The sequence below is a fragment of the Cibotium barometz genome, chromosome 42, assembly GCF_041138505.1.
Source record: "Cibotium barometz isolate CiBa-2024 chromosome 42, ASM4113850v1, whole genome shotgun sequence".
NCBI lineage: Eukaryota > Viridiplantae > Streptophyta > Polypodiopsida > Cyatheales > Cibotiaceae > Cibotium > Cibotium barometz.
In genome coordinates this window covers 33,115,093-33,403,450 of record NC_141087.1, presented here as the reverse complement: position 1 = coordinate 33,403,450, position 288,358 = coordinate 33,115,093, and the positions used below count along the sequence as shown (strand labels likewise).

The 288,358-nt window shown below is 44.9% G+C and overlaps 3 protein-coding genes, 1 long non-coding RNA gene and 2 pseudogenes across 4 annotated transcripts; 4 read left to right on the top strand and 2 right to left on the bottom strand.

The window, feature by feature from the left end:
- Positions 1-74,822: 74,822 nt before the first annotated feature.
- LOC147614404 (jasmonoyl--L-amino acid synthetase GH3.5-like) lies at positions 74,823-76,145 on the bottom strand. Its single transcript, XM_086780523.1, has 3 exons — positions 76,033-76,145; positions 75,668-75,769; positions 74,823-75,435 (listed from the first exon to the last, which is right to left on the bottom strand). The coding sequence occupies exons 1-3, from the start codon at positions 76,143-76,145 to the stop codon at positions 74,823-74,825; spliced, it is 828 nt and encodes a 275-aa protein (XP_086636649.1).
- A 25,134-nt stretch (positions 76,146-101,279) lies between these two features.
- LOC147614403 (uncharacterized) lies at positions 101,280-102,298 on the top strand (annotated as a pseudogene).
- A 488-nt stretch (positions 102,299-102,786) lies between these two features.
- LOC147614402 (uncharacterized) lies at positions 102,787-104,042 on the top strand. Its single transcript, XM_086780522.1, has 4 exons — positions 102,787-103,204; positions 103,310-103,471; positions 103,595-103,844; positions 103,951-104,042. The coding sequence occupies exons 1-4, from the start codon at positions 102,902-102,904 to the stop codon at positions 104,040-104,042; spliced, it is 807 nt and encodes a 268-aa protein (XP_086636648.1). The 5' UTR covers positions 102,787-102,901.
- Positions 104,043-112,045: 8,003 nt separating this feature from the next.
- On the bottom strand, positions 112,046-220,471 carry LOC147614401 (uncharacterized). The gene is made up of 3 exons (XM_086780954.1): positions 219,908-220,471; positions 196,860-196,932; positions 112,046-112,994 (listed from the first exon to the last, which is right to left on the bottom strand). The coding sequence occupies exons 1-3, from the start codon at positions 220,469-220,471 to the stop codon at positions 112,660-112,662; spliced, it is 972 nt and encodes a 323-aa protein (XP_086637080.1). The 3' UTR covers positions 112,046-112,659.
- Positions 220,472-223,407: 2,936 nt separating this feature from the next.
- On the top strand, positions 223,408-224,086 carry LOC147614400 (uncharacterized). The gene is made up of 2 exons (XR_015263113.1): positions 223,408-223,813; positions 223,934-224,086. It is a non-coding gene; the product is annotated as an uncharacterized LOC147614400 (long non-coding RNA).
- Positions 224,087-264,150: 40,064 nt separating this feature from the next.
- On the top strand, positions 264,151-266,625 carry LOC147614399 (jasmonoyl--L-amino acid synthetase JAR6-like; annotated as a pseudogene).
- The last annotated feature ends 21,733 nt before the right edge of the window (positions 266,626-288,358 follow it).

Below are 288,358 nucleotides of genomic sequence, written 5' to 3'. Positions count from 1 at the left end.
ATTTTGAGCCCTAAATGACTTTTTTTTGTCCCTAAGCTTTTCTGAGGCCTTATTGAGCTTTAAGCCTTTTTTTGGTCCTAAAATTTAATTTTGTTTCTACACTATGTAAGGATCCTTTGTTCAATGCCAACAATAATACCACGTATAACAAGATAATATTCAAATTTCATATTGGTTTTCACAATCACCTAATTAATAATAAAATTTTGTTCCTATTTGACTAAAGCTCTTAATACATGATCAATAGTTTTACACATTCAAACCACAGTACATGAAATAAAATGTCTGCTTTTATAACACAGTTGAAACAAATAAATACGTTGGTTAACGAGTCATTTACAATATCTTATAGATTCAAACAAATGTATTACAATGTTGGAGATTACAAAAGGCACAAAGGCCGCCGCATAAAAGCTTAATCCTATCCAATAAAGCCTTCCTTATGGAACGCTTTATCCTGATGTAGACGTAGTGCGCCATGTCAATAGGCTTTAGGGTCACCCTTTTGGCGTGAGCATGGCACAGCACCGAATCTTGAAATAGAGAGACCAAAATTGTTTCTGACGCCTCTTGGAGGGCCTCGAGTGCCGTACTCTGTACCCGAGTGACCCTATCACTGTACTTGTCGATGACTTCTTTTACAACTCTTGCAAAAGGGGCCTTCACCATGATGGGGTTTGTGCTCTTTTGGTACTTTCTGATTTCTCCCACGGTCCCTGGTTTCCATCTTCTCTTCTTGTTGGCTACAAGGGGTGGTGGTGGATGCGACCTCTCTTCCCATGGTTGTCTATCATTTCTAAATTTTTTTCGCCTTTCTTGCTCGGCTGGATCTAGATTAGGTCTTCTTTTACTTGCTTCTGCCTTCTTCTTCTTTTATTTACTTGCTTCTGCCTCCTTTCATTAGTTATAAAAAAACGCCCGTAGGGCTACAAAAGATCCTCTCCTACTCACAAGAAAAAACAGAGCAGAGAAAACAGCAGGGCAGCCAGGGAGACTCTCCCTAGGTGTGCTGAAAAGTACAAGTATCAGTACAAAGAACTGAATGGCTATATCATACAATAGGAGGGGGAAAAAGCCAAACAGGTGGCCTGTAGTGCCAGCGTGGGGGACCCCGCGTGAAGGGTATAGAAGGGGCCGCTGCGCCAGGTGGTGTGAAAAGCCTGGCGCCGTAAGATCACCTCATCCGAGTCGCCCCGAATGTGATCGTACTGTCCCCGCAAGGTGTGGATCAACTCCTGCCAGATCCCCGAACAGTCTCTGCTGGTGGCTCCAGTCTCCCCTCAAAGGCCCCGAAACACCGGGCCTTCCAGGTGAACCAGATGGTGATGCTGCTGAGGAGCTCCCATCGTAGATCCCTCTCTTGTGTCTAGCTGGCGGCGGATGAGAAATCCGGTGAAGGAACAAGGTGAGGCTGGCCCCTAATGAATCTGATGGCCTGGCTGTCCTGCTCCGTCTCATAGCCCATAGCAGGCCCTGACGAAGTCGACCAAGCAGCGGCACCCCACGTATACGTGTCCTCTGGAGAGAGGGGGGCCAGAATACGCAGCATCCGCAGCCAAATCAACTGCGCCTAAGGGCAGTCCCAAAGGCAATTTCTCTGTGTCTACATAGGGTGGCTGCATCGGACGCAGGCTGCCGAAAGACCGCTGTAGACAAGCCAAGTGCTAACTGCTGAGCCCCTGTGGTGGTGGGCGACCAGTGGAAAGTCGAGATCCTGTGGGCTTGTCGACTAGCCCAGAGCCGGGCCCAAAAATCATCCAGAAACTCCTGTGAGAGTCCCTATAGCCACCAGTGTCCTGCTACTGCAGCTGGAGAGACCACGGGAGCACATCTGCAGGGTCTGGGTCAATATGCCACTTCGGAGAAGCGGCGATCACTACCCGTATCCTCTAAAAGGTGCACTCTGCAACCAAAGGCGACTCCACCTCCACTCTCTGAAGTCTGCCCTCATCCTGAATCTCATAATAGAGGCATCTGCCATCCTCAGTGCAAGTTTTGACAGCAATCAGGATCTCCAACTGTGTAAAGGCTCCCATCCATCGTGGGGCCACTAGCTCGACAGGCATGAACCACTCCTCTGTGAGTGCCTCCTGAATGTCATCCCTCATAATCAACCCCCCTCTGAAGTGACTCAGCCTCTCCACCTGGATCTCCTCTGGTAGACTACAGAAGGCCTGCCAGTCTCCAAAGCTACGTGCTGGGCCTACCGCCAAAGGTCCCCAGGCTAGACGCGATCGAGAACCCAGCATATGACCCTGCTCTGTGCAAACCGCTGGGCTCCAGATGAGCGGCTGTCTGGCCCGCTCCTCAACACAAGAAGGAGGTCGCTTGAAAGAGCCCCGGTCTCAACAGCTCCCAAGCTCTCAGGATGCTCAAAGCAAATCTGTCCTCCCATCCTCTACTGAGGCCTGTCCTCCTCATCTCTATGAAGATCCATCGAATCTCTGGTGCCCAAGTGCCCCCTGCTGGGGGAGCTTGAGCCTGCAGCCACTGCAAGAGAAGCTCTTTCCAAGGCTCAGCGCCTGGGAAGCAGCCCCCGAACAATAAGCTTCCCTAATAAGGCTCTACTTTGATCGACTGGATCTATAATGCCCAAGCCTCCCTGAGCCAGCGGAAGTGTAATAACTCCCATGCAACCTTTGCCCGAGCTGGCTGACCGTCTCGCCCAGACCAAAGAAAGTTCCTGTGATCAGCCTCTATACCTGGCTGATGCAAGAGCTCGAGAAGATCTAGCAAGACGTTGTGTGTAGTTTTTTGGGAACCTCAGACTCAACTTGTACATGTGTACATGAGTGATGTTCGTGTTGTGGTGAAGTCATGGGGGCACCCATTGACTCAGTGTGGGAGTCATGGATGCGGCAGTCAGGCATAGGGTCTTGATGGAAGTGTATGTGCAGGAAAAAGTGATGAGATCTTGGAAGCAAGCTTGTCCGGAGCGTAGTCGGCTGGAAAAGATATCAGCTACTTGGCATCGCGAATGTGTGGGCGCGTCAAAGAAAAGAACGGGCCCTTGAAGCTTATATTGAAGTGTGTATGGAATGAAGGGCAGAAAAAGGTGAAAAGGGGCCATATACCTTGAACTTGGTGTGAAAAGAATAACATCGTGGCCATTTTTCAAAATGAATAAAATAGAAAAATGAACGTGGCCTTATTTTGGAAGGTGGCCTGGAGGATTAAGTTGCCGCCAGCTAGGTGCTTCTTGAAGCTGGTCGGCGCGCAGCTGGACGAAGAGAGGGAGACAACCAGGAGTGACGGGGGCTACAGAGGATTGCAGCGAGGGGGGCAGGAGGCCACCTCTGTGTGTGCTCGACAGAAGGCGGTTCTGGTGTGAGTGCCGTTGGGTGTTGGAGAGACGGCTGGGAGCCGACGGGAAGAGAGCCGCGTTGGTGCTTGTGTGGTGGCTTGCTGCAGCCACAGATCCAGGCGAGCGTGGGTTTGAAGGGCCCGAGTAGTGTGAAGAGAGAACTTTGTGTGGAACTGCAGAGTGCAGCGAAGGAGAAAAAGAAAGCCGACTGTGGGCTGGAGGAGAGAAGAGTTTTTCGTTAGAGGAGTCGCCTTTGGGTTGGTTGGCGACTGAGGGGGCACAACAACAGGTTGTGAGAAGGCGTTGAAAGGGCCGGCGTGTGGGAGCCGCCTGAGGGTCTAGGAAAAAGGAAAGGCTGGTGGGGCTACTGGCAGAGACGTGGACTTGCAAGCGACAGGAAGGAGAAGGGTCACCTTTGGAGCTGGGCGACGAGGAGAGAAGGAGGCCGACTGTGTGAGGTTGGCTGCAGGTGGGCGACGTGCAGGAAGAACCACCAAGGGGGCTGGATGGGCTGGTGTAGTTGACGCAGCTGCAGGAGTTGATGAAGGACTTGTTGTTGCTGCTGGCGATGACAAGCATGTGGCTGTAGCTGGTTTTTTTGTGGGTGTGGCTAGTAGCAGACCAAAGGGCAGAACCGTCTAGGAGGCTCCGGTGATGGTAGCCGTCTCAGTGGAGGGGGGATGCTTCTCTTGTGAACTGGGAGAGCTAATGAAGGAGAGGAAGCGAAGAGTGGGTCACTGTTTGGGTTTCGGCAATAGCTGGATGCTGACAAGAGAGAGTACCTTGGGTGTTGGGTGCTAGCTGTGGCTGTTGGCAATAGGTGGGCAACAACGATAGGCTCAGACTGTTTTGGACCGCCGGTGGTAGCAGAAGCAAAGAGAGAGGGAATAAGCCTGATAGTGCAAAGGGATCGCCCAAGTGAGCTGGTGTAGCAGAGAGACCCTCAGCTGAGGAGCAAAGCAGAGAGCAAGAAGGGCTGCTGCAGAGAAGCAAGAGCGAAGGGATTTGGAGCGACCAGGAGCTGGAGAGGGCTGATTGCGAGCGGGTACTTGGTGTAGCTGGTGTGTCTGGGATAGTTTGGGATATCCACCTCTATAAAGGTCAAGGTCTTTTATGAAATAGAAGTCCTGTTCATGCTCTCTGGTCTGGTGTTCTGGTGTGTTTGCATGCGTGTGTGGAAGTGTGGCATGCTATAAGGGCGTAGACAGCTTTACCGCTTCCGTGCCATCACTTTTTGGTGCCTCCACAGAGGAGCAGATTTCCTCTGGTTTGTGAAAGAGAACAGGGGCTGTGTGAAGGAAGTTTTGGAAATGGCTCAGGATTTTTCGGAGTATTGGGGATTGCCACAGGAGAATGCAACTAGGTTTCTGGAGAAGATGGAGTTTACAGCCTTGATGAAAGACAGGGCAACCCCGGAGATCCTTTCTCAGATTTTGGCTTATTGCTTGCAGGGTGATGCAAAAGTATGGCTGCAGATGTTTATGACTGCACACAGGAATGTTCATCGACAGGATCCTGAGTATCGTGTAGTCAGAGCTGCCTTTTTGGCACAGTTTGTCCATGTGAAGAGTCCGAATGAAGTGTGGAAGGAATTGTGTAACATTCAGCAGAAGGATGGTCAGGATGTGGATCAGTATCTGATAGAGTTTGGTAGACTGTGGAGTCTATGGTGTGAGGCTCTGATTCCTGAAGTACCCCCGCAGATGATAAAGAGAGAGCGGTTTGTGGCTGGTCTGGAGCCAACGATCCGACTGAAGGTGGAGCTGAAGAACCTGAATAGCTTTGAGGAGGCTGTCAGAGTTGCTCGTGAGAAGGAGTGGAAGGTAAAGCGTCTGAGGCAGATGGAAATGCGGGAAGAGCCGAGGAGATTTGTGAAGGTGCCACAGATTGAGAGTATGCATCCTGGAAGGAAAGCTGCTGTTGTTCCTAAACAGGGGGACTCATTGAAGAGGGAAGTTCATGATGCAGTGGAGCTCATGAAGTCTTTAAGCGTGAACTGGATAGAATCTGCAGGAAGAGGACGAGGCATAGGTGTTATGGGAAGGAAAACTGATGCATCATTTGGTTCTGGAAGAAATTCAGCAGATATTGGAAGAGGGAGAGGGTATCTGAGTGATGTGCAATGCCGAAATTGTGGTGAGTGGGGTCATATGAGTCCGCAATGTGAGTGACCAGCCAAAGCTAATGGTGGCATATATCAATTCTCTTTGGGAATGAGTGATAGGGTGATTGGCCCTAGTATGCAGATGAGGGATGCAATTCAGCCCAATGTTTGTGAGGTTCATAAGGTCACATTTGGAGAGCAGGATATGGGACAGATTAATCTGTTGGGAATGGAGAAGGGTGAGGTTTCTAGAATCAGCCCTGAAGAGCTTTCAGAAGGTGAGAAGGAGGAGGATGGGAGTGTTGATGACGCTGTGGATTGTGAAAGTGATGCTAGTACTGAGGATCCTGATGAGTTTGAGTATGGATATGGCTTGGATGATCTCTTTGATTCAGAGAAGAGTAATGACTTGCAAGTGCCAGTACTTCAGCCAATCAAGGTGGAGTGTGATGATCAAGGTGTCACTAATGAAGGTGCTGTGGATGGAGTGCACGTGGATGATCTGGGTGATGAGTTGGATATTGCAGCCTGTGGTGAGAGTGTGGATGGTGAATTGGACAGTGTACTTGATAGTGCACTAGATGATCTGTTGAAGATGGCTTCCTTGGAGAAGACTACTTGCATGCCAGTTGTGCAGCAAGAAGAGAGTGATGGTATGACTAATGGTGAGCTGGATGCTACTTCGGGTGATGGTGTGATAGATTTTGGATGTGTGGATGCTGATCAAAAGGTGTGTGTTCCTTGTCATGCCCAAGAGGATGAGGTGGTTGTGAGTGGTGAGGATGCATGTGAGGCTATTGTTGTTGGTCAGGGGGACCAAGATGCTTTGCCTGGGAGTTTGGGGAGCTTGGACTTGGTTGGGATGCCTGTGCAAGATGTGGAGAATCTTGCAGGATCGCCAATGGTGAAGCTGGAGAAACTGCAGGAAAGCGACAATGATGAGTCTACAATGCTCGAAGTTGCTGTGTGTGATGTTGATGGGCTGAAGGGAAGTGAGTGTATGGTGAACACACCACATGTGGATGCTCAGCAAATGGATGAGCGGTTTGGTTGTCTGGCAATTAGTCCAGAGGAATGGTTGGAAGCCAATGATGTGGGTGGCAAGTTGGGTGACCGTGAGGAGGAAGTTGATGATCAAATGTGTGTTATTGTGGTATATGATTATGAGTGGGGTTCAGATATGTCAGATCGTGCATGGATTTGGGCATAGCAATCACTTCTCCCAACGCGTCAAAGTTAGGTCCCAGCGCCATTCAACACACTTGTTTATCTCCTTGGATCTCATCATGGTCTCTTCTTGGAGTAATTGGTTTTGTTGATTTGCATGGTACACAGCTATTCTAGCTCTACCACATGGTAGAGCTAGACCTCAAATGCAATTCTAGCTCCACCACATGGTAGAGCTAGACCTCAAAGCAATCTACGATGTGGTCTAGGTTGGATACAGCTCTACCACGTGGTAGAGCTAGATCAAATGCAATTCTAGCTTTTTGGTTCTTGTCATGTGAAGTAGAACTCATCTTGGAGTAATTGATTTTGTTGATCTGCATGGTACACAGCTAGATCGATGCATTCTAGCTCCACCACATGGTAGAGCTAGATCGGATGCAATTGTAGCTCCTTGGTTCTCGTCATGTGAAGTAGGTCTCTTCTTAGAGTAATTGGTTTTGTTGATCTGCATGGTACACAGCTAGTTCCGGGTTGCTTGCCACACATTTTTCCATGTATGATTCGAATTTCATGCCTCTTCGGTGCCGTTTGTGCCACAGTTGAAAATTTTCGCCATTTGGCACGCTCGTTCATCTTTTTCGAGAACCCGGATTCGAGCAGTTAGAAGTTGAGGATCCCGGACCCCATTAGAGAACGGACCACACGGACTTATGCTAGGGAAGTTGCTATATGTCCACATCACTCCGTGCATGGGTTTGGGCATCGCAATCACTTCTCCCATCGCGTCAAGGTCCCTGGCGAAGATAGTGCAAAATCGCCATAACAGAGTCTCGGATCCGAAATGAGTCCGAATCGCATCTGAACACAACAACAAAGATCCAGTTGCTTGCCACACATTTGTCCATGCATGATTCGATTTTCATGCCTCTTCGGTGCCGTTTGGTCTACAGTTGGAAATTTTTGCCATTTGGCACGCTCGTGCATCTTTTTCGAGAACCCGGATTGGGACAGTTGGAAGTTGAGGATCTGGGACCCCATCAGAGAACCGACAACACGGACTTGTACTAGGGAAGTAGCTCTATGTCCACATCACTCCGTGTATGGATTTGGGCATTGCAATCAGTTCTCCCAGCGCGTCAAAGTTGGGTCCCAGCGAAGATAGTGCAAAATCGCCATAACAGAGTTTCGGATCCGAAATGAGTCCGAATCGCATCTGAACACAACAAGAAAGATCCGGGTTGGTTGCCACACATTTTTCCATGCATGATTCGAATTTCATGCCTCTTCGGCGTCGTTTGGGCCAGGGTTGGAAATTTCCGCCATTTGGCACGCTCATTCATCTTTTTCGAGAACCCGGATTCGAACAATTAGAAGTTGAGGATCCGAGGCCCCATCAGAGAACGGACCACACGGACTTGTGCTAGGGAAGTTGCTCTATGTCCACATCACTTTGTGCATGGATTTGTGCATCGCAATCACTTCTCCCCGCGCGTCAAAGTTGAGTCCCGACGAAGATAGTGTAAAATCGCCATAACAGAGTTTCGGATCCGAAATGAGTCCCAATCGCATCTGAACATAACAAGAAAGATCCGGGTTGCTTGCCACACATTTTTCCATGCATGCTTCGAATTTCATGCCTCTTTGACGTCGTTTGGGCCAGGGTTGGAAATTTCCGCCATTTGGCACGCTCGTTCATCTTTTCCGAGAACCCGGATTCGAACAGTTAGAAGTTGAGGATCCGGGACCCCATCAGAGAACGGACCACACGGACTTGTGCTAGGGAAGTTGCTCTATGTCCACATCACTCCGTGCTTGGATCTGGGCATCGCAATCAGTTCTCCCAGCGCGTCAAAGTTGGGTCCCGACGAAGATAGTGCAAAATCGCCATAACAGAGTTTCGGATCCGAAATGAGTCCCAATCGCATCTGAACACAACAAGAAAGATCCGGGTTGCTTGCCACACATTTGTCCATGCATGATTCCATTTTCATGCCTCTTTAGCGTCGTTTGGGCCACGGTTGGAAATTTTCGCCATTAGGCACGCTCGTGTATCTTTTTTGAGAACCCGGATTCGGACAGTTAGAAGTTGAGGATTCGGGACCCCATCAGAGAACGGACCACACGGACTTGTGCTAGGAAAGTTGCTCTATGTCCACATTACTCCGTGCATGCATTTGGAGATCGCAATCACTTCTCCCAGCGCGTCAGAGTTGGGTCCCGGCGAAGATAGTGCAAAATCGCCATAACAGAGTTTCGGATCCGAAATGAGTCCGAATCGCATCTGAACACAACAAGAAAGATCCGGGTTGGTTGCCACACATTTTTCCATGCATGATTCGAATTTCATGCCTCTTTGACGTCGTTTGGGCCAGGGTTGGAAATTTCCGCCATTTGGCACGCTCTTCATCTTTTCCGAGAACCCGGATTCGAACAGTTAGAAGTTGAGGATCCGGGACCCCATCAGAGAACGGACCACACGGACTTGTGCTAGGGAAGTTGCTCTATGTCCACATCACTCCGTGCTTGGATTTGGGCATCGCAATCAGTTCTCCCAGTGCGTCAAAGTTGGGTGCCGACGAAGATAGTGCAAAATCGCCATAACAGAGTTTCGGATCCGAAATGAGTCCCAATCGCATCTGAACACAACAAGAAAGATCCGGGTTGCTTGCCACACATTTGTCCATGCATGATTCCATTTTCATGCCTCTTTAGCGCCGTTTGGGCCACGGTTGGAAATTTTCGCCATTAGGCACGCTCGTGTGTCTTTTTCGAGAACCCGGATTCGGACAGTTAGAAGTTGAGGATTCGGGACCCCATCAGAGAACGGACCACACGGACTTGTGCTATGAAAGTTGCTCTATGTCCACATTACTCCGTGCATGCATTTGGAGATCGCAATCACTTCTCCCAGCGCGTCAAAGTTGGGCTCCGGCGAAGATAGTGCAAAATCGCCAAAACAAAGTTTCGGATCCGAAAAGAGTCCGAATCGCATCTGAACACAACAAGAATGATCCGGGTTGGTTGCCACACATTTGTCCATGCATGATTCGATTTTCATTCCTCTTCGGTGCCGTTTGGGTCCCTGTTGGAAATTTCCACCATTTGGTACGCTCATGCATCTTTTTCCAGAACCCGGTTAGAAGTTGAGGATCCGGGACTTCATCAGAGAACGGACCACACGGACTTGTGCTCGAGAAGTTGCTCTATGTCCACATCACTTCGTGCACGAATTTAGGCATCGCAATCACTTCTCCCTGCGCGTCAAAGTTGGGTCCCAGCGCCATTCAACACACTTGTTTATCTCCTTGGTTCTCGTCATGGTCTCTTCTTGGAGTAATTGGTTTTGTTGATTTGCATGGTACACAGCTAGATCAATGCATTCTAGCTCTACCACATGGAAGAGCTAGACCTCAAAAGCAATTCTTGCTCCACCACATGGTAGAGCTAGACCTCAAAGCAATCTAGCTCTACGATGTGGTCTAGGTTGGATACAGCTCTACCACGTGGTAGAGCTAGATCAAATGCAATTCTAGCTTCTTGGTTCTTGTCATGTGAAGTAGATCTCATCTTGGAGTAATTGATTTTTTTGATCTCCATGGTACACAGCTAGATCGATGCATTCTAGCTTCACCACATGGTAGAGCTAGATCTGATGCAATTGTAGCTCCTTGGTTCTCGTCATGTGAAGTAGGTCTCTTCTTAGAGTAATTGGTTTTGTTGATCTGCATGGTACACAGCTAGATCCGGGTTTCTTGCCACACATTTTTCCATGCATGATTCCATTTTCATGCCTCTTCGGCGCCGTTTGGGCCACGGTTGGAAATTTCCACCATTTGGCACGCTCATGCATCTTTTTCGAGAACCCGGATTCGGACAGTTAGAAGTTGAGGATCAGGGACCCCATCAGAGAACGGACCACACGGACTTGTGCTAGGAAAGTTGCTCTATGTCCACATCACTCCGTGCATGGATTTGTGCATTGCAATCACTTCTTCCACCGCGTCAAAGTTGGATCGCGGGGCGAAGATAGTGCAAAATCGCCATAACAGAGTTTCAGATCCGAAATGAGTCCGAATCGCATCTGAACACAACAAGAAAGATCCGGGTTGGTTGCCACACATTTTTCCATGCATGATTCCATTTTCATGCCTCTTCGGCGCCGTTTGGGCCACGGCTGGAAATTTTCGCCCATTGGCACGCTCGTTTATCTTTTTCGAGAACCCAGATTCGGACAGTTAGAAGTTGAGGATTCGGGACCCCATCAGAGAACGGACCACACGGACTTGTGCTAGGAAAGTTGCTCTATGTCCACATTACTCCGTGCATGCATTTGGAGATCGCAATCACTTCTCCCAACGCGTCAAAGTTGGGTCCCGGTGAAGATAGTGCAAAATCACCATAACAGAGTTTCGGATCCGAAAAGAGTCCGAATGGCATCTGAACACAACAAGAATGATCCGGGTTGGTTGCCACACATTTTTTCATGCATGATTCGAATTTCATGCCTCTTCGGCGCCGTTTTGGGCCAGGGTTGAAAATTTCCGACATTTGGCATGCTCGTTCATCTTTTTCAATAACCCGGATTCGAACAGTTAGAAGTTGAGGACCCGGGACCCCATTAGAGAACGGACCACACGGACTTGTGCTAGGGAAGTTGCTCTATGTCCACATCACTCCGTGCATGGATTTGTGCATCGCAATCACCTCTCCCAGTGCGTCAAAGTTGGGTCCCGACGAAGGTAGTGCAAAATTGCCATAACCGAGTTTCGGATCCAAAATGAGTCCGAATCGCATCTGAACCCAACAAGAAAGATCCGGGTTGGTTGCCACACATTTTTCCATGCATGATTAGAATTTCATGCCTCTTCGGCGCCGTTTAGGCCACGGTTGGAAATTTCTGCCATTTGGCACGCTTGTGCATCTTTTTCAAGAACCCGGATTCAGACAGTTAGAAGTTGAGGATTCGGGACCCCATCAGAGAACGGACCACACGAACTTGTGCTAGGAAAGTTGCTCTATGTCCACATTACTCCGTGCATGCATTTGGAGATCGCAATCACTTCTCCCAGCACGTCAAAGTTGGGTCCCGGTGAAGATTGTGCAAAATCGCTATAACAGAGTTTCGGATCCAAAAAGAGTCCGAATCGCATCTGAACACAACAAGAATGATCCGGGTTGGTTGCCACACATTTGTCCATGCATGATTCGATTTTCATTCCTCTTCGGCGCCGTTTGGGCCCCTGTTGGAAATTTCCACCATTTGGTACGCTCATGTATCTTTTTCGAGAACCCAGATTCGGACAGTTAGAAGTTGAGGATCCGGGACCCCATCAGAGAACGGACCACACGGACTTGTGCTAAGGAAGGTGCTTTATGTCCACATCACTCCGTGCACGAATTTGGGCATCGCAATCACTTCTCTTAGCGCGTCAAAGTTGGGTTACAGCGCCATTCAACACACTTGTTTATCTCCTTGGTTCTCGTCATGGTCTCTTCTTGGAGTAATTGGTTTTGTTGATTTGCATGGTACACAGCTAGATCAATGCATTCTAGCTCTACCACATGGAAGAGCTAGACCTCAAAAGCAATTCTAGCTCCACCACATGGTAGAGCTAGACCTCAAAGCAATCTAGCTCTACGATGTGGTCTAGGTTGGATACAGCTCTACCACGTGGTAGAGCTAGATCAAATGCAATTCTAGCTTCTTGGTTCTTGTCATGTGAAGTTGATCTCATCTTGGAGTAATTGATTTTGGTTATCTCCATGGTACACAGCTAGATTGATGCATTCTAGCTCCACCACATGGTAGAGCTAGATCTGATGCAATTGTAGCTCCTTGGTTCTCGTCATGTGAAGTAGGTCTCTTCTTAGAGTAATTGGTTTTGTTGATCTGCATGGTACACAGCTAGATCCAGGTTTCTTGCCACACATTTTTCCATGCATGATTCCCACATTTTCATGCCTCTCTGGCGCCGTTTGGGCTACGGTTGGAAATTTCCGCCATTTCGCACGCATCTTTTTCGAGAACCCGGATTCGGACAGTTAGAAGTTGAGGATCAGGGACCCCATCAGAGAACGGACCACACGGACTTGTGCTAGGAAAGTTGCTCTATGTCCAAAGTAATTGGTGGCCACTCTTGCTTAAAACAAGAGTAGAACCCTCAATCTCTCAAGACAAAGAAAAGCTTACAACTCCATGTAAGCTAAATTTTTCTTTTTTTTTAAATTTTAATTCTATGGTTTTCTTGATTTTCTTGTTTTATAGTTGATTAAAGTAAATTCTATTGCTATGCCTTGATGAATAGGCCACCTCCTTCTCTTCTTTACATTCCAGCCTTTCTTTATCCTAGAATGATTAACAAAAAAATTAATTAAACTTTTTTTTTGCTTATTCTCTTGGAAATTAAGAATTGTGTAGAATAGAGTACTATACATCTAATTGTGTAGATTAGAGTACTATACATCTAATTGGGGTTAATTTAAGTTAGAATTAGAATGATAAAATGAGAAATGGTCAGCCATACAAAGGAGGTTATGGCAAAATTTTTTATATTTTTGTGGAAAAGAGTGTTTTTATGTTATTCCAAAAGAGTAATTCCCCCTGTTTGTGCATTCTATAGAAAAATTTTAATTTGCTCCATGTATATGCATGGATACCACTGATATTAATTATTAAAATTAATTTTTTTGCATAGAAAGATGCAAAATGGATCTGGAACCCCATCAGGGAACGGACCACACGGACTTGTGCTAGGAAAGTTGCTCTATGTCCACATCACTCCGTGCATGGATTTGTGCATCGCAATCACTTCTCCCAGCGCGTCAAAGTTGGGTCCCGACGAAGATAGTGCAAAATCGCCATAACAGAGTTTCGGATCCGAAATGAGTCCGAATCGCATCTGAACACAACAAGAAAGATCCGGGTTGGTTGCCACACATTTTTCCATGCATGATTCCAATTTCATGCCTCTTCGGCACCGTTTGGGCCACGGTTGGGAATTTTCGCCCTTTGGCACGCTCGTGCATCTTTTTCGAGAACCCGGATTCGAATAGTTAGAAGTTGAGGATCCGGGACTGCATCAAAGAACGGGCCACACGGACTTGTGCTAGGGAAGTTGCTCTATGTCCACATCACTCGGTGCATGCATTTGGAGATCGCAATCACTTCTCCCAGCGCGTCAAAGTTGGGTCCTGACAAAGATAGTGCAAAATCGCTATAACATAGTTTCGGATCCGAAATGAGTCCCAATCGCATATGAACACAACAAGAAAGATCCGGGTTGCTTGCCACACATTTGTCCATGCATGATTCCATTTTCATGCCTCTTTAGTGCCGTTTGGGCCATGGTTGAAAATTTTTGCCATTAGGCACGCTCGTGCATCTTTTTCGAGAACCCGGATTCGGACAGTTAGAAGTTGAGCATCAGGGACCCCATCAGAGAACGGACCACACGGACTTGTGCTAGGGAAGTTGCTCTATGTCTAAAGTAATTGGTGGCCACTCTTGCTTAAAACAAGAGTAGAACCCTCAATCCCTCAAGACAAAGGAAAGCTTACAACTTCATGTAAGCTAAAATTTTCTTTTTTTAAAAAATTTTAAATCTATGGTTTTCTTGATTTTCTTGTTTTATAGTTGATTAAAGTAAATTCTAATGCTATGCCTTGATGAATAGGCCACCTCCTTGTCTTCTTTACATTCCACCCTTTCTTTATCCTAGAATGATTAACAAAAAAATTAATTAAACTTTTCTTTTTATTTATTCTCTTGAAAATTAAGAATTGTGTAGATTAGAGTACTATACATCTAATTGGGGTTAATTTAAGTTACAATTAGAATGATAAAAATGAGAAATGGTCAACCATACAAAGGAGGTTATGGCAAAATTTTTCATATTTTTGTGGAAAAGAAAGTTTGTTTTTATGTTATTCCCAAAGAGTAATTCACTCTGTTTGTGCATTCTATAGAAAAAATTTAATTTACTCCATGTACATATTCACCTATGAATATGCATGGATACCACTGATATTAATTATTAAATTTAATTTCTTTACATTTAGAAAGATGCAAAATGGAGCTGGGACTCCATTAGAGAACGGACCACACGGACTTGTGGTAGGGAAGTTGCTCTATCTCCACATCACTCCGTGCCGCACGGATTTGGGCATCGCAATCACTTCTCCCAGCGCGTCAAAGTTAGGTCCCGGCGAAGATAGTGCAAAATCGCCATAGCAGAGTTTCGGATCCGAAATGAGTCCGAATCGCATCTGAACACAACAAGAAAGATCCGGGTTGGTTGCCACACATTTGTCCATGCATGATTCGAATTTCATGCCTCTTTGGCGCTGTTTGGGTCCTTGTTGGAAATTTTCGCCATTTGGCACGCTCGTGCATCTTTTTCGAGAACCCGGATTCAGACAGTTAGAAGTTGAGGATCCATTACCCCATCAGAGAACGGACCACACGGACTTGTGCTAGGGAAGTTGCTCTATGTCCAAATCACTCCGTGTACGGATTTGGGTAACGTAATCACTTCTCCCAGCGCGTCAAAGTTGGGTCCCAGCGCCATTCAACACACTTGTTTATCTCCTTGGTTCTCCTCATGGTCTCTTCTTGGAGTAATTGGTTTTGTTGATTTGCATGGTACACAGCTAGATCAATGCATAGCTCTACCACATGATGGTAGAGCTAGACCTCAAATGCAATTCTAGCTCCACCACAATGTAGAGCTAGACCTCAAAGCAGTCTAGCTCTACGATGTGGTCTAGGTTGGATACAGCTCCACCACGTGGTAGAGCTAGATCAAATGCAATTCTAGCTTCTTGGTTCTTGTCATGTGAAGTAGATCTCTTCTTGGAGTAATTGATTTTGTTGATCCGCATGGTACACAACCAGATCGATAAATTCTAGCTTGATAGAGCTAGACCTCAAATTAATTCTAGCTCCACCACATGGTAGAGCTAGACCTTAAAGCATTCTTGCTCTAAAATTTGGTCTAGGTTGAATACCGCGTGGTAGAGCTAGATCAAATGTAATTCTAGCTCCTTGGTTCTCGTCATGGTCTCTTCTTGGAGTAATTGGTTTTGTTAATTTGCACGGTACACAGCTAGATCAATGCATTCTAGCTCTACCACATGGTAGAGCTAGACCTCAAATGCAATTCTAGATCCACCACACATGGTAGAGCTAGACCTCAAAGCATTCTAGCTCTACGATGTGGCCTAGGTAGAATACAGTCCTACCTCATGGTAGAGCTAGATCAAATGCAATTCTAGCTCCTTGGATCTTGTCATGTGAAGTAGGTCTCTTCTTGGAGTAATTAGTTTTGTTGATGTGTATGGAACACAGCTACATCGATGCATTCTTGCTCTACCACAAAGCTTTCTACCTCTACGACTCTAGCTCCACCACATGGTAGAGCTAGACCTCAAAGCTTTCTACCTCTACGACTCTAGCTCCACCACATGGTAGAGCTAGACCTCAAATGCAATTCTAGCTCCACCACATGGTAGAACTAGACCTCAAAGCATTCTATCTCTACAATGTGGTTTAGGTAGAATACAGCTCTACCACAGTTACATTCAACCTCAGCCACTTACATTCAACCTCAGCCGGTTACATTCAACCTCAGCCGGTTACATTCGTTGAAGTCTAGCTCTACCACATGGTAGAGCTAGAAGAATGCAATTCTAGCTCCACCACAGGGTAGAGCTGGACCTCAAAGCATTCTAGCTCTACGATGTGGTCTAGGTAGAATACAGCTCTACCACATGGTAGACCTAGATCCAATGCAATAATTCTAGCTCGTTGGTTATTCTCATGTGAAGTAGGTCTCTTCTTGGAGTAATTGGTTTTGTTGATATGTATGGAACACAGCTAGATCGATGCATTCTTGCTCTACCACATGGTAGAGCTAGACCTCAAAGCTTTCTACCTCTACGACTCTTGCTCCACCACATGGTAGAGCTAGACCTCAAAGCATTCTATCTCTACAATGTGCTTTAGGTAGAATACAGCTCTACCACAGTTACATTCAACCTCAGCCGGTTACAAGCAATTCTAGCTCTACCACATGGTAGAGCTAGACCTCAAAGCATTCTATCTCTACAACATGGTTTAGGTAGAATACAGCTCTACCACAGTTACATTCAACCTCAACCGGTTACATTCATTGAAGTCTAGCTCTACCACATGGTAGAGCTAGAAGAATGTATTTTAGCTCTACCACATGGTAGAGCTAGATTTCATAGCATTCTGATCAATACATTCATTAATCTTGCTCTGCCACCTGGTAGAGATAATATCCATTGAAAAACCAGCACTAGAATACTTTGAAGTCCAGCTAGAATGCATTTATCTAGCTCTACCATGTGGTAGAGCAAGACTAATAAATGTATTGAGAGCTCCAAGATGGAGTAATTGAGATAGAATGCTTTGAGTTCTATCTTTACCATGTGGTGGAGCTAGAATTGCACTTGAGGTCTAGCTCTACCATGTGGTGGAGCTAGAATTGTAGAGGTAGAAAGCTTTGAGGTCTAGCTCTACCATGTGGTGGAGCTAGAATTGTAGAGGTAGAAAGCTTTGAGGTCTAGCTCTACCACAGTTACATTCAACCTCAGCCGGTTACATTCTTTGAAGTCTAGCTCTACCACATGGTAGAGCTAGAAGAATTCATTCTAGCTCCACCACATGGTAGAGCTGGACCTCAAAGCATTCTAGCTCTACGATTCTAGCTCCACCACATGGTAGAGCTAGACCTCAAATGCAATTCTAACTCCACCACATTGTAGAGGTAGACCTCAAAGCATTCTATCTCAGTCGGTACATTCATTGAAGTCTAGCTCTACCACATGGTGGTAGAGCTAGAAGAATGCATTCTAGCTCCATCACATGGTGGAGCTGGACCTCAAGCATTCTAGCTCTACGATGTGGTCTAGGCAGAATACAGCTCTACCACGTGGTAGAGCTAGATCAAATGCAATTCTAGCTCCTTGATTCTTATCATGAGAGGTAGGTCTCTTCTTGGAGGAATTGGTTTTGTTGATGTGTATGGAACACAGCTAGATCGATGCATTCTTGCTCTACCACATGGTAGATCTAGCCCTCAAAGCTTTCTACCATGTGATAGAGCTAGATCAAATGCAATTCTAGCTCCTTGGTTTTGTTGATGTGTATGGAACACAGCTAGATCGATGCATTTTTGCTCTACCACATGGTAGAGCTAGACCTCAAAGTTTTCTACCTCTACGATTCTAGCTCCACCACATGGTAGAGCTAGACCTCAAATGCAATTCTAACTCCACCACATTGTAGAATGCTTTAAAGTCCAGCTAGAATGCATTTATCTAGCTCTACCATGTGGTAGAGCAAGACTAATAAATGTATAATTGAGAGCTCCAAGATGGAGTAATTAAGATAGAATTCCTTGAGGTCTAGCTCTACCATGTGGTGGAGCTAGAATTTCAGTTGAGGTCTAGCTCTACCATGTGGTGGAGCTAGAATCATAGAGGTAGAAAGCTTTGAGGTCTAGCTCTACCACAGTTACATTCAACCTCATCCGGTTACATTCATTGAAGTCTAGATCTACCACATGGTAGAGCTAGAAGAATACATTCTAGCTCCACCACATGGTAGAGCTGGACCTCAAAGCATTCTAGCTCTACGATGTAGTCTAGATAGAATACAGCTCTACCACATGGTAGAGCTAGACCTCAAATGCAATTCTAACTCCACCACATGGTAGAGCTAGACCTCAAAGCAGTCTAGCTCTACGATGTGGTCTAGGTTGGATACAGCTCTACCACGTGGTAGAGCTGGACCTCAAATGTAATTATAGCTCCTTGGTTCTTGTCATGTGAAGTAGGTCTCTTCTCGGAGTAATTGATTTTGTTGATGTGTATGGAACACAGCTAGATCGATGCATTCTTGCTCTAGGACAAGGTAGAGCTAGACCTCAAAGCTTTCTACCTCTACGATTCTAGCTCCACCACATGGTAGAGCTAGACATGGTAGAGCTAGACCTCAAAGCTTTCTACATCTACGATTCTAGCTCCACCACATGGTAGAGCTAGACCTCAAATGCAATAATAGCTCCACCACATGGTAGAGACCTCAAAGCATTCTATCTCTATAATGTGGTTTACCACAGTTACATTCAGCCTTAGCCACCGGTACATTCATTGAAGTCTAGCTCTACCACATGGTGGTAGAGCTAGAAGAATGCATTCTAGCTCCACCACATGGTGGAGCTGGACCTAAAGCATTCTAGCTCTACGATGTGGTCTAGGCAGAATACAGCTCTACCACGTGGTAGAGCTAGATCAAATGCAATTCTAGCTCCTTGATTCTTGTCATGAGAAGTAGGTCTCTTCTTGGAGTAATTGGTTTTGTTGATGTGTATGGAACACAGCTAGATCGATGCATTCTTGCTCTGCTACATGGTAGATCTAGCCCTCAAAGCTTTCTATCTCTACGATTCTAGCTCTACCACATGGTAGAGCTAGACCTCAAATGCAATTCTAGCTCCACCACATGGTAGAGCTAGACCTCAAAGCATTCTATCTCTACAGTAAGGTTTAGGTAGAATGCAGCTCTACCACAGTTACATTCAAGCTCAGCCGGTTACATTCATTGAAGTTTAGCTCTACCACATGGTAGAGCTAGAAGAATGCATTCTAGCTCCACCACATGGTAGAGCTAGATTTCAAAGCATTCTGGTCTCAATACATTTATTAATCTTGCTCTGCCACCTGGTAGAGATAATATCCATTGAAAAACCAGCACTAGAATACTTTAAAGTCCAGCTAGAATGCATTTATCTAGCTCTACCATGTGGTAGAGCAAGACTAATAAATGTATAATTGAGAGCTCCAAGATGGAGTAATTAAGATAGAATTCCTTGAGGTCTAGCTCTACCATGTAGTGGAGCTAGAATTTCAGTTGAGGTCTAGCTCTACCATGTGGTGGAGCTAGAATCGTAGAGGTAGAAAGCTTTGAGGTCTAGCTCTATAACAGTTACATTCAACCTCATCCGGTTACATTCATTGAAGTCTAGATCTACCACATGGTAGAGCTAGAAGAATGCATTCTAGCTCCACCACATGGTAGAGCTGGACTTCAAAGCATTCTAGCTCTACGATGTAGTCTAGATAGAATACAGCTCTACCACATGGTAGAGCTAGACCTCAAATGCAATTCTAGCTCCACCACATGGTAGAGCTAGACCTCAAAGCAGTCTAGCTCTACGATGTGGTCTAGGTTGGATACAGCTCTACCACGTGGTAGAGCTGGACCTCAAATGCAATTATAGCTCCTTGGTTCTTGTCATGTGAAGTAGGTCTCTTCTTGGAGTAATTGATTTTGTTGATGTGTATGGAACACAGCTAGATCGATGCATTCTTGCTCTACCACAAGGTAGAGCTAGACCTCAAAGCTTTCTACCTCTACGATTCTAGCTCCACCACATGGTAGAGCTAGACATGGTAGAGCTAGACCTCAAAGCTTTCTACATCTACGATTCTAGCTTCACCACATGGTAGAGCTAGACTCAAATGCAATAATAGCTCCACCACATGGTAGAGACCTCAAAGCATTCTATCTCTATAATGTGGTTTACCACAGTTACATTCAACCTCAGTCGGCTGGTACATTCATTGAAGTCTAGCTCTACCACATGGTGGTAGAGCTAGAAGAATGCATTCTAGCTCCACCACATGGTGGAGCTGGACCTAAAGCATTCTAGCTCTATGAGGTGGTCTAGGTAGAATACAGCTCTACCACGTGGTAGAGCTAGATCAAATGCAATTCTAGCTCCTTGATTCTTGTCATGAGAAGTAGGTCTCTTCTTGGAGTAATTGGTTTTGTTGATGTGTATGGAACACAGCTAGATCGATGCATTCTTGCTCTGCTACATGGTAGATCTAGCCCTCAAAGCTTTCTACCTCTACGATTCTAGCTCTACCACATGGTAGAGCTAGACCTCAAATGCAATTCTAGCTCCACCACATAGTAGAGCTAGACCTCAAAGCATTCTATCTCTACAGTAAGGTTTAGGTAGAATGCAGCTCTACCACAATTACATTCAAGCTCAGTCGGTTACATTCATTGAAGTCTAGCTCTACCACATGGTAGAGCTAGAAGAATGCATTCTAGCTCCACCACATGGTAGAGCTAGACGAATGCATTCTAGTCCTACGATGTGGTCTACGTAGAATACAGCTCTACCACATGGTAGAGCTAGATCAAATGCAATTCTAGCTCCTTGGTTATTGTAATGTGAAGTAGGTCTCTTTTTGGAGTAATTGGTTTTGTTGATGTGTATGGAACACAGTTAGATGGATGCATTCTTGCTCTACCACATGGTAGAGCTAGACCTCAAAGATTTCTACCTCTATGACTCTAGCTCCACCACATGGTAGAGCTAGACCTGAAATGCAATTCTAGCTCCAGCACATGGTAGAGCTAGACCTCAAAGCATTCTATCTCTACAATGTGGTTTAGGTAGAATACAGCTCTACCACAGTTACATTCAACCTCAGCCGGTTACATTCATTGAATTCTAGCTCTACCACATGGTAGAGCTATAAGAATGCATTCTAGCTCCACCACATGGTAGAGCTAGATTTCAAAGCATTCTGGTCAATACATTTATTAATCTTGCTCTGCCACCTGGTAGAGATAATATCCATTGAAAAACCAGCACTAGAATACTTTAAAGTCCAGCTAGAATGCATTTATCTAGCTCTACCATGTGGTAGAGCAAGACTAATAAATGTATAATTGAGAGCTCCAAGATGGAGTAATTAAGATAGAATTCCTTGAGGTCTAGCTCTACCATGTGGTGGAGCTAGAATTTCAGTTGAGGTCTAGCTCTACCATGTGGTGGAGCTAGAATCATAGAGGTAGAAAGCTTTGAGGTCTAGCTCTACCACAGTTACATTCAACCTCATCCGGTCACATTCATTGAAGTCTAGATCTACCACATGGTAGAGCTAGAAGAATGCATTCTAGCTCCACCACATGGTAGAGCTGGACTTCAAAGCATTCTAGCTCTACGATGTAGTCTAGATAGAATACAGCTCTACTACATGGTAGAGCTAGACCTCAAATGCAATTCTAGCTCCACCACATGGTAGAGCTAGACCTCAAAGCAGTCTAGCTCGACGTGTGGTCTAGGTTGGATACAGCTCTACCACGTGGTAGAGCTGGACCTCAAATGCAATTATAGCTCCTTGGTTCTTGTCATGTGAAGTAGGTCTCTTCTTGGAGTAATTGGTTTTGTTGATGTGTATGGAACACAGCTAGATCGATGCATTCTTGCTCTACCACAAGGTAGAGCTAGACCTCAAAGCTTTCTACCTCTACGATTCTAGCTCCACCACATGGTAGAGCTAGACATGGTAGAGCTAGACCTCAAAGCTTTCTACATCTACGATTCTAGCTCCACCACATGGTAGAGCTAGACCTCAAATGCAATAATAGCTCCACCACATGGTAGAGCTAGACCTCAAAGCATTCTATCTCTATAATGTGGTTTACCACAGTTACATTCAACCTCAGCCGCCGGTACATTCATTGAAGTCTAGCTCTACCACATGGTAGAGCTAGAAGAATGCATTCTAGCTCCACCACATGGTGGAGCTGGACCTAAAGCATTCTAGCTCTACGATGTGGTCTAGGCAGAATACAGCTCTACCACGTGGTAGAGCTAGATCAAATGCAATTCTAGCTCCTTGATTCTTGTCATGAGAAGTAGGTCTCTTCTTGGAGTAATTGGTTTTGTTGATGTGTATGGAACACAGCTAAATCGATGCATTCTTGCTCTACTACATGGTAGATCTAGCCCTTAAAGCTTTCTACCTCTATGATTCTAGCTCTACCACATGGTAGAGCTAGACCTCAAATGCAATTCCAGCTCCACCACATGGTAGAGCTAGACCTCAAAGCATTCTATCTCTACAGTAAGGTTTAGGTAGAATGCAGCTCTACCACAGTTACATTCAAGCTCAGCCGGTTACATTCATTAAAGTCTAGCTCTACCACATGGTAGAGCTAGAAGAATGGATTCTAGCTCCACCACATGGTAGAGCTACATTTCAAAGCATTCTGGTCAATACATTTATTAATCTTGCTCTGCCACCCGGTAGAGATAATATCCATTGAAAGACCAGCACTAGAATACTTTGAAGTCCAGCTAGAATGGATTTATCTAGCTCGACCATGTGGTAGAGCAAGACTAACAAATGTATTGAGATCTCCAAGATGGAAATACTCTTCATCTCCTCCACAGTGTTTTCATGGATATATATTGTGATTTTTGAATATGATATTGTAAGTTTTTTCTAAAGTGTAAGAATACAATAACTATAATTAACAATTGTGGTTTTTGTTGTAGGTGAAAGATGTCTCAGAAAAGAAAAGTGGTGGAAGTTCCGGAAAGTGTTAACTTTGCCTCTGCTGATCAACAACGACAGTGGTACTTAGATATTTGGGGTCTTCAGGGTTCACAATTTAACAAAATTCATCTATTTGTTGCTAGTGATGTGGACGTGGATACTTTTGAGGATCTAGGACCAATGACTCTATCTTATATTTCTGTATTTGATTCTCATCCCGATATTGAATGCATAAATATTGGGGTACCTGGGATCCATGAGTATCAACTAGATCCCAAGGCATTCATTATTGAACGAATAGTAAGAGATAAACAAGATACTATGTTCTCTCGAGGGTGGAAGTTAGATTGTGCAAGTCAAGAAATAACTCTTGAAGAGTTGCAAGCTTCCATTGCTTATTGTGTGAAAGGCAAACAAAAAAAAGAGAAAACGCCCTCTAAAAATCCAGTTCAAAAAAAGGCAAAAAGCAGTACAGGTATTATGGATGTAGATGAAGCAGTTCTTAAATCTACAATAGAGAAAACAGGCTTGGAAAATTCAACAAAAATAAGATTTGTGGATCCCAAAGTTTTGGAAAATGAGGTGCAAAAGGCACAAAAGAGTGATACAGGGGGTATGGAAAAATACTCTAAGTATTTTCCATTCAAGTACAAAGAGTATGAGATCCCTGTAGATCAATGCTGGCTAGCTCCTGATCACTATAACTCCCGTCAAATAGAACCTCACCGTGTGGATGAATGCGTGTTATTTTTTGGTGCAAGTGCAAACAGGCCAGAAGCGTGTGCATACTTGATGCCTGTAAAGAATGCTGGCAAGAAGAAAGGAATTCCAATGAAACTAAGTGAGGTAATAGAGGAGAAACTCACTGAGTATTCATATTGGATTATTGATGGCCAACATTCCATCTATGCTGCAAAATTCTTACGGTATCAAGAAATGGAAAAAGATGGTCGTGCTCAAGATCTGATACAAGTGTATGAAAAAAGGAAGGCTCGAATTGTTGTAGATCCAGAGCCACAAGTTGCGACGGCCATATCTGCTATAGCTAATGAAGAGGCCCAATCATTATATGTCAAACAACCATACTATGATGTCTTGCAGCACTTGAGGAGTCAGTGGATCTTCAATAATTCTCCGTCAAGGCCACCATCTGGAGTAACAGAGGGCTCATCATCTCGTGTAGACTGGGATGTATGTCCATATCCCTTGCTCTCTTATAATTATAAGTTTTGAAAAAAATACTTGATTTTGATCTTTTCTTCTTTTATTTCTTTGCAGAAATTTTTACGAATGGCTAGAATTACGGTGGGAGCATCCTTCATTTCAAAGCAGTCTCACATGGTCATTTACTCTGATGAAGTTTTCAAAGGCTGGCTTGAAATCATGGAGAAGCAAAACAAGAAACCAACTGCCACAGTTTTCAGATGTCTTGCAAACAAATACAATCAGAAATCAGGTCTGGAAAAATTGTTCTTTCAAAGGGTACTAAGGATGTAGATGTGATTGACATGCCAGAGCGTATCAAGCAGCTCAAGCAAGATAAAATTATGCAAGATGCATTGCTTGTAGAGTTCAACACTCTGAACAAGGACAAACAATGTCAAGATTGGTCAGAATTGACTATCACCTATAGCATCAATGAGGTTGTATACTCAGTTCTTTTGAAGTTATGTGATGTGTATATAAAGTCAAAGCTACAGGTTGGATCAAAGAAGATTGATTTTCCAGTAGAAGCAAGGCAATATGTGGAGTGGAATATCAGCCTTAGCAAAGAAAGTTCAACCTTGTCCTTGGATCTTCCTTGGTGTATTTATGCTGTGAGTCTTCCATTCGACGGGAGTTACTACTTGAAGCGCCACCTCAACAATCCAATTTCCATTGGGTTATGTGTTCTGGATGACACTGAAGATTTGGGAAGAAATATGCATTGGGATGTGGAATCATTTTGCAATCTTTTGAACGGCATTATGATTATTACAGCAGTTGGTAGATCTTTGCCATCCCAATATGTGTTGCTTACCTTTCTAAATATTACAGATTTTATTCACTTGCAAAATGCTTTAAAAAATTTGAGTGGCATAGCAAAGGAACAGTATAATGGGGCATTGCATTTTTGACGTGACAACCGATGCATTGGTGCAATAGAGTTCTTCACATCCTTAGTGTTTTTCAGCAAGGGAGATGCCTTTCAAGGACTAGCAGATGTTCCTGATCCAGGTACACAAGCGACAATATTGGATACTGGACTTCTCGATATAGATAATGAAGATGTTAAAACTATCCCAGACATTGAGTTTCTAAGAATCAAGAAGAATCTTTTGATCAAGCAATGTATTCGAAAGTATTGCAGAGAAGGCTGCAAGCTTGTTGATCTTTTCAGTAATGGCTACATCATCGAGCTAGGGCTAGCACTAAATAAAGAAGTGATTTGCCTAGTGGAGAGTATTGAAGATCAAAGAAAGATGGGAACAAGGCTTCTTGACTTTGCAAAGTCAAGAAATGAGCAACCAGTACCGCCTATTTCTAACAATCCAAGGAATACCACGGAAAGATCGAGCCATGGTGAAGTTCGTTCAGCTCGAGATTTTTTGGATTTTGAAGACAGTATGTAACTTCTTAATGGGCTTTCCTTGTATCTTCAATACTTTGATTTGGTGATGTTTTGACTTGTTATATCCTTGGTTCATTTTTTAGTAGTATTTTTGTAGCTCTCTCCAAATTGGGCTTTGGAATCTAGAATCACCAAGTTATGGATCCTAACATGTTCATTGACAAATTCACTTTTTACATAACCAATTGGTGAATTTGGAAAGCCTACTTAGTGGTCGCACAATGGCCAGTTGGTGAATCTGAAAATCTTGCTTATTAATCTAAGATGATAGAGCTAGAGATCCTCTCATTTACTTCAATCCTATCCTGTGGTAGATCTAGATTTCAATAGGTCTACAATTTGGTGGAGCTAGCTACCTCTTCAAAGTGGTGGACCAAGAATCCATTAAAGTCTAGCTACCTCTTCAAAGTGGTGGAGCTAGGCTAATGCACCCCCCCAAAGACAGTTTTTGCAGAGCATCCATTTAAGTCTAGCTCTACCATATGGTTGAGCTAGGCCAATGCATTTCTAGCTCCACCAGAGCTAGTTCAAATGCAATTCTAGCTCCTTGGTTCTTGTCACGTGCGATGAGCTAGAACCCATTGAAGTCTAGACCTAGAACCTATGGAAGTCTACTGGCTCCACCCATAAAGAAGCTATCTTGATCCCCAACTCAACCACGTGGTAAAGCAAGACTTATAAATTTCAGCTCTACCATATGGAAAATCAAAAACATCTAAAATTTTAGCTTTACCATATAGTTGAGTGGTTTTGTGTTTCTCACCTCCACCTACTCTTGGAGCTCAAGAGTGGATCAAGAGTGGATCTCAAGGGCTACTTCCAACAAGAGCTCCCTTGCAAACTGGCTCTACCAAACGGTAGAGCTAGAATAATGGGTGTATTTGGAAATCCATTTTAAACCCTCCAATTCTAGAGTGAGCAACTAGAATTTATAATTGGTATCCAAACATGATTTTCTTTTAGAATACACCAATAAACATGTGTTAAGAGTGAGTGTTACAATTGTAAATTCTTTTAGTTTGAAAGATTGTTGAGTCAATGTTACTTTTTTTTCTTTTAGATCCCGAAATTGAGATAGTAGCACCAAGTGAAGTAGCTACGGCGGAATGCCACAATCAAACTGTGGATGAGAGCTTCTCCCACACATTCAGTGATGTCCATCCAGAAGGTTTAAAGACAAATGCTGACAATGAGATTGGGGTACCTAAATCTCCAACAAATGAAGCAATGGGTGAGAGTTTCCAGCCTGAAGAAGAAGTACCAAGAAGTGCCGACACTGCTATCTCCAAGAAATCTGTGTTGACAATTGTGTTGGACCTGAATGGTCTACTACTGAAACGTTGTCAACAACAACCATCTTCAATACATGAAACTATTCAAATGGATTCAAAACGATATATTGTACTAAGGCCAGGATGTATCCAATTCTTGAAGATTTTATTAAAAAATATTAATGTTGGGATCTGGTCAACAGCGACAGAGAGTAATGTTCTTCAAATATTGAGAACATTACAAGACAGAGCAGGAGAGATATTGCCTTTTTTTGTAGTTTGGGCTCAAGAGGCTTGCGAGAAGGATAAAAGTGGTAAAATAGCTAGACCTGATAATCCAACAGTTCAGGCAATGTTCAAGCCATTGTCAAAAATTGCTTCATGTTTTGATTGTGATGCTCGTAGAACGGTTCTTATTGATGACTCTCCATACAAGGGATGTGCTTCTCCTGATAATAATTGTATATATTCTGCAAAGTTTGATGAAGAAAGGATGGTCGACAATATTCTCATTGATGAGCTGCTCCCTTACTTATTGCAGCTTGATGAGAGTGAAGATGTGCGTGAGATCATTGGCTCTAATCGCTACGGACAACCTCCAGTATCCAATGAAAATGAATACAGAGGTGTGGTAGATTTTTGGAGAAAGCGCAATTTAAATTGGTCACAGAAGACAATCTACACTGATAGGCTACCACTATCAGAGATTATACAAAAGTATGTCAACAATCAAGAGGTATTAGCGAGACAATATGAAAACAAAAGAGAAGAGATAATAGAAATTATGGCAAAAGAACGAGTCAGTATTGCTAGCATGAGGGGACCACAAGTGATTTCTCTAGCTAGAAAATTGGGTTCTACCACAACACAGTTGAAGGCAGCCAATGCAAGGGCTTTCATAAACAAGGTGTTAAATGAGTACAATCTTCTCCAACGTGATAGAAATAACTAAGGTACTATCCAACATAAATGATAATTATAACTAAATACATGATTTTATACAACAATTGTGTATTCACAATGAAGAAACTTAATTTATGATGGTTTCTTGCAGATTTATTTCAAGGATATTGTTCCAAGGAGTATTCACTTAAAGAAGCCATTTGTCACCAAGGATTGTATTTTTTTTGGAGGAATTTTATCTTTTTGCAATCATGAATTGACAAGAAATTTTGTCTTGTTTTTAAAGTAGTGGCAAATGTATTACTCTTCAAATAATTTTATAAATGTTGGAGTGCACTCTACTATAAGGGGCCTCCTAATTTGAAAATGTATGGAAGCTTGATCTTTGTCTTATGATTTTAATTCCTACATATATGGACTATGGTAGAGCTAGATCAATGCCTTCTAGCTCCACCTCATGGTAGAGCTAGACTTCAAAGCATTCTACCTCCACGACATGGTAGAGCTAGACTTGAAAGCGTTCTAGCTCTACCATATGGTAGAGCTAGATCAAAGTATTCTACCTCCACGACATGGTAGAGCTAGACTTGAAAGCGTTCTAGCTCTACCATATGGTAGAGCTAGATCAATGCATTCTAGCTCTTCCACGTCACCACACATGGTTGAGTTGGACTTCCAACCATTCTAGTTCTACCATGGGGTCTATCTAAAATATTTTGATACAGCTCTACCACGTGCTAGAGCTGGACTTCAAATATTATTTCTAATTTTGCCATGGGATCGAGCTAGAATACTTTGATATAGCTCTATCACATGGTAGAACTAGATTTAAAAATATTCTAGCCCTACCACATGGTTGAGCTAGAACAGTGCATTCTAGCTCTACCACGTGGTTGATCTAGATCAATGCATTCTAATTTCATCACATTTTGATACCTTCTAGCACATTTTGTCGCGTCTTTTTAGAATCAAATGGAAAGAGTCTTTGCATCTTGAGTCATTTTGTAATGCAACTAAAGTCAATATTTTAGAACAGTATATAGTTTAATGTTAGCGTGCATAGTCACATTTGTTTTGTAATTGTTTAAAATCTATCTTTGCATAAAAGTAGTTGTAACATGCCTTCCCCCACATGCACACCTTTATCATTAAGCATGCTCATTTTTTTCCAGGTCATGTGATTGATTCTAATTGGCAGAGGCGACTTCTTCGTCACAGAGCATTAGTACGTCACATGTCCAAGAAAATCCAGAGTGTACGAAGACAGTTGGTTCAGCGCCGTCTTGACCGTCTACGGGAAATTGATGCAAGGTTGCGCTTTGTGCATCCCTCCGAGGGGGTTATCATACTGACATGGTATTCGTCAGACCCAATATGCGTACCCCTACGCAAAGAGGATGATAGGAGGGCTATTATTCTAAACCTTAATGGTTTGTTGTGCCATGTTGTCGAAACCCAATATGATGAGAAGGATCCTCCTTATAGCAACGAGTTGGTAAAATATCCAATTAACCAATATCGTTATGTCCTATGTCACAAGGATGCACATGAGTTCTTAGATTGGTGTATTCAATTCTTTTATGTTTTTATTTGGAGCGCATGTAGGAGAACTAAGCTCTCTGGAATAATTGACACAGTATTTCCACAACAAAAGCCCAAGTTTGCAGGTGTTCTCTCACAAGAGCATTGTTCAAAATCCACATGGGTTGTGCAGAATAGACAAGTTTTCTTTAAAAAGCTTGAGACCTTTTGGGGTCTCCATCCTTTGTACAACAAGAAAAATACATTGATAATTGATGATAGCTACTATAAGGTGTTTAAGAATGAACGAGGAACCTGGTTAATAGTCCGAGAATTATACCATCAACCTTCCAAGGAAAGGTATAGTTTTTTGACAGAAGATTTAAGAAATTGGTTGTTTTTATGGCTACAGAATGAAGATCGGCAAGAGTATACATGGGATAATGCCTTTGAAGAAAAACCTAACCAATTCTCAGATGATGTGATGAAGAAATGGCTTGAAGAAGAGAAATTGGAAGTAGAGAATAGGAAAAAGGCAGAGGTGTGGAAGCAACAGCAGGAGGCTGATGCTGAGGCAAAGAGATAGGAACAACTTGAAATTCAAAGAAAGCAAAGAGAGGAGGCTGAAGCTGAGGCAGAGAGGCAAGCAGAGAGTACAAATCAAGCAAAGCAACAAGAGGAGGCATCATGAAAGTAATACACCACCATGAATGTAAGATTCCTCCCCCAAACCCCTTTTTGATGTCTAGTATCTTCTTCTATAATCAATCCCTCTTCAGAAATATAAAAGAGTTGTTTCTAACTGTTTTAACCTAGAGAGAGAAAATATTCTAGAGAGATAATATTCAGATTTTTAATATTTTTGGATAGAAAATTATCTCATCTTATTAAAATAAGTTTCCCTGAAACAGAAATTCAAAAAGAACTTTCCAATGTGCAATTGGAATTAATTGGAAATGTGTATAAAGGACCTTAGTCTAAGGGTCTAGATTTTCAGAAATTTTTGGATTATGGTCCAATTAAGGTTCCTATGGACCAATAGCATCAATCCATGTGTAGGGAGGAGATAAATCCAATTTGAAAAAGAAGATACCCAAAAATGAGTAAATACTCACATAAGATGAAGAGTTGAAAATGTACAAGGTTTATTAGTAAAAAATTATGAGCAATATTAAAAGTATGACATATGTAAGGAAGAGGAGTTCTTTAAAGGAGGTGCATATTTCACATAAGATGAAGAGTTGAAAATGTACAAGGTTTATTAGTAAAAAATTATGAGCAATATTAAAAGTATGACATATGTAAGGAAGAGGAGTTCTTTAAAGGAGGTGCATATTTCACATAAGATGAAGAGTTGAAAATGTACAAGGTTTATTAGTAAAAAATTATGAGCAATATTAAAAGTATGACATATGTAAGGAAGGGGAGTTCTTTAAAGGAGGTGCATATTTCACATAAGATGAAGAGTTGAAAATGTACAAGGTTTATTAGTAAAAAACTATGAGCAATACTAAAAATATGACATATGTAAGGAAGGGGAGTTCTTTAAAGGAGGTGCATATTTCACATGCTTGAATGAGTTTTAAACTCATAAAAATTGAGATATTTCATCTCTCCTCTCTCCTCATTCAAGTCTAGTTCCAAAAAGTTAGCTTAACTGACCTAAAAATGGTCAAATATTGACCAAACTGATTTAGAAAATTCTAGAATCAGTTTGTTTGGTTAGGAGCTCAATTTTTCCTATAAATAGAAGCCTCACCCTTGTTGAAAAATATATAGTGTTTATGCATCGTTACTCTACTCCACCTAAGCCAAGAACTGTGAATTCATTTAATAATTCACTAGTTTTTGGAGCTTCCCTCTTTCTTCAATCCCCATTAGTGGCTCCATCAACATACTTAACCAATTGATTGGTTGGGGGCCTCTACCGTGAACAAAGAATCAAGCAAGTTGTAAGGTAATTAGTGAATATTCATCTTTCTATAATTTCTCAATGTTTCTCTCTTCTCAACCCCTCTCAAGCTTGAGAAGTTTAATTGGTATGGTTTTTTTTAAATGCTATTGAAGTTTGAATAGTAGTGAAGAGTTACATAATTTAATAAATGCTATTGAAGTTAATTTTCATTTATGTTTAAATTCTAATGATTCTTATGTAAATTATCTCTCTCACTCAAGAAATGGTCATACTCATGACCCATTCTCAATCCAAATCAAGCTTTTCATAAAGCTTTTCCTTAACCCAAGATTAAGCTATGCTTGAGGCCAAATTAATGGCTTTTTCTTATGCTTTTAGTTTATGTATATTGATGATTCAATCCATTATGGATTAAGGATCCAATTAGAGAATCATTTTAATTATTTCCTTAATGATAAGCTTTATCCCTTAGAAAAATTGAGATTTATCAGTCATAGCAGCGGAGCTATGGCAAAATTTTTATAAAAATTATGCATAAAAAATTTTCATTCAAAGCATAAAAAGAGGACTTCCTACCATATTCTAGGAATCATCATCCTAGATTAATTGAAAGAATTTCATTATAATCATGGAGAAATTGAATTTTAATATTATGCATAAAGGATAAATTTTTATATCAAAAGTGTTATTTTTACCATTTTTATTTTCATGCATAGAAGTATGCATAAAGGATAAATTTTTATATCAAAAGTGTTATTTTTACCATTTTTATTTTCATGCATAGAAGTATGCATAATGGATAAATTTTTATATCAAAAGTGTTACTTTTATCATTTTTAATTTTCATGCATAGAAGTATGCATAAAGGAAAATTTTTATATCAAAAGTGTTACTTTTATCATTTTAATTTTCATGCATAGAAGTATGCATAAAGGAAAAATTTTTATATCAAAAGTGTTACTTTTATCATATTGGATTTCATGCATATAGGTATGCATAAAAGATATTCTTTTTATACTAAAAGTATGATTTTCCTCATAAATGGATTTTATGCTTAACTTAGATGCATAAGAGAAATTCTTTTATTCTAAAAGTATAATTCCCTACCAAATTGAAATCATGCATAAGAAGATGCATAAAAGATTGATTTTAATTTCGAAAGTGTTAGTCTCCTTAAATGGAATTTATGTATAAATAAATGTGTAGAGAAATCTTATATCAAATAAAAGAATTCTCTTTTTTTTTTAAAAAAAAAAGATATGAAATGTGATAAGATGTGATAAGAGGTGTATGAGATGTGATAAGAATTGATAAGATGCGTATGGAAAGTGATAGGATGTGATAAGAGGTGTGATAAGAGGTGATAAGATGCTTATGAAATAAGTTAGGATGTGATAAGATGAATTAAGATGTGTATGGGGGGATGAGGTAAGAAGTGTATGTGATAGGATAAGATGTATATGGGTTGTGATAGGGCGAGAATGGATGTGATGTAAAAGATTAGATGTGAAGGTATATGGGGTTATATAAATGGGAATGTGAAAATGGATGTATGTATGTGGATGTGTGGATATGGAGATGGGAGTGTGGATGTATGAACATGAAAATGGATATATGCATGAAGATGTATATGCATAGATGTAAATGTGGATGTAGATGTGGATGTATAGATGTGAATGGATGTGGATGTATAGATGTGAATGGAAATGTGGATGTGGATGTATGTGAATGTGGATGTAGATGTGGATGTATAGATGTGAATGTGGAATGTGGATGTGGATGTATGTATGTATGTGGATGTAGATGTGGATGTATAGATGTGAATGGGAATGGGGATGTGGATGTATGTGAATGTGAATGTAGATGTGGATGTATGTGAATGTGAATGTAGATGTGAATGTGGAATGTGGATGTATAGATGTGGATGTATGGGAATGTGGATGTGGATGTATGTGAATGTGAATGTAGATGTGGATGTATAGATGTGAATGTGGATGTGGATGTATGTGAATGTGAATGTAGATGTGGATGTATAGATGTGAATGTGGAATGTGGATGTGGATGTATGTATGTATGTGGATGTAGATGTGGATGTATGGATGTGTATGTATGAATGTGGATATGGGATGTGAATGTATAAATGAGGATGTGAAAATGGAGGTAAGCATGTAGATGTGGATGCATGTATGTGAATGTGAATGTAGATGTGAATGTGGAATGTGGATGTATAGATGTGGATGTATGGGAATGTGGATGTGGATGTATGTGAATGTGAATGTAGATGTGGATGTATAGATGTGAATGTGAAATGTGGATGTGGATGTATGTATGTATGTGGATGTAGATGTGGATGTATGGATGTGTATGTATGAATGTGGATATGGGATGTGGATGTATAAATGAGGATGTGAAAATGGAGGTAAGCATGTAGATGTGGATGCATGGATGTGAATGTGGATGTGGATGTGGATGTGGATATGGATGTGTATGTATGAATGTGGATATGGGATGTGGATGTATAAATGAGGATGTGAAAATGGAGATAAGCATGTAGATGTGGATGTATGGATGTGAATGTGGATGTGGATGTGGATGTGGATGTATGGATGTGGATATGGATGTGAATATATGATATGTGATGTGAAGGAATCTGAAGTGAAGAGATCGAAAAGGAGGTGATTGGATGAGTACACATATACATGGAATGTGGAATAAGTAATGTGGATTAATGAGGGATAATGTGGAAAAATGAGAGTTAATATAGAAACTGTATTTGTAAACTGTTTATAAATGCTGTTTGTAAATGGCTGTTTTATGTCAAGAATGCTGGGGAAGCATTTTGACCGTCTTGTGATTAAGGTCGTGGAGACCTAACTGATAAAGTTGCAACTGCTGACGGAGAGTCAATGGAGGACGTCTCGCGTAGCAAGGTCGACCGAGGTCTTGACCAGCCTCGGTTCGATTAAAATGGTGAGCTTCCGGTACGGTGGATGAGGGACCAAGGAAGCGGCCTATGAGTGAAGCGCTAGGTCACCTGCGAAGGATCCTAGAGGGTGCTGACCATACGGTGCTCGGGCTCTGGGTCGCCTAGGATACCCACGCGTGCGTCGAGGAAGATATTGGAACAAGGAGTAAGAGTTGTTTTGTGAAACCGGGCATGGATCTGGTTGACTGACCTTGCTGGTCCTCAACGGATGAGTCCATGGCTCTTTTATATGGATCTGTTGGTTGATCTTGCTGATCTTCAACGAGAGTCCATCTTGATAAGTGATTATATTGCCGAGTATTATGGGCTAGGAACTATGGAAACGGCCTCTGAGTGGACAGGTGGTGAGCGTTCTAGTTGCCAATGATGCCATAGATACTCTGATGAAGGAATGATGGGAAATTTGAGAATCAACCGGATAAATTGGAAGATTGTGATCAGTGGTACTATGGTTTCATTAAAGGATTGTTTTAAAGTTAGCTGATGATAAGAAAAAGGCAATTTCATATTGGGTGTGTAAGTGGTGTGCCTAATTTTATGTTGCATGAACTTCCGGCTAGGGGGCCTTGGAACTCTCTTCCTTGGTACCCGGGACAAAACTTAACCAAATTCCAAATTAGATCCCATCACTACAGTGGTTGGGCGGTTGGCTAACCCATGGGATCGGATGGGGTTAGGCTGGACTGATGGATCCGTAAACCGAGAATCAATTTCTGTTATTACGATAGATGAAGTAAGTCCCGGATAGTAATTGTTCTATGGATAGGAATCAACGGCTGTGCCTCTTGATGGGGAAAAAAGCGTTGATCCCAATGATCCAAGTGCAAGTTTCTTCCTTGATCCGACCGAGTATCTTTATAGGTGCAGTTGGATCAGCGTGATCAGTAATGATCTTGACTACGTTAGAGTAAAAAATTATCCTGGTGGAATCGCCCGTGCTTTCCGGGTAAGGGAAGTTTTTTCCGGGTTCGGTTTTGGAAAAACCGACGGATTAGTCTCTTGTCCGGATATCCGTGGACGAGGCCCCAAATGTGGGACCCCTGTCCCGTGCGAGAAGTGCTACTTCCGCTGCTAGTACCCGAATCCGTTGCTCGGTGGGAACAGGGGGATCTTACAGTTGGTATCAGAGCATTTGGTTAATAAAGATCAATTGAGAAGACAAATAGGTCAGAAATTTATCAAGAAACACAAAAAGGTTGTAATTGTGTGATATAATTCATACAATTTGATATTCAAATTGAAATTCGTAATTTGGTAATTGGGTCTTCAGATGGAAGTACCGCAATTATATAGAATCCTTGACTTGCTTGAGGCCTAGACATGATGGTATTTACCTTATAATTCCAAGGGCCGTGACTATCCGTATATACCGAGAGTATAACTGCAGCTCTTTACTGACAGTATATACGAGTAAATCTAAGACTTGAAATTATAAGCGTTAATGCTATCCAGATGATGAATTTGAATATGGTTGATATGATTTTTAATTCTGTTTGGGAACTGATGAATTGATTGGGATTCTGATTGAAAAATGATGATTTTTGAAATTTAGTTGAAATATAATAACTTGAGCAAAACCGCAATGAGGATGAATGGGACGAGTCCCTGTAATGATAAATGATGATAATGATTTCAACAAATCACTATGAGATTAGTGGATTGTGCTGTCAAAGTACTACTGTTAACACTTGACTCGGTATATCAAGTTAAGGGATGACAAATTGAAAACTTGCTTGACTGAAATTCCCGTGGAGGAATGTTCAGAAAGAAAAAATTTCGATTTGATGAACCATTATCGTGTTAAAGATATGAATGATATGATCTGAAATGAATTTATTTAATGATGAGTTCTATATAAGGGATATTTATTCCCGTATTCTGTTGGGTTGACCAGAATATAAGGAACCCTAGAATAAATTGGATCTTAAGAAAAAGAGTTGTCCTCTACTTGGCGAGATGAGGACATCTCACACTTTTTTAAGTGGGGTAGAATGTAAGATTCCTCCCCAGCCTTCGAGGCATACAGGAGTAAGAATCTCCCTTTTTTATCTTAAAATTATTCCCTCTCAAAAATAAAAGAAAGATTCTGTTTAAAAAAAGGAAGACCCTTTCCCTAGAATACTTCTCAGGAGTCACGCTGTTTTAAGGATTCAGAACAATGAGTTCAGAAGTGAAAATCGGTGTTTTGGATACCAAGGTTTTGGTCTTCATTCGAGTACGGCACAAAAGAAGTTCTTTATCTATTGGGGAGTTTAAGAAGTTATCCCCCAGATATTGTGAGCCTTATCTGACTTCAAAGAAAGTAAGTGACTTAGCTTACGAGCTTCTTTTATCTCCTCATCTCAAAGTTCTTAATGCCTTCTATAGAAAATTGTGCCAAACCCAAATCATGGAAAGACGGTAAAACTTCAGTGGCAAGCTACCGTTGGCTTCTAAGTTACGCTAGCTCCTTCCTTTATATAAGTCGTAACTTTTACTTGTCGCTCACAGTAATCTTACTCCCATTGATCTCATTTCTTCCTAATCTCCTTCATGGCTTGGCAACAAGAATTAGTTTTATCCATAATGATTCCTCACCTTCAAGACGCAAGTGAGTCTGTGAAGAAGGATTTTATAGAACAGTATGAGCGCTCACTTTTCCCTCACTTGGGAACTTCTGTAGCGCAGACCAAATGGCGGACCTATCAAGACATAACTAGGGTAACACCCTGGGGTCAGCAGCACTTCCGTAACAATGTCCGCTTGGCCATGGTTATTGAAGCTTTGGGTTTGGGTCCCCGATACTACTGCGTCATGAGATCAAGACATCCTGGGTTTTCTGAGCGGGTCTTCTTACTGGCGTGTTTTCTTCCTCATGAGAAGATATGCCTTTACCCCGTTTTTGGCTTGCCTCTCAGAGGTCCTTTTGTTAGAACACCTCATACCACTGAGTAGGCGCAGCAATAACCCACAGAATCATTCCCATAGATGAGTTACCTTATACTTGTGCAGCTTGTGAGGACTGCTTTTGTGACCATATGATGGACGGGCTTATGAAAGTGTAAAGAGTTCCTCTATCTTTACTGTATAAGTTCCGAGAATGAATAAAGTTTAAATCTTGTTCGTATTTTGAATCTTGCTCTCTTTAAGACTTATCTTGGTGGTTAATCCTGATTAAAATTTTTCTCTAAGTCTCATATTCGTGAATCTTGCGAAATTATCACAAGTTGCGAGATGAGGACATCTCGCGTTTTTTAAGTGGGGTAGAATGTAAGATTCCTCCCCCAAACCCCTTTTTGATGTCTAGTATCTTCTTCTATAATCAATCCCTCTTCAGAAATATAAAAGACTTGTTTCTAACTGTTTTAACCTAGAGAGAGAAAATATTCTAGAGAGATAATATTCAGATTTTTAATATTTTTGGATAGAAAATTATCTCATCTTATTAAAATAAGTTTCCCTGAAACAGAAATTCAAAAAGAACTTTCCAATGTGCAATTGGAATTAATTGGAAATGTGTATAAAGGACCTTAGTCTAAGGGTCTAGATTTTCAGAAATTTTTGGATTATGGTCCAATTAAGGTTCCTATGGACCAATAGCATCAATCCATGTGTAGGGAGGAGATAAATCCAATTTGAAAAAGAAGATACCCAAAAATGAGTAAATACTCACATAAGATGAAGAGTTGAAAATGTACAAGGTTTATTAGTAAAAAATTATGAGCAATATTAAAAGTATGACATATGTAAGGAAGAGGAGTTCTTTAAAGGAGGTGCATATTTCACATAAGATGAAGAGTTGAAAATGTACAAGGTTTATTAGTAAAAAATTATGAGCAATATTAAAAGTATGACATATGTAAGGAAGAGGAGTTCTTTAAAGGAGGTGCATATTTCACATAAGATGAAGAGTTGAAAATGTACAAGGTTTATTAGTAAAAAATTATGAGCAATATTAAAAGTATGACATATGTAAGGAAGAGGAGTTCTTTAAAGGAGGTGCATATTTCACATAAGATGAAGAGTTGAAAATGTACAAGGTTTATTAGTAAAAAATTATGAGCAATATTAAAAGTATGACATATGTAAGGAAGGGGAGTTCTTTAAAGGAGGTGCATATTTCACATAAGATGAAGAGTTGAAAATGTACAAGGTTTATTAGTAAAAAACTATGAGCAATACTAAAAATATGACATATGTAAGGAAGGGAAGTTCTTTAAAGGAGGTGCATATTTCACATGCTTGAATGAGTTTTAAACTCATAAAAATTGAGATATTTCATCTCTCCTCTCTCCTCATTCAAGTCTAGTTCCAAAAAGTTAGCTTAACTGACCTAAAAATGGTCAAATATTGACCAAACTGATTTAGAAAATTCTAGAATCAGTTTGTTTGGTTAGGAGCTCAATTTTTCCTATAAATAGAAGCCTCACCCTTGTTGAAAAATATATAGTGTTTATGCATCGTTACTCTACTCCACCTAAGCCAAGAACTGTGAATTCATTTAATAATTCACTAGTTTTTGGAGCTTCCCTCTTTCTTCAATCCCCATTAGTGGCTCCATCAACATACTTAACCAATTGATTGGTTGGGGGCCTCTACCGTGAACAAAGAATCAAGCAAGTTGTAAGGTAATTAGTGAATATTCATCTTTCTATAATTTCTCAATGTTTCTCTCTTCTCAACCCCTCTCAAGCTTGAGAAGTTTAATTGGTATGGTTTTTTTTAAATGCTATTGAAGTTTGAATAGTAGTGAAGAGTTACATAATTTAATAAATGCTATTGAAGTTAATTTTTATTTATGTTTAAATTCTAATGATTCTTATGTAAATTATCTCTCTCACTCAAGAAATGGTCATACTCATGACCCATTCTCAATCCAAATCAAGCTTTTCATAAAGCTTTTCCTTAACCCAAGATTAAGCTATGCTTGAGGCCAAATTAATGGCTTTTTCTTATGCTTTTAGTTTATGTATATTGATGATTCAATCCATTATGGATTAAGGATCCAATTAGAGAATCATTTTAATTATTTCCTTAATGATAAGCTTTATCCCTTAGAAAAATTGAGATTTATCAGTCATAGCAGCGGAGCTATGGCAAAATTTTTATAAAAATTATGCATAAAAAATTTTCATTCAAAGCATAAAAAGAGGACTTCCTACCATATTCTAGGAATCATCATCCTAGATTAATTGAAAGAATTTCATTATAATCATGGAGAAATTGAATTTTAATATTATGCATAAAGGATAAATTTTTATATCAAAAGTGTTATTTTTACCATTTTTATTTTCATGCATAGAAGTATGCATAAAGGATAAATTTTTATATCAAAAGTGTTATTTTTACCATTTTTATTTTCATGCATAGAAGTATGCATAATGGATAAATTTTTATATCAAAAGTGTTACTTTTATCATTTTAATTTTCATGCATAGAAGTATGCATAAAGGAAAATTTTTATATCAAAAGTGTTACTTTTATCATTTTAATTTTCATGCATAGAAGTATGCATAAAGGAAAAATTTTTATATCAAAAGTGTTACTTTTATCATATTGGATTTCATGCATATAGGTATGCATAAAAGATATTCTTTTTATACTAAAAGTATGATTTTCCTCATAAATGGATTTTATGCTTAACTTAGATGCATAAGAGAAATTCTTTTATTCTAAAAGTATAATTCCCTACCAAATTGAAATCATGCATAAGAAGATGCATAAAAGATTGATTTTAATTTCGAAAGTGTTAGTCTCCTTAAATGGAATTTATGTATAAATAAATGTGTAGAGAAATCTTATATCAAATAAAAGAATTCTCTTTTTTTTTTAAAAAAAAAAGATATGAAATGTGATAAGATGTGATAAGAGGTGTATGAGATGTGATAAGAATTGATAAGATGCGTATGGAAAGTGATAGGATGTGATAAGAGGTGTGATAAGAGGTGATAAGATGCTTATGAAATAAGTTAGGATGTGATAAGATGAATTAAGATGTGTATGGGGGGATGAGGTAAGAAGTGTATGTGATAGGATAAGATGTATATGGGTTGTGATAGGGCGAGAATGGATGTGATGTAAAAGATTAGATGTGAAGGTATATGGGGTTATATAAATGGGAATGTGAAAATGGATGTATGTATGTGGATGTGTGGATATGGAGATGGGAGTGTGGATGTATGAACATGAAAATGGATATATGCATGAAGATGTATATGCATAGATGTAAATGTGGATGTAGATGTGGATGTATAGATGTGAATGGATGTGGATGTATAGATGTGAATGGAAATGTGGATGTGGATGTATGTGAATGTGGATGTAGATGTGGATGTATAGATGTGAATGTGGAATGTGGATGTGGATGTATGTATGTATGTGGATGTAGATGTGGATGTATAGATGTGAATGGGAATGGGGATGTGGATGTATGTGAATGTGAATGTAGATGTGGATGTATGTGAATGTGAATGTAGATGTGAATGTGGAATGTGGATGTATAGATGTGGATGTATGGGAATGTGGATGTGGATGTATGTGAATGTGAATGTAGATGTGGATGTATAGATGTGAATGTGGATGTGGATGTATGTGAATGTGAATGTAGATGTGGATGTATAGATGTGAATGTGGAATGTGGATGTGGATGTATGTATGTATGTGGATGTAGATGTGGATGTATGGATGTGTATGTATGAATGTGGATATGGGATGTGGATGTATAAATGAGGATGTGAAAATGGAGGTAAGCATGTAGATGTGGATGCATGTATGTGAATGTGAATGTAGATGTGAATGTGGAATGTGGATGTATAGATGTGGATGTATGGGAATGTGGATGTGGATGTATGTGAATGTGAATGTAGATGTGGATGTATAGATGTGAATGTGAAATGTGGATGTGGATGTATGTATGTATGTGGATGTAGATGTGGATGTATGGATGTGTATGTATGAATGTGGATATGGGATGTGGATGTATAAATGAGGATGTGAAAATGGAGGTAAGCATGTAGATGTGGATGCATGGATGTGAATGTGGATGTGGATGTGGATGTGGATATGGATGTGTATGTATGAATGTGGATATGGGATGTGGATGTATAAATGAGGATGTGAAAATGGAGATAAGCATGTAGATGTGGATGTATGGATGTGAATGTGGATGTGGATGTGGATGTGGATGTATGGATGTGGATATGGATGTGAATATATGATATGTGATGTGAAGGAATCTGAAGTGAAGAGATCGAAAAGGAGGTGATTGGATGAGTACACATATACATGGAATGTGGAATAAGTAATGTGGATTAATGAGGGATAATGTGGAAAAATGAGAGTTAATATAGAAACTGTATTTGTAAACTGTTTATAAATGCTGTTTGTAAATGGCTGTTTTATGTCAAGAATGCTGGGGAAGCATTTTGACCGTCTTGTGATTAAGGTCGTGGAGACCTAACTGATAAAGTTGCAACTGCTGACGGAGAGTCAATGGAGGACGTCTCGCGTAGCAAGGTCGACCGAGGTCTTGACCAGCCTCGGTTCGATTAAAATGGTGAGCTTCCGGTACGGTGGATGAGGGACCAAGGAAGCGGCCTATGAGTGAAGCGCTAGGTCACCTGCGAAGGATCCTAGAGGGTGCTGACCATACGGTGCTCGGGCTCTGGGTCGCCTAGGATACCCACGCGTGCGTCGAGGAAGATATTGGAACAAGGAGTAAGAGTTGTTTTGTGAAACCGGGCATGGATCTGGTTGACTGACCTTGCTGGTCCTCAACGGATGAGTCCATGGCTCTTTTATATGGATCTGTTGGTTGATCTTGCTGATCTTCAACGAGAGTCCATCTTGATAAGTGATTATATTGCCGAGTATTATGGGCTAGGAACTATGGAAACGGCCTCTGAGTGGACAGGTGGTGAGCGTTCTAGTTGCCAATGATGCCATAGATACTCTGATGAAGGAATGATGGGAAATTTGAGGATCAACCGGATAAATTGGAAGATTGTGATCAGTGGTACTATGGTTTCATTAAAGGATTGTTTTAAAGTTAGCTGATGATAAGAAAAAGGCAATTTCATATTGGGTGTGTAAGTGGTGTGCCTAATTTTATGTTGCATGAACTTCCGGCTAGGGGGCCTTGGAACTCTCTTCCTTGGTACCCGGGACAAAACTTAACCAAATTCCAAATTAGATCCCATCACTACAGTGGTTGGGCGGTTGGCTAACCCATGGGATCGGATGGGGTTAGGCTGGACTGATGGATCCGTAAACCGAGACTCAATTTCTGTTATTACGATAGATGAAGTAAGTCCCGGATAGTAATTGTTCTATGGATAGGAATCAACGGCTGTGCCTCTTGATGGGGAAAAAAGCGTTGATCCCAATGATCCAAGTGCAAGTTTCTTCCTTGATCCGACCGAGTATCTTTATAGGTGCAGTTGGATCAGCGTGATCAGTAATGATCTTGACTACGTTAGAGTAAAAAATTATCCTGGTGGAATCGCCCGTGCTTTCCGGGTAAGGGAAGTTTTTTCCGGGTTCGGTTTTGGAAAAACCGACGGATTAGTCTCTTGTCCGGATATCCGTGGACGAGGCCCCGAATGTGGGACCCCTGTCCCGTGCGAGAAGTGCTACTTCCGCTGCTAGTACCCGAATCCGTTGCTCGGTGGGAACAGGGGGATCTTACAATGAAGCTCATTTTGTTTGTCCCTAATATAATCAAATGTAGAGGATGCAAGTATTTTGGCCTTTTTTTAATGTAATAAAAAGCCATATATTGAAATATGATATTGTAATCAGGCCTCTTATGGAGCATACTGTTCAAATGTTTGCCTTTGCAAAGCATTGAACAAATTCTAGCACAAGCAATAAATTCATGTTCATTTACAATGTCTTATTATAATTGAGTCATAAATGGAGTGCATCCTTCTCTAAGGGGACTCCTTTTATCCTTTTATCTTTTGGTCAAAGTTTGCAAATTATTATTATTTTAGTTAGAGTAGGTGAAGACTTTTAACTATCATTTTGACAAAGGTCATCCTACTGCAAGGAGACTCTTTCTATCTTTAGTAATGTTAATTTGTAGTAGTTGTGTATATAAGGAAACTTTCACCATGTCAAATTATAAATTCTTGTTTCAAATTATTTAGTCTTTGTTCATTACAATGCAGTCATAAAATTGGAGAGTGCATCCTACTCTAAGGGGACTCTCAATATACAATCTCTTGTATCAATGTTTTTACTTGGGAGTCTAGATTGAACAAATGGTAGATCTTGGTTCTTTCAATGCGTTCTTGCTCCACGTTGGTAGAGCTAGCATTCTATGTCTATATCTACCATGTGGTGGAGCTACCATCCATTGAAGTCTAGCTGTATAATTTCATGGAGCTAGCTAGCTCCACCATGTGGTATCTTATTGAGCTCTAGCTCCACCATGTGGTGGAGGTAGCAGCCATGGTCTCTTCATGGAATTTTGGCCTTACCACATGGTGGAGCTAGTATCCATGTGTGGTAGACCTAAACCTTTGGAAGTCATAAAATACGACTAGAATTTTGAGTCTAGATCTACCGTTTGGTGGAGCTTGCATCCACTGAAGTCTAGCTCTATAATGTCCAAGTGGTGGAACAGGATCTAGAATGGATAAGTCATGGATCAAGAAATCCTTTTCAGCTCTATAACAGACAAGTGCTAGATCTAAAGTGAAGAGATAAAGTGATTGACGTTGGACTGCTAGCCCATGCTAGCTAGACACCTCAATATGAGCAACAAGTCAAATATCTCGCTACATTGTCCATTTCAGATAAATAACTACACGAGTTTTCTTCAAAAAAGTTCATTTCTTTTGGGGTCTCCATGTTTTCTACAACAACAAGAATACATTGAAACTCGATGATAGCTACTACAATGTGTTCAACAATCAAGATGATAATCAAGATAATAATTGAGAGAATAATCTAAGTGTGTAATCTTGTGAGTACACAAAATGAACATGCTTAAAAAGAAGCTCAATACCTCATTCAACCAGTACACCCCCATGACACTAGTACATTTTGTTACTCCCTTTTGTAATTGAATGTAAATGGTCTTTGTAAATGGTCTCTATTATAATAAAATATAAAGGGTCTTTGTAATCTGGCCATCTTCGCGAGCGTGCTGTTCAATTGTGTGCCTTTTGCAAGGCATTGAACATATTTTAACACAAAAAAATAAATTCAGTTTTATTTACAATGTTTTATTATAATGGAGTCGTAGATGGAGTGCATCCTACTTTAAGGAGACTCCTTTTATCTATTGACAAAGTGCATCATACTTTAAGGGGACTCTTTAGTAGAATAAGCTTCATCAAAATGAAATCTTTTAACCGTAATTTTGACAAAGTGCATCCTACTCAAGGAGACTCTTTCTATCTTTAATAATGTTAATCTGTAACGATTGTATATATAAGTATAATACCTTCACCACCTCAATTTATAAAATCTTGTTCATTTTGTCTTGTTCATTACAATGAAGCTTTAAAATTGGAGAGTGCATCCTACTCTAAGGGGACTCTCAAAATGCAATCTCTTGTATCAATGTTTGTAATTGGGGGTCTAGATCAATCAAATGTTATATCTTGGTTTCTTATGGACTGTAGAATGGCCAAGTGGTGGATCTAAAAATCTTTAAATGCTCCTCAATGTGTTGTAGCTCCACATGGTAGAGCTAGCTCAAAATTCTAGCTCTACCATGTGGTGGAGCTAGAATCCCTTAAAATCAAAATTACACTCCCATGATACTAGCACATTTTGTTACTTCATTTTATAATTGAATGTAAATGGTCTTTGAATATGGTCTCTAGTATAATAAAATATAGAGGATCTTTGTAATTTGGCCAACTTTGGGAGCAGACTGTTCAATTGTGTATTTTGCAATGCATTGAACAAATTTTAACACAATAAATAAATTCATAGATGGAGTGCATCCTAGTCTAAGGAGACTCCTCTTATGCATCCACAGTGCATCCTACTTTAAGGGGACTCCTTTTATCCAGCTATCTTTTGGTTGTTAATGCAAAAGTTTTATTATTTCTTTAGTAGAATTAGCTTCATCAAAATGAAAATTTATAATCGTAATTTTCACAAAGTGCATCCTACTCCAAGGAGACTCTTTCTATCCTTAATAATGATAATTTGTAGTGGTTGTGTATATAAGGATACCTTCAAGTGGTGGATCTGAAAAATCTTGAAACCTAAGTTTCTATTTCTAAGATCAAGCTAGGTTCGATCTAGCAGCACTTCATAAAGCAAACCATTTTTAAATTTTTTATACTAGGTTGAAGAAGGTAGATTCTAGATTAAATGCATACAATTTTTCAATGTGGGAATGGGATTTTTCCCACTTTACCTAATACGGTCTTATTTGTGGTGCACTTGCAAAGATCTTTCCAATGCTCCCATCGCAGACTCCTCCCTCGATCGTTCATAGGATGCAAGAATCGCCTCACCTTTGCACCACTCATTGACACTTGTTGAGCAACAATATGATGTGCCCTAGACTTCTTAAGATCTTTCACAATCTTTACATTCCTGCCATGCACTCCCAGAGAGTTGAGGAGCTCCTCCACTTGCTTTATTGCTTGGGCTGAGCATGAGGCTGGCTGCATAGTGAATGTATAGTCAATGTGAAGCTTACGCAACCTATCAAAAATCCTCCGGAGGTTTGACAAAAACTCAACTGTATGAAGGGCTTTGTGTAAATATATGCTCTTATCTATGTGTGTGTGTGTGTGTGTGTGTGTGTGTGGAGTGTGTGTGTGTGAGAGTATGTCTTGATACATAATTCTACACCCGTTATTGGGCACTAATGACATTAGTGGGGATGTCATAATATCTAGTCCGTACTATGCATAATGGAGTTGATAGTTATGTAGTCTTGTGGGTTGACTACCATGAGTATGTAACATGCACGTTCCTCTACAAGGTGAATTTGGGCATGTTCCTAGATTTATCTATGTATATATATATATATATATATATATATATTTGTTATTCGCCAGTGTAATGCCTCAGAGGATTTTGCCTCAGAGGATAAAGGACATATCATTTATAGTAAAAGAGTGGATATTTTGCATCACCTAAAAAAGGATCATATGCGTGATGTTGAGATTCCAAAGCATCCCATGGGTAGATGGAGATAACAAAAGAGACTGCCTAGGATTCTACCCACATGATCCTCTCATCAAAGTGAAGCCGGATTTGCAAACATTGATCTAAAGATACAAAATGCCAAGAAAACATTCCACAAAGAGGTAATTAAAAAAACACACTCTCTTTGGGAGTCAAAGGGTGACAAAAAAAAGAGTTCCTATGAGGAGTGGGAGAAGGGGCTAACGTCTTATCGCATGCAGCTGGGGCACACTATAGCATGTAAAACAGGATCTGTGCATAAGTTTTTGACTTGTGTGTTACCATGGCAAATGATTATGTTGTATGGGTGCTATATATGGTGTAAGAAGTGCGCTGATTTTGACAATAGAGCATGTAGACTTGCTATTAGGGATTGAGTGGTTTAAGACTCTTCTTCAAGTCCAGATAGATTGGTCTAGTCATGGATTTTGCAATTAAATCATGGGAGAAACGTATTTTTTTAAAAGTAATAAACGTACAAAATACAATGATGTATCCATTGTACAAATCATCCCTTGATAGAACATTGATTACACTTTAGATAGAAGGTCTCACATGTGCAAACTTGAATTGCAAACTCATATGAATCATTAAAACAATTCATTCCAAAATACCAAACCAAAAGGGCCCATGATAGGAGATGTCTTTGCCATAGAGTCCATTGCAACATTTCATATTATTAACTTTAGTATCAAGACCCAATGGAAAATTCTATGAAAAGGCTACAAAATATATTGTGGCAAAGTGCCGACGGTTTCCAAAATGGCCCATAAAAATAGCTTGTCTCTCTTTGGAACCTAGAGTCATACACATCATTGACAATATATTAAGTGTGAAATCCCATCAACTCCTCCATAAAAGACTAATTGACTCTTTTGGATTCATTTTGCAAGGGTAAATCTTAACTCAATATATAATTTTACTCTTACAGCCAAGATTTATGGATTTAGTACATTGCAAATGTAGCCTTTGAGGCCCTTAAAATGATTTTGATTACAATTGTTCCGCATATAGGCTCTCTTTTTTTTTGTGAGTGTGACAAATTTTCTCATGCACCAAAATAAAGTTAGTCCAATACAAAGTTGTAAGATACTCCGAACTTGGAATGTAATGAAAGGTACATCCACCTTCACCGCTTTGCCCAACCTTCTTCTTCTTCCATTAAATCGGCATACATCGCCCAATACACTGTTGACACTACCCAATGAGTATAATCAACATATGCATGATATATATTCACCATTGATCAAAACACGTGATCTCTAACTAAATGGTGCAATAGATACTATCGAATTGAGAAATTGCATTAACACTGAACCTTATCTCCTCTTTCTTCATTGGTCCAATGCGATGGGCGAGGTATCTCCATATTGTCTCGATGCTATGTTTCCTGTACAGTGATGCTGAGCAGAAAGTGATTTCTATCCACCAAGAGACAGCAGAAAGCCCTAATCAGTTTCCTGAACACTGATTTGCTAGCCTTTCCAACGTCTAGGTGGTTATATAAATCAGGCTAGAAAGAGGAGATAATGCAGGGCTGCATGCAAGGGATGGTATTCGTCTTTCTTCTTCTTCTCGACCTTCATGTTCTTGGCCACGCAATCGAGTGTCACATGCACTGCTCTTCTTAAACCACCACTCCCATCCGTTTGAACTTGGACATCCGTTTGAATCGAGAGAATTTCGGAGAGAATCTGGGAGTGCAAGGAGAATTTCAAAGAGAATCTGTGAGTTCCTTATCCTCGTTTTAAAAAAAATTTAAAAAATTTAAAAAATTATGTGCTCTCCATTAGGTTCGGGATGGCAAACGGTGCTTCGGAGATAGGTTAGGTAAACTTCTCCTTAATATATTATAGAGATATATAAGTATAAAAGTATAGATAATCTCGTTTTGTATTTTTAAAAAAAGACACACACACAATAGCGAGACACTAGAGCTTTTCTTAACAAGCTACCGGTGAACATCTAGTTATTGAAAAAGACCACTTCTTTTGGTTCGAACCAAGGATTTCACTGACGTAAACGAGAATTTCACTGACGTAAACGAGAACATGTGAACATGTTAATAACATATATTAAAAACACAAAAAATCTTGTGATCACATGTTATATTCACAAAGCTTTCACAAGGGCCTAAAAAATTTATCTTTGTGGGGCATAAAAAATCTTCTAAGGTGGAAACTGAATTGCTATTATGTGAAGATGGTAACATGAGAACATGTGAATAGCTTATTCCCATGTGTAGCCAAGCTTTTAAGGGGTTCCCAAATGGCAAGTGACCTGTTATTTTGTGAACGGTAACATGAGAACATGTGAATAACTTGTTCACATGTGCTATTATCACAAAAAATCTTGTGATCACGTGAATATTAAATCCCTGGTTCGAACCGAATCCCAAGGGGTTTGTATGCGCCATTAGGAACCATGAGGTATGTGTTTTCCATGTCTTATCAAGATGCAAGTTGAGCACTTTTCCATGCCTCATTAGGATGCGGGTTGAGTGCTCGACTTCTCCTCTCTCTAGATCGTTTTTGTAGAAGGATTTCTGCTCTTTGGCATTTGGTCCCCTTTCTCTACCGGATCGAGCGGATTTTCTGCTGTGTCTGGCATAACAGGCTAGAGCTCCATCTCTTGTGCGTCTTAGCTTTTTGGTTTTGGCATCTGTGAGAACATCTCTAGCTTTGGTTTTGGCATTTGTGAGAACATCCTTCATCAGGAACTTGACTTGCTATCTCTAGCTATCTAGCATGGAGAACTATAGCTTTCTTTGCAATCAACATGTTTGCCAAAGAAACCTGAGTTTGCTTTGTTGAACTTGTGTTTCAGAGGATTTTTGTTGATTTCTTCTTTCATTTTTGTAGGATTCTATCTTGTCGTTGCTTGCATTTGTGCTAATATAGCTAATAAGTTACTGTGAAGCATCGCTTAGATGCCTAGTGCTTTAGTGCTTTTCTTTTACACTTAACATGCTTGCCACAAAAACTTGAGTTTGAATTGTTTCGCTTGGTTTTCATAAGAATCTTCATTGTATTCATTCTGATACAGCTAGAAAGGTGCTTTTATGTTCTCACTGTGCTTTTAAAGCTCCATCATACACAGACCCAAAGCCCCCAGCTTCAAGCTTCTTGCTAAATTTATTTGTTGCAATTTCCAAATCTTGCAATGAGAACCTACTCGTCGGCAATGCTGTCGCAATAGGTAGGATTTCTTTCTCTACAAGTTCATCCTCTTCCCTGGAGCTTGTAGACATTTTCAAGATGCAAAAGTAGACTGCAAGGCTACCACAACTGAGTAAAAAGGCAGCTGGGACAAGTGTAGCAGGGATTAAGACGCCAATATTGATGTGCGAGGAGTTGGTTTCATTGGGTTTTGCACTACCATTAGAGCTAGAAATGACAGGAGAGGGTGTAGTCGGTCCTTGCTGATCAAGATCAGGTACTTTAATATAGGCAGAGTACCTAGAGTCAGCTGGATTGATTAAAGTGAGAACATAGTTGATTGGGATGAGAAGGCATGTAGTAGAGTTGTGGTCGTAGAAGGCCACAGCACATGAACAATTGGATATGCAATGCTCTTGACACTTCTTGAGTGAGCATGTGTCATTGTTCTAGTGTTGTATAAGCATGGAACCTGAAGTAATGTTCTTGTATTCGAGTAATTTCTGGTGCTGACTTGCAAATGTGTTACATTGGATAGGCACTGCTAGTGCACAACCTTGAACTACATCTTTGGCATTAATCTGAAAGAAAACTTGTGATGATTCACTACTGTTGGCACTATTGTTCAGGCATGAGCATGACCTGTTTTGGCTTTTGGATGAGGGAGGAATGCAAATGCCATAAACTTGCCATAAACTTGTGATGATTCACTATTGTTGGCACTATTGCTCAGGCATGAGCATAACCTGTTCTGGCTTTTGGATGAGGGAGGAATGCGGATCCTAAAGCATGTGGAGTTTATGGCATCTGCAGGAGTACGGATCGATGAAGAAAGGCATGTGTGTGTGTGTGTTTGTCTGTGTATGAGAGAGAGAGAGAGAGAGAGAGAGAGAGAGAGAGAGAGAGAGAGAGAGAGAGAGAGAGAGAGAGAGAGAGAGAGAGAGAGAGAGAAGCTATATTAAAACAAATGCAAGCGATATTAAGAAACCTGACAATAGACCCTATATACAAGATACCAATAGACTATATAAATGAAAGAAGAAAGGCTCACTTACTTGTTCTAGCAGCAGGCTGGTAGAACAAGTGAGGACGGGACCAAGCAGCAGGAGTGGGCCAAGTGAGGACGGGACCAAGCAGAGATTGTTGTTGTTGCTGTCAAGAGGGGCAAGGGGAGCATATTCCCTCGAACTGATCGGCATGAATGGACTTGCAGGAGAGACCAACAAAATGGTGCTCTCAAGGGGACCAAGGGGGACATCCTCCATTGACGTGATCTTAGCCAATGGCCATGGAGGACCTAAGCAACCACTATTGTCAAGAGGGGGCAAGGGGAGCATCTTCCCTCGAACTGATCAGCGTGAATGGACTTGCAGGAGAGGGACCAAGGAAACAGTGCTGTCAAGGGAACCAAGGCGGACATTCTCAAGCCGTGGAGGGCCTAACCAACCAATGTTGTCATGGGTACCAAGGAGGAGGAGCATCCTCTCGCTTTTTGGAACTGGGAGGAGCTCTTTGATGTGCTTCATCAGCCTGGAGAAAGACAAGGCACCTTTGCTGGCAAGGCGCAAGGAAGATGAGCCCTGCGATGATGAAGCCAAGCCCCGCAATGAAGCCATGCATAAAAAACCTCCATTCTTTTCTCAGCTGCTCTCAGATGATTCTGTGTTCTCCATGCTAGATAGCTAGAGATAGCAAGTCAAGTTCCTGATGAAGGATGTTCTCACAGATGCCAAAACCGAAGCTAGAGATGTTCTCACAGATGCCAAAACCAAAAATCTAAGACACAGAAGAGATGGAGCTCTAGCCTGTTATGCCAGACAGCAAAAAATCTGCTCGATTCGGTAGAGAAAAGGGACCAAATGCCAAACAGCAAAAATCCTTCTACAAAAACGATCTAGAGAGAGAAGTCGAGTACTCAACCCGCATCTTGATGAGGCATGGAAAAGTGCTCCACCTGCATCCTGATGAGGCATGGAAAACATAGACCTCATGGTTCCTGATGGCGCATACAAACCCCTTGGGGTTCGATTGGAACAAAAATAAGTGGTCTTTTTCAATAACTAGATGTTCACGGGTAGCTTTTTAAGAAAAGCTCTACTGTCTTGCTATTGTGTGCACTTTTTTTTTAAATAATACAAAACGAGATTATCTATACTTTTATACTTATATATCTCTATAATATATTAAGGAGAAGTTTACCTAACCTATCTCCGAAGCACTGTTAACCATCCCGAACCAAATGGAGAGAGCATAATTTTTCAGATTTTTTTTAAAAATTGAACGAGGATAAGGAACTCACAGATTCTCTTCGAAATTCTCCTTACACTCCCAAATTCTTTTCGAAATTTAAACTATGTCACGCTGGATCCGCAAAGACGATCCATCACCTAACCAAGGTTGTACCCCTGTTGCATTTTGAGCATTGAGCTCCAGATAGGCATGATGCTCTACATATCCATAATCATCAAACTGATACGCTCGTAGTCTCCCGTCCGCCTGACAGTCACTTATGAACTCTGTTGATATGCCATGTATGGAGATATTCAACTGTTTTCAGGACACTTGCAGGCTAAATGTGTTCGTTGGTGCTGCGTAATCCCCAACAAGAACATTGGCAATGTCTTTGTCAAGTGGGCATGGTGAAACAATTTTTTTTACTAAATGTTGATGTGAAGGAAATGACTCTATAGGGGATTGACCTTGTACTACTGGAAGAGGTTTTGCGAAAGAAAACCAAGCCCCCTGGGTACATTGTGGCAAAATAAACAGATGAGTTGCTTTTGAGAGTCATACCTGGGACAAGCCTTTGGTTTTGGACTAGTGTGTATAGTGGGTGCTGGAAGCTTTGCCAGACAGTGCGCATGAAGGCATCCTGCATAATAAGGTTGCTTGTTAATGTGAGAAGAACCGAGAAGACGTTGATGCCTCTGCTGGGGACCATGCAATTGTGCCGTTCCCATCTCGCAAGCACACGCTCCCGGAGTCACAAATTGTGAGTGAACCTTGAGCAGTGATGGGGTAATCCGGGTTGGCGGTCCACACAGGTTTGTGCTGGGCTCTGCTTCTTCTGCTTCTATGCTCCACTATAGAAAAATATGTCTCCTGAAAATCTGGTCTTGGGCTCCACAATACCACCATAAAGAGCGCTCACCCAACTTCAAGCAAGCAAATGTATGCTGAATGGTTATCCTGGTGCACACCATACTTGTCGGCAAAGTCAATACAATCCCTACATTCAGCTGGTTGGTTATGTTCACCCATGTTGACACGTTGACATGTTGCCATGTGCGCAGCTTCTCTAGCTTATTTCAATGAGAAGAAGAAATGTCAGCAGAGCAAGGATTCAAGAGCCACCGCAAAACTCCGATACATCGTGTCCATCGTATAGATGTGTATCTCTATATGTAGATGTGCGCGCGCACGTGTGTGTCTGAGAGCCTAGAGCTTTCCATTTCTGTAGGATTCTATCTTGTCGTTGCTTGCATTTGTGAGGCGAGAGGACCGTAATACTCCGTAATGCACCAAACAGAAGAATACACACGAGAAGTATCAGAGTGCAAATGAATAATGGTCAAAAGTACAAGTGTGTATTATCCAATACAAAATAGACCCAAAATGGTGTCTCTTGATGAAGACGGAAGCACGAGCAAGGAGCTCCGTGAGGTATGACGTCGGTAGTCAGGGACCTCGATCGAAGGGTGCCGTGGATGGATCGTCTTTGCGGATCCTGGCACAAGCAACGTCGGCAAATAGATGCTGAAGCTGCTGGAGATGACCTCCGGAAAAGGGTGAGCACTGGGCTCAACGCTCTGGGCCGATAATGGGGTGAAGAGGCACTTGGCACACTATCAAGGTACGGATGTAGAGGCACTGGGCTCACTGACAAGGTATGGGTGTCGAGGCATGGAACTCTCTGACAAAGTACGGGTGTACAGGCAGGGGGCTATCTGACGAGATAAGCTCTTGGCCAATGGGAGTGGTGGAGGAGGAGCGCTGGAGTCGAGGCTCTGGGCACGAGATCCAAGGCAAAGTGGAGGAGGAGGTGCGCTGGGCTCTCTCTCTCTCTCTCTCTCTCTTTGTGACCACGATGCTGATGCTGTTGGTGATTTACAACAAATAGCATAACCTAAGGGAGAGAGTACCTAACGTGTTTTACAAAATTCTGAGGTTTTTTTCAAGGTACAAGGCTCACACATATTCATGATAAAAGCCACATTCCACTTTACCAATGCGCTAAGATAAATCTCCAAAGTTGGCCAGTTTAGAGGACATTAAAGCTTGAATGTCGAGTTACCAAATAGTGTTAAAGATTGGAGCTTTAATAGTGGGAAATTTGATCCCAAGAGATTCAAGGAAGAGGATGGGGATATGAAATGGGTGGACAAAGTCAAGGAGTATTGGGCAAAAGTTGTTGGGCTGGTATTGCTTTATGGGAGGTGGAAGCAAATTGTGTCTAAATATATACTACAAAGGAGTGGGTTAAGTACTAGTATTATGGGTAAGGTAATATTGACAACAACGGCTAGAGCCACAAAACAGGCATAGGAGCCTAAGTCCTTACAGATGCTTCCTCAGGAAGCTGATCAGCAGCTTCCATCTCCCTTTCTTTATCAATAGCATCTAAAATCCTTATCCAAACCAGATGTAGTCTACCCACTTTAGAGCACGGAGACACAATGCTCTAGGGAACTCCTTGCATAACAGCCTTGGTCCTAGCCTTCCAAATCTCCTCCAGCATAAGAGCTCTAAGTACCTGCCACACCTCCCTTTCTTTATCAGTAGCATCTAAAATCCTTATCCAAACCAGATGTAGTCTACCCACTTTAGAGCACGGAGACACAATGCTCTAGGGAACTCCTTGCATAACAGCCTTGGTCTTAGCCTTGGTCCTAGCCTTCCAAATCTCCTCCAGCATAAGAGCTCTAAGTACCTGCCACACTTCCCAGATAGGGAAGGTGAAGCTCCCTCTGAGACCAAGAAGGGCTTGCTTCCACGTGACCCTTCCTGATGACAACCCTACCTTCACTCACCAAGCACTCACTAGGTCTCCTCCATATAGCTCTACTCTCAAGACACTCCAAGAACAAATGCCAGGCAATGTCTTCCTTCCTTTTACAGCAAACACAAATAGGAGACCCTCTTGTCCACTTGCAAAGTTCCCTATCCTTAGTAGGGTACTTATTGTGCAACACCTTCCAAAGCACCAGGTTTAACCGATTTGACGGGGTCTACTTCCATCATTTAGACACAATTTTCTTTCACCTCCCAGTACTCGTTGACTTTGTCCACCCATTTTATATCCCCATCCTCTTCCTTGAATCTCTTGGGATCAAATTTCCCACCATCAAAGCTCCAATCTTTAACACTAGTTTGGTAACTGGACATTCAAGCTTTAATGTCCTCTAAACTGGAAAAGTTTGGAGATTTATTTCAGCACATTGGTAAAGTGAAATGTAGCTTTTATCATGAATATGTGAGCCTTTTGCCACTAGGTTTTGTAAAACATGTTAGGTACTCTCTCCCTTAGGTTGTGCTATTTGTTGTATGACCAAATTTAGGCTGCAATTTTAGACAGTTTTTAGCCTAAACACAAAATGATCAAGTTTAAATTTTTAGAAGCGTTTTTGAGTAGATTTTAAGTCTTCATGCTTGTAATATTTAAGTGTAACATAAACACAGCTTTAACAACATGCTAATATTGGATTTTTTGTTTCAAATTTTCTTATGATTCTCCATTTTCTTATCTCTCTGCAGATATTTTTCCCTCTAATTATGTTGAGGAACAACCACTCCAAAGACTCACTAGAGTTTTCTATGCTATGCATGCATCCATTGGAGAGGCAATGTTTGTATCTCAAAGCCCAAGTGATCTTTTATAGAACAATATCTTTTTCTTTTCTCACTCATATTTTGTAGATAAAAAACCAGGTTTATTTGGCAAGCTAGAAGAGATCCCCAACCCCCCTCTTAACAATCCCGAATGGCCCAAACCTAATACTTGGACCATCTTATGCTTAAAGTTTAAGATGGTAAGTGATATCAAGACATCACTCAAGTTTTCAAAGGCATCTAGGTCAGTAGGGCTAAATTGGTTTTGTCCTTTACATGTTTTTGTGCACATGTTCAATTCCATGCCAATGCACCAAACAAAAATAATGTATCTTTGTAAGGATGTACGGTCTGACCTCATTCAAGGATTACTAGAAGAGGGTTGGGAGGTTAATGAGGGGTCACATCAAGGTGATGTGTACAAGTGCAATGTAGTAGATTCTATAGTGTCTTTTAGGTTCTTGAAGGCATGCTCTATTTTGTACATGCGTCTGCACTACCAAAGATGGATGCAAAAGCACGGGACATGGATCCCACTTCAAGTCTCAGAAGAAATTATGCCTATTGAGGTAGCTGTGATGATACAAAATGGATGGATTGAGCGAGTGTCAGCAAGTAAACATTGGAGCCTAACAGACCTGCATCAACACTTTAGCATCATGGGCTTTGACAATGTGGAGGAGTCAAGTTTCAAGTTGATGAGAAGAAAGGTATATCTGATTCCACTGCATGTCTAGAGTTCACCCTTACACTTTCTAGTTATTGTGCCACTTTCTATATTTTTACAGATTAGGAAGCGTAAGGAGGAGACAATCATGGTCTCAGAATCATGGCAAATGGGGGACCTTGAATTTTCAGCAGCAGCAAGGTGCATAGCCCTACCAACACATAGTAGGCATGTGGAAGAGCTTGAAGATGAACTGAGTATATGGGAAAATAGCCTTTGTTTTGACGCACGTGAGGGGCAAGAGTTTCAGAATCGAGGTGAAGGCAAGGACAAGCTTTCAAGTCAACAAGGAGATGGAGATCAACATGAAGTAAATGTCACAAGAGGGGCAAAAAATGAAGACATTATAACAATTTTAGATAGATGACATGCTTGTAATTTTGTAGCAGGCTCTTTTTTAACCAATCTTTATTTAATTGAAATCTTAATATTTTTACAAACTGTAATTTTTTTGTCTAGCGGTCTAGTGTGAAAAGGCCAAACTTTAAATTTTAATTATAAATAGCGAAAGGTGCCTTCTTTCTCATTTTAACTATAAATAGCCAAAGGTGCCTTCTTTCTCATTTTCACACGATAGAAACCAAGCACGAGCTCACACTATCTCTTTGCATTCACATGGCTATCCACTTTGACAACTTCTGTGAGTTCCTCTCCACCACCCCGTGGGAGCGGGCAAGAGTGAGCTCTTTGTCATGGTCTCTCGTGAAGTCGACTTTGAAAAGTCGCTCGCCCTTATGTCCCAACATTATGAGACATAGATTGCATACATGGAGTAATACTTGGCTCCCCACTCCATCTCCTTTCCCCATTGCCCCAATGATCGATGGGTGCCTGTTGAGCTGCTTAAGTACATTCAACAATATGCCCGCCCCTACATCCAGCGCCTTGAACGCTTCATCGACATCTTCATCCCCGCAGGAGCTTACTGTACCTTCAATAATAAGCAGGAGGTGAAGAGGTTGGGGAAGGGCAATTTAGGAACTAGGTTCCTCTCGTGGCTTGCCACTTTTGCATTCCTCATCAACGGGCGATGAGGATTCGGATGAGGAGGTAGAGATGCCTGCATTGCACTTGGCAGGGTATTTGAGGGATGACAAGGAAGTGAAGGCACTAGGAATGAGTGCTAGTGTAGAAGAGCAGATTGCATCAGAGCACTTTCCAGAGGGTGCATAATCTGCAGCTAAACAACCCATTGTAGTAGAAGATGCGGGGCCATCTTCCCCACACGAGGAGAGCAAGGTGCTGCCAGAGCTTGAGATCAATCTCTTGAGCACCATTGTGGTGGAAGGTGAAGAATACTTATTTCTTCATGACCTTGAAAAGGCAGCTAGCTTGAGAATGGATGAATGCTTGGGCATTATATGCATGCGATGTGAGGTGGACCTTGATACATTCAACCTCGGTCCTCACCTAGATAGTGCTATATTACACCTTGGAGAATCTATCGCAGAGACAATTGCTTTGGTCAAGGAAACTGTGGTTGAGACCGCGGAGCAAGGAGGAATTCACAACCTTCAGATAAGCTAGAGGCTGAAAAGGTTACCCTTGCTGTTGGAGTAATGGAGGAGACCAAAGCACCAAAAAAGGATGAGGCTAAGTCCTCGATTGACCTCTCCGCCCCCACCAGCACTTTGGCAAAAGAAGACATTGAACACTATATTCGTGAGTTTGGGAATTTCCCAACTCCCATTTTTTGAATACTAAAAAGGTGGGACGTGGATAACATGCCTATAAGTTTCTTAAAACCATATCATGTGACCTATTGTTGGAAAATGGAATCTAGTGAGCTATAGAGCGCTCAATTTGGAGTAACGGTGTTCAAGTTATGATTAATCCAAAGATTTGACCACGTGTCCCAAACTACTGGGAAATTCCCATATTCCCCAATATGGTGTTATTGAGCAAGAGGTAATAATTGACCTTTTACAACCTAGAAACATTTGTAATTATGTATAGGAAAATATTTTGATTTTTCCTTTGATTGTAGAGGGTGGTTGAAATTGACGCATTTGCTGGGAGAGGCGGCGGCAACAGAGACCAGGCCAAGGTCCATGGACATGATGCTGAGTTGGCGCACTATCTTGGTCGACTTCCTGTGGATGGCATCGCCATTATCCACAAGGACTACACCCCTCACTCTCTTCTTTTTGAAAGCCCTCTCTAAGGTGCTCTGTGAAGCCTCTATGGCAAAGAGCACCAAATGTATAGTTCTGATGAAAAAACCCCTTGCCTTGCGATGTTTTTGGTTCTGGATTTAGGGGTAAGCTTCTTGCTCGTATTATAGGTATAGCCAAAAGCATAGGCATAGAGGATCCTCAAGAAATAGCCCAATCACTCCTTGAGCACACTCTGCCCACAATAACAAGAGAAGGAAGCTCAATATTGTAAGAAATCTTTTGTGTAAAGATGATGTATCATTTCTTATTATGAATACAATACAATTTTTGCAAACTTATTTTCATCAAGTATATCATTGTTTTTTCTAGTTTATACCATCAATGTTTTTGTGAATGCATCAGAAATGACCCTGGGAGCCTGGGGGAGTAGTGCCAGAGCAGTGCGAATTTTGAGCTTGCATCGCTGCTGTAGAGCCCAAATTCGCACTGTTTTGGCACAGCTTTCCCAGTCCTTCAGGAGCAATTCTGATGCATTGGATGATAAATAATGTATTTTTACACATGATTAAAGGTAATTTTACCTTGTAAATTAGTATTTCTCATAATCAATGTACTCAACTTGATTATGAATGCATCAAAAATGATTCTGAGTGGCGGGGGGGGGGGGGCAGTGCCAGAACAGTGCAAATTTTGAGCCTGCACCGTTGCTGTAGAGCCCAAATTCGCACTGTTCTGGCATAGCTTCCCCAGCCCTCCAGGAGCAATTCTGATGCATAATTACTATTTTTATAATTAATGTACTCAACTTCATTATAAATGTATCAAAAATGATCCTGAGTGGCTGGGGGAGCAATGCCAGAATAGTGCAAATTTTGAGCCTGCACCGCCGCTGCATAGCCTAAATTCGCACTGTTTTGGCATAGCTTTCTCAATCCTCCAGGAGTAATTCTACTGCATTGGATGACAAACAATGTAATTTATACATAATTAAAGCTGTTTTTATCTTATAAACTATTGTTTCTCACAATTAGTGTACTCAACTTTATTATAAATGCATCAGAAATGATCCTGAGTGGCTGGTGTTGAGATATCCAGCTCATCTAGTGAGGCGGTGGACACTGATGACCCGCCTGGGGGATAGGCCCCGCACTTACACCACTGGCATGGTTGGTGAGATCATGAGTGATATGCGGCCAGTGGGATGACAGGCTATGTGACAGCCATTCTAGAGACTGGCATAGTTATAGCGCCAGCTCATTTAGTCGGGTTCACACTATAGAGAACCCGTGTATGTATTGGTTGAGTACCTTTCATATTATGTGTACTCTTATTCTTGTATATGGTGTGTTGAGTGTTGAGTGAAGAAGAAGAAGATTTTTAGCCTCTCACCTTGTGTGTTCTCTATTAGGGTTTTGTGAGTGTGTGTGTGTGCTTGCAAGAGCTCAAGCTCTCTTCCCCCCTGCATCTTTTCATGGTATCAGAGCCTGGTTCGTGCTAAGGGCTGAGCTGCAAGCAAGAGAACCACAGGAAGCAGTACGAGGGTAAGAGCTTCAACTACTCTTCCCTATTTGTGTTGGTAACTACACCCTTGTCGAGAGCTCTACGGGAGGCCCTGGCAAACGATCTCTGATTGAGGAGCTTTCTTCGTGGGAGTAAAGCTATAGGGCAACTATACTGTCCTATCTATCGGACACCATTTTTTGGGCCGAAAACGCGTTTCAGGCGCGTCTGGACTTCCGTTTTTCAGAAAGCAGGCGATTTCGAGCACTGCGGGTAAGTCATCGATTCTCTGCAGAACTCTGTTTTAAGAACTGCAGGAAGACAGATTGACTGTGCAGACACTATGGGTGCTGCAAAGAGGTCTACAGTTGCCATTGGGTGTATGTATGCACATTGGAGTCACTAGTTGTGACATTTGAGAGTACTACAGTACCGCTGCAGAAAATACCCGCAATTTGTGCAGAAAAACCAGAGTGCAGTTTCTGGTAAAACTGTGTTTGGCAAGATGTCAAATGATGGAATAACTCAGATTGTGGCTGAGAAGCTTGATAAGAATAACTTCCATGCTTGGAGGTTCAGGTTGACGAATTTCCTGATGGGAAAAGGCTATTGGGACTACATAGAAGGTGAGCATGAAGAGGCACCGGAGATACCGGATATAAATCCGACTACTGCTGCAGATGTGAAAGAGTTTAAAGACTGGAACCAAGGAGCCAGGAAGGTTATGTATTGGCTATCCATTAGTATACAAGACACCATGATTGGGCACATTCAGGATGCCAAGTCCCCCAAGGAGGCGTGGGACACCTTGGTAAAGCTTTATGAAACAAATACCAAGGCACGCAAGATACAGTTGAAGAATGAACTTCATACTGTGGAGAAAAAGAGCATGTCTGTGAATGACTACGTGCTGAAGATAAAGGGTATTGTGGAATCCCTTGCATCTATTGGTGTGTCAGTAGATGATGATGACAAGGTGGAAGTCTGTCTACGTGGTCTCGGGCCACAATACAAGGCGTTCAAGACATCTATTCAGACTCGGAAAAACATTCCCAACTTTACAGATTTGGTGTCTATGCTGATTATCGAAGAAAAGAGCTTGGGTGAAGACCAACAGTCTTCACAAAGCAAAAACAGTTCAGAGCAACAAGCCTTCTACACGAGTTCAGGAAGAGGACGAGGTAGAGGAGGCCGTGGACGCGGTCAAGGAGGTGGCCGACAGGTAATCAGAATTATGGCCAGCAGCAGCAGGAACAACAGTCCCAAAATCAACAACAACAACACGCAGGTGGAAGAGGCAAATTCAGAGGCAGGGGGAGTCAAAGAGGCCGTGGAAATTGGCAAAGGTAATATAATGATGCACGTGAATGCTATTATTGTGGTAAGCCTGGACATGTGCAGGCAAAATGTTATAAGAAGCAGGCTGACATGCAAAATGGAAAAGTGCAGCAAAACAACTATGCATCCTCAAGCAGAAATAATGAGGATAATGAAAGGTTGTTTGTTATGCAGCATGTCTTGAATGCCATGTCTAAAAATGTTGATGCAGCACAAAAAGATAATGTATGGTATGTGGATTCAGGTGCTTCGAACCACATGACAAGTCATGGAGAGTGGTTCAAGGAGATGAAAAACCCGGAAAGACCAGGTTTTGTGGAAACAGGGGATGACACTGCTCATCCAATTGCCCATGTTGGAGATGTGCCATTGTCTATGCAGGATGGCAAAGTGAAGTACCTTGCAGATGTACTTCATGTACCAAACATAACAAAGAATCTGGTTTCAGTTGGCCAGATGATTGAGCAGGGTTTGCAGGTTCGGTTTAACCCTGATGGATATTATGTTGAAGATTTTAAAGACAAGTGCAGGTTGGTTGCAAAAGGCAACAGAGTGGGCAGAATGTTTACGTTGGATGTAGACATGCCTGAGATGAGTGCTGCGATGTTTGCAAATGGTTCAGGGATTGTTGCAGACACAGACATTTGGCATAAAAGGATTGGACATGTAAATGTGCAGAGATTGAAGTCTATGCAGACAAAAGGAATTGTGACAGGGCTGCCAAAATTTAAAGTGGAAGGTATGCAGAAAATATGTGAAGCATGCCAATTTGGGAAGCAAACAAAGCATGTGTTTCCACGTAACAGATATGTGAGCAGAAATGCACTAGATGTTGTGCATTCAGATGTATGGGGTCCTACGAAGACCATATCTATGGGAGGCTGCAGGTATTATGTGAATTTCATTGATGACCACACAAGGAAAGTGTGGGTATATTTCATGAAGGAGAAGAGTGAGGTGTTCACTCACTTTTAGAATTTCAGAGTTTTGGTTGAAAAGCAAACAGGGAAATATGTAGTGCCTAAGGTCAGATGGAGGGGGAGAGTACTTCTCCAATGAGTTCTCTGAATTTTTGAAGAAGAATGGTATTCGGAGACAGTTTACATGCAGATACACTCTGCAGCAAAATGGAGTTGCTGAGCGGAAAAACAAGCACATTGCTGAGATTGCGCGAGCATTGATGGAAGAGAAGAATATGCCGCATTACTATTGGGCTGAGGCTGTTTCTACAGCAGTATACATCATGAACAGGACTCCAACTCATACATGATGTAACTCCAGAGGAGAGGTTTACTGGCAGAAAACCAGATTTGTCTCATCTGAAAGTCTTTGGATGCATTGCATATGTGCATGTGCCAGATGAGCTGAGAACTAAGCTGGATCCAAAAGCTGAAAAATGTGTGTTTATTGGATACTCCCTTGAGCAAAAGGGATACAGTTGTTATAACCCTGCTACACGTGAGTTGAGGGTAAGCAGGGATGTTGTCTTTGATGAGATGAGCAGTTGGTATGCTGCTGAAAAAGAAGCTGTTGGGGCTGATGTGAGTGGAAGTGTGGTTGCACAGAATGCAGGTCAACAATCACAGTCTTTGAGAGGACCAGGAGAGTCCTCATCTAGTGGGTCTATTGATAGACCATGGAGTGGCAGGCTGCGTCATAATACCAGCCCTGCAAATGTGATTACTACATCACGTAAAGGAAAAGAGAAAGTAGTTGAGCCCCTTGGTATGCCTGACATTTCTGCAGGGCATTCTCATATTGATGGAGAGTCTAGTGGCTCAGATATGAGCCTTGATGAGGAGCTTGGGATCCCAGCTATGAGAACAGCTGGTGTAAAGAAGGCTATGGAAGCCATGAATGAAAAGCTGCGAAGATCTGGGAGAGTGAAAAATCCTATGCAGAGATTTACCTATGATGGTTATGTGGCACATCACTATGCATATATGACAAAGGTTGTGCAGGTTGTTGAGCCTACATGCATTGATGAGGCTGTTGGAAATGTGTGTTGGGAGAAAGCTATGGATGAGGAGATGGATGCACTATATGGAAATGAGACTTGGGATTTAGTGCAATTGCCTGAAGGCAAGAAAGCCATTGGATGCAAGTGGGTGTACAAAGTTAAACATAACAGTGATGGAAGCATAAATTGGTACAAGGCTAGATTGGTAGCCAAAGGATATGCGCAAACATATGGGATTGATTATGAGGAAACTTTCAGCCTAGTTGCTAAGATGGCAACGGTGAGGGTTGTGATAGCAGTGGCCGCGTCAAAGCAATGGTCTTTACATCAGATGGATGTAAAGAATGCATTCTTGCATGGAGATTTGCAAGAAGAGGTGTATATGTTGCAGCCACCTGGTTATGTGAGGATGTGGGTCACCCCGAGCATGTTTGCAGGTTGAAGAAAGCCTTGTATGGCTTAAAGCAAGCACCAAGAGCATGGTCTGACAAGATTTCTGAATATCTTGTCACTATTGGCTTTCATGTAGCCAATGCAGATTTCTCACTGTATGTGAGACATGGTGATAGAGGAGTTGTGCTTGTTGTCATCTATGTAGATGACTTGATCATTACGGGGGACCATGATGCAGAGATCTTTGATGTAAAGATCTTGCTTAGACAGAAGTTCGAGATGAAGGATCTAGGGGAGCTCAGATATTTCTTGGGCATTGAGGTGATTAGGTCACCACATGGTATTGGATTATTGCAGAGACAGTATGGCTTGGACATGTTGTCCAAGTATGGTATGACAGGCTGTAAGCCTATTTCTGTGCCATTGGATCAGAATGGCAAGTTGAGTGCAGATTCAGGAGAGATCTTGGAGGATCCTACTATGTACAGGCGCATAGTAGGAAGTTTGATCTACATGACGATCACCAGACCAGATTTGAGCTATGCTGTTGGGTTGGTGAGTCAGTTTATGCAGGTTCCACGGAAACCGCATTTGGATGCAGTGAGACGCATATTGAGGTATGTGAAGTCTACTTTACATTGTGGACTATTCTATGAGACTGGGACAGAGATGTGTACATGGGTACATAGATGCTGATTGAACACCATATTAGTGAATTTGGAAATTTTCCAATTCCCATTTTTGAATACTTAAAAAAGGGGACATGGATAACATGTTTGTAAGTTTCTTAAAACCCTATCATATGACCTATCGTTGGAAAGCGCTTGAAAAATGGAATCTAAAGAGCTATAAAGCGCTCATTTTGGATTAGTGGTGTTCAAGTTATGGTTAATCCAAACTTTTGACCATGTGTCCCAAACTTGTGGGAAATTCCCATATTTCGCAATATGGTGTTATTGGGCTGGTAGTATCTCAGATAGAAGATCTACCAGTGGATTCATGTTTTCTTTGGGGAGTGCTGTTGTGACTTGGAGCAGCAAGAAGCAGCTTACGGTTGCTCTATCCAGTACAGAGGCCGAGAACAGAGGAGCTGCTATGGCAGCATGTGAGGTAGCTTGGTTGAGAAAGCTACTTGCAGATTTGGGTCTATCAGTGGATAGACAAGTTGTCATTTTTTATGACAGCATTAGTAGTATACAGTTGGCCAGGAACCCAGTCTTTCATGCTCGTACAAAGCACATAGAGGTCCACTACCACTTCGTCAAAGAGAATGTCTTGGCAGGAGATCTTGACCTTGTTTATGTCAGCACCACAGAGGATCAGGTAGCTGACATGTTCACCAAAGCATTGGGTAGAGAGAAGCTTCACAGATTCAGGTCTTCACTTGGTGTACATGAGATGGAGTTGAGCTCGAGGGGGAGTGTTGAGATATTGAGCTCATCTAGTGAGGCGGTGGACACTGAGATGACCCACCTGGGGGATAGGCCCCACACTTACACCACTGGCATGGTTGGTGAGATCATGAGTGATATGCGGCCAGTGGGATGACAGGCTGTGTGACAACCATTCTAGAGACTGGCATAGTTATAGCGCCAGCTCATTTAGTCGGGTTCACACTATAGAGAACCCGTGTATGTATTGGTTGAGTACCTTTCATATTATGTGTACTCTTATTCTTGTATATGGTGTGTTGAGTGTTGAGTGAAGAAGAAGAAGATTTTCAGCCTCTCACCTTGTGTGTTCTCTATTAGGGTTTTGTGAGTGTGTGTGTGTGCTTGCAAGAGCTCAAGCTCTCTTCCCCCCTGCATCTTTTCAACTGGGGGGAAGAGAGCTCAAGCTCTCTTCCCCCTTGCATCTTTTCAACTGGGGGAGTTGTGCCAGAACAGTGTGAATTTTGAGCCTGCACCACCGCTGCGCAGAGCCTAAATTTGCACTGTTCTGGCATAGCTTCTCCAGTTCTCCAGGAGCAATTCTGATGCATTGGATGACAAACAATGTAATTTTACACATGATTAAAGCTATTTTTATCTTATAAATTATTAATTCTCACAATTAGTGTACTCAACTTCATGCATCAGAAATGATCATGAGTGGCTGGGGGAGCAGTGCCAGAACAGTGCGAATTTTGAGCCTACACCACCGCCTACAGAGCCTAAATTCGCACTGTTCTGGCATAGCTTCCCTAGTCCTCCAGGAGCAATTCTGATGCATTAGATGATAAACACTATATTTTTACACATGATTAAAGGTGTTTTTATCTTATAAACTAATATTTCTCACAATTAGTGTGCTTAGTTCTTCATTATAAATGCATCAGAAATGATCGTGAGTGGCTAGGGGAGCAGTGCCAGAACAGAGCAAATTTTGAGCCTTCACCGCCGCTGCAGAGCCTAAATTCGCACTCTTCTGGCATAGCTTCCCCAATCCTCCAAGAGCAATTCTGATGCAGTGGATGACAAACAATGTAATTTTACACATGATTAAAGCTATTTTTATCTTACAAACTATTGTTTCTCACAATTAGTGTACTCAACTTTATTATAAATGCATCAAAAATAATCTTGAGTGGCTGGGGGAGCAGTGCCAGAACAGTGCGAATTTTGAGCCTGCACCGCCGCTGTAGAGCCTAAATTCGCACTATTCTGGCATAGCTTCTCCAATCCTCCAGGAGTAATTCTGATGCATTAGATGATAAATACTATATTTTTACACATGATTAAAGGTGTTTTTATCTTATAAACTATTATTTCTCACTATTAGTGTGCTCAACTTCATTATAAATGCATCAGAAATGATCCTGAGTGGCTGGGGGGAGCAGTGCCCGAACAGTGTAAATTTTGAGCCTGCACTGCCGATGCAGAGCCTAAATTCGCACTGTTCTGGCATAGCATCCCCAGTCCTCCATGAGCAATTTTGATGCATTGGATGATAAATACTATATTTTTACACATGATTAAAGGTGTCTTTATCTTATAAACTACTGTTTCTCACAATTAGTGTGCTCAACTTTATTATAAATGCATCAGAAATGATCTTGAGTGGCTAGGGGAGAAGTGCCAAAATAGTGCGAATTTTGAGCCTACATCGCCGTTGTTGGAGAGGCCAAATTCGCACTATTCTGGCACAGCTTCCTTAGTCCTCTAGGAGTATTTCTGATGCCTTGGGTGACAAACTGGCACATGATAAAGACATCGCTGGAGATTCTAAAACCTCTTCAGCCCTGCCGAGGTATGTGGCTTGCATGCTGACTCTATCTAGAGTCAATTTCTTGATCCGAATGTTTGTTCAATTTAGCCTTAGCCTCCACTTGTTTGCCAACTTAGAGTTATAAACTCTACAAGAAGCCGGACCGCTTACCTGCATGTTGAAAAACAAATAAGAAAAACTCTCTCTCTCTCTCTCTCTCTCTCTCTCTCTCTCTCTCTCTCACACACACACACACACACACACACACACACATACACACACACACACACACATGCATGCATGCATGTGTGCACACACAAATAGAGGTTTAGGCTAGTGAAGATGCAAGTGTGCACAAATTTGTCAAATGGCTCAACCCAAAACATGCCTTAGCACTAGTGCACACTATACATATTAAAGTCCACAACTTTCAACTTCAAGAGAATCTATCAAGGTTTATAGAAAATTAAAACAAGATAGTCTGCCTCTGATCTACCTCTTAATTGATGGAAAGACATCAAAGTTTGGAGGCCATAAACCTTATTCAAGATAAACGACCAAGTCGTATCATATTTATGTTCTTTGTTGCAACCCATGAGAGCAGACCAAACCATTTTGATAGGACTTATTCATCATCTCAGTAACAAGAGATGACACCTATAATATATGCTTATAACTAACAAGAATGAAGATACAAACTTGCATCCAAGAAAGACAAATCTGGAAACTGTAAAAGAGTTACCTCAAATAAATGGCATGTCATGACTTGGCAACTTGAGGTGAAAAGGTAACATTCATCATCTCAATAACAAAAGAGAGGTTTATAGAAAATTAAAACAAGATAGTCTGCCTCTAATCTACCTCTGAATTGATGGAAAGACATCAAAGTTTGGAGCCCATGAACCTTATTCAAGATAAACGAGCAAGTCGTTCCATATTTATGTTCTTTGTTGTTGCAACCCATGAGAGCAGACCACCAGACCATTTCGATAGGACTTATTCATCATCTTAGTAACAAATCTTGAAACTGTAAAAGAGTTACCTCAAACAAATGGCATGTCATGACTTGGCAACTTGAGGTGAAAAGGTAACATTCATCATCTCAATAACAAAAGAGAGGACACCTATAACTAACAAGAGTGAAGATACAAACCTGCATCCAAGAAAGACAAATCTTGAAACTGTAAAAGAGCTATATCAAAGAAATGGCATGTAATGACTTAGAAACTTAGTTGGAAAATGTAAAGTGTTCAAAACTACAATGTCATCCACGAGTGAGTCACTTTCTTGCTGCATAGCATTGTATTTCTCGGCAAGATGGCCACTCTTGACGACATTGTTTATAAACATTTTGCACTCCCCACTATTGCACATACGTGAGAAAACCAGTAGAGAAAGACCATGGATACAAGTCAAAACAACATTCTTTGGCTCAACTAGTGCATCCAAAACAAAAGATGATGACTCCTATACTTGGACTAATTCAAGAACATGATCGAGATCCTTAGAGTTGTTTATGTACTCACAAACCCATGCATCCTAAGGTTGCTAACAACATATGTGAAGAAAGTTATCAACACTCTTGTCATGCTGGAGGTTAAGGGCATTCATCATCCATCATGCCACATAGCTTGAGCGAGGTGGAGGACATCCTAAAAACTTGGAAGGGGAGGTATGATATAGCCTCACCCTAATCTAGGTTAATCATGCATAGCATTAACATCAGTTTCAACTTCATTCATCATTACATGACAACACAAAGTAAAAAGTATTGCACCTTGATCAACCCCACCAAACAATGTATATCAATGTTGTATGGCACAATGCTGCAGTTACTGGTTGTCTCCTAAACACACCTTCTGCCTATACTAGGCATAAAACATATGAACATCAACTCTTACTTTTCATGTCAGATGATGGAATGCATAGAAGGTGTGAAATCCCAAAAGAAATTGATTAAATGAGATAAAATACTAATAAGCTAAGGAAAGGTAGAAAATACACAAACCTTAGGATAATTTTTGCTCCATCCTCCTGACATCCAAAACATCAAAGCTCAAACATAGAGTTTCAAAAAAAAATGCAAGAAGTGCAGGGAGCTTTGAAGATTACATTCAAGAAGAGACCCTTGATGTGGGTGCGAGAAGCCTTTTTTTGTATTGGACTGCATGTCTTCTACCTGCAAAACCAAACTATTGGATTGAATAGATAGGAAAAGAGCTCGTTTCTCTCTCTCTCTCCCTCTCTCTCTCTCTCTCTCTCTCTCTCTCTCTCTCTCTCTCTCTCTCTGATAGTTAGTTTATACCTCACCTTAAAACATCTCAAGCTCGTCAGTGCGCCCCTTCTCCACAGCTACTGCTTGCCCCGTCCCGTAGCGATTATCAGTAGGGATGGCAATGACTGGTCGACCTAGACCCTCTCAGTGAGTTAGGAGGTCGATCAGGGCGAGATCCTGTGGTGGTGGCCACAACATAGGGTGAGCATCGCAAGGCTGAGCAGGGGACGGCAAGAGGCTGGAGAGAGTTGGTCGTCGAAGAAGGCGACCGAGGCTTACTGGCTAGGGTTTTTTTTTAAATAAATTTTCTCTCTCCAGGCTTACTGGCAAGACGACGCAGCTCGCAAGTAGGGTTTTTTTTAAATAAATTTTCTCTCTCCACATGAGGCGTGGGTTCTCTCTCTCTCTCTTCAAGGTTAGTCCTATGACGACACTTCTACACTAGCACACAATAAATTGTCTTCCCATGGAAAAGTAACAGATGATCTACCCATGTCTTAAGAATGATATTATCATCTCCAAACTTAACTCAATCTTGAGAGATTATCATGATAGTACCTAATGACGGGGGCAAGAAATAATTACATATAGTGTATCAAATGTACATCATCCCACAAATGACTTCCATAAGCTCATATGATAGAACAAAGAACGTTCATTTGATTCAATAAGCTCATAAGAGCTTCCAAGATCACATTCACATATGTGAGAGTACGCACGAGTGCAAGCACATTGTCAAAATCTTCTTCCCATAAGAGCTTCCAAGATCACATATGTGAGAGTACGCACGAGCGCATTGTCAAAATCTTCTTCCCATCATCTTGTACATGTGAGATTACCTTGACATGGCCTTATTACTAGATGTATATACATATATTATACATATACATATGTATATACATACATATATATATATATATATATATATATATATATATATATGTATGTATGTATATACATATTATATATATATATATATATATATATATATTATATGTACTGGCATGTGCGTGCATGCATGCATATAGTATGTATGTTTGTCTATGTATTTACGTATATGTGCACGCATGCATATCCGTATGTATGTATGTATGCATGCATGCTGTAAGAGCACACAACCTTGGTAGTGGCCGGGGACCCCACATATGAAGTAGTGCCTCGCTCAAGCAAATAAGAGCTCCTACTATATGACCTTACCTCTACAATCTTTACGGTTGAATTCAAAGATGGATTTCATTGTGGTGAGATGAAGACGAGGGCTTTGATGGGTGCAAGTAGTGTAGAAGAGGGTGAGTGGTGATATGGGGACGCCAAAGAGTTTGGATGGGCCATCATCAATGGCTAATCATGGCTATAGCTCACGCATGTGAAGGGATGTGTGCACGTGACGACCCTTCAAGCATCATCCATCTCGATCCCTATAGGTGAAGCTTTCGGTTGCCTACAGGTGAAGCTCTCTCTTAATTGTAAGTAAAGCTTTGTGGATCACATATATGTGTCTCTTGATGTTGATGGTGAGCACAAGAGCCTGTATTATATCTAGATGTTTAGACCTTTATGGTCTTTGTATTTGGTTCTTTCGTCTGAAAGGGCCCTTTTTTTGTGTGTTGTTTATATGGAAGATGAGTGAATTCGTCGATGATGGCCTTACCTCTAGCCTATGCTAAGAGTGATATTGATACACCACCATATACATTAGTGGAGGTGTAAAACAAAATAAAGGAGTAAAAAGTGTTGTAATATAGCTCATATTATATAATAAAGGAGTAAAAAGTGTTGTAATTAAAAATACTAAAATTTAAATATAGCTCATATTATATAATTCATATAGCTCACAAGATAGATTATCAAATTGATATTGGAGCATACTATTGATCTTTTTGGAAGCTATAAGTATGATAGCTCATAAGAGCTCTATATATAACTAGTCTTATGTGAAATCTTCCAATCCCTAAATATTAGATCAAAAAAGGTAATGTTTTAGGTATGATCATACAATATCTTAATATTAATCATCTTAGGCCGTAAATCATGAGCCTAATAGATAATCTTACATTGATATGATTAGAATTCTAGAATATGAATATGTTGATTGTTTGAACCACTCAAATCAAACGACAAATTCAACTTGTGACAATGGCCATCAAAACACTTGCTGATATTTCATTCATGTGGAGTCTGCAACATTTGCATCAACAAACTTTGCAAACTCAGCCCATGCAACCCTATAAACAGTAGTAAAGGGGGCTGTTGTGCTATTCTCATAAACAAAACCACGAGCGAAGGCAATCAAAAGCTCATGATTGATGGGCTCTCGGTGGTACACCTTATAATGCAAGGTCACCCTTTTTGAATAGAGGTGAGGATTTGACTAGTATGTTTGCATCCATCAATTGCCTCAGGTTGGCTCCTTCAAAGCTAAGCCCATGATCGGTATGAAAATCGTGCTTTGTGTGACAATATCGCCTTAGCATGGGAAGCTCAAGAAATGGAGGTACCCAAAATGAGACAAGCCTGTTTTAGATGCCATTGTTGTGATCACCCTCTCTGAGATGACAACCTGAAAGTGCATGAGGGCTCATGTTGCTGAAACAAGGAGAGCATGAATGGATATAGAACATGTAGTGAATCAAATCCTTAGCTAGACCACTAGAAAGTGCCAAAGCCATAGAGAAATATTCACAAGTTCTATCCATATTTGGCAACCCTGTCCTAAGTCTTGATTTAAATTAGATAAGGGAGATCCCAAGGAATCATAAGAACAAAGCTTTTAGAAAAAACAATGGAGTGTTTCCAATAGATTAGAAATCATGAAAGACTATGATAGCAAGATATTAAAGAAGAAACCTAGTCATTTCTAGTGACCTTAGCTTTTATCATCTCAAGATTCTATAAGTGAAAGGACCAAGATAAGTTCTATGACCTCTTCTCAACCCTTATGTGATCTTATGTGCTCGTAGGAAGTCTTATGGGTCCTTATGATCTCATTCGATCTCTAACAAGATTTTTTGAAATTATATTAGCTCTTACATGAATTATATGAGCTCTTACATAAATTATGAGATCTTACATTAATTATGAGATCTTAAAAAATATTATGAGCTCGTGTATGGTCTTATGAGATCTTGAGAGCTTCTACCATACACTATGTGGTCATAAAAGCTAATCTAGACATTAAAGGATGATCACATTGATCTAGGAAATTTCATGACCTCATATATGGTCTTATGAGATCTTAAGAGCTTCTACCATACACTATGTGGTCATAAAATCCAAGCTTAGACATTATAAGGTGATCACATTAATCTAAATTGTATACATGCAAGCAAAATCATGGTAAAGATTACCACCTCAACATGGAAAAGGAGAAGCATAGTGGCAAATGTATATTAAGTTTAAAAAACTCTTATGAGCATAAAGTAACTCTTTTGTTCACTTTTACTTCTCAAATGATTCCTAGTCGTGCAAGAAAAATCATGTTTATGACTACCGCCTTAATATGGAAAGGAAGAAGCATAATGGCAAATGTATATTAAGCTTAAAGAACTCTTATGAGCATAAAGCAACTCTTCTGTCCACTTTTACTTCTCTTATGAGCATAAAGCAACTATTGTGTCCACTTTTATTTTGAACTATTATAATTATTTATGGCCAAGCACTCATGGCATGATATCTTTTCTTTAAGACTCAAGTCTTTAAATATAATTCTATTTCCTAGCAAGTTCCTTGCTTCTTTAACTTGTCACTTGCATATGTGTTTTTGTAAGGTTTGACTTGGGTAGCATAATAACGTTTTTTTGAATGCTAAAAACTTATTCTCATCTAAGTGACATGGAGTAATTGACAATTGGGGGCAAAAAAATATCACTATTAGAGCTATAGCTGCACTGGTTTTGGCGGATTAATTTATCATGGCTATAGACGTTACGCTAGTGTAATGCTAGTGTCTATCTCTTGCTCTCCTATCTTGGCATCTCCTATGTTAGTACCAAAGATTCCTAGTTTTGAGATTGGGTTGGTGATTGGTTTAGATGATGCAAGAAACATTGTATCTCCACAAAGTAGCAATCTAATGAGTGGGACACTAGCATCACTCTCTTAATGTTTCTCTCACAGCTAGTATACCTAAGACTAGGAGAAAATTTGTTGTCTGGGTACATTCCTAGGGAACTTAGTTTTGATCATCTTAAAATATTATAAACACTAGGACCAAGCTAAGTTTGATGAGCCCTTCTCAACCCTTATGTGATACTATGGGCTCATAGAGGAAGTCTTATGGATCTTATGATCTAATTAGATCTCTAACAAGATTTTATGAAATTATATGAGATCTTACATAAATTATGAGATCTTAAGAAAGATCATGAACTTATGGATATGGTATTATGAGATCTTAAGAGGTTCTATAGCTACCCTTTGAAAGCTATGTACATAGCTTCTAACAAAACACTCACTCTTTCTCACCATTCCCATGCAAAATGTTCTTTCCCATTGTTTCGCAATATCAACACAATTCTTTTGTCCTATTTGTTAACTTAGTGCAAGCTTAGAATGGTTTCCCAATTTATTTTTCGATTAATCAATTTGAAGTGGTGAGAGGTAACCTTAGAGATCCTTAGTCTTAGAGATGAAATCTTGATGTGTGGATGACTGGAGGTTCGGAGCTCTAGAGGTTTTCATATTCTGGAGAGTTCGGAGAGAGGCTTTAAATACATTGTGTGTAGTATTTTTGTGTTGGGCAATGACCTAGTGAAAGAGAGATAAAGGCTATTGTATATGTTTTTTTTAATTTAAATTTACTTTCTAAGAGACGTTTGACACAAAGTGAGAAAAAGAGATGGATATGAACACACTAAGAGGGGGAGAGAGGGAGACATTTTCGCTAAGGTGTAAAACCTTACTATAATTATTAATTACTGCTGTGACACATTAGAGAGAGATAATGATCTAAGGTTTTGGATTACGTATGAGAGGGAGAGAGAGAGAGAGAGAGAGAGAGAGAGAGAGAATATATCTGTCTGTTTGATGAGGAGAGAGAAAACCTTAGTTTTTAAGATAGGTGGCCGTTTAGCTTGAATATGGGCATGCTAGTATTGGTAAAATAATTCTCTTACTTTTTGATATAAGATGAGAGGACATACCTACATTTTAACGTATGTTACATTGAGTTTGTGTGTGTGTGTGTGTGTGTGTGAGAAAGAGAGAGAGAGAGAGAGAGAGAAGAAGAAGAAGAAGAAGAAGAAGAAGAAGACGAAGCTCTTTTAACGTCGTAGGAACAATCCCAAGAGACCAAATATGATCTATCCGACGGGAGTGAGATTCGAACACAAGATGTGTTGAATAACAACTCCATGAGCTAACCAATCTACCACACATTGGGTGATAGAAAGATGAGAGAGAGAGAGAGAGAGAGAGAGAAAGAGAGAGAGAGAAGAAGAAGAATTTAAGTATTTCAATTTGTAATAATATTGATGTTTGAATAATTAAGTATAAAAGTTTTAAAGTAACCAATTTTTTTAAATAACCATTTACTCATTTGTGGTTCAATTCTCCACATATGCAATTCATTCTCTATATAGGAAATTGTATTATCTAGATAATAGCCTATATTTCTTATTCATTCTCTATATAGGAAATTGAATTACTTAGATATTGGGCCATATTGTGTATATAGTAAATTGAATTATCTAGATATTGGCTCATACTCTCTATATAGGAAATTTAATTACCTAGATACTAGTCCATATTTCCTATATATGAAATTGAATTACCTAGATATTGGCTCATACTCTCTATATAGGAAATTTAATTACCTAGATACTAGTCCATATTTCCTATATATGAAATTGAATTACCTAGATATAAGCCCATATTTCCTACATATAGAGGATTGAGTAAATGGAGAATACGATTGTCTACATATATATAGAAAATTTCCATCAACATAACCAGGAAATCTCTCAAAATTTCCCATATATGGTAAAGTTCACTATATAGGGAATGAACAAAAGTGCCTTGTCATGTGGCAACATAGTCAGCGCTAATAACCAAGGGCACCTTGGAGCCTGCATAATGGCACAGCTTCTCCACATAGGCCTCCATCACCCCCGTCATTATCGAAAGCACATATTTACACCGGGGCCACAACACCTCTATCACCCCATTCCAATCTCCCACCATCAACCCTGTGCACTTCAACGAGGTCACCTCTGCTAGCTTAGGATCAGGCCTTACTACATCGCCCATTGCAACCGTCAGTGAATTATCTGCGATTTTAGGGCTCAATTTCCCAACCCTAATGTCTTCGCAAAGGTCTTGCCACTCATTCTCCGAGGTTCTCAAAACCTCCACCAATGTATACGCAAAAGGTGAGCTTAATACCTCCACTTCTTGACTATACAGAAGGCCACACAGTAAATGGCAATATATTGACTGCCAGCAATCTGAGCCAAATACCACCTCGTCTGGACTGCATGGCCTCACGCCATTGCGCTTTTGCCTTAATTTAAAGGCATCACTCCTAATCATGTGCATTGTTGCAGTCCCAGCCTTTAATCCTCCTTTTGTAGTGGAGAATTCCCCACAAAATAGGAACTCCAGTATTCGAGCTCCTGGTGCGGTTGGATACACGCTGCATATGCATTGCGTAATTAGCCACAATGAATAGGTTTTTTTTTTTTAATGGATGATTGTCGAGCACATCAAATTAAAGCAATAGTGTAGAATAGGAATCCGAAGGAAGAGAAAGAAGAACCGCAGAAACTGATCATACACACGCGTTATATGCAAGAGGTATCATGAGAACAAGCAATTTATATCTACGATCTACAGGTAAGTTACTGATATTGCAAGTCTCAACTCACCGATGTCGGAATGCAGCAGCAATGCTAGCCACCTCCAAGGTGCCTGCCTTCAAGCCTTCGTGGTAAGGTAGGTATTTCTCTCGTGCATCAGTAGTTCCGGAGCTGAATAGATCAGTGCAATAGTTGAATCTCATTAATACACGGTAGAGATAAATTCACTTTTCTTTGGTATGTTTTTTACTGATCATATGAGTGAATTACAGAGCAATACGATCTATAAGCTTAGATTTTGAATGGAATGTCTAGCTATATTCAGATAAACCTTAAGCAGATGGCACCAAAGAGGTGATAGTCCAAGTGGTAAAGTGTTTGCCTAGGAACGAAAGGTTTTGGGTTCAAACCCTGCTTGGACCCCTCGGCAGCACCTCTCATCCACGCTCTCCATAAGATTCCCTTTCAGCGTCGATCGTGTTCTGGCCGCCTTTCCCAGGAGGACTCCAGTGTAGCCCCTCCGCTCTCTATGGTCGAGTGTGCTCATCGCCCTCTTCAGAGGGCCGCATAGATGATCTTGTAGCTCACGACACCAGCGTTGAGCGAGTTGTAATGTTAACTATTAGTAGGATCTCTCTCCCGGAAAAAAAAAAAACCTTAAGCAGATGGGAGATGCCGTAAGAATGGAGGAGATTTCACCATCCACGATCCTCTGTATGTAAGGCTTCAAGTCAGCGTGAGTGACCATAGGCACACACCTTCTGAAAGTGAGGGGATCAATGTGACCATTGGGCAATCGGGAATTACGGAGATACTCGCAAGAAGCGTTCTCTTGCAGCATAGAATTGAGCACTGATTCTTGAACTTGAGCTGCATTCGCGGTGATTTACTCGAATCTGACGATAGTGGGCTCAAAGCCAATATGAGGAGGCAAGGGAAGGCCAGGCATTGTATAGTGATCGAGTACATAGTAGTAGTGGGGCTAATTTATTGTGGTTGGAGGGTAATGGGGATTGTGGGGTGGCGAATTTTGTGTGTGTGTGTGTGCGCGCGCGCGCGAGTGTTTCACGTGCGATGGTTGGAACTACCTTGCCAATGCTGCTGCTTTTACAGGGCCCTGTGTCATATAATAAATAAAGCCAACGCGGGAAACGTTGGGACTTTATTTATTCTTCTAGTTTTCCTCATTCAGGCCTTCAACAACACCGCCCAAATATTTCTCCGTATGAAGGATCCGAAAGGTATACGCGTCATTTCATGACAGGTTGAGTTTGAAGAGTAGTACAGTGCCACATGGCACTCCGCTTGTATTTTTGCCTGTGTGTTTCTCTACGTTGAAGATGTGAATGGCGGCGTTGCCTGTGTGTTTCTGAACTGGGCCCTACACACACCATTCGTGCAGGAGGTGAACTACCTACCATTCGTGGAGTGGACTGAGGAGGCCGTCGTCTCATTAGCAACGTCATCCCTTTTTTTCTCATCAGGAACGTCATCTCCACCTGGCACCACCGACCTTGAAGACCGCACCGACCTTACTGCCCTATACGCTTTTTCTTTTCTGTTCGCTACTATTATTTATTATGATATTGTTATTATTTTATTTTTGGGCTTGGTTGTTTGGAATTTGGAAATTTGAAAGTACACTATGATTATTGTATTTTTGGGCTTGGCATGGATGAAGTGTGCATTTTCATTAATCCAATCCATACATATTTGGGTTATCCTTATATACTGCAGTGCTACCAAACTAACTTGGTATTAGCATACCATGTTGTGCACATGTGATGTGGGAACCCACCAGACATTGCAGATTATTCTCTCTAGAATGGGTCATGTTCGTCCTACCGCATTTGTTATTGACAAGTCATAACAAGAACTAGAGGCTATACTCAAGGTGGTGAATGGGTCATGTTCGTCCTACCGCATTTGTTATTGACAAGTCATAACAAGAACTAGAGGCTATACTCAAGGTGGTGAATGAAGATCCATATTGTTGGGAATTTCAAGAGAACGGAACTCAGATTGCATGTCACCTCTTGCTATGTTGGTTCCATACTAAGAAGGCTTGGGTCGAGAATTTTCTTCCACAGGTAGAACTAATCCATTTCATAGTCAAGCTTATTTTATTACCCACTTCGATTGCCCTTTATATTTATAGCTTTGTGAAATATGCAAACATTGTTTGTAAATTAAGATTTCAAAGGAGATGAGAGATGATATATATACTTCAATCTCAAACCTTATGCATTGTGTTACAAAGGATGATTTTGAGGGAAGGTATCAACTACTTCTATAGAAGTATTCAATCCAAAACAATGTCATCCATTATGTTACAAACAGTTGGTGTGGACAAAATTATATGTGGAGAAAACGATGGCCAAGGTTTGGATGTATTTTCAACTATGGAATGTTGACACAACAAATTTGGTGGAGCGGCTATGGCAACATATCAAATGCACAAGCTCATATGAATCGATCCATTTTGGATTTAATGCATGCACTTGTGGGAGATTCAAATACTGGCAGTCACATGGGTGGAACCTTGGTCTCTTTAAGCAGAAGCAAGAAATAGGTATATGTTTTTGACTTGTTTTTGTGTAGCTTGCTAGTGATGTAAATTTATAATCTTGTTCTTTTATTCTCGTGTGATAGCTGATTCTGGCTGGTTTAGTATCAAAGGATCATAAAAAAAAGCACACTTTAAAACTTCTTGAAGGAGAGAAGATTCTACGCCGATATGATGTTGACCCATCTTCTTTGCACATTGTGAATGAAATGATATTATTATTTGAGATACAAAGTAGCTCCACACCAAGTCAATGGTACCATGTCAATGTGCAAAGTAACTATTGTTATTTGTCCAAATTGGATTAGTGAATGCAAGCACCTTATTGATCCAAGTAATCGTTAAGTGATATTTTTCTCATTTGCATGCTATTCTTTCAATAATAGACAATGTCCATGAGATGGTGTCTCCTCTAATGAAAGTCATGTGTGTTAAGACAAGCCCGAAGAGGAGGTATTTAAATGTATACAAGAGCTTAAAGATACCTTGTCATCTATCCAGCAAGGAATACCTAAGAGAGGTGCCAAAGAAATGGAATTTATCTTGTATCAATTGAAGCTGTCTAAAGATACTATTGCATCAGTGGTGTCTCCGAGCCAAATCAATATGCCGTCTCATACAAAATACTTATGGAAAAATATAAAACTCAAAACCGCAACCATAGCTTGCTTTTAACAAGATTATATGAGCCATGACTCATACAAAAGATGTATAATCTCACATAAAAGATGTAGAATCTCATACAAAAGATATATAATCTCATACAAAAGATATAGAATCTCAATGACCATCTAGTGGTATATAACATCTCATACAAAAGATGTAGAATCTCAATGACCATCTCGTACAAAAAACCATCTCAAACAAAAAAGATATACAACCCTAATGTGGCTAGGTGGTCTCATACATATGACCGTTTAGCAACATATGATCGTCTCATACAAAAAAGATGTAAAACCCCAAAGCTTTTCTATCATCTACTGCTGTATGGCCGTCTCCAACATGCAAGTTTGAATCCAGGCTTGGAGGTCACCCTTTATGCTCTCTACATCCGCATGTGAAAACCAAGCTTTTGAAAGTTAAATACAACATATCAACAAGGTAAATGAAATGATAAATTAACCATGAAACTAAAGAAAATAGAGAGATAAATTAACCATGAAACTAAAGAACATAGAGATGCAAGCTTATACCCAATTTATAGGTTTGGAATGTATGTTGTAATCTACACTTGATCAAAAACCACATGGTAGCCATAACATAAAACCCGCAATCATACCCATTAGATTGTTGAAGAATCTTGTACATAAAATATAAACCACATAAGCATAAAAGTAGTTTTGTTTTCTATAATAACTAATTGTTTAATGGTAAATATACCTCTAATGTCGAAGCCTTACACAACGTATCCATATCCAAAGGCTTACTCTGTACCACAAGATGAGAATTGTGGCGTGCTAAAAATAATAACATAATCTCCATCTTAACAAGCTCGTGGGGTTACTTATTTATATAACATACACAATAAACTGCAAAAAGTAGATCTACATATGTAAGCAAGCGACAAGTAGTCTGTCAAACAGCACATAGACAAGGAATCAAAAAACAAGATTTCACTTTGATCTCTAGGTAGCCCATTGATATGTTAAATGTATCTATTGTAGAGCTGAGGCACGACACTGGCGAATAACACACACACACACACACACACACACACACACACACATATATATACTTATATGAATCTAGGAACATGTCCAAATTCACCTTTTAAGAACGTACATGTTACATACTCATGGTAGTCAATCTACAAGACTATATAACTATCAACTCCATTATGCATAGTATGGACTAGATATTACAACATCCCCACTAATGCCATCAGTGCCCAATAGTGGGTGTAGAACTCTGTATCAAGATATACTCTCACACACACACACTACACACACACATAAGAGCATATAATCACACAAAGCCCTTCATACTGAGTTTCTATCAAATCTCCGGAGATGCAGGGCAGACTCAGTATAATAGGGAGATTCCTAAAAAGAAACCCACATGCCCATTATCTCTCTCGATCTCAATATAATAGAGAGATTCCTAAAAAAGAAACCCACATGCATAGTTACGAAGTGACTCACACTTCATTCTACTATTTTAAAAGCAACATAAAGTCATATTCTCAATCGCCTAGTAGGAAAATAAGTTTTCACTTTCTTTTCATTTTCTTAGAAATCTCTTACAAATTACACACATGAGACTACCTGTGATTGCATTATGGCACAAGAGTAGTCTTGGTTAACGAAGATACTTCTTGGAAAGGTCCAACTACATGGAAGAGACATACACATATTAGAGGTGGTTTTTGCATACCACTCATAGTACATGTTAAACATTCACACATACAAAAGACATGTACACTCTAATGTCCTCTCTCTCTCTCTCTCTCTCTCTCTCTCTCTCTCTTATTTGTGCGTGTAGTGTGTGTATGTGGGAAAATGTCTGTGTGTACATTATATGTGTGTCTATGTGTAGATATGTATTCATGTACATACATGCACACACCTGCACACATATATATGACCTATGTAGGTAGATGCGCATGTGTGTGAATATGTGGTTAACTTTCTGTACTCTTGAACTAGATTACTCATTGCGGCTTGAGGTGCAGTGAGATTGGAAGTGAGAAAATTTTAGTTTTTTCTTTAATGAACTAGTTGACACACACATGACCATATACACACACTCGTATGCATATGGTACACACAACCACATTCAATGAAGTTAGCAAAGAGAAGGGACATACATACTCTCTACTCTTTCTCTCTCATGCATACACAAAAGAAAAAATTACATGTACTCTCTCTCTCATGCAATACACAAAAGCAAAGATTACATGTTCTCTCTCTCTCATACACACACGCGCACGCGTGCACACACAAAACGCAAGAGAAAGGGATAGGTGTGAAATAGACTTACATGGGGTCGCTAGGTAATCTCCTTTGATGCAGATGCACTTGACCAGAGCGATGGGCGTCAAGGTGAGGGCTTACGAAGTCGCAAAAGGTGAGCTAGTGGAGGGCTCGAACACTCGACACCAGCAAGCTTGTGGGGTAGTTGACGGAGCTGAGGATGAACACGGGGTGGGAAAGGGACGTAGCTGAGAACTCACTCAGCCACATTTTCTAGCGATGGGCGGCAAGGTGAGGGCTTACGAAGTCGCAAAAGGTGAGCTAGTGGAGGGCTCGAACACTCGGCACCAGCAAGCTTGTGGGGTAGTTGACGGAGCTGAGGATGAACACGGGGTGGGAAAGGGACGTAGCTGAGAACTCACTCAGCCACATTTTCTAGCAGAGCTGAGGCCCGGCCGCCCAAATTAAATGGGCATGTTCAGCCCTCATCCTCGTTCTTCCCACCCGCTCAGAGGAGAATTTACTGCACCCACTAGGTCCGAGATTACTCAACGGCCCACCCACATCAATGGCGCAAAACCTCAACCCATCCCCCACCATCGATCCCCCTTGATCTTTCCTGTGTCAAACAGAGCTGAGGCTCCGCCAAGAGCGTCAAGTTGAGAACCCTTCCAGCATTACCAACCATTAGTGCATCCTAAGAGACTATACTCCCGTGGTAGAAGCACATTGAATACTTCTTGTGCTTTTGCAAATGCACCACACTCGAGATGCATTCTCACCAAGGCTCCCTCAGGCACCCAACATGGGAAACCAAGTAGAAAGGTCTAGCACCTACTTCTGCTCTTGATCTTCGAGACTCCTCGTTCCTTGTGGCAGTATACTAACTGTTACCATTTCCTTTCTGTGATGCCATTATTCAACTCAAAAAGACATGCATCTATTGCTATGAATATTTCACTGCATATATACAAGGGCATTTTTTAGTCCGAGAAAAAAGCATCACACCGTGTCCACATCACTAGCATGCTTCACAGAAGAATGTCCTCTTGAGTAAACCACAAAATACGTGCTAGGAAAAGCATGGTAATTCATGAAGAAGCTCCCATTTGAAGGAATTATGCTGCAAGGATGTCCAAGAGTAGGACATCTATCACCTGGGGTCATAAGGAAACTCCAAGCACAAATGATCTGTCCGCCATTGAAGAACGAGGCCAATGTCTCTGTCACTACATTGTTGAAATGTACAACCAAGAAGAGTGCATGAGGTACAAACATGAGTGTGGAGAAATCCCATAGAAAAGTTAAAAGTCAAGTATATGGGAGTATAAAAGATAAAGAGGAGAGAGACCCATAAGCATCTAAGTGATCACAACCTTTTGAGGTGGATGCAAGATAGCTCTCCCACACGTGAGGTGACTAGTTAGGAGGCACATATGTGTGCACTCAGATACTGTAAACTTTGACATGGTATTAGAGCAGCCTTTCTTGGCCGTGGGCTAGACCCGCGTTGTTGCACATCACGCACGCAAGAATTAGACCTATACTTCTTGAAAAATAGGCTCTGTAAAGAGACTTACTTATTTGAAAGAGTTTCGACCAAGCCTGTTGGGAACAACCGTGTTATGGTTTAACCCCCCTTTCAAGTCTGTTTGTGGCCTCAGAATTGTGATCTGAGCAACCAATGAGAAGGTTACATAAACTCATGTCAAAGTGGATCCCATGCAATCAAAATCAGTAATTCAAGCCGGTATAAGCTGCATGCATCGGAGAAAGACCATATGTAAGCAAGAGCCCTAGCAAGTGTAAAGCCAAGGTATACAAGAGAGCCATAGGTATCGCGGGAGGAGCGTGTGAGGACGATCATTGGCAAGTGAAACCCAACTCATGATTGGGGGGGTGTTGAAATGTATAATCATGAAGAGTGCATGAGGTACAAGCATGAGTGTGGAGAAATCCCATAGACAAGTTGAAAGTCAAGTATATGGGAGTATAAAAGATAAAGAGGAGAGAGACACATGAGCATCTAAGATCACAAACTTTTGAGGTGGATACAAGAGAGCTCTCCCACATGTGAGGTGATTGGTTAGGAGACACATACTACAAACCTTTAACATACATGCGCTGCAAGAAGATAACTCTCTAAATGTAACACAAAAAGTGTTTTTTGACCCACATGAGTTGCCAATGTGGAGTGGGCGTTATCTCTTGCCATTGGGATGAGAGAGTGTCACGCATGTGCGTCTTTGTAATGTTTTAGGTACGATCCATAAGAAAGCCTCTTTGAAAAGAACCCTACTATAAAATGTACAAATCACTCTTAGTTGAGAGGTTGGATAATATACAAAAGCCTCTTCGCTTCTTTACAACGTATGCACTTTGTGTTGTGTGAGTGTTCGTGTATGTGAGTGCTTGCAAGTACTGTGTTGTATTGGAGTTGCAGCAACATGGAAAGTGCATTAGGATTTACACACCCACAACAGGAGGGTTACACAAAGGTGAAGGGGAGGAAGCGCGGGAGGTGGTGTGGAGCTGATCTAATCCAATCGAGCAGCCACACTAGGTGAGGTCCTTGTGAGCTTCCATCGCTTGCACCAGACAAGAGAAGAGTGACTTTTTCTTCTCTAACGTCTATTTCTTGTGAGTGCAATAGAAGGCTAGGTGACAGATGTCACGTCAGCAAGTTGAAACAATAGCTTGTGGACTCAGTTAGCATAGAGGAAGATCCCCAAGGCCTTGTTATACCGCTTTGCCAATAGTGATTGCAGCAATGACCCGCAACATTTGGTGCCATTGTTGGGAAACTTACTCTGTTGCTTGTGTGATGGTTGTAGAATTGCATTCGTAGATCGAATCATCCACATAAATGGTCACAATTCCCTTATCACTCTTATATACATACAAAGAGTGATCTGCATCTGCCATGCAAAAAGCTAATGGCAATCCTCTCATGCCCTGCTCGTGGATCAAAGTTGAAAAAGAAGTTGGGTGCTCGTAAGTATGTTGCATATTCTTTCGTGGGCAGGTTAGTTGTTGTCAAGCATGTGTTAAGGGCTTTGCCTGTGTTTGTTGCTTCTGTTCGGGTCTTGCCCCCAAGACACTGTTGGGAGAAGTTTGAAATACTTATCAAGGAGTTTTTGTGGGACCCTATGGTGGCAAACTTTGGCACTCAATCTCGTGGGAGCAAATTTGTAGTAGCAAGAGGATGGGGGGTCTTGGCCTTGGTGCATTGTGTGTAAAACTAAGCAGGCTGAATGTTATGTGGATTGCAAGGATGGAGAGTTGACAGCCTTGGGCGGTTCTCTTGAGTGTCTGGATTAGTAACGCACCTATTGGTGGTTGTAGAAGACTGGAAGGAATTAATTGGTTGGAGAGGCTCTGTGTGAAGCCTTGGAACATAAAGATAAAGGAGTCCTCTGTGGCTAACTCCTTGTTGGTGCAGAGTTGAAGAAGGTTTTTTGAGAAGGTGACTTGGTCAGGGAACTATCAAAATGATGCATCTCTGGAATGCTGTATATGTACCTCTGATGCTACATTTGAAGATGGTGTGGCTCTCGTAACTGTCTATAAAAGGCAGGCCAAGTCTATGCATAGGAAAGGGCTCAGAAGATGGGAAGTCATATGGGACGGTGAAAGATTGCAGTGGAGGAGTGTCTATGACTGCACTGAGAGATTCGGGCTATCCTGGAAGGACTCACAGGTTCTTAGTAGGGTTATGGGTAACCTGAGGGAGGAGTGGCCCACTTAACCGTCTAGAAGTAGGCCACTGATGTTTAACACTAGTAGGCCAGTTAACCGTCTAGAAGTAGGCCACTGATGTTTAACACTAGTCTTGTACCGTTACAAGACATTTTCATGTCCTTTAGGGGTTTGGCAAAAAAAAAATCATATCTCACTTACAAGTACATTCCTTGAATAGTCCTTTGCAAACATGGATCTACATGACCAAGAGAAAATGGCAAAAATAATTTGGCTAGTAAAAGTAAGTTATATGATTGTATGGGCCAATGAATTAGTGACATGTCCAGTTTTCTTTGCGTAATGACATTAAATTTGACCTAGACTGACAAAAAAAATCCCAAACTATAATACTAAACTTTCACATAACCTTTATTTTATGTATGACCTCGAATGAGTGTTAATCATGAAAAGAGAATTCATATTTCTTCGATTTAATTCATAGAAGTTGGATTGGTGATGTTACTTGTGAAAGATGTAAGCTTTGAATGGTGATGCATGTTTTAAAAGTGGCCCAATATCTATAGAATTGAGCTACTATACACTTATAAGGATACTACATGAAGATACACTCAAAATATAATGAACATTGGACAATTATAATGAGTCTATCTTCAACTACAAATCATGTATAGATATTAAACTGGCCAAAATTGGACTTCAATGATTTTACATCACATAATAGCCAAATTCATGGAATACTTCCAATTTAGGTTAAGATTAACTATTCTCTTCACTAGAAAGGTTAATCTACCTACGTTTTGGGCTTCCAATTATGTTTATAGTATATCAATATAGCATGTGTACTCTAATTCATCATAAGATTTAGCAGAACCACTTACAATAATCATGCTTCAAAACACCATTATATGTATGCTTACCTCTCCCAAAACTCACATTTGTTCCATAACACCGTGGAAAATCTATATGTGAGATACGAATGAATATAATATTCGATTTTGGTATGTAATAAAATCACCAAAGATGGATTTTAGCCTGCTAGTTAGCATTCTTAAAAAACACATTTGGGAACATAAGTTTTAGTACGTGCTTCACTTTGTACTCAAAGTGCAACTAATGTGTGCTCTACTAAATATTACAAGCATGAAGACTTAAAATCTACTCAAAAATGCTTCTAAAAATCTAAACTTGATCATTTTGTGTTTAGGCTAAAAACTGTCTAAAATTGCAGCCTAAATTTGATCATACAACAAATAGCATAACCTAAGGGAGAGAGTACTTAACATGTTTTACAAAATTCTAAGGTTTTTTTCAAGGCACAAGGCTCACATATTCATGATAAAAGCCACATTCCACTTTACCAATGTGCTGAAATAAATCTCCAAACTTGGCCAGTTTAGAGGACATTAAAGCTTGAATGTCCAGTTACCAAACTAGTGTTAAAGATTGGAGCTTTGATGGTGGGAAATTTGATCCCAAGAGATTCAAGGAAGAGGATGGGGATATGAAATGGGTGGACAAAGTCAAGGATTACTGGGCAAAAGTTGGGCTGGTTTTGCCTTCTAGGAGGTGGAAGCAAATTGTGTCTAAATGCTGGAAGAAGCAGACCCCGTCAAATCGGTTAAACCTGGTGCTTTGGAAAGTGTTGCACAATAAGTACCCTACTAAGGATAGGGTTTGCAAGTGGACAAGAGTGTCTCCTATTTGTGTTTGCTATAAAAGAAAGGAAGACATTGCCTGGCATTTGTTCTGGGAGTGTCTTGAGAGTAGAGCTGTATGGAGGAGAGCTAGTGAGTGCTTGGTGAAGGTGGGGTTGTCAAGAAGGGTCACTTGGAAGCAAGCCCTTCTTGGTCTCAGAGGGAGATTCACCTTCCCTGTTTGGGAAGTGTGGCAGGTGCTTAGAGCTCTTGTGTTGGAGGAGATTTAGAAGGGTAGGATCAAGGCTGTTATACAGGGAGTTCCCTAGAGTATTGTGTCTCCGTGCTCTAAAGTGGGAAGACTACATCTGGTTTGGATAAGGATTTCAGATACTGTTGATAAGAAAGGGAGGTGGAAGCTACTGGATCAGCTTGCTAAGGAAGCATCTGTAAGGACTTAGGCTCCTATGCCTATTTTGTGGTCTAGCTGTTGTCAATATTACCTTACCCATAATACTAGTACTTAACCCGTGCGTTTGCGGGCGGTATATAGAAGACACAAATAAACAAAATTCAGGTTTACACCTGAACTGTGTTTAAACATAGAGTAAAACGCAAAATAGAATGGTTCAGTAATAACACATTTTTAAGCAAGACAAATTAAATATATATATACTCACTCACTCAAATTGAATTCAAAGATTAAAATAAAATAAAATGATTAAAGCATAACATATCCATAGCCAAGAGACAAATCTACACTTTTCCCTTAACACTTACCTTTTGAAGAGCTTAAAAAGATGTATCCCTCTCTTTTAAATTTAAAAGTACTCACCTTTTTCTTTTCTCTACACGTGGATAGTCTCACCTTTGTCACTCTGTGTGGCAAGAGACTTCCTTCACAAATTACTAGTACTCAACCCGCGTGTTGCTCTGGTATGTCAAAGACACAGGCATGTAAAAAAAACATTTGATTTTGTGTTGTAATGGAATGTAGTCAATAGAATGTGTGCGCACGCACACACATGCAAGTGTGGGTGTGTGTAGCAATGAAATGTAGTCTCATTTAGCTACCCTATATGCATTGCTTTACTAAGGAAACAAAAATGGAGCAAGTAATATTAAAAGTGAACTTGCTCGTGAAACATTGATGTCATCATCACGTTGAGCAATAAACTATAAACAAATATTTATCATTGTTATTATGGTCACTTATGACCATGACAACAATGCGCCCAAGAAATGTAGTGAGCTTCTTGTTGTCTAATCATGCATATAGGCATGAATGAATTTGCATTTCATGACTTAGTCAAGCTACATTGCATATGCAATTAAGCAAGAGAGAGATCAAATGGACAATGTCAACAACAATTTATTAGTAACTCAAGGATTATATATGGTGAAAGGTGGGCTAGTGGATAGCAAAGTGAGAGTTGACATCTATTTTAGCAACCGTCGTCTCCTTACCCCTCCTCCGCCATATCCACCTCCACCGTTTGACATTGCAAGGCCCTTACTATGTGTGTGTGTGTGTGTGTGTGTGTGTGTGTGAGAGAGAGAGAGAGAGAGAGAGAGAGAGAGAGAGAGAGAGAGAGAGAGAGAGAGAGAGATTGCCCTGTAGAATCTTCTTGCATTTGGGGGTACGGCCCTCAGACATGTGATGCTCTTGAAGATGGCGCCGCGCCAAACAACAACTCCGTCAAGGGCTTCAATATCGTTAGGGGCCTCGATGCCATGGAGGCAACTTGTAAGGGGATGGTATCGTGCTGGTATTCTCGCCAACACCTTATCACATGTAGCTAGGGCACAATATACCATTGTGGGGCTTGCACCTGTAGCTCGTTCAGCTCCCAGCTCTACACAGTCAGCAGGAAAACGATAGCCCTAACCCCACCATCAGCTCCACGTAATAGTTGGCTGCAAAGAGAGGGGACCCCAAGAACATGGTAAGCGTTGTCGGAGGTGTCGAGGGAGACCGGGTCTAGGTTGTCGAAGGTGTCGGAGGAGGCCTACTAAGCATTATCGAAGGTGTTGGAGGAGGCCAAGAGGGGCTGGGCGACCAAGAGCTCTTCTCTAATGGCATCAAGAGTTGCCAATTCAAATTTTGTATGTGTGTGTGTGTGTGTGTCTCACACACACACACACAAAATTTGGAGAGAGAGAGAGAGACAGAGAGAGGAGTGGCTCGTGGGGATGCCGTTGATGGGGAAGGACTGCATTGGCGGGTGGCTATAGTGCTTTTTTAAAGGGCCTCTCATCTCTAATTCCACGATCTCTACAGCATGTACAACGGGATCTGTGCATAAGGTTTTGACTTGTGTATTACCGTGGCAAATGATTATGTTGGATGGGTGCTATATACGGTGTAAGAAGTACGTTGATTGACAATATCCTATGGATTTTGCAATTAAATAATGGGAGAAACGTATTTTTTTAAAAGTAATAAACGTGCAAAATACAATGACGTATCCATTGTACAAATTATCCCTTGATAGAACATCGGTTACACTTTAGATACAAGGTCTCACATGTGCAAACTTGAATTGTAAACTCATATGACAAACTTGAATTACAAACTCATATGAATCATTAAAACAATTCATTCCAAAATACCAAACCAAAAGGGCCCATGATATGAGATGTCTTTGCCATAGAGTCCATTGCAACATTTCATATTATCAACTTTAGTATCAAGACCCAATGGAAAATTCTATGAAAAGACATTGCAAAATATATTGTGGCAAAGTGACTACGATCTCCAAAATGGCCCATCACACATTAAAATAGCTTGTCTCTCTTTGGAACCTAGAGTCATACACATTATTGACAATATATTAAGTGTGAAATCCCATCGACTCCTCCATATAAAAGACTAATTGACTATTTTGGATTCATTTTGCAAGCGTAAATCTTAACTCAATATATAATTTTACTCTTAAGGCCAAGATTTATGGATTTAGTACATTGCAAATGTAGCCTTTGAGGCCCTTAAAATGATTTCGATTACAATTGCTCCGCATATAGGCTCTCCTTTTTTTTTGACAAATTTTCTCATGCACCAAAATAAAGTTAGTCCAATACAAAGTCATAAGATACTTTGAACTTAGAATGTTGTTGCAATGTTTGACCATGACACCCAAGGTATCCATGCTAACCTCATAGAGGAAAGAGTCTCATGTTTCAAAGGCTACACATATAGGCCTCTCTCTCTCTCTCTCTCTCCTTCACATGTAAAAAAGATGTGCTGAACTTTGCGATGTGGGTGGAAATGGTCATGAATTGAGGTAAGGTGGAGATGGCACGTCGAGGTCCATTGGTGGGAGGCTTCTTTGAAAACAATAGCCTTTTCATTGCTCAATCGAGCTTACTTGAACATATGAGGTTAAGGGAGTGCGTTCCTCCAATCCTCGAAGGTAATGAAAGGTACATCCACCTTCGCCGCTTTGCCCAACCTTCTTCTTCTTCCATTAAATCGGCATACATCGACCAATACACTGTTGACACTACACAATGAGTATAATCAACGTATGCATGATATATATTCATCAGTGATGATCTCTAACTAAATGGTGCAATAGATACTATCGAATTGAGAAATTGCATTGACACTGAACCTTATCTCCTCTTTCTTCATTGGTCCAATGCGATGGGCGAGGTATCTCCATATTGTCTCGGTGCAATAGATACTATCGAATTGAGAAATTGCATTATTGTCTCGATGCTATGTTTCCTGTACGGTGATGCTGGTAAGCAGAAAGTGATTTCTGTCCAAGAGAGCAGAAAGTGATTTCTGTCCAAGAGAGCAGAAAGTGCCCTAATCAGTTTACTGACCACTGATTTGCTAGCCTTTCCAACGTCTAGGTGGTTATATAAATCAGGCTAGAAAGAGGAGATAATGGAGGGCTGCATGCAAGGGGTGGTGTTCGTCTTTCTTCTCCTTCTCGACCTTCTTCATATTCTTCTTGGCGCGCAATCGAGTGTCACATGCACTGCTCTTCTTAAACCACCACTCGTTTGAACTTGGACATCCGTTTGAACCAAGAGAATTTCGGAGAGAATCTGGGAGTGCAAGGAGAATTTCGAAGAGAATCTGTGAGTTCCTTATCCTTGTTTTATTTTAAAAAAAAATCAAAAAAATTGTGCTCTCCACCATTAGGTTCGGGATGGCAAACGGTGCTTCGGAGATAGTTTACGTAAACTTCTTCTTAATATATTATAGAGATATATAAGTATAAAAGTATAGATAATCTCCTTTTGTATTAAAAAAAAAGGCGCACACACAATAGCGAGACACTAGAGCTTTTCTTAACAAGCTACCCGTGAACATCTAGTTATTGAAAAAGACCACTTATTTTCGTTCGAATCGACCCCTGGGGGTCAGTTGCGTCATCATGAACCATAAGGTCTGTGTTTTCCATGCCTCATCAGGATGCGGGTTGAGCACTTTTCCATACCTTATCAGGATGCAGGTTGAGTGCTCCACTTCTTCTCTCTCCAGATCGTTTTTGTAGAAGGAATTTTGTTGTTTGGTCCCCTTTCTCTATCGTATCGATTAGATTTTCTACTGTCTGGCATAACAGGGTAGAGCTCCATCTCTTCTATGTCTTAGCTTTTTGGTGTTGGCATCTGTGAGAACATCTCTAGCTTCGGTTTTGGCATATGTGAGAACATCCTTCATCAGGAACTTGACTGGCTATCTCTACTTGTCTAGCATGGAGAACACAGAATCATATGAGAGCAACAGAGAAAAGAATGGAGTTTTTTAACGCATGCCTTCATTGTGGGGCTTGGCTTCATCATCGCAGGGCTCATCTTCCTTGCGCCTTTCCAACAAAGGTGGCTACATCAAAGAGCTCCTCCCAATTCCAAAAAGCGAGAGGATGCTTCTCCTCCTTGGCTCCCATGACAACACTGGTTGCTTAGGCCCTCCACGACCTGAGAATGTCCCCCTTGGTCCCCTTGACAGCACCGTTTCCTTGGTCCCTCCTGCAAGTCCATTCATGCTAGTTCGAGGGAAGATGCTCCCCTTGCCCCTCTTGGCAGCACTGGTTGCATAGGCTCTCCATGGCCATTGGCTGAGATCACATCAATGGAGGATGTCTCCCTTGGTCCCCTTGACAGCACCGTTTCCTTGGTCCCTCCTGCAAGTCCATTCACGCCGAGCAGTTCGAGGGAAGATGCTCCCCTTGCCCCTCTTGACAGCAACAACAACAATCTCTGCCTGGTCCCGTCCTCACTTGGTCCTATCCTGTAGATCCAGCCTGCTGGAACAAGTAAGTCAGCCTTTCTTCTTTCATTTATATAGTCTATTGGTATCTGTTTCTTAATATCGCTTGCATTTGTTTTAATATAGCTTCTCTCTCTCTCTCTCTCTCTCTCTCTCATACACAGACAAACACACACACACACATGCCTTTGTTCATCGATCCGTATTCCTGCAGAAGAAGCTCATGATGTTGTCGCTATAGCTTTCTTTGCAATCAACATGTTTGCCAAAGAAACCTGAGTTTGCTTTGTTGAACTTTGTTTTAGAGGATTTTTGTTGATTTCTTCTTTCATTTTTGTAGGATTCTATCTTGTCGTTGCTTGTATTTGTGCTAATATAGCTAATAAGTTACTGTAAAGCATCACTTAGATGCCTAGTGCTTTAGTGCTTTGCTTTTACACTTAACATGCTTGCCACAAAAACTTGACTTTGAATTGTTTCACTTGGTTTTCATAAGAATCTTCATTGTGTTCATTCTGATACAGCTAGAAAGGTGCTTTTATGTTCTCACTATGCTTTTAAAGTTCCCTCATACGCACACCCAAAGCCCCCAGCTCCAAGCTTCCTGCTGAATTTATTTGTTGCAATTTCCAAATCTTGCAATGAGTACATACTCGGCAATGCTGCCGCAATAGCTAGGATTTCTTTCTCTACAAGTTCATCCTCTTCCCTGGAGCTTGTAGACATTTTCAAGATGCAGAAGTAGACTGCAAGGCTACCACAAATGAGTAAAAAGGCAGCTAGGACAATTGTAGCAGGGATTAAGACGCCAATATTGATGTTGAAAGAATGTGCACAAGCGGAAGCAATGAACAAGAGAGAGAGAAAGATTGCAAGCAAGAACTGAGCTTTATTAGCTTGAGGTTACAGAGTACAAGAGCCAGCAAATAGGGCACATAATGATATGATGGAATGAATAAGGGAGCAACTCTTATATACTTGTGCATGAGGCAGTCGGCTGTAGGAAACAGGCCGACAGCTCCACGACAGCATGAGAGATGCAATATTTTAACACCCTCTCTGCATCTTGAAGTGTGCAAAAAAGTTAGAAGAAAACTGATGACGAAGGTGCGACCATAGACACCTCAGCATGGCCAGTACTGAGTACACCTCGGAAAATGCACATGTCAGCTTGTTGTCTTCAGAGAACATAATGCCACTATAAAGAGCAAAAGAAAATCTGCTTGGCTCCAAACTCAAATCTGCTTGGAGACCTCTGGTGAGATGGCTCATACAAGTGCAGAGTGAGCTTTTGAGTCTTGATTTTCCCTAGCTGAAAGTTTGGCGAGAAAGACATCCTCCTGGTCCTGAGTCCACTTCCTAGAGCTGGTAGGCATTCGGACTTTCGTTCGTGGCCCTGAACAATCTCCCAGAGACCCTTGTGTGTGAACCAGACCTTCATCTGTAGCTTCTAGTGATCATAGTTTGTACCACTGAGCTTGTCCTCCTTGTTCGTGCAAGGGGAGACACTAGAGCTTTTCTTAACAAGCTACCCGTGAACATCTAGTTATTGAAAAAGGCCACTTATTTTGGTTCGAATCGACCCCTGGGTCAGTTGCGCCATCATGAACCATGAGGTCTGTGTTTTCCATGCCTCATCAGGATGCGGGTTGAGCACTTTTCCATGCCTCATCAGGATGCAGGTTGAGTGCTCCACTTCTTCTCTCTCCAGATCGTTTTTGTAGAAGGAATTTTGCTGTTTGGTCCCCTTTCTCTACCGGATCGATTAGATTTTCTACTGTCTGGCATGACAGGCTAGAGCTCCATCTTTTCTATGTCTTAGCTTTTTGGTTTTGGCATCTGTGAGAACATCTCTAGCTTCGGTTTTGGCATATGTGAGAACATCCTTCATCAAGAACTTGACTCGCTATCTCTAGTTGTCTAGCATGGAGAACACAGAATCATCTGAGAGCAACAGAGAAAAGAATGGAGGTTTTTTATGCATGGCTTCATTGTGGGGCTTGGCTTCATCATCGCAGGGCTTATCTTCCTTGCGCCTTTCCAACAAAGGTGGCTACATCAAAGAGCTCCTCCCAATTCCAAAAAGCGAGAGGATGCTTCTCCTCCTTGGTTCCCATGACAACACTGGTTGCTTAGGCCCTCCACGACCTGAGAATGTCCCCCTTGGTCCCCTTGACAGCACCGTTTCCTTGGTCCCTCCTGCAAGTCCATTCATGCTAGTTCGAGGGAAGATGCTCCCCTTGCCCCTCTTGGCAGCACTGGTTGCATAGGCTCTCCATGGCCATTGGCTGAGATCACATCAATGGAGGATGTCTCCCTTGGTCCCCTTGACAGCACCGTTTCCTTGGTCCCTCCTGCAAGTCCATTCACGCCGAGCAGTTCGAGGGAAGATGCTCCCCTTGCCCCTCTTGACAGCAACAACAACAATCTCTGCCTGGTCCCGTCCTCACTTGGTCCTATCCTGTAGATCCAGCCTGCTGGAACAAGTAAGTCAGCCTTTCTTCTTTCATTTATATAGTCTATTGGTATCTGTTTCTTAATATCGCTTGCATTTGTTTTAATATAGCTTCTCTCTCTCTCTCTCTCTCTCTCTCTCATACACAGACAAACACACACACACACATGCCTTTGTTCATCGATCCGTATTCCTGCAGAAGAAGCTCATGATGTTGTCGCTATAGCTTTCTTTGCAATCAACATGTTTGCCAAAGAAACCTGAGTTTGCTTTGTTGAACTTTGTTTTAGAGGATTTTTGTTGATTTCTTCTTTCATTTTTGTAGGATTCTATCTTGTCGTTGCTTGTATTTGTGCTAATATAGCTAATAAGTTACTGTAAAGCATCACTTAGATGCCTAGTGCTTTAGTGCTTTGCTTTTACACTTAACATGCTTGCCACAAAAACTTGACTTTGAATTGTTTCACTTGGTTTTCATAAGAATCTTCATTGTGTTCATTCTGATACAGCTAAAAAGGTGCTTTTATGTTCTCACTATGCTTTTAAAGTTCCCTCATACGCACACCCAAAGCCCCCAGCTCCAAGCTTCCTGCTGAATTTATTTGTTGCAATTTCCAAATCTTGCAATGAGTACATACTCGGCAATGCTGCCGCAATAGCTAGGATTTCTTTCTCTACAAGTTCATCCTCTTCCCTGGAGCTTGTAGACATTTTCAAGATGCAGAAGTAGACTGCAAGGCTACCACAAATGAGTAAAAAGGCAGCTAGGACAATTGTAGCAGGGATTAAGACGCCAATATTGATGTTGAAAGAATGTGCACAAGCGGAAGCAATGAACAAGAGAGAGAGAAAGATTGCAAGCAAGAACTGAGCTTTATTAGCTTGAGGTTACAGAGTACAAGAGCCAGCAAATAGGGCACATAATGATATGATGGAATGAATAAGGGAGCAACTCTTATATACTTGTGCATGAGGCAGTCGGCTGTAGGAAACATGCCGACAGCTCCACGACAGCATGAGAGATGCAATATTTTAACACCCTCTCTGCATCTTGAAGTGTGCAAAAAAGTTAGAAGAAAACTGATGACGAAGGTGCGACCATAGACACCTCAGCATGGCCAGTACTGAGTACACCTCGGAAAATGCACATGTCAGCTTGTTGTCTTCAGAGAACATAATGCCACTATAAAGAGCAAAAGAAAATCTGCTTGGCTCCAAACTCAAATCTGCTTGGAGACCTCTGGTGAGATGGCTCATACAAGTGCAGAGTGAGCTTTTGAGTCTTGATTCTCCCTAGCTGAAAGTTTGGCGAGAAAGACATCCTCCTGGTCCTGAGTCCACTTCCTAGAGCTGGTAGGCATTCGGACTTTCGTTCGTGGCCCTGAACAATCTCCCAGAGACCCTTGTGTGTGAACCAGACCTTCATCTGTAGCTTCTAGTGATCATAGTTTGTACCACTGAGCTTGTCCTCCTTGTTCGTGCAAGGGGAGACACTAGAGCTTTTCTTAACAAGCTACCCGTGAACATCTAGTTATTGAAAAAGGCCACTTATTTTGGTTCGAATCGACCCCTGGGTCAGTTGCGCCATCATGAACCATGAGGTCTGTGTTTTCCATGCCTCATCAGGATGCGGGTTGAGCACTTTTCCATGCCTCATCAGGATGCAGGTTGAGTGCTCCACTTCTTCTCTCTCCAGATCGTTTTTGTAGAAGGAATTTTGCTGTTTGGTCCCCTTTCTCTACCGGATCGATTAGATTTTCTACTGTCTGGCATGACAGGCTAGAGCTCCATCTTTTCTATGTCTTAGCTTTTTGGTTTTGGCATCTGTGAGAACATCTCTAGCTTCGGTTTTGGCATATGTGAGAACATCCTTCATCAAGAACTTGACTCGCTATCTCTAGTTGTCTAGCATGGAGAACACAGAATCATCTGAGAGCAACAGAGAAAAGAATGGAGGTTTTTTATGCATGGCTTCATTGTGGGGCTTGGCTTCATCATCGCAGGGCTTATCTTCCTTGCGCCTTTCCAACAAAGGTGGCTACATCAAAGAGCTCCTCCCAATTCCAAAAAGCGAGAGGATGCTTCTCCTCCTTGGTTCCCATGACAACACTGGTTGCTTAGGCCCTCCACGACCTGAGAATGTCCCCCTTGGTCCCCTTGACAGCACCGTTTCCTTGGTCCCTCCTGCAAGTCCATTCATGCTAATTAGTTCGAGGGAAGATGCTCCCCTTTGCCCCTCTTGGCAGCACTGGTTGCATAGGCTCTCCATGGCCATTGGCTGAGATCACATCAATGGAGGATGTCTCCCTTGGTCCCCTTGACAGCACCGTTTCCTTGGTCCCTCCTGCAAGTCTATTCACGCCGAGCAGTTCGACGGAAGATGCTCCCCTTGCCCCTCTTGACAGCAGCAACAACAATCTCTGCCTGGTCCCATCCTCACTTGGTCCTATCCTGTAGATCCAGCCTGCTGGAACAAGTAAGTCAGCCTTTCTTCTTTCATTTATATAGTCTATTGGTATCTTGTATAATTCTAGGGTCTACTGTCAGGTTTCTTAATATCGCTTGCATTTGTTTTAATATAGCTTCTCTCTCTCTCTCTCTCTCTCTCTCTCTCTCTCTCTCTCTCTCATACACAGACAAACACACACACACACACACACACACATGCCTTTGTTCATCGATCCGTATTCCTGCAAAAGAAGCTCATGATGTTGTTGCTATAGCTTTCTTTGCAATCAACATGTTTGCCAAAGAAACCTGAGTTTGCTTTGTTGAACTTTGTTTTAGAGGATTTTTGTTGATTTCTTCTTTCATTTTTGTAGGATTCTATCTTGTCGTTGCTTGTATTTGTGCTAATATAGCTAATAAGTTACTGTGAAGCATCACTTAGATGCCTAGTGCTTTAGTGCTTTGCTTTTACACTTAACATGCTTGCCACAAAAACTTGACTTTGAATTGTTTCACTTGGTTTTCATAAGAATCTTCATTGTGTTCATTCTGATACAGCTAGAAAGGTGCTTTTATGTTCTCACTATGCTTTTAAAGTTCCCTCATACGCACACCCAAAGCCCCTAGCTCCAAGCTTCCTGCTGAATTTATTTGTTGCAATTTCCAAATCTTGCAATGAGTACATACTCGGCAATGCTGCCGCAATAGCTAGGATTTCTTTCTCTACAAGTTCCTCCTCTTCCCTGGAGCTTGTAGACATTTTCAAGATGCAGAAGTAGACTGCAAGGCTACCACAAATGAGTAAAAAGGCAGCTAGGACAACTGTAGCAGGGATTAAGACGCCAATATTGATGTTGAAAGAATGTGCACAAGCGGAAGCAATGAACAAGAGAGAGAGAAAGATTGCAAGCAAGAACTGAGCTTTATTAGCTTGAGGTTACAGAGTACAAGAGCCAGCAAATAGGGCACATAATGATATGATGGAATGAATAAGGGAGCAACTCTTATATACTTGTGCATGAGGCAGTCGGCTGTAGGAAACAGGCCGACAGCTCCACGACAGCATGAGAGACGCAATATTTTAACACCCTCTCTGCATCTTGAAGTGTGCAAAAAAGTCAGAAGAAAACTGATGACGAAGGTGCGACCATAGACACCTCAGCATGGCCAGTACTGAGTACACCTCGGAAAATACACATGTCAGCTTGTTGTCTTCAAAGAACATAATGCCACTATAAAGAGCAAAAGAAAATCTGCTTGGCTCCAAACTCAAAGTAGAACTGTGAACACATCACATCTAATAACCTTGAACAAATGAACATGGAACACATCCTGTCCATAGTCTCTGCTAACCAATAGTTTTGGAACTCATCCGAACCATGAAGGAAACTTGCTTGATCCTGGAACTCATCCGGACCATCAAGTGAACTTGCCTGTCTTTATACTTGGAACTCCGACACACGGGTCCCATGCTCTAGATTTAATATAAGAGAGCTTTTGAAAGCCCCCTCTTCCGCCCACAAGCCGTTTCTGGAAGACAGCACGCGGGGGGATGCCCTTAGGATTAGAGCAGGACACCAGTCATGTTCTCTCCAGACTGTAAGGCCTTGGGAGAGCTTGGGTTGTCACTAGACGGGTCTGTGTCAGTGTCATGTGACTTGTCTTTGCCCTTCTTTGAAGACTTGCCCTTGTCCTTGGCTTTGCCTTTGTCCTATGACTGACAATCCTTTGACAGGTGGCCTTTCTTCCCACACTTGTAACACCGACTCCGAACTTTCTTCTGCACCGTCAAGAGTGCTTGATCAGGTCCAATAGACAATGAAACTTTCAATTTCCCCTGAGAAACTAGGATGGATTCCTCTTCCAAGAGGAGAGTACACAGATCATCAAACTCGAGGGAACGTGTTGTGATCTGAACCCGCAAAGCTCGAAAAACCATGTCATAATCTGCAGGAAGCCTGATGAGGAGGAGAGCAACTAACTGAGAAGAGGTCAGGGCAGTACCCATTGCCACTAATTGGTCATGAATTACCTTAACCTTTATCACAAACGACTGCATGGAAGTCCCTGTTGTAAACTCTAGAGAAAAGAGCTGACCCAGTAGGTTGACAGACCGCATTGTAGAGTCCCGTGCATATAGGTCTGTCAGCTTTCTCCAAACAGAAGCAGCACAATCCAATGTTTGCACGGCGGGGGAGACCTCTGGTGAGATGGCTCATACAAGTGCAGAGTAAGCTTTTGAGTCTTGATTCTCCCTAGCTGAAAGTTTGGCGAGAAAGGCATCCTCCTGGTCCTGAGTCCACTTCCTAGAGCTGGTAGGCATTCGGAGTTTCGTTCGTTGCCTTGAACAATCTCCCAGAGACCCTTGTGTGTGAACCAGACCTTCATCTGTAGCTTCTAGTGATCATAGTTTGTACCACTGAGCTTGTCCTCCTTGTTCGTGCAGGGGGGACCCATGTTTGCCTCAAAGAAGCTATGTCTCAAACAACCTCTGTAGCTAAGCAATCCACGTGCTCTCTCAAGAACCTTTCCACAGGATCCAACTAGGGACTAATAGCCCCCTCTGAAGATGCACGTTGGACAGCAGCAAAAGAAACACAAAAACACACCACCGGGAACCTCCTACCGGAAGAGGGAGGGGATCTTGGAGGGAGAGGAGCTGATGTGCCACTTGTCTGATGCACTTACTGAAACTACAGCTAGAACTCCTCCACTTGCCTCTGTAGAAGAAAACGCAGCTTGGGGGCTGGCGGACAGCAGTTGGAGAGCTTGTAGAGCAAAAACGCAGCTAAGAAAGAGAAACGCAGCCACTGTTTTGAAGGATCTACAGCCTGGAGAATCTAGGGAAGCAGAAAACGTAGAGGAGCAGATTGTGCAGCAGCCAGAGCCTTGGCGAATGATACCATGAAAGAATGTGCACAAGCGGAAGCAATGAACATGAGAGAGAAAGATTGCAAGCAAGAACTGAGCTTTATTAGCTTGAGGTTACAGAGTACAAGAGCCAGCAAATAGGGCACAGAATGATATGAATGATATGATGGAATGAATAAGGGAGCAACTCTTATATACTTGTGCATGAGGCAGTCGGCTGTAGGAAACAGGCCGACAGCTCCACGACAGCATGAGAGATGCAATATTTTAACAAATGTGTGAGGAGTTGGTTTCATCAGGTTTTGCACTACCATTAGAGCTAGGAATGACATGAGAAGGTGCAGTCGGTCCTTGCTGATCAAGATCAAGTACTTTAAGATAGGCAGAGTACCTGGAGTCAGCTACATTGATTAAAGTGAGAACATAGTTGATTGGGATGAGATGGCATGTAGTAGAGTTGTGGTCGTAGAAGGCCGCAGCACATGAACAATTGGATATGCAATGCTCTTGACACTCCTCGAGTGAGCGTGTGTTATTGTTCCAGCGTTGTATAAGCATGGAACCTGAAGAATGTTCTTGTATTCGAGTAATTTCTGGTGCTGACTTGCAAATGTGTTACATTGGATAGGCAGTGCCAGTGCACAGCCTTGAATTGCATCTTTGGCATCAATCTGAAAGAAAACTTGTGATGATTCACTACTGTTGGCACTATTGCTCAGGCATGAGCATGACCTGTTCTGGATTTTTGGATGAGGGAGGAATGCAGATGCCATAAACTCCACATGCTTCAGGATCCACACAATCACCTAACCAAGGTTGTACCCCTGTTGCATTTTGAGCATTGAGCTCCAGATAGGCATGATGCTCTACATATCCCGTCTGGATCCAGCCTGACAGTCACTTATGAACTCTGTTGATATGCAATGTGAAACCGGCCTCTGATAGAAACCAGAGTGCGGTAGACTAGCAGTCACCCGTCCACTTGTAGTCTAGATGTGAAAACAAAACAGATTGGAGCTAGAGTGCCCAAATCTGAAAACAAAGCGACACCTGTTGGCCCCAAAGCTTGGCGCCCCTTGCGGTATTTCTTTATTCAATTCCAAAAATATGAATGGCTGAGTACAACAAAAAAAATCAGCCAAGAGATTACACTGTATGTCCAATCTGACGGCCCACAATACCTCTTAGCACAGAGGATCTATGCACACAGATCTGTGTCTCAAAATAACACACTGTGCCTCCCTCTGATCAGCCAAGACCACTAAGCAGGGCAGCCATGAGCATACATCTGGCATAACTCAAGTACATGATTCAACATCTCAGCCAAGGTAGGATCAAAACATACGTACGGATATCCAATCCGTACCGTACATCCGTACAGTACGGGGATCCGTACGTAAGGATCGATCCGTACGGTTTTTTTTTGGGGGGGGGGGGGTTTCGGGTTTCGCCTGCGATAGCGTCTCGTATCTTTTTTTTTTGGGTTTCGCCGATACCGTCTGGACTTCGTACAGCGTGTGGTGGTTTCGGGTTTCGCCTGCGACGACAACGTACACCTTCCGGTAAGGGACTCTACAGTCTCTCTCTTCGCCTGTTGTTTGCCACCGCCTTCCCTTCTGTGTTCGCCTGCTGTAACCTGTTCGCCACCGCCTTCCCTTTTGTGTTCGCCTGCTGTAACCTGTCCGTCCTCCTTTTCCCCACCCACGCTTGCTCAGGCCCCCAAGGCAGCAACATAACTCTCTCTCTCTCTCTCTCTCTCTCTCTCTCTCTCTCACCTGAGCTGCCCACTAAATATTATGCATTGCATGATTGCTGAATCCTTATTGAAATTGTATGGCATTGTGCATTGAATTTGTCAGAGCAATCATGCCGAAGCAGGAGAACCCATACTGGAAGGAGCACACAAACGTCATTCGCATTGTGACTACTCTAGGGCAGGCAGGTAGTGGCACTCGACAATGGCAGTGCAAGTACTGCAATTTCACCCTCACGAGTACAATTACTCGTGTCATCAAGCACCTCACAGGCATTGGCACCACCAACAATTGTGCAGGGTGCAAGAGAGTGCCACAAGCATTGAGAGATCAGTTGATTGCTGAAAATTTCCCTGCAATGGGGGCAGTTGGAAGAGGAAGAGGCACACAAGAAACACAGGATGCGCTTATGATGCTCTTCTTGGGGACTTGGCCGGTCCATCCACGCAGGTTGATGAATCTCAGCCTGCCTCTTCTGAGCAGGCATCGTCTGCCAGAAAGAGGCCTTCTGTCATGCAAGATGAGAATGAGGGTGATACATATACGGAAAGGCAAACCACCTTGCCTTCTCGTGTGCATGCACAGTCTTGGGTCAAAGAAAGGCAAAAGGTGGCTGAGATGGAGATTGCTCGCACTCTCATAGAGTGCAATATCTCCTTCAATGTTTTGAGGACTGACCAATGGAAGAGGATGGTCAGAGCTATAGCCCAGGTTGGACACACGGAGTCATGGTCAGGGCTTGAGTACAAAAAGATGCGCACCACGATGCTTGATGAGCAAAAGGCCTTGATAGACAAGACATTGGTGCCAGTGAAAGTAGGTTGGCAACAATTTGGTTGCACTATCATTTCAGATGGCTGGAGTGACACACGGCGACGACACATCATCAATATTCTTGTCTCTTCATGTCTTGGTACGTATTTCTTACGCGCTGTGGATGCTGGGAAGGCAGGCGAACGCATCACTGCTGAGAGTATCTATGAGCATATTCGCCAGGCAATTGTTGAGGTTGGTCCAGAGAATGTGGTGCAGGTTGTAACAGACAATGCTGCTAATTGCAAGGCAATGGGAGACATGGTGGAGGCGGAGTTTCCTCGCATTGTGAACTCCCTGTGCAGCCCATTGCCTTGATTTGCTTATGGAGGACATAGGCAAGCTGAGTTGGGTGCAACCCACAGTTTCTGATGCCACGAAGATCACTACATTCTTCAGAAAGAAGCAGCAGGCATTGGCTATCTTTAGGAGCCACAGCAACCTAGATATGGTGCGGCCATCCAAGACAAGATTTGCCTATATGTATTTGGTGCTACACAAGCTTTTCAAATTGAGAGATCCACTATTACAGACAGTTGTGGATCCAAAGTGGAGAGATATGTATCATTCACAGACAGAGCCCACCAAATACATACAGAGACGGATACTGGATGAGACCCTCTGGACGGATGTGCAAACTCTCTTAGTGGCTTTGCAGCCAGTATTTGTACTTCTGCGAGTCACAAACATGGAGGGCTCCACTTTGGGCTTAGTGTACCACCTCTTCATGCACATGAAGAGTCATATTGCAGCCTGTACGTCCCTGACACATAATTGGTAAAGTAAAATCTTGATTCTTAATGGCCGATTACAGAATCTTGATTCTTGAGTCTTGACTTACTAATTGCTCTACTTCTCTGTTTATTTTACTCTTGCAGCCGAGATGATATATTGGCTATTGTGGATTATCGATGGGGGTATATGAGTCGCCCCATTCATGGGATGGCTGCATTCCTCCATCCTTTCTACAAGACGCCACTTCTCTTTCATGATAGGGAGCTGCTCACCTTACGAGATAGGTACATTAATAGTATGTATGATGTGGAGCAGCAATTGGAGATTGATGCGGAGCTCTGCAGCTGGGTCAACAACTTGGGACCCTCATTTGTTAGAGTTGTTGCTCTTAGACCAGAGGCCACCAAGCTTCCTCTTACTTGGTGGCAAAACTATGGAAGACAGGGTCTTCCACAGCTTACAGATATAGCTCTGCGAGTGCTATCTCAGGTATGTATATCATGTATGTACTATGGACTAGAACTAGTCTTGTGAAGCTTATTGGGAATTGCCGAGCTCACATGAATGAAGCACTTTTTTTGAATTGGAGTGCAGGATTGTTCAGCAGGTACTTGTGAGCGCAACTGGAGCGCTTACTCGCTCATACATACAAAGATACGCAATCGTTTGAGCACCTCTCAACTAGAGAGACTGGTCTATTGTAGGGCCAACATGAAGCTCGTACGAGCTTATCATACTTTGGGCACCCCAAAACAGGTGAGTTTATCCTATTCATTCTCTTATGGGGATTGGCCTCCCATTTACATAGCTTTTATACTATAGTATATAAAAAGTTGAGTCGTTGACACTCCGCGTTCTCTTTGGTTTTACGTTGAATAGGTGGATCCAACACATGTCAAGCTGGTCCCAGATCCTACCACCATTGATGAGGCAGAGCAACGGTTGAGAGATGAGCAGGACGAGATTCTTTGCCTCCTGCATAGAGAGCTGGAGAGTGTAGACAGGCGGGTGACAAGATCGAGAGCCCGGGCTTATAAAATTCAGCTACATGAGGGACCTGCAGATGCAGAGAGTTCTGGCCGGAGAGGCCCTCGGAGAGGGAAGCTGCCTATTCAGACTCCTCGAGCACGTGCGAATGAGGCCGTTCGCCTCATTCACACTACTAGCAGGATGATGCAAAGACAGGGACAGGGACATCTGAGGCAGCCCACCCACCTGTGCCCATGAGATGACAGGGCCTGAGTATGATGACGAGGGCAATGTCATCACGGAGGGTTATATGCTTGATTCTCCAGGGTCATCATCCTCATCGGATGATGAGTTTTGATTTGGATTACCTTAGTTTTGATTTGGTGTTGTATGGACATGGCACATTTTGTCATTATTCATAGACTCATTTTCAAATTTCATCATTTCTTGATGTGAATTGTGAGTTGTCACGACTCACTTGTGACAATGTGACTTGTCTTAAGTAATAAGTATTAAGTATTAAGTACGATTAACTTATTAAGTATGATTGACGACTTTGTGATTCTAATTTCTCACTTTTGAATTAGTAGGTTTTTGACCTTGTTGTGTCTCTATTTCGAAAGTTTTATATGTCAATGTGGACATGGACTGAAATTTAATGTAGGTGGCTGAAATTTCTGAGATTTTATGTATTTTTATGTATTTTTACCAATGGTACGTTTTTTTACGTACCTTAAAATTTTTTTCCGTACCAAACAACGTACAATACGTACGGATCCGTACGGTACATAACATTTGGAACCACCTTGATCTCAGCTCATACATACATGTACTGTCCAAACTGTCTCAACCCTTGTCAATCTGCCATACCCCTCCTCTCACAAGGGGCCAGATAGCTCATATCTGCAACAGACATCAAGCAGTAGAAAGAGAGATAGATGAACAGATGAGGAGCTTACCAAAATCAGCTCGTGAATCAACACTGGAGGAAGCAACGGTACCAATCTGTACTTGCAGGCACTTGTTTCCACAACCCTGCTTCACACGCATGCACGTACTTGTCTGTACCCTCCTCCTTGTGTTCACTTCTATGCTGTCTTGACTGTACAGATCTGAAAAACAGCCCCATACCCGTCCGTACTACCTCGGGATACGTGCTAGAAGTTGTACTTGCACACGCCGCCTGCAGCCAGCACCTGGACTCGCTTGAGCCTGCGCAGTCAGTCTGTCTAGAACCTGTCCTGCACCGCCAGCAGCAGTATAGTGTTGTACCTGGACTGTCCGTACACTGCACGGCAGCCGTACAGTGTTGTACCTGCTGTTGTACCTGTCTGCACAGGCTGTACCAGCAACTGCAGCCTTCTGTTACAGCCGCCGCCCACTCTCCTGGTGCAGAGAACACTCAGCGCAGCCTGTACCTACTACAACCTGTCCGTACAGAACTGTACGGCTGGTTGGTACAGAGAAAAACAGCAGCAAACCAGCCTTCAGCAGTCGACCAGTTTCTCTTCAGCTTTTCCACGCATGAGAGCCCACAAGAGTGCTCCATGACTCTTTTTCCCAAAAGCTAGAGAGAGGGGGAGGAGAGAGAAGCACACACTCGAAAAGTGGAGTGGCCTCCTCCCCATAATAATCCTAGGGCCCCAAACTTTAAAAGTTATTAAAGTCCCTAGGGGCCACTAAGGCCTAGGGGCAACTTTAATAAACATTAAAAGTTTAATGTTCTAGTTCCCCCCTTCACACCTAGGGATGTCCACACATCATTAACTTTGTCCGGGCACCCCCCATGTGAATCATTCAATATTCTGACTCTGCAACCACCATGCCCACACTTGTGCTGTTCCATTTTCACAGGGCCATGACATACCCCCCTCTTGAAAAATGGCAAGTGTCCTCGATTGCATTCTGGTGATGCAGCAAAATATCCAAAGTGAAATATACAATATGGCAAGATCAGCGTCCCAATCTCTCTAAGCCATACACATGTATCAACATTCACTGCAAACCAATGGCATAGTAATAGTCCAAGTTGTATACCACTGTGAACCATACATATCCACAAAATCTCATGTGACTAGTACACATATATCATAGAAGTCCCATAAACAGATGTACTGTCAGCCTCACTACCTTCGGGTGAGATAAAAACTGCACCAAGCGACCTCTAGATGTCATCTGAGCCTGTCTGTATCAAGGGAGTGGAGGTGCTACCCCCCTCTTGAGCATTAGGTAATGCTCCAGACCCATGCTCTGCTGAACCTGAATGAGCCACAACAAGAGTCGGCTCTAACTCAAAGGCATCGAGATAAAGCTGCAAAACCTGAGGTGAATTTGTTAAGTCACCTTCCTCCATCCACTTCGCATCCATCGGGGAATAGTTCCTGAACTTCACAAGATAGCGACGGGAAACTTTACCTCGTACCTTCCTTTCTTTATGTGCCAGTATCTGCTCTGGAATCAGAACCTCATCAAGTTCCTCAACTTCCGGCTGAGCCTCATCTGATACATCCTCAGGCACATCCCCACGGAAAGGTCTAAGAAGACTCACATGAAAAGCATTGTGAATCCTCCAGTGATCTGGTAACTTCAAACGATAGGTTACCTCACCAATCTTTTCCAAAACCTGAAAAGGCCCATAATAACGCATGCTCAATTTAGGGAATAAGCGCTCTTTACCCTTCATCTTCTTGAGTCTAGCCTTTTCAAAGCGCAAAAGAACCCAATCACCCAATGCAAACTGTAAATCACGTCTGTGACGGTCTGCGGCTTTCTTTTGCTTCTGCTGAGTTTTCTGGAGTGCCAACTTAACTCTCCGATAAGCTTCATCCAAGCTCTCCACATACTGATCAGCCTCAAATATCTTATCCTTTGTATGCAAAATGGGTGGTACCTTCTTCCCTCCTTCCACAATCTCAAAAGGCGCCTTGCCTGTCGAGGTATGTACAGTGTTGTTATATGCAAACTCCACCAAAGGAAGATACTTTTCCCATTGTTGCTTGTGCTCTGACACATAACACTTGAGAAGATCCAACACTGTAGAGTTAGCCTCTTCTGACTGACCATCTGTCTGTGGATGAAATGACGATGAAAACTTGAGAGTTATGTTGTCAAACAACCCTCTCAAGAACAAACTCGTCATCCGTGGATCACGGTCACTAATGATAGACGTAGACAAGCCATGATACTTGAAGATGTTCGCCATGAACAACTTCACCATATGATCCACTTTGATCGTCTTACGCACGGGAATGAAATGAGCCTGCTTACTGAACCTGCATATGATAGTCCAGATGCCATCATTTCCCGTTTGTGTCCGTGGAAGATCAAATACAAAATCCATGGCAATGCTCTCCCAAGGTCTATCTGGAATAGGTAAAGGCTGTAATAACCCTCGTGTCTTTTGACGGTCAAACTTTACCTTCTGACATACGATGCATTACCTCACAAAGGCATCAACATCTCTTCTCAAGGTTGGCCAATAAAAGAAAGTCTCCACTGCTTTGACCGTGGCGTCAATACCTCTATGACCTGCATGCGGTGGAGCATGACTTTCAATCATAACCTTGAGTCGCAATGGCTTGGTAACACACAGTCTGCCATGCATCAATAAAAACCCATCTCTGAGAGTATAGTGCTCATGCCGTTGACCCTCAGACATCTGATCATACAACCTTTCAAAATCCTCATCATGGGCATACTGCTCTTTCATTTCATCAAGCTCATGATGATAAGCAAGTGAAACTGCAGAGACCTGTGGCTTGCGTGACAAAGCATCTGCCACTACATTCTTTTTGCCTTCCACATGCACAATCTGGAAGTGAAACATTGACAAAAAGTTTGCCCAACGCATATGCTTCTCTGAAAGCTTAGTTTGCGTGAGGAAATAACGCAAGGTTTGATGATCTGTCTGTACAGTAAAATCAGCCCCAAGCAAGTAGTGTTTCCATGTAGAAAGAGCGTGAATTACAGCCAACATCTCTTTCTCATAAACCTATAAATGCTTCTCAGCATCTTGCAAAACTCTACTCTCATAGGCTATGACATGTCCCTCTTGCATGAGAACTGCACCAATGCTACTTGCACATGCATCACACTGGACAACAAAAGCCTTTCGGAGGTTCGGTAACACCAATACTAGGTCCGAAGTAAGCTTTTCTTTGAGCTTTTTAAATGCTGTAATTTCCCGATCAGCCCATCTAAACGGAGTTGCTTTCTTCGTTAAAGCATGAAGAGGCGAAGCAATTTCAGCAAAGTGCCGCATGTAACGCCTGTAAAATAGGAACACAATCCTAGAAAGCTGCGTACATCATGCACGGTCCTCAAAGCTGGCCAATTAAGTATTGCTTCCACCTTTGCTGGATCCATACGGACTCCATGCGCTGACACAATATGCCCCAAGAAATGTATCTCTTGCAAAAAGAACTCACTCTTCTTGCCATTAACAACCAACCTATGGTTTCTGAGTTCTGCAAACACAATGGCCAAATGCCTTCTATGCTCTTCCTCAGTTTGTGAATGCACAATCATATCATCAAAGAATGTGCCCACAAACTCTCTATGAGGTCTGAAAATCCTGTCCATCATTCTGTTAAATGTGGCAGACGCATTTGTCAAACCAAAGGGCATAACCAAGAACTCATACAACCCAAACGTGGTTCGGAATGCTGTCTTATGCACATCCTCGGGTTTAATGCGTATCTGATGATACCCGCTTTTCAAGTCAATACGACTAAAAACTGTGGAGCCCTGTAAGCGGTCCAAGATGTCATCGATCCTCGGTATGGGGAATCGATTCTTGATGGTATTCTTGTTCAGCGCCCTGTAATCAATACACATGCGCCAAGAACCTTCCTTCTTCTGCACTAAGAGCACAGGTGAGCAAAAGGGTGATGAGCTAGGCTGTATCAACCCTTTATTCAAAAGCTCCTGCACCTGACTCATAATCTCTTCCTGTTGGGCTGCACTAACACGGTACGGCGGTCTATTTGGTGGAGTACTACCAGGAATATGATCTATTGCATGATCTTCTGGCCTCTCGGGAGGAAGTTCTCCTGGCAATGACTCGGAAAAACAGTTTTGAAACCCACATAAGAAATCAGTCCTGTCCTTATCTAACATAGACAAATTAGACTTAGACTCATCATCCTGTGCATCCTTTACATAAATCAAGTACGCGGAAAGATGCTTTTTCATTACTGATGAAATCGCCGAAGCGGATACAATAGGAACAGATTCCCCTTTGAGTTTTACATCCAATACATGTTCTTTCCCTCTATGAGTCAGAGTAATTTTCCTATTGTAAGTATCCACCACCGCATGTACCCTGTGGCACCATGGCATCCCCAACAAAACATCACAGCCATCCAAAGGCATGATGAAGAACTCTTCGCTGTCCACATAACCCTGCAAATGAAGCCGAAGCTTCCCAATGATGGGAGTAACGGGTTCTGCATACCACCAAACATATTGCCTTGCATCCCAGGTTGCATGCCTCCAAACATATTTCCTTGCATACCGGACTGCATACCACCATACATATTCCCCTGCATACCAGGTTGAAAATTAGCTCCAAAAGGCCCGTGCATATCCATGCCTCCCTGAGGATAACCCCCAGTCATAGATTGGAACACCGAGCCACCACCAAAATAACTTGGATGCATATTCTGCTGAGGAATAGGTGGCTGTCCATAGAAGGAACTCTGAGAGTTTGCACCATAAGCATGCTGCATGTTCGGAAACTGGCCAAAAGTTGGTTCCTGTGGGATGGCACCACTATGAACCTGTGGAAGATTCTTAGATCGAACCTTCTTCTTCTTTTTCTCGGGCTTTGTGCGGGGCTCTGTGCGGGATCTCATAAATTCAGCAAATCTCTCACTCTGTGTGAGCTGTATAAAAGTATCCATAACACTAGCCAAACGATCTCTGAACCGAGCATCATCATCCTCTTTACCATGCACATCTTCTGGCTGTGTTACATCCTCATAAGGCTCAACATCTGCAGCCTGTTCTCCTGCAAAAATATCCTCAGATACATCTTTCTCAGGAGAAGTCTCTTGCTCTTCTTCTTCATGATAGAAGTACTCATCCTCTGTATCAGACATGTTTGCTGAATTTTTCAGCGATGGCTTTCTTCAAAGCAACCACGAGCTCACCCCCTTCAGAAAGTTGATGATTGGACCCGGGGACGGAACCTTGAAACCGGCCTCTGATAGAAACCAGAGTGCGGTAGACTAGCAGTCACCCGTCCACTTGTAGTCTAGATGTGAAAACAAAACAGATTGGAGCTAGAGTGCCCAAATCTGAAAACAAAGCAACACCTGTTGGCCCCAAAGCTTGGCGCCCCTTGCGGTATTTCTTTATTCAATTCCAAAAATATGAATGGCTGAGTACAACAAAAAAAATCAGCCAAGAGATTACACCTGTATGTCCAATCTGACGGCCCACAATACCTCTTAGCACTGAGGATCTATGCACACAGATTTGTGTCTCAAAATAACACACTGTGCCTCCCTCTGATCAGCCAAGACCACTAAGCAGGGCAGCCCTGAGCATACATCTGGCATAACTCAAGTACATGATTCAACATCTCAGCTCATACATACATGTACTGTCCAAACTCTGTCTCAACCCTTGTCAATCTGCCATACCCCTCCTCTCACAAGGGGCCAGATAGCTCATATCTGCAACAGACATCAAGCAGTAGAAAGAGAGATAGATGAGCAGATGAGGAGCTTACCAAAATCAGCTCGTGAATCAGCACTGGAGGAAGCAACGGTACCAATCTGTACTTGCAGGCACTTGTTTCCACAACCCTGCTTCACACGCATGCACGTACTTGTCTGTACCCTCCTCCTTGTGTTCACTTCTATGCTGTCTTGACTGTACAGATCTGAAAAACAGCCCCGTACCCGTCTGTACTACCTCGGGATACGTGCCAGAAGTTGTACTTGCACACGCCGCTTGCAGCCAGCACCTGGACTCGCCTGAACCTGCGCAGTCAGTCTGTCCAGAACCTGTCCTGCGCCGCCAGCAGCAGTACAGTGTTGTACCTGGACTGTCCGTACACTGTACGGCAGCCGTACAGTATTGTACCTGCTGTTGTACCTGTCTGCACAGGCTGTACCAGCAATTGCAGCCTTCTGTTACAGCCGCCGCCCACTCTCCTGGTGCAGAGAACACTCAGCGCAGCCTGTACCTACTACAACCTGTCCGTACATAACTGCACGGCTGGTTGGTACAGAGAAAAACAGCAGCAAACCAGCCTTCAGCAGTCGACCAGTTTCTCTTCAGCTTTTCCATGCATGAGAGCCCACAAGAGTGCTCCACGACTCTTTTTCCCAAAAGCTAGAGAGAGGGGGAGGAGAGAGAAGCACACACTCCAAAAGTGGAGTGGCCTCCTCCCCATAATAATCCTAGGGCCCCAAACTTTAAAAGTTATTAAAGTCCCTAGGGGCCACTAAGGCCTAGGGGCAACTTTAATAAACATTAAAAGTTTAATGTTCTAGTTCCCCCCTTCACACCTAGGCATGTCCACACATCATTAACTCTGTCCGGGCACCCCCCATGTGAATCATTCAATATTCTGACTCTGCAACCACCATGCCCACACTTGTGCTGTTCCATTTTCACAAGGCCATGACACCATGTATGGAGATATTCAACTGTCTTCAGGATGCTTGCAGGCTAAATGTGTTCGCTGGTGCTGCGTAATCCCCAACAAGAACAGTGGCGATGTCTTTGTCAAGTGGGCATGGGGAAACAAGGGCTTCTCGAAAATTCTTACTAAATGTTGATGTGAAGGAAATGACTCTATAGGGGATTGACCCTGTACTACTGGTAGAGGTTTTGCGAAAGAAAACCAAGCCCCCTGGGGGTACATTGTGGCAAAATAAACAGATGAGTTGCTTTTGAGAGTCATACCTGGGACAAGCCTTTGGTTTTGGACTAGTGTGTCTAGTGGGTGCTGGAAGCTTTGCCAGACAGTGCGCATGAAGGCATCCTGCATAATAAGGTTGCCTGTTAATGTGAGAAGAACCGAGAAGACGTTGGTGCCTGCGGACCAGGCAATTGTGCCGTTCCCATCTCGCAAGCACACGCTCCCGGAGTCACAAATTGTGAGTGAACCTTGAGCAGTGATGGGGTGATCCGGGTTGGCGGTCCACACAGGTTTGTGCTGGGCTCTGCTTCTTATGCTTCTATGCTCCACTACAGACAAATATGTCTCCTGAAAATCTGCTCTTGGGCTCCAGAATACCACCATAAAGAGCGCTGACCCAACTTCAAGCATGCGAATGTATGCTGAATTGTTATCCTGTTGCACACCATACTTGTCGGCAAAGTCAATACAATCCCTAGCACCCACATTCAGCTGGTTGGTTATGTTCACCCATGTTGACATGTTGACATGTGCTGGCCTGTCGCAGCGTCTCTAGCTTATTTGAATGAGAAGAAGAAATGTCAGCAGCAAGGATTCAAGAGCCACCGCAAAACTCCGATGCATCTTGTCCATCGTATAGATGTGTATCTCTGTATGTAGATGTGCGTGCGCATGTGTGTGTCTGAGAGCTAGAGCTTTCCATTTTTGTACGATTCTATCTTGTCGTTGCTTGCATTTGTGAGGCGAGAGGACCGTAATACTCCGTAATGCACCAAACAGAAGAATACACACGAGAACTATCAGAGTGCAAATGAATAATGGTCAAAAGTACAAGGGTGTATGATCCAATACAAAATAGACCCAAAATGGTGTCTCCTGATGAAGACGGAAGCACGAACAAGGAATTCCGTGAGGTATGACGTCGGTAGTCAGGGACCTTGATCGAAGGGTGCCGTGGATGGATCGTCTTTGCGGATCCTGGCACAAGCAACGTCGGCGAATAGATGCTGAAGCTGCTGGAGATGACCTCCGGAAAAGGGTGAGCACTGGGCTCAAGGCTCTAGGCCGATAATGGGGTGAAGAGGCACTTGGCACACTGTCAAGGTACGGATGTAGAGGCACTGGGCTCACTGAAAAGGTATGGGTGTCGAGGCATGGGGCTCTCTGACGAAGTACGGGTGTACAGGCCGGGGGCTCTCTGACGAGATAAGCACTTGGCCAATGGAAGTGGCGGAGGAGGAGGAGCGCCGGAGTCGAGGCTGTGGGTGGCACGGGATCCAAGGCGAAGTGGAGGAGGAGGTGCGGTGGGCTCTCTCTCTCTCTCTCTCTTTGTGACCACGATGCTGATGCTGTTGGTGACGATGAAGAGGAGAGGCTGCGAGCTCTCTCTCTCTCTCTCTCCCAAGGTACGAAGTGGAGTTGGAGAGGCGATCTCTGATGATGAAGTAGGGGGTTACGATCTGCTCTCTCTCTCTCTCTCTCTCTCTCTCTCTCTCTCTCTATGCGTTGGGGGGCAGTAGAGGAGGAGCGATCCGTGATGTCTCTCTCTCTTCTTGTGGGTGTGTGGGTAAAAGAGGACACTTACACTACCTTTCTATCACCCAAGCGTGTTAGAAATGGCTAGTGGAATTGCCCTTGGGATGACATGTACCCACCTGGGTTCAAGTCTCTCTAGATCAATAAGTCGACGTTAAGCAGCTCTCGTCGTCTCGTCTCTCTACGTGGAGAGGGAGGGGCTTACGATGTGTATGATGGTATGTTTGGGGGGCTATTATATAGCCCCCAAGTCTTCAATATGCTGCGCCCCCCCCCCAGTTGGCTGATCCGGGGGGGGGGGGGGGGGGGGGGGGGGGGCAATCGGCTGAAAAACAGGGCCATTAATGCCCTTTTAGAGGCTGGCCGACCTAGGGTTTTACCCCAGGTTTTGGCCTGTTTTGGCGCCCTTTTTGGGCAGCTTTTTGGGGGCCTTTTGGCCCCCCCTTTACTCCCATGACCAGGGCCCAAGTTTGGGCCCTGGTGGGGGGCCCATTTTTGGGCCCCCACCAGCAACTATTGGGCTGGTTTTAGGGGTACTGCACTGTCAGGATGCCAAGGATGTATGCCGGAGGTCCACTGTTGGGATGACCATGACGCACTGTTGCTTGACACCCCCTCTTAGACCAAGAGTGGGCCTGAAGAGGCGTCTCTGATGAAGAGGATGAGGTGGAACTCGATGGTTCTGGATCTCTCGTTTGGCGAGGAAATAGGGTGCATGTTTACATGCAGGGGGTTTTCATATGCTAGTGTTCGAATGGGTTTTCACTTAGACACATGCCCCGAACGCTTACAGAATGCACGGAGATGCAAGATGACCATGCACAATGCAGCAGGGTTTTCACATACGGAGTGCCCTCACTGGGTTTTCACTACGCATGTGCTCTTTACAAAGAATGTTTGATGAGAATGTCCAAAGGTAGGACGGAGGGATGTCCCCCTACCAAGCCGATGACGAAGGATGTCTTTGGGGTGCTGCGTCTGATCGATGTCGTTCAGCAAGTTACGGTTGTCGCACTCTTTTCGCTGGCTCGAGGCCTCAGGAAAGAGGTTTTGACAAAATCTGGTAAAGATGTCGCACTCTTTTCGCCAGCTCGATGACTCGGGTAGGAGGATTTGACTGGTCGCACTCTTTTCTCCATATCCCTGGATAGGAGGTTTTGACAAAAAATGTTAGCTGAAAAATGATCCCCCTCTGAATGGGAGAACAATCTCGATGTCGATGTAGATAGAGATCCCCCTTTCATGGTGAGTAAGGAGACCCAATGCCGATCTGCTCGCAAGGATGAAGAAAGGCACAAAAGCATCTGGAATGTCCAGGAATGATGTAGAAGTCCTAAGCACTGCTGTAAAACAAACAATCTGGCAGTCTGAACTTCAATGTAAGTAAAAACATACTGCAAGTCTCAAAGGTATGACGCATGGCTTAGTGCAGGAACCCTAGGTTTGTCTGACACATGGCGCAGAGGCCTAAATGGAACATGGCTCAGAGGTTTCTTCAAGACATGGCTCAGAGGTTTCTTCAAGACATGGCTCAGAGGTCGACTTGACTTGGCTCAGAGGTCTCATGAAACGTGGCTCAGAGGTCTAATAGACTTGACTCAGAGGTTTTGCCCAAAACGTGGCTCAGAGGTTCCATGTACCAAGACGGAAGGGATTAAAAAAAGGTTAAGGAGCCTGAAGGTTTGCACGGGTTAGGTTTCAGGGACCAAGGCAAAAGAATGCAAGAATTTATCTCGAGCGAGAATGATCCTCAGACAAAAAGAAGCAGCGGAAAGAAACTTTGGTGACACTTCCTATTCTGGACCCACCTGCATCACCCTCTTCAATCTGGAAAAGGAACTGGGGGTCAGGAGGAAGCAGAGATCAGGGTATACACTGCAAGCTCAAAACTGTCATGAGTGACTCGATAGCATGTGGACTATGTCTCGACAATGCTAGGGGGTATGACTCAAAGTGACAAGGGTTTTTGCCAATGGTGACTCACTGGGAGCCAAAGGAAAAAATGAGATTGTATCCTGCTACACTCCCCCTCTGAATGGTGAGATATTGGAGAAATCTCTGATTCCCCCTCTAAAGAGGTTGATGTCTCCCCCTCTGCGCGGTGAGGTACTGGAGTGTGCTCCAGGTCCCCCTCTGAAACTATCAGGATAGTTTGGCTTGCAGAGCGGAGAGGTCATAATGGGAGGTGTATCGCAAAGGATGGCTTCACAACTCAGGTCAGACTCTGTGTCCGAATCCTCGCTGGGAGCCTGAATAGGCAAAATGGACTCTTTGGGAGCAGGGATAGGAGGTTCACGTAGAACCGAAGGGGACTTGCTAGGAGCCAAAAGGGATGCTGACTCTCGAGGAGCAAGAGGAGACTCACGGCGAGCCGAAATATTTTTCTCCAGATCCCTGGATAGGAGGTTTTGACAAAAAATGTTAGCTGAAAAATGACCCCCCTCTGAATGGGAGAACCAAAGCTCGATGTCAATGTAGATAGAGATGCCCCTCTCAAGGTGAGTAAGGAGATCGAATAGCAATAAATAAAGATTAAAACAACAAGAAATATTAGCTATTGCTTTGATTTACACAACCTTGTTTCTCACAACCTTGCTCCTGTGAAAATAAATAGCAACACATCAAGACAAAACACAAACAAACCCTAAATCTATGATCATTACTCACATCAAGAAAAAACATAAACAAACCCTAAACGTATGATCATTACTCACATCAAGACAAAACATAAGCAAACCCTAAACCTATGCCAAAGTTTAAAGTGGAAGGTATGCATAGAATATGTGAAGCATGCCGATTTGGAAAGCAAACTCCAAAGTTTCATGCAGTGAAACTTTAAATTCACACCCCGTGAACCGGACTTCATGGAAAATTTGATTTTTTTTAACACCTCATTTTTCACACGGCCAGAAATTCTTTTTCATGGCTGGATTTTTTTCGTCGGAATTTCTTTCACAGGCCGAAATTTTCTTTCACGGCCGGAATGTTTTTGTTGGAATTTTTCTTTCACGGTCGGAATTTTCACATTCGGGATTTCTTTCACGGCCAAAAATGTTTTGCCGAAATTTCTTTCATGGTTGGAATTTTCTGCTCGCAAGGATGAAGAAAGGCACAAAAGCATCTGGAATGTCCAGGAATGATGTAGAAGTCCAAAGCACTGCTGTAAAACAAACAATCTGGCATTCTGAACTTCAATGTAAGTAAAAAACATACTGCCAGTCTCAAAGGTACGACGCATGGCTTAGTGCAGGAACCCTAGGTGAAGGGAGAGAATTAGAGTTAGGGTTTCATGTGGGAGACATACACAGAGAAGAAGAGAGAGAGAGAGAGAGAGAGAGAGAGACACGTGTATATTTGCTCTAGTACACATAGTGCACTTAGTACATTAAAAGTACTAAGTGTACTATATACTATAACTTATGGGCTTGTACACACTACAAGGGTGGGCATAATGCCTTTACCCCAACAACCTCCCACTTAAAGGCAAAGTGCCCTTAAATGAAAGAAAAGAAAAAATCAGCATGTACATGATAATATACAAGGCCATATCAAGGTTGAAGCTGGCCTCATCCAATGCCCATCAAGCGTCTGCAATGAGCAAACCGCTATGGAGGCAAACTCTTTGTCAACAGATCAGCCGGGTTGTCATCCGTATGAATCTTGACAAGCTGAATTTGCTTGTTCTCTATCACCTCTCTGATGAAGTGATACTTTACATCCACATGCTTCGTTTTTGCATGAAAGACAGGGTTCTTTGCCAAAACTGGATGGCACTCTGACTGTCACAATGCAACAATGGAATATCCCCTGTATAACCCAAATCAACCACTAACCGAGATAGCCATAATGCCTCCTTGCAAGCTTCTGTGGCTGCAATATACTCGGTCTCTGTAGTAGATAAGGCAGTGCACTTCTGCATCCTGGATATCCATGACACAGCACCTCCTGTGAATGTAAACACACAACCGGTAGTAGACTTCCGGTTATCTGGATGACCGGCATAATCCGAATCCGTGTAACCATGCACTAATGCATCCTGTTTGCCAAAGCAAATGCACATATCTTGTGTGCCCTTCAGGTATCTCATGACACCTTTCACTGCTTCCCAATGCTTCTTGCCAGGGTTGGCCATGTATCTAGAAACCACTCCCACTGCAAATGCAATGTCCGGCCTAGTAGCAACCATGGCATACATGAGACTACCACAAGCTGAAGCATACGGAATCTTGGCCATATCAGCCCTGCCACTATCTGACTGTGGGTTGTCCATAGCACTGAGTTTCACATATGGAGGCAAAGGAGTACTAGTCTTCTTCCCCCGTCCATATTGAACCTCTGCAAAACTTTGCCAATGTATTCCTTCTGAGACAAATACAACACATGCTAATTTCTGTCCCGAAGTATCCGCATACCCAAAATGTGATTTGCATCACCCAAATCCTTCATATCAAAGGTCTGATGCAGTCTCTTCTTCAAGGCATCCATCTCTTTATGAGATTTCCTGGCAATCAACATATCATCAACATACAAGATGAGGATCAATAGACTGCCATCCAAAGCTTTCTTGGTGTATAAGCAGTGATCTATGTCACTCCTCCTGAAATCTTGGGATTTCATGAATGTATCAAATTTATGATACCATTCCCTTGGTGCCTGTTTGAGCCCATAAAGACTCTTTTTCAGCTTGCATACAAGCTTCTCCTTTCCATTCACTGCATAACTCTCTGGCTGTTGCATATATATCTCCTCATGGAGATCACCGTGAAGAAAAGCAGTCTTCACATCCATCTGAATCAAATCCAGATCATCATGAGCAACCAAAGCTAATACAGCTCTAAGTGTGGTCATCTTGACCACTGGAGAGAAGATCTCATCAAAGTCCACACCATATTCCTGCTTGAAGTCCTTAGCCACTAACCTGGCTTTGTATCTTGGCTTTGCATATCAGGTGCAACTTTGAGCGTGTAAACCCACTTGCATGGCAAAACCTTCTTGCCTGTAGGCAAATGCACCAACTTCCATGTTCCATTTTTGTGCAGAGAATCCATCTCTGACTTCATAGCACGCTCCCAAAGAGCCTTGTCTGCCCTCTGTAAAGCCTCCTTATAACAAGAGGGCTCCCCACAGTCAGTGAGCATCAAGTAGTCAACCCCTGGAACAAACCTGTCAGGGGCTCTGGAGGGTCTTGTGGACCTCCGTACCCAATGACCATCATTTGCAGGTTGTTGTCCAGCCTGCATATCACCTATTGGTGGCTCCTGTTCCATGCCATAAGGTTGAAAAATCATGCCCGGAATCTCCTCTAACTGTGGGATATCCATAGGGATATCTTCTGCCATCTCTGGCTGTCCATTTGGACCATTTTCAGCCCCATTTAAGGGCTGGTTTTGTAGCTGTAATGGCTGATTTACAGCCCTTGGTTGTTGTCCGTGATGTCCATTATCATCAAAGATGACTCTGCCAGGCTCCTGTTGCCTTGCAGGCTCCTTATACATGCATGTTTCATAAAAAATGACATCATTGCTGCGTATAATCTTTCTATTCACTGAATCCCAAAGTCTATACCCCATTTCACCTCTGTCACCATATCCTAGGAATATGCATTTGTGAGACTTAGGATCAAGTTTGGTGCGTATTTTCCTGTATGTGCACGTACGCAACACAACCAAACACTCTCAAGTGCTTGTAGGACGGAGGCTTCCCTGTCCATACTTCCTCTGGCACTTTCCCACCAAGCCTCGTGTTAGGTGACCTGTTTATAGAATGAACGGCTGTCATAACAGCTTCAGCCCAAAAACCATGAGGTAACGCAGCATGTGACAACATAGAACGGACCTTCTCCTGAATGGTCTTGTTCATCCTCTCTGCTGTCCCGTTTTGTGGAGGATCATAAGGAGTAGAGAGCTCCCTCTTGATGCCTTTAGCATCACAAAAGTCCTGAAACTGTTTGGACATATACTCTCCACCATTGTCGGAACGCAAAGCCTTCAGTGTTTTGCCTGTTTGATTCTCAACATGAGCAACAAACTTCTCAAATAATGAGAATGTATCACTCTTCAAACGAAGAGGATAAACCCACACCTTGCGTGTGGCATCATCATAAAAGACACAAAATATTTTGCCCCTCCCAAAGAAAGCTGAGGCATCTCACATACATCTGTATGCACAAGCTCTAACTGAGCATCTTTCTGTCCAAGAGCTTTCTTGTGAGGGCACTGGAGTTGCCTGCCATATATACAATGCTCACAAAACTGAAAACTTGAGAACTTTAGAGAAGGCAAGTAACCAAAACGAGACAATTGCTCCATTCCTTTGACACTCATGTGTCCTAACCGGCTATGCCACATAGAGAATTCCGGCAGCTCGGTTGCATTTCCATTAACATGGTGACAAACACCAGCATGCATGAAGTAAAGAGTGTCCACCTTAGAGCCTCTGGCAACAACCAGTGAGCCCTTACTAATCTTCCACTTTCCACGACCAAATGTGGTAACATAATCAGCATCATCAAGCTGTCCAGTAGAAAGCAGGTTCTTCTTGATCTCAGGCACATGCCTGACATCATGGAGCATAAGCTGTGAGCCATCTGAAAACACAAGCCTCACATCACCTCTGCCAAGAATCTTGCATGCATGGTTGTCACCCAAATAAACTACTCCTTCATTGCCAGCAGTATACCTGACAAACAAGTCTTTGCAACCTGTGACATGAAAGGAGGCACCTGAATCAATGATCCATGAGTGCATACCATGACCATCTCCTGCAAGGAGTGAATGGGCATCAAGTGAAGACGTGAATAGGACTTCATCCTCACTGTCAGTGACACATTGACTTCTTCAATCTTGACTCCACTTTTGCCCTTTGGCTTTGCATCTTGGCTTCATCTTTGTCTTTGTCTTTTCCTTTGCCCTTTTCCTTTTGATCATTCTTCCATTTGTAGCATTGCTTTTTGATATATCCCTTCTTGCCACAATAATGGCATTCCAAGTCCTTTTTGGAGCGAGACTTGCTCCTTCCCCGTTCTTGGCTTTTACCCCTTTGCTGGGATCTCCCACGTGCATTCATTGCATTGGACTTTCCAACAGAGTTGTTCTTCATGTTCATCTCCTCTTGAAGGAGAGCACCCTCCACATCTGCATATGACAGCATAGCATTTGAATTGCTAGTGGCTGTCCTGAATGTGTCCCAACTCTCTGGCAAAGTGCATAAGAGAAAGGTGGCTTTGAACTCATCGTCCATTGTCAACTTTTGATTGATGACCTGGCTGACAATACCATTAAACTCATTTAGATGGGCTGTCATAGACGCCCCTTCCTTCATTTGAAGACCTATGAGTTTCTTCAACCAATACACTTTGCTTGAAGCACTTTGCTGGGCATACAAGTCCTGCAATCTTTGCCACATTCCCCAAGCTGTCTTCTCTTCACGTATGCTGAAAAGTAAAGTGTCTGACACAGACAACATGATGGTGGATCTTGCCAGCTCATCCATATCTTCCCATTCTTCAGCAGTAAGAGAAGCGGGCATTACACCCCTTTCTTTGATGGGCTTGTGCTGCTTCTTCTGGAGCAACACATTATAGCACTGGGTTTGCCAAATGTCATAATTATGTAAGCCTTCAAGCTTCTTGATGTGAAGCAATGAAGAGCTCTCACCTGTGGTTGCCATAGCAATATGCAACCTGTCACAGTCAATGCCTGACTCCCTGCAAGATGTGCAAACACTGCACCAAAAGCACACAAAGTGCTCACAGTTGTTCTCCCAAAGTTTATCTCCCACTGCGGAAGCACGAATGCAACTCTACTCCCACTGTATGTGATAAAATCACCAAAATCTGGTTGCTGCAGATTTAGGACAGCACCAGCATCAACACATTGCCCAAAGCATCAAATGCCAGTGCTTGCATGCAAATCAACCCAATCGGCAAAAAAGCCCTTTGATCTGCACTCCAATTTCCTGCAATTTTGGCCCGAATGTGAGATTTCTCACATCATACGGCATGTATGAATGCCCAATGGCACAGTTACATCAAAAGCCCCAAATTTTGACATCCAATTTCCTGCAAATTGACCCTAAATGTGACCAATGTCACCCAATTTTGCTCAAAATTTTAGCAATTTGGCACCTGTACCTGCTCAATTGATGAAAAAAAAAAGGACATGCAAAATCCCAAAAAATTGAAGCAAAATACCTCAGACAATTTCTGATTTTTTTGTTTCAGAAAAGGGGCGTTGAATTTGCTGCTGTTGTATTGATGCTGCTGCTGCTGTATACTACTGTTATACTGTTGCAGCGATACTTGGGGAGAATGACTCTGCAAAACAGGCAGGCCAAGGAGGCGCTCGGCAGCTGTGTTCATGCAGGTGACGTCGGGTTATGGCCACTGGTGGATGGCTGCGAGGTGTGCAGTTGGATGCGAGTGGTTGTAGTGGCCACTAGGCGCTGAGAGGTTGTAGCGCTGGCCACTACGCACATAGACTGCGCCCAGCACACGAGAACCAGCACACCTGGTCGCGTATGCCTGGTCGCTTCTTCTCCAGGCTCGAAACTCCCGTAAAAGCAGGCGTATGCGTGCGTAGCTCTCCTCGTGGCGACAGGACCTCCACAGGTGCAGAAGACGTCGGGTCCAGAGGCTTACGGCACGCTGGTGGGTCACCAGCCTTCGCTCCGGCCTCACCACGTTGCTGCTATTCAGCGCCACGTTGCAGCTTACTGTGACCTGGTACCTGCACCACAACGGCGCTCACGTTTTTGTTATGCCTTGTGGCCAGCCTGTTTGTTGCTGCCGCCTCTCACTGTCTTGCAGCGAACGTGTACCTTGCGGAGCACCAGAAAGCTCCAAGCAATCTCCTCTGCTCGTGCCAAGCTCAAGGCTCCATAGCCGAGCTTCTTCTTCACGATGAAGACGACTCCACACACCCGCACACACACGGACACAACCGTGGCTTTGATATCAGTTGAAGGGAGAGAATTAGGGTTAGGGTTTCATGTGGGAGACATACACAGAGAAGAAGAGAGAGAGAGAGAGAGACATATGTGGGGATAAGTCAACTCATGGAATGTGTGTGTGACTCCCCTATCACACATGTATATTTGCTCTAGTACACATAGTGCACTTAGTACATTAAAAGTACTAAGTGTACTATGTACTATAACTTATGGGCTTGTACACACTACAAGGGTGGGCATAATGCCTTTACCCCAACACTAGGTTTGTCTGACACATGGCGCAGAGGCCTAAATTGAACATGGCTCAGAGGTTTCTTCAAGACATGGCTCAGAGGTCAACTTGACTTGGCTCAGAGGTCAACTTGACATGGCTCAGAGGTTTCTTCAAGACATGGCTCAGAGGTCAACTTGACTTGGCTCAGAGGTCTCATGAAACTTGGCTCAGAGGTCTAATAGACCTGGCTCAAAGGTTTTGTCCAAAACTTGGCTCAGAGGTTCCATGTACCGAGACGGAAGGGATAAAAAAAAGGTTAAGGAGGCTGAAGGTTTGCACGGTTTAGGTGTCAGGGACCAAGGCAAAAGAATCCAAGAATTTATCTCGAGCGAGAATGATCCTCGGACAAAAAGAAACAACGGAAAAAAACTTTGGTGACGCTTCCTATTCTGGACCCGCCTGCGTCACCCTCTTCTATCTGGAAGAGGAACTGGGGGTCAGGAGGAAGCAGAGATCAGGGTATACACCGCAAGCTCAAAACTGTCATGAGTCACTCGATAGCATGTGGACGATGTCTCAACAATGCCAGGGGGATATGACTCAAAGTGACAAGGGTTTGCCAATGGTGACTCACTGGGAGCCACAGGAAAAAATGAGATTGTATCCTTGCTACACTCCCCCTCTGAATGGTGAGATATTGGAGAAATCTCCGATTCCCCCTCTAAAGAGGTTGCTGTCTCCCCCTCTGCGCGGTGAGGTACTGGAGTGTGCTCCAGGTCCCCCTCTGAAACTATGTTAGGATAGTTTGACTTGCAGAGCGGACAGGTCATAATGGGACGTGTATCGCAAAGGATGGCTTCCACTGAGGTCAGACTGTGTCCGAATCCTCGCTGGGAGCCTAAATAGGCAAAATCGACTCTCTGGGAGCAGGGATAGGAGGTTCACGTAGAACCGAAGGGGACTCGCTAGGAGCCGAAAGGGATGCTGATGCTCGAGGAGCCAGAGGAGACTCACGGGGAGCCAAAATAAAGGACTTAGGAAGCCACTGAACTGGAGAATACTGAGCCTTTGCAGTGTGCGTAGGCTGCAGTGAGGTCTTAGTGAGCAATGAAGGCGTCTTATTGCCTCTGATAGCAGAGGTCTTAGTGCCCGATGGGGTCTTATTGCCACGACTGACTGGAGAGGTCTTAGTGCCCAATGGGGTCTTATTGCCTCGAGGTGATGAAGAGGTCTTAGTGCCCGATGGGGACTTATTGCCTCGGCGTGATGAAGAGGTCTTAGTGCCCGATGGGGTCTTATTGCCTCAGTTAAGTTGTCTTATGACAAAGCGGGTTGCCTAGAAAGGTCCCGTGGCGCAGCGTGTTCCCTTTGGGAGATGCATGTAGGCCGGCGGGGTTGGCAACAACGGCTTGTGACGACAAGCATCAGTAGAGTGGCTGGGTTTGCCACAATAGGTGCAACTTGTTGGTGTACTGTTAGGCACAGGGGGTAAGGGACCAGGGGCCAACAATTCGGACAACCGTCAGAGACAGGAGTGTCCGGTCTTTTGGCGAGCCTGGGCGAGATAGGAACCCCTCCAATGTCAATGGAAAGAGCACTCGGCTCAGATGCCACTTGGGCAGGGGTAGCACTTGGCTGAGATCCCACTGGGGCACTGGTAGCACTTGGCTGGGTTACAGCAAGTGCAGGGGTAGCTCTAGGCAAAGATGCCACTGGAGCAATTGGAGCACTTGGCTGGGTTACAGCAAGTGCCGGGGTAGCTCTAGGCAAAGATGCCACTGGAGCAATTGGAGCACTTGGCTGGGGTACAGCGGGTGCAGGGGCAGCTCTAGGCTTAGGGGCAGCTGGTACAGGAGCCGGACTCATCTGGGCCATCGAAGGTGCAGGAGCCGCATGGGATTGCTGGACTCCTTGTGCACTTGGATGCACTGCCATTTGGGCAGCAGGCTGAAAGGATGGCTGACTAGGTGGTGGTCCATAGGACGAAGCACCATAGTTTCCCTGTTGAGATTTGCTATACCAGAAGTTCAAGAGTTGTTCATAGGTTGGCGGATATCCAGACCAATGATTTTCAGTTCGCTGAAAGTATGGCTGGTTGCTAGACCGTGGATTCTGAGGAGGTGGCTGGTAGGTCCCCTGTGTTGGTGGGAAACCCTCTTGGTGTCGAGGGTAACCAGTTTGAGAACCCCCCTGTTGTTGAGGATAACCTCCTGGGTAACTCCCCTGGGGTGGGTTCTGTTGCCACGAAATGGGTTGAAAGGTGGAGTGGGTGGGAGGGAGTATTTTGATTACTTGTTTGAAAAACAGAATGCAAAATTGAAGGAACAGTAGTGCCTTGTTGACCTCCAATCCCTCCGTAATGACCACTCGTTGCATGAGATGCCGGTGGATGCACACCTGGTACACCTGGAATCCCTCTTAAGCTGGAGGTGTCAGCCATCATGGAAGATGAGTGCCCTCTCGTAGCTGGAATTGCGAGTGGGAAGTAAATCAATGTTTGTTGATAATGGCCTTGCTCCTGTATAGCAGGATGCTGCACTTGGGTCGATCCGATCACGGTCTTGAGACGTGACGTCTTCTGGGTGCGGAGATAGGTCTCTAGCTCACGGTTGCTCTTATACCATGTGAAGCGAGAGGACCGTAATACTCCATAATGCACCAAACAGAAGAATACACACGAAAAGTATCAGAGTGCAAATGAATAATGGTCAAAAGTACAAGTGTGTATGATCCAGTACAAAATAGACCCAAAATGGTGTCTCTCGATGAAGACGGAAGCACGAACAAGGAATGCGTGAGGTATGACGTCGATAGTCAGGGACCTCGATCGAAGGGTGCCGTGGATGGATCGTCTTTGCGGATCCTGGCACAAGCAACGTCAACGAATAGATGCTGAAGCTGTCGGAGATGACCTCTGGAGAAGGGTGAGCATTGGGCTCAAGGCATTGGGCCGATAAAGGGGTGACAAGGCACTTGGCACACTGTCAAGGTATGGATGTAGAAGCACTGGGCTCACTGACAAGGTACGGGTGTCGAGGCACGGGGCTCTCTGACGAAGTACGGGTGTACAGGGGCTCTCTGACGAGATAAGCACTTGGCCAATGGAAGTGGTAGAGGAGAAGCGCTGGAGTTGAGGCTCTGGGAACGGGATCCAAGGTGAAGTGGAGGAGAAGGTGCGCTGGGCTCTCTCTCTCTCTCTCTCTCTCTCTCGGACCACGATGCTGATGCTGTTGGTGACGATGAAGAGATGAGAGGCTGCGCTGACCCCTTTCTCTCTCTCTCTCTCTCTCTCTCTCTCTCTCTCTCCCCCTCTCTCCCAAGGTACGAAGTGGAGGAGGAGAGATGATCTCTGATGATGAAGTAGGGGATTACGATCTGCTCTCTCTCTCTCTCTCTCTCTCTCTCTCTGCAGGTCACCCTCCTGCCTGCCGCTGTAGGCTGCCTCGCTGCCCTGTGCGCAGGTCGCCCACCCACCCTTGCTCGCTGCTCTGTCTGCCTGCCGCTGTAGGCTGCCTCGCTGCCCTGTGCGCAGGCCGCCCTCCCTTTTCCCACCCACCCTTGCTTAGGCCTCCAAGGCAGCAACTAGCAGGGGAAAACATGTCTCAACCCTTGGAGGGGAAACAGGATGGTGAGACAACCTTTCACACCCCCACGAAGGCACCAAATGCCTACCGCAGAAGATTGAGGAAAGGAATCATGTCCCCTAGCGGCTCACGAAGGATTACGAAGATGGCCCGACGATATGAGGCCCTTTATGAGGAGATACAGCTTCACATAAGGACAGAGATGAACACCATGCGACAGGAGCTTGAAAAGGAATGGACCGAGCAGATGCATGCCCAAAGGAAAGTGATATACGAAACGCTAAAGGAAGAGATATATGTCCAATTGAAGGGAGAAATGCAAGCCCAAGTACGGGTTGAGATGGAATTAGCCCAAGCCTTGATGCACACGGAAATGAAAAAAGAGATGCAGAAATGGAAGGATGACATGCTCCGAGAGATTGGCACATCGTACGAAGGCACTTTGAAGACATGTATGGCTGACCGCGAAAAAGACATCACAGAAATGCAAAACACTTTGGAATCATGTAAGGCAAAAGTGGCTGCAGGTGAGAAGGAAATGCATTCATGGGCTGAAATTGCCAGTGCCACAAAGAAAGAAATTGAGGAAGTCAACCCATGGATTGAAGTAGTAAAAAAACAGAAGGATACACTAGTCAATAAAGTAGGGGTCATGAATGCTACATTTGAAGAGGAAGCCAAGAGACGGGCACGTGCCTTATTTACATGTACGTGTAGTTGGGTGGGAAGATAAGGGAAATCCCGAAGAGGATGCAAAAGTTCTTGCAACAAAAATTGGAGCCACTGATGTACCCATTACCGGAGCATGGCGAGTAGGCAGAGATGAAACCAGGGCAAAGATATTGATCATCAGGTTTGGTGACTTGGAGAAGAAGAAGGCCTTCCTCTCCAAAAGGATTGCCCTTAAGGGGGAAAAGATTTATTTGGATGAGGACCTTACACCGGCACAGATAGCACACTGGAAGGAACACATGCCGCGTGTGCTTGAGGCAAGGAAAGAAGGGAAATGGGCGGTATACAGAGATGGCCGAGTCATCATTACGGAGAGGAGGCCCGCTTGACGGTGTGCGGCCTATGAGACCCTGCGATTCACGGTGTGGAATTGCAATGGAGCCCTTAGAACAAATGCAGGATACTTTGAGGATACTTTCAGACACAGTGATATTGCTATGTATACGGAGACCCATCAATGCACAAACAAGAGGCTTCCTGACGTACGGGGTTATAGATGGGAATCATTTTTGTGCCCTTAGCCACGCACAGTGGGAGGTACCAGAGGATTTGGAGGAGTGGCAATACTTTACAGGAGGAGCTTCGTGACAAAATACATGTGGTACATAGAGATGCAGATGCAAGGTACATGTGGGTCCGAATATGCAGAGAGGGGCTCCGCGAGCTATATGTGGCGGTTTGCTACTTTCCCCCAGTCCACTCTAGGTTTGCACCATCAGGAGAGTCGCCCTATATACCACTATATGATGATATCATGAGGTTTCCCAGCATGGGAGACATATTACTATTGGGAGACTTTAATGCACGCAAAGCAGACAGAGCTGAATGATACTCAAGAGGCTATGTACCGGGAGATCACGGCAGAGGATGTAGGGTTGCAGAGATCAGCATAGGATGAGGGGGAGATTACAGATTATGGCAGGCATATTCTCACACTCGGGAGTGCACATGGGTTGGTCATATACAATGGCTTATCGAGATGGCAAGGATCATATGCTCACACATTGGAACTCTAAAGGGGGAGCGAGCACGGTGGACTACTTGATGGGATCTCCTTCATTGATACCTGATGTGCGGGGTTTCACGATTTCCAGTAGGCCCATTGGCATAGCAGCCGATCATGCATACCTGAGTTTCACACTAGTAGGTAGATCCCTCAGAGATGGGCCAGCCACTCATCTACCTAGGTACCCGAGGTATCAGTTTACACATGAGACAGTTGGGGTTTACTGAGATGCAGTATTTGATGGCTTGTTCGCTTTAGACCCGCATAGCCCTCTGGACGAGATCACGAGAGGATTGGCAGGTGTACTACATGCATCCGGCTCACTATGATCCCTTCCACCCACCCCCGCAGCACTGTCCCATAGAACAGTTGGTATGATGATGAGTGTGGTGAGACACGAGCACAGCTACAGCGTGAGATTGCCATTGGGTCTCACACGCATATACAGGCCAGGATGATCTTTCAGCGCCTTGTGCGGAAGAAGAAACGAGCCTATCTGGCTAAGCTAGAGGAGGAGATCTAACAACTCTTCCTGGGAAGGACATCAAGAGGGCATGGAAGATGTTTCAGGAGAGACAGCCTGGTACTCCGATTACAGCACCTGAGGCATGGCATACTTATCATAGTCACAAGGAACGGGGGACGGTAACGGGGGACGGGGACGGGGACGGGACGGGGGACGGCCATAAGTAGGGAACGGGGACGGGGGAGGGAACGGCACTCAAAAAATACTTTTTTTTTAAAGTTTTTCCACCCTCCGGTAACTACGCAGGCACCGGCTAACTCTACTTTGTGAATCCCCCCTATATGAGGAGAAGGCATTTATCAGTAGCACGGGTCACCTGATAAGTCCCGGTTTAAACACCGGATGGTGGCCGATTGTGGCCAGATAGCATGAGACGATTCTAGAGAAGGTTGGCACACTGCCAACCAGGCTACATGCATATGCGGTGAGTTATTATACACATACTGCATATGGGCTGTAAATTTTGAGTCCGTTGCGGCGCGCAGTTTCACACCAGCCTACTTGGGGGAAGGTGCGGAGGGGGGCGTGAGCCCCTCTCTGCAGGGGGCCGTTTACGCTAAACTCCATTTTTGTAGCCTTGTAGCCTTGTTCTATATATAGATATTAGATAGGCAAGAGAGAGGAAGGGCAAGTGAGAGAGAGAGAGAGGCAAGGGCCAAGCCTCAAGGGCCAAGGCCCAAGGCCCAAGGCTCAAACTTAAGCCTCAAGGGCAAGAGAGAGAGAGAGGGCCAAACAAGCCTCAAAGAGCCAACAGCTAAAAAAGGGAAGCGCAACGGCCAAAAAATGGCAGGCATCTCTCTGCCGTCCCCTCACAGGTCCGTCCCTCACCGGCGTCCCCCGTCCCTGTGCCGTCCCCGTCGCCGTCCCTTGTGAGAAACGTGCAAAGGGGGACGTCCGTCCGTTCCCGTCCGTCCCCGTTGCTGGTCCGTCCCGAATCGGCGTCCCCACGTTCCAAGCTGCCGTCCCCTCCGTCCCCTGTGACTATGATACTTATGCTAGAGAGCTATATGATGCACCAGGACAGCCCCCCACCCCCCCTCCACTGGGAGCTAGACCGGCTAGCAGCACCTTTTTTAGTATGCGGATGGTGCTACATGCGATAGACAGGTTACATAATGGAAAGGCACAGGATCATGATGGGCTAGTTGGAGAGCACTTCTCATATGCATGAGACACTTTGGCTCCGCTCATCGTACATGTGTTTAATCGTGCCATTTGTGAGGGTTTCCCGACAAGCTGGACAGAGCATATCATTGTACCACTCTTTAAGAGTGGGGACCCCATGGTACCAGGCAACTATAGGACGATCATGATTGGTCATTACTTGGCCAAACTATATGGTTCTATATTGGAGTCGGAGCTGAGCCGATGGGCAGAGAGGCATGGCCATTGAGCACATGGACAGGCTGGCTTCAGGAGAGGATTTACTACCTTGGATCACATACTGACACTTCGGGCACTTATTGAAGAGGGAAGGGCATAGAAGAGAAGGATATATTGCTGCTTTGTGGACTTCCGCAAAGCCTTCGATACCGGACCACATGCCAGGCTTATGCACAGATTGCATGACATTGAGGTACCCGAGGATATGCAGTGGGGGATATATGCTCGAGTCTGTGATAGGCAGAGTCCGAGCTCCAAGCGGACTATCTGATAGGGTGACCAGCACGATAGGGGTGAAGCAGGGATACCCGCTATCGCCCACCCTCTTTGGAGTGTACATTGATGCGGTCTCTGATTATGTAGACAGATTGGAAGGCCCAGGGGCATGCCTGGCAAGGGTGTTGATGATATTGTTCTAATCTCAGACTCTCCGGAGGGATTACAGAGACAGTTGGATGCATTACAGGCTTTCTGTGCGGATAGAGATCTGACAGTGAACCTTGGGAAAACCAAGGTTACGGTGTTTAACACCACACAGGCATGGGTGACGAGATCAGAGCCTCAGGTCACTTTCCGAGGGGAGCCGGTAGAGTACGTCAGGTCATATGTCTACTTGGGAGTTACTTTCACAGGACCGCGTTTCTCCCTGAAGGAGGCAGCAGTAGCTAGATTAGCTCGAGGGCATGCAGCCTTGGGGGCACTTGAGAGGCAGTGTGCACACATACAGTTTCAAGAGCCACGCACCAAATTGTGGCTATTTGATATGCTTGTCACACTGACCCTCCTGTACAGAGCTCCAATTTGGGGGCCCAGTATACATCATAGATCTCAGAGAGGGACAGATGAGGGATGGAGGCAAATGGAGAGACCACTGATTATGATGATTGCCCGCATAATCAGCAGTACCACATGAGATTGTTCGGGCTGAGTTGGGTGCCCCACCAGTAGTAACGGAGGCCCTATTCTAGGCAGTTACCTTTTTACAGCGGCTGTGGGAGCTCCCTTAGCAAAGGTACTCCCAATTGGCATTGACCTCATCCATACAGTTGGCAAAGGATGGAGATACTCATTGCTAGTACTCTTAGATAAGATCATGATTTGACCTACATGGTTTGCGGATAGAGGCACTACCACCCTTTCAGTACAGTCTGGATTGTCCATTTTTGGATCTGACCCGCTAGGAGCAAGACCGCGTGATCAAGATGGATATCATCAGAGTGGACACAGAGAAGACATGGACTTGCCCCCTTGAGCCCTTAGGCACGAAAATGGCTCATTAGAAGAGCCATTTTCTACACCTCTCCTCTCACCAAATGATTTTATCACCCGCCCGGCGTACATGGATGTACACCTATCACATGGGATACGTTGTGCCATTGGACAAATCCGGACCTCATCACACTAGTTGCAGATTGAGACAGGGCGATATGTGCATCACATCTTGGATGATTGCATTTGTCAGCTATGCTACCAGAGGTAGAGACAGAGGAACACTACATTTGCTGATGTACTGTCTATTATGAGATCCGAGGGAGATATCACTGCCTCTTCCGAGAGGGTTTTGGGCCGTTACGCAGGGTCATGGAGTTTGAGGATCAAAGATGCCTGGGATTGTTTCTACTTGAGCTCGACATAGAGAGACCCTCTTAGCAGACAGGAAGCCAAGCCATGATGCACCTAGACAGAGGACCCTGACAGATTTCTTCGGCACCAGCACCAGCACCAGCACCAGCAACCCAGCCCACACACCTCATGATACCTCCTCCATTGGGCCATCAGGGCACCGACCACGCTCCCAGGTCGTCACCATAGATAGAGCAGTTATCTTATGTCGTGCTCGTCGGCCACGCCCACCAGGATCCCGACCACGACATCCTCACCATCGCCAGATCAGAGCCATTATTGCTCGGCATTGGAGGCGCCTACCTCGCTTCTACAACCTCTCCATTCTAGACAGCTCCATGGCGGAGATACTTGATCTAAGGAGAGGGCAACACTTCAACTGATCAGCATACATGGATCTACGTGATATACATTTTCCAGTATTTTTATCATTTCGGAGTCTTAGAGTTCTGTTCTTATAACTGTAGGACAATCAGTTTATTGTACTTTTTAGTCTCATTTAGTTGTTCTCTTTGATGAGACACCAATTTCAGATGTACTCTCAGTTTTGGTCTCATAGGCCATTATGGCCTCTTAGAGACGTTAATATATCATTTCTAGTCTTCATACTTTAGGAAAGTATTTGAACATTAGTAACAGAGAAGTGAACTTGGCAATGCATAGGCGATTGCAAGATTTCAATCTTGCAATGTTTATAAGCATGGCTGAAGAGTTTGTTCGAGCTGTAGAAAATCCTCTCAAGAAGAAGCCAGACAAAGAGAATAACAAGGGGGTTCACGACAAAGAGGAATGCCAAAGCTATAGACAAACTTGAGAGTATTAGTCAAGATGATAAGGAATGGACCAAGAAAATTGAAAAGGTGCTTTCCAGTTTAAAGACACATGGGCAAGGATGCAATTATATCAAGTTTAAAGACAAATGGGCAAGAATGCAATTATATCAAGTTTATTTGTCCTGGATTGCAAGGAGCGTTGTTTGTGGTCAAATTTTTTTTTTATCATTTGAAACAAACTTGCAATTGAGTGCCACAAGCAACTTTCTCTTTATGTTGCTTGCATATAAGGTTAGTGGTGGCTTGTTGGATGAAATAGAACTCGATATGCAAGGGCACTCTACAAGGACCTTTCCACAGTGAGAAGCAGTTTATGAAGTCACAGTTGGTGAAATTAAAAGAACCTATGCTGTTATTCGTTGAAAGAGTGCACAGAGCGGAAGCAGAGTGGCACTAGAATGTGCTGAACACAGAGTGCAAGAGAGAGAGAGATATGGAGCAAACTATGCTGAATATACTGAACCAAAACAGTCCCAAGCAAGAGACAGTGATAGTCTCATAAGTGAGGGAGCAAATATGTACAAGACTCTTAAACAGGCCGACTGGAGCTGTTGGACATGGCCTACTGGAAAAATGCCAGAATGGCTGGGAAAAATCCCAGAAAAATAGTAAAAAAGGGGTGGCCAGCCAACAAGCAAGGGCCATACAAAAGGGGACCAAATGGGCACCATAAAGAGCAAAAACTCGGGATGAAAGTGCTAACACCCCCTCTCAGCACCAGATGCTGAACAAACTCCGAGAATTCGAAGATGAGGAGCCAAGGAAGCCTGAGAAACCGGCTTGGTGAACAAATCTGCAGCATTCTCCGCGGAAGGACAATACTCCAAACGCAAATCTCCAGCAAGAACCCGTTCACGAACATAGTGATACTGAATCTCAATGTGTTTCGTACGAGCATGAAACACAGGGTTCTTGGCGATGGCGATGCAACTCTGATTGTCACACCAAAGAAGAGTAGATCCGGTAGGAGGACAGCCAAGCTCCTCCAATAATCTCCGCAACCATATCGCCTCACATGCAGCATAACAAACTGCACGGTACTCCGTCTCGGTAGAGGAAAGCGCCACAGTAGGCTGCTTTTTACTGCTCCAAGAAATGGCTCCAGACCCAAGTGAAAAAACACAACCTGTGGTCGGAACGCCGTGTATCTGGATCTCCAGCCCAGTCTGAGTCAGACCATCCAACAAGAGTGCGTCCTTGGCCATAAAAGATGCCAAAATCCAGAGTGCCACGTAAATACCGAAGAACTCTGAGAGCACACCGCCAATGCTGCTGACGGGGTTTGGATGAGAAGGAACTCAATAAACTGACTGCAAAGCATATGTCCAATCGGGAGTAGGTCAACCATACCAAACAACCGACGAGAACCCGATACTGTCCCTGATCAGTCCCTGGAGAAGCATCAAGTGAAGAAAGCTTCTCACCAATATCCAAAGGAGAAGATACTGGTTTGCACCCAGTCATCTGAAATCTGTCGAGAATCTCCCGAGTGTACTTCTGCTGAGAGAAGAAAATGCCCTTCGAGGTCTGCCAAATCTCAAAGCCAAGAAAATAGTGCAAGAGGCCCAGATCCGTCATCTCAAACTCTGTCTCCAAAGCATCCATAACAGAACGGATCCGCACAGAATAAGAACCTGTAAAGATGAGGTCATCAACATAGACCACAATGACAACAATCAACCCCCTCTCAAGGAGGATATAAAGGTTCGAATCTGCATGAGAACGGCGTAGGCCGAGCTTTTGAAAGAACTCATCAATCCGCTGGTACCAAGCCCACGGAGCCTACTTTAGACCATATAAAGCCTTCTTCAGCCGGTACACATGATCCTGTTTGCCCGGAACAACAAATCCTGGCGGCTGATCAATATAAACCTCCTGTGTAAGCTCTCCATTCAAGAAAGCCGACTTGACGTCCATCTGGAAAACGGGCCATCTATGATGTCCTGCAAGTGCAAGAACGGTGCGAATGGTAGTCATCCGGGCCGTTGGAGCGAAGGTCTCATCGAAGTCGACACCAGGGCGCTGAGCGTAACCCTTGGCAACCAACCTCGCCTTGTGCTTGTCCAAGCTGCCATCGGCTCGAAACTTTGATTTGAAAATCCAACGCACACCAATCACCTTACGCTGCAGAGGCCGAGGTACCAAAATCCAAGTGCCATTCCGTTCGATAGCATCCAGCTCTGTCTGCATAGCATGACGCCAAGACTCATGTGAAAGAGCCTCGTCTACAGAAGTGGGATCAGAAGGACCATTAATGATTGTAGACATAAGAGCATAATTAACAAACATGTTGCCCTCATGAATTTGTTTCCCTGTAACTCTGGAAGAACGCCGAAGAGAACCAGGCGGAGGAGCAGAAGGAAGCTCACGTAACCCAGAGTCACGAACTGTCTGATAATACCAACCAGGTACAGATCTGCTCGAACTCGCCGGAGGAGGAGCAGGGTCATCATCATCTGACTGAGAATCCTCAGCTGGAGGTGTAACAGTAACAGCGAGAGCAGGAGGAGTAGTAGGAGGTGGAGAAGGATGTGCAGGAAGAAGAAGCTCACCACCCCCCTCTGAAGATGTAGGAGTCTCGTCGAACACCACATCACGGCTCACAACAACTTTACCGGCTTGAGGATCATAAAGACGATATGCCTTGGACACAGTGCTGTATCCGAGAAAAGTCATGCACTGAGACTTCGAGTCCAACTTGGAGCGATGCTCCTTAGGCACATGAACATACGCGGTACATCCAAATATCCGGAAAAGAACAACGGAGAGCTTCTCACCATGGAAAGCCTCATATGGAGTTTTGTAGGGAAGAGCAGTAGTAGGAGACCTATTCTGAATGTAGACAGCAGTGGAAGCCGCCTCAGCCCAGAAACGTCGAGGTAATGAAGAATGCTCAAGCATAGCACGGGCCATCTCCATAATGGTCCTATTCTTCCTCTCGGCAACTCCATTCTGAGATGGAGTACATGCTGTAGTAAGCTGTCTCCGAATGCCATGTGTCTTGCAATATTGCTGAAACTCCTGGGATGTAAACTCACCCCCTCCATCGGTCCTGAGAGCCTTGACAGAGTGACCGGTCTCTTTTTCCACCTCGGCTTTCCAATCACAGAAGTGATGAAAAGTCTCATCCTTGGTCTTCAGAAAGAAAACCCAAGTATATCTGGTAAAATCATCCACCATTACGAGCATGTACAACGCCTTACTCAAAGACGCGGTACTCATAGGACCACATAAGTCTGCATGAATGAGAGCAAGTGATGTCGAAGATGTGTGTGTCGCCTCCTTCGGAAAGGCGGCTCGGTGCTGCTTCCCCTGTAAACAAGAGGAACAAGCAGAAGACGGAGCCTTGATGGTTGGTAATCCATCAACCAACCCATCCTTCGAAGCTCGCTGCTGCTGCAGAAGCTGATAGCTCAAATGGCCAAACCGAGCATGCCAAAGAGCAGAAGAAGCACCAAAAGAAAGCAGAGCGGTCAGTTTGTAGAGGCCACTATCTTGGACTCCTTGAGCCAAGATGCTACCGGTCGCTTTATCACGAATGGTAATCTCATAACGAGAAAATATCACCTCCACACCCTGAGCTGCAAGAGCACTCACTGACAAAAGGTTAAAAGCCAAATCTGGAATATACAGAACGTCAGAGAAGTACCTCTTGTCCTCGTCAGAACGGAAGATGGGGATAGTGCCATGACCATGCACTGGCACAGAAGAAGAATCACCCAGAGTGATCTCGCCTGATCTGGCAGTGAAGTCCTCGAACCAATCTCGATGGGGTGTCATATGAGCAGTAGCACCGCTATCAACAATCCAAGACCGTGACTGAGAAGTCACAAGAGCAAGTATACGCCGAGTACCTGCTAAGAGAAGAATTCCATCATCCTTCTTGGATTGAGACACCGCCGTTGAGGAAGAGTTCTTTGCTGCTTCATCACGCTTCTTCTTGTGACATTGGGGTGACTTGTGACCCTTCTTGCCACAATAATGACATTCAATGTCCTTATTCTTTGAAGATTTGTTGTCTTTATCCTTATCGGAATCCTTGGAGTTCTTGTCAGAACCCCTTTTACCTTTCTTTTGTTGAGACTTCCCTTTATCTCGTGCTGCCAAAGCTCCATCAGCGCCACCGGAGGTGCCAGTCCGCTCCTCAAAGCGAGACTCTATCTGCATAATGGAGGGGAGAACTTCCTCCCAAGTAACTGGAACAGGACGAGGAGAAGAAACCAGAGACTGAAAGTATGCATCAAACCTCTCTGGAAGTTTGGAGAGCAGCCGAATAGCCATATCCTCTGTGGAGATGTCCTTGCCACAAACAACAAGCTCGTCCCGGAGATCTTTCATCTTTGAGATGAAAGCAGATAAAGATGGAAACGCAGAAACTGATAAGTTCATAAGTTGCTTTTCCAATGCCAAAATCCGACCCGGAGACTTAATGTCATAGAGATCTGCAAAAGCCTTCCAAACTTCATGTGCAGCATCTGCTGTACGCACATGAGAGAGAACAGCATCCTGACAGTTCAACATCAGGAAGGAGAAAACACATCGATCATTCGACTGCCAAATATCCATCTGTGCCTGAGTCACACCACCGGAAGCAAGGGTGGGAGGGGTGGCATTGGCTAGTGTAACAAGCCAATCCCAGAGATCCACGCCACGCAAGGCCGATTTCACCTTCACCTTCCATAGGGTGTAGTTGGAACCATCCAACTTGGCAGACTCAGCAAACATATGAAGAGAAGTGGGAGCAGCCATCACAAGAGCTTGGGCTCAATCTCAAGAAATGCACAAACTCTGAAGAAAAGGTGTCCTCCACAGGTACCAAGAGTGCCACCAAAGCCTGCAACACCACAAGCCCCCTCTGCAAAGGGAAAGGACCACTGGAGAGGAAAACGCAGCAGTGAACAAGTGCTATCCTGTAGAAAACAGGCCGCCTGCAGTCCAATCTCCAAGTGGGCAATGAAACGCTGATCTACAAGAGCCAGATGGCTGAATCGGTGAAGCCAATCTGAAGAAAAAACGACCAGTAGAGTGCTGTCCAGAAAACGCAGCAGCAAAAGCTATGGATCTGGAAGAAAACGCAGAGGAGAAGGTGCTGAAAACAGGGCTGAATCTGGGGCAGCAGAAAGGTTGCTAAACCTGGAGCGATGATACCATGAAAGAGTGCACAGAGCGGAAGCAGAGTGGCACTAGAATGTGCTGAACACAGAGTGCAAGAGAGAGAGATATGGAGCAAACTATGCTGAATATACTGAACCAAAACAGTCCCAAGCAAGAGACAGTGATAGTCTCATAAGTGAGGGAGCAAATATGTACAAGACTCAATGAAAAATGAGAGGCCAGCACCCACTATTTATAGTGGGGAAGTGCTGGCCGACTGGAGCTCATAAACAGGCCGACTGGAGCTGTTGGACATGGCCTACTGGAAAAATGCCAGAATGGCTGGGAAAAATCCCAGAAAAATAGTAAAAAAGGGGTGGCCAGCCCACAAGCAAGGGCCATACAAAAGGGGACCAAATGGGCACCATAAAGAGTAGAAACTGGGGATGAAAGTGCTAACATTCGTGACGGTAGAAAGCAACTGCAGAGATTCCAGTCCGTTGTAGAAGAATTCTTGAAAGACCCGACTCTTGCAAGTGGTTTCATAAATCATCTGGCAGTTTTGAGATCGGTAATCCTAGTTGGCAGCAATGAAAAGAGTGACCTAGCTGGAAAGTACTTTATATTGAAGAAAGAGAAGCCGTTAACTGAACAGCTCATCATTCCTCTTTGTGATATCGTTTAGATGTTCTCTTACCTGGTATGTGCTGCCCTTCTAGCATATACGTCAACACTTGAAGTCCAGTTATCTTTAATTATTTTTTATGGATACTTTCAGTTCTGCATGTTGAGCAGGTTTGCTTCCGTTTTTGGGTTTGAGTTCTGACTTTCACTTCTGAATTTGGCAATTTCTTTGGTTTCGGTTTTCAATGTTAGCTTTTCTGATGAAGTATTTCCTATTTGGTTACCAGGCTTGGCCCTCAAGTAGCCTTCAATGTACATATGAATACAAGAGCAGCATACAAGTAGCAATTTTGGAGCATACGTATGAACACTAGAGCAGCAAGCGTATATAATCTATAGGTCTTTGGCATTGAACACAAGAGTAGCAAGTACAAGGAGGCGTATATAATCTATATGTACATATGAACACAAGAGCAACAGGTTCAACCAGCAATTTTTGAGCATACATATATAATCTATAGGTCTTTGGCATTGATAGCACCATGGGTGAGACATCGTAGGTTACAAAGATCGCGGGTGAGAAGCTCACAAAGGATAACTACAGTGTTTAGTCATACAGGATGGAGAATTTCTTCATGGAAAAAGGTGTTTGGGATCTGATTATTGGAAATGATAAATGCCTAGAAGTAAGTGAAGAGCCAAAGGAAGATGAGGTAAAAGACTACAAGGCATGGGTAGAGAAGTCACGAAAGGTGTTGCATTGGATATCATTATGTGCATCAGAGACCTTGATCCCATGCATAAAGAAATCATCAATGCCGAAAGAAGCGTGGGACATAATTGCAAAGATGTATGGCACAAATACGGAAGCAAGAAAGATACAGTTGAAGCAGAGATTGCATGGTATGTAGCACGATAATTGGAGTATTACTGATTATGTTGCAGAGATACGACAAATCACTGAAGACCTAGCCATGATTAATTGCAGTGTAGAGGATTATGATCTTGTGTCCATAACACTTAATGAACTTGGGCCTCAGTATAAGTCCCTAGATACATTACGGTGTCAACTTGAAAACGATATTCCGTCGAGCTCGCTGAAGCTGCGCCCCATCCCTGCCTGCGCGACCTGCACACCAGCGCCCCCCCGCCATTACGCCTGCTCTTCCCCCCCCCCCCCCCCCCCGGCCTGCTGTAGTTCCTGCGCCCCTCCCCTTGTTGCTCTGCCCGCCGCCCGTCTCTCCTCCCCCCTTCGCCTGCTTCGCTGCTGCGCCCCATCCCTCGCTGCTGCGCTCCCTCCTCGCCCCTTCCCTCCTGGCCTCCTCGTCTTCTCGCCCCATCCCCTGCTTCGCGCCCATCTCTTCTCTGCTTCGCCCTGACCCCCCTCCGCCAGCATTCGCCTCTTTCGCGCAGCTTTCTCGTCGCCTCATTCGTTCTCCTCCCTGCCTCATTCGCCTATCTCCTCCTTGCCTCATTCGCTATCCTCCCCGCCTCATTCGCGCAGCCATCTCCTCCCCGCCTCATTGCGCAGCTGCCGCCCCCCCCCCCCCCCTTTTTATTTTTTTTTATTTTTTTTTTATTTTTTTTAACCCCCCCTCCCTCTCGTGCTGTTTTCCGCCCCCCAGGGGGTTTTGCTTTCCCCTTTTTTCCTCCGGTCTTCCGCCTCTCTGTGTGCAGCCCGCTTCTTGCAGGATTTCCGCTTTCGCCTCGCCTACGCCTGAGCTTCAGACTCTGATGGAGACTCCTCCCGCCTCGCCTCAGAGGGACTCATCCGCAGCCCCCTCGCCCGCCCCCGAGGACACCCCCATCAGGCTTTCTCTTTCGCCGGAAGAGGAAGCGAGCCTCACCGCAGAGGTGGAACGCCTCCAGGCTCATTTCACCATCTGCCGTATAGTCGGCACTCGCCCCAGCAGAGGGGAGATCAGGGATCTTCTTCAGGCTCGCCTTCTTGCAGATGTGGGCAAGATCCTGGATGTACAGCTCCTGGGCCGGGGCCATTATCAGATCGAGTTCGAGGCCGCCCAGAGCGTTGCCAAGGTCCTTGCCATGAGTCCTCTGGACATCAGGGGTGCTCGGGCTTTCTTCAGACCTTGGCAGCATGGATTTGACCCAGCAGCGGCGAAGCAGGGAGAGCGCCTCTTCCATATTACAGTTTGTTTCCCTGGGCTCCGCCGGGAGTATCTTCCGCTCCTCTCCAGGCTCGGAGCATTGGTGGGCTCGGTACTAGAGACGGGCCCCTCAGCAGCTTCAGTAGTGGCCAGAGCAGCTGGGCTACCTTCGGTCAGAGTGTTGGTGTCTGACATCTCCTCCCTTCCTAAGGTCATTCAGAGAGTGGAGTTCTCGGGGCTCCCGAACCAGTGCTTCATTTGCAGGCAGGTCGGTCATCTGGCCAAGGCCTGCCCTCGCAGGAGACCTCGACCCTCACCACAGCAGCAGGCTACTGATGGCCCGCCCACAGATTCGGCTCGACAGGCTGCCTCAGGGACGCCTGCTCAGGCCACAGAGACCTCGGAGTGGCAGCCTGGACAGGGGCGCCGCCGAGGGAGACAGCCACAGCAGCACGCCCAGAGACCGCTGCAGCAGCAGCCACAGTCTCAGCCTCACTGGGTTCCCGTGAGGAACAGCTTTGCTCCCCTTCAGGAGGAGACCCCTGCAACGACCGAGGACCAGGAGATGCCAGCTCCCCCTCCTTCACCCCCCCCACCCCAGTCCCCTCCCACCGCCTCGTTTCCACCTTCGCCTCCTCCCGCCCCCGCTCCGGTTTCGACAGCGGCTCCCTCTCCACCTCCTTCGCCTCCCCCTCCTCCCCCTCCGCCCGCCTCACCTTCCCGGGAGACCCTGGCAGTTCCCTGGCGCTCACCTGCAGTCCGGAGAGCGCTGAGCACTGACCTCGCTCGAGCATCACAGAGGAGACCTATGCCGATTAGGGCCTCACGGATTTCATCTATCCGCAGTCGGCTGAGTCGCCTTGGCATTAGACAGCGCTCGGAGGCCTTTGATTATACCTTTACACGGCTTTTTGGAGCAGAGGGCCCCCATGAGCCAGCACCCATTCGAGTCCATGTAGTGATACCTCCGGCCCGCGGGGAGGAGGCACTAGACTCAGCGGTGGCCTTCTCGTTCCCTCTATGTGGACCTTGTGATCGGGAGTGGACTCTAGAGCTCGCTCTCAGCACTTTGAAGACTCACGCAGTTGAGTTTTCTCACCACATGAGCGATCTGGAGGTGACAGATGTGATAGGCCGACTTTGGGAGTTGGCTCATTTTTTCTTGGATCCCGGGAGTGTGGATACCTCAGAGATTCGGCATCTGGTCGTGCGCATAGTGGCAGACTTGGCACGCGACCCTGGATATGTGAGTATACACGAGGTTTCTCTATCAGAGCAGGAGGCAGTCGCCATGGGCCACAGCCAGTGGCGCCTGATCCGGGATTCTTGCAGTACACCGGGTGGGCAGATTCGCAGCCGTTCGGATGGGGACTACTCTCCATCCAAGCCACTTGCGAAGGCCCGCCGCACGGCTGAGACAGCATCCACCTCAGCAGGGCATCCATGAGGATCATCTCATGGAATGTACAGGGCCTTGGCGGAGCACACTTTATACGCTATCGAGGTTGCTTGAGGCAGGAGCTTCAGAGATGCCTGGTTGGTGGCAGCATTGACATTTTGATGATGCAGGAGCACCACTTGGGTGAGAGCAGGATCCGGAGATACGGTTCGGTGATGCCTGGTAGATGGGACACTTTTTGGTCTGCAGGGTTTGGTCCTTTGGGTGGACAGGGAGGAGTATGCATGGTTATTGCAGATGTATGGCGGCAGGCCATTGTGGATCGAGGGATCATTGTGCCTAGTAGAGCACAGTATGTCATTCTGAGGATACATAATGAGCTATTGGGTGTGCTCAACATCTATGCGCCCAATCATGCTAGTGCCAGAGCAGAGTTCTGGACTCAGGTTACAGATGCATTGCCAGAGGCCGCACATTGGTGTGTTGGGGGAGACTTCAACATGCTTGAGGACCCGGCAGATAGGGTGGGAGGCAGTCATGTTACAGTGCACGGCACGGAGCTTGCAGCTTGGGACCGGTTTTGCATGTCACTGAGGATCACTGATGCATGGCAGCATGGGGCTTTCTCCCGGTCTCAGGACAGTCTTAGTTTCTCTCGGTCGGATCGCCGGCAGGGAGGGACTAATCTATCACGGATTGATCGCTTTTATGTGGGCGATTGGTTAGGGGAGCGAGGGGGCTCCGTCGGCATTCTCGCTGGCACCTCATTTTCAGATCATGCGCCAGTTATATTGACATTGGAGGAGGGGACACGGGAGCCCAGCTTGCAGTTGAGGATCCCAGAGAGGGTACTTGCAGATCCCAGTCTCGCTGAGGATATTGAGAGGATCTGGCATGATAGTCAGTGCTCTGACCAGGATGCAGCGGGCCAGTGTGCCCAGGGACTCATTGATCTTAGCTCTTTTCTGCACGCTGCAGCTTTGACACGTCTGGGAGAGATTCGCGAGCGGGAGCAACGGCTGAGACGCAGCCTTGCTTCGCTACAGCGCCTTCAGGAGCAGCAGCCTGCATGTGAGTGGGTGGCGTCCCAGTTGAGCCAGGCACGCCAGGAGGTTAGAGAGGTAGAGGAGCAGAGACATGAGTTTTACTATCGTCGTCAGGCCTCTCAGTGGACGCAGCTTGGTGATAGAGTGACTGGGGAGTTTTTTGAGATCACTGAACCCCGTCATGCGCGAGCAGGAGTCCGCCAGCTTGGTAGACCGGATGGATCGGTAGCTACTGAGCTCGGGGAGATCAGAGCCATTGCCACTGCTTTTTATAGTGACCTGCTTTCAGCGGAGCCAGCCACTGAGGATCGAGATGTTTGCAGACAGACTGTGTGGGCCCATGTGCAGAGGAGGGTCACAGACCATATGCGTACAGTTCTAGGTGCGCCTCTGTCAGAGATTGAGCTTGCCGAGGCCTTGAGGGTCCTACCGCGACATAGTTGCCCAGGGGAGGACGGACTGACGCCGGCCTTTTTTATGCGCTATTGGGACCTTTTGGGGCCAGGCCTCCGCAGGGGCTTTCAGCATGTTTTGGACACTGGGGTGATGCCGCAGAGCTTTTCAGAGGGCTTGATCTATCTTATCCCCAAGGGGGAGGGAGTATCAGATGACATTCGGCATTGGAGGCCTATTACGATCCTCAATACTGTCTACAAGGTCTTAGCAAAGGCCTTGAGTTTGAGGATCCAGCCCTTCCTGGGGGAGTTGATTCATGCTACTCAGACAGGATTTGTCAAGGAGCGCAGTATCCTTGACAACATCTTTACTTTCTGGGAGGCGACGGCCCGAGCTAGATTTCTTGGCGAGGACTTGGTCGTGATGCTTCTCGATTTTGAGAAGGCATACCATAGAGTTGATTGGGGATTCTTAGAGGGCACTATGCTTCGCCTGGGCTTTGAGCCAGGATGGATCAGAGGGGTGGCAGCTTTGTATTCCACAGCTCGCAGCCAGGTGCTGATTGCAGGAGGACGGGGGCCGAGTTTTGAGCTGACCAGATCAGTCCGTCAGGGGTGTCCTCTCGCCCCTTTCCTTTTTCTCTTCTTTGCGGAGGCTATGAGTATGTATTTGACGGCAGAGGAGGTTGGTTTGAGAGGACTTCAGCTCCCAGTCCGGGGGGAGGATTTGCTTGATGCTGAGTTTGCAGACGACACGGGCTTATTTTTGCATGGCCAAGAGGCCAATCTTATGCGGGCTGAGCAGTCGCTCCAGGTTTTTAGTGCAGCTTCGGGAGCATTGATCAATTGGCGCAAGACAGTGGCCTTTTGGATCAGTAGTGCTCCCACTCCGGCATGGAGCCCGGACCCCAGTTTTAGATGGATTCCTCCAGGCACAGCAGTGCGGTACTTGGGATGCCAGATTGGCCTCGATTTGTCACCTGAGCAGCAGATTGCCCCGCTTCTTCTGAGCATTCGGAAGAAGCTATTGTATTGGAGTACAGCTCGACTATCCTTGGCTGGGAGGGTGGTGGTGGCAAATCAGGTGCTGTTAGCGACCATGTGGTACATTACGTCTTGCTGGATTTTCTCGAGCTCTTGCATCAGCCAGGTACAGAGGCTGATCAGGAACTTTCTGTGGTCTGGGCGAGACGGTCAGCCAGCTCGGGCAAAGGTTGCATGGGCAGTTATTACACTTCCGCTGGCTCAGGGCGGTTTGGGTATTATAGATCCAGTCGATCAAAGTAGAGCCTTATTGGGGAAGCTTATTGTTCGGGGGTTGCTTCCAGGCGCTGAGCCTTGGAAAGAGCTCCTCTTGCAGCGACTGCAGGCTCGGGCGCCCCCTGCAGGGGGTACTTGGGCACCAGAGATTCGCTGGATCTTCATAGAGATGAGGAGGACAGGCCTCAGTAGAGGATGGGAGGACAGATTTGCTTTGAGTATCCTGAGAGCTTGGGAGCTGCTGAGACCGGGGCTCTCTCAGCGGCCTCCTTCTTGTGTTGAGGAGCGGGCCAGGCAGCCGCTCATCTGGAGCCCAGCGGTTCGTACGGAGCAGGGTCATATGCTGGGTTCTCGGCCTCGTCTAGCCTGGGGACCTTTAGCGGCAGGCCCAGCTCGTAGTTTTGGAGACTGGCAGGCTTTCTGCAGTCTACCAGAGGAGATCCAGGTGGAGAGGCTGAGTCACTTCAGAGGGGGGTTGATTATGAGGGATGATATTCAGGAGGCACTTACAGAGGAGTGGTTCACACCTCTCGAGCCAGTGGCCCCACGGTGGATGGGAGCCTTTACGCAGTTGGAGATCCTGATTGCTGTCAGAGCTAGCACTGAGGATGGCAGATGCCTCTACTATGAGATTCAGGATGAGGGCAGACTACAGAGAGTGGAGGTGGAGTCGCCTTTGGTTGCAGAGTGCACCTTCCAGAGGATTCGGGTAGTGGCTGCCGCTTCTCGGAAGTGGCATATTGACCCCGACCCTGCTGATGTGCTCCCGGATTGGCGCATATGGGCATATGCAGCGCGCCCCTTGGCCCGGCTACAGTGGGACCCCGGGGAGTACGAGTGGCATGATCCTTATGCATCCCTTGAGGCCACAGAGATCACCTTTTTCCAGTATACTGTTCGGCTGGGACGGCATATTTTGACGGCGAGGAGGACGGTTTCTCCAGCGGCAGCGGGGCATTGGCGTCTACAGGGACTCTCACAGGAGTTCCTGGAGGATTTCTGGGCTCGGCTCTGGGCTAGTCGGCAGGCCCGCAGGATCTCGGCTTTTCAGTGGCTGGTCGCCCACAGGGGCTCAGCAGTTGGCACTTGGCTTGTTTACAGCGGTCTTCCGGCGGCCTGCGTCCGATGTGGCCACCCTATGGAGACACAGAGACATTGCCTTTGGGACTGCCCTCAGGCACAGCAGATTTGGCTGCAGATACTGCGTATTCTGGCCCCCCTCTCTCCAGAGGGTATGTTTACGTGGGGTGCCGCTGCTTGGTCGACTTCGTCAGGGCCTGCTATGGGCTATGAGATGGAGCAGGGCAGTCAGGCCATCAGATTTATTAGGGGCCAGCCTCGCCTGGTTCCGGCACCGGATTTCTCGTTCGCCAGCTGGACACAGGAGAGGGATTTACGATGGGAGCTCCTCAGCAGCCTCACCATCTGGTTCACCTGGAGGGCCCGGTGCTTTACGGCCTTTGAGGGGAGATTGGAGCCACCAGCAGAGACTGTACGGGGGATTTGGCAGGAGTTGATCCACACCCTGCGAGGACAGTACGACCGCATCCGCCGGGGAGACTCGGATGAGGCGATCTTACGGCGTCAGGCCTTTCACACCACTTGGCGCTGTGGCCCGTTTTACACCTTACACACGGGATCCCCCCGTTGGCACTACAGGCCACCTGTTTGGCTCTTCCCCCCCCCTATTGTATGATTTAGCCGCTCAGTTCTTTATACTGATGCTTGTATTTTGCAGCACCTAGGGAAGAGTCTCTCGGGCTGCCATTATGTATTCGCTGCTCTTCTCTCTCTTGGGAGCAGGAGAGATCTTTTGTAGCCCTACGGGCGTTTTTATATAACTAATGAAAGGATCTTTTCTCGGAAAAAAAAAAAAAGATCATCCTTTTTTAAAAGTAGACTTTAAATTGGGAAAGATATCTCGGGAGCTATTCATGGGGCACTCTCACACTCACGCAGACTTATAAACCACTAAGCTACATCTCCATCTGGTTCACCTGGAGGGCCCGGTGCTTTACGGCCTTTGAGGGGAGATTAGAGCCACCAGCAGAGACTGTTCGGGGGATTTGGCAGGAGTTGATCCACACCCTGCGAGGACAGTACGACCGCATCCGGGGAGACTCGGATGAGGCGATCTTACGGCGCCAGGCCTTTCACACCACTTGGCGCTGTGGCTCGTTCTACACCTTACACACGGGATGCCCCCGTTGGCACTACAGGCCACCTGTTTGGCTCTTCCCCCCCCCTATTGTATGATCTAGCCGCTCAGTTTTTTATATTGATGCTTGTATTTTGCAGCACCTAGGGAGAGTCTTCCGGGCTGCCATGATGTATTCACTGCTCTTCTCTCTCTTAGGAGCAGGAGAGATCTTTTGTAGCCCTTCGGGCGTTTTTATATAACTAATGAAAGGATCTTTTCTCGGAAAAAAAAAAGTCCCTAGATACATCGCCTGCTGTAGATTATATACGCCTGTTGCTCTAGTGTTCATACGTATGTTCCAAAATTGCTGCTTGTACCTGTTGCTCTTGTGTTCATATGTATGCTGCTTTTGTATTCATATGTTTCCCCATGCATCACAAAGGTATAGAGACAATTGGAATTCCGTGGTCTCAGAGTCAGAACAGGACCTTTCAATTCATGACTTTTCCATGTTCGTAGGTCGAGCTTTTTTACCTTATTGGCTTGTCGGAGATAAACAGTGTCAGTGTGCCAATCATGCATCATTTTGCATTTACGCATGAAGGGTCTTCCTAGTATTACATCAAAGGAGTCAGCCTGCTTCTTGAAATTCATCACTACAAAGGTCACTTTGATCTTCAGGCCAAACACCTCAATCTTGAAGTTCTCTAAGAGTCCCAAAGGTTTCTGAGTGTAGCCATCGGCAAGTGTAACTTCTAGATTGGTTTTATCGAGCTCTGGGCTACCCCATCGTTCCCAACAATGCCTAGTTACAACACAGACTCCAACCCCACCATCAAGGATGGCCATGGCTTGTTGTCCTTTCCATTCTATGGGCACAGTGGCGTTGGTATCATCACTCTCATAGTATTTTTCCAATCGATTGATGGGTACATATGGTTCTTTATAGGATCTAGCTCTCTTTACCGCTTTGGATTTGATAGCGGTGTCACTCGATGGTACTCTTCGCGAATGCACTGAGTGAATCATCCTGGTCAAGGCTTGAGTGGGTTCATGTGTTTGTACCTCTAAGGGTTCTTCATTCTCTCAAACATTCACGAATGGGATTGGAGTGCATGGTCCTCCCGAGACGTAGTCATGAAAGTCCTCCCAAGCCCTTGGTATCAACCTTAAGAATTCCCCTAAAGAAATCCTTACTTCCACCTTCAATGTGTGTTCTAGAACCGCTGGGATTTGTGGTTGGATTTGTCGATGAATTCGCGGGTTGCACGGTCGATCCCCTGCCTCCCAAGATGGTGGGCAATCCGAAAATCTCTCGTAGCACTCGAGTTCTACTTCCTCAATTAGTTCGTTATCGTGTTCTGCACAGGTAGACGCAATAGCTATCTCCTCAAAGTGAGCATGGTGTCCCTCACGAGGATGCTCAGGTTCATTCTCATTGTCAGTGTATGTAGCTTCCTCCACAGGTTCTTGGACAGTCTCAAGGACTTCCAAAGGTTCGGGTGGCAATGGTAATCCTCCCTTAGGGTATACAGTGTCCGGCCCCTTGTTGTGTTTAAGGCATTCCTCAAATTTAGCTTGGCACTCGGCAACAATTTGTTTAGCTTCCACGATCTTTCATCTCTCCTCATCAACAGCATTTGGGTATCGTAGAATCTCCTAATCACTCAATTTGGTTGGTGGCTCTACGCGTCCTTGGTTTATGATTTGAGCTGTCAGGTTTTCCTCTAGACGGGTTTTAGTGCTGGTACTCTTAGACGCGGAGGTGGTCTCAGACCCACTTTGGATCCTCACACTCTTCTCCTTTACCTACTTTTTTCGAGTGCTTCCTTCTTCTTTTAGCCTTAGCTTGCTCTTGCTCCAAGAGCTTAGCCTGATGCCTGGTCAACACGTAATGGCACGGCCGAAACCTTTCCATTACTGACACTCAACATATTCAGTCTTGGTTTGGCTCGCTTCTGGCCTTGGGATTCTCTTTTTTGCTTCTTTTGTGGACATTTTGGGATCAAATGGGCGACGCCACGATAGAAGTCCAGCTGCTCGCTGAAGCTTCCCCCCCCTCCCCCCCGCCTCGCGCTGCCGCCTGCACGCACACCCCCCTCCCCGCCCTCGCGAGACTGCCTCCCTCCGCCTGCCCCGTCCTCTCCGCCCTCGCGACTGCTCCCTCCGCCTGGTTTTCTCGCGCCCCCCGCCCCTTCTCTTTTGCGCCCGCCACCCCCTGCCCGCTTGCCCCGTCTCCTTCGCGCCCCCTGCTCTCTCCCCTTCCTCCGCGACCCGCCCCCTCCGCCTACCTCCGTCCCCCCCCCCCTTCGCGTTTCCTCCGCCTCCCCCCCCCCCCACCCTTTTGCCACCTCTGCCTTACGCCCCTTCCCCTCAATTTTTTTTCCGCCCCCCTCTGTTTTCAGCCCCTTTCCCTCTGTCTCCCCCCTCCCCCTCTGTCTTCCGCCTTCCCCCCTCCGCCCCTCCCCGCTCCGCCTTTTGTGCAGCTCGGTTCTTGCAGGACACTCCGTTTTCGCTTCGCCTTCGACTAAGCTTCGGACACTGATGGAGGTTCCTCCCGCCCCACCTCACAGGGACTCTTCCGCAGCCCCTTCGCCGGCCCCTAAGGATACCCCCATCAGGCTTTCTCTTTCGCCTGGAGAGGAAGCGAGCCTCGCCGCAGAGGTGGAACACCTCCAGGCACATTCCACCATCTACCGTATAGTAGGCACCCGCCCCAGCAGATGGGAGATCCAAGATCTTCTCCAAGCCCGCCTTCTTGCAGATGTGGGCAAGATCCTGGACGTTCAGTTACTGGGCCGCGGACACTACCAGATTGAGTTCGAGACAGCCCAGAGCGTGGCCCAGGTCCTAGCCATGAGTCCCCTTGACATCAGGGGCGCTCGGGCCTTCTTCACACCTTGGTAGCATGGCTTCGACCCAGCAGCGGCGGAGCAGGGAGAGCGCCTATTCCATGTCACAGTTTGCTTCCCTGGACTCCGCCGCGAGTACCTTCCGCTCCTTTCTAGGATAGGAGCATTGGTGGGCTCGGTGCTTGAGACTGGCCCCACAACAGCTTCAGTGGTGGCTAGAGCAGCTAGGCTGCCTTCGGTCAGAGTTTTGGTTCCTGACATCTCCTCCCTTCCAAAGGTCATTCAGCTACCTAGGATAGGGGGGGGGGTGTGGATCGATTAGAGAGTGGAGTTTTCGGGGCTCCCGAACCAGTGTTTTATATGCAGGCAGGTCGGCCACCTGGCCAAGACCTGCCCTCGCAGTCGGCCCCCGATGGCCCGCCCACAGATGCGGCTCGGCAGGCAGCCGTCGGGACACTTGCTCAGCCCATAGAGACCTCGGATTGGCAGCCTGGACAGGGGCGCCGTAGAGGGAGACAGCCACAGTAGCATGCCCAGAGACCGATGCAGCAGCAGTCACATCACTGGGTTCCAGTGAGGAACAGCTTTGCTCCCCTCCAGGAGGAGACCCCAGCACAGACTGAGGATCAAGAGATGCCAGCACCCCCTCCTTCGCCCCCACCCCCCCTCCCCCGTCCCCCCCTCCCGCCTTGCTTCCACCTTCGCCTCCTCCCGTTCCCGCTCCCGTTTTGTCAGCGGCTCCTTTTCCACCCCCTTCTCCCCCCCCCTCCTCTCCCTCCGCTCGCCTCAGCTCCCCGAGAGGCCCTGGGAGTACCCTGGCGCTCACCTACAGTCCGGCGGGCACTGAGCACTGGCCTTGCTCGAGCACCGCAAAGGAGACCTACCATGCCGATTTGGGCTTCACGGATATCCTCTATCCGCAGTTGGCTGAGTAGTATCGACACTAGACAGCGCTCGGAGGCTTTTGACTACTCCTTCACACGGCTTTTTGGAGCGGGGGGCCCCCACAGGCGGCTGCGCCTGTCTACTGCAGGCGATTGTGTGCCTTCATCTCCTCAGGCTGCTCCTCCTCGTTGGCTCTCAGGCGGCTGCACCACCAGGCGGCTGCACCCAGGCGATTCCACCATCTCCTCAGGCTGCGCCATCTCCACCACCTCACAGCAAACGTTTGTGCACCTCCCTCTGTCCAGCAGGTTGCACTTGTTCACCAGCAGGTGTTCCCTTTCCTCTCCAGCAGGCGGCTGCTCCTCCACGCCTCTTTAGGCTGCGCCACCTTCTCCTCTTCAGCTGGGCGGCTGTGCTCCTACAGCGAGGCGTTACCTCTCCAAAGGCGGCTCATCCTCCCCTTGCAGGGCAGCTACGCCTCCTCCTCCTCCACAGCAGGCGGCTGTGCTCCTTTGCAGGCGGATTGCGTCTTCCTTCCCTAGGCGGCATCTCCCTTCTTCAAATGGCTACACCTTCTCCACAGACAGCTACTCCTCATCCTCCTCGACAGGCTGCTGTGTCTTGGTGTCCACCACTAGTAGCTGCACACAGACACCTCGGGTATTGGTCTTCCATCTGCGAGCTACAAGTAAGTGAATTCAGATTTAAGTAAAGAACTTTGTTGTAAATCTGATAAAGGATTCTCTCTACCGCTAACACCCGTTCGGTGCCGGGTAGTCCAAGCTTTTAGAGAACCACAGTCCAAAGGTGCCGAGATCGGGAGCCAGGCGTTAGTACGGGAGCGCCTATTTGTGCGTGGTCTTGAAACACCAGTGGGGCGCTCTCCGCGGATTCCAGTGAAGGCACAGGATCGTAGAGACTGGACCACTCAAGTGGTCGCTCTCCTTCGAACATCTACTTCGAGCCTTTTGTTTGGTACTGTATTCATTTGTACATGGACATCATCTGCTTTATTGAACCCATGGGCATTGTATTTGTTAAATACTCCCAATAATATATCGGGGGGGGGGGGGGGGTCGACCCGTTTCGGCCCCAGTGCTGGTGTCCATCTATTTCATTTCAATTTTCAGTTGTTATTAAGTTGTCCATTTCAAATTGTGATATTAAGTTGTGCTATTACGCGTGTGGGTGTCCAACGGAGTCTATTCCCACTTGACGGGATCGGTTTCATCAACAGTGGAAACCGAAACATGCTCATCAAAGACCACATCCCTACTAACAACAACCTCGTTCCTCTCTGGATCACTCTCATCATCTGTTATAACATAGTTCACCATGATACTACCCATGGACTCTAGCTTTAGGTAAAAAGGAAGTTTGGCGGGAAAGATCCAAATGGGACTCGAATAGTATATGCCCTAAAGTCTTGGAACCAAACTTGCTACCACATGATAGATCTATGGTAGATCGCTCTCATAGCGGGTGATCGCTTTACATCAAGCTTCCTTTTTGGTGACCTCACTCATCATTTGGAAATAGACCAAGTCCCAAGTATCTATGGGATCATTCTCATTGGGATTGAGGAATACTATGAATTCTATCTAACTCCATGGTTGATATTAGTTTCATTTCAACATGATAAAAAAATCCTTTTATGCATAAAATTGAATTTAATAGGTGTATCCCTTGGAAAGAGAGTTTTATCCCACAAAGATAAGCTTTTGGGACTTGGAGTCGAGCTTCCCCCTCTGCTTTTTCGGAATGTGAACATATGCATCGCTCCCAAACACACGGAAATGGGAGACATCAGGTTTCCTGCCAAAATATGCCTCAAAGGGAGTCATGTTCAGTACTGAAGTCATTGGAGACCGGTTGAGGATATGGACAGCCGTAGCTACAACCTCACGAGGAAGATCACAATGCTCCAGCATCGTCCTCGCCATCTCCACCACAGTCCTGTTCTTTCATTCTACTACTCCATTCTCTGACGGCGAACCTGTATTGGCAAGCTCCCTCTTGATGCCATGTTCCGCACAAAATCGCACGAAAGCATTAGAAGAAAATTCACCTCCTTTGTAAGCCCGGAGAAGCTTCACCTGCCAGCCAGACTCTTTCTCCACCATCACATGCCACTCCTTGAACCGAGCAAAAGTTTGGTCCTTCTGAGAAAAGAAATAAACCCATCTGATCTGGAACAATCATCAACAAGCAGCATGAAGTACAAGGAACCTCCCAAGGATGCTCTCTGCATAGGTCCACACAAGTCAATGTGTACCAACTCCAATGGTTTCGAAGCCCGCTTGGAAGCGTGCTTCGGAAAGGATTCCCTATGCTGCTTACCACATATGCAAGAACTACAGCGTCCTTTCCTGTTGCCAACATCTGGCAAGCCAACCACCATCTGGTCCCGTGTCAAATCCCTGCAGGATCACCTCGTAGAACGCTCCTGGTACAAGACTCGAAACCTGCAAACAAACCAAGCAAACGTGAAGGGGGTGTAGGCTTGACTCACCTCCCAACCTTGACAGCCGTGGGCAAGCCCACAAGTCTTGGCTGTCCCCACCGAGCCACGAGCTGAGCTAACTAGATGGACGTACCGACCAATCTCTACCTCGTGACGTCCCATACTGCCACGATGCTACCCTCGCGGGCCTCGAGACTACTGCCGGCCTTGGCTTCATAAAGTAGGTGCACGTCTGCACTAGATCCAGGCTCCTGACCATAGAGCTCTCACAGAGACACACGAGACTCTATGAACTAATGACTAGCCTTGGCCACCCTTTTATAGGCTCTTGGCCGGTCATCGGGCTTCCACACTTGGACGCCTACCCGTCCATACTTGGGTGCCCGCCCGTTAGTCTATCCCAGCTCGCCAGTCAGCCTGCCTAGCTCCAAGCTTCCCCAAGCCTCTCGAAAGCAACAGGTCTACCATCTTGGAATAGAGCAGTCCCGATTGCATAGTCACTGGCATCAGTTTCAAGAACATAAGGCCGACTAGAATCGGGTAATGCTAAGATAGGTGTTTCCTTGACTTTATCTTTCAAAAGTCTGAAGGCCATATCCACATCGTTATTCCAAGTGATAGGCTGATTCGACTTACGTCCATGACCTTTCAACAAGTTGATCATCGGGAGTGTGAGCTGAGAGTACTCCCGCACAAATTTGCGAAGAAAAACAACAAAACCGAGAATAGAACGAAGTTGTTTCACAGTCTGCGGTATAGGCCAAGCCAAAACCTTCTAAACTCGGTCATAGTCAATGCTCAACCCGTCTGTTGTGGTCTTGTGTCCCAAGTAAATGATTTCTGTCATAAAAAAACTCACATTTACTTAATTTAGCATACAGTCGATTCTGTCTTAAAATAGTTAAGACAATCGTGGAGGTGTCTAACATGATCCTCAAGAGTACGACTATATATTCAAATATCATCCAGGAACACAACCATGAATTTTTCCAAATGTTGACGAAAAAGATCGTTCATCATTTGCTGAAAAGTGGTTGGAGCATTGGTTAACCCAAAAGGTAATACGAGAAACTCATAATGGCCATACCTAGTCCGAAAGACGGTTCGTTCGACGTGCTTTTCATGAATACGTATCTGGTGATAGCCAGTATGTAAATCTATCTTTGTGAAGCACTTCGCTCCGGCTAAATGGTCAATCACGTCATCTGATCTAGGGAGAGGATAACGATTCTTCATTGTCAGGTTGTTCAATCTCTTGTAATCTATACACATTCTCCAGGTGTTGTCCTTCTTTCTCCTAAGTAACACAGGTGCACCCCAAGGTGATTTACTTGGACGGATTTGGCCCATCCTCAAATAATCTTCGAGTTGTTTGCCAACTCATCTTCCTCAGCTTGGCTCATCCTCTAAGGTGGAATACTAACAGGTTGAGTACCAAGGATCAGGTCAATACGATGATCTACTGCCCTTTCAAGTGGTAAGCCTGATGGCAGTTCCTTAGGAAATACATCTTGAAACAAATCAAGTATCTTCTTTAATTCGTTGCTTTCAAACACACTTAATTCATTAACATCCATAGTAGGTATGAGAAATGAAGAAAGTGGAATCAAGACACAATGGAAAGCATTATACAAAGAAGAATCCATTATATTTCCAAAATCAACGTTATTTACAAGAGGTCCTTGAGAGGGATGTATACAATCACCTAAGATACAATACTGGGTGTTCCTATGTTCAAAAGAAAAAGTATGACTAGACCAATCTATCTGGACCTGAAGAGTCTTAAACCACTCAATCTCTAGTAACAAGTCTACATGCTCTAGATGCATAATATAGCACTCCAGAGTATCTTCGTAGTCCTGAATACAGATTGGTAGCTTCTCCACCTTTCGATCCCATACTTGCCCACCCGTAGGTAGGCGTACCTCACAGGTAGATCGCTAGGTGTTGTGTCAAGACCCAATTTCTGCACAAGTTTGTAATTAACAAAGTTGAGTGAGCTGCCAAGTTCAGAAGAATGTGTATTCTATGGCCATTCACTTCTCCATAAACTCGGAGAAGATCATGCACGCCAAAAACTTTAGAGTTGAACATACAATTAGAACATGAACTAGAGCGAGAAAGTACAGTGACTGCAGTACGTGTTAAAGACGACTGGTTGGCTGCCTTTGGCTTGGGTCTTGCATTGGTCTTTGCACCCTTCTTCTTCGGGCACTCGTTACACATATATCCTTTTTCTTCGTAGATGAAGCACCGACCCTCTTTCTTGAGCTTCAAAGCCTTGAGGAGACGGTTTTTCTTTACTGGTGTTGAAGTAGAATTCTTCGAAGATTGGTCCGAAGACTTTCCTTCAGTCGTGCCAGCCCATCAGTGCGGAGAAGTTCCTTTTGTGCTTGTTCCCCCGCTCGGTCATGGGTTTAGATTTGGAAGAGACCATTGTATCGTCATAAATACGAGCAGAATGAATGGCCTCGTCCAAAGTTTTGCATTTGTTGTTTTTAACCTATAAACGGTGCGAGTCGGGTAAACCGGCTAGGAAGAAACCCAAAAGAGTAGTAGAATCCATCTTCGTAGCTTTCATCTGCAAGTCTCGAAATTTCTGGAGGTAGACCTCATAAGTGAGGTTCTGTGAGGTCATGGTCAAATTGGCAAACTGAGCAACTATATCGTAGTCATCCTCCTCCTTGAGAAATTCTTTCTTGAAGACTTCTTCAAACTGCGCCCAAGTCGTTGGTTTAGGGTTGAATTCTTTTCACCAAAGCAAAACTTTGCCTAGAGGAAACCTACTGCTAACTGGATGTTTTTACCATCGTCATATAGATAAAACTAAAAATGGACTTGCCACTTATGTAGCCAAGTGTCCACTATCTCTTTGGTACAGCTTTTGCTCGCTCCCAAACTGCTCCGGAGTAATATTAGGGCCTAAAGCAGATGCCGAAGTATCCATACCCGAAAGAGTAGATAGGGTAGTGGTCAACAAAGAGATGGAGTTCTGTAAAGCCTGCATCTAAGTGGCGACTTGTGCTTGACGTTCCGCAAAAGAAGTTTTGAGAGCAACTTTAAACTCTTGGAAATCTGATTTTGAACTGAGAGGCACTTGGGATTCATCATGTGCAAGCTCACTTTGAGCTTGAGGGAGAGTGTTTAGAATCCAGCTTTACATTATCTAGAGGTGGTGGTTACACATCCATAACGCAAAGACTAGCTTGTGTTTTTGTGTGATTGATGCAAGTATAGCTTGATCTCCCTCAAGTCGAAGTACCCAACACGATGATCGAAATCTACACTTTGTAAACAACTATATGAACCACTATATCATGTTCTTTGCTTCACCAATTTATCACATGTACAACCCTCACTTTAAATTGATATATTGATACAATTATAGCTCACTAAATTATGAATCTATTCCATGTCTTAGTTTTTGTGGTGTGATTTAATGGGTTTGAAATTACTGTGCACGCACACACACACACACACACACACATAGATGGGAGTGCCAAAAAAGCTATAGCAAAATCTCTCTCTCTCTCTCTCTCTCTCTCTCTCACACACACACACACACACACATGGGAGTGCCAAAAAATCTATAGCAAAATCTCTCTCTTTCTCTCTCTCTCTCTCTCTCTCTCTCTCTCTCTCTCACGCACACACACACACACACACACACACACACACACGTAGAGTGCTACGTTTGGCTACTAGCATTTCGTCATTTTGAGGCCTACCATGACCCCAAACTGTAGTCTTGTGCATGTGTGTCGGTATGGCATGTTTGTGGGCAATTTTCATTCTTTTCGTGTGTGTGTGTGTGTGGCGGAGGGGGGGGGGGGGGGGGGGGGGGAGGGCAATGTTATTGCTTGTCTGCTTTTCCTATCTAATACCATCTACATCCATCATATCTATAAACTTTCTTCCTACAAAAACACGAGGATTGGCATTCAGACATGTCTCATCTTGCACTCCTTTTGCAATATCCCTCCCTACACTATGAGTTCTCTAAGCAATCAATCCCTGCTTTTGAGTTTAAAATGTCATGGCAACCTCTACTAGTTCCTTGCGCATGGTGCAACACTATAACATTCATACCGTAGGTAGGAGGGAGGGAGAACCAGCTTGTGGAAAGCCATCAACTTTCACATGATTTCAATCTAATGACGTGAGGGCGTGGCCTTTCACACACACACACACACACACACACAACTTCTGAACCCACATGACGAATAGGAAGGGGTGCTACAAGTGGTTTGGTAAGGTTGCAAGCGGTTTGAGGAGGACCACCAAACATCGAGTGTTGATATTTTTGTTGGTTTTCCATACCAAATGGCAAGAAGTTCTCTTAATTTGAAACTTCATCAATTCTCGAGCACAAATTTTGGGTTTTTCCAAGTTCTTAAAGTGATGTGGTGCTTTGGAATGAGTTAGGTAAATGTCATGACCCTGTGTTTTTCTCTGGACAAGTTGCAGATGTGCACGGGGACATGGTGGACAGTGTGAATGGCATCAGGTGGCAGTGAAGATGGAAGCCCATGTGTGGATAACCCCATGTGTGAAAGGGGGCAAAGAGACATTAATTAAAAAGGTTTTATAACCTTTGGTGGCCATAAAATTAATGTTTTAAAGGTTTCAAAACCTTAGGAGGCCACTAAGCAATATTTAGAGGTTATTCCACTTTTGGAGGCGCTGGTCTCTCTCTTGCTTCTCTCTCTTGCTTTTGGGGAGGCGTGCAACTTCTCATGTGTGGAAGGGAGAAGAAGTGGGCTGCGCATGTGGGCTGCGTGGAGGACAAGAGAGTGGTACCACACCTGCGTGGAGAGCACTTCTATAGAACTGCTGGTCGTACAGATCAGGCTGCTGGGTACTGTACAGAATAGGCGGCTGCATGTTTATTGGCGGCTGGATGTACAGGCAAAGCTGACGACCAGGGTACGGTGTTGCAGATCTGTACGCCTACTGTGCAGGATTGGCTGGCGGCTGGTACAGACAGTAGCTGCAGGCCTGTACGGACAGCAGGTACAGTCAAGTACAGAGGCTGTACGACAGCTGATTCAGGTGGCAGCTGCATACTTTCTCGTACTGGTGGCTGCAGGTTGAGTACTGTTGCAGGCGGCGCATCACCAGGATACAGGCGGCGCATAGAAAGCTAGGCCATGTGTGTGCTTTTTGGAGGACGCCGTGTTTCTACAGAAAGGAGGGGCTGGTTTTTCATGAACATAGACATCATGTCGATGGCGTTCATCAGATGGAACTTTCAGCCTTTCTATGCTTTGATTCAGGACTGTTTTGGGACAGTCTATGGGCTGTTTTTGCTTGGCTGCAAATTCAGCTATGTGCTTGGGTCTTTGGCTGCAAGTACAAGGTTATGTGGTTATGTTTCTTGGCATGGGAGTGATACAAGCTCGCATGGCTGCGTGCTCATGGAGCAGATTGTTTTCTCTTGCTAGAAAGGAACAGTGGGAACTACAGCTATGGGCATCTCTATGTTGCCAGATGTTTCATGAGGGAACAGGTAACTAGATGTATGCCGTTGTTGGCGAGGAAACATGTTTTTGGGTTTCTCCAGGAGATAGGTCACATGCAGGCAGAAGGTACAGGAGTGGACACATGTTTGGTACAGCCTTGCTATTGATAGGACAGGGGACAGGGAATCCATACAGAGATGGATAGTACCCTTGGATGATAGAGAGGGTTTGTACAGGTGTGTCAACTGTATGGTATGTTGTGCTGTGATGCGAGTTCTCTTTTGAGAGACAGTATGGGAGTCTGTGTTGTGATGCAGAAGCACTGGATGTGTCAGGGTGTGATGCTGTTCATAGTGTGAGAGGCTATGGATGGTTGTGGCAGCCTTGATCATGGGAGAAAGCTTCTGTATGCGGACTCAGTGTGAGAGAGTCTTTTGATATGAACAATGGCTGGACTTGTTTGTGGATGCCGTGTGGACAAGAAGCCAGATGCAGGTTCTTTGCAGGCTTCAGGAGTTCTATTGGGACGGCTGAGTTCCCAGCCTTATATTGTAATCAAAGCTCTTAAAATCAATTAAAGAAATACCGCAAGGGGCGCCACTGCGATTTGGGGCCAATCGGTGTCCGTGTACTATTTGCAGGAGCACTCTAACTCCCGCTGTTTGTTTTCCTTTTCTAGGTCTTCAATGGTGTTGAAGTGTTTTATGTGCAAGTGTTTGTTTCACCGCCCTTTGGTTTTCTGAAGGCCGGTTTACAAGGTCCCGTTTCATATGCTCATGTTTTACCATCAGTCGTGGGTCCTGCGGGATGCCCATGGGCGTAAGGCTTGCGAGCAGCCCTTAGACTGTTACTTTGGAGTAGGTAGAACATTTTGAGGAGCATATTGTTTGTGAATGCATATGTGTGTCATGCATATGTTTGTCATATGTAGAATGATGCATGGTTTTGTTTTTGGCTAACACAGTTAACGTGTTTCCATTTGGTTTTAGACTTTTGCAGAAGGTTCTGAAGGAACAAGCAAGAGGACAGTGTGGCTTATTGTGCAGGATGATTATTTTATCACCCAGATGCATTGGAAGGCCATTGTTTTTGCCATATGGGGTATCTTTGCTCATGAGATGCTTTACTGTGCCATTGAGTGCAATCGAGGACGCTTGCCATTTTTCAAGAGGGGGGTATGTCATGACCCTGTGTTTTTCTCTGGACAAGTTGCAGATGTGCACGGGGACATGGTGGACAGTGTGAATGGCATCAGGTGGCAGTGAAGATGGAAGCCCATGTGTGGATAACCCCATGTGTGAAAGGGGGCAAAGAGACATTAATTAAAAAGGTTTTATAACCTTTGGTGGCCATAAAATTAATGTTTTAAAGGTTTCAAAACCTTAGGAGGCCACTAAGCAATATTTAGAGGTTATTCCACTTTTGGAGGCGCTGGTCTCTCTCTTGCTTCTCTCTCTTGCTTTTGGGGAGGCGTGCAACTTCTCATGTGTGGAAGGGAGAAGAAGTGGGCTGCGCATGTGGGCTGCGTGGAGGACAAGAGAGTGGTACCACACCTGCGTGGAGAGCACTTCTATAGAACTGCTGGTCGTACAGATCAGGCTGCTGGGTACTGTACAGAATAGGCGGCTGCATGTTTATTGGCGGCTGGATGTACAGGCAAAGCTGACGACCAGGGTACGGTGTTGCAGATCTGTACGCCTACTGTGCAGGATTGGCTGGCGGCTGGTACAGACAGTAGCTGCAGGCCTGTACGGACAGCAGGTACAGTCAAGTACAGAGGCTGTACGACAGCTGATTCAGGTGGCAGCTGCATACTTTCTCGTACTGGTGGCTGCAGGTTGAGTACTGTTGCAGGCGGCGCATCACCAGGATACAGGCGGCGCATAGAAAGCTAGGCCATGTGTGTGCTTTTTGGAGGACGCCGTGTTTCTACAGAAAGGAGGGGCTGGTTTTTCATGAACATAGACATCATGTCGATGGCGTTCATCAGATGGAACTTTCAGCCTTTCTATGCTTTGATTCAGGACTGTTTTGGGACAGTCTATGGGCTGTTTTTGCTTGGCTGCAAATTCAGCTATGTGCTTGGGTCTTTGGCTGCAAGTACAAGGTTATGTGGTTATGTTTCTTGGCATGGGAGTGATACAAGCTCGCATGGCTGCGTGCTCATGGAGCAGATTGTTTTCTCTTGCTAGAAAGGAACAGTGGGAACTACAGCTATGGGCATCTCTATGTTGCCAGATGTTTCATGAGGGAACAGGTAACTAGATGTATGCCGTTGTTGGCGAGGAAACATGTTTTTGGGTTTCTCCAGGAGATAGGTCACATGCAGGCAGAAGGTACAGGAGTGGACACATGTTTGGTACAGCCTTGCTATTGATAGGACAGGGGACAGGGAATCCATACAGAGATGGATAGTACCCTTGGATGATAGAGAGGGTTTGTACAGGTGTGTCAACTGTATGGTATGCTGTGCTGTGATGCGAGTTCTCTTTTGAGAGACAGTATGGGAGTCTGTGTTGTGATGCAGAAGCACTGGATGTGTCAGGGTGTGATGCTGTTCATAGTGTGAGAGGCTATGGATGGTTGTGGCAGCCTTGATCATGGGAGAAAGCTTCTGTATGCGGACTCAGTGTGAGAGAGTCTTTTGATATGAACAATGGCTGGACTTGTTTGTGGATGCCGTGTGGACAAGAAGCCAGATGCAGGTTCTTTGCAGGCTTCAGGAGTTCTATTGGGACGGCTGAGTTCCCAGCCTTATATTGTAATCAAAGCTCTTAAAATCAATTAAAGAAATACCGCAAGGAGCGCCACTGCGATTTGGGGCCAATCGGTGTCCGTGTACTATTTGCAGGAGCACTCTAACTCCCGCTGTTTGTTTTCCTTTTCTAGGTCTTCAATGGTGTTGAAGTGTTTTATGTGCAAGTGTTTGTTTCACCGCCCTTTGGTTTTCTGAAGGCCGGTTTACAGTAAACCTTTCTTTTGGACATGTAGATTGTTTCCCCAAAAAGAAACTTATGAAAAGAAAGCCGCGGAATGGAGCAGCATCCAACAACAATGAAGGGTCTCCAACATGAAATGATAAAACATAGGTGTGACATCTTTCTTTCTTTCTCTTCAACTCATCCTCCTTGTCTTGTCGACCTCGCCTCTATCATATAGAGGCTTCCCATTAAAAAGTGGAAATCATTGCTCAAAAGCATAATCTATTTTCCACGTCTTAACTTTAAGGATGATTATCAATGGAGCTGTAGCTTAGTGGTTTATAAGTCTGCGTGAGTGTGAGAGTGCCCCATGAATAGCTCCCGAGATATCTTTCCCAATTTAAAGTCTACTTTTAAAAAAGGATGATCTTTTTTTTTTTTTCCGAGAAAAGATCCTTTCATTAGTTATATAAAAACGCCCGTAGGGCTACAAAAGATCTCTCCTGCTCCCAAGAGAGAGAAGAGCAGCGAATACATAATGGCAGCCCGAGAGACTCTTCCCTAGGTGCTGCAAAATACAAGCATCAGTATAAAGAACTGAGCGGCTAAATCATACAATAGGGGGGGGGAAGAGCCAAACAGGTGGCCTGTAGTGCCAACGGGGGGATCCCGTGTGTAAGGTGTAAAACGGGCCACAGCGCCAAGTGGTGTGAAAGGCCTGACGCCGTAAGATCGCCTCATCCGAGTCTCCCCGGCGGATGCGGTCGTACTGTCCTCGCAGGGTGTGGATCGACTCCTGCCAAATCCCCCGTACAGTCTCTGCTGGTGGCTCCAATCTCCCCTCAAAGGCCGTAAAGCACCGGGCCCTCCAGGTGAACCAGATGGTGAGGCTGCTGAGGAGCTCCCATCGTAAATCCCTCTCCTGTGTCCAGCTGGCGGACGAGAAATCCGGTGCCGGAACCAGGCGAGGCTGGCCCCTAATAAATCTGATGGCCTGACTGCCCTGCTCCATCTCATAGCCCATAGCAGGCCCTGACGAAGTCGACCAAGCAGCGGCACCCCACGTAAACATACCCTCTGGAGAGACGGGGGCCAGAATACGCAGCATCCGCAGCCAAATCTGCCGTGCCTGAGGGCAGTCCCAAAGGCAATGTCTCTGTGTCTCCATAGGGTGGCCGCATCGGACGCAGGCCGCCGGAAGACCGCTGTAAACAAGCCAAGTGCCAACTGCTGAGCCCCTGTGGTGGGCGACCAGCCACTGAAAAGCCGAGATCCTGCGGGCCTGCCGACTAGCCCAGAGCCGAGCCCAGAAATCCTCCAGGAACTCCTGTGAGAGTCCCCGCAATCGCCAATGCCCCGCTGCCGCTGGAGAAACCGTCCTCCTCGCCGTCAAAATATGCCGTCCCAGCCGAACAGTATACTGGAAAAAAGTGATCTCTGTGGCCTCAAGGGATGCATAAGGATCATGCCACTCGTACTCCCCGGGGTCCCACTGTAGCCGGGCCAAGGGGCGCGCTGCATATGCCCATATGCGCCAATCCGGGAGCACATCAGCAGGGTCGGGGTCAATATGCCACTTCCGAGAAGCGGCAGCCACGAATCCTCTGAAAGGTGCACTCTGCAACCAAAGGCGACTCCACCTCCACTCTCTGGAGTCTGCCCTCATCCTGAATCTCATAGTAGAGGCATCTGCCATCCTCAGTGCTAGCTCTGACAGCAATCAGGATCTCCAACTGTGTAAAGGCTTCCATCCACCGTGGGGCCACTGGCTCGAGAGGTGTGAACCACTCCTCTGTGAGTGCCTCCTGAATATCATCCCTCATAATCAACCCCCCTCTGAAGTGACTCAGCCTCTCCACCTGGATCTCCTCTGGTAGACTGCAGAAAGCCTGCCAGTCTCCAAAACTACGAGCTGGGCCTGCCGCTAAAGGTCCCCAGGCTAGACGAGGCCGAGAACCCAGCATATGACCCTGCTCCGTACGAACCGCTGGGCTCCAGATGAGCGGCTGCCTGGCCCGCTCCTCAACACAAGAAGGAGGCCGCTGAGAGAGCCCCGGTCTCAGCAGCTCCCAAGCTCTCAGGATACTCAAAGCAAATCTGTCCTCCCATCCTCTACTGAGGCCTGTCCTCCTCATCTCTATGAAGATCCAGCGAATCTCTGGTGCCCAAGTACCCCCTGCAGGGGGCGCCCGAGCCTGCAGTCGCTGCAAGAGAAGCTCTTTCCAAGGCTCAGCGCCTGGAAGCAACCCCCGAACAATAAGCTTCCCCAATAAGGCTCTACTCTGATCGACTGGATCTATAATGCCCAAACCGCCCTGAGCCAGCGGAAGTGTAATAACTGCCCATGCAACCTTTGCCCGAGCTGGCTGACCGTCCCGCCCAGACCACAGAAAGTTCCTGATCAGCCTCTGTACTTGGCTGATGCAAGAGCTCGAGAAAATCCAGCAAGACGTAATGTACCACATGGTCGCTAACAGCACCTGATTTGCCACCACCACCCTCCCAGCCAAGGATAGTCGAGCTGTACTCCAATACAATAGCTTCTTCCGAATGCTCAGAAGAAGCGGGGCAATCTGCTGCTCAGGTGACAAATCGAGGCCAATCTGGCATCCCAAATACCGCACTGCTGTGCCTGGAGGAATCCATCTAAAACCGGGGTCCGGGCTCCATGCCGGAGTGGGAGCACTACTGATCCAAAAGGCCACTGTCTTGCGCCAATTGATCAATGCTCCCGAAGCTGCACTAAAAACCTGGAGCGACTGCTCAGCCCGAATAAGATTGGCCTCTTGGCCATGCAAAAATAAGCCCGTGTCGTCTGCAAACTCAGCATCAAGCAAATCCTCCCCCCGGACTGGGAGCTGAAGTCCTCTCAAACCAACCTCCTCTGCCGTCAAATACATACTCATAGCCTCCGCAAAGAAGAGAAAAAGGAAAGGGGCGAGAGGACACCCCTGACGGACTGATCTGGTCAGCTCAAAACTCGGCCCCCGTCCTCCTGCAATCATCACCTGGCTGCGAGCTGTGGAATACAGAGCTGCCACCCCTCTGATCCATCTTGGCTCAAAGCCCAGGCGAAGCATAGTGCCCTCTAAGAATCCCCAATCAACTCTATCGTATGCCTTCCCAAAATCGAGAAGCATCACGACCAAGTCCTCACCAAGAAATCTAGCTCGGGCCGTCGCCTCCCAGAAAGTAAAGATGTTGTCAAGGATACTGCGCTCCTTGACAAATCCTGTCTGAGTAGCATGAATCAACTCCCCCAGGAAGGGCTGGATCCTCAAACTCAAGGCCTTTGCTAAGACCTTGTAGACAGTATTGAGGATCGTAATAGGCCTCCACCAATGCCGAATGTCATCAGATACTCCCTCCCCCTTGGGGATAAGATAGATCAAGCCCTCTGAAAAGCTCTGCGGCATCACCCCAGTGTCCAAAACATGCTGAAAGCCCCTGCAGAGGCCTCGCCCCAAAAGGTCCCAATAGCGCATAAAAAAGGCCGGCGTCAGCCCGTCCTCCCCTGGGCAACTATGTCGCGGCAGGACCCTCAAGGCCTCGGCAAGCTCAATCTCTGACAGAGGCGCACCTAGAACTGTACGCATATGGTCTGTGACCCTCCTTTGCACATGGGCCCACACAGTCTGTCTGCAAACATCTCGATCCTCAGTGGCAGGCTCCGCTGAAAGCAGGTCACTATAAAATGCAGTGGCAATGGCTCTGATCTCCCCGAGCTCCGTAGCTACCGATCCATCCGGTCTACCAAGCTGGCGGACTCCTGCTCGCGCATGACGGGGTCCAGTGATCTCAAAAAACTCCCCAGTCACTCTATCACCAAGCTGCGTCCACTGAGAGGCCTGACGACGATAGTAAAACTCATGTCTCTGCTCCTCTACCTCTCTAACCTCCTGGCGTGCCTGGCTCAGCTGGGACGCCACCCACTCACATGCAGGCTGCTGCTCCTGAAGGCGCTGTAGCGAAGCAAGGCTGCGTCCCAGCCGTTGCTCCCGCTCGCGAATCTCTCCCAGTCGTGTCAAAGCTGCAGCGTGTAGAAAAGAGCTAAGATCAATGAGTCCCTGGGCACACTGGCCCGCTGCATCCTGGTCAGAGCACTGACTATCATGCCAGAGCCTCTCAATGTCCTCAGTGAGACTGGGATCTGCAAGTACCCTCTCTGGGATCCTCAACTGCAAGCTGGGCTCCCGTGTCCCCTCCTCCACCAATGTCAATATAACTGGCGCATGATCTGAAAATGAGATGCCAGCGAGAATGCCGACGGAGCCCCCTCGCTCCCCTAACCAATCGCCCACATAAGAGCGATCAATCCGTGATAGATTAGTCCCTCCTTGCCGGCAATCCGACCGAGAGAAACTAAGACTGTCCTGAGACCGGGAGAAAGCCCCATGCTGCCATGCATCAGTGATCCTCAGTGACATGCAAAACCGGTCCCAAGCTGCAAGCTCCGTGCCGTGCACTGTAACATGACTGCCTCCCACCCTATCTGTCGGGTCCTCAAGCATGTTGAAGTCTCCCCCAACACACCAATGTGCGGCCTCTGGCAATGCATCTGTAACCTGAGTCCAGAACTCTGCTCTGGCACTAACATAATTGGGCGCATAGATGTTGAGCACACCCAATAGCTCATCATGCATCCTCAGAATGACATACTGTGCTCTACCAGGCACAATGATCCCTCGATCCACAATGGCCTGCCGCCATGCATCTGCAATAACCATGCATACTCCTCCCTGTCCACCCAAAGGACCAAACCCTGCAGACCAAAAAGTGTCCCATCTACCAGGCATCACCGAACCATATCTCCGGATCCTGCTCTCACCCAAGTGGTGCTCCTGCATCATCAAAATGTCAATGCTGCCACCAACCAGGCATCTCTGAAGCTCCTGCCTCAAGCAACCTCGATAGCGTATAAAGTGTGCTCCGCCAAGGCCCTGTACATTCCATGAGATGATCCTCATGGATGCCCTGCTGAGGTGGATGCTGTCTCAGCCGTACGGCGGGCCTTCGCAAGCGGCTTGGATGGAGAGTAGTCGCCATCCGAACGGCTGCAAATCTGTCCACCCGGTGTACTGCAAGAATCCCGGATCAGGCGCCAGTGGCTGTGGCCCATGGCGACTGCCTCCTGCTCTGACATAGAAACCTCGTGTATACTCACATATCCAGGGTCGCGTGCCAAGTCTGCCACTATGCGCACGACCAAATGCCGAATCCCTGAGGTATCCACACTCCCGGGATCCAAGAAAAAATGAGCCAACTCCCAAAGTCGGCCTATCACATCTGTCACCTCCAAATCGCTCATGTGGTGAGAAAACTCAACTGCCTGAGTCTTCAAAGTGCTGAGAGCGAGCTCAAGAGTCCACTCCCGATCAAAAGGTCCACATAGAGGGAACGAGAAGGCCACCGCTAAGTCTAGTGCCTCCTCCCCGCGGGCCGGAGGTATCACTACATGAACTCGAATGGGTGCTGGCTCATGGGGGCCCTCTGCTCCAAAAAGCCGTGTGAAGGTATAATCAAAGGCCTCCGAGCGCTGTCTAATGCCAAGGCAACTCAGCCGACTGCGGATAGATGAAATCCGTGAGGCCCTAATCGGCATAGGTCTCCTCTGTGATGCTCGAGCGAGGTCAGTGCTCAGCGCTCTCCGGACTGCAGGTGAGCGCCAGGGAACTGCCAGGGTCTCCCGGGAAGGTGAGGCGGGCGGAGGGGGAGGAGGGGGAGGCGAGGGAGGTGGAGAGGGAGCCACTGCCGAAACCGGAGCGGGGGCGGGAGGAGGCGATGGTGGAAGCGAGGCGGTGGGAGGGGACGGGGGTGGGGGGGGTGAAGGAGGGGGAGCTGGCATCTCCTGGTCCTCGGTCGCTGCAGGGGTCTCCTCCTGAAGGGGAGCAAAACTGTTCCTCACGGGAACCCAATGAGGCTGAGACTGTGGCTGCTGCTGCAGCGGTCTCTGGGCGTGCTGCTGTGGCTGTCTCCCTCGGCGGCGCCCCTGTCCAGGCTGCCACTCCGAGGTCTCTGTGGCCTGAGCAGGTGTCCCTGAGGCAGCCTGCCGAGCCGAATCGGTGGGTGGGCCATCAGTAATCTGCTGCTGTGGTGAGGGTCGAGGTCTCCTGCGAGGGCAGGCCTTGGCCAGATGACCGACCTGCCTGCAAATGAAGCACTGGTTCGGGAGCCCCGAAAACTCCACTCTCTGATCTTTCCCCCCCCCCTATCCTAGGTAGCTGAATGACCTTAGGAAGGGAGGAGATGTCAGACACCAACACTCTGACCGAAGGTAGCCCAGCTGCTCTGGCCACCACTGAAGCTGCTGAGGGGCCCGTCTCAAGTACCGAGCCCACCAGTGCTCCGAGCCTGGAGAGGAGCGGAAGATACTCCCGGCGGAGACCAGGGAAACAAACTGTAATATGGAAGAGGCGCTCTCCCTGCTCCGCCGCTGCTGGGTCAAATCCATGCTGCCAAGGTCTGAAGAAAGCCCGAGCACCCCTGATGTCCAGAGGACTCATGGCAAGGACCTTGGCAACGCTCTGGGCGGCCTCGAACTCGATCTGATAATGGCCCCGGCCCAGGAGCTGTACATCCAGGATCTTGCCCACATCTGCAAGAAGGCGAGCCTGAAGAAGATCCCTGATCTCCCCTCTGCTGGGGCGAGTGCCGACTATACGGCAGATGGTGGAGTGAGCCTGGAAGCGTCCCACCTCTGCGGTGAGGCTCGCTTCCTCTTCCGGCAAAAGAGAAAGCCTGATGGGGATGTCCTCGGGGGGCGGGCGAAAGAGAAAGCCTGATGGGGATGTCCTCGAGGGGGCTGCGGAAGAGTCCCTCTGAGGCGAGGCGGGAGGAGTCTCCATCAGAGTCTGAAGCTCAGGCGAAGGCGAAGCGAAAGCGGAAAACCTGCAAGAAACGGGCAAAGAGGCGGAAGACCGGATGAGAATGAAGAAAAAACAAAACCCCCTAGGGGTGAAAATCAGCACGAAAGAGGAGGGAGGGGGCGAAAAACGAAGGAGAGGCCCTGAGGGGGGGGGCGGCAACGACGCGAAAGGGAGGGGGGGCGGGGCGCTCCTGAATGGAGGCGGGCGCGAACAGGCGAAGAGGTGGGGGGGCGAACAGGCGACAAAGGGAGAGGGGGCGAACAGGCGAAGAGGGGGGGGGTGGGCGAACAGACGAAGAGGCTAGGCGGGGGTGACCAGATGGCGAGGAGGGGGGAGGCGCAGCAGCGAGGAAGGTGGGGGGAGCGCAACGGCGAGAAGAAGGAGGGAGCGATGGCAGGCGGGGGGTGGAAGGAAGGGACGCGAGGGAGGGAATGCGAAGGGCGCGCAGTGCAGGGTGGAGGCGGGAGCTTCAGCGAGCTACGTCAACTCCTTAAAAAAAAAAAGAAAAAAAAATGAGATAACTGGGATTTAGATAGGAATTTGTACAAGTTGTCGAGATCTATAATTGAACTAACTCATTTCCCGTCTTGAAAATTAAAGGCTACATGTAATAGTAACCGAGATTTCCAAAGTTCAATTGAGAAATTTACACTATGAACTGGGTTAGTGCTCACGAAAAACCGCCCTTTAGTGTATTTTATCAAGGCAAACTTTGGACCTAAAGGAAAAAACATTTGTCTAATCCTTTTTCAAAAAGGAAAAAATTTGATCCTAAAACTTGATACTCACGGTACGACAAAAGTCTTCCCTTTTTTTCAAGGGTTATGTATGAGTATGTCCTTATTTTAAAGGACATAATATATATATAGTATATACTATATACCCAAGTTCTAGCCGTTGCAAGACCCCACCCCCCCGGTAAGAGGAGACGCCGCTGTCCTTTTGTTGGGTTACCGGGTTGTGTGAGCAATGATGATAATCATAGGTTTTATTGCAAACAAATTTCAAAAGCTTCCAAGGCATATAATTTTGGAATGGTGACTAGTCATCTAGTGAAAAGCAAAATATTGTATGGAAGAAGAATCACTCTGGCCCCTTAATAGCTCTCAGAATTTTGGTCATATTTTCTTGGTGTGCAGTTTGGCAGGGGTGACCACGAGTGGCCATTCATAAGAGGGAGAGGGGGGAGGGGGGGGGGAGGAGGGGGTTACCATGACCCCAAACTGTAGTCTTGTGCATGTGTGTCGGTGTGGCATGTTTGTGGGCAATTTTCATTCTTTTCGTGTGTGTGTGTGGGGGGGGGGGGGGGGCAATGTTGCTACTTGTCTGCTTTTCCTATCTAATACCATCTACATCCATCATATCTATAAACTTTCTTCCTACAAAAACACGAGGATTGGCATTCAGGCATGTCTCATCTTGCACTCCTTTTGCAATATCCCTCCCTACACTATGAGTTCTCTAAGCAATCAATCCCTGCTTTTGAGTTTAAAATGTCATGGCAACCTCTACTAGTTCCTTGCGCATGGTGCAACACTATAACATTCATACCGTAGGTAGGAGGGAGGGAGAACCAGCTTGTGGAAAGCCATCAACTTTCACATGATTTCAATCTAATGACGTGAGGGCGTAGTCTTTCACACACACACACACACACACACAACTTCTGAACCCACATGACGAATAGGAAGGGGTGCTACAAGTGGTTTGGTAAGGTTGCAAGCGGTTTGAGGAGGACCACCAAACACCGAGTGTTGATATTTTTGTTGGTTTTCCATACCAAATGGCAAGAAGTTCTCTTAATTTGAAACTTCATCAATTCTCGAGCACAAATTTTGGGTTTTTCCAAGTTCTTAAAGTGATGTGGTGCTTTGGAATGAGTTAGGTAAACCTTTCTTTTGGACATGTAGATTGTTTCCCCAAAAAGAAACTTATGAAAAGAAAGCCGCGGAATGGAGCAGCATCCAACAACAATGAAGGGTCTCCAACATGAAATGATAAAATATAGGTGTGACATCTTTCTTTCTTTCTCTTCAGCTTATCCTGCTTGTCTTGTCGACCTCGCCTCTATCATATAGAGGCTTCCACATTAAAAAGTGGAAATCATTGCTCAAAAGTAATCTATTTTCCACGTCTTAACTTTAAGGATGATTATCAATGGAGCTGTAGCTTGGTGGTTTAGAAGTCTACGTGAGTGTGAGAGTGCCCCATGAATAGCTCCCAAGATATCTTTCCCAATTTAAAGTCTACTTTTAAAAAAGGATGATCCAATGAGATAATTGGGATTCACATAGGAATTTGTACAAGTTGTCGAGATCTATAATTGAACTAACTCATTTCCTGTCTTGAAAATTAAAGGCTACATGTAATAGCAACCGAGATTTCCAAAGTTCAGTTGAGAAATTTACACTATGAACTGGGTTAGTGCTCACGAAAAACCGCCCTTTAGTGTATTTTATCAAGGCAAACTTTGGATCTAAAGGAAAAAACATTTGTCTAATCCTTTTTCAAACAGGAGAAAATTTGATCCTAAAACTTGATATTCACGGTAGGACAAAAGTCTTCCCTTTTTTTCAAGGGTTATGTATGAGTATGTCCTTATTTTAAAGGACATAAAATATATATAGTATATACTATATACCCATGTTCTAGCTGTTGCAAGACCCCACCCCCCCGTAAGAGGAGACGCCGCTGTCCTTTTGTTGGGTTACCGGGTTGTGTGAGCAATGATGATAATCATAGGTTTTATTGCAAACAAATTTCAAAAGCTTCCAAGGCATATAATTTTGGAATGGTGACTAGTCATCTAGTGAAAAGCAAAATATTGTATGGCTGTAAACTTGAAAAGAAGAAGAATCACTTTGACCTTGATAGCTCTCAGAATGTCGGCCATATTTTCTTGGTGTGCAGTTTGGTAGGGGTGACCACGAGTGGCCATTCGTAAGAGGGAGCCGCGGGGGGGGGGGTGTGGGCGTGGGGGGTAGCTTTGAGGCAAAAAAATTTGGCAAGCTTTGCCTGGCAAGTTGTGGCAACGATCTTTAAAGTTTACCATGGCAACAACAAAAGGCGGGAAACAGGACTCTTTGACCATGGTCAAAGCCTGGTTTAACGTGAAGCCCGAGACACTAACGTTAACCTGACTGCTGAAACGGGACAGGTACAGGCTAAGGCTAGTTGACACCAAAGGGGGGGACTGCTGCTTAATCGTTTCATGAGTCTCTATCTCCTCTCTCTCTCTCTCTCCCTTGCTCTTTCTTGTGCAGACGCAACAGAAGCAGCAGGAAGCAGCAGACTAGGTAGGCAGTATCCCCACCCACACACACGCACACACAGTGTGTAATATTAGCCTATTTTTGCGCCTGATCCCACCTTAGCACCCTTTCTCTTGCTGCTTCCACAACGCATGATAAGCTGCAGGCCACGTTCGCTTCCTACGTGTGAGCGACGCGAGGGGAGTTCACTCCACTTCTCGTACCCCAGAATCAGTGCAACGACAAGTGGGATAACTTGCTACGCGACTACAAGAAAGTCAGGGACTACGAGATGAGGGCTCATGCCCAGCAGCAGCAACAACAAGCTAGTGTGGAGACAGTGGACAATCATCATCATCATCACCAGTTGGGCGCTCCTCCTGCAGGAGGGAGCTCTTCTGGTGGTGGTGGTGGTGGAGCTGCAATCCAAGGTCAGGGGGCAGGGCCAGGGGTATCAGTCAGCCAGTTACTGGCTCCTCCAGAAACACGAGCGCAAAGAGAAAGGTCTGCCTTAACCTTCTGTTCCAAGTCTACGAAACGCTACACGAGGTTGTAGACAAACGGTACCCGCCTCGACTCCCTCATCCTCACCCACCACCACCACCACCGCCACCTGCTGCTGCTGCTCTAGCGCAACTGCCACTGCCACTGCCACCTCCACCTCCACCTCCACCTCCCCCTCCCCCGCCCGCTCCGCCACTTATACCACCTCATCAGGCGCACCAGCACCAGCACCAACATCAAGAGCACATAAATATTCAAGGCGGCTCCATACTAGACAAGGCGAGTAGCAGTCTGCAGCAGCAGCCTCCTCATCATCAGCCAATTACACTCGCAGCAGCTGCTCAAAGCAGCGCCGCCCCCACCGCCAGTACCCAGCCAATGCAAGGACATCCCTCGTCAGGTAACCAGTTACTCATCAGTAGGATTTTAGTACGCATAAACCTGTTTGTCATGTAGCCGTCTTTTGTGTGAACCTTCACAATCCATCATTGTGGCACTCTTAGTAGGCACCCGTTACTGTGCTCATCATCAACATTAATTGTATATCCAAACTTTCCTTATTATTACATCACATATATAGACCCAAGGGGGATGGGGGATCATCACGGTGGACCGTGGTCGTCTGTCTGACACATTGCGCTACAAGAACATGTATGTAGTACGTACCTCAAGTGATGAGCGTTCAAAAATTCTATCATTATATCGTTCTAGTTAATACGGAATTTTTTCTTTCAAAAGAGAAAAGCTAAAAAGGCGATTGTAAGTTGTGATGAGAGAGATTGTGCAGAGACGTCAGAGAGTTTGGAGAGCAAAGGAAGCGAGATTCCTCCATCCCCGACAAAGAGACGGAAGGTCGGGTCTTCCAAGGGAGGAGGTGATCATGGTGCTACTGGTGCACATGCACATGCACATGCGTACATGGGTGGTGGTGATGGGTTGGGGCCTGCGGTGGCGAAGAGCACCTCTTGGAGCTCACGCAGACGCTGTTGGCTTGCGAGGAGAAGAAGGGCCGCAGACACAGGGACTAATGGCTTTGGGAGTGGAAGAGAGAAAGCTTCACATCGAGAAGACCAAAGTTGAGATCAGTCTCGAGAAGGCATCATCGGTCTTATTATTGCCATTAATAACCTGTCAAGTGCTATCCTCAGCCTTGCCTCTGACAAGAATTGACTAAATCTTCTTCTATAGTCCCTCCCCCTCGCCCCCCTCGTCTCTAAATCACACGGTCTTTTTAAGAGGCACTTAAAAGTGGGATCAACAGTGGAGGTGGGCGCGAAGATCTCAGCTGTCTGAAAAAGTTTCCAAAAAAGTAAACTAGGGCAAGCGTTGAAAAATGAGATCGACGGTGGAGGTGGGCAGGAAATTCTTAGCCGTTGATCCCACCGTTCGAAAAGTAAACTAGGGCCAAATCTGTGGCGAGGTGCTGCATTCGGATAGCAGGCCATTTACCAGCGGGGTGAAGGTTGATTGAGGGGGACTATCGTTGTTCCCAGGTCACCTTCACCTCGTCTCTAAATCACACGATGCCTTTAAGAGGCCATTCAAGTGGGATCGACGGCTTGCTTGAGGAGGATTCCACAAGTATCCCTTTAGAGCTGAGGAGTTATATCCCTGCTTGAGGGAGCTTCCACAAGTACATCTTTTTCTTCATCTTCTTTACGGGGCCTTCTTAACACAGGTAATTGCTTTTTGTCTAGATTTCTCGTCCTTGGTGATTTTACATCTTGGTAATTACTTCTTGTCTAGATTTTTTGTCCTTGGTGGTAATTGCTTCTTGTTGCACATCTTTGTTTTTCTTCCATGGAAACCTTGGGGCTATTTGTATAGGGTATTATGATGAAACTACTTCATCTATGGTTTATATTGCCTACACATGCAGTTTTCTTTTTGTCTAAGTTGTTGCTTATTGCATTCATGCCTTATTGCCATGTTGGGGTTCTCTTATTGCCATGCTTATTGTTGATTCTTCATGTTGTTGCTTATTGCATGCATGCCTTATTGCCATGTTGGGGTTCACTTATTGCCATGCTTAATATCTTGTTTTCATGCAAGTATTTTAGTAACATGTGATCATGCATGCATGACACACTTACAGCTTCAACCTAGTTTTGCTACACAGATCTAGTTTATCCCTAGTTTACTACACAAAACTAGTTTGAAAATCAACCTTTGTTTACTACATTTTCCTAGCTAGGTCAGTTTAACCCTTGTGTACTAGATATGCATAGTTTATCCAAACCCTAGCTTACACATTGTTTACTAATGTATCCTTGGTTCATTTTACTTCAATGAAAGCAAGTCACGATATAGTAGTCCTTGTAGTGTTTCTTTTTACTAGAAGTATGTGGCACCAATTTGTGTATGTTACTTCTTTATATTGATGGTTCTTTGGTACTCATTGCTATTAGATGAAACCTGTAAACCCTCCTTATGAAGAGATTATTCTTCCTTCTGGGAAATTTTCTCGGCAATATTGAGTCTCAGATACGTGTCCTAGATGGAACACAAGCTATTGTAAGAGAGTTCACATGATTCGGCACTTGAAAGCCGACCATGGATTAGAGGTGGATATCCCACTTCAAAAGACAGGACGCTCCTTGGGTGGTGGAATCCAAGGAGCTTAAAAGAGTGTTGCAAAGCAATCACAGACAAGGTTTTTAGATGCACAACATAAATTTCAAATCAACATGAAAAACAATGAACGAAAACAAAGACTTTTGGCTGAAGATGCTTGGGAAAAGAGAGCTCCACCCAACTTGCCCAAGAGAGCCTATAACATGCAAAAGGAAGCATTTATCGAGGGGTTTGTTGCAAAGGGCATGGAACAATACATGGCGAACAAGGAGAAACGCATTCAAGGAATTGAACGACGCATTAAAGAGAGATATTCTCCACATGTGAGATTTTCTCTTGTTCTATTAACCTTAAACGTGAAATATATATATATATATATATATATATATATATGCATGATGAATGTTAAAAGAACTAGTGATATTACCTATTTCTGGCTTTTGCTTGAAGAACTCAAGCATAGTTCCACCTATGTGCCTGCTAGTCTTGGAATCGCTAAGAGCATGTATAAGTTCAAGCATGGACTGGTTGATTTGTGTGCATCCAAGAGAGTGTATTTATGTACTGCCATAGGCACTCCACCAAGTTAGTAGTATCAACATTCCCATAATTAAACAATCGGCCAAATTTTGGCCATCGCCTTCACTATACACAAGTAGACCCACACCAACCTTTTGTTATATATTGAATGATATTGTCATGTGCATTGTAACATTGTAAGAAATGTTATATTTCTGCTCAAATTCCATTTCTATAACCGAGTGCATGAGATTTGACATTGATGTGTAGATCTCATCTTATATTTCTTTGGGAACGTACATTTTTCACATTTTTGTTAGAGGCTAAATTATAATAAAAACTCATATTAAATCAAATATCCTAAGCTACTCTCAATTACACAGTCCTAGTTTACTGAACCCCTTATGAAAGTTTTATACATATGGATCATGTCATGAAATATTGCAATCTCTTACTTGTGGTAGCAAATTCTCAACCCAAGCTTTCTTAGCATGGAACCAACACTGGAAAACATGGCATGCAACTTGTTGGCAAGTTTCTTGCTCTTGTTGAACCCAACAATGGGGATCTTTGCCAACCACCTTAAGCGATGGCTCTAGTTCTTGTGGACCCTACAACACGGCCTTAGGAAAACAATAAGATGTCTTAGACTATGCAGTAAACTAGGACTGTGTAATTGAGAGTAGCTTAGGATATTTGATTTAATATGAGTTTCTGTTATAATTTAGTCTCTAACAAAAATGTGAAAAATGTACGTTCCCAAAGAAATACAAGATGAGATCTACGCATCAATGTCAAATCTCATGCACTCGGTTACAGAAATGGAATTTGAATAGAAGTATCAACATTTCTTATAATTTTACAATGCACATGACAATATCATTCGATATGTAACAAATGGTTGGTGTGGGTCTACTTGTGTATGGCAAAGGCGATGGGCAAAATTTGGCCGATTGTTTAATTATGGGAATGTTGATACTACTAACTTGGTAAAGCATCTATGGCAGTACATAAAATACACTCTCTTGGATGCACAAATCAACCGGTCCATGCTTGAACTTATACATGCTCTTGTGGTCAATTGTTTAATTATGGGAATATTGATACTACTAACTTGGTGGAATGCCTATGGCAGTACATAAAATACACTCTCTTGGATACATAAATGAACCGGTGCATGCTTGAACTTATACATGCTCTAGTGGGCAATTGCAAGAGCGCATGGGTGGAACTATGCTTGAGTTCTTCAAGCAAAAGCAAGAAATAGGTAATATCACTATATATATATATATATGTGTGTGTGTGTGTATATCACTAGTTCTTTTAACATTCATCATATATATATATATATATATATATATATATATATATATATATATATATATCACGATTAAGGTTAATAGAACAAGAGAAAATCTCACATACATGTGTGGAATATCCCTCTTTAATGCACCATTCAATTCCTTGAATGCATTTCTCCTTGTTCGCCATGTATTATTCCATGCCCTTGGCAACAAACCTCTTGATAAATGCTTCCTTTTGCATGTTATAGGCTCTCTTGGACAAGTTGGATGGAGCTTTCTTTTCTCAATTTAGCCAAAATTCTTTGTTTCCTTTCATTGTTTTTCTATGTTGATATGAAATTTACGTTGTGTATCTAGAAACCTTGTTTGTGATTGCTTTGCAACACTCTTTGAAGCTCCTTGGATTCCACCACCCAAGGGGCGTCCTGTCTTTTGAAGTGGGATATCCACCTCTAAGCCATGGTCGACTTTCAAGTGGCGAATCATGTGAACTCTCTTACAATAGTTTGTGTTCCATCCAGGACATGTATCTGAGACTCAACATTGCCAAGCAAGTTTCCCAGAAGGAAGAATAATCTCCTCATATCGTGACTTGCTTTCATTGAAGTAAAATGAACCAAGGATACGTTAGTAAACAATGTGTAAGCTAGGGTTTGGATAAACTATGCATATCTAGTGCACAAAGATTAAACTAGGACCTAGCTAGGAAAATGTAGTAAACGAAGGTTGATTTTCAAACTAGGCCTGTGTAGTAAACTAGGGATAAACTAGGTCTGTGTAGTAAAACTAGGCTGAAGCTTTAAGTGTGTCATGCATGCACGATCACATATTACTAAAATACTTGCATGGCAACAAGGCATTAACCATGCCAATAAGTGAACCCTAGTATGGCTATAAAGCATACATGCAATAAGCACCATAGATAAACTAAGGCTAATTTTTAAACTAGGTCTGTGTAGTAAACTAGGGATAAACTAGGTATATGTGGTAAACTAGGCTAAAGCTTTAAGTATGTCATGCATGCATGATCACATGTTACTAAAATACTTGCATGGAAACAAGGCATTAAGCATGTCAATAAGTGAACCCCAGCATGGCAATAAGGCATGCATGCAATAAGCAACAACATGAAGAATCAACATTAAGCATGACAATAAGACATGCATAGAATAAGCAACAACATGCATGCAGTAAGCAACAACAACATGCAATAAGCAACGACTTATACAAAAAGCAAACTACATGTGTAGGCAATATAAACCATAGATGAAGTAGTTTCATCATAATACCCTAAACAAATAGCCCCAAGGTTTCCAAGGAAGAAAAACAAAGATGTCCAACGAGAAGCAATTACCAAACAAGGACAAGAAATCTAGACAAGAAGAAATTACCAAGATTTAAAATCACCAAGGATAAGAAATCTAAACAAGAAGCAATTACCTGTGTCAAGAAGGCCACACAAGGAAGATGAAGAAGAAGGGGTACTTGTGGAATCCCCCTCAAGCAGGGACATAGCTCCTTAGCTCTCTAAAGGGGAATCCTCATCACTTGGATGGCCTCTTAAAGGCACCGTGTGATTTAGAGACGAGGTGAAGGTTGTTGTGGTAAAGGCATTATGCCCACCCTTATAGTGTGTACAAGCCCATAAGTTATAGTACATAGTACACTTAGTACTTTTAATGTACTAAGTGCACTATGTGTACTAGTGCAATATACATGTGCGATAGGGGAGTCACACACTCATATCATGAGTTGACTTATCCCCACAACTCTCTCTCTCCCTTCTTCTCTTTGTGTATGTCTCCCACATGAAAACCTAACCCTAATTCTCTCTCCCATTCAACTGGTATCAGAGCCCTGGTTTTAGGGTTTTGTTCTCAAGGGTGCAGAGCTGGAAATCGGCGTAGAAGAGCTGCAAAACGACCTCATGTGCTGTACGAACTCCTGTGTGCTGCTGTGCAGACCTGGTAATCCTGGGTGCAGACCTGGTAATCCTGGTTGCCTCGCTTCTTCAGCCAAGTCGTAGGCAGCGTGAGCAGCTTGCAGGCGTTGGTTCACAAGGCGTAAGGCTGTGTGAACGTGGGGAAGCGTGTAGACGCCTGGCCACAAAGCGTAAGGCTACTAGGCGGAGGCGGCGTTACGTGTCCCCGTGAAGGCGAGCTCGAGCGACTGGATGTGCGTATGCAAGCAGACGGGTAGCTCAGCGCATCGTAGCGAACCATTAGGCGAAGGCAGGCGGGCGTCCATCGAACACACCTACGAGCGAGCCCCTATAGCCGCCAGGTTCGGTGAGCCGTGTAGCGCTGGCCCTGGGCAAGTTTGCTTCGCTCCACGTCACCTTCTCCAAGGCGAAGCTCTCCTTGTTGGCGAACACGTATGCTGCCCAGCAGCTGGGCGTAGGCAGCCAGCAGACGTGGGCTGCCCAGCCAGCAGCGTGGGCTGCTCAGCTACTGCCCAGCAGCAGCCACGTTGCCCAACCAGGCAGCGCAGAGGGCTGCCCAGCCATCCGTACAACTGCAGCAGCATCAGCATCTGAAGCATCAGACGTGCCCCCCCCTCTCCTGCAACAACAAAATTCAGTCTGCAAATCTCAGAGAAATTCAAAAATTAAGAGGTATTTGCTTCAATTCTTTGGGAATTTCTTATCAATTCAATCAATTGAGCAGGTACAGGTGCCGAATTGCTCAATTTCTGAGCAAAATTGGCAAAATTGGGTGACATTGGTCACAATCAGGATCAATTTGCAGGAAATTGGATGTCAAAATTTGGGGCTTTTGATGTAATTGTGCAATTAAGCATTCATACATGCTGTATGATGTGAGAAATCACACATTCGGGCAAAATTGCAGCAAATTGCAGTGCAAATCAAGGGGCTTTTGTGCCGATTGGATTGATTTGCATGCAAGCACTCGCATTTGATGCTTTGGGCAATGTGTTGATGCCTGTCAAGCACTCAATGTGCCTGTAAATCAAGGGGCTTTCATGTATTGGATGTATATGTGGCCAGGGGGAAGCACTGTGAAGACTCTGGATGCCTTCATGTGCGTTAATGTACCATGTATGATCAAAAATTGATCTTAAATCAAGGGGCTTTTCAAGATTTTATGCTTGTTGAGCTTGGCAAAACAGCAGGCAAGACTTTTATGCCTTGAATCCTCAGAAATCAGCTTGCAGTCAAGGGGCTTTTGCCCAATTTCTATTCGGGACTGTTGTATACAGTGAACGGGACTATAAAAGTCTGATTTTCACTCATTTGGACAGCCAGGAGAGCATTTATTGCTGTTGTACTTGCTGGTACAGATTTGGTACAACTTCGTGCAAGTTTTGGCATGGCTGCACATTGATTTGAGTGAGCAAAAATCTCAATTTCAGCTGCTATACTTGCCGGTACAGATTTGGTACATCATTGGTGAGCACTTGGTACTGTTGTACAGTACTTTGGAAGGGGAACAGAGCACATTTAAGGTGCTGTCCTAAATCTGCAGCAACCAGATTTTGGTGATTTCATCACATACAGTGGGAGAAAAGTTGCATTTGTGCTTCCGCAGTGGGAGATAAACTTTGGGAGAACAACTGTAAGCACTTTGTGTGCTTTTGGTGCAGTGTTTGCACATTTTGCAGGGAGTCAGGCATTGATAGGTTGCATATTGCTATGGCAACCACAGGTGAGAGCTCTTCATTGCTTCACATTAAGAAGCTTGAAGGCTCACATAACTATGATATTTGGCAAACCCAGTGCTATAATGTGTTGTGCAGCACAAGCCTATCAAAGAAAGGGGTGTAAAGCCCGCTTCTCTTACTGCTGAAGAGTGGGAAGATATGGATGAGCTGGCAAGATCTACTATCATGTTGTCTGTGTCAGACTCTTTACTTTTCAGCATTCGTGAAGAGAAGACAGCTTGGGGAATGTGGCAGAGATTGCAGGACTTGTATGCCCAGCAAAGTGCCTCAAGCAAAGTGTATTGGTTGAAGAAACTCATAGGTCTTCAAATGAAGGAAGGGGCGTCTATGGCAGCCCATCTAAATGAGTTTAATGGTATTGTCAACCAGGTCATTAATCAAAAGTTGGCAATGGACGATGAGTTCAAAGCCACCTTTCTCTTATGCACTTTGCCAGAGAGTTGGGACACATTCAGGACAGCCACTAGCAATTCGAATGCTATGCTGTCATATGCAGATATTGAGGGTGCTCTTCTTCAAGAGGAGATGAACAGGAAAAACAACTCTGTTGGAAAGTCCAATGCAATGAATGCACGTGGGAGATCCCAGCAAAGGGGTAAAAGCCAAGAACGGGGAAGGAGCAAGTCCCGCTCCAAAAAGGACTTGCAATGCCATTATTGTGGCAAGAAGGGACACATCAAAAAGCAATGCTACAAATGGAAAAATGATCAAAAGGAAAAGGGAAAAGGCAAAGACAAAGACAAAGATGAAGCCAAAGATGTAAAGCCAAAGGGCAAAAGTGGAGTCAAGATTGAAGAAATCAATGTGTCACATGCAGGTGACAGTGAGGATGAGGTCCTATTCACGTCTTCACTTGATGCCCATTCACTTCTTACAGGAGATGGTTATGGTATGCACTCATGGATCATTGATTCAAGTGCCTCCTTTCATGTCACAGGTTGCAGAGACTTGTTTGTCAGGTATACTATTGGCAATGAAGGAGTAGTTTATTTGGGTGATAACCATGCATGCAAGATTCTTGGCAGAGGTGATGTGAGGCTTGTGTTTTCAGATGGCTCACAGCTTATGCTCCATGATGTCAGGCATGTGCCTGAGATCAAGAAGAACCTGCTTTCTACTGGACAGCTTGATGATGCTGATTATGTTACCACATTTGGTCGTGGAAAGTGGAAGATTAGTAAGGGCTCACTGGTTGTTGCCAGAGGCTCTAAGGTGGACACTCTTTACTTCATGCATGCAGGTGTTTGTCACCATGCTAATGTAAATGCAGCCGAGTTGCCGGAAATCTCTCTGTGGCATAGCCGGTTGGGACACATGAGTGTCAAAGGAATGGAGCAATTGTCTCGTTTTGGTTACTTGCCTTCTCTAAAGTTTTCAAGTTTTCAGTTTTGTGAGCATTGTATATATGGCAGGCAACTCCAATGCCCCCACAAGAAAGCTCTTGGACAGAAAGATGCTCCGTTAGAGCTTGTGCATACAGATGTATGTGAGATGCCTCAGCTTTCTTTGGGAGGGGCAAAATATTTTGTGTCTTTTATTGATGATGCCACACGCAAGGTGTGGGTTTATCCTCTTCATTTGAAGAGTGATACATTCTCAGTGTTTGAGAAGTTTGTTGCTCTTGTTGAGAATCAAATTGGCAAAACACTGAAGGCTTTGCGTTCCGACAATGGTGGAGAGTATATGTCCAAACAGTTTCAGGACTTTTGTGATGCTAAAGGCATCAAGAGGGAGCTCTCTACTCCTTATGATCCTCCACAAAACGGGACAGCAGAGAGGATGAAAAGGACCATTCAGGAGAAGGTCCGTTCTATGTTGTCACATGCTGCGTTACCTCATGGTTTTTGGGCTGAAGCTGTTATGACAGCCGTTCATCTTATAAACAGGTCACCTAACACGAGGCTTGGTGGGAAAGTACCAGAGGAAGTATGGACAGGGAAGCCTCCGTCATACAAGCACTTGCATACGTGCACATACGCAGGGAAATGCGCACCAAACTTGATCCTGAGTCTCACAAATGCATATTCCTAGGATATGGTGACAAAGGTGAAATGGGGTACCACGAAGCGACTGCTGTGAATCGCCTGCGAACTCCGCTTCTCCCCCCCCCCCGCTGCTTCTCGCCATCGCGCCCCCCTCTCCCCCCCGCCAGTCCGCCTGCATTGCGCCATCTCTCCCCCGCCTTCTGCCTCACGTCCTCCCCCGCCTTCACTCCCCCGCCTCCCTCCTCGCTTTCGCCTTCTTTCCCCCCGCCTTCTCTTCCTTCGCCACCTTCCACGCTGCCGCCCCCACCATTCCCCCCGCCGCTTGCTTCCTTCCCCCGTCATCTTTTCCTCCGCTTCTCTAACCCCCTTCGCCTCCTTCTTCCCCGCCTCTCTTCTCTCCCCCGCCTCCTCTCCCCCCTCCGCCTTCTCTCTCCTCCCTTCCTTCTCCCCCTCCTCTCGCCCCTCCGCCGTCTCTCTCCTCCCTTCCGCCTCTCTTCTCTCCCCCCCCCCCCCCCCCCCCCCCGCCCCGCTCCCGCTATCCTGTAGCCCTCCGCCTCTTTTTTCCTCGCAGGGCTGTGTCCCTCCCGTTGGTGACCCCGGTTTCTGGCCTTTTCCCTTTGGAGGACTCCATGGAAGCCGCTCCGACTAACCCTGCCGATTCCGGTCTCCGTCTGGAGTTCACAGCTGAAGATCTTCAGTTGTTTGTTTCCACAGTTTCCGCTCTTGAGGCCTCCTCCTTGGTCTGCAAGATAGTGGGTAGCCGTCCGATGCGGAGAGAGCTTCGCGACCTTCTGCAAGGCAGCCTTGTTGGCGTGCCCGCCAAGATCGTCAGCGTAGATTTTTTGGGACGTGGCTACTACCAGGTGGATTTCGAGTCCCCACAGGCAGCTCAGATGGTGCTGGCTCGGAGCCCCATTGCCCTCCGCTCATCCCGGGCGTTCCTGGCGCGATGGACTCATGGTTTCGACCCCGCTTCTGACCCGCTAGCAGGCGCGACAGGTTTCCCCGTCACTATCTGCTTTCCTGGACTCCGTAGGGAGTACTTGCCCCTCTTGTCATCCATTGGCAAGGCGTTCGGGCAGGTGGTGGAGACGCCTCAGACAGCGGCTTCAGTGATTGCTCGGGCAGCAGGACTCCCGGCCATTCGGGTTGTGGTTCCGTCACCGGAGTCCCTCCCGAAGACGATCCTTCTCCCTTGTCTTTCTGGAGGTCATATGATACAGCGCGTGGAGTATTCGGGCCTCCCCGGCCAGTGTTACACATGTCGGGAGATGGGCCATCTCGCACGCGCCTGTCCCCGGAAGGGGACTCATCCTTCACGCTATGCCACCTCTGGACCCCCTGCAGGAGTCCCGAGGGGTGGCCATCCACTTCGGAGACCGGACATCCCTGGCTCGCCACAGCAAGCGCCATCATCTGACGAGCAGGCCCCGGCGGAGGATGCCGCGCAGTCCCAGGAGGCTGGCGGATGGCAGGAGGTTCGCCGGCGGAAACGCCCGGCCCGCAGGGACCGTCGCAGACGCCAGCAGGCAGCACAGGCTGGCGGACAGGCGACTCCGGGTGGCGTACAGGCACCTACCCGCACTTATGCTACTGTCAGGGTTAGGCGGCCAGCAGGTCCCACCCCGATGGACGAGGATTCAGACTCAGTGCCCGTTGAGGCCGCTGGTGGAGCCTCCCACGTGGAGACCCCGCTCCCGCCTCCCCCCGCGGGGGGCCCCGCCCCCTCCTTGGAGCAGATTCCTGAGGATCCCGGGCCGCACTCTTCGCCCCCCGGCTCCCCTTCCGCCCACCCGGAGAGCACTCCTTCCACCCTCCCCTCTCCCCCCCCAGCCCCCCCCTCCCTCCTCCCCCGGCGGCCCCCCCTGACACCTATCCTCTGGCAGATCCTCTCCTCGCTCTCCCCCCTCCTCGCCGCGAGCCCCCATCCCTCCCTCGGCCTCTCCAGGATACTTCACCAGACCACCCACTGCCCCGGGGCAGCGCAGCTGGGTAGGCCAGAGCTCAGTCCAGCGGCTGTTCCACCGCCACTCCGGGCCGGTGGAGATGGCGATCCTTGCTTCGCCCGCCACAGAGTTCTCTCCAGCCTCCCCTGGGGGGCCCCCGCGAGTGATGGGGCTACCAGTGGATTACGGTTTTTTCAGGTGCCTCCAGCTGGATGCTGGCCCTTTCGAGACACTGGTCGCGCCCTTGCGAGTTTGCGTGGTGTGCCATCCCTCTCGTTCTCCCTCTGTGGTGAGCAGCATGGTGGCTTTCTCCTTTCCTCTCAGTGTTGCCCCAGACACAGCTTGGGATTGCAACTCTGTAGAGGAAGTTTTGCGTGATCAGATACTGGAGTTTTCCCACCACTTCAGTGACTTGGGGCTCACGGACCTATTGCAGACCCGATTACACTCAGCCCGCATGAGCTTGTTTGGTATAGGAGACTGGCGGGCGGATCCGGTCCACACCTCAGTTGAGGCGGTGCTTCTGATTCTCCTCCATGCCGCCCCGAGGGTGCAGCCTACATTTAGATACATATATGCAGAGGATTGGTCTCACGCCTATGCCCTGGACAGGGCGAAGGCGGAGTGGGGCTGGACACAGAGACAGGTCACCCTCTTTTTGGAGAGACTCCGCACCCGGACAGACAGTGATTATTCTCCCTCCAAGCCGGCGCCCAAGACTCACAGAGTGGAGGGCAGATCATCCGGGCCGGCTGAGAGGGGTGAGCCAGTGGAGGCTGCTTCACTTGCCATAGCTCATCCATGAGGATCCTCTCATGGAACATCCAGGGTCTCGGTGGACATCGCTGCTACATTGGTCGGGGCAGACTTCGTCAGGAGATCCAGAGGGCTCTCGTTGGAGGACCCATAGATATCCTTTTCATCCAGGAGCACCACCTTTCTGCCGGGCGTACCCGCACCTGCGGGAAGATCTTGCCAGGCAGGAGTCACACTTTTTGGTCACCGGCGGGATAGTCCATTGTTGCATTGTGATAGTCAGAGTGCCATCCAGTTGGCAAAGAACCCTGTCTTTCATGCAAAGACGAAGCATGTGGATGTGAAGTATCACTTCATCAGAGAGGTGATAGAGAACAAGCAAATTCAGCTTATTAAGATTCATACGGATGACAACCCGGCTTATCTGTTGACAAAGAGTTTGCCTCCAGAGCGGTTTGCTCATTGCAGACACTTGATGGGCATTGGATGAGGCCAGTTTCAGCCTTGATATGGCCTTGTATATTATCATGTACATGCTGATTTTTCTTTTCCTTCATTTAAGGGCACTTTGCATTAAGTGGGAGGTTGTTGGGGTAAAGGCATTATGCCCACCCTTATAGTGTGTACAAGCCCATAAGTTATAGTACATAGTACACTTAGTACTTTTAATGTACTAAGTGCACTATGTGTACTAGTGCAATATACATGTGTGATAGGGGAGTCACACACTCATATCATGAGTTGACTTATCCCCACAACTCTCTCTCTCCCTTCTTCTCTCTGTGTATGTCTCCCACATGAAAACCTAACCCTAATTCTCTCTCCCATTCAAAGGTGGCCTGGGAACATCGACAGTCCTCAATCAACCTTCACTGGTAAACGGCTTGCTATCCGAATGTAGCGCCTCGCCCCACAGATCTGGTCCTAGTTTACTTTTCGAGCGGTGGGATCCACGGTTGAGAATTTTCCGCCCACCTCCATCGTCGATCTCATTTTTCAATGCTTGCCCTAGTTTACTTTTTTGGGTGCTTTTGATCCCACGGTTGAGATCTTGTGCCCCACCTCCACCCTCGATACGCTTGCCCTAGCTTACTTTTTTGGGGACTTTTGATCCGACGGTTGAGATCTTTGCGCCCACCTTCACCGTCGATCCCACTTGAACTGCCTCTTAAAGGGACCGTGTGATTTAGAGACGGGGAGGATGCATCACTACCCCGCCGCCCCATTCACAACCTAGATGATGTCTATGCGAACTTGCTAACCAACCTCCACAACTACAGGAGCATAATAATGGTGGCTGCTTTGAGCATATCGAGCTGGTGGCTTCGAGACCTGCCAATGTTATCGATGCTTTCAGCAACTTGCTCCTCAGCTACATATCCCAATGCCTAAGTATCGGCAAGAACGCATTGCCATTGTCATGGGGCTCCTCTGCTAAAGCTATATATCGACTGCCATGAAATATGATATAATAACCAACTTGTCCCGCTAGATTTCCTTGGACTATCTGCAACCACCGTTCCTCTAAATATTTAAGTCCTACCCGTTCTTGCTAGGGGTGGCCCATGAGGACATGGTCCCCTTTAGGAGGGGGGAGTGTTTTCTAACCGCCCTAATGGAGCTGCCATTGTGGCATGGATTTAGGCGGCCTTCAACGCCGTATGAATACATAGGATTTTGTTGTGAGTTAAATCTTGCATGTCTATGTCTGCATGCCACTAAGCTTGTAATTTTGAAAGCCCGTCCTTGTGCTACTGCAGGTACTCACAAACCTGTGACTGTTAGTAGGACTAGTTAGGTTCAATCCAATAGCCCAAACAAAAGAAGGATCGTGGAACCTTTTGGGGCCTTTGTGCCATCTTGGTCCATGTAAAAGGTTGCTTATGCAAAAACCCCACTACTTAATGTAATTTTTACCCTCATTGGAGGAAGTTAGAATGCAAAGATAAGCAGTGTCTTCTTCTCTCTGCGCATGTGTAAGCTCGTTCTCTGTGTGTGTGTGTATGGTGTGAGTGTGCCATTGCCTGGTATAGGGCTGCTGCTCCTACCACATCTATGGGAGCTATAGGTACGCGTTGGTAGCAAGAGGAGGCGATTAGCAGGGCGTGCGGCTCTACTACAGCAGCAAGAGGCTGGAGAAGGTAGCCCATTCCCCCATCCAAGCAAGCCGATCAAGCTTGCAGTGAGTCCCTACGTGCCTCCTGCACCGACTAGCTACAGCAAGTGTGACAACCTTGCTTTCTTGCGAGTAGCAGTAGAGTGTCAAGTGACAGACGGCTGCCCCAAGCTCTTCCTTCATGTCAGCAAGCTGAAATAGTAGCTTGTGGGGTTCAATCGGCACAGGAGAAGATCCCTAGGACCATAGCTGAGTCGCTTTCCCATAGTGGCTATAGCATAGGCCCCCAACAAATTAAGAGGGCCTCACCAAGGGCTTGTTCTTACGTGGCCTTTAACACACAATGTTTGATTCCAAAAATAATTAATTGAGCCCTGGTTCATTCACAGCTCCCTTCCATGGTTGTTTTCCCATTAAATTTAAGGACAAAGGACAAATTCAAAAGGCCCCGATTTTCTTGTTGCAAGGCCCTTTTATCCAACGTCTTAAGGGATTGATTCTAGATAGCAAAATAGAAATTATCCACGGTCTTAAGGGATTGATTCTGGATAGCAAAATGGAAATTGAATCTGGAGCATTTTCACATCCAAGTTTGAGAAGAAGATTCTCACCATGCACCATGTGTTTACAAGCAGCGGAACTTATTCCAAGGGCAATTACTTGGGAACTTAGCATTCATATCAAAGGATTTGAATACTTATTTTGCAACACTACTAGAGGTTTAGGGCATACCGACGCTAGAATACCGACGCAAATGTCGAGCGTTGGTATGTACGTCCTAAAATTAGAGGCAACGAGTATGGGCGGGTAATTTTCAAAAGAGAGTATACCGACGCTTATATCGTAGCAGATACCGACGCTTATACCGTAGCAGATACCGATGTATATTTCGACGCAGATATCGACGCCCGTAACTTTTTTACAGCCGAGAACCTCTCATTCTCTGTTTTGCAAGGCTTGGAATGTCAAGACAAGGTATGCGTGTCTTTCCACTCATGTTCCTCAGGCGTTCACCTTGTTCCATTCGACCCACTCTTGATGTGTGTGTGTGTGTGTGTGTGTGTGTGTGTGTGTGTGGAGAGAATTAGTGAAGTGTGTGTGTAGATCTCCCTCTCTCTCCTTGGGCGTTTTGCCTCTCCCCATCTCCTCATCTTCTTATGTGTGTGTGTGTGTGTGTGTGTGTGTGGAGAGAATTAGGATAAATGTGTGATGTGTGTGTATATCTCCTTCCCCTCTCTCCATTCTTCTTCTTACCTTCTTAATTATGTTTGGAGAGAGGATTAGTGTGTGTTATGAGAGATGTAGAGAGTGAGAGAGCTTGTGTATGTGCATCTAGTACTAATGTATGCAATGTGTGTGTAGGTTTGTTCCTCCCACGTGTGTCCTAGCTTGCAGATCTGCTTCGAACACGCACTATCCAATCCACATTTAAGAGGTAAGCACATTACCAATTATGTTATTTTATTACTTCTCTTTTTGTTATGTTTTAATTTGTTCTCAATTTGTAATTATTAATTGAAATTATGAGTATGCAAGCTTATTGTTTTATACACATATATGCTAATATTAGCATATATGTGAGTGCATAAGAAATTAATGTATGTGCTTATTTGTCTTTACACACACACACACACTTTGCGAGAGAGAGAGAGAGAGAGAGAGAGAGAGAGAGAGAGAGAGAGAGAGATTTTCTTTTTGGCGCATACCCAAGGCGTTTCGGTCTCTTTTTTGACTTGAAATCTAATGTCTTAGACATACATGTCAACGCTATGTCTATATGTATATACTCTAATGTATATGCCTAAAGCACATATCCATAAGCTAATGTATATGCCTAAACATCGCTAATGTATACTTGATCTCCCTCAACGGCTGGGAAAAAGAAGCCCGTTTGACGCTTTAAATGTTATTTTTAAAATCTCCCTCACGGCTGGGGAAAAGAAGCCATGTTTTATGGTTTACATAATGCTTAATGATTTATGTAATGCGTAATGATTTGCATTTAATGAGCTACATATACATGTTATCCTGCTAGATGGAGCCTCTCAATCTTGAAGAGAGAATAGCGTGTCCATGCATGCGATGTAAGAACCAAATATTTCGAAAACGAAGGATTTGCAACCAGCATATTCATGACGCTGGCATATTTCCAATGGAGCGCTTAATATAGGTGTCACTGAACTCTCCAAGTAACTGATTTATGGAGATTACACCTCATGTTGGAATGATAAATTTTCAACTTGTATTTGACTAAATCTTAATAGTAACGATCAGATATTGCCATACTTGCAGGCTTTTGAAAGACCAGATATATTGCCATACGGCAACGAGATGCCTCCATCTCGTGCAGATGCCAAGAAGTTATTGAAATCCATAGGCATGGATTACAATAATATTCATGCTTGTCACAATGATTGTATTCTCTTCCGCCATGAATACGAGCATTTGCAAGAATGTCCCACTATAAGATCGTTTAAGTTTCAAAAGGAATCGCACTACAAGAAATCTCCCATATCCAAAAGGTCTGCAAGCTCTTCCGGACTTTCCTACAGGTAGATGGCTAGAAGCTACAATTTTAGAAGCCAAACGTGCTGGTTTAACTATAACAGAGGAGGAGGAGGAGCTTACAAAAGGATGCGATTGGCATGTAAGTGTTTAAGTTCTACATGTCTCTCTTTTTTTTCTCTACATGTCTCAGTTATTATTTGTCCATCAACAATCTTTATGTGCTATTTGCAGTATCACAAATATGGGGCGTTTTGGTCACATGGACGTGATTTTTGAGTAGCACGAATAGACCAAAGAAGAGCAACCTTTGATTGTGGTGTCACAGCACAATTTGTTCAAGAAAGTCGAGCAAGTGCAAGTGATGATAACACAATTAGTGGAATGCTCGATTACTTTGGAACCATTCAAGACATATTAAAGGTCGGCTTTAGAAGTTTTGAGTTGTTTATCTTTGATGTGAAGTGGTTCAAGGTAATCACAAATGGGCCACATGCAACTGTACGTAGCGACAAGAGTGGCCTCATCCAAGTGGCCTCATCCAAGTGGACTCCACAAAGGTATGGACCGATCACCGAGGTACTTTTGTGCGCCCAGAGCATTGTGAGCAGGTTGTCTTTAAAGCGGATCCAAAAGATCCACACTGGCTATTTGTGGTTCAAGTGGCTTCTCGTAGTAAGCAAATTTGTGAAGAATTAGAGCTACAACAGGGTGATGTGGATTCACAGGGTGGTGGGGAGCAACAAGAACACGCCGATATAAACAATGAAGAGGAGAGCAACTAGAGCAAGATCCAAATGAAGAGGTGCAAACCAATGAAGTTGGGAAATCTATAGAGGAAGAAGAGGTGCAAACCAATGAAGCTGGAACACCTGTTCAGGAAGAAGACATAGATGATGAGGACAGCCTTCATCAAGGGACTTTTAATGATGAGGATGCCGAAATGTACATAGAAATAGATCTCTTTGGGGTTACTGATCTTAATGAGGATGATAGAATAGATAATGATTTTTAAAATGATGTATCTTAATGATTATGCAAATAGTTCTAACATATTTGTAATGGTTTTATGACATTGAAGGCGCAAAGTGATATAGTTTACCATTGTTGTTTAGGAAAGTTAATGTTTGTCATATGGTCCTTTCATTGTTTACCATTGTTAATGTTTACCGTCATAATCACTAGTGCTTGCACTACTTGACGTTTATTTAGTAGAAGGTGGGGAGAGACGATCTCAATTCTCTGTCCCAACACATAGACTGCAGGTGCAAAGTGATATGGTTTACCATTGTTGTTTATCATTGTTAATGTTTGTCATATGGTTCTTTCATTGTTTACCATGTAATTTTCATTTCGCACAAGTTTGTCATATGGTTTTTTTGTCCAACAGGCTCTGGGTGATGACTCATCGCCGCTCAACTACAGTTCTAATTTATCATTTAACCCTACACCTCAGGGCACGAGTCCCGACCAGTTATATGGTTTTTTCTCGTCCATGACTCCAGAGCAGAGAGCCATGGCTTAGACTTATTGGGGTTCTGGAGCAGGGACATCTGCCTCACCATCTGGTATCACGACGGCAGTTCCCACACCTGTAAGTACGACAGCAGTTCCCACACCTCATACCACACAGCCTTCAACTTCTCTTACAGCTCGATCTACCACTTCTTCACATAGACGTCGCTCACGTAGTAGGTCTTCAGGGGGAGGTTGTTATGGTGGTAGTGCCACAGATGCTACGACACCACCACGTGAGCGTCCTTCGCTCTCATCTGTTGATAGCACACCCATGGGTTCACCTTTCACTGCTTGGGGTGCACATGACCATGACAACAACAAGATATACACAATTAGGAATGGGACACCTATAATGAATAGTGCAGGGAAGGCAATAAAGACACGAATTCGACAATTGTACACTATACAGTTTCACAACTCTGTTATGACTTTATGGCATCAGTAAGATAAGGAGAAGAAAAATTACATAAATACAAAGATAAAGCAAGAGTTTCAGCCACCGGACCCTAGGAATCTCGTCTCTAATGAGTGGATACAATATACAGCTCGCATTTTGATGGGGCATCGTAGGTCAGAGACGAGGGATGCATTTACAGAGGGGAAAGAGAAACCTGTTTGGCTAGATGATAGGGAGTGGGAAGGCATAGCTCAGGAGCTCACAGAGACACTAGAGAGGTTTCAACAACAAAGAGAGGCGGCAAGGACGAGACTCCAAACAATAGGGGCTTCTCATCTTGGGAGTGGTGGTTACGAAACCATGCACCGTGAATTCGTAAGTATTTGTAGCAATTTTGTTTATCTAAATGTATGTATGTGGGCTAAATGTTGATTTCTAAAAGTTATAATTGTTAATCGTTTATGTAGGAGTTGGTCATGAATCGCCTACCAAGTAGGCGAGAAAAGAAGTACACTCACAAATATGGCCTTGTGGCCTTATTTCAGATGCTTGAAGCAGAAGGAGAGACCATCAAACTGTGGGGAGGCATTACCATAATGTAAGTCCTCTAAACTATTAGTATATGATCAAAATATTCATGAGTAATGTTTCTTTATCTGAAAAATACAAAAACGAGCACGGTTGTCTTTTGTGCTCTATTTTGGACAGAATGGTGCTGTCTGTTTACTGCTGTTGAATGTAAACAGACAGCACCATTCTGTCCAAAATAGAGCACAAAAGACAACCGTGCTCGTTTTTGTATTTTTCAGATAAAGAAACATTACTCATGAATATTTTGATCATATACTAATAGTTTAGAGGACTTACATTGTGGTAATGCCTCCCCACAGTTGATGGTCTCTCCTTTTGCTTCAAGCATCTCAACAATAAGGCCACAAGGCCATATTTGTGAGCGTACTTCTCTTCTCGCCTACTTGGTAGGCGATTCATGACCAACTCCTACATAAACGATTAACAATTACAACTTTTAGAAATCAACATTTAGCCCACATACATACATTTAGATAAACAAAATTGTTACAAATACTTACGAATTCATGGCGCATGGTTTCGTAACCACCACTCCCAAGATGAGAAGCCCCTACTGTTTGGAGTCTCGTCCTTGCCGCCTCTCTTTGTTGTTGAAACCTCTCTGGTGTCTCTGTGAGCTCTTGAGCTATGCCTTCCCACTCCCTATCATCTAGCCAAACAGGTTTCTCTTTCCCCTCTCTAAATGCATCCCTCGCCTCTGACCTACGATGCCCCATCAAAATGCGAGCTGTATATTGTATCCACTAATTAGAGACGAGATTCCTAGCGTCCGATGGCTGAAACTCTTGCTTTATCTTTGTATTTATGTAATTTTTCTTCTCCTTATCTTGCTGATCCCATAAAGTCATAACAGAGTTGTGAAACTGTATAGTATACAATTGTCGAATTCGTGTCTTCATTGCCTTCCTTGCACTATTCATTATAGGTGTCCCATCCCTAATTGTGTATATCTTGTTATTGTCATGGTCATGTGCACCCCAAGCAGTGGAAGGTGAACCCATGGGTGTGCTATCAACAGATGAGAGCGAAGGACGCTCACGTGGTGGTGTCATAGCATCTGTGGCACTACCACCATAACAACCTCCCCCTGAAGACCTACTACGTGAGCGACGTCTATGTAAAGAAATGGTAGATCGAGCTGTAAGAGAAGTGGAAGGCTGTGTGGTATGAGGTGTGGGAACTGCTGTCGTACTTACAGGTGTGGGAACTGCCGTCGTGATACTAGATGGTGAGGCAGATGTCCCTGCTCCAAACCCCAATAAGTCTGAGCCATGGCTCTCTGCTCTGGAGTCATGGACGAGAAAAAACCATATAACTGGTCGGGACTCGTACCCTGAGGTGTAGGGTTAAATGAGAAATTAGAACTGTAGTTGAGCAGCGATGAGTCATCACCCAGAGCCTGTTGGACAAAAAAACCATATGACAAACTTGTGCGAAATGAAAATTACATGGTAAACAATGAAAGAACCATATGACAAACATTAACAATGATAAACAACAATGGTAAACCATATCACTTTGCACCTGCAGTCTATGTGTTGGGATAGAGAATTGAGATCGTCCCTCCCCACCTTCTACTAAATAAACGTCAAGTAGTGCAAGCACTAGTGATTATGACGGTAAACATTAACAATGGTAAACAATGAAAGGACCATATGACAAACATTAACTTTCCTAAACAACAATGGTAAACCATATCACTTTGCACCTTCAATGTCATAAAATCATTACAAATATGTCAGAACTATTTGCATAATCATTAAGATACATCATTTTAAAAATCATTATCTATTCTATCATCCTCATTAAGATCAGTAACCCCAAAGAGATCTATTTCTATGTACATTTCAGTATCCTCATCATTAAAAGTCGCTTGATGAAGGCTGTCCTCATCATCTATGTCTTCTTCCTGAACAGCTTTTTCCAGCTTCATTCGTTTGCACCTCTTCTTCCTCAATAGATTTCCCAGCTTCATTGGTTTGCACCTCTTCATTTGGATCTTGCTCTAGTTGCTCCTCTTCATTTGCTTGCTCCTCTTCATTGTTGATATCGGCTTGTTCTTGTTGCTCCCCACCACCCTGTGAATCCACATCACCCTGTTGTAGCTCTAATTCTTCACAAATTTGCTTACTACGGGGGGCTACTTGAACCACAAATAGCCAGTGTGGATCTTTTGGATCCGCTTTAAAGACAACCTGCTCACAATGCTCTGGGTGCACAAAAGTATCTCGGTGATCGGTCCATAGCTTTGTGGAGTCCACTTGGATGAGGCCACTCTTGTCTCTACGTACAGTTGCATGTGGCCCATTTGTGATTACCTTGAACCACTTCACATCAAAGATAAACAACTCAAAACTTCTAAAGCCGACCTTTAATATGTCTTGAATGGTTCTAAAGTAATCAAGCATTCCACTAATTGTGTTATCATCACTTGCACTTGCTCGACTTTCTTGAACAAATTGTGCTGTGACACCACAATCAAAGGTTGCTCTTCTTTGGTCTACTCGTTCTACTCGAAAATGACGTCCATGTAACCAAAACACCCCATATTTGTGATACTACAAATAGCACATAAAGATTGTTGATGGACAAATAATAACTGAGACATGTAGAGAAAAAAAAGAGAGACATGTAGAACTTAAACACTTACATGCCAATCGCATCCTTCTGTAAGCTCCTCCTCCTCTGTTATAGTTAAACCAGCACGTTTGGCTTCTAAAATTGTAGCTTCTAGCCATCTACCTGTAGGAAAGTCCAGAAGAGCTTGCAGACCTTCTGGATATGGGAGATTTCTTGTAGTACGATTCCTTCTGAAACTTAAACGATCTTGTAGTGGGACATTCTTGCAAATGCTCGTATTCATGGCGGAAGAGAATACAATCATTGCGACAAGCATGAATATTATTGTAATCCATGTCTATGGATTTCAATAACTTCTTGGCATCTCCACGAGATGGAGACATCTCGTTGCCATATGGCAATATCTGGTCTTTCAAAAGCCAGCAAGTATGGCAATATCTGATCGTTACTATTAAGATTTAGTCAAATACAAGTTGAAAATTTATCATTCCAACATTAGGTTTAATCTCCATAAATCACTTACTTGAAGAGTTCAGTGACACTTGTATTAGACGATCCAAAAATTGACTATAAATTTAGCATCGTAAGAGATGCACGCAATACAGATATCTTGGCACCATTGTATAGTGGAAGGCGTGCAAGTTTACGCATGACCTCTTTCTGGTTCATAATTTGACCGTTGAGAATGTCGTGGTTGATGATCTTCATGTTGATGCTCCTCGAAGACACTTTCTTGTTGCTCGAGAAAGGCATCCAACATTTCCTCCATTGGACCTTCTTCCATTCCCTCGGGTGCTGTTAATTGAGCTCCATCTGTCACTCCCTCCTTCGATATTCTCATCCTTTGTTGGGGACGAGAATTCATAGGCGCAATGTTATCAAGATGTGGTTGCACACTTGCTTGGTTGTACGATTGAAACCGTAAATTTTGTAAGCACTCCATTGGAAATATGCCAGCGTCATGAATATGTTGGTTGCAAATCCTTCGTTTTCGAAATATTTGATACTTACATCGCATGCATGGACACGCTATTCTATCTTCAAGATTAAGAGGCTCCATTTAGCAGGATAACATGTATATGTAGCTCATTAAATGCAAATCATTACGCATTACACAAATCATTAAGCATTATGTAAACCATAAAACATGGCTTCTTTTCCCCAGGCGTGAGGGAGATTTTAAAAATAACATTTAAAGCGTCAAACGGGCTTCTTTCCCCCCGCCGTTGAGGGAGATCGAGTATACATTAGCGATGTTTAGGCATATACATTAGCTTATGGATATCTGCTTTAGGCATATACATTAGAGTATATACATATAGACATAGCGTTGACATGCATGTCTTAGACATTAGATTTCAAGTCGAAAAAGAGACCGAAACGCCTTGGGTATGCGCCAAAAAGAAAATCTCTCTGAAAGGATGGCTCTTTGATACATTAGTGACACCAGCCTTGATGTATGCAGCAGCGGTTTGGGCACCAGGGCTTGCAGCCTCCACATGGGTACAACTGGAGAGACCACAGATCTTGATGCTCTCGAGGATGATACGCAGCAAACCATCCATCCCGCACGACATTGTTCGAGCTGAGTTTGCTGCACCACCTATGGCAGTGGAGGCATTGTTCCAGACGATCTCCTTTATATACAGGATGAGGGAGATGCCCACGGAGAGATTATCCCGCCGAGCTTTTGAGGCATCCAGACAGCTAGCCGAGGCTGGACACACTGGATCTTGGTATGCACAGATGCTACAGTGGTTCTCACATCATGGGATAGACATTGAGCGGTTGCCACCTTTTCAGTATGATCAGTCTGCTCCACGGGGTTACCTCTCTCTCAATGAGAGGAACAGAGTGATGAGACAGGACATATGACAGCACTACATACAGGAGACATGGACAGCACCAGAGAGCCCACTACCACCGAAGATGCTGTATTATAGAGACCACTTTATGAGCATCTCAGGGGATGGGTTTATACATCGACCGCGGTACATGGATGTATACATGCCACACAGCTCTCGCGCTGCTTACGAGTCTCATCACATCAGCTAGAGATAGAGGCTGGGAGAGCGGCACGGGTTCCCAGAGCTGAGCGGATATGCAGATTGTGCCGCGAGGAGGTGGAGACTGAGGATCACTTTGTATGTAGATGTACAGCCCACCAGGGGGTCAGAGATAGATATACAGGATTGTTTGAGGAGCACTCTTCACTACATCAGTTGATGGAGGCCTCGGACCAGCGACAGCTTGGCAGACTACTACTAGAGCTTCATAGTTCTCGAGAGAGACTCCTCCAGACACCCGCTCCCACTAGGGGTGGGAGACAGTCCCAGGTCACAGATTTCTTCCAGAGAGCTATGCCAGTGCCAGCTGATGTACCACGTGGAGTGACCGCACAGAGAGCAGAGGAATTGAGAGCCAGGAGGAGACCTAGACAGACTAGACATAGAGCACCCCGACTCCGTCACCGAGAGATAGCAGCTATTCGAATGAGACACCAGATGGAGACACAGGAGAGGCTAGCTCGCTTTCATTCAGACTCAGGGTACATGCTCACGCCATTCACAGCCTCAGCATCGGCGATGTATGATATCTTATATCCCTCTTATGGCACTGGATGGAGTTAGACATAGATCTGCATAGCATGCTTGTACTACCCCTTCAGCATATAGAGATGCATCTTGCCTTAGCACTCCATCCACATCCCCACCCCCCCTTATATTGTTTGTATATGGACTCCACCGATCCATGATGATTCACAGTTGTATCCAAACACATGCACACTTTTTCTTTTCTTTCTTTTCTTCCGATGACCGGAAGAACACAGTTGTATTATTTTTTGTCTCATAGGCCGACTTTGGCCTCTTGTAGACGTTAATATATCTTTCTTTCTTTCTTTCTCTCTCTCTCTCTCTCTCTCTCTCTCTCTCTCTCTCTCTCTCTCTCTCTCTCTCTCTCTCTTGCAAAGTGTGTGTGTGTGTAAAGACAAATAAGCACATACATTAATTTCTTATGCACTCACATATATGCTAATATTAGCATATATGTGCATAATAAAACAACAAGCTTGCATACTCATAATTTCAATTAATAATTACAAATTGAGAACAAATTAAAAGATAACAAAAAGAGAAGTAATAAAACAACGTAATTGGTAATGTGCTTACCTCTCAAATGTGGATTGGATAGTGCGTGTTCGAAGCAGATCTGCAAGCTAGGACACACGTGGGAGGAACAAACCTACACACACATTGCATACATTAGTAATAGATGCACATACACAAGCTCTCTCACTCTCTACATCTCTCACAAAAACCCCATGACTGCTGAAATGCACAGTCGGCCAGCAGAGCAGGGGAGGTCGGCCAACATCAAGGAGGTCCACGACGTGTGCAGAGCAGTCGGCCATCTCTAGTGTGTCCACAGATGCAGTCGGCCAAATGTCCTCTTGCCACTACAAGACTTCCTCCCATGCCACAGAAAAATAGGGAAAAATGGAGAAAAAATACGGAGAGGGGGAAAAAACGAGAAAACACCTAATAGGGTGGGCACACCCACAACACAGGCCCTGGTGTATATGTATAGATAGCAGATGACTTCTAACATCCCCTCTCAGCTCCTGGCTGTGAAACCAACCACAGGGAGCTGGGGTGCCGCTTGAGCAAATCCTGAGATAGTGACTTCGTGAAGAGGTCCACCGTACTGTCCTCCGTCGAACAAAATTCTAGCAAGATGTCATCAGCAAAAACGATCTGTTCACGAACAAAGTGCCTCTGGATAACCATGGGTTCCTCCAGTGGAAGCCCAATCCTGCAATAATGCAACCTCTGTATCCTCACCACCTCACAAGCAGCATCACAAGCAGCCTCGTGTCCGGATCTCCTCCCCAAACTGAGTCTCCTCCATAAAACTGCTCCTGGGCCTGAAGTAGATCTCCTCGTGTCCGGATCTCCTCCCCAAACTGAGTCGCTCCAACCGTGGAGTCGGACTCCATCAATCAATCCCCCTCCTGTGTACAAGAGTCCATGGTCCTTCTCATGCCGCAGAAACCACAGGAAACGCAATCTTGCCTCCCAAAGAGTCATCTGCAACCATGAGCTCAACTGCCTCATCAGGAAGCTCCCGTCTAATCTGGTGTCCATCAACCAGATCAATGAACCATTCTGCTTCTGAGTCAAAGAGGCATCACACTGCTCACAAGGATCAACACCTGTTACGGTGCAAAGCCTAGTCCTAGAAACCTGCTGAAGACCACGCAAGGCCTTCTGAAACCTGTCAACCACCCCCTCTGAATCCGGAACCACAAAGCCTAGAGAATGCACCTCCTTCTGCAAGTAATCAACACCACCTGCCTGGTTTTTTGAAAGGTCCCCGTGGAAAGAACATCCTCATCTATAAGAGGTTCTTTGTTCCGAATACTACGAGACATGAGGGCATAAGTTACCTGTTCAGTTTCCTCTGACTGACGAACACAAGAACCACCAACATCAATACTGGAAAGTTCCTGTCAACTGCTGCCATCTACTGGCAATCTATCCACCATCTGGTCCTGGAAAGCCTGCACCTGCGCCGTATCCACACTTAAGTGGCCATTACCAGACTTGAGGACCTGGGAGAGAGGTGCTGAAAGCTTGTAAACTCCATTCTCCACTCCGCCTTCCCAAACTACCTAGCCTGTTGCTTTGTCCCGGACAGCAACAAATTGCTCATCAAACTCCACCCGTACGCCAGTCTTGCAAACCTAATGCACTGACAACAAATGAAAACCAAGTGACGGAACATACAACACCTGGGAGGAATGCTTCCCCCCTCTGCCATCGGGAACTATCGCCATCCTGCCCTCACTGTGAACTGGGATAGTGGATGTATCCCCAGTAAGAATGTGACTAGAATACATGCAGAGATCTTGTAAATCTGAACGGGAAGGAGTCATGTGCCTGGAAGCACCACTGTCTAGAATCCACTCCCGAGTATCCGTTGCAGAGAATCCTCCAACCTCCTCCCTGCTTGAGAAAAATGAAACATCGATGTCCATCACCTCCAGGTGCACAAAAGCCAGAGTCTTCATGATTGCTGCTGAGGAATCTTCACCCTTCTCGGTCTTCCGTTTGAGACACTGCCGCCAATAGTGGCCTTTCTCGTCACAATCATTACAGGCCCTCTCTGCCTTTAGTTTCTCGCGGTCAGTAACGGACTTCTTCTTAGAAGACTTCTCCGATGAAGCCTTCCCTTTGCCCGTGTTACGGCCTTTCGACCGTTGGCCAGTTAAGGCCTCCGAACCTCCACCCTGAGGAGGGTTCCTGAATCGTTCCTCCTGGTCCAAGACCATGGACACAAGCTCCTCCCACGTGATGGTGCTGAGCCTGCCACTAGTAATCAAAGACGAGTAAAATGCTAAGTATTGAGAGGGCAAGTGTGACAGCAACGTTATGGCCATGTCCTCTGTCGATATCTCCTTCCCAGCCTAAAGAACTTCTTGCTGAAGAGCCTGCAGCTTGTTAATATGCTCCCGCATCGTCGATGACTTTGCAGGGCTCATAACCCGCATCTGTACTTCCAAGGAAATCCTCTTCATGGGCGATACCATGTTGTAAAGAGAGGCCAAATGCTGCCATATACCTCTGGCCAGCGTCATATGCTTTACATGATTGATTTGAGAAAGATAAACGAACGGACCCTGGCGTTGACACGATCCCACATCTGTGCTTGTGCCTCCCGGTCCCTTCGGATCGACGGTAACTCCCCTTCCTCTACTTCCGGCCGTGGAACCCCAACAACGACGAAATCAGCGAGGTCGTAAGACTCCAGAACAGATTCCATCATAACCTTCCATATGCCGTAGTTGTTCCCGTCCAACTGACGGTCCACCGGGAACGTGGGGAGTGTCGGGATCTTCACATGCCTCTCGGCCATCTGTAACAGATCTGCCATTGCGGGGATGTACTCTGAAAAAAGGGTGGGTGGGTGGGAACGAAGAAAAACTAACACTTGCAAGTGGCTGTCCAGCAAATCAGCCCGCCGTCCTCTTGCTTCTCCTCTTCCCAAATAGTCCCGAACAGTCCACCAATCAGCAACACAACAGTCCCCCTCTTGCTCACACAAATCCCAAGAACTATCTAGAGCCTAGGCTCTGATTCCATGTTAGAATACGCAGCGGACATGATGACCAGATTTGGGAACACGAGCAAAACGCAATGCAAAAAATCCAAGCACGAGAGAGAGAGAGAGAGAGAGAGAGAGAGAGAGAGAGAGAGAGAGAGAGAGAGAGGCGTGTAACTCTACTCTACATACACAAAAGAATCCTGGAATGATACAATTGTGACAAGGGGGCTAGGGGCCATTTTATATGGCCCCCCAATAGCAGTCGGCCTGCTGTAGGGCAGCCAATAGGACACAAAAATCCCAGGACTGCTGAAATGCACAGTTGGCCAGCAGCAGCAGGGGGGGTCGGCCAGCATCAAGTAGGTCCACGACCTGTGCAGAGCAGTCGGCCACCTCCAGTGTCTTCACAGATGCAGTCGGCAAAGTTCTAGGTCCTCTTGCCACTACAAGACTCATAGTCGATGCCTGGCTGTTGAGCATAACCCTTAGCCACAAGTCTGGCTTTGTGTTTGTCCACCGACCCATCGGATGCATACTTGGTCTTAAAGACCCACTTGACACCAATGACTGACCATTTCGACGGCCTTGGTACCAACTCCCAAGTGTTGTTCTTCTCAATGGCATCCAGTTCCACCTGCATGGCTTTCCTTCAAGTATCCTGTGCAAGGGCTTCCTTGACGGAAGTGGGCTCTTTGTCCCGCATGATACGAGACATCAAAGCATAGTTTACCTTTAAAAGCTCCATTGAATGACTTTTATCACGGACTCTGTGCGATCTTCGAGGTCTGTTCTCTGTGATCCATTCGGTGGGAAGCTCTGTGACATCGGACTCTCGAAGGGTGTCCACTAACCACCCCACTCCTTGAACCGAGCAAAAGCTTGGTCCTTCTGAGAAAAGAAATAAACCCATGTGAATTTGGAACAATCATCAACAAGCAGCATGAAGTACAAGGAACCTCCCAAGGATGCTGTCTGCATAGGTCCACACAAGTCAGTGTGTACCAACTCCAATGGTTTCGAAGCCCGCTTGGAAGCCTGCTTCGGAAAGGATTCCCTATGCTGCTTACCACATATGCAAGAACTGCAGCGTCCTTTCCTGTTGCCATCTGGCAAGCCAACCACCATCTGGTCCCGTGTCAAATCCCTGCAGGATCACCTCGTAGAATGCTCCTGGTACAAGACTCGAAACGTGCAAACAAACCAAGCAAACGAGAAGGGGGTGCAGGCTTGACTCACCTCCCAACCTTGACAGGCGTGGGCAAGCCCACAAGTCTTGGCTGTCCCCACCGAGCCACGAGCTGAGCTAACTAGACGGACGTACCGACCAATCTCTACCTCGTGACGTCCCATACTGCCACGATGCTACCCTCGCGGGCCTCGAGACTGCTGCTGCCGGCCTTGGCTGCATAAAGCAGGTGCACGTCTGCACTAGATCCAGGCTCCTGACCATAGAGCTCTCACAACGACACGCGAGACTCTATGAACTAATGACTAACCTTGGCCATCCTTTTATAGGCTCTTGGCCGGTCATCGGGCGTCCACACTTGGACGCCCGCCCGTCCATACTTGGGTGCCTGCCCGTTAGTCTATCCCTAGCCGAGCTCGCCAATCAACCTGTCTAGCTCCAAGCTTCCCCAAGCCTCGAAGCTAGTCTTGTGTGCGTGTAGCACACGGTAGATATACACTGTGCACATGACATACTCCCCTTCCTCTAAGAGCTCACTCCTGAGTTCACTAAAAAGCCAGGATAATCCCTCTGAAGAGTAGTCAATGTCTCCCATGTAGCGTCCTCCTCAACACGATCCTTCCACTTGATCTTGTATTCCGTGATAAGTGTATTACGCAATCTTCTTTCACGAAATCCAAGAATCTTTTCAGGTTCGTGTGGAACAAATGTCATATCCTCGACATCTATAATTTCTTGAGGAGTAACCAACTGGTCTGTTCCACCCAATACTTCCTTAAGTCTACTGACACGAAATACAGGATGAACTTTCGCATGAGAAGGCAAATCCAGTTCATACGCGACTGAACCAATCCGTCGTGTAATACGAAATGGTCCACAGTATCTAGGGGATAATTTCGGAGATCGACCTGTCTACAAAGTCTCGGAATCTTTCGGAACTCACAAATACACCATCGTTCCTTCAGAGAACTCTCTGGGTGAACAATGTCTATTAGAATAAAATTTGTCTTTGTCTTGAGCACTTCTAATAGATTCTTTCGCAACTTGTAACATTTCTTGCATATCTTGCAAAAAATTACGTGTTGCATCATGCTGAAGTCCTGAAAATCCCACTGTAACGGGCCAGGCCAAAACCTTCTAAACTCGGTCATATGCTCAACCCGTCTCTTGTGATCTTGTGTCCCAAGTAAATGATTTCTGTCATAAAAAACTCACATTTACTTAATTTAGCATACAGTCAATTCTGTCTTAAAATAGTTAAGACAATCGTGAGGTGTCTAACGTGATCCTCAAGAGTACGACTATATATTAAAATATCATCCAAGAACACAACCACGAATTTTTCCAAATGTTGATGAAAAAGATCGTTCATCATTTACTGAAAAGTGGTTGTAGCATTGGTTAACCCAAAAGGTAATACGAGAAACTCATAATGGCCATACCTAGTCTGAAAGACGGTTCGTTCGATGTGCTTTTCATGAATACGTATCTGGTGATAGCCAGTACGTAAATCTTTGTGAAGTACTTCGCTCCGGCTAAACGGTCAATCACGTCATCTGATCTAGGAAGAGGATAACGGTTCTTCATTGTCAGGTTGTTCAATCTCTTGTAATCTATACACATTCTCCAGGTGTTGTCCTTCTTTCTCTTGAGTAACACAGGTGCACCCCAAGGTGATTTACTTGGACGGATTTGGCCCATCCTCAAATAATCTTCGAGTTGTTTGCCAACTCATCTTCCTCAGCTTGGCTCATCCTATAAGGTGGAATACTAACAGGTTGAGTACCAAGGACCAGGTCAATACGATGATCTACTGTGCTTTCAGGTGGTAAGCCTGATGGCAGTTTCTTAGGAAATACATCTTGAAACAAATCAAGTATCTTCTTTAATTCGTTGCTTTCAAACACACTTAATTCATTAACATCCATAGTAGGTATGAGAAATGAAGAAAGTGGAATCAAGACACAATGGAAAGCATTATACAAAGAAGAATCCATTATATTTCCAAAATAAACGTTATTTACAAGAGGTTCTTGAGAGAGATGTATACAATTACCTAAGATACAATACTGGGTGTTCCTATGTTCAAAAGAAAAGTATGACTAGACTAATCTATCTGGACCTGAATAGTCTTAAACCACTCAATCTCTAATAACAAGTCTACATGCTCTAGATGCATAATATAGCACTCCAGAGTATCTTCGTAGTCCTGAATCCGGATTGGTAGCTTCTCCACCTTTCGACCCGCAGGTAGGCGTACCTCACAAGTATGATCGCTAGGTGTTGTGTCAAGACCCAATTTCTGCACAAGTTTGTAATTAACAAAGTTATGTGAGCTGCCAAGGTCCAAAAGAATGTGTATTGTATGGCCATTCACCTCTCCATAAACTCGGAGAAGATCATGCACGCCAAAAACTTTAGAGTTGAACATACAATTAGAACATGAACTAGAGCGAGAAAGTATAATGACTGAAGTACCTGTTAAAGACGACTGGTTGGCTGCCTTTGGCTTGGGTCCTGCGTTGGTCTTTGGACCCTTCTTCTTTGGGCACTCGTTACACATATGTCTTTTTTCTTCGTAGATAAAGCAACGTCCCTCCTTCTTGAGCTTCAAAGCCTTGAGGAGACAGTTTTTCTTTGATGATGTCGAAGTAGAATTCTTCAAAGATTGGTCCGAAGACTTTCCTTCAGTCGTGGCAGCCACCATTAGTGCGGAGAACTTCCTTTTGTGCTTGTTCTTCTGCTCGATCATGGGTTTAGATTTGGAAGAGACCATTGTATCGTCATAAATACGAGCAGAATGAATGGCCTCGTCCAAAGTTTTGTATTTGTTGTTTTTAACCTACAAACGGTGCGAGTCGGGTAAACCGGCTACGAAGAAACCCAAAAGAGTAGTAGAATCCATCTTCGTAGCTTTCATCTGCAAGTCTCGAAATTTCTGGAGGTAGACCTCATAAGTGAGGTTCTGTGAGGTCATGGTCAAATTGGCAAACTGAGCAACTATATCGTAGTCATCCTCCTCCTTGAGAAATTCTTTCTTGAAGACTTCTTCAAACTGTGTCCAAGTCGTTGGTTTAGGGTTGAGTTCTTTCCACCAAAGCAAAACTTTGCCTGAGAGGAAACCTGCTGCTAAGTGGATCTTTTTACCATCGTCATATATATGAAACTGAAAATGGACTTGCCACTTATGTAGCCAAGTGTCCACACTATCTCTTTGGTACGCTGCTTTTGCTCGCCCCCAAACTGCTCCGGAGTAATATTAGGGCCTAAAGCAGATGCCGAAGTATCCATACCCGAAAGAGTAGATAGGGTAGTGGTCAACAAAGAGATGGAGTTCTATAAAGCCTGCATCTGAGTGGCGACTTGTGCTTGACGTTCCGCAAAAGAAGCTTCGAGAGCAACTTTAAACTCTTGGAAATCTGATTTTGAAACAAAATCGTCGAAAAGATCGCCTTCAGTGGCTTCCGTAGCCTGCAGGTTCCACGTCCGATTCTGGGGTCGACATCTTGAAGAGGGCAAGGCGAGAGAAAAGTTTTATCTTGCACAAGGAAGAGTGCTAGAGAGCTTGAGAGCTTGAGAGATGTGTGGCAAGAAGCCGGCTTAAGGGCAATTTATAGGCTTCCCCAAAAGCTGACTTAGCTTTTGCTTTTGTGTGTTTTTTTAATTTTTATATATATATATATATATATATATATATATATATATATATATATATATATATATATATATATATATATATTTCGCTTTTCTTTTTAAAAAAAATACTTATAAAGCAAAGCATGGGTTTTTTAAAACCCTTCCACTAAGGTTCAGCAAAAAAACAAAAGCAAGGTAGCGTAGTTTTTTTTTCTTTTAAAAAAAATGAAATCTAAAAAAAATCTGCGCCTGCTTTTCGCGTTTTCTGCTGCGCTCGCTTGTCTGCCACCCGTACACTTGCATGACAGCGCTTGTACGCCTGCGCATGAGACTGGGCCGCCTACACTGCACTCGGCTGGCGCCTGCGCTTGGCTGCGCAAAGCAGCCCGCCTGCCTGCCTACGAGTACTGGCCCATCCGCCTGCCTGCCTGTGTATACCAGCCGCCAGCGATTGCAATTGTCCACCTGCCTTGGCTGCACATACAAGCTTCTTGGCATATACGAGCTGCGCTACCACCACCCAGGCGTCACTTCTCTCTCTCTTTCTCTCTCACAAACAACAGCCGGCTGGCTTTTTCTTCTTCCCCTCTCTCTTAAACTGTTTATACAATTAAAAACATATCCAGTCTTCTTCTTTGCAAAGCAAACAACCCATACTAGACCACAATCTTCATCATGGGTTCCTACGATGCAAAAGCAACATGCTGAACTTGAAAAAACAGCAGTATACACAGAAAAAACAGCAATCTTCATGAACTCATACCTTTTCTTAGACCTCATCTTCTCTACCTATCGACTTGCTCGTTCTCGAGGCTTGATCTGATACCACTGTCAAATCCCCACAGGATCGCCTCGTAGAACACTCCTGGTACAAGACTCGAAACCAAGCAAACGTGAAGGGAGTGCAGGCCTGACTCACCTCCCAACCTTGACAATCGTGGGCAAGTGCACAAGTCTTGAATGTCCCCATCGAGCCACGAGCTGAGCTAACTAGATGGATGTACTGACCAATCTCTACCTCGTGACGTCCCATACCACCACGATGCTACCCTCGCGGGCCTTGAGACTGCTACTGGCCTTGGCTGCATAAAGCAGGTGCACGTCTGCACTAGATCCAGGCTCTTGACCATAGAGCTCTCACAAAGACACGCGAGACTCTATGAACTAATGACTAATCTTGGCCACCCTTTTATAGGCTCTTGGCCGGTCATCGGGCGTCCCACACTTGGACGCCCGCCCGTCCATACTTGGGTGCCCGCCCGTTTTTTTTTCGTACACACCCGGGGCCCACTCAAGTGGGTGGAGCCGGTTTCCCCTTCCAACAATTAGCCAATTATCATGGTCGGGCAAGGGCCACGTACCATCGGGCAAGAGCCACGAATTAGGCATCCCCCAGGACCACCGCAATGAGTCGAGCGCTGGAACAGCGGAGGGGTCTTGTATGGATCCTCCTATCTCGGGTGATCCACCACCTCCCGAGGAGGAGGAGTCACTTGAGTGTTCAAGGGGCAAGAGCCCGAGCAACCAAACACATCAAGCGAGCATAGGGGTCCCTTTATAACATGAGAGAGCCTAGTGGGACTTGAACTCATAACCTAGAGGTTACAAGTCACAAGCTTGACCACTACACTAACTCTGCCCGCCCGTTTAGTCTATCCCTAGCCCACCAGCTCGCCAATCAGCCTGCCTAGCTCCAAGGTTCCCCAAGCCTCGAAGCTAGTCTTGTGTGCGTGTAGCACACGGTAGATACACACTGTGCACATGACATCCCAGAAACCTCGCCGCAACGCATTCACATTTAAGTGGCCAAACCGAAAGTACCACAAGTCACCAACCTGAGAACCTGTCAAAGAGGAGAGTGCAGAGAGTTTGTATATACCATTCTCTACGTCGCCTTCCCAAACAACCTGGCCAGTCTCGCAGTCCCGTAGAGCAACAGAATGCTCCTTAAACTCCACCTCGCCTGCATACCTCATGCACTGACCATAGATGAAAACCAACTGCTAGGGCGTAAAGAACACGAGAGGAATGCTTATCCCCTCTGCCATTGGGAATGATCTCCATCCGGCCATCACTGTGTATCGGAATTGTGGAATTGTCGCCAATGAAAATACGACCTGACTGCCGTTTTAGATCCAAAACGAAGTCACGAGAAGGAGTCATGTGCCTGGAAGCACACTGTCAAGAATCCATTCCGGAGTATCCTTTGCGGTGAAGCCAACTGCCTCCTCGCTCGAAGAAGCTGAAGTTTCTCTCGGTCTGAGTTGGGTTTCTTCTCAGAAGACTTCTCCGATGAAGCCTTCCCTTTGTGTGGGAAAAAAATGAAGAACTAAACCTGCAAGTGGCTGTCCAGCAACAAGGCCCGCCTTTCGCTTGCTTCTCCTCTTCCCATACGGCCCGAAACAATCCTCCAATTAGCAACACAAACAGCCCCCCTCTTGCTCACGCAGTTCCATGTCAGAATATGCAACGGAGATGAAGACAAAATGTGAAAACACTAGAGCAAGTGCACAGCAGAAAAACACAGAAATGAGAGAGAGAGAGAGAGAGAGAGAGAGAAGCGTATAACTCTAGTATATACACAAGAAAATCTTGGATACAAGAGGAGAAGTGTGGGGGGGCAAGGGGCCATTTTATATGGCCCCAGATGACCAATCGATCAACATCTGGAACAACCGACAGACACAGGACAGCCTCCCACACCAAGGAAAAATAGGAAAAAAATATGGAGACTGGAGAAAAATGAGAAAACACCTAAATCGGGCGGGCACACCCACAACAGAGGCCCTGGTGTAAATATACAGACAGGAGATGACTGCTAACACTGGCTTGTGCCCGTCAAAATGTGGGTAATTTTATGCATCACGTGAGCTGGACTTAGCTCCTGAATGGGAATGTGATTTTCTTCATAAGCTCGGATCCAAATTTTGTACCTCTTGCGCTTCCCCTTTGCTTTCGCTCCATTGCAGCTTCTTGCAGATTCTTCTCTTTTTACAGCTCTTGCTAGTGTTGCGTTGGCGGCAAACATTGCCCCCCTTGTGTGGGAGAAACAGGAAGAATTAGGGTTAGGTTAATTCATGTGGGAGACATACACAGAGAGAACAAGGGAGAGAGAGAGAGAGAGTTGTGGGGATAAGTCAACTCATGAGGCATGAGTGTGTGACTCCCCTATCACACATGTATAGTGCACTAGTACACATAGTGCACTAAGTACATTAAAAGTACTAAGTGTACTATGTACTATAACTTATGGGCTTGTACACACTATAAGGGTGGGCATAGTGCCTTTACCCCAACAACCTCCCACTTAAAGGCAAAGTGCCCTTAAGTAAAGGAAAAGAAAAAATCAGCATGTACATGATAATATACAAGGCCATATCAAGGCTGAAACTGGCCTCATCCAATGCCCATCAAGTGTCTGCAATGAGCAAACCGCTCCGGAGGCAAACTCTTTGTCAACAGATCAGCCGGGTTGTCATCCGTATGAATCTTAACAAGCTGAATTTGCTTGTTCTCTATCACCTCTCTGATGAAGTGATACTTCACATCCACATGCTTCGTCTTTGCATGAAAGACAAGGTTCTTTGCCAACTGGATGGCACTCTGACTGTCACAATGCAACAATGGAACATCCCCTGTATATCCCAAATCAACCACTAACCGAGATAGCCATAATGCCTCCTTGCAAGCCTCTGTGGCTGCAATATACTCGGCCTCTGTAGTAGATAAGGCAGTGCACTTCTGCATCCTGGATATCCATGACACAGCACCTCCTGTGAATGTAAACACATAACCGGTAGTAGACTTCCGGTTATCTGGATGACCGGCATAATCCGAATCCGTGTAGCCATGCACTAATGCATCCTGTTTGCCAAAACATATGCACATATCCTGTGTGCCCTTCAGGTATCTCATGACACCTTTCACTGCTTCCCAATGCTTCTTGCCAGGGTTGGCCATGTATCTAGAAACCACTCCCACTGCAAATGCAATGTCCAGCCTAGTAGCAACCATGGCATACATGAGACTGCCACAAGCTGAAGCATACGGAATCTTGGCCATATCAGCCCTGTCTCTATCCGACTGTGGGCTGTCCATAGCACTGAGTTTCACTTATGGAGGCAAAGGAGTACTAGTCTTCTTCCCCCGTCCATATTGAACCTCTGCAAGACTTTGCCAATGTATTCCTTCTGAGACAAATACAACACATGCTGATTTCTGTCCCGAAGTATCCGCATACCCAAGATGTGATTTGCATCACCCAAATCCTTCATATCAAAGGTTTGATGCAGCCTCTGCTTCAAGGTATCCATCTCCTTACGAGATTTCCCGGCAATCAACATATCATCAACATACAAGATGAGGATCAATAGACTGCCATCCAAAGCTTTCTTGGTGTACAAGCAGTGATCTATGTCACTTCTCCTGAATTTCTGAGATTTCATGAATGTATCAAATTTATGATACCATTCTCTTGGTGCCTGTTTGAGCCCATAAAGACTCTTTTTCAGCTTGCATACAAGCTTCTCCTTTCCACTCACTGCATAACCCTCTGGCTGTTGCATATATATCTCCTAATGGAGATCACCGTGAAGAAAAGCAGTCTTCACATCCATCTGAATCAAATCCAGATCATCATGCGCAACCAAAGCTAACACAGCTCTAAGTGTGGTCATTTTGACCACTGGAGAGAAGATCTCATCAAAGTCCACACCATATTCCTGCTTGAAGCCCTTAGCCACTAACCTGGCTTTGTATCTTGGCTTTGCATCAGGTGCAACTTTGAGCCTGTAAACCCACTTGCATGGCAAAACCTTCTTGCCTGCAAGCAAATGCACCAACTTCCATGTTCCATTTTTGTGCAGAGAATCCATCTCTGACTTCATGCAACGCTCCCAAAGAGCTTTGTCTGCCCTCTGTAAAGCCTCCTTATAACATGAGGGCTCCCCACAGTCAGTGAGCATCAAGTAGTCAACCCCTGGAACAAACCTGTCAGGGGCTCTGGAGGGTCTTGTGGACCTCCGTACCCAATGACCATCATTTGCAGGTTGCTGTCCAGCCTGCATATCACCCATTGGTGGCTCCTGTTCCATGCCATAAGGCTGAAAAATCATGCCCGGTATCTCTTCTAACTGTGGTATATCCATAGGGATATCTTCTGCCATCTCTGGCTGTCCATTTGGACCATTTTCAGCACCATTTAAGGGCTGGTTTTCCTGCTGTAATGGCTGATTTACAGCCCTTTGTTGTTGTCCATGATGTCCATCATCATCAAAGATGACTCTGCCAGGCTCCTGTTGCCTTGCAAGCTCTTTATACATGCATGTTTCATCAAAAATGACATCATTGCTGCGTATAATCTTTCTATCCACGGGATCCCAAAGTCTATACCCCATTTCACCTCTGTCACCATATCCTAGGAATATGCATTTGTGAGACTTAGGATCAAGTTTGGTGCGCATTTCCCTGCGTATGTGCACGTACGCAACGCAACCAAACACTCTCAAGTGCTTGTATGACGGAGGCTTCCCTGTCCATACTTCTTCTGGCACTTTCCCACCAAGCATCGTATTAGGTGACCTGTTTATAAGGTGAACGGCTGTCATAACAGCTTCAGCCCAAAAACCATGAGGTAATGCAGCATGTGACAACATAGAACGGACCTTCTCCTGAATGGTCCTGTTCATCCTCTCTGCTGTCCCGTTTTGTGGAGGATCATAAGGAGTAGAGAGCTCCCTCTTGATGCCTTTAGCATCACAAAAGTCCTGAAACTGTTTCGACATATACTCTCCACCATTGTCGGAACGCAAAGCCTTCAGTGTTTTGCCAGTTTGATTCTCAACAAGAGCAACAAACTTCTCAAACACTGAGAATGTATCACTCTTCAAACGAAGAGGATAAACCCACACCTTGCGTGTGGCATCATCTATAAAAGACACAAAATATTTTGCCCCTCCCAAAGAAAGCTGAGGCATCTCACATACATCTGTATGCACAAGCTCTAATTGAGCATCTTTCTGTCCAAGAGCTTTCTTGTGGGGGCACTGTAGTTGCCTACCATATATACAATGCTCACAAAACTGAAAACTTGAAAACTTTAGAGAAGGCAAGTAACCCAAACGAGACAATTGCTCCATTCCCTTGACACTCATGTGTCCCAACCGGCTATGCCCCACAGAAATTTCCGGCAGCTCGGTTGCATTTACATTAGCATGGTGACAAACACCTGCATGCATAAAGTAAAGAGTGTCCACCTTAGAGCCTCTGGCAACAACCAGTGAGCCCTTACTAATTTTCCACTTTTCACTACCAAATGTGGTAACATAATCAGCATCATCAAGCTGTCCAGTAGAAAGCAGATTCTTCTTGATCTCAGGCACATGCCTGACATCATGGAGCATAAGCTGTGAGCCATCTGAAAATACAAGCCTCACATCACCTCTGCCAAGAATCTTGCATGCATGGTTATCACCCAAATAAACCACTCCTTCATTGCCAACAGTATACCTGACAAACAAGTCTCTGCAACCTGTGACATGAAAGGAGGCACCTGAATCAATGATCCATGAGTGCATACCATGACCACCTGTAAGAAGTGAATGGGCATCAAGTGAAGAAGTAAATAGGACCTCATCCTCACTGCCACCTGCATGTGACACATTGATTTCTTCAATCTTGACTCCACTTTTGCCCTTTGGCTTTACATATTTGGCTTCATCTTTCTCTTTGTCTTTGCCTTTTCCCTTTTCTTTTTGATCATTTTTCCATTTGTAGCATTGCATTTTAATGTGTCCCTTCTTGCCACAATAATGGCATTCCAAATCCTTTTTGGAGCGAGACTTGCTCCTTCCCCTTTCTTGGCTTTTCCCCCTTTGCTGGGATCTCCCACGTGCATTCATTGCATTGGACTTTCCAAGAGAGTTGTTTTTCCTGTTCATCTCTTCTTGAAGAAGAGCACCCTCAACATCTGCATATGACAGCATAGCATGCGAATTGCTAGTGGCTGTCCTGAATGTGTCCCAACTCTCTGGCAAAGTGCATAACATAAAAGTGGCTTTGAACTCATCGTCCATTGCCAACTTTTGATTAATGACCTGGCTGACAATACCATTAAACTCATTTAGATGGGCTGTCATAGACGCCCCTTCCTTCATCTGAAGACCTATGAGTTTCTTCAACCAATACATTTTGCTTGAGGCACTTTGTTGGGCATACAAGTCCTGCAATCTCTGCCACATTCCCCAAGCTGTCTTCTCTTCACGAATGCTGAAAAGTAAAGAGTCTGACACAGACAACATGATAGTAGATCTTGCCAACTCATCCATATCTTCCCACTCTTCAGCAGTAAGAGAAGCGGGCTTTACACCCCTTTCTTTGATAGGCTTGTGCTACTTTTTCTGGAGCAACACATTGTAGCACTGGGTTTGCCAAATATCATAGTTATGCGAGCCTTCAAGCTTCTTGATGTGAAGCAATGAAGAGCTCTCACCTGTGGTTGCCATAGCAATATGCAACCTGTCAATGCCTGACTCCCTGCAAAATGTGCAAACACTGCACCAAAAGCACACAAAGTGCTCACAGTTGTTCTCCCAAGCTTTATCTCCCACTGCGGAAGCAAGAATGCAACTTTTCTCCCACTTTATGCGATGAAATCACCAAAATCTGGTTGCTGCAGATTTTGGACAGCACCTTAAATGTGCTCTGTTGCCCTTCCAAAGTACTGTACAGCAGTACCAAGTGCTCACCAATGATGTACCAAACCTGTACCGGCAAGTACAGCAACTGAAATTGAACCTTTTCCTCACTCAAATCAGTGTACAGCCATGCCAAAACTTGCACAAAGCTGTGCCAAATCTGTACCAGCAGATACAATAGCAATAAATGCTCTCCTGGCTGTCCAAATGAGTGAAAATCGGACTTTTACAGTCCCGTACACTGCATACAACAGTCCCGAACAGAAATTGGGCAAAAGCCCCTTGACTGCAAGCTGATTTTTGAGGATTCAAGGCATAAATGTTTTGCCTGCTGCTTTGCCAAGCTCAACAAGCATACGAACTTGAAAAGCCCCTTGATTTAAGATCAATTTCTGATCATACATGGTACATTGGCGCACATGAAGGCATCCAGAGTGTTCACGATGCTTCCCCCTGGCCACATATACATCAAATACATGAAAGCCCCTTGATTTACAGACACATTGAGTGCTTGTAAGGCATCAACACATTATCCACAGCATCAAATGCGATTGCCTGCATGCAAATCAACCAAATCGGCACAAAAGCCCCTTGATTTGCACTGCAGTTTGCTGCAATTTGCTGCAATTTTGCCCAAATGTGCGATTTTTCACATCATACAGCATGTATGAGTGCTTAATTGCACACTTACATCAAAAGCCCCAAATTTCAACATCCAATTTCCTGCAAATTGATCCTGATTGTGACCAATTTCCTGCAAATTGATCCTGATTGTGACCAATGTCACCCAATTTTGCCAATTTTGCTCAGAAATTGAGCAATTCGGCACCTGTACCTGCTCGATTGATGATTGACCTGCTCAATTGCAAATCCCAAAAAAAAAAAATTAAAGCAGAATACCTTGTAATTTTCTGATTTTTTTCTGATTTGCAGGCGGGTTGATGAATTTGGTGTTGATGCTTATGCAGTTGCTGCTGCAATTGTGATGTTTGATTGCAGGTGCTCGTTGCTAATTGCAGACATCTGATGCTCTGTTTTGCAAAAGACGGTGATGAAGCTGCTGTAGAGAAGGGACTGCACACGTGTTGGGGAGAGTCGCCTGCTAGAAGACTAGTTGAATGGGAGAAGGAAGGCGGCAGAGAGGGGGCGGCGAGTCGGAGAGACCTGCTCCGCCCGATTCGCCTGGTTCGCTCGCTGCTGAGCGCCACTCGTTGTGTCGAGTTTGCCTTCGCCGTCTCCGCCTAGCTGACGCTACACTGTCTTACGCGTGTCCGCCTGCCTTCGCTAATAATTCAACGCCCGCCACCCAACTTGAGCGCCGCCCGCCTTCGCCTAGCGCTTGTTGACGTATTCGCTGTCTCCGCCTATAGCTGACGCCCGCCTGTGGTGTGCTACGCGTAGCTCTGCCTTCGCTCCACATCACCCATGTTGAGCGCCGCCCGCCAGAGCTACACGGCTTTCGCTACACGTTCAGAGAACGTGCGTGCTCTTGGGTGTCCCGCTACCAAACTCGCCTGGCTGCTACACACGACTTGAAATCAACGCTTCAGTCTCCTACCTGCTGCTCTCAATGAACACAGTGGCCTCTGCGTTTCCTGGCATGGTGGTGGAGACTTGAAGAAAACTGCCTCTTGTAGCAATATGGGAATGCACTCTCAAATTAGAGGAATCTTGAAACCCTAAAACACAGCCTGCTCTGATACCAGTTGTGTGGGAGAAACAGGAAGAATTAGGGTTAGGTTAATTCATGTGGGAGACATACACAGAGAGAACAAGGGAGAGAGAGAGAGAGAGTTGTGGGGATAAGTCAACTCATGAGGCATGAGTGTGTGACTCCCCTATCACACATGTATATTGCACTAGTACACATAGTGCACTTAGTACATTAAAAGTACTAAGTGTACTATGTACTATAACTTATGGGCTTGTACACACTATAAGGGTGGGCATAGTGCCTTTACCCCAACACCCCTTGCTAGAGGAGTGCCAGTCCCGTGGCACTTTGCGAGTTGGGCAGTCGTTGAAGAGGGAAGTGTTGGAATGCCTAGATGCTCAACAGATGCAAATGCATAATTGGATGATGTTAGTTTGATGAGGATAGATGCAGTGCCTAAAGTGCGAATGCAAGATAAGTGCGAATGAAAGTGAGTTACACGTTAGTAACTCAAGGCTTACCCAGTTAGTCCATAACAACCTAACCGCTCATGTGCTTGGAAGAAAGGTGCCCGCCCAGCGACTAAGGTGACAGGTCTAACGCCAGTGCGAGCCGAGGCGCCCTAGGTATGTCCTGCACTTGCAAGCCGAAGCTCCTTGGGTATGTCTTGCGCTTGAGGGCCCTCGTGCAGTGAGTTACGTGGGGGGTGGCGGTTGTGGTGGTGGGATGGTGCAGTACTTCTTGATGAAGTTGTGTGAGTGAAAAAGATGGCGGAGGTGGAGGTGGCCTTCTAGGCTAGCAGTGGGCAAAAATGTGACATGAGTAACGGCGGCGAACTTGGAGGCAGCCATATCTTCAAGGATAGCTAGGTAGGTGGTGGGAAGAAGCTCGGCCCGAAGGTAAAATCGCATCATTGCAGCGGTGTCAGGGCGGGTCTGGGGATTAAAATAGAGAGGGGGGAGATGGGTTCATCGGAGTGGCGTGGTTGGCGAAGAAGAAAAAGAATAAAGCGGAGAAAATTAATTGTGGTTATGATACAGGGTTCGGGAATGTCAGTGTAATGGAGAATGAATGCGGGCGTAAGTTCAGTGTGGGAGTGGAATGTATAAGTTAAATCAGGTGTGGGGATTAGTGGCCAGTTATACCTACCGTCGTGGAGGTCAGGGGAAAATTGTGAGAAAGAGGAGCGACGGGGGATGGGGCAAAAAAGGGTCGGCTCTAAGATCTGCGGGTGCTCTACAGTGGGTCTGCCAATGGATGTCGGCTCCCTTTAACAAAGAAGACCGCCAAAAGGGTTGGCGTTTCATGTTTTCTGCTGGGTGTTTCTTTGAGTATCTTAGCCATCTATTGTTGCCTTGATAGTTTTGTAAAGGCATCTTTATCTTAAAGGAATTGGCTGTATGCTGAGCACTCTTTATTAACTCGTGTAGTTCTGAATAGGTCGGTACCTTTTTTACATGGATAGGGAGTCGCTATAGAAATTCATCAACAGCTGCAGGGCGCTCCATATCTTCGTGTGAATAGTAGCAGCTGGTACCTCATCCCTATTCGGAACTGCTTGCATGTCGGGCCCGGGAGAAGAAGGTGATGGTTGTGGGCAGCAGCTTCAACAAGGGGTGGTGGTAAAGGAACGGTGTCTGATGGGAAATGATCGTCTTCATGGTCATCGGGCGAAGGAGAGGGAAAGTCAAATGGTGTTTGGTTTTGGGTTGTTGATGGTGGGGGTGGGTTAACTGGAGTGGTGGCCGCGGAGGGGGCTGTTGTAGTAGAAGCTTGCTGGGTAGAGGTCGGCTGGGAGGTGTTAGTTTGGGTAGAGGATGGGGGTGGGTCAGAGGTAGTGGTGGTTGAAGGAAGGGTTGCTGAAGTAGAGGCTGGTTGATGTAGAGGTGGTTGGGAGGTTGAGGGGTTGTCGTCGTCATCATTGTTGTCTTCGATGGTGTAATCAGCAGCCAGAAGAGTATCGACAAAATCAATTTCGGCATGTCTGAGGTTCACCGCCGGAATGGCTTGAAGAACTTGCGATTGGATTGTACCTCTGCCTTTTTCAGCCGCTGCAGAATGTTGGCCATGGGTTCATCGAGCTCCGGCTCTTTGGTCCATTGTCACGTGAGCACCTTGAATTGTTCCCTTTCGTATGAGAGGAGATTTATAATGAGATTTTTCTCCATTTGTAGCAAGTGGTTGTGGGAGACCACTGCTGTATGGTGCTCTGCAAGCCGGCGCGGAAGAGTTGCTGATAGCAATCTTTAAGATCGTAGGCCGCTTGCCTTTGTGCTCATAGGATGTCATCATGGTTTGTCGGTATTATTATCAAAATAAGTGTGAACGGCCTCATCCTGAACTGCGAGCCTGGCTTCATACCTGCTTTGGCGCTCTCAATGTTGTTGGATCTTGGCCGCTTGCTCCTCAATGATATTTGCCTGCTGTTGGACGGTATCAATAAGGTCCCTATTTTGTTTTTTGACCGCCTCTGGCCAGTTGTTCTTTGTATCCTTCGTTCTCTTTCTTAAGTTCTGCAATCTCCTGCTGGGCTGTTTGTAGTTGTCGTTGGGCTTCCTGGATTTCCTGATCCACCGCTACCAAGCCCTCCTCCAATAGTGTCTTGAGTCGTTTGGACCTGACGGGGGTGTAGACGCCTGTGCTCTCTTGAGAGGGGATGTCTTGGGCAGGGGCCTCAGCTCGGCGCTTTAAAGGGACTGATTCACTTTGGATAGCGGCCAGTTGTGCCACCTGCTTTGTAGCTCATGAAGCTTAGCTGCCAAAACGGTAGTATCCATAGCTGTAGGTGGATTAACAGAAGGTGGCAGTGGTGGATACATAGGGGCTTTGCCTTTGGCGATAAGAGGATACTAAGCTAGATACAGGCGGGAGTGGCGCAGTGGATGGAGGAACTTGGGGAGAAGAGGGCTTCTGCGATGACTCACCCTGGAAGAGTGGGGAGGGTTTTGTTATCTTCTGATATGGAGCCGTATTGAGGGATTCGGCGAGGGCGGCTTCGAGGGCAGCTTCTTCTTCGCCAGCATCTTTTGGTAAAAGGTCTTGATGCTGGGGCGGAAGATCTTCATGAATGTTAATGCCTGCTTGCTCCAGATCAAAGGAATTGATACTGATGTCGTGCTCTCCATCATCGCTGCCGTATTCGGAAGGATCTGGCAAGGGGACTTCAGTCGTTGTCTTCTTCTTTAAGCGTCTTTTACTCTTACAGCTTCTTTTTGGGCTTTCTTCTCCTTCTCCTTCTCCTTCTCCTTCTCCTTCGGCTTTGGTACTTCTGCCGGTGTAGATGGTTTCTCCTTCTTGGACTTGGACCTTGTAGAGGTGCTGCTTGCCGGGATAGGATTTGGTGGTGCTGGCGCTGGCGCTGCAAGCTGGTTTATGTACATCTCATATGAGTCCAGAGCTGCAAGCGCTTGATCATCTAGAGCACGTATGTGCCACTTGATGTAGCGGCTGAGTGTTGGGCCAATGTGGAGAGGGTGTGCTGACTTCTTGTTCTGCACCCATGCCGCGATCTCCTGCACGCACCATCTCCAGAAGGAGTTATAGTTTTGTCGCAGGCACCTGTCTGTACACATGTCCTCTAGGTAGTTTCTTGGCATCCTTGAAGCCCGGGTCTGGTGGTGAAGGCCATAGATGATTCCATGGAAAAATCTGCACTTTTTGAGGAGGGCCTCATCAGTGATGTCGGCAAGTGCAGGGTCGTCGTTCTCTGATCCTCGGGGGGGCAGCACCCTAATAGCTTCAGGAGTTGCTCTTGACCGGATATACGGCTCGGACTTCTGAGGTAGCGCTTTGTGTGACCCTTTGTGGCGTTAGCTGAATCGGTAGAACCTTGGTGACGTCGTCGTGTTCGACCGTCACACGTAGCCGATTTGGGATTCCTCGCTGAACGTGTGGAGGGTCTGGCACATAGTTGGTGCAATTCTATGCTAGTTGGTATGGGTATGGAGCATGTGGAGCTTTGTCCTGTGGTGTTTTTGGGTCCCTACAGCCAGGTTTCATTGTTCTGACAGCAGAATATGATGTGACGACAGTAGTAATCTTAAGGACCATACCAAGTGGCTCTTCTGTGGGTGGTCGATCAATCAAGCGTTTTGTGCCCAATCAATGACTAATGCCGCATGACTACCCAAGTAGTGATGCTAAGTGTCTAGCCTGCTGTATCTAACGGTAATAGTGCATCTCTCAATTCTGCAGGGCAAGGCAACGTCAAGGTTGGTCTTCAATTCGTCAAGTATTCATCAATGTGGGCTGTTCGAGTCTTTGTCAATTCTATGTATCCCCCGTTACATTGAATTGCACATTACGAGTTTCGCCAATTATGCCCGGTCGTGATAATGGTGCTGTGATGTTTTCTAATGGATTTTTGGCAAAATTGGGTGACTCATGGGCTTGATGTCATGTCATTCAGGAGGTGGGCAATCACTGGGACTTGCTAGTGCTCTAGGAGTACTTAATTCCTCCTGGAGCCTTACTCGCGTGGAACTGTACAGTTCCACGCGAATAAGAGGCATGAACCAAGTGACCACCCTAGAGTGTTCTATTATGTCATGGCATCTCCTCCTCAAATTTTGGGACTATTTTGAGTTTTCTAAGGGCTCTAACAAAGGGCACCAGGGTTTTGCAGGACATTTCTAACACTACGCGCAAGTGGATGCGAGCCTATGTGAACGAGGGCTAGGATTCGGTAAAGTACTACGCGTTCATGTTTACTTAATTTCCTATAATGCCCGTTCCCGTGCATGCATGTTAAAACCTAAGAAAAACGAGATACGGGTGTTATGGGCCTACCATGAATTGGGAGAGGCGAATTTCATCGTGGATGACGGGCATCGGGGTCAAACATGTACCGGGGAAGCTCTCTCGCACACTCTCGGGAAGACTCACTCAGGCTCTCTACACTCAAGGTGTGAAAAATGAGGTGTCTTTGCCACTTTTTAGTGTTTTGTTTTCACATTTCCACGCGAATAAACATTTTCACGCGAGTAAGAGTGCCATGCGAGTAAGACCTTCAGGGCCTGAAACTTGATTTTTTTGTGTTTTTAGTCCTTGGCTATTGTCCTGAGGCATATGGTTATGGTGTTAGGCCCAGTTTGATGTCTCACACTGAAAGGTTCCTCCACAGCACGTTGTTTCTGCTGGCGTTGCTGACAGTTTGAAAAAGTTAGTTGTTTTTTATGTTTTTTGAGGTTGAAGTGGATTAGGGAGTTAGTATACATGTTTATTTACAACTGTGGACAATGCTGAGTCCGAGCCATTGCTCATACTGTGGATTGTACCCCCCTTCAGTGCATAGGCATCTAGCTCTGTTGGTTCAGCCATGAGGCGATCGAGGTAAAGACATGTTTGCTCAATGGCGTGTGTACCTTGCATATAGCTACAAACATGCAGTTCCTCGATCATCAGCCTTTTGTGTCGAAGCGGATGTGTGTATTCCTTTGGCAACTGCTCTTTGTGCATACTGATTAGCACATCTAACGTCAATGGGAGCAGTGTGCCTAGCAGTGACAGTTGTGCTACCAGCTTAGCCTCAGGTCTTGAGAAGATGCGGAATCCCTGATGTGCTTCCTCGTGTCTGGTCCTATACCACTTTTTTAGGAAGGGTTCATCACTCTCCTCACTTATTTGCTTTAGGCGGTCAATCTCTTGCTGCTGGGTTGGTTTCATAGTCATGAGGTATGAGGGGGTAAGCCTCAGACGTTGTTCCTGTTCTTTTCCCACATGCAGGACAATTTCCTTTACGGCACCAGTTCTTCCTCGGTGTACACAGAGTTGTTGGTCCTTCGGAATAAGAGTCATGACACTCTGGATTTCTGAGTGTCGGTCTTCTAGCTCATAGGATTCTGGGAGCAGCGCTAGGCAGTGATTCATTTTGCTTTCCTCTTCACACTTTTCGAGCCTTTTCTGAATTGTTGAAATGAATTCTTGAAATAGAAAAGGTCTTACCTGATCACTTATCTCTTGTGGATGCTGCTTACCCACATTGGTTTGTTGATTGCCTCTCGGTGCTGTACAGTCTAATGGAGGACTTGTTGCTGGATTGCTCTTTTGGCTTGCCAGTCGAAGTTGGGTTTGCTTTGGAATCCAAATTTGATTGTTGCCTTTGTAGTAACCTTGAGCCTCCAGTAAGTCGGTGCGCACCCATACCGATTGCGTTGATTTTGAAGCTCTGTAGGACCATCCTCTTGGTTGGTTTCGTCGGTTGGGAACTGCTACTGGAACAGTTGATCGAGGCGGGCTTGCTCTTTGGTATATCTGTTGTGTTGCCGCCACTCTAGCCGGCTTCCTCGAGGCGTCGTTTGTCGTTGGTGTTGTCGTTCTTTTGACAGTCTGGAGTGCTTTGGCAATGATGGAGTCGATTATGTTTTCGTTTCGTTGGGGCTCCGTTTTCTTCGCCTCTTTACCTTTGCTCAGTTTACCCTTTGCTGGGGTTGGTTTCGGGTGTGAAACCCTGGTGAAGTCCGTGCTTGGCTTGGTTGCTGATTTTAGGGTACTGAGACCAATTACCATCTTGGTGTTGTTCGGGCTCTCTTGAGCCCGTAGTTGATCTGGCAGTTAGTCACGTACTTCCATTGTTGACTCAGTACCACGATTTCCTTGTTTCCTGCGTATTCAGGCAAGACATAGAAAACAACTGGCATGGCATCTAGTTCAGCATGCATCATTACTTTGGTCTTCCCGAGGCACGACATCTGCCGTCCACATAATGGATCAATGTGCATGTTTGTTGATTTTAATTCAGGCTCGCCTAATTGTTTCCAAGTGTCGTAAGTCATGAGGTTAGCGTCTGCCCCTTCATCTATAAAGGGAGTGACTTTCAGCAGTACCTTCCAGTACTTAGCTATATATGTCTGCACTGTCTGCCCCTTCATCTATCAAAGCATGTGCAACTGCTTGTTTCTTTGCCTCCAATTTGACCTTTATGTGCGTTGGGGGGATGTGAATTTCATCTTCGTCAGGGTACTGCCAGGGCCTCCCGGGGAGCTGAGGCGAGTGGAGGGGGAGGGGGGGGAGGGGAGAAGGGGGTGGGGCAGGAGCCACTGACAAAACCGGAGTGGGAACGGGAGGATGCGAAGGCGGAAGCGAGGCGGGAGGGGGGGACGGGGGAGTGGGGAGTGGGGAGTGGGGAGTGGGGGCGAAGGAGGGGGTGCTCGCATCTCCAGATCCTCAGGCTGCGCTGGGGTCTCCTCCTGGAGGGGAGCAAAGTTGTTCCTCACTGGAACCCAGTGATGCTGAGACTGTGACTGCTGCTGCATCGGCCTCTGGGCCTACTGCTGTGGCTGTCTCCCTCTACGGCGCCCGTGTCTAGGCTGCCAATCTGAGGTCTCCGTGGGCTGAGCAGGTGTCCCGGAGGCTGCCTGCCGAGCCGCATCTGTGGGCGGGCCATCGCGGGCCTGCTGCTGTGGTGAAGGTCGGGGTCTCCTGCGAGGGCAGGCCTTGGCCAGGTGACCGGCCTGCCTGTATATAAAGCACTGGTTCGGGAGCCCCGAGAACTCCACTCTCTGATCAATCCATCCCCCCCCTATCCTAGGTAGCTGAGTGACCTTCGGAAGGGAGGAGACGTTAGGAACCAAAACCCTGACTGAAGGCAGGCCAGCTGCTCTAGCCACCACTGAAGCTGCTGTGGGGCCAGTCTCAAGCACCGAGCCCACCAATGCCCCTATCCTAGAAAGGAGCGGAAGGTACTCGCGGCGGAGTCCAGGGAAGCAAACTGTGACATGAAAAAGGCGCTCTCCCTGCTCGGTCGCTGCTGGGTCGAAGCCATGCTGCCAAGGTTTGAAGAAGGCCCGAGCGCCCCTGACGTCCAGGGGACTCATGGCTAGGACCTGGGCCGCGCTCTGGGCTGTCTCGAACTCAATCTGGTAGTGTCCGCGGCCCAGTAGCTGAACGTCCAGGATCTTGCCCACATCTGCGAGAAGGCGGGCCTGGAGAAGATCTCGGACCTCCCCTCTGCTGGGGTGAGTGCCGACTATACGGCAGATGGTGGAATGTGCCTGGAGGCATTCCACCTCTACGGCGAGGCTCGCTTCCTCTTCCAGCGAAAGAGAAAGCCTGATGGGGGTATCCTCAGCAGGGGCGGGGGAGGGGGCTGTGGAAGAGTCCCTCTAAGGTGGGGCGGGAGGAGCCTCCATCAGTGTCTGAAGCTTTGTCGAGGCGAAGCGTAAACGAAAAACCCTACAGGAACCGAGCTGCACAAACGGCGGAGCGAGGAACGGCGGAGGAGGGGGGGAACAAAGGGGGGCGGAAAGAAAGTGAGGGGAGGGGATAACAAACAAAGGCGGCAAGGGCAAGGGGGGGCGGAAGAGAGACGGAGCAAAGGGGGGGGGGCTGGCGTGAATAAAGAAAGCAGTGGAGGGGGGGGCTGGCGCGAACGAGTAGAGGTGGGGGGGGCGCGCGATAGAGCACAGGCGGGGTGGTGCGAGTGAGCACAGGCGAGGGGGGGGCTGGCGTGAATGAGCACTGGCAGGGGGGCACAGGCGACAAAGAACAGATGCGGGGGGGCGCTAAAGAGCTGAGGCGGGGGAGAGGCGAGGGCAGATAAGAGGCGGGGAAGGGGTGAGCGTGCAGGCTGCAGCGCGAGCAAGGGGGGGAGCGGAAGCTTCAGCAAGACTCCTTTTTGAGCTCCATCTCTTCTGTGTCTTAGCTTTTTGGTTTTGGCATCTGTGAGAACATCTCTAGCTTCGGTTTTGGCATTTGTGAGAACATCCTTCATCAGGAACTTGACTTGCTATCTCTAGCTATCTAGCATGGAGAACACAGAATCATCTGAGAGCAGCAGAGAAAAGAATGGAGGTGTTTTACGCATGGCTTCATTGCCGGGCTTGGCTTCATCATCGCAGGGCTCATCTTCCTTGCGCCTTGCCAGCAAAGGCTCCTTGTCTTTCTCTAGGCTGATGAAGCACATCAAAGAGCTGCTCCCAGTTCCAAAAAGCGAGAGGATGCTAGCCAGACAGCAGAAAATCCGCTCGATCCGGTAGAGAAAGGGGACCAAATGCCAAACAACAGAAATCCTTCTACAAAAACGATCTAGAGAGAGGAGAATTCGAGCACTCAACCCGCATCCTAATGAGGCATGGAAAAGTGCTCAACCCGCATCCTGATAAGACATGGAAAACATAGACCTCATGGTTCCTGATGGCGCATACAAACCCCCTGGGGTTCGGTTCGAACCAAAAGAAGTGGTCTTTTTCAATAACTAGATGTTCATGGGTAGCTTCTTAAGAAAAGCTCTAGTGTCTTGCTATTGTGTGTGCGTCTTTTTTTAAAAATACAAAACGAGATTATCTATACTTTTATACTTATATATCTCTATAATATATTAAGGAGAAGTTTACCTAACCTATCTCCGAAGCACCGTTTGCCATCTCGAACCTAATGGAGAGCACACAATTTTTTTGATTTTATTTTATTTTTTTTAAAACAAGGATAAGCAACTCTCACAGATTCTCTTTGAAATTCTTCTTGCACTCCCAGATTTTCTCCGAAATTCTCTCGGATCAAACGGATGTCCAAGTTCAAACGGATGGGAGTGGTGGTTTAAGAAGAGCAGTACATGTGACACTCGATTATTGCGCGCCAAGAACATGAAGGTCGAGAAGAAGAAGAAAGACGAATACCACCACTTGCATGCAGCCCTGCATTATCTCCTCTTTCTAGCCTGATTTATATAACCACCTAGACGTTGGAAAGGCTAGCAAATCAGTGTTCAGGAAACTGATTAGGGCTTTCTGCTGTCTCTTGGACAGAAATCACTTTCTGCTTATCAGCATCACCGTACAGGAAACATAGCATCGAGACAATATGGAGATACCTCGCCCATCGCATTGGACCAATGAAGAAAGAGGAGATAAGGTTCAGTGTTAATGCAATTTCTCAATTCGATAGTATCTATTGCACCATTTAGTTAGAGATCATCACTGATGAATATATATCATGCATACGTTGATTATACTCATTGTGTAGTGTCAACAGTGTATTGGTCGATGTATGCCGATTTAATGGAAGAAGAAGAAGGTTGGGCAAAGCGGCAAAGGTGGATGTACCTTTCATTACATTCTAAGTTCTTACGACTTTGTATTGGACTAACTTTATTTTGGTGCATGAGAAAATTTGTCAAAAAAAAGAGTCTATATGCGGAACAATTGTAATCGAAATCATTTTAAGGGCCTCAAAGGCTACATTTGCAATGTACTAAATCCATAAATCTTGGCTTTAAGAGTAAAATTTTATATTGAGTTAAGATTTACCCTTGCAAAATGAATCCAAAAGAGTCAATTAGTCTTTTATGGAGGAGTTGATGGGATTTCACACTTAATATATTGTCAATGATGTGTATGACTCTAGGTTCCAAAGAGAGACAAGATATTTTGATGGGCCATTTTGGAAACCGTCGGCACTTTGTCACAATATATTTTGTAATGTCTTTTCACAGAATTTTTCATTGGGTCTTGATACTAAAGTTAATAATATGAAATGTTGCAATGGATTCTATGGCAAAGACATCTCCTATCATGGGCCCTTTTGGTTTGGTATTTTGGAATGAATTGTTTTAATGATTCATATGAGTTTGCAGTTCAAGTTTGCACATGTGAGACCTTCTATCTAAAGTGTAATCAATGTTCTATCAAAGGGATGATTTGTACAATGGATACGTCATTGTATTTTGTACATTTATTACTTTTAAAAAATACGTTTCTCCCATGATTTAATTGCAAAATCTATGACTAGACCAATCTATCTGGACTTGAAGAGTCTTAAACCACTCAATCCCTAATAACAAGTCTACATGCTCTATTGTCAATCAACGCACTTCTTACACCATATATAGCACCCATACAACATAGTCATTTGCCACGGTAACACACAAGTCAAAAACTTATGCACAGATCTCGTTTTACATGCTATAGAGATCTTGGAATTAGAGACGAGAGGCCTTTTAAAAAAGCACTATAGCCACCCGCCAATGCAGTCCTTTTCCATCAACGGCATCCCCACGAGCCACTTCTCTCTCTCTCTCTCTCTCTCTCTCCTCTCTCTCCATTTTTTTGTGTGTGTGTGTGTGAGACACACACACACAAAATTTGAATTGGCAACTCTTGATGCCATTAGAGAAGAGCTCTTGGTCGCCGAGCCCCGTGTGGCCTCCTCCAACACCTTCGACAATGCTTAGCAAGCCTCCTCCGACACCTTCGGCCATCTAGACCCAGTCTCCCTCGACACCTTCGACAACACTTACCAAGTTCTTGGGGTCCCCTCTCTTTGTTGCAGCCAACTATTACGTGGAGCTGATGGTGGGGTTAGGGCTATCGTTCCTGCTGCTCTAACAGTGTAGAGTTGGGAGCTGAACGAGCTGTAATGCAAGCCCCCCCCAATGGTATATTGTGCCCTAGCTACATGCGATAAGACGTTAGCCACAAGGGCGAGAATATCAGGACGATACCATCCCCTTACAAGTTGCCTCCATGGCATCGAAGCCCTTGACAGAGTTGTTGTTTGGCGGCGCCATCTTCAAGAGCATCACATGTTTGAGGGCCATACCCCCAAATGCAAGAAGATTCTTTAGGGCAATCTCTCTCTCTCTCTCTCTCTCTCTCTCTCTCTCTCTCACACACACACACACACACACACACACACACACACACACACACACACACACACACACACACACACACATAGAGTAAGGGCCTTGCAATGTCAAACGGTGGAGGTGGATATGGCGGAGGAGGGGGAAGGAGACGACGGTTGCTGAAATAGATGTCAGCTCTCGCTTTGCTATCCACTAGCCCACCTTTCACCATATATAATCCTTGAGTTACTAATAAATTGTTGTTGACATTATCCATTTGATCTCTTTTTCTCAATTGCATATGCAATGTAGCTTGACTAAGTCATGAAATGCAGTTGATTCATGCCTATATGCATGATTAGACAACAAGAAGCTCACTACATTTCTTGAGCGCATTGTTGTCATGGTCATAAGTGACCATAATAACAATGAAAAGTATTTGTTTATAGTTTATTGCTCAATGTGATGATGACAGCAATGTTTCACGAGGAGCAAGTTCACTTTTAATATTACTTGCTCCATTTTTGTTTGCATAGTAAAGCAATGCGCACAGGGTAGCTAAATGAGACTACATTTCATTGCTACACACACCCACACTTGCATGTGTGCGTGCGCACACATTCTATTGACTACATTCCATTACAACACAAAATCAAATGTTTTTTTACATGCCTGTGTCTTTTACACACTGTAGCAATGCGCGGGTTGAGTACTAGTAATTTGTGAAGTAAGTCTCTTGCCACAGAGTGACAAAGGTGAGACTATCCATGTGTAGAGAAAAGAAAAAGGTGAGTACTTTTTTTTTTCGAGAGGAAAAGATCCTTTCATTAGTTATATAAAGACGCCCATAGGGCTACAAAAGATCCTCTCCTGCTCGCAAGAAAAACAGAGCAGTGGAGCAAGGCAGCCCGGGAGACTCCCCCTAGGTGCTGAAAAGTACAAGCATCAATACAAAGAACTGAGGGGCTAAATCATACAATAGGAGGGGGGAAAAGCCAAACAGGTGGCCTGTAATGCCAACGGGGGGACCCCGCGTGTAGGGTATAGAAGGGGCCGCTGCGCCAGGTGGTGTGGAAGGCCTGGCGCCGCAAGATCGCCTCATGCGAGTCACCCCGGATGCAGTCATACTGTCCTCGCAGGGTGTGGATCAACTCCTGCCAAATCCCCCGTACAGTCTCTGCTGGTGGCTCCAATCTCCCCTCAAAGGCCCTAAAACATCGGGCCCTCCAGGTGAACCACATGGTGAGGCTGCTGAGGAGCTCCCATCGTAGATCCCTCTCCTGTGTCCAGCTGGTGGACGAGAAATCCGGTGAAGGAACAAGGCGAGGCTGGCCCCTAATGAATCTGATGGCGTGGCTGTCCTGCTTCGTCTCATAGCCCATAGCAGGCCCTGACGAAGTCGACCAAGTAGCAGCACCCCGCGTATACAAACCCTCTGGAGAGAGAGGGGCCAGAATACGCAGCATCCACAGCCAAATCTGCTGCGCCTGAGGGCAATCCCAAAGGCAATGTCTCTGTGTCTCCATAGGGTGGCCGCACATCGGACGCAGGCCGATGTGCCGCCGGAAGACCGCTGTAGACAAGCCACGTGCCAACTGTTGATACCCTGTGGGCGACTAGCCACTGGAAAGTCGAGATCCTGCGAGCCTGTCGACTAGCCCAGAGCCGGGCCCAAAAATCCTCCAGAAATTCCTGTGAAAGTCACTGTAGTCGCCAATGCCTCGCTGCAGCTGGAGAGACCATCCTCCTCGCCGTCAAAATATGCCGCCCCAGCCGAACAGTATACTGGAAAAAGGTGATCTCTGTGGCCTCAAGGGCTGCATAAGGATCATGCCACTCGTACTCACCAGGGTCCCACTGTAGCCGGGCCAAGGGGCGCGCTGCATATGCCCATATGCACCAATCCGGGAGCACATCTACAGGGTCTGGGTCAATATGCCACTTCCGAGAAGCAGCGGCCACTACCCGTATCCTCTGAAAGGTGCACTCTGCAACCAAAGGCGACTCCACCTCCACTCTCTGAAGTCTGCCCTCATCCTGAATCTCATAGTAGAGGCAACTGCCATCCTCAATGCAAGCTCTGACAGCAATCAGGATCTCCAACTGTGTAAAGGCTCCCATCCACCGTGGGGCCACTAGCTCGAGAGGCGTAAACCACTCCTCTGTGAGTGCCTCCTGAATGTCATCCCTCATAATCAACCCCCCTCTGAAGTGACTCAGCCTCTCCACCTGTATCTCCTCTGGGAGACTGCAAAAGGCTTGCCAGTCTCCAAAGCTACGTGCTGGGCTTGCCGCCAAGGGTCCCCAGGCTAGACGAGGCCGAGAACCCAGCATATGACCCTGCTCTGTGCGAACCGCTGGGCTCCAGATTGGGCTCCAGATGAGCGGCTGTCTGGCCCGCTCCTCAACACAAGAAGGAGGTCGCTGAGAGAGCCCCGGTCTCAGCAGCTCCCAAGCTCTCAGGATGCTCAAAGCAAATCTGTCCTCCCATCCTCTACTAAGGCCTGTCCTCCTCATCTCTATGAAGATCCATCGAATCTCTGGTGCCCAAGTGCCCCCTGCTGGGGGAGCCCGAGCCTGCAGCCGCTGCAAGAGAAGCTCTTTCCAAGGCTCAGTGCCTGGAAGCAGCCCCCGAACAATAAGCTTCCCCAATAAGGCTCTACTCTGATCGACTAGATCTATAATGCCCAAGCCTCCCTGGGCCAGCGGAAGTGTAATAACTGCCCAAGCAACCTTTGCCCGAGCAGGCTGACCGTCTTGCTCGTCCCAGCCAAGGATAGCCGAGCTGTACTCCAATACAAAAGCTTCTTCCGAATGCTCAGAAGAAGCGGGGCAATCTGCTGCTCAGGTGACAAATCTAGTCCAATCTGGCATCCCAAATATCGCACTGCTGTGCTAGGAGGAATCCGTCTAAAATCGGGGTCTGGGCTCCATGCCAGAGTGGGAGCGCTACTGATCCAAAAGGCCACTGGCCTCATGGCCATGCAAAAATAAGCCCGTGTCGTCAGCAAACTCAGCATCGAGCAGGTCCTCCCCCTGGACTGGGAGCTGGAGTCCTCTCAAACCAACCCTGGGAGCTGGAGTCCTCTCAAACCAACCTCCTCTGCCGTCAAACACATGCTCATAGCCTCAGCAAAGAAGAGAAATAGAAACGGGGCGAGAGGACATCCCTGTCGGACTGAATCTGGTCAGCTCAAAACTCGGCCCCCGTCCTCCTACAATCAGCACACCTGGCTACGAGCTGTGGAATACAGAGCCGCCACCCCTCTAATCCAACCTGGCTCAAAGCCCATGCGAAGCATAGTGCCCTCTAAGAAACCCCAGTCGACTCTATCGTATGCCTTCTCAAAATCGAGAAGCATCACGACCAAGTCCTCTCCAAGAAATCTAGCTCGGGCCGTTGCCTCCCAGAAGGTGAAAATGTTGTCAAGGATACTACGCTCCTTGACGAATCCTGTCTGGGTAGCATGAATCAACTCCCCCAGGAAGGGCTGGATCCTCAAACTCAAGGCCTTTGCTAAGACCTTGTAGACAGTATTGAGGATCGTAATAGGTCTCCAATGCCGAATATCATCTGATACTCCCTCCCCCTTGGGGATAAGAAAGATCAAGCCCTCCGAAAAGCTCTGTGGCATCACCCCAGTGTCCAAAACATACTGAAAGCCCCTACGGAGGCCTGGCCCCAAAAGGTCCCAATAGCGCATAAAAAAGGTAGGTGTCAATCCGTCCTCCCCTGGGCAATTATGGCGCGGTAGGACCCTCAAGGCCTCAGCAAGCTCAACCTCTGAAAGAGGCTCACCTAGAACTGTACGCATACGATCTGTGACCCTCCTCTGCACATGGGCCCACACAGTCTGTCTGCAAGCATCCCGAGCCTCAGTGGGTGGCTGGCTCCGCTGAAAGTAGGTCTCTATAGAACCTAGTGGCAATGGCTCTGATCTCCCCGGGCTCAGTAGCTACCGATCCGTCTGGCCTCCCAAGCTGGCGGACTCCTGCTCGAGCATGGCGGGGTCCAGTGATCTCAAAAAACTCTCCAGTCACTCTATCACCAAGCTGCGTCCATTGAGAGGCCTGGCGGCGATAGTAAAACTCATGTCTCTGCTCCTCTGCCTCTCTAACCTCCTCGCATGCCTGGCTCAGCTGGGACGCCACCCACTCACATGCAGGCTGCTGCTCCTGAAGGCGCTGGAGCGAAGCAAGGTTGCGTCTCAGCCGATGCTCCCGCTCGCTAGTCTCTCTCAGCCGTGTCAAAGCTGCCGCGTGCAGAAAAGAGCTAAGCTCGATGAGTCCCTGGGCACACTGGCCTGCTGCATCCTGGTCAGAGCACTGACTATCATGCCAGATCCTCTCAATGTCTTCAGCGAGACTAGGATCTATAAGTACCCTCTCTCGGATCCTCAACTGCTGCAGGCTGGGCTCCCGCGTCCTCTCCTCAAGTGTCAAAATAACTGGTGCATGATCTGAAAATGAGGTGCCAGCGAGAATGCCAACGGAGCCCCCTCGCTCCACTAACCAGTCGCCCACATAAAAGCGATCAATCCGTGATAGATTAGTCCCTCCCTGCCCCGGCGATCCGACCGAGAGAAACTAAGAATGTCCTGAGAGCGGGAGAAGGCCCCATGCTGCCATGCATCAGTGATCCTCAGTGACATGCAAAATCGCTCCCAAGCTGCAAGCTCCGTGCCGTGCACTGTAACATGACTGCCTCCCACCCTATCGGCCGGGTCCTCAAGCATGTTGAAGTCTCCCCCGACACACCAATGTGCGGCCTCTGGCAATGCATCCGTAACCTGGGTTCAGAACTCTGCTCTGGCACTAGCATGGTTGGGCGCATAGACATTAAGCACGCCCAAGAGCTCATCATGCATCCTCAGAATGATATACTGTGCTCTACCAGGCACAATGATCCCTTGATCCACAATGGCCTGCCGCCATACATCTGCAATGACCATGCATACTCCTCCCTGTCCACCCAAAGGGCCGAACCCTACAGACCAAAAGGTGTCCCATCTACCAGGCATCACCGAACCATATCTCCGGATCCTGCTCTCACCCAAGTGGTGCTCCTGCATCATCAAAATATCAATACTGCCACCAACCAGGCATCTTTGCAGCTCCTGCCTCAAGCAACCACGATAGCATATGTAATGTGCTCCACCGAGGCCCTGTACATTCCATGAGATGATCCTCATGGATGACCTATACTGAGGTGGATGCTGTCTCAGTCGTACGGCGGGCCTTCGCAAGCGGCTTGGATGGAGAATAGTCCCCATCCGAGCGGCTACGAATCTGCCCACCCGGTGTGCTGCAAGAATCATGGATCAGGTGGCTGTGTCCCATGGCGACTGCCTCTCGCTCAGACAGAGCAACCTCGTGTATGCATACATATCCAGGGTCGCGTGCTAAGTCTGCCACTATGCGAACGACCAAATGGCGAATCCCTGAGGCATCCACACTCCCGGGATCCAAGAAAAAATGAGCCAACTCCCATGGTCGGCCTATCACATCTGTCACCTCCAGATCGCTCACATGGTGGGAAAACTCAACTGCCTGAGTCTTCAAAGTGCTAAGAGCGAGCTCCAGAGTCCACTCCCGATCGCATGGGCCACAGAGAGGGAACGAGAAGGCCACCGCTGAGTCAAGTGCCTCCCCCCCGTGGGCCGGAGGTATCACTACATGAACTCGGATGGCTCATGGGGGCCCTCTGCTCCAAAAAGCCGTGTGAAGGAGTAATCGAAAGCCTCCGAGCGTTGTCTAGTGCTGAGGCGACTCAGCCGACTGCGGATAGATGATATCCGTGAAGCCCGAAGCGGCATGGTAAGTCTCCTCTACGGTGCTCGATCAAGATCGGAGCTCAGAGCCCTCCGGATTGCAGGTGAACGCCAAGGGACTGCCAAGGCCTCCCGGGGAGGGGGGGGAGGAGGGGGGCGAGGGGGGGAGGAGGGGGGGCGAGGGGGGTGGAGAAGGAACCGCTGGCAAAACCGGAGCGGGGGCGGGAGGCGGCGAAGGTGGAAGCGAGGCGGTAGGGGGGTGAAGGAGGGGGTGCTGGCATCTCCTGGTCCTCAGTCATCGCAGGGGTTTCCTCTTGTAGGGGAGCAAAGCTGTTCCTCTCACGGGAACCCAGTGGTGCTGAGACTGAGGCTGCGGCTGCATCGATCTCTGGGCGTGCTGCTGTGGCTGTCTCCCTCGACGGCGCCCCTGTCCAGGCTGCCACTCCGAGGTCTCTGTGGCCTGAGCAGGTGTCCCGGATGCTGCCTGCCGAGCCGCATCTGTGGGCGGGCCATCAGGGGCCTGCTGGCTGCGGCGATGAGGGTCGGGGTCTCCTGCGAGGACAGGCCTTGGCCAGATGGCCAACCTGCCTGCAAATAAAGCACTGGTTCGGGAGCCCCGAGAACTCCACTCTCTGATCAATCCATCCCCCCCTATCCTCGGTAGTAGCTGAATAACCTTCGTCGGAAGGGAGGAGATGTCCGGAACCAAAACTCTGACGGAAGGTAGCCCAGCTGCTCTGGCCACCACCACTGAAGCTGCTGTGGGGCCAGTCTCTAGCACCGAACCCACCAATGCTCCCAGCCTAGAAAGGAGCAGCAAGTACTCACGCGACGGAGTCCAGGGAAGCAAACTGTAACATGGAAGAGGCGCTCTCCCTACTCGGTCGCAGCTGCTGGGTCAAAGCCATGCTGCCAAGGTCTGAAGAATGCCCGAGCACCCCTGATCTCTAGGGGACTCATGGCTAGGACCTTGGCCACGCTCTGGGCAGTCTCGAACTCGATCTGGTAGTGACCACGGCCCAGTAGAGCTGAACGTCCAGGATCTTGCCCCCACATCCGAGAAGGTGGCCTGGAGAAGATCCCGGATCTCCCCTCTGCTGGGGCGAGTGCCGACTATACGGCAGATGGTGGAATGTGCCTGGAGGCGTTTCACCTCTGCGGTGAGGCTCGCTTCCTCTTCTGGCGAAAGAGAAAGCCTGATGGGGGTATCCTGGCGAGGGGGCTGTGGGAGAGTCCCTCTGAGGTGGGGCGGGAGGAACCTCCATCAGAGTCTGAAGCTAAGTCGAAGGCGGAGCGAAGCAGAAAGTCCTGTAAGAGCCGAGCTGCACACAAGGGCGGAGGGGGAGGGCGGAAGGCAAAAACGAAAGAAAAAAGGGAAAAACCCAGGGGACGGAAAAATCAGAAAAAAAGGGGGAAGTTAAGGCGGCGAAGACAAAAAAAAAAGGGGGCCTAGGGGGGAGGCGGGAGCAACGCGAAATAGGGGGCGGGGGGGGAAGATATGGCAACGACGGCGAATGGGGGGTGGGGCGCTGAAGGAAGATGGGAGGGCGCGAAGGAGAGGAGAAGGAGCAGGGGGCGGCTGGCGCTGCAGCGCAGGGGCGCGCAAGACAACCAGGCGGGGGAGGGGGAGTGAACGCGAATGCAGGCGGGGGGAGGGAGGGGTGAGCAAACGCGAAGGCGGAAGAGGGGGGAGGTGTGCAGTACCGCGAGCAGGGGGGAGCGCGAGCTTCAGCGAGCAGATGGGCAGATTCTAGCCTTTCAAAGGTGAGTACTTTTAAATTTAAAAGAGAGGGATACATCTTTTTAAGCTCTTCAAAAGGTAAGTGTTAAGGGAAAAGTGTAGATTTGTCTCTTGGCTATGGATATGTGATGCTTTATTCATTTTATTTTTTTAAAAAAAATCTTTGAATTCAATTTGAGTGAGTGAGTATATATATTTTTAATTTGTCTTGCTTAAAAATGTGTTATTACTTAACCATTTTATTTTGCTTTTTACTCTATGTTTAAACTCAGTTCAGGTTTAAACCTAAATTTTGTTTATTTACAATGCAAGTGAGATAATGGTTGAAATTTTTGAATGCTTAAGTACAAATGCATGTGTGTGTGTGAGAGAGAGAGAGAGCACGTGTTCACATGTCTGCGTGTGTGCACGCGCGCGCATGTGTGTGTGTGTGTGTGTGTGTGTGAGAGAGAGAGAGAGAGAGAGAGAGAGAGAGAGAGAGAGAGAGAGAGCATTCACATATATTGCTGCCCGACATTCTCTCGAGGCTGGAAAGGGTATATGTATATACCAATGAATACCTTGGCACAATAACACGTGCACGTTTTAGAGAGAGAGAGAGAGACTTTGGTTGAGGAAGACTATCATGTGTAGCAAGTTTAATACTTTGCAACAGTAGACACACACACACACGTGTGTATGTGTGTGTGTGTGTTTATACAAGTTTCCATTTGTGTGCACGAGCGTGCATCATGTGCGCGCGCGAGAGAGAGAGAGAGAGAGAGAGAGAGAGAGAGAGAGAGAGAGAGAGAGGGCACCCATTGACACGCGCGCATGTGTGTGTGACCACACACACAAACACATGGGGGGGAAGGGAGGATACCTATCTTTACCCGTCTATGTGTGTGTGTGTGTGAGAGAGAGAGAGAGAGAGAGAGATTTTTAAACATGTTAGGAACAATCTCAAGATGCCTTGTGTGCGCTTTTGTCGCACGAGTCGTAGCTGGGGACTTGCCGAACACCGTATGCAAACCACGAATGACTGCAAGCATACAACCAGGAAAGCAAGCTCAAACAGAATGCAAAGGTGTGTCACTCACCGCTCAAACCGCTGCCGTGAAGGATTCCCACGTCGCAGTGAAGAAGGAGCCGCCGTCGCCGCTCTACCGCCTCTCCGTCTCGCCGTGCCGCTACACAATGCTCGATCGCTCTCTCACTCTCTCTCTCTCTCTCTCACACACACACACACGCAGGAGAAGGAAACCAAGAAGATAAGGCAAGAGCACTCTTGTATTCAACACACGAGAATGAGGGTTTTAGGGTTACATTTGATTCTTATAGGTGACTTGGCCGTTCACACATGGGCGCCCATACATGGCCGGTCGATCCTAACCCTTATCCTATTGATATTCAAGGTGTGCCTCTCATCGGCGATCACCCAATCCCTTTATCCTTAACATATGGTGCCGAAAAGCCTGGCCCATGACTCAGAATATTTAAATTAATGACGTAAAACATAGTACGTCTCAATGTCCGTCATAGGTTAACATGCCCCCCTTCTCCTGATGTAGATTCCGTCTCGGAAGCTATGGTATGGTAAGCTCGATAGGGTTGTTGTGGTAGACTGTCTGCAAAACAGGGAAGTAGAGTGAAAGTATGCTGGAATTCAAGAGATATAAAGTGTATAAATTCAAGCATGTTAGACCACAATGGATGTTGCTATGAGAACTTAGTTTAAGGTGTCACATGAATGAGCTAGTATAGCAAATTAACAGGAGTTTAAAATTATTGAAAGTAAATCAAGAGTTAGCAAGGTGTCAAAGGTTAATCAAGGTTTATAAGTGGCTTAAGTCAAAGGAAATAACCAAGCTTAATAAATAAACAGATAACCACAATGTGTCTACTCTAAGAACAAGTTAATACCGCGAGCCTAGGGACACAAGAAACATCAGAGTTACAGGAGCCTTTTGCCTTTATTTTTTTATGCACGTGACAATTTTTACACACAATGGCGACCTTCCTAAGGCAAAACTAACATCGATCCTGGTACCATGTTTAACACAAGGCATTATCCAGGAATCTATTAGTTCACCTTAGGCAAGGCTACCCCCTATCAACCAAGGCATCGGTCTGGAGTAGAATACTCCTCGCCTACCAAGTATCAATAAGGTGATAGGCCAACATTAAAGCACATCATAGACTTGTATTGCCAATTTATTGTAGGCTTTTTAAAAAAAAAAATATTTCTTTTGATCTTCGCTCTGAACTATAATTTGTCTTGCATCCTTTCGACAAAGGGGTAAAAGCTATGTCCTAGAGGTCAACATTAACTAAAGACGTCATGCTGCCTATAGGAATATATCCAATAAAGTTAAGCTCATTAATGATTTACACTAGCACGTCAAGCAACTTTAAAAACTAAGTAGTACATTGACAATTTCCATGTGGTCATGCATTATAGTTTATGCAATTAATTGAACAGTAAAAATGAAAGAGAGTGGGTATGGAAGAATTACACCTGTATTTTGGAGATCTCCTTGATTTGATGAGAAAAATGCCTGCAATTTGATGAGATATTTATGTATGAGCGTTGCGGCTATCTTAGGACTTGAAAGCGAACCCACCTCAAACTTTTCCACCTGTACAACCAACTAACAAGCACTATACCTCCCGAGAGGCACATCAGTGTAAAAAATTAAAGACTCGTTTAAGGAATCCAAACTAGAAAAAACTTGAAAACACTAACCTACCTACCAGTCACCACACTACTACTGAGGATACGGTAAGAGGATGTTGTAGAGTCCTGGCTCTAGCCCTAAGGCTAAGCCTCTATCCGCATCATCCAAATAAATAAAGTCAACCTCAGTAGTGCCATGAGTTTCATCCGTCCATTCATCATTGTCAGATATTTCCTTTTCATTTTTCCATTCACATGAACTCAAGAATGTAACTATGCGAGGATAGTCATCTTGTGGAAAAGGAAAGCATTGGGCTATTGGGGATATGTCCTCTACGGAGTAGTGGTCAGTCATGGTCAATAGGCGAATTAGCCATTCTAATTCCTCAACATTTTCCTCTCTGGCTAGTACATCTATATGATCCCATTCAGTTTCAATTACAGGATAGCACATGTGAAATATCTGAGAAAGGTACAGATGATACTTCTCCCCAAGGGTGGGAGTGGATGAAGTGTATGATGATCGTGCATCTGCCATATCTGCAAACACAAATATAGCATCAGTAGGTTTATGACAGGTCAATCTACCCCCTTCCTGAGCTAGGTGGTAATGATCGATATCGTTTGGAAATCCAAACTAACTCTGGAAGAAGTGGTGCGGAGCACTCTATTACCTTTCCCTTACCACGGTCTTGAATTGTCGTTGGGGTGGCAACAATTGGTTTGCAAGGTTTTACAGGTGATGTAGAGGGACTCAGCTTATGTTTAGGGACCCAAATCTGGTCATTCCTCCCGTAGTACCCTTGGGCTACTAATAATTTTTTAGGGATCCATCGTGATGTTACATTGCCCTTTCTCGGGTGGGTAGCTGTTTTCTTCCTACGAGGCTTCTTGTCTGAACGAGATTGAGAAGGGGAAGTAGCTGTTAACGAAGCTTTTGGGACCCATTTGTATGTATTTTTTGGCATAGTAAGCGGAGCTTTAGAGACCACCCTGCATGTTTCCACTCTTGGCGTTGAAGCGTTAGAGGGGCGGCAAACAATCAAAGATGGTTTTGCCACTGGACTTTGTGATTTTTCATTATCTAGCATTTGAGTGGATGACTTAGGTGCGGGATTTTGAGCGGTCAGACCTAGTGTTGGTTCTTGCGTTGTGACTCGTCTGGTTGCCCAATCAATATTGCACTTGGTTGCCATCATCCATTTGCGCCCTAAGTTTACAGTCTCTTCCATGGTACCGGCAAGCATAACCAAAAAGCTTTGAATTATGGTTCCCTTGTCATAAGCAACCGGAGTGTGCAGAATTCGTGAGACAAGGGTTTTCTTCTTGTTGATTCCTTTAACTTGGATAGCACTCTTGGATAAAGGTGGTTGTCCAAGTTGACACCACACGCCATATGATAGCAAATTGTGTTGAGCTCCTGTATCCAATAATGCATTATACAGCACCTCCCCGTAAGGACTCTGTAACTCAATTGGGTATCTTAGAGGCGGGTCAGATTCCAGTGAATCCTCATCTGTCTCCTCGAAAAATGTTTGTGTAATCCCCAAGTTGGCTTCTCGTTGGTGCCTAGCATGCTATTGACATTCTTTGGCTTCAATTCTTGCTTGTATCTTCTTAAGCTCAGCTTGTTCTTTAGCTGCCTTCTTTTGATCGATTGCATGTAACTCCTCTTGGCTCAGGGGGTCATAGTACCTTTTGAATTTACTCCCATTAAGGAATCAAATGGTTTCAACTCCGTCGAGAGTCTCCACTCGGATGGTACCTTGCGGGGTAATTTCACATACTCTATACGGTCCCTTACCAGCATATTTGAGCTTCTTCTTTTCGTTACGCACTCCATACATTAGGACTTTATCCCCAACCTTGATGTCCTTGTCCTTCAGGTGGCGATCAAACCATTTTTTCCTTCTATCCTTCTCCACAATGGGCATTGTATACAGCCAATTGTCTTTCTTTGTTTAGCTGCTCAAGGATATACAGATGCTCTACTAAGGGATTACCATCCCAACCCTCTTGAGTAGCAACACGAAGACTAGGAATGACAAATTCCCACGGCATGACCGCTTCTTGACCATATACCATTTTGAATGGTGTGCAATTAATACCCACTTTGTACGCAGTACGATAGGCCCATAAAGCTGTTGTAAGCTTTAGATCCCAATCCGTGCGATGAGCTTCAACTGTCTTTGTCAAAACAGAGATTAAGGTCTTGTTGGTACTCTTGGCTTGGCCATTTGCTTGTTGCGGATAGTAAGGAGTAGATTTATGATGGGATATCATGAAATTTGTTGTGAGCTCCTTAATCACTTCATTTATAAAATGCGTACCATTGTCGCTAACAAGTTCAAAAGGACAACTGAAGCGTGTGATTATATTTTCAAAGAGGGACTTGGCTGTTGTCCTTGCATCTGCCTTACGTGTCGCCTTCGTTTCAGCCCATTTGGTCATATAGTCAGTGGTGGCCACAATAATATAGCGAGATTGTGTGTTGCGGGCCGCTGGGCTAATTGGACCTACAAAGTCTAAACCCCACTTTTCAAATGGTTGGTTTACTTTTATTGGGTGTAGGGGCATCTGATCTTTCCGTTGGGGTTTCTTGTAGCGTTGGCATTCATCGCAACCCTTTACAAAAAGTGATGTATCTTGGAACATAGTGGGCCACCAATACCTTGATTGTAAGATCTTTCGCGCAGTTAAGTCTCCTGAGAAGTGACCACCGGCGGCTACGCCCATATGTGCCTCTTGTAAAATGTATAGATACTCATCCTCTCGGGCACAACGCCTAAGAACGTCATCCTTTCCTTTTTTATAAAGAGTCCCGGCTATCAAGCAATAGGGTTCACATTCCTTAATCAGCTTTCGAGCTAGATCTTTACGAAGCTCCTTGGGTGGAAAGCCATTAACCAAAAAGTTAACAATCTTCTCACTCCATTCAGGCATTGTCTCCACCATGAACAGGAAAGTGTCAGGTAAGTCATCATCAACTCCGGTAGGAGCCTCACCATTAGGTATGCGAGACAAATGATCAGCCATGACATGTTTTTTGCCAGGTCTCACAACAACAGTGAAATCAAACTCAAGGAGGATCAATAGCCATCGTGTGATTCTTCCTATGGAGCATGGTTTGTTTACCAGATACAACAATGCTTGATGATCCACATAGAAAACAAACTTGGTGGCAAGGAGGTAATAACGAAATTTCCTTACTGCATATATCATTGCCAACCCTTCTCGCTCTGTAGTGGTGTAGTTCATCTCAGCATCGTTCAACTGGCGACTGGCAAAGCTAATGGGGTAGTCTAGTTTGTGTTCTCCAGGTTGAGTTAACACACACCCAATAGCAAAGTTTGATGCATCAATATGCACATGGAAGAGTAAATCCCAGTTGGGCATTGTCAAGATTGGAGCACTCGTCAAGGCCTTCTTTAATAGCTCATAGGCACGGTCACATTCTTCGGTCCAAATAAACTTGATGAGAAGCTTATACAACGGTCGAGCTATCTCGACGAAGAATAGAATAAACCTTCGATAATAGCCAACGTGGCCCATAAAGCATTGGACTCCTTTATAGTTGGTGGGCGGGGGCAATTCCAGAATGACCTTGATTTTACTCTGTGGAAATCCCATTTTTGGACACTATATGCCCTAAGATAACTCCGTGTTTAATCCAGAATTGGCATTTGAAAGGATTTAATGAGATGCGATATAATCTACACCTTTCAAATATTTTTCGTAAACACATCAAGTGCTCATCCCAAGAGGAATGAACACAAAGATCGTCTAAGAAAGCTTCACAAAAGTCCCTTAGATATTCCTTAAAGGCTGTGTTTATCTATCGTTGGAATGTTGCAGGTGCATTGGTCAAGCCAAAAGCCATGACGCGGAAGGTAAACACTCCAAACTCCGTGATAAATGCTGTTTTAGCTTGGTCCTTGACTGCAATTGTGATATGGTTGTAACCCGAGTACCCATCTAAAAAGCTATATGCCTCCTTGCCTGCCACTCTTTCAAGCACATGTTTAGAATATGGCAAGGGGTAATGATCCCTTCTGGTGGCTGCATTAACCTTTTTGAGATCAACGCACACTCTGAGTTTCCCATTCTTCTTTGGTACGATGACTATCGGAGAAACCCATTCTGAGTGCTCAATAGGGTATATGAATCCACATTTTACAAGCTTTTCAATTTTCTCTTGTACAATCTTTGCGTACTTAGGATTCATTGGGTAGGGACGTTGCTGGACTGGTTTAGCAGTGCTAATCATTGGAATCATGTGTTGCACCACCGAGGGTGGAACACCCTTCATATCATGATATGTCCAAGCAAATATGTCCTTGAATTCTTTAAGAAGCTTCTCGAGTGTAGCTTCCTCTGTCTGGGTGAGGTCTTGAGCAATAAAAACTGGTTTAGACTCCTCACTCGGATCTGCTAAGTCTATCTCCTTAACTACCGGAGGGCCTTGGTACGCACTGTTGTAGATACTGTTCCACTAGATAGCGGTGTCGTACTAACTACAGTGGTAACAGGTGCGCTTTCTGTCATGCTCATCATTGGAGTAGGCATTGTGGATTCCCTAATGGAAAGTTGAGCCAAGGTTGGAAAGCTAAAGTTACTGCTCGTGGGCTCAACCTGCATTGAGACTCCAGGCGAAACAACATACGAAGGGTCTATGGGACTCACCGAGGGAGTCTCCAATTGTGATAGGGTTGGTTGTTTGGCCTTGCCCGTATCCAAAAATCTCATAGGGCCAGTGGAAACTAAGTTCACTCCCCTATTTTGCCTCTCAATTTGGATAATTCTATGAATAACCTCACATATCATTTATTGTTGCTCCTCTAGATTAGTGGCGCTAGATGTAGATCGTAGGACTTCTAACCAACCTACATGGTATGTGTAACCCGTGTATAGGTTAGTTAGAGTCTCTGTGTGTAGATCATATTCCCAATTTTCATTGAGAAATATCCCATCTAGACTTAGAGTGCCAAACGGTTCTCTTGAAGTGGACGCAATGTCACTTCTTATGGATTGACTTCTAGGGACCTCTACTTTAGGAAGCGCGTCGGAAGGTAGTAGCTCAGTAGGGCCCTCATTAAACGAAGTGGGTATAATATCCACATGGACACTCTTTGGGAGGATAGGGTCTACATGAGATGTGAATGGCAAATCCACTACCCCTCCTTCTTCATTTACTTCGCTTGTCGCATGTTCAGAGCGTGTAGCTCTACTAAAGGTCTCTATTAAACGACTAAACATGCTAGATCCGGGTTGTGGGGCCCAAACTGGCATGTTTTGGCTTGTCTCCTCAAGGTTCTTGGTCGGGTGCGCCTTCCATGGCTTCTGAGTCACGAGTCACTAGCCGTTATTCGTGGATCTTAGGTTGCACTTCCTTGGGTTCCAGCGGAAGGCCAAGATGCTAACGTGGAGGGATGGTGTGAGCTTGCGTGTTGGGCGGCAGCAGCTAATGAAGAGCGCACGCCTCAGCTGGGTTACGCGAAGGGTGGAGAGTCTTGCCTGCTAGGGAGCTAATGAAGAGCACTCTTGCCCGCTAGGGAGCTAATGAAGAGCACTCTTGGTGAAGGGTGGAGTGCAGGCGCACGTCTCAGCTGGGTGACATGAAGGGTGGAGGATCTTGCCCGTTTTGACGCTAGGGAGAGCAGCTGAAGAGCACTCTTGCTCGGGCTTACGAAGGGTGGAGCGCAGGAAGAGCACTCGCGACTAGTCCCCTCTTGCTCGGATGGCTTGCGAAGGGTGGAGCGTAGCGAACTCTCGGTGTGGCAGCTAATCAGAGGGTGGAGCGCAGTAATGTCAGTGATGTGAGCCTTCATGACAGCGGTGATTCCACTGGGTCGAATCTTCTTTGCCGGCACCAGCTGGGCATGCCTTCATAGCCGCTCTGCCAGGCCTGAGATTACTCAACGGCGATTTGATCAACGGTGTTTACTCCCCAAACAATCTCCACCGTGGATCCCTCTTGACCATGCCCGTGGCCAAATAGAGCTGAGGGCCGTCGTCTCATCAGCAACGTCATCCCTTTTTTTCTCATCAGCAACGTCATCTCCACCTGGCACCACCGACCTTACTGCCCTATACGCTTTTTCTTTTCTATTCGCTACTATTCTTTATTATGATATTGTTATTATTTTATTTTTGGGCTTGGTTGGAATTTGGAAACTTGAAAGTACACTATGATTATTTTATTTTTGGGCTTGGCATGGATGAAGTGTGCATTTTCATTAATCCAATCCATACATATTTGGGTTATCCTTATATACTGCAGTGCTACCAAACTAACTTGGTATTGGCATACCAAGTTGGTTCATGTTGTGCACATGTGATGTGGGAACCCACCATGAAGTCATTGCCTTGGGATTGACATTGCGGATTATTCTCTCTGGAATGGGTCATGTTCGTCCTACCGCATTTGTTATTGACAAGTCATAACAAGAACTAGAGGCTATACTCAAGGTGGTGAATGAAGATCCATATTGTTGGGAATTTCAAGAGAATGGAACTCCGATTCTTAGATTGCATGTCACCTCTTGCTATGTTGGTTCCATACTAAGAAGGCTTGGATCGAGAATTTTCTTCCACAGGTAGAACTAATCCATTTCATAGTCAAGCTTATTTTATTACCCACTTAGATTGCCCTTTATATTTATAGCTTTGTGAAATATGCAAACATTGTTTGTAAATTCAGGTTTCAAAGGAGATGAGAGATGATATATATACTTCAGTCTCAAACCTTATGCATTCTGTTACAAAGGATGATTTTGAGGGAAGGTATCAACTACTTCTATAGAAGTATTCAATCCAAAACAACGTCATCCATTATGTTACAAACAGTTGGTGTGGACAAAATTATATGTGGAGAAAACGATGGCCAAGGTTTGGATGCATTTTCAACTATGGAATGTTGACACAACAAATTTGGTGGAGCGGCTATGGCAATATATCAAATGCACGCTCTTGGAAGCTCGTATGAATCGATCCATTTTGGATTTAATGCATGCACTTGTGGGAGATTCAAATACTGGCAGTCACATGGGTGGAACCTTGGTCTTTTGGATTTAATGCATGAACTTGTGGGAGATTCAAATACTGGCAGTCACATGGGTGGAACCTTGGTCTCTTTAAGTAGAAGCAAGAAATAGGTATATGTTTTTGACTTGTTTTTGTGTAGCTTGCTAGTGATGTAAATTTCTAATCTTGTTCTTTTATTCTCTTGTAATAGCTGATTCTGGCTGGTTTAGCATCAAAGGATCATAAAAAAAGCATACTTTAAAATTGCTTGAAGGAGAGAAGATTCTACGTCGATATGATGTTGACCCATTTTCTTTGCAGACTGTGAATGAAATGACATTATTATTTAAGATACAAAGTAGCTCCACACCAAGTCAATGGTACCATGTCAATGTGCAAAGTAACTATTGTTATTTGTCCAGATTGGATTAGTGAATGCAAGCACCTTTATGGATCCAAGTAATCGTTAAGCGGCATTTTTCTCATTTGCATGTTATTCTTCCAATAATAGACAATGCCCATGAGATGGTGTCTCCTCTAATAAATGTCATGTGTGTTAAGACAAGCCCAAAGAGGAGGTATTTAAATTTATACAAGAGCTTAAAGATACCTTGTCATCTATCCAGCAAGGATAGATGACAATGCCCATGAGATGGTGTCTCCTCTAATGAATGTCATGTGTGTTAAGACAAGCCCAAAGAGAAGGTATTTAAATGTATACAAGAGCTTAAAGATACCTTGTCATCTATCCAGCAAGGAATACCTAAGAGAGGTGCCAAAGAAATGGAATTTGTCTTTTATCAATTGAAGCCGTCTAAAGATACTCTTTCATCATTGGTGTCTCCCAAGCCAAATCAATATGCCAACTCGAGGAAATGTGCAGAAAATCCTAGCAAATGTAACCAAGACTCGACTTGGGCATGGGGAAACATAACCAAATCTCGTATCATCAATAGAGAAGGGTGCACAAGGCTCAACTTTCAAACCCAATAAGCTAACACATCAAACTGGCATTCTTAAAAAGAAGCATCAACATGGTCAACATCGTGTATGTTCTCAGAGAAGGCCTCGAATTTGTTGTCCACATTGTTACACCAAAACGTTGTTGGTGGATCCAAAAATTACTATCGCATGTCATACTTGTCGCGCCTTGCCTACCTTTGTGAGCAAGAGACATGGCTCTACCAAAGTACAAGCGAGTCTCATTGGCAAGGATTTCAAAGTTTGCAATAATGCTAATAGTTTTTACTCTAAAATCACTTCTTGCAAGTATGGTCACTTGCAATATGAAGAGCGGTCATTCTCTTTGATTCTTCGAGATGTAAATGAAATTCATAACATTTTTGCATCTCAAGTAAGGATCTTGCTTATGTATACACAGTACATGCCGACCGAGTTATTATTATGTTAACTACCTTGAAACTTCCCAACAATTAAAGTTTTTGGTGTTTTAAATGTCTTATTTTTGCATTCATCTGAAGTGGTGTGGTGGTGCACATGCTAACTACAATATGTGTGCCAATAAATAAAGAGACAACTTCAATGCATGGTCAACATCTTGGCTTTTTGACTTTGTTGTTAGGTCTCTGCTGTGAAAGTAATCTCGGGAACCCGAAATTACTGTTCTTCTCGAGATTACTTTTACAATAGAGACCTAAATTGCATGTGGATCGCTGCTGTGAAAAGTAATCTCAGGTTCTTCACAACCCAAGATTACTTTTAATAGTAGAGACCTAAACTGCATGTGGGTCTCTGCTATAAAAAGTAAGGTGAAAGTAATCTCGAGAATTCAAGATTCTCGAGATTACTTTCATAGTAGAGACCTAAACTACATGTGGGTCTCTGTTGTGAAAAGTAATCTCGGGATCTAGAGATTACTTTCATAGCCTGAGAGTACTTTTCACCAACAGAAACCCACACCTTATGCAGTTAAGGTCTCTGCTGTGAAAGTAATCTCGGGCTGTGAAAGTAATCTTGGGTTCTAGAGATTACTTTCATAGCCCGAGATTACTTTTCACAACAGAGGCCCACATGAAGTTTAGGTCTTTGTTGTAAAAGTAATCTTGGGCTGTGAAAGTAATCGCGGGTTCTTGAGATTGTTTTCAATCCCGAGATTACTTTTTACAATAGTGTAATCAGATCTCTATTGTGTAAAGTAATCTCGGGCTGTGAAAGCAATCTTCAGAGCCAAAGATTACTTTATACAACAGTGCAGCTAAGATCTCTATTGTGAAAGTAATTTCAAGAACTTGAGATTTCTTTCACAGTAGAGATGATTGTCACCAATAGAGTTAATAGTGTGGTCAGTAAACATAATTAGTATCCACTTTAATACAAACATAGAGAGAATATCCTTCTCTTAAGAACAATTCTTTTTGTAATCAAAGAGACAAGTAATGATGCGACATTATTGTGATCACTTGTTGACATAAGAGTACTTAGCTCTTTGATACTGTTTTGAGATGAGTAGCTAATAACAAAGGGTAAACACATAAATCTTGAGGCATAATTAAAGCCTGGGAGATTCCTTGCACAAGGAATAAGTATGTTGCATATTCTTTCGTGGTGGGCAGGTTAGTTGTTGTCAAGCATGTGTTAAGGGCTTTGCCTGTGTTTGTTGCTTCTATTCGGGTCTTGCCAAGACACTGTTGGGAGAAGTTTGAAATACTTATCCAAGGAGTTTTTGTGGGACCCTGGTGGTGGCAAACTTTGGCACTCAATCTCGTGGGAGCAGATTTGTAGTAGCAGGAGGATGGGGGGTCTTGGCCTTGGTGCATTGTGTGTAAAACTAAGCAGGCTGAATGTTATGTGGATTGCAAGGATGGAGAGTTGCCAGCCTTGGGCGGTTCTCTTGAGGGTCTGGATTAGTAAAGCACCTATTGGTGGTTGTAGAGACTGGAAGGAATTAATTGGTTGAAGAGGCTTTGTGTGAAGCCTTGGAACATAAAGATAAAGGAGTCCTCTGTGGTGGCTAACTCCTTCGTGCAGAGTTGAAGGTTTTTTGAGAAGGTGACTTGGTCAAGGAACTATCAAAATGATGCATCTCTGAATGCTGTATATGGACCTCTGATGCTGCATTTGAAGATGGTGTGGCTCCCGTAACTGTCTATAAAAGGCAGGCCAAGTCTATGCATAGGAAAGGGCTCAGAAGATGGCAAGTCATATGGGACGGTGAAAGATTGCAGTGGAGGAGTGTTTGTGTGACTGCACTGAGAGATTCGGGCTATCCTGGAAGGACTCACAGGTTCTTAGTAGGGTGGGTAACCTGAGGGAGGAGTGGCCCATTTAACCGTCTAGAAGTAGGCCACTGATGTTTAACACTAGTCTTGTACCGTTACAAGACATTTTCGTGTCCTTTTAGGGGTTTGGCAAAAAAATCATATCTCACTTACAAGTACATTTCTTGAATAGTCCTTTGCAAACATGGATCTACATGACCAAGAGAAAATGGCAAAACTAATTTGGCTAGTAAAAGTAAGTTATATGACCAAGAGAAAATGGCAAAACTAATTTGGCTAGTAAAAGTAAGTTATATGATTGTATGGGCCAATGAATTAGTGACATGTCCAGTTTTCTTTGTGTAATGACATTAAATTTGACCTAGATTGACAAAAAAATCCCAAACTATAATACTAAACTTTCATAGAACCTTTATTTTATGTATGACCTCGAATGAGTGTTAATCATGAAAAGAGAATTCATATTTCTTCGATTTAATTCATAGAAGTTGGATTGGTGATGTTACTCATGAAAGATGTAAGCTTTGAATGGTGATGCATGTTTTAAAAGTGGCCCAATATCTATAGAATTGAGCTACTATACACTTATAAGGATACTACATGAAGATACACTCAAAATATAATGAACATTGGACAATTATAATGAGTCTATCTTCAACTACAAATCCTGTTTAGATATTAAACTGGCCAAAATTGGACTTCAATGATTTTACATCACATAATAGCGAAATTCATGTAATACTTCCAATTTAGGTTAAGATTAACTATTCTTCACTAGAAAGGTTAATCTACCTATGTTTTGGGCTTCCAATTATGTTTATAGTATATCAATATAGCATGTGGACTCTAATTCATCATAAGATTTAGCAGAACCACTTACAATAATCATGCTTCAAAACACCATTATATGTATGCTTACCTCTCCCAAAACTCACATTGGTTCCATAACACCGTGGAAAATCTATATGTGAGATATGAATGAATATAATATTCAATTTTGGTATGTAATAAAATCACCAAAGATGGATTTTAGCCTGCTAGTTAGCATTTTTGAAAAACACATTTGGGAACATAAGTTTTAGTACGTGCTTCACTTTGTACTCAAAGTGCAACTAATGTATGCTCTACTAAATATTACAAGCATGAAGACTTAAAATCTACTAAAAAACGCTTCTAAAAATTTAAACTTGATCATTTTGTGTTTAGGCTTAAAAATGTCTAAAATTGCAGCCTAAATTTGGTCATACAACAAATAGCATAACCTAAGGGAGAGAGTACCTAACATGTTTTACAAAACCTAGCGGCACAAGGCTCACATATTCATGATAAAAGCTACATTTCACTTTACCAATGTGCTGAAATAAATCTCCAAACTTGGCCAGTTTAGAGGACATTAAAGCTTGAATGTCCAGTTACCAAACTAGTGTTAAAGATTGGAGCTTTGATGGTGGGAAATTTGATCCCAAGAGATTCAAGGAAGAGGATGGGGATATAAAATGGGTGGACAAAGTCAAGGAGTACTAGGAAAAAGTTGGGCTGGTTTTGCCTTCTAGGAGGTGGAAGAAAATTGTGTCTAAATGCTGGAAGCAGACCCCGTCAAATCGGTTAAACCTGGTGCTTTAGAAGGTGTTGCACAATAAGTACCCTACTAAGGATAGGGTTTGCAAGTGGACAAGAGTGTCTCCTATTTGTGTTTGCTATAAAAGGAAGGAAGACATTGCCTGGCATTTGTTCTGGGAGTGTCTTGAGAGTAGAGCTGTATGGAGGAGAGCTAGTGAGTGCTTGGTGAAGGCAGGGTTGTCAGGAAGGGTCACTTGGAAGCAAGCCCTTCTTGGTCTCACCTTCCTGTCTGGGAAGTGTGGCAGGTGCTTAGAGCTCTTGTAATGGAGGAGATTTAGAAGGGTAGGATCAAGGCTCTTATACAGGGAGTTCCCTAGAGTATTGTGTCTCCATGCTCTAAAGTAGGTAGACTACATCTGGTTTGGATAAGGATTTTAGATGATGTTGATAAGAAAGGGAGGTGGAAGCTGCTGATTAGCTTGCTAAGGTAACATCTGTAAGGACTTAAGCTCCTATGCCTGTTTGTGGTCTAGCCATTGTCAATATTACCTTACCCATAATACTAGTACTTATTAACCCGCCCGTTTGCGGGCGGGTATATAGAAGAAATTAAATGTAAAACAATGTGATATAAAAGAATTAGAGTATATATAAATTATATTATTATATGTGTGTTGGAAGCAAATGAAGGAGAAAAATGAGGGACTTTCACATGGGTTCTGTTGCATTTGCATATTTTTCTCACCTAAGTCAAGAGTTTCCAAGTTTTCAAGTTGAGTCCACCAATGTTCAAAACTTTGATTGTGGGTTATGCCTTCAAGGTGTTAACCTATGAGATGGACATTGAGACATGCTATGTTTTACGTCATTAATTTAAATATTCTGAGTCATGGACCGGGCTTGTCGGCACCATATGTTAAGGATAAAGGGATTGGGTGATCGCCAATGAGAGGCGCACCTTGAATATCAGTAGGATAAGGGTTAGGATCGGCCGGCCATGTATGGGCGCCCATGTGTGAACGGCCAAGTTACCTATAAGAATCAAATGTAACCCCTAAAACCCTCATTCTCATGTGTTGAATACAAGAGTGCTCTTGCCTTATCTTCTTGGTTTCCTTCTCCTGCGTGTGTGTGTGTGTGTGAGAGAGAGAGAGAGAGAGAGAGAGTCAGAGAGCGATCACTGTGTAGCGGCACAGCGGCGACGGCGGAGAGGCGGTAGAGCAGCGACGGCGGCTCCTTCTTCACTGCGACGTGGGAATCCTTCACGGCAGCAGTTTGAGCGGTGAGTGACACACCTTTACATTCTGTTTGAGCTTGCTTTTCTGGTTGTATGCTTGCAGCCATTCGTGGCTCGCATACGGTGTCTGGAAAGTCCCCAGCTACGACTCGTGTGGCAAAAGCGCACATTTTTGGCGCTGCTGCCGGGGAGATGCCCTACACAAGCTCCAGTTTGCAGCTCGGGCTGCTACGTGAAGTGAAATTTACACTGTAGGAAAGGCGACTGTGTGTTTGTTGTTGAGGTGTTTTCGTGTTTTGCAATCTGTTTCTGCAATTTGTCTTCTGCAATTCTGTTTCTTTTGTTATTTTTTCGCTCCGCGTGCATTCTGTTATCTGGTTTCCTGCGTGTGAGGGACGATTTCTACATCCCCAGTGCTCTGTGTGTGAACTGCGCCGCGGCCAAGGCTGAACCCTAGAAAGAAACCCTAGAAAACTTATCTCCAAAAAAATTTCAAAAAATAAATAAATAATTAATTAAATTTTTTTTAAAAGAAAAAAACCAAACGTGTGGAGAGAAAAGATTTTTTATTTGGAGAATTTTTTTTTGAAAAGAAAAACCCCCAATTGACCCCGATCCCGGCCTCGGTCTCAGTCTTTTGATATATTTATATAGGAGAGTGAGCCTCCATAGCTTTCTTTCAAGTGAGAGCTTGTGGGAAGTTGAGCCCTATATGTAGCCCACTCCCCAAGGAGTGAAGTGAGCATGTGGGATAAAGCCTTCACCCTTTCCTCCACAAGCAAATAGGCCTTCACCCTTTCCCCCACAAGGAAACAGACTGTTTTGAGGACCACAGGAGCTCTGGATAGGCGAACACGGTGCTGTAAAGCACGCTAGGACCCTTTAAACGATACGCTCGTTTTGAGCTATCACACGCCCTAGTTCAGGTTCGACCATAAGTAAGGGGATTAAGAATGCTCTTCAGAGACGTGCGCCCAAGTGTTGCTCTTTAGCTGCCGCCCGATTAGATGGAGGGGACTGCTCTTCATTAGCTGCCCGAGCTGCACGAGCTAGCGGGAATTGGTGAGGCACCCGACTGGTGCTCTTTAGCTGCTGTCGCCAGAATAGCTGGCCGAGCTGGAGGGGACTGGTGAGGCGCCCGACTGGCAAGACTAGAGGGGACTACCGCGCCGCCTTCAGCTCTATTTGTCAAGTGCACCTACGTCAAGATACCGCTCGCGATCTCACCAGCTAGGTAGGTTGTTTTGGTCTTTTCACTTATACAATTGTTTATTTTGACTTGCAAACAAGGTGTTCTTTTAAACACATTAATTAGACAAGCTTTCTAAGTGTGGGCGAGGCAACATCACAATTGGGATGGTATCGATGAAGTCTATTTATAGCTTTACCGTCATAATTTATTAGATATGGAGAACTTGATAATTGCTAGTCTATTTACAATTTTACCATCAAATTTATTGGATATGGAGAACTTGATACCTACTATTCTCACATGATTTTGAGCAATGCACATCTGGCTAAGTTGATTTTGGATAACGGGAAAAAGGAAGGCGTTCTCTTAAATATTAATTAGACAAGCTTGTCAAGTGTGAGCCATGCAACATGACAAGTAGAGATGACAATTGGGATGACAATTGGGATGTTATTGGTAAAGTCTATTTATAGTTTTACCACCATAATTTGTTGGATATGGAGAACTTGATACTTGCTATTCTCACATGATTTAGAGCATTGCCAATATTTAAAAAATGGATTGAGGAGTAGTTAAAAAAACAAGTTGCACCATGACAAGTAGAGATGACAATTGGGATGACAAGTAGAGATGACAATTGGGATGGAGAACTTGATACTTGCTATTCTCACATGATTTAGAGCATTGCCAATATTTAAAAAATGGATTGAGGAGTAGTTAAAAAAACAAGTTGCACCTTAGTTGCATTTAATAAAAGAGATAAGTAAAATGAGTGCTTCTTGAATAAATGATTCTAGTATCCATCTTTTTAAAAATGGTAGTGGGGAAGGGACTAGGTAAAGTCAAAGAGAAAATGTTGAACACCTTCTAGGGGTAGGGACTAACGTAAAGTTGAGAAAGTGTTGAATACCTTCCACACAAGATAAGAAGCCTTGCTCATTTGAAAATAGAACAGAGGAATGGACCAAGGTATGACAAGAATGGATTTATGACACTTTTCATATACACGAGATGGCTAAGCCATTGTATTGCTAGTGTGTGAAGCCTTCAACAATCACCCCATGACACATTGGTTAAATGGTTAAAAATGCTGACCTTGCTTGGTGGGGACCTTTTATCCACCACATTGAAATCCTTTCTGCTAATACATGTGTATGTATTAGCAGAAAGAGACATACATGTGTATGTCTCTTTCATGTAGTTGTAGATTTTCAAACAGTACCTTCGTCAACCAAGACTACTCTTGTGGCACTATGCAAACACAGGTTAGTCTCATTTGTGTAATTTATAAGAGATCTTTAAAATTTGTAAGAGAAAGTGGAATCTAGTTTTCGTACAAGCTCTTTAAGATTACGACTTCATGTCACTTCTATAATAGTAGAATAAAGTGTGAGTCACTTCATAACTATGCATGTGGCTTTCCTTTTAGGAATCTCCCTTTTATGTTGAGATCGTGAGAGAAAATGGGCATGTTATTCGTCAGTGTCGTGCCTCAGAAGATTGTCCTAAAAGACATATCATTTATAGTAAAAGAGTAGATATGATAAGTCACCTAAAAAGGGATCATATGCTTGATGTTGAGATTCCAAAGCGTCCCATGGGTAGACCAAGACAACAAAAGAGACTCCCTAGGCTTCTACCCACACGATCCTCTCGTCAATGTGAAACTCGTTTTACAAACATTGATGTAAAGATGAAAAATGCAAAGAAGAAATTCCACAAAGAGGTGGTAAAAAAAGCACACTCTTTGGGAGTTAAAGGATGACAAAGAAAAGAGTTCATATGAGGAGAGTGGGAGAAGGGAATGCTTGCTCGCATTGCCGGCATGCAAAGAAGGATTGCACAAGGCTATAATGCCGCGGTACGTATAGTTATTTAGTCTTCCCCCTCAATGGTAAATTATGCATAAAGCATTTGTTTAGATACTAATATTCATAAGGCTTTATAGAGGAGAAATGTGCCAAATCAAGAAGAGGCCGATGTCCATGAGATGGGGGACGATGATGATGGCGACAAGGTCGATGCTCAAGACGATGATGAGGCTGGTTTGAATGCGGTGGGAGATGCTGATGTCCATGACATGAGAGAAGATGTTTTCACTTCAAGAAATATTATTGCATAAATTTTTTATTTTTTAAAAATTTATAATTGTTATTTCTTTTGGTTTAGGGTTTGAGACTCTCTGAAAATGTGCATGTGCCTTTTGCTCCACAAAAGAGGGAGCGAGAAACAAAAAATCTACAATAGGTGATGAGAAGGGTGGTAGAAAGTGTCGACAGGTGATTTTTGATCTATGCATTATTTTTCTCTTTGTAAGCACATGTAAAGTGTATTTTTTATTGATGCAACCCCTTGTGCGGTAAAATATAGCCAATATTTGACATTACGTCTCTTGAAGAAAGTAGCGAAAATAGAGACATGAATGTTGTTATCAGCAATAGAAGATTTGATTGCCAAAGTCCAGCCTCGAACTCCATGTCAGCTTACATGGATAGGTAATTCTAATCATTGTATGCTTCTCACAGTATCTTACTTGTATGATATCCGTTCTTTGGCTAAATTCATTTGTAAATTGTAATAGGTTAAGACATGGTATGATTTACCATTTGAGATCCAAGAGATTGACACTACAGGTGGACTGTGACTTAAAACTTGTGGATAGAGGGGGTGTGGATGTGGAGGCTAGCACAAACTCTATGAATCTTTTTGCCTTGTAAGTTTTTTTGTTGAGTCTCTTTTTTCAGAAACTTTTTTGTGTATGTCCTAATACTAAAGTTGTATTTCATATAGGTGGATGGAGTACACATTGCCAAATAATGTGCTAGATCATGTGTGGTTCATAGAATGTTGCTAACTTCATTTGTATAGTGAATGTCGAATGTTGCTAATCGTAATGATACAGATCTCATTGGACCCTATTGGCATTCTACAATGGACACATTCAACATGTCAATGGGCTGCCTAGAGAGCAAAGTGGAATCTTATTTTTTGATTCCGTATCTATGCACTGTTATTATTTGCCACGTGTTTACAGGTGTAATTCTACTTTTAGTATTTTATTGTATACGTTGTGTAAAGAAAGTAATCCCACAAGCTTGTAAAGATGGAGGTTATGTTATTATTGCAGGGTGTTTGCATTTTTAGCACGCCATAGTTCTCATCCTGTGGTACAGAGTGAGCTTTTGAATCCAAATATGTTGTGTCAGACCGCAATAGTGGAGGTATGTTTACCATTTAACAATTAGCTATTATAGAAAACAAAACTACATTTTTACTTATGTGGTTTTATAATTTCTGTACAAGATTCCTCAACAACCTAATGGGTACGATTGCGGATATTATGCTATGGCTACCATGTGGTTTTTGATTAAGGGTGGATTACAACATTCCAAGCCTAGAAATTGAGTATAAGCTTTCATCTCTATGTTCTTTAGTTTCATGGTTAGTTTATCTCTCTATGTTCTTTAGTTTTATGGATAATTTATTATATGCATTTACCTTCTTGATATGTTGTATTCAGCTTTCAAAAGCTTGGTTTGCACATGCGGATGGCCTCCGATCCTGGATCCAAACTTGTATGTTGGAGACAGCCATGCGTAGTAGATGAGACGTCATATGTTGCTAGATGATGATGTGAGTGCTTGTAGATTCTACATCTTTTGTATGATCATAGAGACTTTCACATCTTATTTATGACATTCTACATCTTCTATATGAGATTCAACATCTTTTTTATGAGATTTTGTAACTTTTGTATGAGTCATGGCTCATGGTCAAACGCAAGTTGGGGTTTTGTGTTTATATTTTTCCATAAGTGTTGTAAAAGAGACGGTCATTGAGATTCCACATCTTATTTATGACATTCTACATCTTCTATATGAGATTCGACATCTTTTGTATATGAGATTTTGCATCTATTACTGACCACACTATTACCTCTATTGTAAAGTATTCTCAATTATTAACTTTATTGCTAATTATGTTTATTGACCTAAACTATAAAGTAATCTCGGGCTGTGAAAGTGATCTCGAGAACTCGAGATTACTTTCACAGCCCGAGATTACTTAATGAAACAGACACCTAAGTGCTCTTTTGAGTAATCTTGGGCTGTAATCTCGGGTTTCTGAGATTACTTTCACAGTCCGAGATTACTTTTACAACAGAGACATGAGTGCACTGTTGCATAACTATTAACTCTATTGCCAATTATGTTTGTTAACCTAAACTACAATGTTGTATAAAGTAATCTTAGGTTGTTAAAGTAATCTTGAAAACCCGAGATTACTTTCACAGCCTGAGATTACTTAATGAAACGGTGCACTCAGGTCTCTGATGTAAAAGTAATCTTGGGAACCCGAGATTACTTTCACAGCCTGAGAATGAAATGGTGCACTCAGGTCTCTGTTGTAAAAGTAATCTCGGGCTGTGAAAGTAATCTCGAGTTTCCTGAGATTACTTTCACAGCCCGAGATTACTTTTACAACAGAGACCTAAGTGCACTGTTGAAAAAATAATCTCAACTATTAACTCTATTGCTAATTTTGTTCATTGACCTATACTACAATGTTTATTGACCTATATTACAATGTTTATTGACCTATACTACAATGTTTATTGACTTATATTACTTAATGAAACGGTGCACTCAGGTCTCTGGTGTAAAAGTAATCTCGGGAACCCGAGATTACTTTCACAGCCTGAGAATGAAATGGTGCACTCAGGTCTCTGTTGTAGAATGAGACCTCCTTTTGCCAATGAGACTCGCTAGTCCTTCGATAGAGCCATGTCTCTTGCTCAAAGGTAGCAAGGCATGACAAGTATGACATGAGATAGTAATTGCTGAATCCACAACATTTTGGTGCAACAATGTGGACACCAAATTCGAGGCCTTCTCTCAAAATATACACGATGTCGACCACATTGATTCTTATTTTTAAGAATTCCAGTTTGATGTGTTGGCTTATTGGGTTTGCAAATGGATCGATTTATACGAGCTTCCAAGAGTGTGTATTTGATATATTGCTAGAGCCGCTCCACCAAATTTGTTGTGTCAACATTTCCATAGTTGAAAAGGCATCCAAACTTTGGCCATCGTTTTCTCCACATACAATTATGTCCACACCAACCGTTTGTAACATAACGGATGACATTGTTTTGGATTGAATACTTCTGTAAAAGTAGTTGATACCTTCCCTCAAAATCATCCTTCGTATAACTGAATGCATAAGGTTTGACATTGAAGTATATATGTCATTTCTCATCTCCTTTGGAACCTGAATTTACAAACAACGTTTGCATATACCACAAATATATAAATATAAATAAGCTTGACTATAAAATGGATTAGTTCTACCTGTGGAAGAAGATTCTCAACCCAAGCCTTCTAGGTATGGAACCAACATAGCAAGATGTGACATGCAATCTAAATCATTGTTCCATTCTCTTGAAATTCCCAACAATATGGATCTTCATTCACCACCTTGAGTATAGCCTCTAATTCAATCTAAATCATTGTTCCATTCTCTTGAGTATATGTGACATTTCTCATCTCCTTTGGAACCTGAATTTACAAACAACGTTTGCATATACCACAAATATATAAATATAAATAAGCTTGACTATAAAATGGATTAGTTCTACGTGTGGAAGAAGATTCTCAACCCAAGCCTTCTAGGTATGGAACCAACATAGCAAGATGTGACATGCAATCTAAATCATTGTTCCATTCTCTTGAAATTCCCAACAATATGGATCTTCATTCACCACCTTGAGTATAGCCTCTAATTCTTGTTGTGACTTGTCAATACAAGTGTGGTAGGATGAACATGACCCATTCTAGAGAAAACAATCCGCAGTGTCAACTCCAAGGCAATGACTTCATGGTGGGTGTGAGGTGAAAAAAAGAAAGAAAGACCTGCCTCTATAGCCCTTCCACCTCGCAAACTTGGAATAACACACACGAACGGGGGCACCACCAGCCACCGGCTGGAACAATTCTCGCACTCACCACCCAACCCACGCCAGACAGACAGCCCAAAACAGGGGCACCGTACTCAAAGCAAACACCCAGCAATATATTCCAGATCAAAACATTTCATACAAGCTTCTCCCGACACAGAAGCCTTACTCACACAACTCACAAACACAACACTCAGGCCTGTTAGCCGAGGATACACCACATCCCAAATCACCACATAACTCTCGCCTGCCTGCTGTACCAATCACACCAGAATGAACCCGGCCACTCTCACTCCAGAAGGCGCCCACACCAGCTAACCCTCGAGTCCTCTGCGACCCATCACTTCTGCATGTGTCGTCACCAGCAGCAGCTACACCATCATCTCTCTCACTCTCTGTCTCTGCCTCACTCGGCACCCACTCTGTCCTCTGTCCTGTCTCCTAGGCGGCCCACACCAGCCAACCTTCACTAGCAGCTTATCTGCTCCCTTTTTGTCCTCGCTAGCAGCTCCCTTTGATGCCAGCACCCGTCTCGTTCCCACAGGCAGCGCCCCACCAGCCTCTGCCTTCTCCAACACGGTCAGCAACCCGTTTGAACACTTCTCTGCAGCTTATCTGCAGTCTTCACTTCTGGCTCTTCACAAGTAGCCCCACCACCTCTGCACGACAACCACCTACCAACCGCGCACCTCTCCAACAAGGCTGGCTAACCTTCCACATAGGCGGCCTTTTGCACGCCTGCAGCCACGCCTCTAGTCCTCGCTGCTTTTCACACGGGGAGGCTCCCACCACCCACAACTCTCAGCTCTCCTGACCAGCTGCCTTGCGCCAACACAGCTGCACTCACCAAACCCTTACACTTCACGGCTGCGCCCTCGTCATCTCTTTCTGCAGTCGCCAGCCCACGTACTCTTCTTCAGAACATTCTGGCCGCTTCTCTCTGCGACCACACCAGCTAACACGTCGTCTTTAACGCCAGCCTGCTAATCCCAGCAGCTCTTACGGTCAACCTCGCAGCTCCACTAGCTACGGCTGTTTACGCTAGGGAGGCCCCCAGCTCTACGATGGCCACACGCTTCCTTATATCTCTCTCTGCACTGCGTTTGTGGCTGAACATGCCCGAGAACCCCCGACTTCAACAAAGCGATCTCCTGCTTTTATTTGTTTTGCAGACAGCTGCTCGCACCCCTTCGCCAACCTTCCAGAATGTTGCGTTGGCGGCCACCTAAAGCTCCGTGTGGCTTTCTTTTTTTATGGCCACGTTTTTATTTTATATCATCATTTATTTATTATTTTTTAGTCCTATAAGATGGCCGCCCTTCCATACCATTTCACACCAAGTGCCCAAGGTTACATTGGCCCCATCATCTCTAAATGCCCATGCCTTCCACACCTTCAACACAAACCGGCTAGTGTCCATGCATTTCTTTGGACGCGCACACACTTCAAGACGACCATCGAAGAGCTGGAACCATCTGCATCTGACTTCACCGGACAAGCCTGCCAACAGCTCAAAACCAAAAGCATCCACACTGAACACCTGCACACGCTTTCAAAGCCAACCTCTGCATAACTGCCATGCACCCATATGTACACTGACCAAAAAGACGTCTCAGAAAAACGCCTGACATACTTTGCCACCCCCCCATCTGCTAGAGCATTCATGCTCAGCAGCATTAGACAATTTCAGTAATCATCCACCAGGATCAAAAGGAAACAGCAACTCACCATCCCAATCCCCAGCATCCTTCAAACACCATAGCTGTATCACTGCACACCAAACATCAACCATATGCATCACAAAATCATTCACGTCCACTTCATCCACAACTAACCTCCCCGTCTTCAAAACCTGTGGCATCCCAGCATTTAGCATCCCATCCATCAACACCAATGAAGGCCAGCTTCCAGCATCTTGACCCTTCTGCACACCAAGATCCGCATCCTCTCCAATGGGAGTGTCCACCAGCACTTCCAGCTCCTGCAATTCAGGCATCTCTTCACAACCATTCAGCTCAACTGGTTCAGAATCTTTGTTTTCCAGGGACTTTGCCTTTAGCATCTCAGCAATCCGTAAGGTAGCTTTAGCTACATTCTCGACCATATCAGCATCCATCTCCACCTCTGGCTCCTGTTCATCCAGGCTAGCAATTTCCCAAATATCATCCTCAGGCACAATACTCTCATCACAACGTTCCTCATCAGCCAAATCTTCATGCATACTTTCTTGAGTGTTGCCAACCCCCCTGGTATCATCGTCCAAAGACTCCCCAGCACCTAATGCATCCACATCATCCATACCATTCATCGCAGGTACCATACCATCATCCAGCTGTCCCAGAAAATCCATAATGATAGGATCTTCCTCCACGCTCTCCATATCCGCATCACAAGCCATCTTCACTTCATCAGAAGTCTCTACCCCATCCTCCTCCCTTGCAGAATCTGGTAAAGAATCTTCCTCAGAGCATCCTGTATCCAGCTCCTCTTCCTTCTTATCAGCATCTAATCCCAAGGCATCATCCTCTTTGCTTCCATGTGCATGTATGTCATCCAAATCCCTGTCATGAACAGCCACCACGTCCAAATCCAAAGAAGAATCCACTGGCAACTTCTTATCTGCACTTTGCTCCTTTACCTGCTTTTCATCCACCTGCACATGCTTTCCAAACTTTGGAAAAAAATCAGAAGGCATATAGAACATACCCCTTTGTACCTGTATCGGCCTTTGAGGCTCCTGTCTCATCACACTTTGCATAGGACTCTTATCCACCTCAACCAAATTCACCTGCTTATCCCTTACAGACACAACACCCTCATACGGATATATATCCATCTCCATCTGCTTCAAAACCTTGCCTTCCTTTTCCCTAGCAACCCTGACAGCATCATCAAACGACCTGGGATTCTTTAACTCAACCCTGATCCTCAAATGGGGTAGCAACCCATCAATAAACAAGCTCTTCTTCAAAAACATTGGAGGAACTCCCTGCTTTAATGTCATACACCACTTACTCCACAAACATGTAAATACCTTCACAAAATCGTCCAGTGATTGCCCATGTACCTGCTTCAAGACGTTCAGCTCCTGCCAAAGCACACCAGAATCCTCCACTTGCTGAAAACGCTCCAAAAGACCTTCTTTCAACCTGTCCAGGGTCAAAACACCAGCATCTTTTGCTTCAAAACCCTTCAGCCAGCTTCGGGCATCTCCCTTCAAGAAAATTCTTATCAGCCTCAGAACCTGCTCTTCATCTGTCACATGATTGCTAATGCATGCCAAATCCATCTGTTCCAAGAAATCAACCACATCTTCTCCCTTCCTGCCATGAAACTCCGGATAAGACCACATCATGACAGCCTGTAACAATCCCTGAGCTCTCCTCAGCAGAACACACGCCCTTCTAGGCAAACAACAACGCGAGAGCTATCCTCAGTCAAACTATACCAGAAAGAGCCACTCCTCAGTCACACAATCCTTGAGCAATCCTCAGTGGGGGCACCAGAAGGATGTGAGGTGAAAAAAAGAAAGAAAGACCTGCCTCTATAGCCCTTCCACCTCGCAAACTTGGAATAACACACACGAACGGGGGCACCACCAGCCACCGGCTGGAACAATTCTCGCACTCACCACCCAACCCACGCCAGACAGACAGCCCAAAACAGGGGCACCGTACTCAAAGCAAACACCCAGCAATATATTCCAGATCAAAACATTTCATACAAGCTTCTCCCGACACAGAAGCCTTACTCACACAACTCACAAACACAACACTCAGGCCTGTCAGCCGAGGATACACCACATCCCAAATCACCACATAACTCTCGCCTGCCTGCTGTACCAATCACACCAGAATGAACCCGGCCACTCTCACTCCAGAAGGCGCCCACACCAGCTAACCCTCGAGTCCTCTGCGACCCATCACTTCTACATGTGTCGTCACCAGCAGCAGCTACACCATCATCTCTCTCACTCTCTGTCTCTGCCTCACTCGGCACCCACTCTCTGTCTCCTAGGCGGCCCACACCAGCCAACCTTCACTAGCAGCTTATCTGCTCCCTTTTTGTCCTCGCTAGCAGCTCCCTTTGATGCCAGCACCCGTCTCGTTCCCACAGGCAGCGCCCCACCAGCCTCTGCCTTCTCCAACACGGTCAGCAACCCGTTTGAACACTTCTCTGCAGCTTATCTGCAGTCTTCACTTCTGGCTCTTCACAAGTAGCCCCACCACCTCTGCACGACAACCACCTACCAACCGCGCACCTCTCCAACAAGGCTGGCTAACCTTCCACATAGGCGGCCTTTTGCACGCCTGCAGCCACGCCTCTAGTCCTCGCTGCTTTTCACACGGGGAGGCTCCCACCACCCACAACTCTCAGCTCTCCTGACCAGCTGCCTTGCGCCAACACAGCTGCACTCACCAAACCCTTACACTTCACGGCTGCGCCCTCTTCATCTCTTTCTGCAGTCGCCAGCCCACGTACTCTTCTTCAGAACATTCTGGCCGCTTCTCTCTGCGACCACACCAGCTAACACGTCGTCTTTAACGCCAGCCTGCTAATCCCAGCAGCTCTTACGGTCAACCTCGCAGCTCCACTAGCTACGGCTGTTTACGCTAGGGAGGCCCCCAGCTCTACGATGGCCACACGCTTCCTTATATCTCTCTCTGCACTGCGTTTGTGGCTGAACATGCCCGAGAACCCCCGACTTCAACAAAGCGATCTCCTGCTTTTATTTGTTTTGCAGACAGCTGCTCGCACCCCTTCGCCAACCTTCCAGAATGTTGCGTTGGCGGCCACCTAAAGCTCCGTGTGGCTTTCTTTTTTTATGGCCACGTTTTTATTTTATATCATCATTTATTTATTATTTTTTAGTCCTATAAGATGGCCGCCCTTCCATACCATTTCACACCAAGTGCCCAAGGTTACATTGGCCCCATCATCTCTAAATGCCCATGCCTTCCACACCTTCAACACAAACCGGCTAGTGTCCATGCATTTCTTTGGACGCGCACACACTTCAAGACGACCATCGAAGAGCTGGAACCATCTGCATCTGACTTCACCGGACAAGCCTGCCAACAGCTCAAAACCAAAAGCATCCACACTGAACACCTGCACACGCTTTCAAAGCCAACCTCTGCATAACTGCCATGCACCCATATGTACACTGACCAAAAAGACGTCTCAGAAAAATGCCTGACAGTGGGCTCCCACATCACATGTGCACAACATGAACCAAATTGGTATGCCAATACCAAGTTGATTTGGTAGCACTGCAGCATATAAGGTTTGTCTTGAAAGTGCTATCTATGGCACATGAGTTGTTTTTAGAGAAACATAAAGCCATTTCCAACATCCAGTCATCTTGCAAAACCAAGATGAATGGCCTATCTTTGGCATCCTTTGCACTTGGATTATAAGGTTGGCTATATAACACCTACATAACAACAATGTGTGATATACCAAGATGTAACACATATGGTAGAGATCTCCAAAGTACTATGAAGTTTAGAATACACTACCTTTTCTTGTTGTTTCAATGCTAAAGCCTCCATGTACATTGACTCCCAATCATCTTTTGAAACCTTACCTGCATCATGTTGGTGCACTCAAAAAATTACTCTTTGTGATCTAACAATATTTACTCATAAACAAAGGACCACTCTTAATTATCTTATCATATTTAATCATGAACAAAGATCAAGAAAAGTACCTTCAGTGCGAATTTCATATGACAATGAGCTTCCCACATCAAACAAATCTTCTGTGCAGCTACATTCAATAACAGATGGGTGAATTGGCAAGTGATACAAGTCACTTCTTGTGCTTGGTTCATGTCCTGTGCAGCAGCATTTAATCTTCCGTGCAGCAGCATTCAATCTTCCTGTGCAGCAGCATTCAATAACAGATGGGTGAACTGGCAAGTGATACAAGTCACTTCTTGTGCTTGGTTCATGTCCTGTATGGATTGGATTAATGAAAATACACACTTCATCCTTGCCGTCAATGTATTCCACTTGCACTTTGAAAGTGCATCCACATTTCTTGGATGTATGTAATCTCTTAATTTTTCCACTTCGTTTAGGTCCACCTCCTCTATGACACATGTAGTCCACCATAGCCTTGGAAGGGTGGTGTCTCTTTGATGACCGCACCATGACTAGCCTCACCATATGCTCTATCATTATATTCTTCAATTGCATGTCCACATTAGCCCTATTTGTATGTATAGCATATGATGTCTCCTTGTTTATATCCCATTTGTGATGCCTAATTAAAGGGAGTTGTTGACTCTTGCTACGATTACATGTACATGTATTAATAAACTCCTTGATGTAAGATGAGGGTATTCCATGCCTTCTGATGTCAGTGCACTATGTTGACTTGATCACTTCAAGCGTGGCATTTGCACTTTTGTGTTCTCTTGAGCCTTTGCCATAGTGTGCAGCTTTTACAATGCTTTCCCACTCCTCAATACATGTAATCTTTAACTTAAATGGCCACTTCAAATAAATACAAAGAGAACCATCCTCTCTCTCTCCCAAGCAAAGCACATCTTTCATTTTTTGCCACTTTTTCAAATCAAGCATGCCTCTATCATCATGACTTTTTAGCATTTCCAAGCTTATGGACACATCATCTTGTAGTACTCTTATCATTAAGTTATATAGCTCCTCACTAAAAGAGAAATATATACGGGATAAATGCTCATTTGGATTGCATACAACCTTGTAATTTTCTGAGACTTCCGTTGTAGTATCATGGTTGTTACCACTTTGACATTAGTCTTCAATGTTTAGATCATCATCAGTACTTGCATCATCACACTATCCTCATCTCCAACTAGCCAATCCATCGTTGTGGACATTTAAGACTACATTATCAATACATACATAATTAAATTGATTAATATGCTAAACTATAAATTGTTTAAAGATAATGCACATCACATTGGAGATAAAATCATGTCAAAACAAAGAATTTCATTATCAAATTGATCAATATGCTAAACTATAAATTATTTAAAGATAATACACATCACATTGGAGATCAAATCATGTCAAAACAAGGTATTTTTTGGCAATGCTTGTAACCAAAAGTATAGCTCAATGTATTAGAAAGATTAAGCTAAGAGAAATACCTTCTTGACAGATTAATGCAAGTGGTAGTTTGATCTTTAGATCCAATAAGATAATAGAATGTTCTTCTTCTCCCCACTTTCTGCAATGTATTGGCTATATATATATATATATATATATATATATATATATATATATATAGAGAGAGAGAGAGAGAGAGAGAGAGAGAGAGAGAGAGAGAGAGAGAGAGAGAGAGACTATAATGTCAATGAAATCTTTCCAAAATTACGATGGGCCGAGATTACTATTGTCTCGAGATGGGCCGAGATTACTATTGTCTCGAGATGGGCCGAGATTACTATTATCTCGAGATTACTATTGTCCTGAGATTACTTAATGGTGGCTAGCATTATGTCCATGTAATGATGTTTAATAAATATCATTTAAAGAACTATGGACTCTTTTCAAAATTTTCAAAATTATACCAATGCATTCAATTCTCTTTATTTTCCGAAAAGATTCGCCACTCCCCGCCTGCACCAGCTCGAGATTACTTTGGCACCGAGATTACTCAACTGGCGCCCGTCGCCAAGATCAATGCCCCTCGCGTCAAGATGCGACTCCCAAACCTTCTCCATCGTTAATCCCCTTGGGCCAAATAGAGCTGAGGGACGACGGCCTCCTCAGTCCACTCCACGAATGGTAGGTAGTTCACCTCCTCCAGGAATGGTGTGTGTAGGGCCCAGTTCAGAACACACAGGCAACGCCGCCATTCACATGTTCAACATAGAGAAACACACAGGCAAAAATACAACCGGAGCGCCATGTGGCACTGTACTACTCTTCAAACTCAACCTGTCACGTATACCTTTCAGATCCTTCATACGGAGAAATATTTGGGCGGTGTTGTTGAAGGCCTGAATGAGGAAAACTAGAAGAATAAATAAAGTCCCAATGTTTCCCGCGTTGGCTTTATTTATTATATAACACAGGGCCCTGTAAAAGCAGTGGCAAGGTAATTCCAACCATTGCACATGAAACACTCGCGATTACACACACACACACACACACACACACACACACAAAATTTACCACCCCACAATCCCCATTACCCTCCAACCACAATCAATTAGCCCCACTACGACTACGTACTCGATCACTATACAATGCCTGGCCTTCCCTTGCCTCCTCATATTGGCTTTGCGCCCACTATCGTCAGATTCGAGTAAATCACTGCGAATGCAGCTCAAGTTCAAGAATCAGTGCTCAATTCTATGCTGGAAGAGAACGCTTCTTGTGAGTATCTCCGTAATTCCCGATTGCAACGGTCACATTGATCCCCTCACTTTCAGAAGGTGTGTGCCTATGGTCACTCACGCTGACTTGAAGCCTTACATACAGAGGATCGTGGATGGTGAAATCTCCTCCATTCTTACAGCATCTCCCATCGATGCCATCTGCTTAAGGTTTATCTGAATATAGCTTGACATTCCATTCAAAATCTAAGCTTATAGATCGTATTGCTCTGTAATTCACTCATATGATCAGTAAAAAACATGCCAAAGAAAAGTGAATTTATATCTACCATGTATTAATGAGATTCAGCTACTGCACTGATCTGTGCAGCTCCAGAACTACTGATGCACGAGAGAAATACCTGCCTTACCACGAAGGCTTGAAGGCAGGCACCTTGGAGGTGGCTAGCATTGCTGCTGCATTCCGACATCGGTGAGTTGAGACTTGCAATATCAGTAACTTACCTGTAGATCGTAGATATAAATTGCTTGTTCTCATGATACCTCTTGCATATAGCGCGTGTGTATGATCAGTTTCTGCGGTTCTTCTTTCTCTTCCTTTGGATTCCTATTCTACACTATTGCTTTGATGTGCTCGACAATCATCCATTTAAAAAAAAACATCTATTCATTGTGGCTAATTACGCAATGCATATGCAGCGTGTATCCAACCGCACCAGGAGCTCGAATACTGGAGTTCCTATTTTGTGGGAAATTCTCCACTACAAAAGGAGGATTAAAGGCTGGGGCTGCAACAACGCACATGATTAGGAGTGATGCCTTTATATTAAGGCAAAAGCGCAATGGCGTGAGGCCATGCAGTCCACACGAGGTGGTATTTGGCTTAGATTGCTGGCAGTTAATATATTGCCATTTACTGTGTGGCCTTCTGTACAGTCAAGAAGTGGAGGTATTAAGCTCACCTTCTGCATATACATTGGTGGAGGCTTTGAGAACCTTGGAGAATGAGTGGCAAGACCTTTGCGAAGACATTAGGGTTGGGAAATTGAGCCCTAAAATCGCAGATAATTCACTGACGGTTGCAATGGGCGATGTAGTAAGGCCTGATCCTAAGCTAGCAGAGGTGATCTCGTTGAAGTGCACAGGGTTGATGGTGGGAGATTGGAATGGGGTGATAGAGGTGTTGTGGCCCCGGTGTAAATATGTGCTTGCAATAATGACGGGGGCGATGGAGGCCTATGTGGAGAAGCTGCGCCATTATGCAGGCTCCAAGGTGCCCTTGGTTAGCGCTGACTATGCGGCACAGAGGGTTGGATTGGAGTGAATGTAAACCCAAGGTCAAGCCACCCCAGCAACGTTTCTTTTACTATTGTGCCCAGCTTGGCTTTCTTCGAGTTTATTCCCTTGCACCGATCTCGATCTAGCACCAGCAGGAAGGCCATGAGCGCCATTGACGACGTCCCTACCGTTGTTGCAGCTATTAGTGGGCCCTCTTCAACTGCCGCGTACGAGGAGGGCTCCCCTGTTGGCCTGACTGAAGTTAAAGTTGGCCAAGAGTACGAGATCGTCATGACAACCTCATGGGGTAAGCAAGTCGCCTCCTTTCTCTTGATCAGTAATCGTCGGTGTGGATGACGAAATAATCACATGCATGATGCCTGTCTCGGTGGAGGACGTGGGCGGGAATCAAGCATTAACAGGCCGCCAATGTTTGAAATTACTTGACTGATCACCCATTAACTATTTGCTTGCGTAGGACTCTATAGGTATCGCCTCAGGTACGTGCTGAGGGTGACGGGCTTCTACAATGCATGCCCACAGTTTGTTGCCTATGAGTGCAGGAAGAATGTGGTGCTCAGCATAAACATAGACAAAAACACGGAGAAGGACTTGAAAGTGGTGGTGAGCCGGGCAGCCGAGCGGCTCAGAGAAGTGAGCGGGAGGGCCATTGAGTTGGTAGACTACACAAGCTACGCGGACCAAAAAACAGCCCCCGAACACTATGTCATCTCCTGGGAGGTGCATGATGGCCGTAACAGGGCATGTGCACACGACCCACATGAACAACTACAACAACATGGAGAGGATAATATTCTTGAAGACACCCAGCTTTAGCAATGGCTTGAAGAATGTGCCACCCTCATGGATTGTGTGTTTGTTGAGCCTGGATACATCACCTCTCGCAAAATGAGTACAATTGGCGCCCTCGAACTCTGTGTGGTCCACCGTCCTGGAACCTTGTCAATGCTTCTAGATCGCTTCTTATCCAAAGGGGCCGCCATCACGCAGTATAAAACACCTCGTTGCATTGTCTCTTCCGTTCTCCTCTCCATTCTCCGTGATAGCACCTCTGTGACCCTTTTTAGCTCAACCACCTTCCACTAGCCGACCACCTTCATGACCTAGTGAGTTCTAGTTCTCATTTTTTAGGGTAATTTTATCCACAGGTCCTCCCTGTGGTTTGGTCTATGTACACAAAAGGAGATTCACTACCTAAAAAAGGTCACGAGTTGCATGTCTACTACCTTATTATCACATTATTGCAAATGGTACTTCGCTATGTGTAAATCCAACTGATTTCTCTTCTCCTAACATTCGGATTGTTGTCAATCCGAATTTTGAATATGCAACATAATGCCAAATTAAGGTATTAACGAGAGCTAGGGTTCAACCATCAACCATGCATAGTAGTTTGGGGTCATCATATCTATGCCCTTGCTTCTTGGTCCCCTATTTAAAAAAGTAATTCCTTTTGATCCATGAATGTTATTGACAATCCGTCTCCACATGTATTTTTTTCTCAATGTAACAAAGTTTCCCATGGAGGCGAAATGTCAATGCCTTGTGCTGATAAAGAGATGTGAAAATCTGTATGATATAATTGCAGGTATTTTGGGCTACCCAGTTCACCGACTGCTTGGCAGGTAGGTTAGGTGACTCTAAGAAGGCAGTGTGCGTCATGGTTGTGAGACTAGCTTTCAAAGCTCTAGCAAATGCTTTGTATACATCTAGCGTTTAAGGGTGGTAGAAGCAGATTAAGATCAAGGGTAAACTCCACAAAGTTGGATCCAATAGCATAGGCTCAGGCTTGTAAAGGACCAACACTCATCATCTTCGTTGCATTGTCTCTTTCGATATCCTCTCCATTCTCCATCATAGCACCTCCGTGACACTTTTAAGCTCAGCCACCTTCCAGTAGCTGACCACCTTCATGACCTAGTGAGTTCTAGCACTACAAGGGATTGGGCTCATACTCGCGCTCTTAGCCGCTAAAAATGACTTGTGAAAAAAAGTAGCGGGCCCGTGTATCAGCGCGTGTATAATCGCGGCCAGAGACATGCGTGTAAAACCGCGTGTACAGGACCTCTCAGACGCGCGTATACACGGGTGTGTAGCCGCGTTTTTTTTATAGACGCATTAATACACGCTAGTATACACGCTTCTTATTATATTAGACGCGGTTATACACGGGTGTATAGCCGCATCCTGTTCAGTTCCAATGTCCCAGACGCGTTATTACTTGCGTCTATACACGGGTTTCTTTAATTTAGATGCGCTTATACACGCGTTATTGCCAGTTTATACGCCTTAATACACGCGTAATTTTCAGAGTATCCGCGCAGATACACGCAAGTTTTAGCAGTTTTGACGCGTTTATACACGCGAACAGAGAGCAAAAAAAAAATCCAGAGAGTGCTATTTGGTGCCTGAATACTGTTCCAGCATTCCAGCACCCAATAGCACTCTCTGGTTTAGGGTTTTTGGTGCATTAGACCATCCCATTAGACCATCCACGAAGAACATATGCACGAGGGAGATTAAGACAAGAACGACATGAATGCATACATTGTCATTACACGATTCAAGACAGCCATGAATGTAATACTATCGATCAATCAATTCAATATTACTATCAAAATTTCATACATGTATACAAGGGAGTCCATATCTCGAAGTAGCCCATGGCTTGAGTTTACAAAAAAATATATACAATCACATCCTAAATATGGAATGTGATACTACAAGTCTGAGTACTACTCAGACCCAGATGATGACTCGGTGCTCCCCCCATGCTCAGATGAGCTCGCATCGGTCGGAATGTCCGAGGAGTAGTGCTCACGTCCACCCTCTGCAGCAGGCGGCCGATGGATCATCAGCAGCTTGTGCCTGTTCAAGTAATATATAGTATATAAGTATATATATATGCAATTCAATAAACCAAAACCATTCGTTACAAATTTTCAAGTACCTGTCGACCGTATGGTCTCATGGCCAACTCAAACTGCGCGTCCGTAATACGTCCCTCGGCTCTGAAGATGGCCCACGTGTCACGTCTGCTATGCCGGCGAGCATACGCAGTATCGTGGGTTGTGGGCTTCCTCCCCGTAACCCGTCGCTGTATCATAATCAACACAATTTGTAAGATTAAAACAATTCATAGAATCAATGAATTAAGTAAACAATCAAATAAAGTGGCAGGATACTTACGAACTCTGCCTCCCATGACTCGACGCCGCCAGATCCGAAATGCGAAGATCCAACGGTCTCCATCTGGATCCGTCGTGCCTCCACATGCTGCCTGCTCTTCACGCCACCCTCTGCTCGTTTCTTTGCCTCCTTCCACTCGCGTTTGTGCGCAGTGGTGGCAGGTTTCTCGGCAGGATAGCCACCCGCAGCTACATTTAGCCGGTCATCGTACGCGAGTTTTTTAAGGTGAGATCTTTTATTACTTAAGATCTCCCTTATTCGCGTCCTTCCCCATACATCCGAGAATGTAGCATGTGGGGGATTGGGGTACCGACTATGTACAGCCTCTATCACCTCCCCAACTAATCGGCTATTTTGATCTTTAAATTTAATAAAACAATTTCTATATGAGTTTGATACTACCCCACGCATGTACTCCATTACCTCCCTCCCCCTCGCATCCATCACTATCCCGCCCCTATCCGTCACATCATAGCAAACCACTCTCTCCATCTCTCTCATCTCCTCCTCTTCCGAACTGTCTCCTCTAACTCTTCTCCCTCTATCTCCTCTCTCACCGCGTGCCCTACTACCTCCCCCACCTCCCCCACCTCCCCCACCAAAGCACCCGCCGCATCCTCCACTCCCACTCTTCCTACTGCTGCGGGTGGAGTCACGACTGGGGGATTGTCTACGTGACGGTGGCTCTGAGGGAGCACGTGATGGTGGCTGTGAGGGTGTACGTGAGTGTGTCTGGGACGAGGTATGTCTCCTCGGTGGACGTGGAAGAGGAGAAGCTGCATGCCGTCTCGTCGGACTCGGAGGAATAGATGGCACTGGAGTCCCCTGGATACTCGCGGTAGGGGTATAGACACCAGGCAGGGAAGGAGGGGGATGGGCATACATATACTCTGTAAGCTCAACCGGACCAGGTTGGCGCCCAAAGTGATTCATCATCTCCATCAACCAATTGCTGTACGCAAATGGATCGGATGAAGAACCTGGAATATCCATAAAGAACCTGCAACAAACATCTTCATGTACATCATGGGCTGTCTCTTGACTCACACAAATTAAATCATTCAAGTCAGTTGCTTGCAAATCATGAAATCTGAAACGCCGTAGTTTTCTGTCTGCAGAAACGCGTGTATACACCCGTCAAAAAACGCGTGTATATGCGCGTGAAAAAACTCTGCAGACAGGTTACACACGCTTCTACACGCGTTCGTACACGCGACCTGCGAAAAAAATTTCTCGAAAAGACCGACCCCCCGACAAAGACAGAATGTCCTTATAAAAGGACCAGCCATTGTCGCCCCTGTCAGGATGCAGTAACCCAATCGTGTGCAAAAAGACAAACCCAAAGAGCAAAGAGCAAAGTAAACAAATCTGACAAAAGAGACAAGGCACAGGACAAAGTGACTCACCTCTGAAAAAGTGAGTCTTCTCTACTCCTTCTCTGCTCCCTCCTTCTCCCGTGTGTGTGCTCCTTTCTCTGCTCCCTCCTTGCTGTTGGAAGAGGCGAAAACAGGCGAAAACGCATGCACTGTTGATTTCTTAGTTCAAAATCTATATTTGGGAAAGGCGGGCTATTTTTAGTTTAAACATACCGCCACGTTTATATTCGCGTTTATAAACCCGGGTATATTCGCGTGTATATGATTTTAGCTGCGTTGATACACGCGTTTTGCAGAAATTAGCCGCGTGAATACACGCGTTTTTTAGGAAGTAGCCGCGTGAATACATGCATTTTTTAGGAGATAGCCGCGTGAATACACGCGATTTTGTGCTTTCATTAAAAACATGTAATGATTTTGTGTTTTCTGATTTGTACACAGGATGTCATCAACCTCTTCAAGCAGTTCTGGGGAAGATGAGACAATGCGTCATCGTAATCGCGATGTGTGGTTGGGACAACGGATCAAATGTATGTGTAATCGATGTCAAGGATGCATTGTACGAGCACGTCGAATTACCTTGAATCACATCTCCATGTATGGAGAATGGAATCAAACAGGTTTAGAGGTGAGTAGATGTAAGTTGATGGTATTCAAATGACTCATGGTATCCAAATTAAATTAATAGAGTTGTAACATATAATTTGATAAATTGAAGCAGGATGCAGTACCACACCCTAACATGGTACCCTACGCGCGACGAGAGCACGTAAAGCGTCGAACGAGATGATGCTGGAGCTTCGGGATCTATTGTCAGAGATGAGTGGGAAAGGGACGACAATAGCCCTGCACCCCACGAAGTTGTGGAAGAGGAGGTGCTTGATGATATGGTGCGGAATCTTTTTAAGGATGATCCCAAAGGTATGGACGATGATGATATGGAACAAGAGCATCTTTATAAGGCTTCATCGACACCGGTGTTTGAAGGGTGCACATTCTCAGTTTTACGTGCTTCACTTGAACTACTTAATATACAAACAGTTTATGGATGGAGCAATGCAAGTCTTGACGCATTGTTGAAGTAAGCATTGTTACTTACAAATTTGAATTAGTGGTTTAAGGTTTAAGATTTAAGACTAATTATAATTGATGATATTGAATGCAGGCTATTATCAAACATGCTTCCAAAGGAAAATAGACTACCCACCTCAAGAGACATAGCGAGGCGCTATGTGACATCTCTTGGAGGACTGGATTATGATAAAATACATGCATGCGTCAATGATTGCATTCTCTTTCGTGGGACGCATAAGGAGGCTCTACATTGTCCCACTTGTGGTGAAGCAAGGTACAGAACAGATATGAAGAGTTTTGATGTACCTCGTAAAGTCTTGCGACACTTTCCTATAATTCCTCGCATCAAACACATGTTCAAGTGCAAATCCATAGCAGAGCTCATGTCATGGCATTCCTCACATCGATCGGATGATGGCATGTGGAGAATTCCCGCAGACACTCCTGCTTGGAAGCATATTGAAGATGAGTGGCCGAGCTTTAAAACAGAGCCCAGAAACTTGAGACTTGGCCTGGGTATGGATGGAGTGAATCCATTTGGTTTCAAAAGCACCGCATACAGCGTGTGGCCAGTTGTGTTGGTGAATTACAACCTTCCACCATCAATGGCGATCAAGAAGGGACATCTTATGTTATCCCTTCTAATTCCAGGGAAACATAAAGTCAAGCATATGGATGTTTATCTTGAACCACTGATTGATGAGTTGGAGGAACTATGGAGAGGTGTTGCGGTGGTGGACATTAGTAGGCCTCCCTCCTCTCGACACTTCGACTTAAAAGCAGTGTTGATGTGGACAATGCATGACTTTCCAGGATACAGCGATTGTTCTGGTAAGAATTCTAATTACCTCCCTACTCTATTACTATTGGCTATATATATTAATTAGACGGTTTGACTTTATTATTCTAACTTTTATTTATATTTTAACAGGTTTGAAAACATTGGGTAAACATGCATGTCCTGTTTGTGGCCCTTCGTTAGTACATGAGTATGCTGACGGTTTGTGTAAGACTATATTCGATAATCATCATCGATTTCTCCCCTCAGATCATCCTAAATATGTTGCTAGTAAGAGTAACATTCCTCCACAAACACTTCGTGCAAAAGATTGGAAGCGTATTTGGGAGTCTACAACTATTCTTCCTCAAGATGGCATGAACAGGTATAGTGATGTTTTTTCAATCTTGTTTTGTGTAGTCTCTAATTGGATTAAAGGTCACATAGAGCAATCCCTTGTGCAGGTACTCCATTTTTTTCCGGCTGCCATATTGGACCCATCTTAAGATCAACCATCTTCTTGATCCCATGCACATCTTCAAGAATGTGGGATCTGGTATTTGGGAACATATTACTGGTAAACGAGACAATGTTAGCGTACGTGAGGACTTGCGGGTCGTAGGACGTATGCGTTTTCTTACACCATATATAGCACCCATACAACATAATCATCACGGCAACACAGAAGTCAAAAACTTATGCACAGATCTCGTTTTACATGCTGTAGAGATCCTAGAATTAGAGACGAGAGGCCCTTTAAAATATCACTATAGCCACCCACCATCCTGCATTCAATGCAGTCCTTCCCCATCAATGGTATCCCCACGAGCCACTCCTCTCTCTCTCTCTCTCTCACACACACACAAAATTAGAATTAGCAACTCTTGATGCCATTAGAGAAGAGCTCTTGGTCGCACAGCCCCGCCTGGCCTCCTCCAACACCTTCGACAATGCTTAGCAGGCCTCCTCTGACACCTTCAACAACCTGCAGGACCCGGTCACCTCCAACACCTTCGACAATGCTTAGCAGGCCTCCTCTGACACCTTCAACAACATGGACCCGGTCTCTCTCACTCACTCTCTCTCTCTCTATCTCTCTCTCTCTCTCACACACACACACACAAAATTAGAATTGGCAACTCTTGATGCCATTAGAGAAGAGCTCTTGGTCGCGCATCCCCGCATGGCCTCCTCCAACACCTTCGACAATGCTTAGCAGGCCTCCTCTGACACCTTCAACAACCTGGACCCGGTCTCCCTTGACACCTTCGACAACACTTACTAGGTTCTTGGGGTCCCCTCTCAGCCAACTATTATGTGGAGCTGATGGTGGGGTTGGGGCTATCATTCATGCTACTGTGACGATGTAGAGCCGAGAGCTAAACGAGCTATAGTGCATGCCCCCTAATGGTATATTGTGCCCTTGCTACATGCGTTAAGGCATTGGCTGCAAGGGCGAGAATATTAGCACGATACCATCCCCTTACAAGTTGCCTCCATGGCATCGAAGCCCCTAATAATATTGAAGCTCTTGATGGAGTTGTTGTTTGGTGGCACCATCTTCAAGAGAATCACATGTATGAGGGCCATACCCCCAAATGCAGGAAGATTCTACAGGGCAATCTCCCTCTCTCTCTCTCTCTCTCTCTCTCTCTCTCTCTCTCTCACACACACACACACACACACACACACACACACACACACACACACACACACACAAACACACATAGAGTAAGGGCCTTGCAATGTCAAACGGTGGAGGTGGATATGGTGGAGGAGGGGGAAGGAGACGATGGTTTTTGCTGAAATAGATGTCAGCTCTTGCTTTGCTATCCACTATCTTTCTATCAAAAGAGTGTGGGTTCATGACACTTAAGCACTCAATTGAGTGTCTTAAGGAACTTGACCACCGTTGAAACTAATAGTGAAGAATCCATGGAAAAAGGGTTGCGATACTCTGGTTTTAGGGAAGATGAGAAACCACCCTCCCAAACGAGATCCAGTGGTATCATTGATATAGTCCGGGGATTTTTTGGTCTCCAAACCAACAATGACAAAGAAGCGTAATCTGCGCGCATGTATCCATCAACTAGCATTGGACTTGGTCCAAGGCAAGAAGTGCCTATCCAAACTTCAAATTCGAGGCTATCAAACACTGGCACCCCCTAAATGAGAAGAGACATGGAAAGTGTGGCTAGGACGAGTCAAGTATTCTTCCCAACCTGAACCTTTCACCATATATAATCCTTGAGTGACTAATAAATTGTTGTTGACATTGTCCATTTGATCTCTCTCTTTCTCAATTGCATATGCAATGTAGCTTGACTAAGTCATGAAATGCAAATTGATTCACGCCTATATGCATGATTAGACAACAAGAAGCTCACTACATTTCTTGAGCGCATTGTTGTCATGGTCACATAAGTGATCATAATAACAATAATAAGTATTTTTTTATAGTTTATTGCTCAACATGATGATGACAACAATGTTTCACGAGAAAATTCACTTTTAATATTACTTGCTCCATTTTTGTTTTTCCATAGTAAAGCCATGCGCATAGGGTAGCTAAATGAGACTACATTTCATTGCTACACACACCCACACTTGCATGTGTGTACGTGTGCACACATTCTATTGATTACATTCCATTACAACACAAAATCAAATGTTTTTTTACATGTGCATGTCTTTTACACACCGCAGCAACGCGCGGTGTCGTGCCACGGCACGTCTATGGTGTGAAACCATGCATGTGAGGCCGTTAAATGCAAATCTAGATGCGTGGGATTAAGTGTCTGTGTACATACGGGATGTATGGCGTGTGTGAAGGTTTTGCCTGTGAATGCATTGGCAGAGTAATTTTGTGGATGGTTTTGTTTTGAGGCCGGTCTGGAACATGGTCAGCTTGAGTTGATATCAGCTCTTCGATGGCCAGATATGTGTACGCGTCCCCACGGATAAGTGGGATGTGTTGAAGGTATGGAAGCATGGGCACTGGAAGGCTGGGTTTGAATGTGTGGAAACCGGCAAGCAATTGATGATGTGGCCAATGTGCCTTGACATGGTATGAAAAGAAGTATAATTGGATGGCCATCTCCCAGGCATTAAAATAAATAATAGTAAATATGGCCATTAATTAAAAAAAGCTACGTGGAGGTTAATGATGCTGCCAGCGCCTCTTCTAGAAAGGTGGCGAAGCTGGTGAGTTGGAAGGCTGGTGTAAAGGCGCAGCCACACACGAAGAAGGGGGCCGCCTTTGAAATGGAATAAGCAGCAGTGGAGCTGCTGGGGGGGGGGCTTCTGGAACGCTGGGAAGAGCGGGCAGCCTGCAGGTATACACAGGGAACCGCCTCGTGGAAAAACAGGCTTGGCCAGGGGAATTCTAGGAGGAAGTGCGCAGCAGCTGCTGCAGAAAAAGGAAGGGGGCCGCCTTTGAAATGGAATAAGCAGCAGTGGAGCTGCTGGGGGGGGGGGGCTTCTGGAATGCTGGGAAGAGCGGGCAGCTGCAGGTATACACAGGCCGCCTCGTGGAAAAACAAGCTTGGCCAGGGGAATTCTAGGAGGAAGTGCGCAGCAGCTGTTGCAGAAAAAGGAAGGGGGCCGCCTTGTGTGTATAGGGGGGGTTCCTGGAAAAAGCGGCTGCTGTAAAAAGACAGACGAGAGGCGGCAGATATAGAAGGGGCGCAGAGCAGTAAAAAGGAGGCAAGCAAGGCGCCAGGTGGTCGCTGCTGGAGAGCGTCGCGGTGCTATGGTATCATCAATGTGAAGAGTACAAGGCAAGCTCAAGTTACAAAACAGTGTATCTTTGTGTGAATAGTATACATCTACAGTGTTGCATCATCATTTATAGTATATTGGATTTTCAAGCTGTCATGCCAGCAGTCTAAGTTGGGCTGAAGATAGGCCACAGTGCAGCAAACACCAAGCCAATGTAGAGTTGCAGTTTGTAACGAAATGTACCTTGTGATGATCAGCAGCGTGAAGTGCTACTTTCCCGTATCCGGGTGCATCTGCATGCATTGAAGAAGTATACATATGGTAAACATATTGTTGCTCGTGTTGAGAAGGTGGTCGCTGTGGTGGCTGGCGACAGAGTGAAGGAAAAAGCACGCTGTTTTGCTGCAGGGGAGTTGATAGCAAAGCATCAGCACAAAGAGCAGCCTCAAAAAGGGTGGCACCTTCATATATTTGAAAATCAGAAAGAGTGACACTTGTAGAGGTCTTTTTGGAAGTGATTTTCTCTCCTTTATGATGGCTGCGGTAAATACTGGGTGCTATACTATGGGCTGTCGACATGCATATGCTGAAGATATGTATACCCTTTGGATTTGGTGATGTCTTGTGAGTTTTATTATTTTGTCTCATGAGTGTTGTTGCATGTCAAACATTTTTGTACAAACATATAGCATATGTTATGTGAAGACCTTCCATGATGAATCTTTGATAATGATATATGATGATGATGATGAGTTCTCTTGCGTTAAGCCTTGTATCATCAGAGTCGAAGATGGTGTGTCTTGTATGAGTTGTGGAGACAATCCCATTGAATGTATGCCTGAGTCAAGAGATTGAATTAATACCATGCTATACTTTGTTCCATGGGAAGCTGAGAAGACATTTAATGCTTGGGATTTTTGGATGTAACTCTCACAGCCAAACACCCAGTGTGTTCCCAGCGACACCGCCCACGTCACGACAGCTTTGGTGAACCCGACGTGAAACCGCTGGGGTGAGAGTACATAGAGATGGCTAGCAAAATGGAGCATTTATATGCAGAGATGAAAGAGCTTGAAGAGCGGTTCAGGAAGATTGAAGAAGAAAAGCGAATTCAGGAAGCGGTGGAAATTGCAGTGCAATTGGTGTATGACAGGGTCAATATATTTGATGGTTACGATCCAGAAAGCTATCTAAGGTGTTACGAGACAGAGATGAAGAATCAAGGGGTTCCAAAAAATATGATGATTGCATCTTTTGCATACCTTGTAAGTCCTGATTTAAAAGATGAAGTGCTGGAACTAGCAGAGTATCACTCCAAACGATGGAATGATTTTGCAGATGCACTTATTTATGCGAGTTCCAGGTATAATGTGAGCTGTGATAGTGTTCCAGCAACAATCCGAGCCAATTTAGAAGCGGTTGTTGATGCATGTCTTATGGAGGACAATCAATTGCTATTCAAGGCTGATACAGAGATTGTGGAAGCTGTTTATGCTAAATTGGGACTGCAAAAAGCCATTAGTGAGCAACAAGGCCTTCACAGTGTCAAAAGGGATGCTTTGCTACAGCCTCATAAAGATGCAATGGGTGAACTGTGCAAGTATAATCTGTCTTCCTTGTTTGAGGGTGCAGACATACAGGGTCCTATGATCATACCACATGATGTATGTATGCCTATGCTTGAGGAGACACTTGATTCAGAGAGCTTCAGGACAGGTGTTTCGAAGGGTATTCCTCAGGTGTCGTATCATATGTGTGAAGAAGAGCAGGAACCAATGCTTCTTGCTGAAAGCATGATTGCAGAGTTTGAAGATCTAAGACAAGAAGAAGATGCTATCATTACTGCATTCTTATCTGGTTATGATGCTTATAAGCAGGATGATGTACATGAATATGCAGACGGGCCACAAGTATGTGTGATTGATTTAGAGGGGGTGAGTGATATGGGTGATTCCAACAGTGATGTTGCTTCTGAAGCTGGTTGCCAAGGTTCTTTGGATTTGGGTTATTCTGGAATGCTAACAGGGTGTTCCAACAATAAACAGGGTGATGCTATGTCATCAGTGTCAGGGTTACCTTGCAACCACATTTGTGAGCAACAATCTCGAGCTTGGAAGCCTGTTTATGATGATGATTTGGAGAGGGAAATTGAATCTGTCTTTTTGGATCATGCAGGGTTCAATGATATACAGATTCAAGGGTACTTGGGTGAGGGACCCATAAATCTAAGCCCATCTGCAGACAGGTATCAAGAAATACTGGGAGATAACATGCAAGATATGCAAAGTGTGGTCACAGAGTCTCATGAGGCTGCATATGAGCAACCAAATGGATATAGCTATGGGGGTATGAATGTTCATGATAATCAACATGTGGGATTGCAAGATGATAATGGCTTCAATGTGATTGATCCTGGATTGGATGCTATCTTAGATGATGCATTGGATGATTTCATGGTATATAATAGATCCCCATCAGCTTTGGGCTCTTCTATGCTTGATGCTAGTCAATTGTTGGTTGCAAGTGAGGATATGCAGGTGTTATGTGAGCCAAATGATTGTGATGAGATTGATTCAGATCTGGAGGCTATTCTCGATGATGCCTTGTTGGATTTTGTATGTGTTGATGCTTTTCCGTCTTTGGATGAGAAGAATGAATGTTTATCAGTGGGTGAGCTGGATCCGGGCACAGTAGATTTGGATGGGATGTTACCAAGTGTGTATTCTATGCTGTTAATGCAGTTGTTACTTGGTGTAGCCATACAATATGTGGTGCAAAGGCTTCAAACATGGCCTGAGGAAAATTTTGAAGCAAATCATTTTGAGGAGCATCCCACTTTGAATGATGAGGGTAATTATGCATATGCAGAGAATCTAAGTGAGGATAGGGCTTCATATGAGCAAAGGATATGGCACATATGCCAAAAGCGATTGGTATTTGATCCAGGTGGGAAAGCAGAACCATTCAGATGTGATTGCTGATGCTTGTACATATACCAATGTTGGTGTGCAAATAATGCCTGGGCAGTGAGTTCCAGGACCTGTGTGGCACATACCAGAGGATGTGCAGGTTTAGAGGGGGTGGATGTCGTGCCACGGCACGTCTATGGTGTGAAACCATGCATGTGAGGCCGTTAAATGCAAATCTAGATGCGTGGGATTAAGTGTCTGTGTACATACGGGATGTATGGCGTGTGTGAAGGTTTTGCCTGTGAATGCATTGGCAGAGTAATTTTGTGGATGGTTTTGTTTTGAGGCCGGTCTGGAACATGGTCAGCTTGAGTTGATATCAGCTCTTCGATGGCCAGATATGTGTACACGTCCCCACGGATAAGTGGGATGTGTTGAAGGTATGGAAGCATGGGCACTGGAAGGCTGGGTTTGAATGTGTGGAAACCGGCAAGCAATTGATGATGTGGCAAATGTGCCTTGACATGGTATGAAAAGAAGTATAATTGGATGGCCATCTCCCAGGCATTAAAATAAATAATAGTAAATATGGCCATTAATAAAAAAAAGCTACGTGGAGGTTAATGATGCTGCCAGCGCCTCTTCTAGAAAGGTGGCGAAGCTGGTGAGTTGGAAGGCTGGTGTAAAGGCGCAGCCACACACGAAGAAGGGGGCCGCCTTTGAAATGGAATAAGCAGCAGTGGAGCTGCTGGGGGGGGGCTTCTGGAACGCTGGGAAGAGCGGGCAGCTGCAGGTATACACAGGGAACCGCCTCGTGGAAAAACAGGCTTGGCCAGGGGAATTCTAGGAGGAATTGCGCAGCAGCAGCTGCTGCAGAAAAAGGAAGGGGGCCGCCTTTGAAATGGAATAAGCAGCAGTGGAGCTGCTGGGGGGGGGGCTTCTGGAACGCTGGGAAGAGCGGGCAGCTGGTATACACAGGGAACCGCCTCGTGGAAAAACAGGCTTGGCCAGGGGAATTCTAGGAGGAAGTGCGCAGCAGCTGCTGCAGAAAAAGGAAGGGGGCCGCCTTGTGTGTATAGGGGGGGGTTCCTGGAAGTGATTTTCTCTCCTTTATGATGGCTGCGGTAAATACTGGGTGCTATACTATGGGCTGTCGACATGCATATGCTGAAGATATGTATACCCTTTGGATTTGGTGATGTCTTGTGAGTTTTATTATTTTGTCTCATGAGTGTTGTTGCATGTCAAACATTTTTGTACAAACATATAGCATATGTTATGTGAAGACCTTCCATGATGAATCTTTGATAATGATATATGATGATGATGATGAGTTCTCTTGCGTTAAGCCTTGTATCATCAGAGTCGAAGATGGTGTGTCTTGTATGAGTTGTGGAGACAATCCCATTGAATGTATGCCTGAGTCAAGAGATTGAATTAATACCATGCTATACTTTGTTCCATGGGAAGCTGAGAAGACATTTAATGCTTGGGATTTTTGGATGTAACTCTCACAGCCAGACACCCAGTGTGTTCCCAGCGACACCGCCCACGTCACGACAGCGGGCTGAGTACTAGTAATTTGTGAAGGAAGTCTCTTCAGGTGTAAACCTAAATTTTGTTTATTTGCAATGCAAGTGAGATAATGGTTGAAATTTTCTAATGCTTAAGTATAAATGCATGTGTGTGTGAAAGAGAGATAGAGCACGTGTTCACATGTCTATGCGTGTGTGCACGCACGCGCATGTGTGTGTGTGTGTGTGTGTGAGAGAGAGAGAGAGAGAGAGAGAGAGAGCATTCACATATATTGGTATATGTATATACCAATGAATATTGTGGCACAATAACACGTGCATGTTTTAGAGAGAGAGAGAGAGAGAGAGAGAGAGAGAGACTTTGGTTGAGGAAGACTATCATGTTTAGCAAGTTTAATACTTTGCAATAGTAGAGACACACACACGTATGTGTGTGTATGTTTATACAAGTTTCCATTTGTGTGTGTGCATGAGCGTGCATCGTGTGCATGCGAGAGAGAGAGAGAAAGAGAGAGAGAGAGAGAGAGAGAGAGAGAGAGAGAGAGAGAGAGAGAGAGAGAGAGAGAGAGAGAGAGGGAACCCATTCGCATGCGCACATGTGTGTGTGTGACCCATCCTCTTCCTTGAATCTCTTGGGATCAAATTTCCCACCATCAGAGATCCAATCTTTCACACTAGTTTGGTAACTGGACATTCATGTCCTCTAAACTGGCCAAGTTTGGAGATTTATTTCAGCACATTGGTAAAATGGAATGTGGATTTTATCATGAATATGTGAGCCTTGTGCCTTGAAAAAAACCTCAGAATTTTGTAAAACACGTTAGGTACTCTCTCCCTTAGGTTATGCTATTTGTTGTATGATTAAATTTAGGCTACGATTTTAGACAATTTTCAGCCTAAACACAAAATGATCAAGTTTAGATTTTTAGAAGCATTTTTTCGTAGATTTTAAGTCTTTAGTAGAGCACACATTAGTTGCACTTTGAGCGCAAAGTGAAGCACGTACTAGAACTTATGTTCCCAAATGTGTTTTCCAAAAATGCTAACTGGCAGGCTAAAATCCATCTTTGGTGATTTTATTACATACCAGAATCGAATATTATATTCATTCGTATCTCACATATAGATTTTCCATGGTGTTATGGAACAAATGTGAGTTTTGGGAGAGGTAAGCTTGCATACATATAATGGTGTTTTAAGGCATGATTATTGTAAGTGGTTCTACTAAATCTTATGATGAATTAGAGTACACATGCTATATTGATACTATAAACATAATTGGAAGCCCAAAACATAGGTAGATTAACCTTGCTAGTGAAGAATAGTTAATCTTAACCTAAATTGGGAGTATTACATGAATTTGGCTATTATGTGATGTAAAATCATTGAAGTCCAATTTCGGCCAGTTTAATAACGTAGATAGGATTTGTAGTTGAAGATAGACTCATTATAATTGTCCAATGTCATTATATTTTGAGTGTTTCTTCATGTAGTATCCTTATAAGTGTATAGTAGCTTAATTCTATAGATATTGGGCCACTTTTGAAACATGCATCACCATTCAAAGCTTACATCTTTCACTCACGAGTAACATCTATGCCAATCCAACTTGTATGAATTAAATCGAAGAAATATGAATTCTCTTTTCATGATTAACACTCATTCTACGTCGTACATAAAATAAAGGTTCTGTGAAAGTTTAGTATTATAGTTTGGGATTTCTTTTCAATCTAGGTCAAATTTAATGTCATTACGCAAAGAAAATTAGACATGTCACTAATTCATTGGCCCATACAATCACATAACTTACTTTTTACTAGCCAAATTTTTTTTGCCATTTGCTCTTGGTCATGTAGATCCATGTTTGCAAAGGACTCTTCAAGAAATGTACTTGTAAGTGACATGATTTTTTTGAGAAATGTCCTGTAATGGTACAAGACTAGTGTTAAACATCAGTGGCCTACTTCTAAGCGGTGAAGTGGGCCACTCCTCCCTCAGGTTACCCATAACCCTACTAAGAACCTCTAACTCCTTCCAGGATAGACCGAATCTCTCAGCGCAGTCACAGACACTCCTCCATTGCAATATTTCACCGTCCCGTATGTCCTGCCATCTTCTGAGCCCTTTCCTATGCATAGACTTGGCCTGCCTTTTTTATAGATAGTTACAAGAGCCACACCATCTTCAAATGCAGCATTGGAGGTCCATATACAGCATTCCAGAGATGCATCATTTTGACAGTTTCCTGACCAAGTCACCTCCTCAAAAAACCTTCTCCAACTCTGCACCAAGGAGTCTCCAAGGAGTTAGACATAGAGGACTCCTTTATCTTTATATTCCAAGGTTTCACACAGAGCCTCCCCAACCAATTAATTCCTTCCAGTCTACAGCGACCAATAGGTGTGTTACTAATCCACGCCCTCAAGAGAACCGCCCAAGGCTGACAGCTCTCCATCCTTGAAATCCACATAACATTCAACCTGCTTAGTTTTACACACAATGCACTAAGGCCAAGACCCCCCATCCTCTTGCTACTACAAATCTACTCCCACGAGATCGAGTGCCAAAGTTTGCCACCACCAGGGTCCCACAAAAACTACCTCATAAGCATTTCAAACTTCTCCCAATAGTGTCTTGGGTGGCAAGACCAGAATAGAAGCAACAAACACAGGCAAGGCCCGTAACACTACAAGGGATCGGACTCATACTCGCGCTCCTAGCTGCTAAAAATGACTTGTGAAAAAAAGTAGCGGGCCCGTGTATCAGCGCGTGTATCATCGCGGCCAGAGACATGCGTGTAAAAGCGCATGTATAGGACTGTTGACTGTTCCGATGTGCTGATACACGGGCGTATACACGCGTTCTGTCAGTTCAGCTGCATTTAGACGCACTGATACAAGCGTCTAAGACATACACACGTTTTGTGACTTTAGATGCGCTTATACACGCGTATTTCTCAGATTTGACACGTTTATACATGCGTGTTTTACAAATTATTCGCGTATATGCACGCGACTTTTTGCAGTTCTGACGCGTTTATACACACGAACAGAGAGCCAAAAAAAAAATCCAGAGAGTGCTATTTGGTACCTAAATGCTGTTCCAGCATTCCAGCACCCAATAACACTCTTTGGATTTTTTTTTTTGGTGCATTGGACCATCCACGAAGAACATATCCACGAGGAAGATTAAGACAAGAACGACATGAATGCATACATTGTCAATACACGATTCAAGACAGACATGAATGCAATACTATCGATTCATGATTCAATATTACTATCAAAATTTCACACATATATACAAGGGAGTCCATATGTCGAAGTAGCCCATGGCTTCAGTTTACAAAAAAATATATACAACCACATCCTCAATATGGAATGTGATACTATAAGTCTGAGTACTACTCAGACCCAGATGATGACTCGGTTCTCCCTCCATGCTCAGATGAGCTCACATCGGTCGGAATGTCTGATGAGTAGTGCTCACGTCCACCCTCTGCAGTGGCAGCAGGTGGATCATCAGCAGCTTGTGCCTGTTCAAGTAATATATAGTATATAAGTATATATATATGTAATTCAATAAACCAAAATCATTCGTTTAGAGTTTTCAAGTACCTGTCGACCGTATGGTCTCATGGTCATCTCAAACTGCGCGTCCATAATACGTCCCTCGGCTCTGAAGATGGCCCAGGTGTCACGTCTGCTATGCCGGCGAGCATACGGAGTATCGTGGGTTGTGGGCTTCCTCCCCGTAACCCGTCCTGTATCATAATCAACACAATTTGTAAGATTAAAACAATCATAGAATCAATGAATTAAGTAAACAATCAAATAAAGTGGCAAGATACTTACGAACTCTGCCTCCCATGACTCGATGCCGCCAGATCCGAAATGCGAAGATCCAATGGTCTCCATCTAGATCCGTCGTGCCTCCACATGCTGCCTGCTCTTCACGCCACCCTCTGCTCGTTTCTTTACCTCCTTCCACTCGCGTTTGTGCGCAGTGGCAGGTTTCTCGGCAGGATAGCCACCCGCAGCTACATTTAGCTCATCATCGTACGCGAGTTTTTTAAGGTGAGATCTTTTATTACTTAAGATCTCCCTTATTCGCGTCCTTCCCCATACATCCGAGAATGTAGCATGTGGGGGATTGGGGTACCGACTATGTACAGCCTCTATCACCTCCCCAACTAATCGGCTATTTTGATCTTTAAATTTAATAAAATAATTTCTATACAAGTTTGATACTACCCCACGCATGTACTCCATTACCTCTTTCCCCCTCGCATCCATCACTATCCCGCCCCTATCCGTCACATCATAGCAGATCACTCCCTCCACCTCTCTCATCTCCTCCTCTTCCGAACTGTCTCCTCTAACTCTTCTCCCTCTATCTCCTCTCTCACCGCGTGCCCTACTACCTCCCCCACCAAAGCACCCGCCGCATCCTCCACTCCCACTCTTCCTACTGCTGCGGGTGGAGTCACGACTGGGGGATTAATCGTCTACGTGACGGTGGATGTGAGCCTTGACGTGATGGTGGCTCTGAGGGAGTACATGATGGTGGCTGTGAGCCCTGACGTGACGGTGCTTAGGAGGGTGTGCGTGAGTGTGTCTGGGACGAGGTATGTCTCCTCGGTGGGCGTGGAAGAGGAGAAGCTGCATGCCGTCTCGTTGGACTCGTAGGCATAGACGGCAGTGGAGTGCCCTGGATGCTCGCGGTAGGGGTATAGACACCAGGCATGGAAGGAGGGGGATGGGCATACATGTACTCTGTAAGCTCAACTAGACCAGGATGGCGCCCAAAATGATTTAGCATCTCCATTGCTGTACGCAAATGGATCGGATGAAGAACCTGGAATATCCATAAAGAATCTGTAAAAATAATCCTCATGTACATCATGGGCTGTCTCTTGACTCACACAAATATCATCATCCAAGTCACCTATCAGCCTGCAAACCATAGAAACAGGAAACACAGTCTCGTGTATACACCCGTCCAGAAACGCGTGTATACACCCGTCTAAAAACGCGTGTATACACCCGTCCATGTCAGATCACCCTTCATTATACCTTGCAAAATGAACGTGCATGAGGTATAACGTACTATTTATTTATTTTTCAGATATGTTAGTTCCAAAGCAATTGATCCAGCCACGTTGGATGATGCGCGTGTTATGGCAGTGGAGGTGGTTTGTTTGGTAGAGGAGACTTTTCCGCGAACCATTCTCACAAGTCAACTACATCTCATTGTGCATTTAGTGGACGAAATCGCTTTATGTGGCACTGTGCATGCACGTTGGATGTTCTTCCTAGAGCGCTTCATGAAGACCTTAAAAGACTTTGTGAGGCAAAGTGCAAGGCTTGAAGGAACCATGGCCGAGGGTTGGTTGATACAAGAGTCTTTTGTATATATTTCAGAATTTCTTGGTCAGGTGGACAGCTCTTTGCCACACGACTATGGAGCAATGAAGAGGACTTGAGGATGACCTCTATTGTGCCTCAAGGAAAAGGACAGAGTAAAGTAATTGACAGAACATTGATTGATGATCTCAATTTCACTTGCATCCTTAATAGTGATGTGATGAGCAGATGGGTTACAAGATATGAGGATGCAAAGACAAAAAGGCAAGCAGAAAGAGCTCTCTTTCGGAGGTAACATGGCTCTCGTAAGGCGTACCCTAAGCATCTAGCAACACTTCCGAATGATATCCATGTTGATTGGTTACATGAGGAAATGGAGAGAGCAGAGAGCGACGAGGGGCTGCATATCACGGTGGAAGAATGGGAGTATGCACGAGGATGCATGTTAAAGGTACATAGAACTAATGTTTTGCATTAGTTGTAAGTGATTTGCTTTTAATATTTATTCACATTGCTTACACAAATATTGCTTCTATTTTGGTCCAGTGCACTATGTTCAATGCTATATGGTGTGAAGGCAAGCATTTTTGAACACAAAGAATTGATGAAAAGAGGAATACACAAGATTGCGGTGTCATTAGTAGCTTTGAGGGAGCTAATGGATGATTATTGTGGCACAATCCAAGACATATTTAGGCTTGACTTTCGTCGCTTCTTTGTGTATGTTTTGGATGTCAAATGGCAAATGAACGTGGTGGAAAAAGGGCCTAATGCAACGATAAAACGCCTTGCAAGTGGCTATGTAACTATTGACTCTACAAAGTTTTGGCAAACAAAGAAAGATAGGCTCGTATTGGCAAGTATGCATTTTTTTACTAATGTGTTTCATGTACATATATATCTAAGCTCGCATACCCCTTGACTTTTGATATGCTAATTAATTACTGCAGTATGTGTATTTGAGTAGGTTATCTATCTACCAATGGTGCATGACATTAAATGGTGGTACGTCATCCCTATTGCACCACGTTCCAAAGTGATGTATAATACATTCACTGATATGGAGCATATGGAGGATGTAACAAGCCGCAATGAAGATGATGTCGAACATGTCAATGAAGATGTTGTGATCGATGATCAAGAAATAAGAGATGATCATGATAATGAGGATGAGTGTGCCATTTCTCATGATCATGAGAATGATCCTACCATTGAGGATGATGGTGATGTTGATGAGGATGATCAGGACATCGATACCATTATCAATGGACAGAATATCGATAGTGGAATAAATTTAATCGTAGCCTTACAAATTAATCAAATGGATATTGATGTTGATCGTTTGGCAAGGATGGATCTTATTGAAGATGAGATCGAACCCTAACCAATCCGTCACTGTATCGTTCTAAATTGATGACATTTCTATTGTATGTGTTGTCTTTTAATTATCATCTCATGATTTATTTTTGAATATATTTCATTGTTGTAAATGCATGTAGTGGGATTGTGTAATGATATATACTATAATGTACTATGAGATGGTTTAAAGAAAATAGTTTTTAATTTTGTAAAGGAATTCAGTTTTTCTTTACCAAGCATGTATTGATGCGTGTGTTAATGCGTGTATTGATGCGTGTATTATTGCGTGTATATACACGCGCTTATACATGCGCTTATAGATGCCAATATACACACGAATTTAAATGCCAAAATACACGCGCCCGATTCTATTCAAATACATGAGCGACCATACACGCGCCCGTAATTTATCGCGTGTATGGCAGCATTGTCTTGTAGTGTAACACATGCTTGACAATAACTAACTTGTCCAAGAAAGAATATCCAGCATACTTCCGAGCAGTCAACTTCTCTTTCAACTAACCTGCCCAAGAAAGAATATCCAGCATACTTTCGAGCAGCCAACTTCTCTTTCAACTTTGAAGAAAGCTCCACAAGCAGGGCGTGAGAGGATTGCACAGTACCTGGTTGCCATTAGCTTTTTGCATGGCTGATGCAGATCACTCTTTGTATGTATATTAAAGTGACAAGGGAATTGTGACCATTTATGTGGATGATTTGATCTACGAATGCAATTCTACAACCATCACACAAGAAACAGAGTAAGTTCCCCAACAACGGCACCAAATGTTATGGGTCATTGGTGCAATCACTATTGAGTAAGCAGTACAACAAGGCCTTGGGGATCTTTCTCTATGCTAACTGAGTCCACAAGCTATTGTTTCAACTTGCTAACGTGACATCTGTCACACACCATTCTATTGCACTCACAAGAAATAGACAATAGAGAAGAAGAAGTCACTCTTCTCTCATCTATACAAGCGATGGAAGCTCACAAGGACGTCACCTGGTGTGGCTGCCTGATTGGATTAGATCAGCTCCACACCGCCTCCTGCGCTTCCTCCTTTTCACCTTGGTGCAACCCTCCTATTGTAGGTGTGTAAATCCTAATGCACTTTCCATGTTCCTACAACTCCAATACAACACAGTACTTGTAAGCATTCACATACAACACTCACACAACACAAAGTGAATACGTTGTAGAAAAGTGAAGAGGCTTTTGTATATTATCCAACGTGTCAACTAAGAGTGATTTGTACATTTTATAGTAGGGTCCTTTTCAAAGAGCCTTTCCTATGTATGGTACTTAAAACATTACAAAGGCGCACAAGCTTGACACTCTCTCGTCCCAATGGCAAGAGATAACTTAGCTCCTCGTCCACTCCACATTGGCAGCTCATGAGGGTCAGAAAACACTTTTTGTGTTACATTTAGAGATTTATCTTCTTGCAGTGCATGTATGTTAAAGGTTTGTGGTACGTGTCTCCTAACTAGTCACCTCACATGTGGGAGA

Excerpts from the sequence above, each read along its gene's own strand:
- LOC147614404 (XM_086780523.1), bottom strand. The coding sequence starts at position 76,145 with ATGAGCACACTCGACCATAGAGAGCGGAGGGGCTACACTGGAGTCCTC. Across the intron at positions 75,770-76,032 it reads ATGGAGAGCGTGGATGAGAG|CTCCGGAACTACTGATGCAC; the intron begins GTGCTGCCGAGG and ends TGATCTATTCAG. Across the intron at positions 75,436-75,667 it reads GCTGCTGCATTCCGACATCG|CGTGTATCCAACCGCACCAG; the intron begins GTGAGTTGAGAC and ends ATGCATATGCAG.
- LOC147614402 (XM_086780522.1), top strand. The coding sequence starts at position 102,902 with ATGAGTCGCCCCATTCATGGGATGGCTGCATTCCTCCATCCTTTCTAC. Across the intron at positions 103,472-103,594 it reads CTTTGGGCACCCCAAAACAG|GTGGATCCAACACATGTCAA; the intron begins GTGAGTTTATCC and ends TACGTTGAATAG. Across the intron at positions 103,845-103,950 it reads TATTCAGACTCCTCGAGCAC|GGCCTGAGTATGATGACGAG; the intron begins GTGCGAATGAGG and ends ATGAGATGACAG.
- LOC147614401 (XM_086780954.1), bottom strand. The coding sequence starts at position 220,471 with ATGGTAATTGGTCTCAGTACCCTAAAATCAGCAACCAAGCCAAGCACG. Across the intron at positions 196,933-219,907 it reads CACAAGAGATAAGTGATCAG|GTTTGTTCCTCCCACGTGTG; the intron begins GTAAGACCTTTT and ends ATGTGTGTGTAG. Across the intron at positions 112,995-196,859 it reads ATCCAATCCACATTTGAGAG|AGATCGCCTCTCCAACTCCA; the intron begins GTAAGCACATTA and ends CTTCATCATCAG.